The following is a 243,793-nucleotide window of genomic DNA, read 5'->3' on the forward strand; positions in this document are numbered from 1 at the left end:
ATCATAGCTGGGAAGCATTCTTTGCTTTGAAAACCTCATGCGCTTAGATTGGGCCCACCCAGATAATTCCCCCATCTCATGATCTGTAATCTTAATCATATTCTGTGATGTTGTGATTTAGAGTAGGATATATATATTTGGTCTAAAACTTATAGAATTTCTTGGGCTTTCCCTGGCTATCCAGTGGTTAGGATGCCATACCTCCAATGCAGAGGATGCAAGTTCAATCCCTGGTAAGGGAACCAAGATCCCACATGCTGTGCCGTGTAGTCAAAAATAAATAAATCCTATAGAATTTCCTAAGTGATAAGAGCAGCAAAGCTGTCTTTTGTCATATTGATGTGGTGACTTTTGGAAAACACCTCATTAAAGCGGTAGAGGTTTGGAACTTTAAGTTCCTCCTCTGGGGAGGAGGGAAGGTCTGAAAGTTGAACAGATTACCAGTGACCAATGATGTAATCAAGCATGTCTATGTAAAGAAGCCCCCATAAGAACCCAAAAGAATGGGGTTCTGAGAGCTTCCAGACTGGTGAACACCTGGAGATTTTGAAAGAGCGGTGCACTCAAAGACAGTATGGAAGCGCCATGCCCTTTCCCCACACCTTGCCCTATATATCTCTTCAATATGGTTGTTCTTGAGTTATGTCCTTTCATAATTAACCAGTTATCTAGTAAGTAAAATGTTTCTTTGAGTTCTTTGAGCTGCTCTAACAAATTAATCAAACCCAAGAAGGAAGTTGTTGGGATCCCCAGTCTTTAGCTATCAGTCAGAAGCACAGGTAGCAACTTAGGCTTGGGATTGCCATCTGAAGTGAATGGCAGTCTTGTGGGGACTGAGCCCATAATCTATGGAATCTAATGCTATATCTGGATAGATAGTGTCATAACTGAGTTGAATTGTAGGATACCTAGCTGGTGTTGCCAAGAGTTGCTTGGTGGTGTAGGGGAAACACAGCTCCTGCATGTACTGGAATCTGGTCATTAGACCACCTTTTACATTTGCAAAGTTTCTTTTATCATGTTTCCTATATTAGTAAGTAGATATCTTTGGGGGTCTTTAGTCTGCCTACCATATTGTCAGCATCCCTATTTGAACCCAGTTTGGTCTGACTACATTCAGACTTTCTTCACCAGACACCATAGTCATTTCATAATGACCTAGAGTCTCTGTTTATTGTGTATCCTTGTTCTTGCCACTGTATTTGTATCAGTGCTTTGGGCTGTAAGTAACAGGTACCAACTAACCAAGAGCTACTTGAGTTGCTTAAACCAGTAAAGGTTTATTTTTCTCACATAATGACATATTTAGAGATGATTACTGTTCTTGTTGCAGTGATTCAATAATGCAGTGATGTCAAGTCCATGGGCTTGATAACTTGGCTGATCTTTCCTTCATGATTGCAAAATGGCTGCCATAGCTCCAGACAGTGCATCCACATTCAAGACAGGAAGATGTGGGAAAACAGAGGGGAGGCTCCAGTTCTCTCGGCCCCTTGTATTAGGAAATCACATGTTTCTTCAGAAGCCCCCATAAAACTTTCATTACATCTGACAGACCAGAATTGTGTCACATGCTCTCACCCCCTGCCATTGCAAGGAAGCCTGAGAAAATGAGTATTTAGTTTTTCCTAGTGGAGATGGGCAAAGGAAAATAGGATTGGAATGAAGTTCAAATTAGCCAACTTATAATGCCAAAATTTCAGTTGATCTAGGACCCTGTCTTTGGCTCTCTTTTGCCAATCCACAATTTGAATTGGTATTCTGCTCCTGGGTCAGACACCTCCTGATGACTGACCACCTGGCCAATACTCACACACTCCTTGTAAGATATCCCTGACCCCAATTAACCAGTTATACCGCCATCTGGGTACGTCTCCTGTTACTGCCTGCTGCTGGCCCTGGAAACACCTGGCCGCCTTTCAGAGGCCTAGAGACTCCACCAGTCCCTTTGGCTACGTACAGACAAGTTTCTATTCTGAAAGCACCTGTTTTTAAATGAGTCATTTTAAAACTTTGTGTGAGTGCACATATGTGCAACATGGTACACATTCATGCAGAAAAAAGGGGAAAATAGGCCACATTGACCAAAGACATTTTAATTCTATGGTAGCTTTAAATTCCATCTAGGTTGAATTTCAAATGGGTATATCTTCCCTTTTCTCCTTTGCCTTTAGCTTCTCTTTATTTCTTAGCTATTTGTAAGGCCTCCTCAGACAGCCATTTTACCTTTCTGCATTTCTTTTTCTTAGGAATGGTCTTGATCACTGCCTCTTGTACAGTGTCACGAACCTCTGGTCATAGTTCTTCAGGCACTCTATCAGATTGAATCCCTTGAATCTACCCCCATTTGAATGCAGAGTTCCAAAGAATAGCAAAGACAGATAAGAAAGCCTTCCTCAGTGATCAATGCAAAGAAATGGAGGAAAATAGTAGAATGGGAAAGACTAGAGATCTCTTCAAGAAAATTAGACACCAAGGGAACATTTCATGCAAAGATGGGCTCAATAAAGGAAAGAAATGGTATGGACCTAAAAGAAGCAGAAGATATTAAGAAGAGGTGGCAAGAGTACACAGAAGAACTATACAAAAATGATCTTCACAGCCCAGATAATCATGATGGTGTGATTACTCACCTAGAGCCAGACATCTGGGAATGCGAAGTCAAGTGGGTCTTAGGAAGCATCACTATGAACAAAGCTAGTGGAGGTGATGGAATTCCAGTTGAGCTATTTTAAGTCCGAAAAGATGATGCTGTGAAAGTGTTGCACTTAATATGCCAGCAAATTTGGAAAAGTTAGCAGTGGCCACAGGGCTGAAAAGGTCAGTTTTCATTCCAATCCCCCAAAAAGGCAATGCCAAAGAACACTCAAACTACTGCACTATTTCACTCATCTCACATGCTAGTAAAGTAATGCTCAAAATCCTCCAAGCCAGGCTCCAACATTACGTGAACTGTGATCTTCCAGATATTCAAGCTGGATTTAGAAAAGGCAGAGGAACCAGAGATCAAATTGCCAACATCCAATGGATCATCAAAAAAGCAAGACAATTCCAGAAAAACATCTATTTTTGCTTTATTGACTATGCCAAAGCCTTTGACTGTGTGGATCACAACAAACCATGGAAAATTCTGGAAAAGATGGGAATACCAGACCACCTGACCTGGCTCCTGAGAAATGTGTGTGCAGGTCAAGAAGCACCAGTTAAAATTGCACATGGAACAACAGACTGGTTCAAAATTGGGAAAGGAGTATGTCAAGGCTATATATTGTCACCTTGCTTATTTAACTTACATGCAGAGTACATCATACAAAATGCCGGGCTGGATGAAGCACAAGCTGGAATCAAGATTGCTGGGAGAAATATCAATAACCTCAGATATGCAGATGACACCACCCTTATGGCAGAAAGTGAAGAAGAACTAAAAAGCCTCTTGATGAAAGTGAAAGAGGAGAGTGAAAAAGTTGGCTTAAAATTCAGCATTTAGAAAACTAAGATCATGGCATCTGGTCCCCTCACTTCATGGCAAATAGATGGGGAAACAATGGAACAGTGAGAGACTTTATTTTTCTGGGTTCCAAAATCACTGCAGATGGTGACTGCAGCCATGAAATTAAAAGGTGCTTGCTCCTTGAAAGAAAAGTTATGACCAACCTAGGCAGCATATTGAAAAGCAGAGATCTTACTTTGCCAACAAAGGTCCATCTAGTCAAAGCTATGGTTTTTCCAGTAGTCATGTACAGATATGAGAGTTGAACTATAAAGAAAGCCAAGCACTGAAGAATTGATGCTTTTGAACTGTGGTGTTGGAGAAGACTCTTGAAAGTCTCTTGTACTGCAAGGAGATCCAACCAGTCAATCCTAAAGGAAGTCAGTCCTGAATAGTCATTGGAAGGACTGAAGCTGAAGCTGAAACTCCAATATTTGGGCCACCTGATGCAAAGAACGGACTCATTGGAAAAGACCCTGATGCTGGGAAAGATTGAAGGCGGGAGGAGAAAGGGATGATAGAGGATGAGATGGTTAGATGGCATCACTGACTCGATGGACATGAGCTTGTGTAAGCTCCGGGAGTTGATGATGGACAGGGAAACCTGGCGTGCTGCATTCCATGGGGTTGCAAAGAGTCGGACACAACTGAGCGACTGAACTGAGGCAGAAATTCTTTTGAAAATATTACTATAGCAGAGAAACTATTTTCTATCACAATATCTATTATCTTCTCCTTCCCCAGTAACAGACTTTGATTTTATGTGCAGCGGCCATGTACCCAGACAAAAGACTTCTTCATTCTCAGATAAAGAAGACTTCATTTTGTCTTACAGCTAGTTACAACCATGTGACTCAGTTCTGGCTAATGTGATGTAAGTGGAAACATTGTATTGGGCTTCCAGGACCTTTCTTTAAAGAGAATGGGCCTTTGTCCTTTAATCCATTTCACTGCCTGGAGTAGAGGTGAAATAGCTGGAGCTCTATCTGCCAGTTTAAACTATGAGGAAAAGAGATAAACTTTAAGGATGGCTGAGAGCTGACCCTGTCCTTGGGCTTCTTCCCTCCAGGAAATAAATTTTTTTGTTCAAGCCTCTCTTATTTAGGATTTTTGTGTTATTTGCAACTGAACCTGACCCTAAGTAACTCATCTACTTTTTGTCTACATGATGTCTAACTCTACATGGCGCTTTCATGTATATTATCCCATTTTCAACAGATAGGAGATATCCATTTTCCTGTTTCTAGGTGGTCCTGATTCCAGGAGAGTCAGTGAGGGCCAACAGCAACCATTAGAGAGCCGTTTACCTACCCAGGTTGAAGACCATAGGAAAACTGGAAATATTGGGTTCAGCAGGCAAAAAGAAGATGTTGTTTTCAGAGTTAATGACAACTCTAGGGGAAACTCTGCCTCCATTTTTTGAAGCTAGGCTCTGATTGTTGGAAACCCAAGCCTTTTTCACTACCTCACTTCCTCATCTTTAAAATAGCATTGGTCTCTGCCAAGAACTTTGAATATAAATATTGTCTTGTGGAAATTTTTTTTCTAAAGTAGAGCTTCACTAATGTTTTCATTCCTCACTGATTGGCTGTTGGACTCATCCTTAGTGAAAATTCTTCAGGAGTAGGTATTGCCCAAAGACAGCTCTTCAGGAGTACATCTGCTTTGTGATAGACATGGTATCCATGGCTGGATTAAGAGTCCTAGTGCTCTGATGCCACCTGCTGCACTTCATGCCAAGGTAGCAATTGGTCCAGGATCTCCCACAGTTATTTCTGTCTTGTTCGATTTCCACCTTCCTCTACTCTCTAGCATGTCCTTCCTCTACCCCAGCTCCCACATTGGGTTCTCTTCCAAAGTAGGGCAGGCATTTTTGCTCAGGTCCCCTTCTCCCTCACTCCTCTAAGAAACCCTAGCAGGACCTAGCTAATTCTATCATGGCCCACCCTGACCCAGCACTTCCTTGAAACTGCCTGTTAAACACAAGGAACCCAGCCTGGGCAGGCCATCCCTTAAGGTGACATTTTGATTCACAGCTAGGCACCCTTGGAAGGGGTGAGTTGCGTGTGTCTCAAAGCAGAGTCGGCATCCACAGTGGTCTAAGCAGAACCTCGCTTTCCAAGGGTGGTGATGAGAGGGGTTAATGGACTCATGGTTTAATGACAATCATCGCTTTCTCGTCTATTATTCATATTTTCACTCCTGGCAGTCCTGTGAGGTATTTTGTGTGAATTTTATAGATATGCTCTGCGAAGAGGAGAGGGGAGCAAACACTGACAGCGAGCGCCAGGCCTGAGTTAGGGTGTTGAGCACGCTGGCTGCCGTCACAGCAGGGGAAGGCACGCGGCTGTCCAGAGTCAGCACTTGGTTCCTCAGGTGACCCGCTGCGGGGCCTGTACAAGCCAATAAATCAGAGCAGCTCACTATAAACTCGGAACCTTGACTGTGTCTTCTGCAGCACAGAGATGACAGGCCTAGGATCTAGGCTTGCGCTCGCTGGCGCCCTGGGAGGCAGCGGAGTACAGTGGCTGCAGCACAGGCTCTGCAGCCAGGCAGAGCTGCTGGAGGGATCCCGGCATCATTGCTCAACAGTCAGGGGACCTTGCTCTGATCCTATACTCCACATCTGTAAGGTGGTGATGAAAACAGTGCCGGTCTTCAAAAGTTGTAATGATTGAATGTGAAGGAAGGTAAACTGTCTTTTGTTCCATAATCCTTTGGTCTCGTTAATATTATTTTCATTGTTACTAATCAAAGAGGATGTTCTGACATCCATCCTGGGAAAAAGGAGGTTACCTGCTTTGCCCACCCACCCACCTGGAATGGAGATCTACTCAGTTAATGAACCTGCTCTGAGGTTGTTGGGGCAGTTTTTCAGCTTCTGCCTTTGGGCTGAAAGCTGCCTGGCTGGGCTGGCTGAGCCTCTAAGGCCGTTCCCCACTCCCCAGCTGCAGATCTGGTTTCTTTCACCCTCATGAAAGGCCCAGGCAGAGATGACTATGAAAGCCAAGATTTCCAGGGTCCTCAGGGACAGAGAAACAGACCACAGAGGCCATGACTGTTTTCTTACCTTACCAGGCCAGAATACTAGAGTGGGTAGCCTTTCCCTTCTCCAGGGGATCTTCCCAACCCAGGGATTGAACCCAGGTATCGACCCCAGGGATCGAACCTAGGCATGAAGACCTCAGCAAAGATTCACATCAGCCTGGTGGGCTCCTATTGTTCCTTCCTTGTCCAGGCCCATGTGAATGTTAGGAAATAGTTTCTTTGAACTGTGCTGGCTTCCTCAACTTCTCCTGTGCTGTGCTTAGCTGCTCAGTCATGTCCGACTCTTTGTGACCCTATGGGCTGTAGCCCGTCAGGCTCCTCTGTCCAAGGGGATTCTCAGGCAAGAACACCAGAGTGAGTTGCCGTGCCCTCCAACCCAGGGATTGAACCCAGGTCTCCCACATTGCAGGTGGATTCTTTACTGTCTGAGTCACCAGAGAAGCACAAGAATGCTGGGGTGGGTAGCCTATCCCTCCTCCAGGGGATCTTCCCAAGCCAGGAATCAGACCCAGACCCGGGTCTCTTGCATTGCAGGCAGATTCTTAACCAGCTGAGCTTCCAGGGAAGCCCCAACTTCTCCTACTTTGTGCTACTTTTTCTTTTTAGTTGCCTAGGATGGTGTAGACTCTACTCTGTAGGGAGTAAGAATACCAGCTTCAGGGGCAGGTAACCCAGGTTCAAATGGCCTTTCTTTACACTGCCGGTCATATACTTGGTGAGGCAGGCAGTGTGTGGCGCATGGTGCCAAGTGCCCTACAGGGATTATCTCGTGAGCCCATATAGCATCTCCATTAGGCAGCTGTTCCTGACAGATGAGGGCATTCAGGCACAGAGAGGTAAAGTAACTTTCTCAAGGCAGCATAGCATGGGATCTGTAACAACTAGGAGGGAACCCGTGGGACAGAAGAAAAGAGGTGAGGTGGAAAGAAAAAGGAAGTTTGCTTTTACGATTTTGCTCAGAGCCTGTCTCCTCAGTCCCAAGGATGTGGAGTCCAACTGGCTTAGCCACTCCCCTCAGTTTTGTCAGGAGGAGGTCTGATGGCAGAGAGAGGAGGTCACTGAACATTGATGGGAAAATTTATGAAGATGCAAAAAGGCCTTCCCAAGGAAAAACCATTCTAACAGGTTTGGCAGACAGGATGTGAAAAGGTGCAGAATTTCTGGAGCCAGGGGGAGGGGAGCAGGAAGTCAGCGAGGATGCATTTTTAGCTGGTCAGGAGTAACCATTTAATTCTGTGTTTGGATCTCAAGGGAGTTCAGGCCACCAGAGTCATAAATACACATGAGCCTAATGCAGTCTTGTGGGTAGTAAAACAGGGAAGGTGGTGTCCCTGACTCCAGGGGCAGCCGATTTGTTTTAATTTTTGAATTAATGAGCAATTTCAGATGCAAGAGCCTTGGCCCACCAAGGAATGTAACTTTCAGCTGAGATTTTCTTCTCTCTTCTGCTCTGTGCTTTCCACATCCTCTGTGTTTCAGCACTTTCCTCTCCTCCATTCCAGAAAGAACCTGCACTTCCCCTTCTCAGCTCCTTTCCTGGATTGGTGTGTGCCAAGTCTCTTGTAGTTGTCATCATGTCTTCAGGATGCATTTGATAGGTAGAGGAAGTTGCACCAGAGGGAGATGGAATCAGCAATCAATAAAAAAAGAACTACGTTTCTAAGAAGAATGCATCACGGGCTTCCCACAGGAGTTGTGTACTATATGTTCTAATATCTGTGGAACAATGGATCTAATTTTTAGTTCTTCTGTTTGGCTTTCCCAGCCATCTCAGAAAAAAAGAAAATGGACATTTTAACCTGCTGCTCAGCTTACTGATGACTTATATACTAAAGATTGCTTTACCCTTTAACCCCTTCATTGTTATCACAGAATAAAATCTCTCCCTTCTCTTCCTCCAGCTTTATTTCTCCTGGCTACTAGTTTAGTATATTTATGGTGCATGAGTCATCAAGCTGCCCTTTGATTGGATAAAAACCAAGCACCCCTGAGACCATCAGTCAATTACAGCTATTCTCAGCTTCATTCACAGATTTATTAGCTTGCACACACAGAGAGAAATTCATTCAGCAAAGTTCATTCATAAAAATTTCAACACGCTGCGTATCATCCTGCACATTTCAGTCTTCTGTTGCAGAGAGGCTTCTGAAAGCTCTGAGAGGAGTCAGGAAGGGAGGGAAGCTCCGAGCCAGGGTGGGCAGGCTGGGAGGGGATCTGAGGAACACGGAAGGACCACAAGTCAGAGAAATAATGCAGAGGAGCGCCTGTCACTAGTACTGCTGGCTTGAGGCCCAGATGGGATGCAAGACAAGATCTTCCAAGAGAGGGCAGCCATCAGGAGAAACGAACTCAGGCAGAAGGGCCTTTGGCTCTTATAGACATTTCCTTTTTTCCTTTTTTAAATGAACAATCGCTGGAACAAATAAAGGGTTAATAGGCCAGACATTGCCCCGCCCTGTGGGAACCGGAGGGAGCAGGTTTGAAAGTTCCTGTGTGCAGAAGGGAGGATGGGGGTGGGGGGCGCTAAATATTTCTGCAAGGCTCCCGCACCGCCAGCGACGCGGCGGGACCGGCTGGCTGGTTCTCCGCCCGGTTCCGTGCCTAGCAGTAGGAGGTGAGCGATCCTCGCCGCCGCGAGGCGGGGTCCAAGCTTTCCCAACAAGGAATCCCCGGCGAGAACACCGGGTGCTGCCGCTGGGCCACAGACGGGACCGAAATCAGCTGGGTAGGCGTTTTCCCCTGGGCTGTTACCCTCGAGGACCCGGAGCCGAGGCGGGCGAGCGCGAGAGCGGAGTTGGAGAGGTGGCTGCCGCAAGTTGCACGGGGCATTGAGGCGTTTGTTTTCCGTTCCGTTTATCTAGCAGACGGCGAGGCGATTTATGCAACAGTATCCTGTTTCAGCACTGCCAAGGCTATGCGAGAACGCGGTCAGGACAGCCTGGCAGGACTCGTGCTATATGTAGGACTCTTCGGGCACCCCGGGATGCTGCACAGGGCCAAGTACAGCCGCTTTCGGAATGAGTCCATCACGTCCGTGGACGAAGGCAGCCCGGGAGGCTCGACCGGGAGCAAGGGCTCGCCGCAGCCTCCTTACCCCGCCCTGGCGCCTCACCTGCCCGCTGAAGATGCTGCCTTGGCGTCCCAGGAGAGCCCCACCCCACTGTGCACCTTGATCCCTCGCATGGCCAGCGTAAAGCTGGCCAACCCAGCCACCTTGCTGAGTCTGAAAAACTTTTGTTTGGGTACCAAAGAGGTACCTCGACTCAAGCTCCAGGAAAGCCAGGACCCGGCTCCCAGCAGCCCGGCTGCCCCTGAAACCAGTCTCAATAGGGCCGTGCCAGCACCTCCGCCTCAGCGGGACCCCCTGGGGCACAGGGCGACCTCTTTAACTCCTGACGCCTGCCCACTTCCCGGCCCTGGGGAACCAACCCCCCGGAACAGACAGGACAGACACTTTCTGCAGCACCTGTTGGGGCTGGGCATGAGCTACTATGTGAGGGTAAGTCTATTTCCCTCTCTGCACTCCTGCAAGGGGCATATTCTCTGCTTTCTGAAAGGGGCCGCGCATTATCCGGCCGAGTTTTAGGTTTGGATAAGTCATCATGGGGCTTCTCAGGTGGCGCTAGTGGTAAAGAACCCACCTACCGATGCAGGAGACCTAAATGACATGGGTTCAGATCCCTGGGTAGGGGAGATCCCCTGGAGGAGAGCTTGACAACCCACTCTAGTGTTCTCGCCTAGAGAATCCTATGGACAGAGGAGCCTGGCAGGCTACAGTCCATGCATAGGGTCCCAAAGAGTCAGACATGACTGAAGCAGACTTAGCATGCAAGCACATAAGACATTGTGTAGCTGGAGGGGGTGGAGAAGGGAAGGTGGTCTTATATCAAATATCTGGCCTTAATCAGAGTCACACAACTTTTGGTTCAAGGGCATGAACTGGTGCTACATGTTAGTGTAGGTAGTTGCCAGGGGTAGGGGCAACCTCTCATAGAGAAAGCTGAGATGTCTCTGCTGGACTGAGCATTCTGTACAAGAAGAGTCAAGAATTTCAAATCTAATTAGTGATTAAGACTCAGTAAATTATACTGGCCATTGTGTTTCAGTAGAGATTTTTGTGCTGGAGGAATACATAGTGTATAAGGGACCTGAACTGTTTTTAAAAATCTAATTCAGCATTTAACAAACACTTCTCCAAACATGGCTGAGTCTCTAGTCTTGTGTTAGGAGGTAGCCTTAGGTCTTTGGTGCACATTTTTTTTGTCTTTATTGCCTACGCTGTGGCCATGGGGCCTTGTCCATGAGCCATGTGCAAAATCAAGGTCCTTATTGGCCTTGCATCTGCCCTTTTCCATTTCATATCTGAGTAAAAGAAGATTTGGCTTCTGTTCTTCTAGAGCTCACAATTTCAATCAGGGAAACCAACAAATAGAGATGAAATAATAAGAGAACAATATTTAGCAACATATATCTGGTGTGAGATGCTGAGGGAATTCAGGAAAAGGGGAAGGTTGTTGTGGTCAGGGATTCATTCATAGGGGAACCCTCAGGGGAAGGTGCATCTTGGAATAGCTATCAGATCTTTATTGGCAGAAAGCAGGAGATTCCTGGCAGGGCAAGAACTGGAGCAAAGTCCAAAGGCAGATATCACTGTGGTTACTGCAGGGGAGCATCATGCTGGGCTTAACTGAAAAGAGAGGGAATGCTGGAGGATAGCTGGTGGTAGAGAGTGTGGCTGGCACATAGTTGATGCTCAAACAAATATGAGTAAAATAAGGCAAATTACAGACAGATCTCGGGTAGCTTGGGGAGGAGGGGGCAGCTGACCAAAGCTCTTAATGCCAAATAGGGAGTTTGTAACACTTTGACTGGCAAACAGGAACCCTCATAGGTTTATAAATCAACTACAACCTGATGAAGGTGGTTTCAAAAAGACCAATCTGTGAATTTATTTGTGAAGCAGGGAAAAATTAGCAATTGGGAGGTCGATAAGAAAGATACTCTAGTTTAGGCACCAGGGGTGGTAACATGGATTAATGTGAAGATGAGAGAAAATAGATGAATATGAGTCTCTGTGGAAAGAACCTCAACAGTCTTGAATGACTGAGCAGATCATTTCAGATCATCATACAAATAACAGACGGGTGAACATTTATTGAGCAGCGAGTAGACTGCTGAGTGTGTTTATTGCTATTTATAGTGACTGTGGATGATTATTGATAGAGTTGTGAGGAATGAAAGATAACTTCAGATGTAAGCCTCCCAATGGGATTAGCAATGTCAGTGATAGAGTGAGTTGGGAACAGGGTCACATTATGTTTAAAGTAATGATATCTAAGTGGTTCTAATTTGTAGGTAGCCATTGTGTAAGACTAGCACTCTGGTGAGTAGTCTGATCTGAAGGTAGACATTTGAGAGATAGCCCAATAACTGTATCACACACAGACAATTAAGATCTCAAAGAAAGTAAAATAATGAATGCTGAAAGGGTTGCAGGGAAAGCAGACTAGGGGCAGCCTTGGTGAATTGATAACAAAAACCTCCAAGGAAGATAAATTTATAGGACACTCAGCTCTTACCCTCCCTCACAGTGACACAGCTCATCATGGAAACAGTTTCATGTATCTACTAAAAGTTTGTGGGTACTTCTTACTGGTCAAGCTTAAGCATCCTCCAGGCTCTAATGGGAGAATGTGATTCTCCTACGCCATGCTCGGCGCCTGCCTTTCCATCACCTGGACATCCTCTGTCTTCTGCTTTGCCTTTCCTTCCCTCTTGTACTTCCTTCCACCTCCCCACACCCATACACATGTACAATTTCTAATGTGGACAAGTTGCTGTGTGATCTCCATTTCCCTAGGGAGTGTCTCCACTGGCATTTTAGACTTTTATTGAGGATGCCATCTGTCTTTTTCCTGGTGATGACGATGGATCCTAGGAAAAGTGCTGACCTCATGATCTATGTGAGTCACACTGTGTTGCCAATAGACAGTGACATGAAACACCAGTGGACACCTCTTTTAGAAAGTCAAATATACATGGGAAACCCTAATTTATTAACTTTTGTAAAACCCTAGCTTTGAAAGATGGAAGGAACTCAAAATTTATCAAGCTCAATGCCTCCATGAGGAAACTGAAGACTAGAGAAGTGATTTCTTTTTTATGGCCACACAGGTGAGTCAAAAGAAGAGTCAGCAGCAGAATCCAGTTGCCCTGTGTGTGCCAGTCTTTGCTACTTTCACCACCGGTTTTCATCCTGGTTGAGATTCTGCTCAGAATTCTTTTAGATGTGATGTGCACTCATTTTAAAAGATGAAATGCCAACCTGTTAATTTATAGTGAAAATTATTGTGTCAAGGAAACCAAAATTGTGATCTCATCTGTAGAAAAATGTGCATAGGAAGAGTTAAATCAAAGGTTTCTCGATGATGATGAAAACAGAGTAGAGAAGTGAGAGAGATATTCTTTTTTGAAGAATTTATTTTATGATGATGACACTTGTTTATAAATTTCATGTGTACAACTTTGCATTTCTACTTCTGTATACACTACAATGTGCTCACCACTAGCAGTTTAGTTTCCATCTTTCACCATAGAGTTGACCCCTTTACAAAGCTGTTTCACCCCTGCCCCTTCCCCTCTGATAACCTCTACTATATCCTCTGTATCTACATGTTCTTTTGCTTTATTTATTTTGGTTTTTATATTCCACACATGAATGAAATTATATGGTATTTGCCTTCTCTGTCTGACTTGTTTCACTTAGTATAATACTCTTAAGGTCCATCCATATTGTTGCAATTCTTTTTTATGGCTAATATTCCATTGTGTGTGTGTGTGTGTGTGTGTGTGTGTATATACATACATATATATATATACATGCTAAGTTGCTTCAGTCATATCTGACTCTTTGTGACCCTATGGACTGTAGCTCACCAGGCTCCCCTGTCCATGGAGATTCTCTGGGCAAGAATACTAGAGTGGGTTGCTGTGCCCTCCTCCAGGGGATCTTCCTGACCCAGGGAATGAACTTACATCTGTCTCCTGCATTGGCAGGAGGGTTCTTTACCGCTGGCACTACCTGGGAAGCCATGTGTGTATATATGTATATATTTCACATCTTCTTTATCTGCTCATCCATTGATGGACACTTAGGTTGTTTCTATACCTTGGCTAATGTAAATAGCCATGTATCTTTTTGAGTTAGTGTTTTGAATTCTTTGGATAAATACCCAGAAGTGGCATTACTGGATCGTATAGTAGTTCTGTTTTTAAATTTTTAAGGAGCATCCTTACTGTTTTCCATTGTGACTGTACCAAATTTACATTTCCCGCCAACATTGTATTCTTTTTTGTATAAAAATGGCATAGTTAGAGCTGCTTTTAATTTTGTTGTCTTTTGTCTTTTATCTTCACAATAAGTACTTAATTTGCCATCTACTCTAAGTTAAAGTTGACTTTAGGTTAGATATTCTTTTAAAAATGACTCTTTTTTTGGTCTTATGATATAAAATCAGTTATACAGCTGAGAATACTTTATGAATCCCAAGAAACTATTTTTGAGTAACTTTCGTTCAAGCTTAGACCTTAAACCACCTGAAGGTTTCTCAAGAAAAGTGGGCTAGCAAACCATTCTTTGAGAGATACCAAATTAGAAATGGACAGCCAGATTGGGTCTGAGCAAAGTAGTGAGGTAGGTGAGGTCTGTTAAATGTGGCCACATGGTGACATGTGTTCCCACCATAATATTACATTTCAGTTTTTTATGAGGTCTTTCCAGTTCACTTTGTCTAGCAACAAACATTCATGTGGAGGTCTCCCAGGTGCCCAAAATGGTCTGTGTATGGTGAGCATGGAAAATACGCAACATGACCAGCGCTCTCATGCGTAAAATGAGAGACTTGATCTCAATGACCTTGAAGGTCCCCATCACCAGCATTTTTCTTCTTCTTCCAGTCTTATTGAGATATAACTGACATACAGTACTATAAGGTTAAGGTGTACAGCATACTGCATCTGACTTATCTACATCATGAAATGATTACCACAATAAGTTTACTGAACATTCATCATCTCATATATTAATGGATACAAAAGAAAAGAAAAAATATTTCTTTGTGATGAGAAGTCTTCAGATTTACTCTCAGCAACTTTCATATATAATGTACAGCAGTCCCAACACCAGCATTTACAGGCACTAACGCTCCTTTTTCCATGTGGGAGATATTTAAATTTTAGTTTCTTTTCCCATATCCAGTTCCCAGATTGCCTATAACTTAGTTCAGAGACTAAATAAGTCAGAGGCAAAGAAACTAACCCAGACAGAACTGCCACAGGTTAGCACAGTAGTTCTCACAATAAAACACGGAGTAAGGCTGTTTTCTCCAGGTAAGGAAATCAAGACTCAAAGAGTGTATTGTCTACCCTGCACTTTACAATGTAAGTAAATAGCAGACTAAAGATTCAAATCCAGGTTTATCTCACTCCAGTGCTCTTCTTCCCACCCTCTCCGCTTACCTCCAAGCAAGTCAGGCAGTTCTGCAGGTTCGTAAATGGAGTAGCACAGATGAAGGACCATAATGGGCAGGAGAACTTCTTATAGGACCAACCCGTAGAACTTGCCTGCTTGCATTCATTTGCATGATTTCAGTCTCCTCACTTCAGCTTCACCCAGTGCAACCATTTCCAGAGACGGTATTAGTATCCTAGTGCTGTTGTAACAAGTATCACAAACCAAATGGCTTACAACAACAGACATTTATTCTCTCTCAGTTCTGGAGGCTAGAAGTCTGACATCAAGCTATCTGCAGGGCCATGATCCCTTGAAGGCTCTAGGAGAGAATCCTTCGATGCCTCTTCTAGTTTCTGGTGGCTACTAGCAATCCTTGACATTACTTGGCTTGTAGAGGCATCACTCTTGTCTCTGCCTCCGTCTTCACATGTCTTTCTCTCCTGTGTGTCCAAGGACACCAGTCATTGGATTAAGGCTCTCACTAATCCATTATGGCTTCATCTTAACTTGAGTGTATCTGTGAAGACTCAACTTTCAAGTAAGGCCACATTCATAGGTTTTGGGGGTTAAGACTTCAACTTATCTTTTTGAGCTATGCAGTTCAACCCATAACAGTTCCGCAAAACATTTATTGCAGTGTGTTTGCCCACAGAAACTTTCTTGCCTATTGGGCTCATCAGTTTTGGGTGCAAATACGATCTTTTTACTTCCTTTGTAAATCTCTTGGTATGTTCTCACCATCCATCTTCCCTTTTCTAATATTGTATCTTAATACTGAGGCTGTAGACTAGTACTGCCTATTGTCTGCACTAGATGTGGTCCATGGTACTATGATGTTCCATCTGCCCCAACTGTCTTTTCTGTGGGAGAGCACTCGTCTAGGAATTGTGAGGTCTAGGTTAAAGTAATGGCTCTGACGCTAGCCAGCTGTGTGACCTGGGATGCGTCATTTCACTTCTTTATGTTCTTATATTTGAAACAAAAGTGAACAGAATGCTATCTATGATCCTAAGACCCCATGTACCCTCTCCCATTGTCTGAAATCTTCGATTAGCATCTCTTTTCTGAAGGAAGTAACTTTTCACACCTTTGTCTCAATAGAGAGGAGACAGAATGCCCTCAACACCCTCTTGCTCACCCTGAGCTGGCTTCACCAGTAAAGCAGAAACCTTGCGCTAGCATGGGTACAGGTGGTCAACGTTTTAGAGAGATGGTGAGAGAGGAGTCAGGTGGAACAGTATCCAACTGTGGGATTCCAGGGAGGAGTAGAGGGCAGGTCCAGGAGGCAGGCCAGTGTGAATGGCGGTGGCCAGTACTGTGCTCACTTCGGCAGCACGTATACTGGATGGTGGCCAGGACTCTGGGACCATGGCTTTGCTTACTGGGTCTAGCCAGCGGGGCCATGCTGGAGCTTGGCATCCAATCCAAGGTCTATAGGAGTACCGGGAGTTAACCCTTCTCTGCTTTCTCTGGGCAAATGTAATAAAAGAAAAAGGCCCTGCCACATACATCAGCAGTCTAATAACTAACCGTGAAAGTGGAAAGATTTCTAACCCTGGGGAACCCTTGAAGAGACTGCCCAACGGTTTATGCAAAATTGTGGGACGTTGGTTATGTGGGTTAGTGGTGTGTGCACAGCTAATGGAGGTGGCTTTCTGCCTCTGCTGTTTTCCTGGGTTTTTTTTGGAGTTATTGTTGGATAAAAGAGACATCACACAGGTGGGAGGAAATAATTCCAGCTAAAACTGACTCTTTGGCAATGAGGGTATTATATTTTCTTACTGTTTCTTTCTTGAAGTGGATGTAGAAGTGGATTCTGCTAGAACTTAGGAAAATCCTGGCATAGTTGATCCATTGTTCCTGTTCTCTTTAAAACTGCACATATCCCTTGATCTGACCAGTCCTTGCTCACCTCTGACCACTAGAGCCTTAGTTGGAAGATGGTGTTTCAGAGATCACCATATCCAAAACTTTCATTTTGCAGTTGGGGAAAGAGGCTCAGAGATGTGAAATGACTTGCCCCAGGTCACACAGCAAGTTCTGGTAGAACCCAGACAAGAACTACCAGTTCCGTCTGTGCTGTGCCTAGTCACCCAATTGTGTTCGACTCTTTGCAACCCCAAGGACTGCAGCCCACCAGACTCCTCTGTCCATGGGGGTTTTCCTCACAAGGATACTGGAGTGGGTTGCCATGCCCTCCTCCAGGGGATCTTCCCAACTCAGGGATCGAACCCAGGTCTCCTGCATTGCAGGTGGATTCTTTACCATCTGAGCCACTAGGGAAGCACAGTTCTGTCTACAAAACTCTTTTTTTTTTTTTTAATTGAAGTACAGTTGATTTACAATGTCATCTTAACTTGAGGTATACAACACAGTGATCTATATATATATATTATTTTTCAAATTATTTTCTCTTATCATTTATTATAAAATAATGAGTGTAGTCTCTATGTATACAGTAGGTCCTTGTTGGTTATCTATTTTATATATAGTAGTGAATATATCCAACATTCTATTTTCTGCCCCTATCTTGCCTCACCTTCCCCCACTCCCCAAACTAAATGCCTATGCCAAACATATCTACATGATTGAAATATTGAATACATGTCTTTTTTAAAGACCAGAATAAGAATGTTTTTCTGATAGGAAAACAGCCTTTAAAAAGCGATGAGAAAGAAAAGGAGATCAAGGAAGAATGGAAAGGAGCCCAAAATGCATTGGCTTTGCCAGTTTTACCCTTCTGTTTATGGAGGTCCCTGTGGGTGACAACGTGTCCATGTTGGACCAGGACTTGTACAACATGCATGGACTGACCTTATTTCATTCATCTTCTAAAACCCTTTGAGGTCATTTCACATATGTGGCTTTTCCTCTCACTTCCATTTTCATGTTACTTTAAAGCCAGTACCATACTGTGTCATCACATGGGTTGGATGGAAGCATCCCTGTTTCCCAATGTGACAGTCCCATCATAAGGAGAGTGGTCTAGAAGATACACAGGGCTCAGGGGGCAAGGCCATGTCACAGTGTCTTCCTCAGAGCAGGGGTATGAGGTAGCTGGGGTATCTTCCCCTCTCCTAAGAGTGACAAGCTTTGGATCTCAGGGTGGTCCGGTCAGATTTGCAGTGAAGTATCAAAATCATGGTGGCCAAAAGATGCAGGCCTCAATGTTGTGCGCAAGTAGCCTCTACATTAAAAGATTGCATCTGAAACAGAGTTTTCGGAAAGGATATTTGGGAAATTCAAGAGGCCTCAAAGAGCTGGACTTCTGAAAACTTTTGTTGAGGGGCATCATATGAGAATTTATTGATATCATAGCAATGATGATAAGGAAGTATAAATTTGCAACCATAAACTCAGATGTACAAATTCAGTTCAGTCACTCAGTCATGTCCGACTCTTTGTGACTCTATGGACTGCAGCACGCCAGGCTTCCCTGTCCATCACCAACACTCGGAGCTTACTCAAACTCATGTCCATTGAGTCAGTGATGCCATCCAACCATCGCATCCTCTGTTGTCCCCTTCTCCTGCCAATCTTTTCCAGCATCAGGGTCTTTTTCCAGTGAGTCAGCTCTTTGCATCAGGTGGCCAAAGTATTGGAGTTTCAGATTCAACATCAGTCCTTCCAATGAACACCCAGGACTTATCTCCTTTAGGATAGACTGGTTGGATCTCCCTGCAGTCCAAGGGACTCTCAAGAGTCTTCTCCAACACTACAGTTCAAAAGCATCAATTCTTCTGCGCTCAGCTTTCTTTATAGTCCAACTCTCACATCCATACATGACCACTGGAAAAACCATAGCCTTGACTAGACAGACCAAAGTAACATCTCTGCTTTTTAATATGCTGTCTAGGTTGGTCATAACTTTCCTTCCAAGGAGATGATTGAGGGAGGACACAGAACAAGGGCAGGAAGAAGAGGGCAGACAATTTAAGACTGGGGAAAGATGGAATGAAGTTGAAGGAGCCGTTCCTATTTGGCAGGGCAGACACTGGCAGCCAAGGATTCTGGAGGAAAATGAGGCCGGAGGCAGTTCTTGGGAGGAATTGGAAATCATGTGACCTGTGGGAGGTTCATGGGATTGAGAGAGGGAGGGAGGGAGGGAAAAGAAGGCAGAGTACAGGCAGTGCCTACCCAGGAAAGAATCTGGAACACAGAGGTCATAAACCAACAGTTTAGTGACATATTTTGTCTGGTCAAATTAGAAAAAAAAATTTTCTTTTCATCAGTACCAACATTTTAAAAACCAAGAAGGTTCATATAAAGCTCTGGATTTTTCTGGCTTCTTAGAAGAGCTGACAGCACTAGGCTGGCCATCCCACATGTTAACAGATGACTAGAGTGGGCACTGATCCACAGTCCCACTCAGTTTCACTCACTTCCATCACCTGTCTGTCTGAGTCCCCAGCCACCCACCCCTCCCCTGCAAGGTTGCTGAGTTTGCATAACCACCTGTGACGTTGTCTTTTATTTTCCACTTCGGAATACCTGGGAGAGAAGCTGAGAATGTCCTCTTCCTGGGCACCATAGTGGGGCTTCTTTCTTTTATGCAGCGGGACTGAGTATTGGGAATGGGTGAGACCCAGGAAACCGGGATGTGGCCTTCTCCACTCAGAGGGTCTCTTGCCATCCTAACAGAGTTGCAGAGTTTTCAAGAGTAGTGGGGCTCCAGGACTAGTGCAGGCCATTCCTATTTTGTGAAAATGTGTCAGGCAAAGTTGGTTTGTGTTATCAGTTCTTTGGGATGATGAATTTTCCCAGAGAAATAATGTCGAAGGTTGATAAAGCTTTCTCATATGGCTGGGGAGAGGATTAAGTGAAACAAATTTATATATAAAGCTTAGCACAGAGCTTGTCACATGGTAAGTCTCAGGTCAGGGGAGAAGAATGAACTTTCAAAGTTCTAGGAGTGCCTTTGAGCAAAAAAAAAAAGAAATAGACTAGCTTCGATTTTGGTGTTTTTACCATTCCCTTTGGCATCCTTTCCCCTGGCCAGCACTGCCACCCTGGTAGAACTTTCTTTCCTAAGCCTTTCCCTATGGTACTCACCAGGGCAGGCCTGCCCTCTTCTCTAAAGCTGCCTACTATTTCTTGACTAGTCAGCATTCCTCTTACTTCAGTACAGCAGAGGGAAAAGCATTTGCCTTTGGAAAAATATTTATTACTTCATCGAATCTTCATCGTAGTATTTCTCAAAGTTTGCCAAGCATCAACTATATCAATTGAAAATACTAGTTAAAAGTGAAAATTTTGACCTTACCCCCAACCCGCCCTTTCCCCCCACCCCCACCCCACCCCGGCCATCCTGACTTTGCTGGTTCAGAATCCCTGAGGCGGGGCCCCAGAAATCTGCATTTTAAACAACCCCCCCTATGACTGGAGGAGGAAATGGCAACCCACTCTGGTATTCCTGCCTGGGAAATCTGATGGACAGAGGAGACTGGTGGGCTATGGTTCATGAGGTCAAAAAGAGTCAGACACGACTGAGGGCCAGAACACCAACACACACACCCTCTATGATATTCTGATGCACAGAAAATTTGGGAACCTCTGCTGAGTCCAGCTGTGCAGTGGCTCTAAGTCAGGGATGATTTTGCTACTAAGGGGACATTTGGCAAAGCCTGGAGACATAACAGGGGAAGGGGAGGGGAAGTACTGGCTTTTGGAGACTAGAGGCCAGGAATGTGGCCAAACACCCTACAGTGCTCAGGACAGTGCCCCCCCCCCCCCCCATTACAGAATTCTCAGGCCCAATATGTCATTAATATTAAGGCTGAAAAATCCTGAGTCACAGGGACAAAGTGCATAAACCTGGGCTGTGCATTTGGAGGTAATTGTGAATAAAAGACTCAACATCTGATTCAGCATTTGACTCCTAAAAATCTAACCCAAGTAACTTCTAACTTTTTCAGACCTTCTCCTTTATCCTCTCTCTCTCTTTTTTTAAAAAAAAAAATTTTATTTATTTATTTATTTATTTATTTATGTGGCTGTGCTGGGCCTTAAATGCAGTATGCATGGTCTTTGATCTTCATTGCAGCATGTGCGATCTAGTTCCCTTATCAGGGATAGAATCCAGGCCCCCCTTCATTGGGAGCACATAGTCTTAACCATTGGACCACCATGAAAGTCCCTCTTTTAGTGTCTCTTAAATCCACAGATTCTCTAAAATTATCGTTCACTTTCACCTCCACCCAAACAATACTGCTGTGGCTTCCATATCAGGATCTCAGATGGTGGGTATGAGAGTGAGGGCCCTATGTTATGAGTCAGTTGTACACCAGATATGTTCACACTGGCAGAAGAATTGACCTTTACTCAGGTGCTTTCTGGGCTCAATGGCATTTGTACACTGACTTGGTATCCTAACCAGGGTTTTCTACCATTACTGATACCTTCATTTCTATAGGGAAATGCCTTCAGAAGTTAAAGATAACTTACAAGTAGATTTTAAGAACAGAGCCTGTCTTGGGTTGGAAACTTCCTTTTGTTAGAGGGAAAGAACTGCTGGAAAGCAAGCAGCTTGAGCAGAAAGCATGTGTGCTATAACCCCAGAAATTAGATTTTTCCCCTCAATGTCATCAGAGAATAATTTATGTGAATCATTCTTTGGGGAATGGTGAAATGTATAATTCAAACCTTTTTTTTTTTTAACCTAGTGCCAACTCTGGGACCTTGAAAGGCATTGTCCCTCCATGTCCTCTCTTCTCAGCATGACTCCTTTAACCCTGGACACAAGGCTCAGAATGATACATTGACTACAAAGTACTGTTTCATAGTGAGTTAAGTGATCCAAGGTCACAGAGCTCATCAACTGCTGAACAGGGACTATAATTCAGGTTTCCCTACTCCCAGGCAAGGGCTCTTTTCACTACCTTTTGTGAATAAGATGTAATCTTGCATGAGGTGGTTACAGAAAGGAAAGGAGAACAAAGGTGTCCACACAAATTCCTGTAATATATGGCAGTGCTTAATAGATGACACCAAAGTGACACAAGCGAACTGTATGGGAATTGAGGGAGGAAAGGGGACTCCTTCCATCTGAGATGACTGTAGAAAACAGGGTTTCTGAGTCTTGAAAATGGATGGAGTTTCCATAGGCAGAGATGGAGGAAGAGCATTCTAGGCAAAGAGCATGACAGGATGAGGCATGGAGGTGGGAAGGTGGAGGATATATTTTGAGGAACAGAGAGTATAGTTGGACTTGGTTGGATGATGTGTTAGGTATGTGCTAGACATCAGAGCATGGGCTGGTGCTATAACAAAGTTGTGTTGTATCTGAGAAGTTGGGTTTTCCAACAGAAAACTGTTGAATAATTTTTGAATAGGGGAATTGCAAACTTGGAGGTATGTTTTAGAAAGATTACATGGGCTGCAGTGCTCAAAGAGAACCCAGCAGAAGGGAGGCTGGAGAACAGGAGCCCAGGTGAGAAGTGGGTTGGGAATAAAGGCAGTGACAATAGAAATAAGGAAAGATGTGAGACCCACTCAATAAAGGCAGGAGTAGAAAGGAAAGGTCTGGGCATCAGGGGTGAATTCTATTTAGCATGTGCTGCCTTCAAGATGACCTCAAAGCATCCAGGTGGAAATCTCCAGAAGGAAATAGGATAGTTAGGTCTGAGGAGAGGGTCTGCTGTTGTTGGCATCAAAGCCCAGGGGACGGATGAGGCTACCAAAAAGTGTAGAGCAGAGAGATAACAGTTGGGGACATGCCACATTGAAGTCCTCTGTAGAGGAGGAGGAAGAACAGGCCTTGATGAGCAGGATAGAGAGATGACAGGGTCCTCTAGGGAGAGAGGGGAGAGAGTTGCAAGGAGAGAGAGGTTGAATAAAGGAGTATCAAACCCATAGAAGATTCAAGGAAGATGAGAACTGAGAAAGAGCCATGGGTTTGGCCTTTTATCTTCTTACTCCCCATCTCCACTAAGATATTCACATTCAACTCTGCAAACCAAGCTTAGAGTTGGATGCTCCAAACCTCCACTCTCTCCCCTTGCCTTCTCAGGAAGTAGCATCTCCCATTTTCCAAGTCAGGACCACATACTGTGTCATACTGTACCCAGCCTTCAGTTATCGAGTCCAGTCAATTCCACCTTTAGGATGTTTCTCGTGCACCTCCATTTTTCTCCACCTCCACTGCAATTTCTAAGGAGGATGCTCTACTAGGCAGCATTTTCAAACTTAATGATCAGCTTCTTATGGAACTATTTCATGAAACACACTTTGTGAAACTCTACAACAGTAGCTTTCAATTGAAATTAGGAGATGAATCATCATAATATGAGATATATACTTATAGAAAATAGATACTTCAGGGTACTGGACTCTTAGAAGCAGACAACTTCTATTTGGGTAGTCAGCAAACGCTCCCAGGGGAGATGGCATTTAAGATGGTCCCTAAGGTTGGATAGAAATCTAACCATGGGGATTATTTTTTGAAAAGGATATTCCAGATGGAGGGGACATAGATGAGGAAATATAGGTTATGTATGAGAGAGAGCACTGATTTCAGTTTGGCTAAAGTAGAGACTGCTTTGGAAAAAAAAATCAGTGGATAGTAAAATTTGAGCCAGATTATATACAGCAGGCCTTAAATATCAGGCTGAAGAGTTTAGATGTTTAAGCAGAGGCATGAGGATTCATTTGTGCTAGAGAAGGGAGTGACTGGAGGTGGGGAAGCTCTTTCAAAGCTTATTGCAGAGCTAATCAAGGTGAGAAGTGTCTATATGAGGGTCTTGGTAGAGGGAGTAAAGTAAAGAAACACTGATAGAGACACTGTGGAAGAAACATTTGATGAAGAGGCAGAGAGGGAGGACAGATTCCAGCCCAACATTTTACCTCTAAAATTTTAAGGTAAAGGCTTAGGGTGAGATGGGAGGACATGCCAATAAAAGACATGAGGGATCACAGAAGGAGAAGCAGAGTTGGAAGGTGAGAGGTTTCATTGCTGACATGTGGAGTCATCTCTCCACATGTCATCATTGAAGTCAGGGAGAGTCATCTAGACAAGAGGGAGGTGTCCTGCTGGCAGTCAGAGTTGGGGGGAGGGTTAGTCAAGCTAAACACTTGAGTGTTCTTATCTGACAACTGTCTGGGTAAAGCAGAGAGATTTCAGGTAATTTTTGAGGGTGGTAAAGAATGAAGTGTTTTTTAATGTTATGTGGTAGAAGGCTTCTTTTCTGATGAAATGTTTCGTATACCGTATACTTTTGACCCTTAAGTTAATATATTTTAGTATATGTGCTGCTGAAGTGAGCACTTAAGTTGAAATTATATAAATATGCTTTTGTGTTATTGAATCAAGGCCTTTTCTCTGTTTTATACATACAATGCTTAATATCCCCTTTTGCCATTCTTGCATAAATTCTACTCGTAGTTTATCATCTGCATTCCTTCTTTCAATTTCTTTAGAGTGTGATGAGTTCTCAGACACGTCTTCAAAGCAGTCTGAATACAGAATCAGTTTCATTTTTTAAAACATCCTTTCGAGTTGACTTATCCACATTTAATTTAACGTGATTTTAAAAAATCAACTTACCTTCGTAAAGTCTTTCCAAAATTTCGATGTAATTCTTAGAGAAATTATAACCTTTTAAAAAGAATCCACACTCATTTTTATTTTGTTCAATATCTACTTGTTGCTGTTGCTTTTTAGTTGCTAAGTCATGTCCTATTCTTTGTGACCTCATGGACTGTAGTGCTCCAGGCTCCTCTGTCCTCTGCTGTCTCCCAGAGTTTGCTCAGATTCATGCCCATCTATTCTGTGATTCTATCTACTGTACTTGGATGATGTGATTTCAATAGCAATGACAGCTGCTATATGCAAGTATGGCACAAATACAGTGGGATCCTTGGTGAGTTCACAATTCAAATGGTGGCAGCAGATGTAGATATTCCAGTAACCTGCTGGCTGCAGCAAGTTGGTGAAGTGGTAGCCAGTTAACAGAGTTTTATTGTAGTATTGTGTCTTAACAGTGCAGCAACTTGGATTGTTTTTATGTCTCAAGATCCCTAATTTTTTGTTGTCACATGGAAATGCTTTGTTGCATAGTTGTAAACAGTGAGCATGTTTTCCATTCTACTTTTTTTCCTACTAAACTTGACAACATTATCTTGCCCTTGAAGAGCAGGCTGCATTTAATGAATACTATTGTACTGACTCTCCAAACGTGAGGTTTCTGTATAGGGAAAGGGATACAGAGACAGAAAGTGTCCGAAGACAAACTAAGAAATAAAAAACACAACTAGGAATACAGCAGATATCCTGACTGTCCATGAAGAATCCTACTCAAGACCCTGTTTTCAGGAGATGAAACTAAATCAGCAACTACAAGGGTCTCTTTGGGGATGGAAGTTTAAATTTAAAAATTATTTTATGGCCCTAAAATCTTTGTCTTTATGAAGAAAACTGAAACACATGCAGGATTTGAGTTCCTTCCACAGTTGTATATATTTACCAGCTTGAAACAAAGAAAACCCACCCTTTTTTCTCTTGATAACAATCTGCATTTTATAGAGTGCCCTTTGCATCTCCATGACATTTTATAAAATTAAGCACATAGAATAACTTTGTTATAAGAACAGATATAATTTTTTTTAGTTTATTTTTGGCTTTTCTGGGTCTATTGCTGCTCACGGGCTTTCTGTAGTTGTGGTGAGTAGGGGCTGCTTTTTGTTACGGTGTTTGGGGTTCTCATTGTGGTGACTTCTCTTGTTGCCAAGCATAGGATCTAGGATGCCCTGGCTTCAGTAGCTGCAACACTCGGGCTTAGCAGTTGTGACTCACAGGCTCTAAAGTGTAAGCTCAGTAGTTGGGGCGTAGTTGCTCCATGGCATGTGGAATCTTCCTGGGCCAGGGATTGAACCTATGTCCCCTGAATTAGCAGGCAGTTTCTTAACCACAGGACCACCAGGGAAACCCAGGCAGTTGTAATTTATTCTTGGTAGCTTTTGTTTGTCACTTGGAAAAAAATACATCTCTCAGGTGCAATAACATTAAATATTAGAAATATGCAAAAAAAAAAAAAAAAAAAAAAGAAAGAAATATGCTCTACTCTACCAAAAACCAATTTGACTCTACATATCTCTTTACCATAGTCAACAAAATGGATATATTTTAGCTCTTATCTGCTCGGTGCTCCTAGGAATACAAAGCCCTCCTGGATCCTTATAAATGATGTTGTTCTCTCATTTATATTTTTTAAAAATGGAAAAATCAGGACTAGAATAAGGGAAGAAGAGCTACGAGGACTAACTTTCTGAGTTCTTTAATTTTTCTTTATTGTGTTTTCTGAAACGTCAAAGGTAATACATGCTCATTTTGGAAAAAATTCCAACAATGCAGAAGGTAAAAGGTAAACACTCCTTCTTTAGGGTAATTTGCCACTATTAAGTTTGTTTTGCATTCTTTCTGACTTTTTTCCTGAGCATTGCATATATATATATGTGTGTGTGTATGTGTGTGTGCACGCATGCATGCTAAGTTGCTTCAGTTGTGTCTCTTTGTGGCGCTATGGACTGTAGCCCACCAGGCTCCTCTGTCCATGGGGATTCTCCAGACAAGAATACTGGAGTGGGTTGCCATGCCCTCCTCTAGGGGATCTTCCTGACCCAGGGATTGAACCCAGGTCTCCCGCATTGCAGGTGGATTCTTTACCTTCTGAGCCACCAACGAAGCCCATGTAAAACATGTACACACACATACAGACATAGTTGTTAACACAGATGAAGATTATATTAGGCACCCTGTCTGCATCACGCTTTTTTTGCGGGAGGGGGGCTCTAACTGGTAGATTAGATTGGGGCACCCTACTGTGTCAGTCCATGCTGATCCTCAGTGGTAGCGTAGTGTACCAGAGGAGGGTCACACTTCTGGCTTTTCCTCTGTTGAGAGACAGTTCCCTGACTTCCTTGGCCCTGAAGGGAGGCCTCACTTCCCTGCACTGTTTCAGCTTGAGGTCCTCTGTCCCTCAGCTTCTCTCCTCACTTGCTCAGTTGCTTCCCCAAGTTGGCTTCTCTCAGCTTCAGGGGATCCTGGTCTGCAGTCTTTGGACAAGTACCTCCATGTAGTCTGTAACTGGGGATGCTGAGATCATCAAGACAGACCATTTCCCCAAGGGAAGTGAGAGAGGCTTAACTAATACTAGTCACTTTGCAACAACTCAACCCGGTGTGTGGGGGCATGTCTGTCAATGTGAGCATGTATGTTGTTTTGGAAGGCAAAACCAGGGGATTTTCTCTGAATATTTCTATTAGAAAAAAACATTGGGATTACATAAATTCTGGTGTGCATTTTTGGCTGGCAGTTGGTTCATTCTTAGTATATAGACTAGCTTATTTAGGGCTAGAAAGGATGACATCATTTTAGGCTCTTGGTTTCTCTTTCATCATTCAGCTTTGCCTTAGCTTCTAGAAGTCAAAACTGATCATATGTGATTACCTTTGAATGGATGAGAGAAGGTGCGGACTCGGGGGTGATACCCTGGGCTGGCAGGATCCTCTCCCTCCTACCCACTGACCAGAATGACTTTTCTGTGGAGCACTGCGAGGCCTGGTATTTCAGCCAGGAATGGAACCTGTGGGGTGGGCTGGAGGAGAACCCTGTACCAAAGACTTGAGTAATTTTATGTTGGTTTTCTTAAAGGGTGTTAAAGATGCTATTCAGGTGCTCTCTCCGGCAGCACATATACTAAAATTGGAAAGATGATATTCAAGCTAAATGAAGAGATATTTGGAAAATTTTTGATTTGAACATAAAATATCTTGGAAGTACTAAAAGTTTGAAATAAATGCCTAAAACTTTTCAAGGTAGTACATCCACCCCCACTGCTGACTCCCCATCACCACACATTGTGGATGGACAGCTCATGGGAGCTCTCACACGCCTGGCTGCATAATGCTGGACTCTTAGAACCTGTCTGAGTTATTTCAAGTATCTCTTCTTAATCCCTTCAGATACAGAGATGAGTTAAAAAAAATATGTTAACCCATCTGGAGTAGCTCTAAGCTGTTCACTCCAAAACAAAGAAATCCTTCTTCAGCACCAGATCTTAACATTCTTCCCCCCAACCCCCACAAATTGCAATTTGATTTTAAGCAAGGGAGAGGTGGGATCTTAGGTCTTATTTATGTATGTATTTATTTGGATATGCTGGGTCTTAGTTGTGGCATGCAGTATCTTTGATCTTTAGTTGCAGCATGCAAACTCAGTTGAGACTCTTTAGTTGTAGCTTGTGAACTCAGTCTCAGGATATTCGATCTAGTTCCCTGACCAGGGATCAAACCTGGGCTCCCTGCACTGGCAGCTTGGAGTCTTAGTCATTGGACCACCAGGGAAGTTTCAGATCTTACATTCTTTCTGTTTTACAACAAATAGTCATAGGTTGCAAAATTCTGAGAAAATAAAGACTAAGACTTCAAACACTGCATCACTGTGCCTGGTCTGCTCTGTGAGGGAATGTTCAGAATGTACTGCACAGAGGGCAAAAAAAGAGGAGTGGATGGAGCCCTGCAGCAAACCCCAGCGTGATGCAAGTACAAGAGATTCTGGATTGAGGTGTGTGGTGAATTTCCAAATCTCTACAGAGAATAAAAGAGTCGGATTTTCTAACTAGGCTGTCAGCTATGAAGGGAAGGAGCAAGAGGAGGAGGAAAGGAAAGGGAGGGGGAGAAGGAAGCAGAACGATGATGTGGGCTGTGGGCAGTGACTGTGGGAGGTCCCTGGTCCTGGCAGGGAGTGAGCATTGATCTTGGAGGCCTCCAGGAAGCGTAATATGCATACTCACGGTTAATATATTTATTTGTGATTTATACCCTGCTGACTTCCAGAACGGTTTTAAGGTGGCTCACCTGCTAGTGAGCGAATGCTTCCTACACACACTGAGCAACCCTGAAAAATGAAAGGGCAGAAACTCGGGTGAGTCATCATCCAACTGTTTAAGCGAGCTGTGAGCTAAGAGGGAGGCTGTTTCTTCTGAATGAGGTGCCCACGTTGCTGTCAACACTACTGGTAGGAATCCTGATAAGTCAGGCTCATTTAGTTGACATCACTAGGAAATCACTGAACTTCTCAGATTACTGAAGCTTCTTCCTTTAGAAGTCAGTCTTTTAGAACTTGAAATATTTTATATGGAAACTTCTGTCTAATGAAGATTATACGCTTCTTTCTCTTCAGGGATGCTTGATGGCTGATTGAAAAAAAATTTTTGAGAAGGAAGTGCCAGACTTTTTCCCTCTAGATCTATGTTTGATTTTTTAATAACAGTTTCACTGAGATATAATTCACATGTCATGAAATTCACTTTTTAAGTATAAAATTCCAAATTTTTCATATCAATATATTCTCAGAACTATGCAATCATAACCATTGTCTGGTTTTAGAACATTTTTATCATTCCAGAAAGAAGCCACGTACCCATTAGCACTCATTCCCCATCACACGCTCCAGCCCCTAGCAGCTGCTAGCCTACTTTCTGTCTTCTCTATTTGCCTGTTCTGGAAATGTCATATAAATGGCACCATGCAATACATGGCCCTTTGTGTCTGACTTCTTTCACCTAGCATAATATCTTCAAGATTCATCCATGTTGTAGCTTGTATCAGTACTTCATTCTTATTTTTGGCTGAGTAACATTCCATTGTATGGATAAACTACATTTTGTTGATCTGTTCATTAGTTGATAGATATTTGGGCTATTTCCACTTTTTGGTTTTTATCACTAATGCTGCAGCGAGCATTCATGTATAAGGTTTGATGTGGATGTGTGTCTTCAGCTTTCTTGGGTCTGTATCTGTGAGTAGATACAGATTAGAATGTAACCTAACTTTTCTTCTGGTGGCAACAGAGCTCTCATTCTAACAATCGTGGTGCTGTGCTGGGACCGTTGGACATGGGTTAGCTCCTCTCAGCCACTGCCCCTGACCTTGGATGTGGAGTAGCTCTTCTTGGCCGCTGCCCCTGACCTCGGACGCAGGGCTGAGAGGAGCTGCCCCACGTCTGAGGTAAGGAGCAGCGGCTGTGCTTTGCTGGAGCAGCCGTGAAGAGATATCCCACGTCCAAGTAAGAGAAACCCAAGTAAGATGGTAGGCGCTGAGAGAGGGCATCAGAGGGCAGACATACTGAAACCTCAATTACAGACAACTAGCCAATCTGATCACACGGACCACAGCCTTCTTTAACTCAATGAAACTAAGCCATGCCGTGTGGGGTCACCCAAGACGGACGGATCATGGTGGACAGGTCTGATAGAATGTGGTCCACTGGAGAAGGGAATGGCAAACCGCTTCAGTATTCTTTTGAGAACCCATGACAGTATGAAAAGGCAAAAAGATAGGACACTGAAAGATGAACTCCCTAGGTCAGTAGGTGCCAAATATGCTACTGGAGATCAGTGCAGAAATAACTCCAGAAAGAATGAAGGGATGGAGGCAAAGCAAAAACAAAACCCAGTTGTGGATGGGACTGGTGATAGAAGCAAGGTCTGATGCTGTAAAGAGCAATATTGCATAGGAACCTGGAATGTTAGGTCCATGAATCAAGGCAAATTGGAAGTGGTCGAACAGGAGATGACAAGAGTGAACATCGACATTCTAGGAATCAGCGAACTAAGATGGACTGGAATGGGTGAATTTAACTCAGATGACCATTATGTCTACTACTGAGGTAGGAATCCCTTAGAAGAAATGGAATAGCCATTATAGTCAACAAGAGTCTGAAATGCAGTACTTGGATGCAATCTCAAAAACAACAGAATGATCTCTGTTCATTTCCAAGGCAAACCATTCAATATCATGGTAATCCAAGTCTATGCCCCAACCAGTAACATTAAAGAAGCTAAAGTTGAACAGTTCTATGAAGACCTACAAGACCTTCTAGAACTAATACTCAAAAAAGATGTCCTTTTCATGATAGGGGACTGGAATGCAAAAGTAGGAAGTCAAGAAAGACCTGGAGTAACAGGCAAATTTGGCCTTGGAACAGAATGAAGCAGGGCAAAGGCTAATAGAGTTCTGCCAAGAGAACACACTGGTCATGGCAAACACCTTCTTCCAACAACACAAGAGAAGACTCTACACATGGACATCACCAGATGATCAACATTGAAATCAGATTGATTATATTCTTTTCAGCCAAAGATGGAGAAACTCTATGTAGTTAGCAAAAACAAGACCGGGAGCTGACTGTAGCTCAGATCATGAACTCCTTATTGCCAAATCCAGACTGAAATTGAAAAAAGTGGAGAAAACCACTAGACCATTCAGGTATGACCTAAATCAAATCCCTTATGACTATACAGTGGAAGTGAGAAATAGATTTAAGGGACTAGATCTGATAGAGTGCCTGATGAACTATGGACAGAGGTTTGTGACATTGTACAGGAGACAGGAATCAAGACCATCCCCAAGAAAAAGAAATGCAAAAAAGCAAAATGGCTGTCTGAGGAGGCCTTACAAATAGCTGTGAAAAGAAGGGAAGCAAAAAGCAAAGGAGAAGAAGAAAGATATACCCATTTGAATGCAGAGTTCCAAAGAATAGCAAGGACAGATAAGAAAGCCTTCCTCAGTGGTCAATGCAAAGAAGTAGAGGAAAACAATAGAATGGGAAAGACTAGAGATCTCTTCTAGAAAATTAGAGATAGCAAGGGAACATTTCATGCAAAGATGGGCTCAATGAAGGACAGAAATGGTAGAGACCTAACAGAAGCAGAAGATATTAAGAAGAGGTGGCAAGAATACACAGAAGAACTGTACAAAAAAGGTCTTCATGACCCAGATAATCACAATGGTGTGATCACTCACTTAGAGCCAGACATCTTGGAATGCGAAATCAAATGGGCCTTAGGAAGCATCACTATGAACAAAGCTAGTGGAGGTGATGGAATTCCAGTTGAGCTATTTCAAATCCTGAAAGATGATGCTGTGAAAGTGCTACACTAAATATGACAGCAAATTTGGAAAAGTCAGCAGTGGCCACAGGACTGGAAGAGGTCAGTTTTCATTCTAATCCCCAAAAAAGGCAATGCCAAAGAATGCTCAAACTACTGCAAAATTGCACTCATCTCACACGCTAGTAAAGTAATGCTCAAAATTCTCCAAGCCAAGCTTCATCAATTCGTGAACCGTGAACTTCCAGATGTTCAAGCTGGTTTTGTAAAAGGCAGAGGAACCAGAGATCAAATTGCCACCATCCGCTGGATCTTCAAAAAAGCAAGAGAATTCCAGAAAAACATCTATTTCTGCTTTATTGACTATGCCTAAGCCTTTGACTGTGTGGATCACAATAAACTGTGGAATATTCTGAAAGAGATGGGAATACCAGACCTCCTGACCTGCCTCTTGAGAAACCTGTATGCAGGTCAGGAAGCAACAGTTAGAACTGGACATGGAACAACAGACTGGTTCCAAGTAGGAAAAGGAGTACGTCAAGGCTGTATGTTGTCACCCTGCTTATTTAACTTATATGCAGAGTACATCATGAGAAACGCTGGGTTGGATGAAGCAGAAGCTGTAATCAAGATTGCCGGGAGAAATATCAATAACCTCAGAGATGCAGATGACACCACCCTTATGGCAGAAAGTGAAGAAGAACTAAAGAGCCTCTTGATGACAGTGAAAGAGGAGAGTGAAAAACCTGGCTTAAAACTCAGCATTCAGAAAACTAAGATCATGGCATCAGGTCCCATCACTTCATGACAAATAGATGGGGAAACAGTGGAAACAGTGACTGACTTTATTTTTCTGGGATCCAAAATCACAGCAGATGGTGATTGCAGCCATGAAATTAAAAGACGCTTACTCATTGGTAGGAAAGTTATGACCAACCTAGACAGCATATTAAAAGGCAGAGACATTACTTTGTCAACAAATGTCCATCTAGTAAAGGTTATGGTTTTTCCAGTGGTCATGTATGGATGTGAGAATTGGACTATAAAGAAAACTGAGTTCTGAAGAATGGAAGCTTTTGAACTGTGGTGTTGGAGAAGACTTTTGAGAGTCCCTTGGGCTGCAAGGATATCCAACCAGTCCATCCTAAAGGAGATCAGTCCTGGGTGTTGATTGGAAGGACTGATGTTGAAGTTGAAACTCCAAGACTTTGGCCACCTGTTGTGAAGAGTTGACGCATTTGAAAAGACCCTGATGCTGGGAAAGATTGAGGGCAGGAGAAGAAGGGGACAATAGAGGATGAGATGGTTGGATGGTATCACCAACTCAATGGACATGGGTTTGGGTGGACTCTGGGAATTGGTGATGGACAGGGAGGCCTGGCGTGCTGCGGTTCATGGGGTCGCAAAGAGTTGGACATGACCGAGTGACTGAACTGAACTGTGCTGGGAACAAGGGCCTCAGAAGTTAATGAATGTGATGTGTTGGTTGTCTTGAACTCCAAGTCCCCATATGGCTGAGCTTTTAAAATTTGTGTGTCTTTTTTTCTTTTTCTTTTACAATTTTTCAGATTCTTTCACTTAGTCAGCTGTCACTCTTTGCTTTTGATGATGAGCCTGTTTCCAGAACCCAAAACTTCAGTGTGGGTTTTTGAGCTCCTGAGAAGGCCACCTTTTACAAGTATATCTAAATAAGAGTTAAGGGGCTCTGAGAATAAGGGGGCCATGGAGCAGATTCAAATCTAATTTCAAATCCTGCAGCTATATCCAGTCATTTCATAGCTTGGAGGATAGCTACCGCAACCTATCCACAGATCTGTAATTATAAGATTTAAATGTTGTTTGTTATAAGCCACAACATTTTAGAGTGGTTTGTTAACAACATTATTGAGGCAATGTATTTTTGTGTGTGTGTTCAGTCATGTCTGACTCTTTGTGATTTCATGGATTGCAGCCGCTAGGCTCCTCAGTCAGTGGAATTTTCAGACAAGCTACTGGAGTGAGTTGCCATTTCCTCTTCAGGGGATCTTCCTGATTGAGCTTCTGTTTCCTTCATCTCCTTTATTGGCAGGTGGATTCTTTTACCAACAAGCCACTTGGGAAGCCCCATTGATGTAACAGCTGACAAATAAAGCTACTGTGAAGTAATTAAAAATCATATTTTGGATTTTTTTTAACAATTTGAGACACAGGTTATAATATAATGCTAAATTGAAATTATGGTATAATTATAAAATTATAATATAATTGAATTTATGAGATAATGTTAACTGAAAATCTCAGAATAGAAAGTTACTTTTAAAATGGCATTGAAAATATTTTTATACAGTATATACATTGTCAAAAGGAATAAAATAACCAACATGTTAATAATGACCATTTCTGGTTGATATAGTTATGCTCAATTTTAGCTTTTTTTTAAAATTTATTTGTGGTTTTATTTATTATTTTTATTTATTATTGTCTGTCTTGAAATAGGAGCCCAATTAATATTGGCTAAATAAAATTTGAATAAATAAATTTCCATATTAAAAAAAGGAGAGTAAACAGGCTCTGAGTAAAGGATTGAGGTGCTTTCCTAAGAGAAAAACACAAACATAAACTTTAGTGTTAACTTAATTTTAAAACATCTCTCTGGGCATTTACTTCTGTATTCTCAGCCATGTTTAGGACATTTACAGTAGTCAAGGATGAGACTTCCATTTAAAGTGTTATTGTAAAGGCTCTGCCTTTTGGTAATAGGAATTAAAATGTTACTTTTGCTGGTATATAGGAAAATTTATTTAAGGACTACTGAACTGATTCTAGTCCTAAACCTTTTCACAGAGCTCTCTTTCAGTAGGAAGGGACCCTCAGAGGAGCCCTGACTCCTTGGCTGCCATTTGCAAAGCACAGGATAAGAGGCCTCTGTATCACTTTGGATTAGGTTGTCACAAAGGCTCAAATAACTAGAGCTTAAACAGAACAGAAATTTACTTCTTTGCTCATGTGAAAAAAGTCCATTAGTAGGTAGACAAGAGCTACATAGTGGTCCCACAATCATCAGTAACCTAGGCTCCTTCCATCTGTGTGTCTGTCCATCTTTTAGCACATGGCTGTTATCCTCAGACTCACTCATTGCAGTATGGCCACTTGAGTAGCCTCTATCATGTCCATTTTCTAGGCAGCAGGAAGAAGGAAGGGCAAGGACAAAAATGGTGCACCCCCTGTCTGAGTTAGCCCATTTTAAGTAGCTTTCCTGAAGTCTTGCCCGATGACATTCTCTTATATCTCACTGGCCACCTCGCTACAAGTGAAGCTGGGAAATGCTGGTTTTAAAGCTGGATTTATTCAGGGTTCTGCTAGTATGGAAGAAAGAAGGAAAGGAAAAGGAGGGGAAAGATATAAGCAGGCCATCCAGAGTCTCTGCCCTGGCCTCCTAGGAGCTCATGGTTTAGGACAGACAAGACAAAGGCAGGTCATCACACAGTGTTACTCACACAGCTTTACAGTGGTCTGTCCCTGGATCCTTCAAAGTGTGTAGGTGTAGATTGTTGAAAAGAACGATTTTTGGTAATGGTTAAACTATCTCATTTCTTTAGTGGGAGGATTAGAGGACTTTCTGGAGGATGCAGGATTTTGAAAAGATGTTAAAGAAAACAAGGCTATGAGCGGAGATCCTTTTTGGGTGTTTTGGGAGTGACTGGTCTAGAGCCATCTGTGCAATGTCACCCTTTCTTCTTGGTTTCTGTTTGTGTCCTCATGAAACATGTGTCCTTGTTTCTGTTGGTCAGGGTGTTCAGGGCCATGGTTAGAGGTTCAGAGTATAGTTAGCTGCGGGGGAAGGAAAGAAGCTTCTTGATTTCCATGAGAATCTCAAACCTGAACTAGACTCCCGTTATTAGCTATTATTGATTGACTTCTCTCTGCCCCTAGAATCTTGCTTCCTGTTCCCTCTTTTTGAGTACTTACAATGGACTATATATTCTTGTAGAAAGTCATTACTCAATTTAACAACCGATAGTACTAATGATCTATCTCATGCTAATGGACTTTAAAGGATAGTGCAGCTCTTCCTGTTTTCTTTCTCCTCAACTAAAAATGCTGAGTTTTGTGTTTTCTTTTTTTTTTTTTAAAGATATATGCTGTAAAATAAGCAAATTGAATCTGAAAGTCTATTTGAGTTACTTTCTGAAAGTGTCACTTTAAGTAATCTAAAGGCATTATTTGAGTCTGATTCACAAATCTGTCTTGGAATTCATTGGGAACTTAGTGTCTGATAGAGTGAATGGGTTAGCAAATGTCTATACTTGTTTAGAGCTTTGTGACATTCCAGGACCTCATTCAAGTCACTTATTAGGAACAAATAGTCTTTGCCAGTGCAAAGGTTTTATGAATCTAGGGTATTTATTTATTTGGCTGTGCTGGGTCTTAGTTGTAGCATGCAGGATCTTTTTAGTTGCAGCATGTGAACTCCTGGTTGTGGCATGTGGGTTCTAGTTTTCCAACCCTGGATCGAACCAGAGTCTCTTGCTTTTGCAAGCTCAGGGTCTTAGCCACTGGACCACCGGGGAAGTCCCTTAGGGTTTTATTTTTTTCAAATATTGACTTGATCCGATCACAATGTTTATTCTGAAACAACCCTGTGGTTGCTGAAGTGGTAGGATAATGCTACTGTCCACTGTTAACAGCGTTTCTATTTACACAAACTTAGGCTCGGTCATGATTATTTAAAAGAATATTTAAGAATCTCCAAATACTATCCAAGCATATTAAAAGGCAGCTGTTTCTTCCAGCTTTGAAAGCTGTTTAATTTGGGTACTTGGGAGAATTTGATTCATTATTTAAGGAATTTCTTTGAATTGGCCTTACATATTTGCTGAGTGGTTTCCATTTCTGTCTCAGTATTCTCTCCCCTCCTGTTGCCGTCAACCTTTCTGTCATATGAACATAAGCATGCTCAAGTCTGTTCCATCCTTAAAGTAACCTCTTCCTTTAGCTTATCATTTCCTTTTTTGTTAAAATATCAAGTTCTCAAAACAAAAATAAACTACAAAGCACTCTGCTCACTGGTTTACTTCCTCACCTCTGGATCACACGCTAACTGTCCTACTCTGACTTCTGCTCTTCTGCTTTACTGATATTGGTCCCAACATCAACTAGAGCCAACAGTTAAAACTAATAGTTGCCAAATTCCAGTGGACATGTTCCAGCCTCTGGCCTGTTGGTCCTCTCAACAGGCCTCATCGGCCCTGACTTCAGTTAACGATCTCTTCCTCTGTGAAACTCTCTGTGCCCTCAGTGTCCTCCATGTCACACTCTTCTGGCTGTCCTTGTACATTTCTGACTTTCATTTTGTGTCTTTAGTGACTTTCCTCTGCCTGTGCTTTACATTCTGAGTGACATCAGATAAACCACTTTATTCTTTTTAATCCGTGAAAAGTAGAGGGGTTGAAATGGATAATCTCTAAATTCCTTTCAAGCCGGTATCCTTTTAGTCATATTATCAGGAGTTAGACTTCACTGAAACACTTCTTGTGTTTCTTGTACAAAGATGTGTAATGAGAGATGATTAACATTTGGGCTGCAGTTTTGCAAAGGCATATTGTTGGCTTCTTCTTTTTCGGAGAAATCATGAATGCTGAAAACTAGTACGGCATCATTCAGCAGTTTATCACCGACTGGGAGACTGACTAATGTGATTTGTGGTTCCAGCATAACTGAACAACTGACCATTCATGTAGGACTTCAGTGCTGTGACTATGAGGAAGGGTGGTGTGAATGAGGTTCTTTGGCCATCATGGCCTTCAGACATGACCACACACTGGGCTTGGGTACAGTCTTAGAGAGCTGGAAACCACTGTCGTACAGATGTTCCTACTGTGGCCATCGTGTTTGACTAAACGTGGCAACTGATGACAACAATGTCGGCTTTTTCCAATTGGCCTTTTCCAGTAACATTTAATTAAATGGTACCTAGTTTTTAATAGTAATTTAGTTATGTATATTACTACCCAAGATTTCAGATTATGTGTCGAGGGCAGGATTCAATATGATAGATGGGTAAAAATTTAAGGATATTTGATGGGTGCATCAAATAGGGGGAAGGGTGCAGATACTTTTGCGGGGTAGAGAAAAATAAATAAGAGAGAGTTTGATAGGGTTGCTAAAGTTTGTCTACCTTGTGCTAGTATTTGCAGATGCTCTCATTTGTGAGTGTACAGTGTTCCTTCAATACGTGTTTAATTTTACAATAAAACTCTGTGTCCTGAGTACTCAAGGCTGAGTCATATTTGTGTGATTTGGGAGTAAGGGTTATACTTTAATTTTCTGAGGTGCTCAGAACTGAGAAATAAGGACATTAAAACCCAAAGATGTAGCATTTTAAGTGGATTATGGGTTGGCAGGAGAGACCATCTAATAACACCATCATTATTAGATTAAGTTCTTAATTAGACAAGGATACAAATATATTGATAGGTCATCCATGAAGCCATTCTGCAAAGATGTTGCCTTGGCTATAACAGTAACCAAATTAAGGCCATAGCCAACAAGATGGTGGACATGTTGGACCATTGATACAGTGGGCAGGGACCTACATCATTTACTGAGTATAAACCCAGAGTACCCTGTTAGCTTCTGTGCCAAGGCCCATCACTGTGCTGCCCTGAATGGGAGGCACAGGGCTGCTGCCCCTTGGCACCCCTGAATGGGAGCCTTAGAATACCAGATAGGCACCCAATGGCAGACCTGGTAATTATATTAGCTGTGTCTGTACAGTGATGGTGCTGGCATTTTGCCTCACCTTTCAGAGCAAAGGACATCCAGCAACACTCTCCTGGGAAGCAGATTAACTTCTGTGAGTCACTGCTTTTCCATCTCATTTATGATTCATGACCTGGGCTATATTTTTAGCTTGTATTTATTTGAGTCTGTGAAGTGGGCTGGTCGGAAGTGTTGTTTGGAAACTTATGGAAGCATGAGGAGAAACTGACATCACACTTAACTTTTGTTGTTGTTGTTCAGTCCCTCAGTCATGTCCGACTCTTTGCGACCCCATAGACTGCAGCACGCCAGGCTTCCCTGTCCATCTCCATATCCTGGAGCTTGCTCAAACTCATGCCCATCAAGTCAGTGATGCCATCCAACCATCTCATCCTCTGTCATCCCCTTCTCCTCTTACCTTCCATCTTTCCCAGCATCAGGGTCTTTTCCAATGAGTTGGTTCTTTGCATCAGGTGGTCAAAGTATTGAAGTTTCAGCTTCAGCATCAGTCCTTCCGATGAATATTCCAGACTGATTTCCTTTAGGATTGACTGGTCGGATCTCCTTGCAGTCCAAGGCACTCTCAAGAGTCTTCTCCAACACCACAGTTCAAAAACATCAATTCTTTGGCATTCAGCTTTCTTTATAAAGTTCAACCTCACATCCATACTTCCCTGGTGGCTCAGATGGTAAAGCATCTGTCTACACTGTGGGGGACCCAGGTTCAATCCCTGGGTTGGGAAGATCCTCTGGAGAAGGAAATAGCAACCCACTCCAGTACTCTTGCCTCCCATGGACAGAGGAGCCTGGTAGGCCACTCTGTCAATGGGATTGCAAAGAGTTGAACACGACTGAGCGACTTCACTTCACTCACATCCATACATGATTACTGGAAAAACCATAGCTTTGACTGGACGGACCTTTGTTGGCAAAGTAATGTTTCTGCTTTTTAATACACTGTCTGGGATTGTCATAGCTTTTCTTCCAAGGAGCAAGTGTCTTTTAATTTCATGGCTGCAGTCACCATCTGCAGTGATTTTGGAGCCTAAGAAAATTAAGTCTGTCACACTTAGTCTTAGGTGGCTTGAAACTTGGTTATAATCATCAGACATTCTGTGACCATTTATCGAGAGCCTACTGTATCCCATGTATTGTATGGGACTCTAAGAATGCCAGGTAAATGGACCCAGTTGCTAACCACCAAGAGCGTATTGAGTTATGCAGGCAGACAGTGAACTAGATAACTAATATACTGTAGTTACACCTATCTACACCTCCAGACATATCTCTGGACTTTAGTCATATTGAATGCTTTTGAAGCACCTCTTATTCTTCCCCTTTCTCTCTTGTACATGCTCTACCTGTTGCCTGGAACTCCCATTCCAATCCTCTCCTTAGTTGCCCATCATGACTCACACCAACATCTCTTCTAAAAAATCTTCCCTGATTCCCTGAGGTTGGGTTGGAGCCCCTCCTACACACTCCCATAGCACCTTACATCCTAGTGTTTATCACACTCTATAAAAGAGTGCTCTTAATTGAGGTCCCTTCATAGTAGTTGAGGCTTATTCATCACCTTCCCCAACTAGGAGGCAAATGGAACTGAAGAGGAGGGTGAGGAACACTGTCATCCCAGGATAGTCACTGCCTTTTACTGAGCCCTTCTCATGCTCCGTCACTGTGCTGAGCACCACACCTGCATCACCTTATTTGAGCCTCATAATAACCTTATGTAACAGGTAAGTTATTGGCCCTATTTTATAGATGAAGAAACTGAGGCCTTAGATTGCAAGTTATTTGCTCACAGTGTCACAGCTAGTACATGCAAAGCTGAGTTTCAGACCTGGCCTGCCTGATTCCCAGAGCCCATGCTCCTAGACTCTGTGGTCTGTTCCTTTTCCCCTTTCATGGTTACCATAAAGGTCAGGGTAGACTAAGTCATTCTATGGTAATAAGCAATCCAAGCATCTCAGCAGCTGAATCAAGTTAAAAAAAAAGGTTTATTTGTCTCTAATATCATGTGTCTGCAGCAAAGTGGCTCGGGTCTCTTACTGTGTGTTTTCCCTCAGAACCTGGGCTAAGGGAGGCTCTGTCTCTGTGCCTCCCTAATTGAAAGAGAGGAACTTTGAAAAAAAATCACTCCCAAAGGAATAGTCTGCTTGCATACATTCACTAAATCGGGAGCTGCACCAGCTTCCAAGGGGCAAGAGAAGTGCCGTCCTACTTTGGGGTGGGCAGGTGAAAATTGGAAATATTCGTGGAAATGCACTAACAGCTGCCATATAAACAAAGAAAAGTGGAAGGAAGGAAGGAAGTATAAGATGAAAGCAAAAGGGCATGATAGTGTTTGGAAAAATGAGGACCTTCCAGGGAATAGGATGAAGCTTGCCTTTTTAAACACAGATCTCTAGTTTAAATGGCTGTGGGATCAGTTATTCAGTTTGTTCTTCCTGTAAGCAGCACTGCTAAGGCTGCTTCTCTTCTAAACATATTAATGCCTTGATGCAACTGGGGATTTCCCTGGATCCATCAGCAAAGAGTAGTCAATTGCTATTTCAAAGGCAATATAATCTGAGTAGGGCCAGTATTTCAGTTCTCATTTTCATTAATGGGGACCAGTCCACCAAAATAGAGACCTTCTTTAAGAACAACAGAAAATAGCATTCTTGAATTCCTAGGATTATACTTACACAATGATAAAACTTTCTTAAAAGTTTCTTAGAAGTCTGGATTATGGGGCATTTGCTCTTCCCCACAAAGGACTTAGCATGAAGCTATTGGTTGCAGCTTTTGAATCTCGACAGTATTACAATTGAATATAAGATAAGAGGTCCCCAAGGATTTTCTGCCAAGAGCACATTAAGAATATTTTTTATGGAGATTTCACCTTTGTATGATGTAATTTTTGTTCCTCCAAAACATAAAGGATGATCAACTGTGTGGAATTGACTGTTTTAGGTGGTGGTTGCAGCAATAACTCTTGAGTTCCTATGTTATTATAGAATATAAAAACACCTGTCACCTACAGAAGATGCCTGTCTTTCTCACTCTTTCTCTTCATGCAGCAACAAGAATAATAATACCTATATATTAAAGAGAGAAAAGTATTTTAAATGTTTATACATATATTGTTCTTGTTGTTCGGTCGCTAAGTTGTGTCCGACTCTTTGCGACCCCATGGACTGCAGCATGCCAGGCCCCTCTGTCCTCCACTATTTCCTGGAGTTTGCTTAAACTTATATCCACTGTGTTGGCAAAGCTATCTCCTTATCTCATCCTCTGCCACCCCCTTCTTCTTTTGCCTTCAATCCTTCCAGGCATCAGGGTCTTTTCTAATGAGTTGGTTCTTTGCATCAGGTGGCCAAAGCATTGGAGCTTCAGCTTTAGCATCAGTCCTTCCATTGAATATTCAGGGTTGATTTCCTTCAGAACTGACTGGTTGAATCTCCTTGCAGTCCCAGGGACTCTCAAGAGTCTTCTCCAACACCATAGTTTGAAAGTGTCAATTCTTCGGTGCTCAGCCTTCTCTCTCTCTCTCTCTATATATATATAATGGCTGTTTGGGCAGGTGAATAGAAGAGAGAGATACAATGCCGTATCTTCAGTCCAGATGTTTTCAGATCCTTGAATTCATTTTCACTTTGCAAATGTCCCTGGACTCTACCCAGGTGGAGCATGGGTCACTGCAGGGATGTAAGCATCACAGGGAGCCTTCTCTTACCTGATGCAGGTATTGTGGGGGAACTGCTATCAGCAGATGCCTCATCAATAGGATGAAGCACATCCGACTTCTTACACTAGTGATCAAAATCACTGTGCAGTAGCTTGTATCTTTTATAGATGTAGGGCTTTGAGACTCAATGTCTCCAGGTCAGGGAAATGATGTGGAACAGCATAGCTTTAAGCAGCAAAAGATCTCTCTGAACCAGCCCTGTGACGCTTGAGCAGAAAGCCGAACCCCTAAGAATCAATTTCTCATGTGTAAAAGGGGTATTATATACCTGTTCAGGTTCTGTGACAGTTTCTCACAGTTTTACTGTGAGGATCCAATGAGATAACACTTGTGAAAAGAGGCAGTGTAAATCACTGTTCATACAAAGGCACATGATCACATAGGATGTGATTTACCTGGCTGTGCCCAGCAGCAGAGAGAGACATTCATGTCTCCCAAGAAATGAGTATAAAGTTTTTCCTAGGGGAAGGTCGGAGCCCTCCAAATGCTCTCAGTGCAGTTTTTGCCTCAGGGATGACCTCAAGCAGAGTGACTGTGTCTGTGCTCAGGTCTGTAGGCAGATATGGAACCACTCTCAGTTCAAAAAAATGCCCATGTGTAAGGGAGTTTCAATGTGAGTAGGACTGTTGGTATGAGATACTGCACAGTTGCCTGGTGTGGTATACAGATGGTTGTCATACTTTCCTTGCCCACAGACAAACAGTACTGTTTTTCAGATGAATTGAAAGTTTTCTTTTGATGCTTGTAGGCAGTTTATATCCTAAAATATTGGAGTGTCAACAAAGTGCCAACCAGACCAAGATCTTTACTGTTTACCTGGGCTTCTGGCCCTCAAGACTTTCTGTCTGAAGCATCCAGGTTGGCCATTGTCAAAGAGAAATGCTTCTTCTGAATAAACTTAAAAATGCCTTATTAATTCTAAAAATCTTCAGGAGATTATGTTTAAGATGTTGTCAGTTCTGCTTGCCTTAGTGGGACTAGGAATGGAATTTTGAAATATAGGTGCCTCTTCATTTGCTGCTGGGGAAGGCATCTACTTAGCAGGGGAAGAGCGTCTATGAGATCTGGGCCAGAGTGATAGGGTTAGCTCCCTTCACAGCCCTGCTTTGCCTTGGACGGGAACCCTGGAGATAGAGAGAACCCTGGAGAACCTTTCCTTCTTTAGGAAGGACCAGTAGAGCACAAAACTTACTTTAGAAGAGTCCATCTTTGTAAATATTAAGGACTCAGAAATTCCCTAGTTGCAAAGACCCCAGTGGGAATGAGTGATCAAATTCAGATTTTCAGGTTTTTGAACCTGGAGCAGGAGTTTTCATCAGGGTAGATGTTTGGATTTTAAAGATCTGTTCAGTTTAATCAACTGAAGTTTACTTTGAGGGACTACTGTATACCAGAGAGTATTCTAGTTGTTGGGGATAGAGCAGTCTTGTTGTCTGCTACTAATCTTCTAGTGGGGGAGACAGACTATCAACAAACATTGTTGTAAGCAGTAAATACTCTGAAGAAAAGCAAATACAAGAGGACAGAGTGATGGAGAGCAAGAAGGTGTCAGCAGCCCTGTGCTCTTGGTGGGAAGTTTCAAAGGTGCTGTAAGATCACCTAAGAAATCAGTCATGTCTGACTCTTTGAGACCCCATGGTCTATACAGTCCATGGAATTCTCCAGGTCAGAATAATGGAGTGGGTAGCCTTTCCCTTCTCCAGGGGATCTTCCAAACCCAGGGATCGAACCCAGGTCTCCCACATTGCAGGCAGATTCTTTACCAGCTGAGCCACAAGGGAAGCCCAAGAATACTGGAGTGGGTAGCCTATCCCTTCTCCAGCAGATCTTCCTGACCCAGGAATCAAACCAGGGTCTCCTGAATTGCAGGTGGTTTCTTTACCAACTGAATTATGGAGGAAAGCCCATCTAAGAAAAGGCAGTGTTAATATATTCTCAGACGAAAGACAAACTTATGGTTCCCAAAGGGGAAAAGTTTGGGGGGGATCAATTGGGAGTATGGAAATAATTGGATAAACAAGGATTTACTGTGTAGCTTAGGGAAGTAACTATATTCAATATCATGATATCATGTAATAACCAATAATGGAAAAGAATCTGAAGCTATATACCTGAAACTAACAGAATATTGTAAATCAACCATAGTTCAATTTTTTAAAAAGAAGAAGAAAGGCAGCGTTTGCTAGGACCACTTGTGCCTCTCCCCTTGAGGCCTGTCTCACCGAATTCCCTCTAAACTTGCTCCTCATTCCAGAGGCAGAGGCCCCTCCCTGGCGTCCACCTGCTCCAGGTTTGCTTGGATTGGTGCTGCACCAAGTGGGGAAGGACTTTCCACTCCCTTCTCACAAGACACACACCCAACTCAAACCTGGCGTAAGGAAGGCTTTGACCAGCTTTACTTCAGGATTGTTTTAACTGGAAATACACCCCTTTCAGAAAGAACACATTACAGATAGTCCAGTTAGGATGCAGGTTATTTTGAGACTTCCTGAACATTATTTCTTGGCTCCTTCATTCAAATAAATCATTTATTACCCTATAAGAGGTGCTGGGGATAGTGATGACTAAGACTCACTCCTTGCCCTTGAGAAGCGCACAGTTTAGCAGTGGGCAGACATAGACATTTAAATAGATAAATAGCAGCATCGCTGGGTGAGTGCAACCTTCAGGTGTGACCAAGATATTCTGGGAGCCCAAAGGAAGAGCAATGAACTCTGCCTCAAGGGTGCTGAAGATTTCAAACAACTATAATGATCTGAAGCATTATTCATAGATGGATTATTCATCCATTCACAAACATTTCCTGAATAGTTTATATCAGGATCACACAGTGCCTGCAGATATTCTTTGTTTGGCCTATTGTTGTTATTGCTTGATAGTAATTCTATTGAGATATAATAATATTTCATATAATCCACCCATATAAAGTATACAATTCAATGGATTTTAGTATATTCACAGAGTTGTGCAATCACCACCAATATTAGAACATTCTTATCAACTCCCAAATCAACTCTGTAACCTGTAGCCCTCACACCCCACCCCCGCAAACCTTCCAGCCTTCCTTTCTAGCTCTATAGATTTATGTATTCCAGTTATTTCATATAAATGGAATCACACAGTATGTGGTCTTTTGTAACTGCGTTCTTTCCCCTAGAAAAATGTTTTCAAAGTTCATCCATGTTGTACCATTCATCAGTATTTCATTTCCTTTTTATTGCCAAACACAAGTCCATGGCATGATGTACCACTTTTTATTGATCTGTTCATCATTTTGATGAATAGTCAGGTTGTTTCTGCTTTTTGTTATTATGACTAGTGCTGCTGTGAACATTTGAGTGAATGTTTATGTGTGGACCTATGTTTTCACTTTTCATGAGTGAATATCTAGGAGTGGAATTTTTGGACCTTATGGTAGTTCTAAGTTTAACTTTCTGAGAAACTGCCAAGCTGCTTTCCCTTATGTCTTTACCACTTTATACTCCCACTACCAGTGTATGAGGGTCCCAGTTTCTCCATATCTTTGTCAACACTTGCTATTTTCAGTTCATTTGTTTGTTTAAGTTATAGCCATTCCAAAAAGTGTGAAGTGGTATCTCAATGTGGTTTTGATGTGCATTTCCTTCGTGATGAATGACATTGAGTAGTTTTCCTGTGCTTACTGGCCATTTGTATATCTTATTTTGAGAAACGTCTATTCGGATCATTTGTCCATTTAAAAATTGTGTAGCTTGTCTTTTTACTATTGTGTTGTAAGTATTCTTTATGTATTATAGATGCAAGTCCCTTATCAGATAAATCATTTGCAAACAGGTTCTCCCATTCTGTGGGTGATCTTTTCATTTTCTTGATAGTGTCCCTTGAAGTACGAAAGTATTTGATTTTTATAAGATACAATTTATATATCTTTTTCTTTGGTTGCTTGTACTTTTGGTGTCATAGCCAAGGTTACGATAATTTTTACCTATTTTCTTTAAAGAGTATTATCATTTTAATTCCCATGTGTAGATCTTAGATCCATCTTTGAGTTTATTTTTGCATATGATGTGGAATAGAGATCTGATTTTATTCTTTTTTATGTTATTTCATTCTGTAACATCCAACTGCTCCAGCGCTGTTTGTTGAAAACACTGTTTTTTCCCCACTTAAATTGTTTTGGTGCCCTCGTCAAAATTCAATTGGTGGACACGACTGAAGTGACTGAGCACACGAGGGTTCGTTTTTGGACTGTCAATTATATTTCACTGATCTATGTCTTTCCTTGTGTAATTACCACACGTATTTTGATTGTACAACTGTGTCGGGAGTTTTGAAATTGGGACATGTGAGTTCTCCAACTTTTGTCTTGTTCAACATTGTGTTGGCCATTCTGGGTCTCTTGAATTCCCATGTGAATTTTAGGATCAGCTTGTCAATTTCTGCAAAGAAGCCATCTGGTATTTTGCCAAGAATTGAGTCAATAGATCAGTTCGAGGAGTATTGCTATCTTAACATGAAGTTCTGATCCATGAACTTGGAATGTCTTTCCAATTATTTTGGTCGTCTTAAATTTCTTTCAACGATACTTTATGGTTTTCAAAGTCTGAATTTTGCATTTATCTTGTTAAATTTATTCATAAATATTTTGTTGTTTTTAATTCTATTAATAATGTAATTTTTAAAATTTAATCTTTGGGTTGTTCATTGTGACCTGTTGGTTTTTAAATTTAGGAAAATTCATAAATAAAGTCTTATTTCTGACTTCTCTTGAAAAATGAGATCTGGTTTCCTAAATGGCAACCAGGGGCTAGAGTGAGTAGCTTGGGTTTTGTCTTTCTTGTAGTCTGTATAGTTCAGATTTGCCTGTATCTGGTTACTTTCTTCTGTCTGGATCCATTTACTCATTAATATCTTAATTATTAAGTGCTGAGCTTTTGACCTTCATGATTATTCTTTTTGAAAATTAAGTTAGATGAGATATAGTTTGAAAAAATAATTAATATGATCTAAACTTTTTATATAATTATTTTTATATACACATCCTATTTTTTCTTATAAGTTGTTCAAGCTGCATTTTACTCATTCATCTCAGGAGCATTGGTGAGCTTGGCTCAATACTGAGGATACAAAGAAGAAACAGACACCATTCCTATTCCAAAAGAGGTACAGGCACACTGGCGAAAAAAGCCATATGGACAATTAATATTTTATAAAAGGTCTTCTGGATGTCCGTACAGTGTGTGGAGGAGGGTCCAGAGAAGGGAGTGGTCAGACTGAAGGTAAGAAAGGAGAAAAGGGTCTTCCCTGATGACTCACGGTAAAGAATCTGCTTGCCAGTGCAGGAAACGTTGATCCCTGGTCTAGGAGGATCCTGTGTGCCATGGAGCGTCTAGGCCCTGTACCACAACTACTGAGCCTGCAAACTACAGCTATTAATCCCATGCCCCGCAACTACTGAAGCCTGCGTGCCTTTGAGCCCGTGTTCTGCAGTAAGACATGCCACTGCAATGAAAAGTGGCCCCTGTTCACTGCAACTAGAGAAAAGCCCGAGCAGCACAAAGGCTCAGCAGAGCCATAAGTAAATAAATAAATAAAATTTTAAAAAGAAAGGAGAAAAAGAGAAGAGGTTTCATGGAAGTAACTTTTGAATGATGATAGTTAGGGACCTTGTCCATTAAGCTAAGAAAGTAAGATCTCTTCCTGAAGACTGATGTTTTCTCTAAAGTGTAATTCTTGGACCTGCTGTAGCAGAATCCATGAGTCCTTAATAAAACACATTCTCCTGGACCAACTGAAGCAGAATTTTTCAGAACCCCAGAAATCTGTTTTTAAAAATCTTCCATTTAAGTTTCTTTGGTAATTCTGAAGTTCTCTAAAGTTTGAGAAGCTCTGCTTTAAGAAGGTGGGGGATCTATGAGAGTTTTAAGTGGGAATGAGATGTGATAGGGTGGAGTGATATCATGGCACATCTGCATTTCAGTAAGGTGCTAGCTACACTGGGAAATGCAGATTCAGAGGGTGGGACACCAGAGACTCCTTCTTAGAGGGGGTTGTGTTCTAAATTCATCACTAGGGTGAAAATCAAGTGGAATAAAGAATACACTGGGAAATCTCTGAAATCTCTATACACCTGTCCATCTAGGCTCAGTTCAGAGTCAGTGGCTTCTATCTCTGTTTGAATTTGCAGAGAGGTTCCTTTTCCCTGGGGCAGAAGTCAAGTCTAGTTTGAGTAGTAGAGTTGGGGGCTGAGAGGCTGAGTAAAGGGACTTGACTTTTTTTTTGATCTTTTACTTTCTGCAGGTCAGGTTGATATAGTAGTTGAACTGAGTAAATCAAACATTCATATGTTGGGAGTCCACTCTATTGCCATTGAGAGACAGAGTGTGTCTAAACTAGAGCCGATTCAAGAGATGACTAAATTGATTGAATTTGGCCCCTGGTTGGATGAGGGGTTTGAAAGAAAGGGAAGAGCATGCGAACCAGAGGCTAGAACAGGTCACTGGAGTGGACAAGATCATTGGTTTGCTCAGGGAGTTTCAATAGAGTCTTGAGACTGGAAGCTACTGTAATGAGTTGAAGCATGAATTGAAAGTAAGGAAGTGGAGACAGTGTCTCAAGATTGTCCTTTTCCCACTTCCCCTGTTTTTAATGGGAAAGATTAGATGTTATTTAGAGGTGGCAGAGAAATCCTGCAATGTCTTTAGGCCATGTTGGTGGCTTCTACCATCTAGCAGAAGGGCAGGCACATTCTAAGGAAGGGAAAATACCATTGAAAAACAAGAGATTTAACCTTACTTGGTAATTAATTGTGATTCCAAGAGGTTAAGTGGTAGACTTTATTTAATTTTTAAACTCTAAAATAATACCGCTTACTTATTTTTTCAAACACACACAATACAAAAATGTAAAGTAAAAAGTAAAAGTTTGCCTCTCCCATTCGCAGAGGTAATATGTATCCTTCAGACATTCTGAGGATATAAGAATATATGTCCTTTTTCTTTAGATCTTTGAAGGTCATCATTCTGTAAGAGTCAGGATGAAAAGTTCCCACAGGCCAGCTCTCTTTCCTGGTCTCTGAAAACCTCAGCAATAATTTCTTCCCTGGAATGCAAAGTCCAAGATACACAGGGCATGAATAGACTGTTCACCTCTCCCTAGAAACAAGTGGTTGAAGCTCAGACAGTACAAAAATATTATGACTGCCCTGGGGCAAGAAGGGAGTGCGTGAGCTGGGATCTAGGTGAGCCATCTGTCAAGTGCTGAATGGAAAGGTTGTCTGAGCGCCGTCACGTTCTTACCGCCCCTGATACTTTTAATAAAGGTCTTCAGAGTCCTCTCCCCATCACAGGGTCAGGTGTTAGGGCGTGTCTTCTGTCTCGGGTGCCACATCCTGCTGGCCCCGGAAGAGCTTGGATCCATGCCCAACCTTACCACGGGGCCCCCAGGTGGGTCACCTTCTTTCCCGCCTGGGAAGACCAAAGGAGGAGGCAGAGGGGGCAGCTGGATGACCTCCTCTCTTTTCGATTTTCCTGTCCCACAAGGCTCACACACAGGTTCCCAGAAATGAACTGCAGCCTCCAGAATAAGCCCTGATTCAGTCTCACTGAATAAGTGAAACTGAGCCAGCCACTTCCCATTAATAGGGCTTAATTTCTTCATCTGTTAAATGGAATTAACCATGACTAACCTCATAGAGAGAAAAGATAAATCATCTCTTTCATGGTTGTCCTATCCTCATGGGGCTATGTTTCTTGAGAACAGAGACCGTGTCTTTGCAGACCTACAATTAATACATGAATGAGAGGTAGGGTTAGTTTATACTGAAATCAACAAGCTAAACTCCTCCTCCCTGAGGCCTGGACATCCAGCCACTTTGTTCAGTCAGGTACCTAAACAAAGATACAGTCTTTTCATGCACCGCGCCCTCCCTTCTTCTTCACAGCAGTGGTTTCAGAGTGAAATGGACTGAGTGAGTCAATGGGAAGACCAGGTGCATCTGGGCTTCAGCGTCATTGTGGAAAGAAAATCGGGCATTGATTTTCTCCCTTCACGTTGCCTGGAGTGCCTTCCACCTCACATGCCGGGGGTGGGTGGGGAATGTGCTCACTGTCACGATCTTCTCGGACTGTGACTCACGTTTCCCGCAGCGAGGCCGGCAGAAGGTGTGCCATTGCTGACAGACAAGTATGTGAAGCAAAACAGAGGTTTCAGTGAAGGGGAGAGTTTTGGAAACAACTCCTGGGGCCGCCTTAGAAGGAGGCGACTGAGGTGGTTATCGCCATGAAGTGTGATTAGAAACAAAACCTTACGTTTATATGCAACTATGGATAAAATAGATAACTAGTGGGAACCTACTGTATAGCACAGGCGACTTCATTCAGCGCTCTGTGGTGAGCTAAATGGGAAGGAAATCCAAAAAAGAGGGGGTAAATGGATATGCATAGCTGGCTCACTTTACTGTGCAGAAGAAGCTACTACAACTTTGTAGAGCAACTAAACTCCAGTTAAAAATGAAGCACAAAGCTTGGAAGATTCCCTCTCTCCCTGTCTTCCTCTCCTCCTCTCCACTAAAAACCTCTTCCCTTGTTAACCAGAATCCCACGGTTGGTGACTCATGTCACTGGGCCGAGAACTGCCCCATTTGACACCCTCCCTCCCTGAGCTGTTGAGCCTCAGAGCATCTCTGCCCCAGCTTACATCTTTGCCTCGTTTCCCCCTCCCATCAGCTTTATCACTCAGGGTTTTCCCCACCCCTGGAACACCTGGGGAGTCAGGCCCTTTCTCCTCACCTTCCCCTCAAGTCTCTTTCTGCGACCTTATTCTGCTATACTCCTTCCTCATCCTCCAGGATGGAGAGAACAGTCAGAAATTCACCTCCCTCTGTGCATTTTAAACTACTGTTGGAGCTGAACAGTAGAAGCCTCTTTCACTCTTTCATCCAGTATTTATTGGGTACCGTCTGTCCCAGGCACTGCCCTGGGCATTGGGAATTCCATGGTGATCATGGTCCTTGCTCTTATGATGCTTACAGTCAAGGGAATGAAGACAGGTAACAAGCAAGTTAACAAGTAAACTTGATTATTAGTCAGTGGCATGATGACAAATGGGGGGCTGTGATGAAGGGTGCTAGGGAGGGTCTCTGAGGCAGTGATATTTGAATTAAAACCTGAAGGATAAAAAAGAGTCAGTCTTACAGAGCAGTGGGGAGGATCTAGGCAGAGCTAGCAATGGAACAGCTCGTGCAAAGGCCCTGTGTTTGGAAAGAGTTGGCTGTATTTGAGGAATAGAAGGAAGTGTGGCAGCGAAGTGCACAGGAGCAGGGTGACGGAGCCAGAAAACACAGGGCTTAGGTGTCAGTGCTAGAGCTCCTACGAAGAGTGTGAGGAACAGGAATCTGGCTGAGAATGGCCGGGCAATTGTCTTGACCAGCCAACTCTCCCCTACACGAGAGTCTAGACAACACTTGGTGTACTGACCTGCTCTTAGGATGCAAAATGTACAAATTTGCTGAGAAATACTCCAAGAGTGTCTGGGGAGGCACCCCCAGCTCCCGCCATCTTTCCACAAGCAGAAGGCTGGAAGACTTCCAGGGGAAAACTAAACAGGAAGCAGATCATTTCCATGGAGCCGACAGATCACTTTCAATCAGACTGCTTGGCTCTCATTGCATTTCCGAGCTCATTCTCAGAGAAACACTCTCCCTCGTCAACTGAGGCTCTGCTAAGCGGATTACTCCCACAGCCTCACCAGGCAGAGCTACACGGGTGACTACTAAGCCTGTCTCCCGAGGCTTAATGCCTCTCCATGATTCCAGAATCCAGTTTTTAACTCTCAACTTGCTGTTTCCTGGATACCCCACCAGTGTCGTTCAGTGAACAGGTCCCAGATCACCTCATCTTCCCCTCTCCTGGCTTTCTCGTTTCTGTTAATGGAATCACTGTTCCCCCTGCTACCCTGGCTGGAAACGTCTGAGTCATCCTTGACTCATCCTTCTTATTCTCTAGATCAAATCAACTGCTGGATCGTGTAGTGTCTATTTCCGAGATGTCACTTGAATATGTCTCCTCCTTCCCACCATCCTCCTTGGGTTGAGCTTTTGTTACTTCTCAGCAGGAGCATCCTCACTTACTCCCTTGCTATTAACCCACCTTCATACTGCTACTGACATTAGGCTCCTCAAACACAGAGTAATCTCACCACTCTTTCCAGCAGCCTAACACGGCTCCCGCTTTTGCCACATTAAATATAACTAACTGTCTTTTAGCTTTATGAGCCTGAGTGCCTTTTCCAATACTCCAGGTTCAAGCTAGATTTACTCCTTCCTGCTGTAGGACTTGACTTTTTCTTTCCTGGAATCCTCTGAACAAATGAGGTTACAAAAAGTAGGATCTTCTTATGTTACTAAGCTTTGGGTTTATCTGCATTTATATGCTTATTTTATTTCCCTAGAATACTTGATATTTCTGTATTATTTGTCTCACATTTAGTTTTGCTTCCTCTAGTATTTGAGCATACATGTGTACCGTGCGCTGCTCTTAGAACACCTTAGGACATAATTAAATAATTAAACTCTCACAACAATTGTATCCTTATGTTGCTAGTGGCAAAACTGAGATGCAGAGAAGTTGAGTAACTTGTTGAAGTTCCATAACTAATAACTGGCAGAGCCAGGATTCCAGCCCCAGAGGCCAAGCTCTCATATCCCTGAGCTCACATTTGTCAGGGATGACAGCCGTTTTCCTGAAACCATGTTAATAGTTTGGATTTAGCTGATGTTTCATAACTGAACTGAAGCTTAAGGTATGTGTCCACTAATGGTCAGAAATATCAATGGTAGGCTGAATGTGCAAATGTAATTTGGTATCAGGAACTGATTTAGGTGTTTCCCAGGAAATCACCTCTGAAGCTGAGAACTATTTTTGTGCCATTTTTCCTACTTGTTCTTTTTTTTTTTTTCTCTTATTCCAGTACATGGGCTGTATTGAAGTGCTGCAATCAATGAGGTCACTGGATTTTGGAATGAGAACCCAAGTTACAAGGTAAGAGAACAAAAATCTGACAAGCTTGGAGGACTATAGTCTAAAGTCACAAGAGTTTCTCCCTGCAGGAGTTTCATGCAAGGCTTCAAAGGTTTTTATTCGTAAGGCTGGAAGGTAGAACAAAGCCCAGTGACCTTGTGAGTGGTTCTGACTCATCATGTGAAGGATTTTTCAATTGTGCAGCAGAGCATCTGCATTTCATATGAGAACTGATAAGATGATGCGGTCAGAGAAATAGCTGCTTTCCCAGATACTAGAAGTATTTAAAATAATATCTAGAAATAGGACATTACAGGATCTCAGACCTGTTGAAGAAGTCTCTGAAAGTAACAGGAAAAAACTTTTCAAATCAGTCAGCCCAAGCTCGTCCCATTTATGGCATCCCTGACACAAGAAGCTGTCTATTCCTTGTCTGGGTCTCTCTCCTTCATGTACAGAGAGCTAGATGGAAGAGTTGAACCAGTGGAGCCTTACCCAGAGTGGCCCCAGGAAGCTTAGGGAAAGAACCAGAGTCATTATTACCCAGAGTGCAAGCCAGAAGCAGAAGCACAAGCTGTGGTTCTTTAAGGCTACATTCAAAGCAGGCGTGGAAAGGGGGTAACTGAGTGCTGAGACTGGTAACTGGGAAAACCATGAGGTGAGGGGCATGAAGTGAGAAGACTGGATTGATATGAATCAATATGATTCAGAATGAAGTCTGGGGCATCTGTGGCGTGTGGTGCCAATGTGCAGTCCTCAGTGACTGTCTGCTTCCATGGTTGCTGGTCACCATTTCCATTATGAAGAGAGGATAACTTTTCTTGATGCTCATCCCATGGAATTCGAGGTCTGGAAAAATAGTCCTCTTAACCAAAAGATTTGGGGAAAGGAATCATATGCTCTTTAGGAGAGTCACAGTATTAAAGACCCTGAGAAGTCCTGTGCTGTAGTTTAAAAAGTGTTAACTTCATTAAGATTCTCTAAATTTATTTGGCCCCATAATTCTTTTTTTATGTAACATAAATAAACGCTCCATGTATCTTTGGGGTTCCATGAAATGAACTTTAAGAAAGGCTATTGTGGACTTTCTTGTTTACAATGCGTTCAAATCTATCTTTCCAAACTTCTCACTGATCTTTGGTGCTCCCTCAGGAATTAAACAGATGAAGTCTGATTCTTCCCCACTCATCCACCCTGTACTCTTGGTGCCTATTTCAGTTCTTGGCACCTGGAAGAGGCTCAGTGGATATTTATGGAATAAATGCATGACTCCCCCTGACTACTTTCCAGGGTTTGGAAATGGCTATATTTTCCCTTTTCTTTTACAGTATCAGACCCTTCAGCTATCCTTTAAGTAAGGATATTCTTTAAGTAAGAGGTTTCTAGATTACTTCCTACCCTTTTAACCCTAATTTGGGCACATTTCAGGTTTTATTTCATTCTGATGATGCTTAATCTGGAGAAAGTCCTTCCTCCAATCCTGAGGAAGTTACAGATGGGAGGGAGAGGGTCACTATCCCCAGAAGCTTGGTCTAGGGGCACAATACGAAGGAATGCCACTGTCCATACCTGAGGATGACTGTTTTTCTGTTCTTTCCCTCATTCATTCATTCATTGACTTATTCTCCTTCACTAAAATATTTATTTATGGAGTGTTCATTAAGTGCCTAAAACTTTTCAAGAATTAAGGAGACGGGCACCTCTGATCTTTTAGAACTTTCATCATAGCTGGGGAAACAAACTATGACAAGGAAGCAAATAAATATACAATATACTTTCAGGAAGTAATTAGTGCCATTACTATAATAATGAAGCAGGGTAAGAGGATAGAGATGTATGGGGTGGGCTTTTCTTTTTCTAGTTATAAATATACTGTATATTTATTTAGAACACTTAGAACATACAGATAAATATGAAAAAGAAAGGCACTCATAATCTCACCTGGAAATAATGTCTACTAGCATTTTCTGCTTTGGCATACCCTTCTGATGTCTTCTTTCTTACATGGGCTTACAATGATTTTTGCAGACAATCTGAAGAATATTTGATACTATTTCTCCCATGTTGACTGTTTTTCCTGTTTCTAAATATTCACAAGCATTTTTAAATTGTGGCAAAATATGTATAAAATAAAATTTACCATTTTAACAAGTTTTAAGTACACAGTTCAATGGTATTAAGTAAGTTCATGTTGTTGTGCAACTGTCACCATCCTTCTCTAGAAGTTTTTCATCTTCTCAAATTGAAACTTTGTACATTAGATAATAAGCCTTCACCTCTCCTCCCCCAGCCCTGGCAACCGCAGTTCTACTTTCTATCTCTATGAATATGACTGCTATGGGTACCTCAGATAGATAGAGTTATATAGTATTTGTCCTTTTGTGACTGGTTTCTTTCACTTAGCTTATTGTCTTCAAGGTTTAGAACTAGGTCAAAAAATATAAATATTTTGAATGCTTTAGATACCTATTGCTAGGTTGTTCTGCAGAAGAAATGTAATAGTTGGTATCCTTCCTCCCTGTCACGTATCTGTTTTTTTGTTACTATCTTTTATTTTTATCGTATTTAAATTTTTTAAATTTTATATTGGAGTATAGTTGACTAACAATGTTGTGTTAGTTTCAAGTGTACAGCCAAGTGATTTAGTTACACATATATCTATTCTTCTTCAGATCTTTTTCCCATATAGTTTATTACAGAGAACTGAGAGTTCTCTGTTGATTATTTTATATATACCAGTGTGTGTATGTTAATGCCAACCTCCTAATTTCTATCTTTATAAATATTTATGAATTTGTAAGTCTATATTTTCCTATTGTTTAATAAATGGCAAAAGACTATTTTTTCTCTGCCATGAAGATTCAGTTTATGAATAATATATAGATCCAAGGGAAGGTGGCTGGCATAGTATCTGGATATTATTTCTTGTAGATGTGTCAATAATTCCTTGTAGATTCTGGCATTGTAGATTGTGTTTTAGGCAGATTTGTGGAAGCTTGAGAGTGGCTCACTTTCCATAAAACCTTTAGTTTCTACCTTACTTCATAAATATTTACTCTTTCCTTCTCTCAATTTTTTCTTTATCTCCTCTCCTTTTTTCTTTCTAGTTACATATATCTTCACATTCATCCACTATTCAAGTTGCTTTATTATCAATCGTCTTGGATGCTATTAATATATAACCGTTGAATCAGGTTCAAATTGCTTAAATTTCAATGTCACATAGTCACTGAGTTTCATTTAGCTCATAATCCTACTTAATCTAAGAAAAAAAAGTTCAGTGGACCAGGTAGAATTCTAAAAGGAAGAACTTCATTTTGTGTGACCACAGCTATGTCTGTGTGCTTCGTTGCTCAGTCATGTCCAACTCTTTGTGACCCCATGGACTGCAGTCCACCAGGCTCCTCTGTCCATGGAATTTTCCAGGCAAGAATACTGGAGTGGGTTGCCATTCTCCCCCCAGGGTGTCTTCCCCACCCAAGGATAGAACCCTGGTCTCCTGCATTGCAGGCGGATTCTTTCCTGTCTGAGCCATGCCCACAGCTATCTCCCGATGTTTACCATCAAGCAGAGGATTAATCACGTGTGGATGCTGATAAACTGGTGTAGCTCATTGCTGCTCTGGATACAAACAGACGTATTCAGCCTGATGTCCTATCCATGTTAATTCATCTTTCCATCTCTATACTAGCTGGTACATTGTTCCAGTTAATAGACAGCAGTATGAAGTTCTGGGCAGTAAAGGAGGATCCATGGTTAACAAACAACAGTTAGGTCAGCAGTGGAAACGGAAGAGAAAAATGGAGTCAATTCTTATCTTTATGAGGGATCTTTCTACCAATTGTTTGGGGGTTGAATTCACAGGACCTCTGAACATAGAAAATACTCACAGAAGAGAAAAAGAGAAAGAAAGACAAGGAGGCCATGTACTGTGTTGGCAGTTCCGGGTTATGCTCTTTTCAAAGCTCTTAGCAGGCTTCTCTGACTTCTGATTTAGTCGCTGGGGAGCCCTTCCAATGGCGTTTACTATTGTTCCTCCACAAATTCTCACCCAGACATTTAACCACTTGACTGATTCAGGACCAGATCTTAATTTTTAGTAATCTAGTGTTTATGCAAAAGGGCAAAGGAGGAGGTTTTTCCTAATAGAAAAGAGAAAGAAGATGATTAGGAAAACAAAGACTCAACAGTGTCAACAATGTCAAAAGGAAATAAGAGAAGGGGAAAATGAAAACCTTACTAAGGATGACATAGTCATTCCTCTCTTTAATAAAAATGTTCTCATCATAATTTTTATTTTGGGGTGAGGGATTCAAAAATATTAGTAGGATTATCTCATTTAATCTCCAATAAAAACTCTCATTCTAGGAATTTCCCTGGTGGTCCAGTGGCTAGGACTCTATGCTTTGACTGAAGAGGGCTTGGGTTCAATCCCTGGTCTGGGAACTAAGATCCCACCTGTCGCATGGCATAGCTTGCTGCTCCCTCCACCAAAAAAGAAAACAAAAAACAAAAAACACAAAAAACCTTTCATTCTACTAATGAGGAAATGAAATTTAGATTAAGTAAGTTGCCCAAAGTCATACAATGAATAGGCATAAAGGTGGAACTTTAGGCTAGCACTACAAGAATCAAGAAAGTTTGCTCTTTGCTGTTATTTTAATGTCATGATAGTTACATAGTATTTTCCCCTTTAGTTTACTTAATGTAGAGAAGTTCATTAATAGATTTTATAATGTGGAACAATCATTGAATTTCTGCTATAAACTCTTCTTAATTTTCATATCATCATAGGTAGTAGTTACATACACATTGTTAATATTTTATTTCAAATTTTTGCATCCTTATAACAAGTGAGTTTTCTTTTTGAACTATACTCATGAAGTTTTGGTTTCAGGAATAGGTTAGACTAATAAGAATGACTTCAGAACGTTTTCATATTTTCTGTGCACTGCAGCACTTTAAACAATATTGGAATTATCCACTTAAAAAGTCTTTGGTACTAGCCCAAACAACTCTCTGGACCTGTTAGAGTTTTACCTTCATTGTCAGATCTTCTTTTTTTTTTTTATTAGTCTTTTCAAATTTTTCTTTCTTTGGTAAAATAATTTGGATAACTTTACCTTAAAAGTTGGGTATTTTAATTGGGTCGTTTATTTTTCTGGAATTGAGCTTCAGGAGTTGCTTGTATATTTTTGAGATTAATCCTTTGTCTGTTTCCTCATTTGTTATTATTTTCTCCCAATCTGAGGGCTGTCTTTTCACCTTACTTATAGTTTCCTTTGTTGTGCAAAAGCTTTTAATTTTCATTAAGTCCCATTTGTTTATTTTTGCTTTTATTTCCAATATTCTGGGAGGTGGGTCATAGAAGATCTTGCTGTGATTTATGTCGGAGAGTGTTTTGCCTATGTTCTCCTCTAGGAGTTTTATAGTTTCTGGTCTTACATTTAGATCTTTAATCCATTTTGAGTTTATTTTTGTGTATGGTGTTAGGAAGTGTTCTAGTTTCATTCTTTTACAAGTGGTTAACCAGTTTTCCCAGCACCACTTGTTAAAGAGATTGTCTTTTTTCCATTGTATATCCTTGCCTCCTTTGTCAAAGATAAGCTGTCCATAGGTTCGTGGATTTATCTCTGGGCTTTCTATTCTGTTCCATTGATCTATATTTCTGTCTTTGTGCCAGTACCATACTGTCTTGATGACTGTGGCTTTGTAGTAGAGTCTGAAGTCAGGCAGGTTGATTCCTCCAGTTCCATTCTTCTTTCTCAAGATTACTTTGGCTATTCGAGGTTTTTTGTATTTCCATACAAATTGTGAAATTATTTGTTCTAATTCTGTGAAAAACAAAAAATGGGCCAAAGAACTAAACAGACATTTCTCCAAAGAAGACATACAGATGGCTAACAAACACATGAAAAGATGCTCAACATCACTCATCATCAGAGAAATGCAAATCAAAACCACAATGAGGTACCATTACACGCCAGTCAGGATGGCTGCTATCCAAAAGTCTACAAGCAATAAATGCTGGAGAGGGTGTGGAGAAAAGGGAACCCTCTTACACTGTTGGTGGGAATGCAAACTAGTACAGCCACTATGGAAAACAGTGTGGAGATTTCTTAAAAAACTGGAAATAGAACTGCCATATGACCCAGCAATACCACTTCTGGGTATACACACTGAGGAATCCAGATCTGAAAGAGACACGTGCACCCCAATGTTCATCGCAGCACTGTTTATAATAGCCAGGACATGGAAGCAACCTAGATGCCCATCAGCAGATGAATGGATAAGGAAGCTGTGGTACATATACACCATGGAATATTACTCAGCCGTTAAAAAGAATTCATTTGAATCAGTTCTAATGAGATGGATGAAACTGGAGCCCATTATACAGAGTGAAGTAAGTCAGAAAGATAAAGAACATTACAGTATACTAACACATATATACGGAATTTAGATAGATGGTGGCGATAACCCTATATGCAAAACAGAAAAAGAGACACAGAAATACAGAACAGACTTTTGAACTCTGGGGGAGAACGTGAGGGTGGGATGTTTTGAAAGAACAGCATGTATATTATCTATGGTGAAACGGACCACCAGTCCAGGTGGGATACATGAGTCAGGTGCTCGGGCCTGGTGCACTGGGAGGACCCTGAGGAGTCGGGTGGGGAGGGAGGTGGGAGGGGGGATCGGGATGGGGAATACATGTAACTATATGGCTGATTCATGTCAATGTATGACAAAACCCACTGAAATGTTGTAAAGTGATTGGCCTCCAACTAATAAAATAATATTAAAAAAAAAAAAAAAAAAAAAAAAAGTTGGGTATTTAAAAAAAAAAAAAAAAAGTTGGGTATTTTATTTAGATTTTTCAAATTTATCACAAAGTGTTGGCCACAGTATTTGTATCTAATTTTTAAATAACCTCTATATGTGTGATTATGCTTTCTTCTACATTTGTAATCTGTGTGTGATCTTTTAAAATCAGATTTGCTAGAGGTTTGCTTATACTATTGCTCTTTTGAAATAACCAGGTTTGGTTTTATTATTCAAATCTACTTGATTTTTTGTTTTCTAATTCATTTTTTTCCCCTCTATCTTTAGTATATCTCCTTTTTGTTTTAAGTCTATTTTATGCTGTTCTTTCATTTCTTAAGATTATTCTTTCATAATTTCTTTATTTTTATTTTTTATGCAGTTTTACCAAGATATAATTGACATATAACACTGTGTAAGTTTAAGATGTACAACAAAATGATTTTATTTATATATATCATGAAATAATTATCAATAAATTTAGTGAACACCATCATCTCATAGAAATACAAGGTTGATTAAAGAAACAGAAAAACATCTTTTTCCTTGCCATGAGAACTCTTAGCATTTACTCTCTTAACAACTTCCGTATATAATGTATGACAGTGTTATTTATCATATTGTACGTTACTTCCCAAGTACTTATTTATCAACTGAAAGGTTGATACCTTTCAAAGGTTTATACCTTTTGACTGCCTTCATCCAATTCTCCTTTCCTCCACTTCTGGCCTTTGGTAATGACAAGTCTGATTTTTTTTAATGAGTTTTTGTTTGTTTTGGCAGTATAATTGACCTACAACATTATGTTAATTCCTGGTGTATGCCAGGATAACATAGTGTTGTATAACATAGTGGTTTGGTATTTCTATACATTTCAAAATGATCACCATGATAAGTCTAATGACTATTTATCATGATTTTTTAAACAAAGATATTTTTAGTTGACTCTTTTTTATTTCTTCTAGGTCTTTATTAAACATTTCTTGCATCTTTTCAATCTTTGTCTCCAGGCTATTTATCTGTAACTCCATTTTGCTTTCAAGATTTTGGATCATTTTTATTATCATTATTCTAAATTCTTTTTTAGGTAGATTCCCTATCTCCTCCTCTTTTGTTTGACTTGGTGGACTTTTTTCATGTTCCTTTACCTGTTGGGTATTTCTTTGCCTTTTCATCTTGTTTAGATTGCTGTGTCTGGAGTGGGCTTACTGTATTCTGGAGGTCTGTGGTTCCTTTTTATTGTGGAGGTTTTACCAGGTGGGTGGGGTTAGATGATTGGCTTGTCAAGGTTTCCTGATTAGCAAAGCTTGCGTCAGTGTTCTGGTGCGTGAATCTTGATTTCTTCTCTTTGGAGAGCAATGGAGTGCCCAGTAATGAGTTTTGAGATGGGTTTATGTGTTAGGTGTGACCTTGGGTAGTCTGTATGTTGACGTTCAGGGCTATGTTCCTGCGTTGCTGGAGAATTTGCGTGGTATGTCTTGCTCTAAAATTTATTGGCTCTTGGGTGGTGGTTGGTTTCAGTGTAGGTTTGGAGGCTTTTGGACGGTAGCTTATTACTTAAAGATCCATGTAGTCAGGAGTTTTCTGGTGTTCTCAGGTTGTGGGCTTAAGTCTCCTGCCTCTGGATTTCAGTTTTATGTTCATCGCAGCACTGTTTATAATAGCTAGGACATGGAAGCAACCTAGATGCCCATCAGCAGATGAATGGATAAGGAAGCTGTGGTACATTTACACCATGGAATATTACTCAGCCGTTAAAAAGAATTCATTTGAATCAGTTCTAATGAGATGGATGAAACTGGAGCCCATTATACAGAGTGAGGTGAGCCAGAAAGATAAAGAACATTACAGTATACTAACGCATATATGCGGAATTTAGAAAGATGGTAACGATGGCCCTATATGCAGGGCAGAAGAAGAGACGCAGAAGTACGGAACAGACTTTTGAACTCTGTGGGAGAAGGGGAGGGTGGGATGTTTCGAAAGAACAGTATGTATATTATCTGTGGTGAAACAGACCACCAGCCCAGGTGGGAGGCATGAGTCAAGTGCTCGGGCCTGTTGGGCTGGGGGGATCCAGAGGAATCGGGTGGAGAGGGAGGTGGGATGGGAGACCGGGATGGGGAATTCGTGTAGCTCTATGGCTGATTCATATCAATGTATGACAAAACCCACTGAAAAATAAAAAAATAAATTAAAAAAAAAAAAACAAAGGTAAACAAAACAAAACAAAAAACCCTAATTTGATCTGAAGCGCACAGACACACAAAAAATTATCTCACAAAAACCTAAAGCCCACTCCCTCCCTTGCATAAGCATTCACATCATGCAAAGAAGAAAAAAAATCTTCCCTCTCCCTCTAAGGATGCCTTCTTCTTTGTGTCTAGGTGAGAATCTGCCTCTGATATGGAAGAAGGAATAAATTATACGTCAGGATAAACCCAATAAGTGAAACTGGTGGAACAGGGCTTGGATTTCAACCCTGAAGATCAGAACTTCATAGGGAACATGGAGGGACTATTTAGTTCATCCCCACGGGACATAATTTATCCCAAGGGCAGGCACACTGCTAGTGGGAGGGCCCTCCAGATCACTGTCTTACTGCACTGTCCTCCTGTATTTATTGCTTTACATATGTAACTCATACTTGGCAATAAATTCAGCCAGGCTAAGTGCAAAGCACCCAGCACAGGATCTGGCCATGCCAGGCTCCAGGAGAGCTGGGAAACAGTGGTTCGTGGTGGGTTTTTGCTTCATTCCTGTGATGGCCATCCCTGGGGGAAGGAAAAGGAGCTGTTAGAGGACGGGTGCTGAGTGCTTCCTTTTGGGGTCCTGTCTTTGATTCATTTTCCCTGCTGATCATAAGGGATTTATTTATCTGCCACATTCCATGCCATGGGGTAGAAGACCCAGAGTAGTATTTTTTGGAACTGCTGTCAACAGTAAGCAGGCTATAATGAGTGATTGGTACTAAGTAAGGCAGCAAGGAAGTAGAGATCATAATTTAGAGGATGTTGTAATTGGACTAATTTCCTGTTTGTAATGTTATTGCTCCTGAGCACTGATTCTGCAAATTTAATTCACTGTCTTAAAATTTTGATTCTTTGACTTCAGCAGGACATTAAAGGCACTTCTTCAGAAACAAATGCATACTTGTGTGTGTGTGTGTGCAACCATTACATGCAAAGCAGAGCCAAAAAGCAGCTGAAATGAACATTTACCTGTGCGTGAGGTTTGTAAGAAATGTGAATGTCAGGAGGGAGAGTATTCTGTAGAGGTCAAATATCTGCATGTTGGGTGACTAAACTGAGATATTTGTTTGTTTGAAGATAGGATGCGATTTATTTAATTTTCCTGAGGAACGTATGAATGAGATTGATTATAGCCATGCATGGATAAGCGTGCGTACGTCTGTGTAAAATTTGGAGTTATTTCCAGCATCTGGTGTGTGAGTTTGTGTTGACTTGTGAGGGGACCATGCAGTGAGGAGTGGGACTTCAGCCCACATGGCACTCAAAGTAAAGACTCCAGAGCGGGGATAAAGAGTTTATTAATGTGCCAGACCAGGGGACACCCCCCAGTGAAGACATTTACTGAGAACAGTGACAAGGAGAAAAACATCAAGAGTGTTAAAGTTTTAGTTCGTAGTGGTCATGCTAAGAATTAAAAACAAGCACTTACCGGAACAGGATGTACATGGTTGGATAAAGCAAGTTTCATTGTTCATTGGTCAGAAAGGAATGTGAAGACCTCAGCAAGGGTCTGGGTTCCCAGGGTCAAGATTTATGACCTTTATCAGCTGGTGAGACCAGTTACAATGATACATGACAGTCAAATCCTCCTTGGCAGGCACTGATGTAAGTGGAAGTACTTCCTCTCACACAGGTGTAGACATCAGGAAACCCTTGTGGAGGTTCCATGTGGTGCGTGTGTGAATGTGTGGACAACGACAACTTCTGCTAGTTTCAAGCTGTGCTGACCCCGGTTCCTCACAGCCTCTTTAGGACTGAGACCTCGCTTCTCAGATATCTGAGATGAAATAGCCAATTACATCCCTTTCAGAAATCTTCGAAGATACAGTAATTTTTAAAAATGTTTGCAAGCAATTGAGAAAGCTTCTGATAGGATGACAGAGTCAAATACACAGAGAGAGGGTGTGGCAGTCAAGGGCTCCTTTTGTTCACAGTCATTAGCACAATGTCACATGCAGGTGCAGTTTGAGCACAAGTAGGACCAAGAAATACAGTTACTAAGGCAACCCACAGAATGGAGTGGAAAAGTATTTTTTAAATCAGATCTCTGATAAGGAATTAATATTCAGAATATTTAAAGAACTCCTACAATTCAACAGCAGGAAACCAAACAGCCCTATTAAAAACTGGGCAAAGGACTTGAATAGACATTTCTCTAAAGAAGACACACGAATAGATAATAAGCACATGAGAAGATGCTTAACACCACTAATCATTAGGGAAATGTAATAAAAACCACCATGAAATAGTACTTCACACTCATTAGAATGGTCGTTATTTAGAAGAAAACCCCAAAACAACAACAAAAAAACCAGAAATTAAGTGTTGACAAGGTTGCTAGAGATTGGAACTCTTGTGCATTGCTGGTGGCGATGTAAAATGATGCAGCTGCTGTGGAAAACAATATGGCAGTTCCTAAAAAATTAAAAATAAAATTATCTTATGATCGAACAATTCCACTTCTGTGTATATATTTAAAAGAATTGAAAGCATGTACTCAGATGTTTGTACACCTATGCTCATAGTGGCATTATTCACAAACTCATAAGATGAAAGTAACCCAAGTATCCGTTGATGGATGAATGGATAAACAAAACATGATATATAACATGGTATATACGTACAATGGAATATTAGCCTTTACAAAGAAGGAAATCCTACAGGTTTTGATGACCTGGATGCAACTGGAGGGCATTATGCTAAGTGAAATAAGTCAGAGAAAGATAAATACTGCATGATATCACTTATGTGTGGAAACTTTTTATAAAAAGTCCAACTCATAGCAACAGAGAGTAGAATGGTGGTTACCAAAGAATGGGGCATTGTGGGGCTGGGAAATGTAGAGCTATTGGTTAAGGAGAATAAGCTTTTGTTTTAAGATGATTAAGGCCTTTATGATCTAATTATAGCATAGTGACTATAGCATACTAATGCAGTGACTAATACTGCATTGTATAATACAATTTAAATTTGCTAACAGAGTAGATTTTAAGCATTCTCACCGAAAAAAAGAGGTAAATATGTGAGCTGATGGATGTGCTCATTAACTTGATTGTGGGAATTCTTTCACAATATACACAGCTATCAAACTATCATGTTGTATGCTTTAAATGTATTATGATTTTATTTGTCAACTATATCTCAATAAAGCTGCAAAAAAGTAAATTTTTACACATACTACAGCATGAATAAACCTTGTGCTAGTCCATTCAGGCTTCTGTAACAAAATACTACAGATAGGGTAGCTTATAAACAACAGATGTTTATTTCTAACAGCTCTGGAGATTGGATGTCTGAGATCAAGGTGCCAGCATGGTGGGGTGAGGCCCTTTTTCTGGATGGCAGAATGATCATATCCTTCCTTGCAGGAGGGCCTAGGGAGTTCTATATAAGAACATTATCCTCCATCATGAGGGCTCCACCCTCATGACCTAATTGATTCCCAAAGGCCCCAATTACTAGTAGTATCACCTTTGGGTGTTAGGATTTCAACATAGACATTTTGGGGAGATAGAAACATTCAGCCTACTGCAAAGCTTGAGGATATTGTGCTAAGGAAAAGACACAAAAAGACAAATCCAAAGACAAAGACAAAAAGGTAGTCTGATTTCCCTTGTATAAAGTGCCTAGAGTGGTCAGATCTAGAGACAGAAAGGAGATTGGTAGTTGCCAGGGGTTAGAGGGGAAGGGGATTTAGTGCTTCATGGGTACAGAGTTTTAGTTTGGGAAGGTGAAAAAGTTCTAGAGACGAGTGGTGCTGATAATGGCATGACAATGTGAATGTACTTAATGCCACTTAAAAATTATTAAAATGGTAAATTTTATGTATGTGTACTGTATGTGTGTTTTACAACAATTTTTAAAAAGTGTTGGTTACTAGATGAGTTGTATTTTTGAAGTATTCTAGGTTGTCTTAAGTATATTTTGCTGAAAGTGTGCAAAACCAGTAAGAGAAGGACAGCGGAAGTGTCAAGGCCTGTCTCTAGCAGGTCCCGCAGCTGAGATACTTCGGGGAAGAGTGCATGTAGTTAGTCTATTATAATTTCTTGGGGCCCAACCAGAAACTCTGCTGGCCAAGAGCTGCTGCAGGACACGAGGTGAAAGTAGTTAACATTAGCTGATATTTGTTTCATTTGCGCAGAGCTTTTACGCCCTTGCTCTCTTATGAAGCACATGATCACCCTGAGAGGAAGATACTGTAATTCCCCATTTTGAGCAGGGGATGCTGAGGCTCAGAGAAGTCTTTGTGACCATCCCCAGACCACACAGCTATTTCCCTGAGCTCAAACCCAGGAACTCTTACACCAAAGCCTGTCCCTATAGAACTTAATGTTTCCTAGTGACACTGCTTTGGTTTGAAGCTAAGAAACTGCTCTTATAACTGTGGATAGACCAAGATGATGGGGGACAGTGCAGGCAGTAAATGCAGGCCTGACTCATCTTTTAAAAATCACTTCTAAGTGAGGAAACAACTCAGCTATGATCATCTCCATCGCTGATGTCAGGCTTCTGGGACATTTGATTCCTAACATTCTTTTTCACTGTATTTCTCTGATTATAAAAACTAAGACTGGCTTATTGTGGGAGTTGAGAAATAGGGTAAAATTAAAGAAAAAATAAACAAATTGCTGGAGGTAACTAGTAGTAGCAGTTTGGTGTAAGATTTTTCCAGTCATTTGTTTGAAAGCTAAGGTGAGATTAGATAGCATGTATTAATTTGTAACATGCTTTTATCATCTAATGTACACATTTTCTAGGTCATTATGTATGAATAGTACTTGCTTTGACCTGAGCTTTAAGGTGTAAGAAATAATTTTAAGTACATCTCCTTGCCATGGGTATATTTATTAAGAGTCTTTGGCTTTAAGTAGCAGAAAGTAACTCTGCCTAGGTAAGCCAAAAGGGGAATTTCCTGAAAGGATATTGAGGCAGCTCATGGAATCTGAGAAGCGAACAACCAAACAGATAAGAAAGATAGAGTCAGGACTGCTGAGCCATCAGCAGCAGGGCTGCAGGGATTCCCCACCTCTGGTTTTCTCAGTTCCAAATGTCAAATTCCCAGGTGGGATGGTGGCTGGGGCCCAATGCTGGGCCAGTCAGCCTTGGCCAGGACAGAGTCGCATTGTGGCAGTATGATAGTTCCCTAACACGCCAATATTGTGCCTGTGCATGTGCTAAGTTGCTTCAGTCATGTCCAACTCTGTGCGACCCTGTGGACTGCAGCCTGCCTGGCTTCTCTGTCCATGGAATTCTCCAAGCAAGAATACGAAGTGGACTGCCATGCCCTTCTCCAGCTCTCGTATATTGGGAAGGGCAATTACTGGGAGGAGGAAAAAGTAGCTTGTAAAATGGCAGTAGTAAATGCAGTAAAAAATAGATTCCTACCTCAAAGGGAAAAGAAGACAATAGATCAATTTCTTTCAATACCTTAAAAAAAAAGATTAGGTATGTTTAAATCATGCCCCAAGTACTCCACTAAAATTTAAGGTTTTCAGAATTGTTAAATCAAAATGTTGTTATTAATTTTTTAACATAATTCAATTGACCTGTATGTTGATGCAGTGTTCGGGTATTTCAAGAAACATTGAGGCTACATGTGTAGGTATTGTGTATTTTTTGTAGTTTTTATGGGATGCAGGGCATTATTCTAGTATTTTAGGTATTTGTAGAGGTTTATAAAATGGTCACTAGTTTTGTTAATTCTCTTTACACTATCTACCCTTTGTCAGGAATGAAACTTCCAATTATAATGTTTTTTTCCATGGAAAATATCCATTTTATGAAATTGTTTCTAAAAATATGTTGCAGCTGAAATCAGAACCTGCTAATTTATCCATATGAATCTACGGAAACTTACAGATGTGCATATATTATCATATGAACACATATGCACTGTTCCTCTAACAGGCAGTATACACATATTCACTGATCTAAGTGAGACTAGTTAGCTGTCTGTCCATATCTAAGTATGGATTTTAGTGGATAGCCTTAAGTGTTTGAGGAGAAACAGATTAATTTAGAGCTTAAAATGCATGAATGTTAAAGTGTATGCATTTGGGGGCGACCTCAGTATTTTTAGCTTCAATTGCTAAATGAAATAACTTTTTCCGATGATTTTTTTTTCCCTCAAGCCTTCCTTACTGTGCAGAGCCAGTTGAGAATGTATTCTGGTATCTCCCTTTTTGGCCCTTTTTGGTTTCCTGTAAAAGTCAGTACTGAATGTTTGTAATACCCCAAGCATATTCCAGTATATTCTGGGTAATTGTCTCCAGGACCAAGAAACTGGGTTTCTAATTTAGATTTTGATGGATACACTGGTCATTTCCTGGTCTGAATCATTTAACAATGCAAGTAGAATAGGCCTTTGTACCTTTGCTCCTAGAAACACCAGTGCTGCAGTTGCATAGGAGCCTCCTGAGAAAGCTTAGCGTGGGCCTCAGAGTGTGTCTGGCTAAGAAGGGGTTGGGTCCCTATCCTTTTCCAGTGGGGCAGTCAATCACAAGGGCTCCATCATCCATCATCTTTGGGCCTTGAGATTCTCCCTGAAAGCCTAGTGTATGGAATTTGGCCTGGATTCAAGATACCATATATCCAGAAAAATCAAAGATACAGTTGCTTTTAGGAAGTGAGCTAGATGGAAAGCACTAAAAGTTCATTAAAAAGTAATCTCAGCCTGACTTTTCTTTGATGAAAAGAAGGCTTTGTGGTCAAAGGAAATGCTAGACACTTGGCAGTCTTTCCACCTGCCAGTCAGACTTGTTCCATTTCTTATCAGGATTCTCCTTAGGAAAACTGTGAAATGCCTAATGGAACAAATGCAGGTTCTGACCCATTTCCTTAAATATGGGTTGGAGCTTATGAGAGCTGCACCTCCTCTAGGAAAATGTGCATTTGCATGCATGTTTGAACAAAAAAGGATATTTCACTATTAGCTATGACAATGCAGATTTTTAAAAAGGAAAGATATCTTATAGTTAAGTGTTTGTGCCAAAGTAAAGGGGCATAATTCTATCTAGAAACAGATGCTGAGATGGAGAGTTAAATGCAAAAGGTATACTGGGAGAATTCTTAAGATCAACACATAGAGGAGTGAGGATTTCAGGTCTGGACATGGTGGAAGACCTGAATAGTGATGCTATCAGTGATAGCATCTCAACAAATAGTGATGCTATCTCAACGAAGCCCTCAGCATATCTCCTGGGTGCAGAGACCAGGCCTTTGAACACCATACTGATTTGTCATGTCATGTCATGGCATGTCATTTGTCATGCCTCTTGGGAGGAACATGTTTATGGGCAAGGTAGCTAAAGGAGAAGACAAGTTCTGGGTAAGGAACTTGGCTGTGAGACATGAGCAGTGAACATTCCCACAACCAGGGTAGTGAGTACTTCTGTTCTGAAGGGGGATCTGGGTTGTACAAGGGGACAAGGATCATACTTTGTTTCAGTGCCATAGAGCTGTCTAAACATTTACATACTGAACATTCAGAATGTCCAAGGCAGCCCGCTAGGTGCCATGGAGGCATCTAAAGAAAATCAAGTAGGCATTCTGCCTTTATAGAAACTTGGACTATCTGTTGCTGTATGTATAACAGACATAATTGAGCCTCTTCTATAACATGTTTTCTGTATAATTCCAGTTATAACCAGAGAGTATGCTGTTGGGTACTAGACATTGTAAAAAGCAGTTTAGACCCAGTTCTCAAAGCAGATAGACATTTTAAGGATAAAGCAAGAATTATGGACAACATTTTTTGAGGCATTGCTCAAAGCACTATCATTATTCCCACTTTATGAATTTAAGAAACTGAGACATAGAAAGATTTAAAAATGTGTTCAGTGTCACAGAGATTATAGGAGACTGTTAAATTTTGAATTCTGGCTGTTGATTGCAGAGCTCACTCAACCAGCCCTTTTTTTTTAAATTATCATAGAAGAGTTGTAGATAAATTAGAATCCTCCACTTTTCCCCCTGTTAACATTTATAGTAATTTTGCACTTTGTTTATTTATGTATCTTCTCCAAGCACTTTGTTCTGTGTCATGTACAAGATATCATGTTACTTAATGAAACTTAGTTGATATAAAAAGAAGAAGGATTTCGGTTCCCCTCTCCTTTCATTGAATGCTGGTAGGAGAGACAAAGAATGGAAGGTGATAATCGCTGGGAAGACCCAGAGGGATGGGATGGAGAGGGAGGTGGGAGGGGGGATCGGGATGGGGAACACATGTAAATCCATGGCTGATTCATGTCAATGTATGGCAAAAACCACTACAATACTGTAAAGTAATTAGCCTCCAACTAATAAAAAAAAATAGGGAAAAAAAAGAAAAAAACCCAACAGTTTGTAAAAGCAGTTCCATAATCCTTATGTTTATATAGTAGTAAACTCATCTCATAAAACCCAGCTACCTGTACCAACATACTGAGCAAGACCGAGGCCAGGTACATATAAACAATCTGTCTGTGATGATTAAAAGGTTGTGTTGTAATAGGTTTTCTGCCACATACAAGCAAATAGCTGATTGTGCTTCCATGGCCTCTTACATTCATTTCTGGTTAGCTCCAGAAGAAGGCTCAGCAAACCACCTGCTACCTGATTTTGATTTTGCCATATTTTGAGCCAAGAATGGTTTTTGACTTTTTAGAAATGATTGGAGTGGGGGATCAAAAGAAGAATATTTTGTGACTTGTGGAAGTTATATGAAATTCACATTTGTGTCCGTTTTAAGTATTTTTGGCACTCAAGCATGCCCATTCACTTATGTGTTGTCTGTAGCTGCTTTTTCAGCGGCAACTGCAGGGCTGTGTTGTTGTGACAGTCTATATGTCTCACAAAGCCTAGCAGTTTTTACTCTCTGGCCGTGGACAAAAAAAGGCATGCTGGTTACTGCTATGAAGAGATTCTCAACCTGACTCAGCTCTATTGGAAACACTTGAGGGAGCTTTTAAAACTCCCAATCCTCAAGTCCCCCCTCACCCACTAAATCAGAATGTCTGGAGATGAGACCCAGTCATCAGGATTTGTTAAAGCTCCCCCGTGTTTCCCCAGTGTGCAGCCAAGGTTGCGAACCACTGCCTAGAACATGAATACATTTCGAGGGGCAGATGGATTAGACCTCTCAACATCCAGGCTGCCAGATAGGGGAGAGAATGCAGGTCACTTATCACCACCCATGTGTGCAGGGGATCATGGGAACAAAGACATTCAGGGTTTTCAGATACCCTCTGATGAAAGCCTTTCCCGTGAGAAGAGTAGAGATATAGAGGACAGAGGGGAGAGGAGAAGATTATACTAAATATCTATCCTAGCACATTGACTGACTAAATTGGATACAAATTTCCCCCCAAATGGAACATAATTAAATGCGTAGCCTTCCCCACCATAGCTGCCTGGAGCAAGTGACCTAATTCCTTACTGTCCACTAACACAGCCGTCTGGGTGAAGCTGCGGAGCACCAAATCAGGCACCCTGTGCAGTGAGTTCAAGTAGAAGTTCTAGTCTACTGTGTGGTCCTTGAGCTGATCTCCTTTAGAATCACCTGGGAGGCTGTTAACCTGTGCATACCTATAAAATCAAAATCCCAAGAACAGTCCCAGGAATCTGCATTTTTAACCAGCAAGACAGTTAATTCTTAAGAACTTGGAAGTTTGATCACCACTTACCTAAATGGTTATCTCAGTGAATTCTTAGCTGATATGCAGGCCAAAGTTGTCCCACCAGTGGACCCAACTGGCTAGGCCAGTTACTGATTCCTTCTAGAGGCACACACACACATTTTTGAAAAATGGACTTACCAGATAAAATCTATAGTATATATACCAAATAGCCCATAAAACACTGAGAGTTATTTTTTTAAACAGTGCTGGGAGTTGTACACTCATGTTACCCATTACGGTCTTGCTCAACATTATAGATACCTCTATGGCAAACTGTTTCAAGTATCTTAAATGGCACCAAATTTTTCTTTTATGAAGATAAGCCTATTTTTGGAAGTAGATAAGCATCATTTGGAATGAAATACGATGAGTAAAGTGGGTGACTATGTTGAATCTGTTTTGGTTTTTTTAAATTCATTAAAAAAATTTCTTAGGTGACCACGCTATATGATCAGTGTGCTCTTTAACTTCAAAAGACATGCCTTAATAATAATTTAGACTATTTTGTCTAAAACAAGATGGTTTTAGTTTATTACAAAGTAAAGGAGAACAGTCTTTTGGATTTACCAAATCCAGTGTGTGTTGTGTGAAATCAGCCCCATATCTCATTTTGTATTTGAAAATGTATAAACCACATTGCATTTTGAAACATGTGCTTCTTTTACGAGAAATCATTGTGGGGATAGAAGAAGATCAGTGCTTCATTTCTGTTTACTGGGGGGAGACTTGCAGGGGAGGTGCCACCGTGGAGACGAGATGGTCTTTCAACTTCATTAAAGTACAATTCATGGGTTAACTTTTGCATCAGAGCCAAAGGGCAGAATAGACAGAACAACCTGTGTTCTGTGATGGCTTGGGCTGGGTAGAATTGCAAATGTACTTTATAATCAGATTTTGAATAGAATTCAGGTTGAACAGAATGGTGAGATAAGTCCGAAAAGGGGCAGTCCTAAAAGGTTTGTGACCATCCTGGGACCCAAAGTGCCTGCTTCCAAAATGAAAGGATATATTTTATGGGCAGCATCAACCGTCCCAGAGTGCGTGGGCAATGCCCTTGATAATAACACAAAGGGAGTTTGAAGTTTTCCATTTTCTGCTGGTCTAGGGTCATTGACTGCACTCATTGTGTGCTTATCACCATGGAGGCAGGCTCATGTTCTAAAGTGTCCTGTCTGAGGCTTGCATATATTCTTGGAGGTCTTTAATTTCACCAAGCTGAACAAAATTGAACACATAGATCACTGAGCTTTGATGTTCTGAAGGTAAAGATTTCAAAAAAGCAGGTACTAGTTTCCCTAGAATGATTGGAACAACATAAAACTAACCTGATGTGGAGTCTGAGTTACAGTCCTCACATTCATCAATAGGAAGGCGGCTTGAGACATTCAGGTGACAACTTGTCCCTTCACATTATTAACTGATTCACTTAAAGATTCATGTTGGAAATGAAAAGTAAGGGAAAATCCCTTGTGACTTTGTTCTACTTACATATTTTTGAATTCCTTTTTTGGAAAGGCTCTTTCGGGGAATAAAAGTTATTCTCATTTCCATTGGTTTGGACAAAAAGGAACTCTGTGTGTGTGTGTGTGTGTGTGTGTGTGTGTGTGTGTGTGTGTGTGTGTGTTGGGAGATGGGGAGAGTTGCCTTTAACTGCTTTCCTGGGCCATTTGCCTGGTTTCATGTGACACATTTTCTGGTTTTCCTATTTACTGAAGAACTGCCTTTTGACATTCACTAGAAACAATCTGTCCCACAGGCTCCCACCCTCCCTTAAATGCTCCACTTTGTCTTGGATTATGATATTGCCTTCCAAATTAAAAAGCAAAAACAAAAACAAAAATACAGAATGATTGGGCAACATTGCTTTCAGAGGAGCTTAACTGTTTAAGGGTTAAAGACATGGAAAAATTATAACCTTAGTACTGTAGTGGCCAGGGGTTGATGAAGAAAGGTAGCTTTGTTTGGGTGGTGTTTGGGCTCTGTTAAAACAGACAAAATATCTTTTTTCGGTCTTATGGCGTAGGCAGGATTTTATATGCTTAAAAGCAAATCTTCAACTGCATTCTCATTCTCTTACATCAGCCTGCTTCTCCCCTTCCCTCTCATGTGGCAAAACAATAAACAAAGTGACCACTGTTGGTTCTCTGGGTCTCTCTCTCTCTCTTTCTAGTACAGGCTCCCAGGATGGAAATCTTTAGCCATTTAAACTCTGAAAAGTCCTGCTCCTCTAAGAGAGGACGTTTGCTGAATGTTTGCTTGCTGGAGAGTGTCCCATGGTTGTCAGCTTCCAAGGGGTTATGCAGAAATGCAGGCTGCTTGGGCAGCTGGGGTGGTGGCACCCTCATCCTGGGAGGAATCCCTGCCTCGGGATCTCTGTTTTCTTTTTCCTCAGCATGTGTAAAGTCAGCGCTTTAGGTTGCAGGGAGTGGCAAGAATGCCAGAAAAGCATTGAAAGTACTATTTGTTCTTGAAAATGTTACAGTTAATCTCTTGGTCCCAGTCTAAGGGGAAGAAAAGATCTTTGAGAAGAAAGGCAACGAAAAGCAAGCACATATGTGCCTTCTCTGACTGGGGTTTCAGATTTGTTAATACTGATGTAAGCAAAGAAAACAGTTTGAGTGGTTTAAAGCAGTGGTTTTTAACCTGTGTTCTGTGGGTTCCCAAGAGGCCCACAGATGGTTTTCCAGTGGTGATACTGAGGGGCGAGAGTTGGGGAGTTGGACCCTCTAAAATTGAATAGAAATATTTGCGCAAATAGGCCTTTGTTGGAGAGAGATCTATTAATCCTCTTTAAAGTAAAAAAAAAAAATTAATTATTTTTGGCAGTTCTTTTTTTCTATTATGATAAAATCACATAACATAAAACTTACCATCGTGATTACCATTTTAAAGTGTATTGTTCAGTGGTATTAAGTACATTCACACTGATGTACAGCCATCATCACCATCCATTCCCCTAATTCTTTTCATCTTGTAAATCTAAAGCTCTGTCTCTATTAAACAATAACTCCCCATTCTCCCCCAGCCCCTGGCAATCACCATTCTCCTTTCCATGATTTTGACTACTGCAAGTAAGTGAAATCATGCAGTATCTGCCTATTTGTGACTATCTTATTTAACTTCTCATAATACCCTCAACATTCATCATGTTGTAGCATGTGTCAGAATTTCCTTTCTTTGTAAGCCTGAATAATATTCCATTGTATGTATGTACCACATTTTGCTTATCCATTCATCTGTAGATGGATACTTGGGTTGTTTCCATGGTTTAGCTATTGTGAATAATGCTATGAATGTGGGTGTACAGTATAACTATTTTTTTAAAAGCAAGTTCATAAGCACAGGTTTCCCCTTTTTTCTTTTGAGTTGTGTATTAAGAGATGCAGAATCTGTGAAGTGTCTGGTGTCTCAGCTGACTTTAAAGTTCTGAGTGAGTGTGCTTTGCACACACGTGTGTTCTTCCCCCGAGGGCTAGGCTCTGGATGCTGTTATTATCCCTAAGGAGATAATAAGCCAGTGTATAGAAAACAAAGGGCTGGGACAGCAAGGGACTGGGGCATCCTCATGAGCCTTCTCCAGAGCTGACTGCCATCACTTTGCCTCATTCCGTTGGCGGGTTACCACAGCTATACTGCATAAAGGAACCACTTTCTATGTTGGGGAGCGAGCAGAGGAAGGGCCAATATATTTCTCCTCCTAGTCCCCAAAGCCTAGAACTCTCCCCTTTTCATGAAGCTGGCAATATGGTGCCTCCAACGGTGAGTCTGCGTTTCTAAGTCAGACTTGGATTTGAATTCTGTCTCTCCCACTATCTGCTGAATTATTTAGAGGCAGTTATTAACATTCTTTGAACTTTAATTTCCTCATTTGTAAAATGGGGATAAAATATTTACCTTGAAATAATATTATTAAGACTAAATGAGATGATGTCCATAAGGTGCTTAGAGCTGAACCTGACATATAAATAGGATGCCTCTTCATTAAAACTTGAACTCTCTGCTAGAAATCTAAAGATAGAGATTTCTAATGTGAAAACATTGCTAAATCTTGGCAAGAGTTTTTTCTTTGTGAAACTTTGGAGAGTGAAAATCAGCAAGTCTACCAAATAAACTGAAAAGAAAAATCTGGTCTTAGTGACTATAAAGATGGAGGCATTAAAGGGTAAGCTGGGAGGGGAACAATGAGAAATAAAGGTCTGTTATTATCTAACATGAACACTCTCTGACCTCTGCAGTTGTTGGCAAAAGAGAGACAGGCTGTGTCACTCCATAGGGACATTGTTGACATGCCCTCACATCGCCACAAAACAGGAGCAAAACTCCTGCTGAGGAACTAACTTGCATTCTTTTGAATATTTTAAAAGATTATAATCAACTGAATGATGAAGAAAAACAAAACACTGTTTACATCTAAACATCAATAGAATATAAAACAGGAAACAGCAAGTCACACACATAAAAAAAAATCTCTAAACCAAGTTACTATTTAATGCTTTTTCTATGTCCCTGTTTATACAAGATTAATTTTATATAGCTGCTACCAATGTGCATATGCTATTCTAAGTTCTTTTTTCCCATTAATTTATATAGATTCCCTCCATATTTCTGTAGTCCTAATATTTAACATTGCAAGTGGTAATATTTATGTTGATTTGTTTTATGTTGGTTTTTTTTTTTTTACTCTAAAATGAATGTTTCTTTTACATAACTACTCAATGCTGTTTGAATGAAAATTCCTCTTTCCTTGTCAAAAACTCTGATAAATATTATGACATTTGTCATCTTTTATATTAATACTAAGTAAGGCCATCAGCGGTGGATAAATATACCTGAAGTGGGATTATTCCCTTTTTTCTGTCAATACTGGCCTTGTAGTTTTCTTTCTGTGTGTGAAATTAATGAGAGGGGAGCAAGTATCTTACAGTTGTTCAGTTTTTAGTTTTAAAATGTTAACATTTTCCTGTTTTTAAAACCGAATTATTTCTAACCCCTTTCATGTAAATTACCTAATCAGGAAGTTGGCAAATTATGGTCCTTGGTTGAATATGGCCAGCTACCTGTTTTTAGAAATAAAGTTATTGGAATAGCTGTGTTCATCTGTTTGCATGTTGTCTATTGCTGCTCTTAATGGCTGAGTTCAGTCTTTGCAACAGAACAAAATCTAAAATATTTACTATCTGGCTTTATTCAGAAAACATTTTCAGACTCTAATCCCATCTCTTAGCTCTTACTCATTCTTGTTGCTACCACACTTTGTGCTCCTGCAATATCAAAGTACTGTAGCTCTTTATAATACTGTATTATAATATATATAATAATATAGTACTGTATAATTCTTTATATTTGAGTATCTTTACACATGCTCTTCCCTCTGTCTGAATTTTCCCAACTCCACCCTGCCAGGAAGGCTCACCCTTCCAAACTCTTCTTGAGGGGTGCTCATCCTATAAAGTATTCCCTTTATCCAAAATCACAACTTTACTTTTTGTTAGACGTTATTGACAGTTGGAATGAGAATCGAGAAAACAGTGCCTGGGAAAGCACTTCATAAAACTTGTAAAAGTTACTACTTCTGATAATAGCTGTTGTTATACTTGGCAACATCAGTGTCCACTTTTGTTTATACTTTTATTTCAACCCATTTACAGGGAGCTTTTTAGACCAAAGTACCCCAACTGGCTCCCACGGAGTACAGGATCTAAGATAAGAACACCTTTCCCATAATCCTTCTTTGTTAAATACCAACAACAAGGATGCCAGGTCTAGCTATTTAGGCAATGCTGTAGGCTGATTCAGATCAATTAGATGTGTCTCATCAATTACTGACTAACACTAAGATAACTCAAACCATCAGCCCGCCAACCAAACAAAAGAGCCCAGCTCTCAGAGTTGTCTTGCTTGACTCCAGAGAACAAGGTTGGAATCCTGGAGAAAGAATAAATATGCTAAATCAAAAAGCTGCTTTATACATTTGTTGCAGATAATTATGTTGAGTACATAGCTCTGCACTACTACATGTATAGAGCTATATATAGATCTCTATTTTTTGTCTATCTAATGCATATTTATTTTTAATGGATCTGCATTCCTTTCTCTGCATCTCCCTTCCTTTGAAAATCAAAACATCACATAGAAAATATTTTCATGAAATCTAATATATATAAAAACTGTAATAATGTGTGTGTGTGTACTAATTTAATGATGATGTCCAGTGGATCCGGAAGGAGCTTAGAGATTTCCATTTGCTTTGTGAAAAGTTTAATATGTGTGTTGAAAGCCACAGGCGAAGGTTCAGATTACTCCAAGTGAAAGCTCGGGTGGTTCTGAATGCTGAGTCCCAGAGACAAAAGCTCTTAGTTATAACTGCATTTCTGGAGAGGAGGGCGCCAGTGCATTCACCACTTCCATTAAGGAGCAACTACCTCTTTTAGTGGTGCTTTTCTCTCAGGAAGTGCAATATATAGTAAGGGAAGAAAAATAAGCAAAGGAGGAAATTTGCTATTGATTTTCTTTTCTTCTGTGAAATTACATGAAAGCTCAATGACTTGTAGCAGTAACTTAGTCAATAAGGTTCCATTTGAGACCACCTTGAAGTTTAATTCTCTCCCAATCCTTTTAAACTTCCTCTAGTGTTGGATTCTTTTGTATTTAATTGTTTTTAGTGATGAGATGCTATGAAGCTTTTTATTCACAACACCACAGGGGATTTTGCTAAAGATAAAACTGTGAAATATTCCTAGATGGTAAAGTCCCATCTATCCTTTTTGGTTAGAAATCAACAGTGCTGAAAACCAACCTTGAAAACCCAAGGGAAATAGACAATGAAGGTGAATATAAGACATAAAGCAATTTTTCAGTATTAGAGAGTTGCTGGATCTTCTTGGATTTAAGCTGTGGTGAAAATAAGCTCAGTGTTCCCCTGTGGAGTGGAGGAGGCCCTTTATGTCAGACTCACCATTATCTGAGTGTACATTTTGGTCATAACAACTTGCTAACGTTTACTGAACATTTACTATGTACTTGATAGTTTGCTGAGTCTTTATATGGTTTCTGTTCTATAGGGAAGCAATAAGTCGCCTGTGTGAAGCTGTCCCTGGGGCAAATGGAGCCATTAAAAAGCGAAAGGTAAATAAATAATGGTGTGGGTTTTTTGTTTTATATTTCCCTAACAATGGGAAAGAAAGATAATATTGAAATAGTTGTTTGTTCATTCCACCACATGACCTAAGGTCCAGAATAGGCTTGATTAGCTGGCATGCTATCTGAGATGCCCTCAAAGTTGCTCTTCTCCTTCAAATTTTCTGACTTGCCAGATATTGTCTGAAATGGTGATGCCTGGAAGGACAGAGTGGAGAAAGCACCTCAGTCTTTCCAAGTTAGAAAAAATCTGGTTGCAGGGCTGGGTCTTTATTTACCTTTGAGCAGGGCATCTAATCTCTGAAAGAAATTTCATTTTTGTTTCTGTAAAGTTAAGCTGTTGACAAAATGACCAGTTTGGGTACCTTCCAATTTCAATATGTTATAATGTATGTATTCTGCATCTTAACAAATTAGGCTTTTAAGACTCCATGGCCTATTTTCAAGTGGAAACATGGGTGCTGGTAGCAGTAAGATAGTAAATGGGTAGAAGGAGCTTTTTATGCTGAAAGAAAGCACAAGACTCGATATTAGACTTGGATTTAAACCCTGTCTCTGCCTCTAGTAACTGTGTGACCTTAAACAAGTCATTTCACCTTTTGGATCCTTGGCTTCCTCATCTATGAAATGGGAGAAAATAGCACATACTTTATAGAGTTAGGTAAGAATTAAATGAAGTGATGTGTCTATCACAGTGCCTCACATGGTGTCTGGGTTACATTAAGCTTTCAATGATAATGGTAAGTAGTTTTATTGTATTAGCACATTACCGACCAGGAATTTTTGCAGAAACGAATGCCTGCGGCCAGTGATTTGTTATGTGACTGAATAATGAAACACTCTGGTCAATCATGTTTGGGTAACAAAAGATGTATTAATACGTCTCTGCCAATTATGTATTAAGTTATTAAACCAGAATAGTTGCTTCGAAGTGCAAAGGAGAGATTCAAAGGCTCTTAAGATAGCTATATTAGTTATAGAACTGTAGATTAAGAGAGGAAGGATTTTTAGAGATCTCCCAAGAAAAACCCTCTCACTTTGCTAGCTTCTAAACTATGGCGCAAAGAGACTTGCCTTGAGTTACTAGAATGATCAAGGTCAGTGCCAGCTGTCAAAGCCAGGTTTTCAGTCTCAGATTAGTGCTCTATTACCATACCACCCTGTCTCTCTCTTTTTTTTTTGGCCACCCCACAAGGCATTTGGGGTCCTAGTTCCCAGACCAGGGATCAATCACATGCCCCTTGCCTTGGAAGCATGGAGTCTTATCCACTTGATCATCAGGGAAATCCACGCCTTGTATTTTTATCATTGCTCGTTATTTTTTAAGGCTGAATTCATTGTCACCCAGAGTGACTCAAGTGAGCCACCATAGTACAGGAAACTTTGATGAATGGCCCTTGAATTCTATTAGAACTACCATTAGTAGTTTCTTTGACAGAACACATGATCTGTGTATAGCCTCTAACCTCCTCCTGCCTCTCATAACCTCCTCAAATAGGAGGTTGTGACTGGATGATCCCAACAAACAGTCTTATTCACTTAAGACTTTCTCATTTCAGGATTAGTGGGAGTCCACACTGAAAAACAAAATAAAGCAAACCAGGCTGTCATCTTTCCAGAAAGTAAACATGTAAAGAAGAAAGAGAAATTATTGAGTTAATTCCTCGATAGCTAGATTTGTACATTATGTGCATGTGCACTCATTGTGGCCAACTTTTTGCAATCCTGTGGGCTGTAGCCTGCCAGGCTCCTCTGTCCATGGGATTTCCCAGGCAAGAATACTGGAGTGCGTTGCCATTTCCTACTCCTGAGGATTTATTGAGTACTTAATACATGCCAGGTGCTCTTCTATGCACTTTATATTTTTAATATTCTTTTCTTCACAATTTGAAAAATTGTGTTAAAGTACACATAACATTTACCATTGTAACCATTTCTAAGTGTATAATTCAGTGAATACATTCATATTGTTGCTTAATCATCACCCCGGTCTATCTGCATTACTCTTTTTTTTTTTTTATTAAGAAAGAAAATCCTTTATTTGAATAACAGAATATATTTAGAATTGCTTGCTTCTAAAAAAGCCCATTTCCCCCAAGCCTTCACTTTGTAATTTCATATTTAGCAATGAAGTTATTTTACACAATCTAATTAAACAATATCATGGGAATAAGTCCATAACTCTTTTTTTATCTTGTAAAACAGAAAGTCTATACCCATTAAACAGTAAATTTCCATCCCTCCCCCTCTCCAGCCCCTGGCAACCACCATTCTACTTTCTGTCTCTATGATTATGACTACTCTAATTATCTCATATAAGTGGAGTCATGCAGTGTCATATTGTGATAGGCTTATTTCACATTACCTTACATAATGTCCTCATGGTACGTCCATGCTGTAGCATATGTCAAAATTTCCCTCCTAATTAAGACTGAATAATATTTCATTGTATGTATATATCACATTTTGCTTATCCATTTATCTGTTGATGGACACTTGGGTTACTTCCATGTTTTAACAATTGTGAATAATGCTGCTATGAACATGGATGCACAAATATCTCTTTAAGTCCTTGCTTTTAGTTCTTTTAGATATATAATAAGAAGCAGAATTGCTAGCTGCTGCTGCTGCTGCTAAGTCGCTTCAGTCGTGTCCAACTCTGTGCGACCCCATAGACGGCAGCCCACCAGGCTCCCCTGTCCCTGGGATTCTCCAGACAAGAACCCTGGAGTGGGTTGCCATTTCCTTCTCCAATGCAGGAAAGTGAAAAGCGAAAGGGAAGTCGCTCAGTCGTGTCCAACTCTTCGCGACCCCATGGACCGCGAAGCCTACCAGGCTCCTCGGTCCATGGGATTTTCCAGGCAAGAGTACTGGAGAGAATTGCTAGATCATATGGTAATTCCAGTTTTAGTGTTTTGAGGAGCTGCTACCCTCAATAAGCTGTTGTACCATTGTACATTTCTACTAATAGTGCACAAGGGTTTCAATTTCTTCACATCCTTGCTAGCACTTGTTATTTTCTCTTCCTTCCTCCCCTCCCTTCCTTCCTTCTTTCCCTTCCTTCTCCCTCCCTCCTTCCTCTCATCTATCCCTCCCTCCCTCCCCTTTCTTGCTTGCTTGCTTTCTAGTATTCCTTACATCCTTCCTTCTTTCCCTTCCTTCTCCCTCCCTCCCTCCTTTCATCTATCCCTCTCTCCCTCCCCTTTTTTCTTGCTTGCTTTCTTGCCTTCCTTCCTTCTGACTGGTTATAGGTCTACCCAGATTTTCTATTTCTTTGTGATTTAGTCTTTGTAGGTTTTATGTTTCTAGAAATTTGTCCATTTCATCTCAGTAATCCGATGTGTTGACATACAGTTGTTCATAGTATTCCCTTACAGTCCTTTTACTTCCATAGAATTGGCAGGATAGTCCTCTCTTTCATTTCTGATCTTTCTAATTTGCCTTCTCTTTTTTCTTTTCTTAACTTATTTAGCTAAAGGTTTGTCAGTTTGGTTGATCTTTTTGAAGAACCAACTTTTGGTTTCTTTGCTTTTCCGTATTGATTTTCTAGTCTCTATATCGTTTATCTCTGCTCTAATCTTTGTTAATTCTTGCCTTCTGCCAACTTTGGGTTTAATCTATAAACTTTTTTGATTTCTTTAAATTGTAAATTTAGGTTGGTTTAAAATTTTTTGTTGAAGTGTAGCTGAAATACAATATTGTGTTTGTTTCAGCTGTACAGCACAGTAATTCAGTTATACATGTGTGTGTATATTTATATTTCTCCTTCAGATTCTCTTCCCTTATAGATTATTGCAAGATATTGAGTATAGTTTCCTGTGCTTTAAACAGTAGGTCCTTGTTGGTTATCTGTTTTCTAGATAGTAGTATATATGTTACTCCACATCTCCTAATTTGTCCCTCCTCCCACTCTCTAAGTTAGGTTGTTGATTTGAGATCTTTCTTTCTTAGTGTGTGTTTATACCTATAAATTATAATTTGTAATGTTATAGTTATAAAAGCACCTCTTTCCCTGTGTTTCATAAGTTTTGGCATGTTGTGTTTTTTGTACTGTTTTAATCATCACAAAAAAACCTAAGCAGCAACTTTTTCTCTTTTTTTTAGATTTGTGATATTCAAAATGACTTGTGAGCTCAGTTAATCCAAACTCTCACGGGAGTTCCTTTTATATAAAGCATACCCCTACTCCCAGCACTTGGGGAGAAGGGAATGTATGAGAAAAGGTCTGAGGGCACAGAATTCATTACTTACTCAAGAGTTTTGCTGCATTTCAATTGAAAAAAAGTTTATATTAAAAAAGCATTCCATCTCACTTGATTTATTTAAAGTAAAATAGAAAGGAAGCGTGTGGGCTTTGTCCCATTTTTAACATTTAAAAGAAATAAATATTCCTTCTGTAACAAAATCTGTAACTTAGAATGTCGTTTTGTTATTTTTAAAGCCTCCAGCTAAGTTCCTATCAACAGTTCTTGGCAAAAGTAATCTTCAGTTTTCGGGAATGAATATAAAACTGACCATCTCAACATGCAGTCTCACACTGATGAATCTTGACAACCAACAGGTAAGATTATGAGTGCCATTTATAGTTTAACATATCTTCTGTTTTTCTAGAACAGTCTGGGCATAATAAAAAGAATAAAGGTTCAGACAGTGTGCCTAAAACTTAATAAGACATGGGGTAAAATATCTGCCAAGGATTTATGTGTAACAGTAATTAGAACAACAGTATTATTAAGCCATCACTGGGATATTTAACTGCCTAATACTTGCCCCTACTTAACTGACTTTGTTAATAAGGCACAAAGAACATAGTAAATACCATTTGGAATATACTCAAACCAGTCATTTATTATTATCCAGCACCCTGCCCCAAAGAGAAAGCAATTCCTTCATCAGACCTCACAGACTGTGTGTTGGACTGGGGATGCAGATGAAGGACAGAAGGGTAATGTTAGGGCCAGTGTTCTAGCTAACCAAAATTTAAGCAGAAAACATTTTCTTTGAACCCTTAAGACTGAAAAGCCTTCTTGAATGTTATTGTATAAACAACTTTTTCATCTTTGATGATTTATGATGCTATGGTGTGGCCGAGTTCTCATTGTAAATGTTATTTCTTAAAAAAACAGCATTGCTGAAGCAGATATAAAAGATACACAGTCACTGGGCTAAATGTATACTTTAAACTAGGACATCCTTTGACTTTTTATTTTTTAAATTAAATTCCTTTATGTATGCTAGACTCTAATTTTTCCTTGTCTAATATGTAACGATTTGAATTTCTTAGTATTTAAGGTTCTACTGTATGGAGTGCTGTTGTTCAGGACTCATAGAAGGTTCAATGTGTACTTGGCAGTGAGAAAACATTAAGAGGCTTTGATGTCACATACAGGTAGAAAGCCTGATTCATCACTAACAAGCAAGTTATCTTCCCACTCAATTCTTATCATCAGTGAAATGAGTTCTTATTCATAGAGCTTCTAAGAAGATCTGTTTAGCAACAGAATGTGTCTGTGGGGTTACTTAGAGGATTAAGTAAGATCATGGCTATAAATCACACAGCACAGTGCCCTTACATGGTACCTATTATTTTTTACTCAAACATTCTTCCTTGAGGCCTTTTCATATACTCAGTACTTAGCAGGGAAAGCATATTGTAATATGTAAAATTATAAAATAGTCACTAACATATAAGTACAGTTGTAAACATTTGTATTTCTATTTTCTGGCCAAAAAATTCACTTGTGGTTTTGAGGTTTGCTTTATTTTTTTAATTCAAAAGCAAAATAAAATAACATTGCTTACCCAGTAGTATAAAACACCACAGAGGACAATGTTTAATATGAAATAGTTTAAAATGGACTAATTGGGTCATAATTGGTTATCTAAGAGAGGCATACCATTGGTACCAGACAATAGGACATTTGGGGCTGTCCTTGGAAGATGCAGCCTATCTGGGTGGAAGGCAAAACATTCAGTCTTTCAGGTGCTTTGTCCTCAAGACATTTGTGGATGTAAAATTTGTTTTTGTTTTCACTCATGTGAATGGTACCAGCTCTGGTACCATTGCTTTTTGTTGTATATTATTTCATTGAGTATAGGGTTGTGTTGTGTATGGTGGGGGCATAAGTTATTCTCAAAATCTCTTTTCCCTCCACTACTCTTTTCCAGGTCATTGCAATTACAGCCGATACAATATACCCATAATCTTTTAGGCAAATAGAAGGAGGGACACTGGGCATAGGTGACTTCCACCACCAGTGGTTACAGCAGAGGTATTTTGGGGAGTGACTTCCATCCTTTCTACAATGCTGGTGTGGAATGAGCTGTGTTCAACCCACTGCCAGAGTGGGGACCAAAGTTGGGATCTCACTGATACCAGGCCCAGGGACTGATTTTTAAAAATAGTTTTGAACTATTTTGAAGACCTGGGGAGAATAGCTACGGGGGGTGGGGGGGGTGGATGGAGTTGGGGGTGTGTAAAAAAGATGTGCCACTCTGGATGCTTAAACTCAAGAAGCTTTATAGATCTCATTAAAAGGGCAGCTAAAATGTCCCAGGGATAAAGGCAGCAGAAAAGTGACCATCTGGATGTAGCATGAGAAAATGATTTATTAAATTTTCCTTAAAGAAAAATATCCTTTGAAGTTCTGAGATAAATACAAATGCCCCCCCCCCCAATTCTAAGATATACTTTGGACTGAAATAAAAAACAGCTTCAAATTTATAGATACATTCATACATGACAGAACACTTATGGGTCAGATAGTTCACGTTTATCTTCTGTCACTGAGAACATCAAGAATGTAACCATTTGCTCCCAGAAAATGTCTCACAGAACCTCAGAGGCAGAAAATAAGATTAAACACAGAAACACGCAATGCTTACAATTTTTAAAACTTACATATTTTGAAATGGGAAAAAACATTTTGGAAAAGCAAGTTACAGGGTTTTTTTTTTTAAGTCCTTGTTTTAAAAATTCAAGCAGCGAAGTTCCTTGACATACTTTAATAAGGTTTTTTTTTTTTTTTTCTTTAATAAGGTTTTAAGAAGAAATGTCAGTCTCAGTAGCTCCCATTCTATTTCTTTACTCATTTCTATGCTCCTATCACTGACTCCTTAACAGCTACTGAAACTGAGAAGGGTAATAGATGACAAGGTAAAACAGGCAGAAAATGGAGAAATCTTTTATCTCCAGGAGAGGCAATTCAAATACTAGAGGCCAGGTAGGTAATGCAAACTGTCTGGGTTCATGAAAACACAACGGTGCAAACGGTGATAGATGATGAGTGCCACTTGTCCTCCACAAGTGGGGAGAAAAGCTGGGGAACATTGCAAACAGAATACTTCCCCTGCGTAAGGGCCGATCCCATATGACTATAGATCAAGGGCTGCCAGATCTTCCTCTACTTTGGGCGGGGAAAAGATGGAAATCTGGGAGTTTTACTGCTCTCTATGAATTATGAGATGTTGGTCTTTTAAGAAATTAAAATTATAAGCATGAGCCAAACAAAATAGATCTGTGTCCTCAAAGGGAGCCAATGTGGGACATCTGATAGAAGCAAACATTTACATAAGTATGGATAGACCTAGAAAGCGCTCCACAAATCACACTACACTCAGAAGTTTAACTTCTCTCTTCCCCATTCCTCATCTCCACCTCGCCCTACATCAAACAGGCTTAGAATTTCCCCAGAGCTCCTTTCTTTAGTTTACTTATTTATATAGATGTATATATCTTCATTTGAAGAAGGAAATGGCAACCCACTCCAGTATTCTTGCCTGGAGAATCCCAGGGACAGTGGAGCCTGGTGGGCTGTGACTTATGGGGTCACACAGACTCGGACACAACTGAAGTGACTTAGCAGCAGCATATATCTTCATTAAATTCTCACAATTTATGTTTCATTCCAGTATTCTTATTTTCAATTCAGGACCCTGAGGCAGAGATTAATCTCTTGTTACAGAGCTAGTAAGCACTGGAGCCTAGGTTCAAATTAGGAAGGCTTGGTTTCAGTCTGTGGTAACTGTAATGTTTAAAAATGTTACCCTTCTCTACTTTCAGTAAATATTAACAAGTATTAATGTCAGCGGTCTCTTAAGTTACTGCCTATTTTTAAGATTAACAAACCATCAAGAGGGAGTTATAGTCTTGGTCTTTCTCTCAATGAGCCTTCAAACCTAACAGGGAGTAAAACTGCTCCTCTTGTTCTTGCTCTTGCTCCCTACTCAATTTCTAAGAGAAATAAGAGTAACACTTGTAGTTTGTAGCTATGTTTTTTTCTGAACCTATTTCCTGGCATCTTATCTGGAGATAAATGGAACTAGTCAATTCATATATATTGGTACTTTTCTTTGTCCAGAGTCCTATTAATTCACATCATACAAGCAGTTATCTATCCACAGACTTGTACTGCATCTATAAGCTGTTTGAAAATGCAAAGAAGTGAGCAATGGGAGACCAGCAGGATTAAGACGTAAGTGCCAGTGTTTAACCTCCGTTTTAGTCTTCCCCCATCTATTGCTCCTCTCCAGGCCAAGCTAGTGTCTGAATTATGATCATCCTTGTCAGCCCTGTACTATACAGAAAAGAAGCCCCCTCCCTAAAAGAGAGGATGACTGCAACATAAGTAAGGCTCTGAGTTGTCCTGTTATATTGGATGTATCCTTTACTGCCATAATGCAGCAAAAACATCTGGTACCTTTTTACTAATCTTAAGACATGCTGGTATACTCAGTTTCACTGGGCACAGCCTTCTAATTATATTATTCACATAGAACTTCAGCATCTTACTAACCACTAACCCCTGTGAGATGCTTACTGATCTGGCAGGTTTTCCCAGCTTGGCAAATTCTCTTATAGGAATTTACTAAGTTTAATTTACACCAATTAATGTGTAATCCGGTATTTGAAGTTGGAGCACTTTCCCTTATAAAGTCATTAAATTTAAATCATAAAATGGTTGCAATCATACAATCAAACAATATAGCAAATAAAAGGTAGAATTAGAGAAAGTATGTATACAATTAGCCAAACAAAATACAGAGAACAAGAAATCTTTATTATCTTGAATGCTGGTGCATAACTAAAAACAAGCTTAATTAGAGGAGGAGACAGAGGGAAACTTCAGATACTGAGGTGGATTTCTGGGCAGATTTAAAACTTTTAAGGGTTGTTCATAGTGTCTTTTTTTAGATGCAGGGCTTTTCTTTTACTGGACAATGTTCACTTAACAGTTCTTACATTATGAAGTTCAACCAGGGTCTTTTGCCTGTAAAGTTAAATTAAAAAAGAGAGCAAGTGAAACAGAAAATTCTCTAGTATATGCTGATGTTTGAAAGAGTTTGTGTTCTTTGTACCTTCACGTACATTTTACAGTCTAAATTTGAAACTTTATTAAGGACGTCTTAAGTTTTGACTTTAAAAAATGTTCAAGGCAATGAATTTTCTTGAATTAAAGATTACAGTAGCTTTAAAAATGATCAAGATACATGTACAAACAAAATCTCAGTTGTTCTTGGAAACACATTTTAAGATACAGCACACAAAACACATACTTCTTTTGGGGCTAGATTATCCTTTGAGATACTGAAGAATACTCGGTAGAAGATTTATTTTACATTAAAAATTTAGCCTTTGATAACCACAGCTCGGATAGGTCACAAAGCTGAATCTTTAAAGTTTTCTCAATATGCTTTCAGTCCAAATAACTCAAAGACATCTTATGTCCTAAGGTGATAAATCAGTTACTTTTTCTCATATAATTATCATCAGTAGGCTCTTGTACTGGCAGTCTGTCTTGGTCATAACTTATTCTTGCAAAGCCATTCCTTACAGTGAAACATGAAAGATTACCTTCCTCAATGTAAGGGAATTACTCTGAATAAACAACAAAGTCAAAGCCATAAGTGTCTCTGGACATTCTTGAAAACAGGTTTCAACAGTACTAAGATACTTTTCTTTAACAATTTTCTTCCTTTTTCATAACTGTGCAGTCACTACCTTATTCTACTCTGCAAAAAAAAAAAATTTTTTTTTTGGGTGGGAAGATTTTCATTGGCACAGAACTATTTGGAATGAACCCAAATGACAGTGGAATGTTGGGTCTCTCAAGCAGCTTCCTCCTCTCTTAACAGCATTTAACTACTCTCTGTCAATGATCTCATCACAGCCGAGTTCTTCGGTCAGACGATTGACAACCATAAGTGAAAAAAGCTCTTCGATAAAAGCCAATTGATCAAACGGGGTCTTCTCATAATGCATCTGAAACCCGCCATCCAGAGCTGCTTCTCTAGCTCTGGAGGTTCTCAGAAACATCTTGTTGGCTTCTTCAAGGGCCGCTGATACTCTGTAGCCCGCACCACTGAGCGGCTCCTCTTCCGGATAGTCATAATCGTCCTCCCAGTCATCGAATTCCTCGCCCTCGGCCTCGCTCTCGAAATCAGGGCCCGCGATCTGGCCTGGCTGCTCCTCAGGGCTGGGCCGGCTAGCGAGGCCTCGGGGCCCCTGTGGCTCCGCCATTGGCTGGGCAGCCTCCTCCTCCATTGGGCCTTCCTCCTCCAGTTGTGGCGGGGCCCCGGCGCGGGAGGGGTTCGGGGATAGCTCCCGGCTCCCGCCGCCTACCTCCATATGCGGAAGATCACTCTCACCAGGAATCACATCCATCTGCAGATCGTTGCTTTCCTCATAAAGCTCGGACAGCTCGTGCATTTCAGACATAGTGCAAGCAGCTCGACCTCCGCAGAAGTCGTTCGTTTTCCACAAGCTCGGGGCTACGCGGGCGTGCGGTTGTGCGCTTGCGCAAGCGCCGTGCGCTTGCGTGACCTCGTGCGTGTGCGCGACCCCCAAACACCGCCTCCCGCTCAGAGTGCTGCTCTGGGTTGGCCCCCCATCCCCCTCTGGGGAACATTCCCAGTGCGAGGTGGTCTGCGCTCCGTGCGTTCGAGTTTCAGACCTAGGGCTCTTCATTGCTTGGCTTCCCCCTTACCTAGCCGTTCTGCTGCTTATGATGCTATAAACTTGAAAATACTCTATATGCCTTCTGTAAGACCCCTTGCAGACCCCTTACAGAAGGTGGGAAAGATTGAGGGCGAGAGGAGAAGGGGACGACAGAGGATGAAATGGATGGCATCACCGACTCGATGGACATGAGTTCGAGTAAACCCCGGGAGTTGGTGATGGACAGGGAGGCCTGGCGTGCTGCAGTCCGTGGGGTCGCAAAGAGTCGGACCCGACTGAGCGACTGAACTGAACTGAAGACCTCTTAATCTTCCTCCCCTCTCTCCCCTCTCCTTTCTCGCCATCCTCTTTCTTCTGCTTCTCTTTCCTCCATCCGCAGGCAGTCGCATCTGCTTCAGGGTTTTAACTAATTTTATCTCTGCGCTAATGACCGCTAAATCTGCACCTGAAAACCACACGGTGTTTCTCAACAATACATAAGCTTATCAACTCATCCATCCCTCTCTTCTGTTTTTCTCGTTTAAAAAATGTTAAATTCACAAATAAGCATATTATCGGTGTTCTTTAAAAAATATGCGGAGAATAAATACTCGGGCCCATTTTTTCCCCGCTGGAGGTGTGTGTTTACATTTAATTTGGTGTGTGTTTTAAAAATCTTTTTCCGTGCATTTATATGAATCTTTTAAGTCCTCATGGAAAAATCTTAATTTTTTTACATGTCTTACGTAATTGCATTCAACTTATAAAAAAGCAAAAAACCCCTAAATCTTGTAGATTTAGCTGTTGGTATACATAGACATGTTTTCATAGTATTCTGCTTGTATAGCTATACTGTAGTTGACCTAACTATGCATAAAGAATATCACAAAAATGTTCCTTTTTTTTTCTTTTTTTGTATTGTATGGGTAAATGCATATCTACATGTGCCAGTACTTCTCTCTAGTAAAAACCTCAAAGTGGAAAGGTGGAATTACAGGGTATGCATACTTTAGTTTTAATAAACGTCAAATTCCTCTGAAAGTTATTGTACAAATTTAAGCACTAGGCAGTGGTGTTCAAGAATATCCACACCCCTGCTACACATGATTTTGTTGAACTTTAACAATTTCATCAATTTAATGGTGTCTTGTTTTATTTTTTATAGCCTTGATTTTTTTTGCAGGTTATCTTTCAATATGTTTATTGAACATTTGTATTACTTCTGAAAATTAAATGATCTTATTTTGGGTTTACTTTCTTTTTTCTTATTGATGTAGGAATTTTTTATAAACTTTATGTGAAAACTTTGTTTCACTTGTTGCAAATATATTCTCTTTGCCTGCTGTTTCTTGTTTTGGAGATCTTTTCTTATACAAAAGTTTTAAAATGAGCTTTCACAAGTCAAATTTAAAAGTTTCTTTTCTGTATGTCTTTTTTTTTTTTAAAAATAGGATGGATTTGCCTACCTCAGAGAACTTAAGCATAATCTTTTATCTGTCTTTTAATGTCTGTATGGCTCTTTTGTGGTTCAAACATTTATTTATAAATATCATTAAGACAGGATTTATTTTTATATTTTTTTGTATATGGAGCTGATTCAGCTGACTCCACTAATTTAATCACTTGTCCTTGTGTCTGCTGTTTGGTGCCACATTTATCATAGGCTAAAAGAGCATAGAAGTGTCAGTCCTGTTTTAGTCTTTGCAGTCTGAATTTCTGTAGTTTTATAATACGTCTTAATATAAGGAAAATCTTTTCTCTTTGTTCTTTAAAAAATTGCCTTAGTTCTTCTTGCGCATTATTCTTCCAATGTGAATTTTAGAAGTAGTTTTAAAAGTTCCCTGAATAACACTGATGGAATTTTTATTGGAATTGCATGAATTTATAAATTAATTTCAGGGAGAATTGATGTCTTTATAATATTATCTTCTCATCCATAAAGGTGATATATGTCTTTCTGCATGTTCATGTGTTATTTATACTCTTCACTGAAGTTTTCCAAAAAGTTTTATGTGATTCTTATTAGGTTCTCTTGTAAAATATACCTCTCCCCTGTTCTCCATACAGTGTCAGATTGGCTGTTCTTGGTGTACGGGAATGATGTTGATATCTGTATATTGATTTTGTTTTTAGTAATCATTTTAAACTGAAATATAGGAAACATATAGAATAGTGCATAAATTGTAAGTGTATAGCTTGATTATCACAAAATGAATTTGTTTGTGTTAACTACTACCCAGATCAAGGAACATCATTTGCAGGATCCCAGAAAACCACTTGTTTTCCTTTGCCCCCAAAGTCACTACTATTGTGACTTCAAACAGAATGAAATAATTTTGCCTGGTTTTGAACTTGATATAAATTCAGCTATGCAGTATACAGTCTTTGTGTCTGGCTTCTTTTGCCCAAGAAATATGTTGTTTCTGTGTAGTAGTCCCCTGTTTAAATATCACAGTGATCATCATTGGGATTGTTTCCAGTTTGGGGCTATTATGAGCAAGGCAGTGATTCTCTTTCTTGAGATCTTTTGGTATATGTATTTATACAGTTCTTTTGCATATACATCTAAGAGTAGAACTGTTAGATTCTGTTACACAAATTTGAAGGCAGGATTAGTCAATTGGTACACAATTGATTTAATGAATCTTTAAAAGAGTATGACAAATAGGTCTCTGCAAATTGGTCATTACACTGTGGTTTCCAAATAAGGAAGCCTAGAATCTCAAGTAAAAGAGACAATCTTAGCTAACTTATTCAGTTTACTTGGATAGTCTTACTTCATGTTGAAACTCTTAATGTTAGCACCTTAGTAAGAATGGTGGCAAATGACTGAAACTCAAGTCAGAGTAACTTATATAAAAATAAATAAATAAACTAGAAAAAATACATTAAAAAAAAATAAAGAGGGGGGGAAATGTATTGGTTGAAGTGATGAAACAAATGTTACCTCCTACCTTTTTACTGTTTTTGACTCTCAGCTTTGATTTTTCTCCAGAGAAAAATAATTTTCTAACAGACTTTTCCCTCATGACAGCAAAAGATGACTCCTAGAAGCTTTGGGCTTATACAAAGATATTAAATCACGGGGAGAGATGCATTTTCTCCTATTGTTCTCCTCGTTTCCTCCTCAGAGATGTTGATTGTCTTTGCTGTGTCTAGGTGGATGGTGTTTTCTGATTGGCTAGGCCTGGATCATTTGTCTAGCTGCAAGGGGAGGGGGCAGTAAGATGCAGTAAGATCAAACCCACATGAATCTCCTGATCTAAATAAGATTATTATAGAACTTGGATGGAGTGGTTTCCAAAGGGATGTTGAGCAGGCAAAATCAAAACAAACAAATGCATGTACATTACTGTTAGATGGTATATAACTAGGTATAATTAGTTTGTCGCATCATATGTGTTTAATTTGTGTTTTGCAGATTATTGCAAATCATCATATGCAGTCTATTTCTTTTGCTTCTGGAGGGGATCCGGTAAGTATGAATTCATTAAAGTTCTTTTTTTTTTAAATAAGAGTTAAAAGAAATTTCTATGTAAAACATGTTAACCACTACCTGTCTTTTCCAAATATCTTATTACGGTTCGTGAATAGCTATATGTAGCAGGCAGTGAAAAATTTGGGTTCTGGCAAAATATTCCCTGTCACTGATATTGTAAATACTTAGATTAGTGGATAAACTAATGATAATCCATTGTGTTACTAGCCATGGAATTATCATCTGAGACGCTTCTTGTAGATAACATCAAATTCATAAAAAACAAGTATATTATACATCTGTTGACGGTCCTCTGTCAGAATTCTTTTCAACATAGAGTGCCAGGCAGATCCTCCTAATCAGTTGGATTTGGCACATGAGGGGAAGCCTATTTGCCATTCTGGCCAGCAGCCAAGGCAACTAAGTCTAATCTGAAATGAGCAACTAGGTTTTCAGAAACTCATGCGGGGAATGTTGAGCTGGGGAGAGAAAACCTATTGTTCCAACTATGAGTCCACGTGATGCTCAATTCTCGTGAATTGTGCAGGTCTGAGTCGGAGCTCTCCCTCCAAGCGTTCTCTGCAGAGTAGAGGGTCATTCCCAGACCACCAACTACATCATTTCTAGATCAGAGCAAAAGGAGATGGGCGTTGAAGTGAGGAAGCCTGTGACCGACCAAGAAACACATCTGTTTAAACCGAGGGAGCAAGAGAAAGATTTTGCTCCTCTGTGACATTATGACATCTTTTTTGTACCTACAAATGTGCAGGGATTTCACCTGATCTTACACCCAGTCAAAAATCTGCATATAACTATCCCTAGCTCCTCTCTATCCACCCTCCATCTAACCTTCTGATCTGACCTCAGCAGTGACGCCAAGGGCTTTGTTTGGTAGCAGAGAGCGTCAGCTTCCAGCCTGAAAAGGCCAGCACTGTCACTTCTCTTCCTAACCCTCTATAACTTGACCATCCACGAAAGAACTTGAACACTTTTGTAAAGCAGTGTAAAGTAATGAGTTCTGTAAGAGCTGTGGGAAAAATAATTGTTGCCATTTGCCTTAAATTTCCCTTTTCAAGTTTCAATGGTCGCTGTCATTTTAAAATTGGTACGAAAATCCTCAGTTATCCTAGACATGCCCTGCATGGCGTCCATCATAGTTCTCCAGAATCCTAATTCTTTTTAGACTGTCTTTATGTGCCTTTATTTCTTTAAACCAGCCAAAGCACTGCCGCTACCAAAGATAGTAAAGAATTTGTAGCTACCGTGGAAAAGTTTGTACCAACTGAATTGAGTGGCCCCTCTATGTTTTCTACAGGTGGAGAGAAAATTTGCTTATTTTACATAGAAAACTGGGGTGACCAGAGCCTTGGCATTAGAGGTTCCCCCAACTGAAGTTTTACCCTCAGGTCAGGAAGGCAATATGGTGGAGTGCCAGGCTCTGGAGTCAGGTAGACTTGAGTTAACTTACAGTCTCTCTAAGTTTCAGGGTTCTCTTCTGTAAAATGGGAAATGATCCCCCCTTGCCTCAAAGTGTTGTGAGAATTAAGTGAAATGGTGCATGTAAACTGTTAGCATAGTGCCTGGCACAGAGTGATAAGAGATAACTGTCACCAATATTGCTAATACATGTCTATATTCTCTTAGGACACTGTCTGAGATAATTTACAGCTTCACGGCTAATTGAGTCCAAGGGTTTGGAAGCTAAAACTCTCCATGACTTAATGTGGTACCTTCTTCCTACCAGATTCCCTCCAAAGTTTCAAAAATACTGGGTGTTCCTTCTCACCTCTTGACCTTGCTCACCCTCACCTTTACTCCCTTCTCAAAAACAATTTACTTGTCTCCCTTCAGTTGGCCCTGAAGACAGTTCTTGGTAATGCTTTTGTATCTGTATATACTTTCTCCATCTCAAGAATGCATTATGAGTATGAGAAAATTAAATATACTTCTTATATTTCCTCCCATTGTTTGTGCTTTTAACATTCTTTAAATTCTCCCAAATATTTACAATTATGGAATTTTAAGAGATTCTTTTGAACATGAGGAAACTGAGGCCTGGAAATATAAGAAGTGTATTTAATTTTCTCATGCTCACAATGCATTCTTGAGACCTCTTTCCCATCAACTAAGACAGCAGACAGCATTGCGCACATCATGCCACCTCTTCAACTTTAAAATGGGCAGCCAAGCCCCCACAGTTGTGTCTTTGCTTCTAAATTATATAATATAAAGCTCATTGGCACGACCTTATTTTTATATAAAATATTTCAAATCGTTTGTCTTTTTGTATAAGAGAGATTTACTTAGGTATGTGTTATTTTTTAAAATAACTGAAGGCAAGTTATACTGACCCTGAGATCTGTTTCCTGTATGATTCATTGTGGGTTATTAAGTGATTGTCCTTGAGGGTATTACAAACATGGACTTTTATTTCCTGCCGGTTGATTTCATCTTCCCTCTAGAGAGTCATACTTCTAATCTGCAAATGGTATTGTGTGTATTTTTTTCTGAGAACTGAGATAACAAAAAGCATCTTTAATTATTAAAATCTTATCATTCATCAGCATACTGTTTTCAATAAAAGTCAAAATTACCAAGTAGCTTTTTGTTTGTTTTTACAAAGCCAGCAACACATCTCCCTTTTTTAAACAGAAGTTGAAATGGTGCTGTTATATCTTCCTTTATAGTGTCTTCTTTTAAAGTGTCTTTATTTTTATACAGTTATTAAAGGTAAATTTCATTTACAGTTATTATAAAATATTGACTATATTCCCTGTGTTATACAATACATCCTCAAGCCTATTTAAACCCAATAGTTTGTAGCTCCTCTCCCCTTTCCCTATATTGTTTCCTGCTCTGGTTACCACTAGTTTGGAGTGCATCTTTTGGAATTCCTTAGGATTTTTGTGGGTTCTCTATTTCAAAAATGATCTCTTCTTTCTATATATTGATCAAATAAATTTGCCATATTATTCCGTAAGTTGCGCTGCATAAAAGCAGGCTAACCACCACAAAACCATGTCTCTGTAATCAGCTTTTTTTCTGATCTACATGGAATCTGTTTGGACAACTGGGAAGTCATGGTTCACATCCTAGTTTATGACATAAACTTTGTGATTACATAACCCCTGGTATTTCAACTTTAACACAGGAGAGTAATAGTCCCTAACCATTTAAAAAGAATACTTGTCCTAACACAGTCCCTACCTACATTCTCTTTTATTCTTAGTGATATTGTCTGCCTCTAAATTTTTAATCTTCGGATTATCGCCCCAAGGGGCAGAGAATGTAGACTCTACAATTGTTGAGTATATATTATGTATTTGTTTATGTTTCTTCCTAGGATGTTTTCCTTTGCTCTTTAAACAGAAACCTTAGTATCAGTCTCTGCCTGAATATCATACCCTAAATGTACTCTTTTATCTTTTACCAGTACAATCCGTTCATTTTAAATGCAATCATTTTCCCTTTTTTATAGGATACTACAGACTATGTTGCCTACGTAGCTAAAGATCCAGTTAATCAACGAGGTATGGAAAGCAACTTCTAGATTTTCTTAAGAGTTGGTATATACCAACTTTTGAAAGTAACAAGCAATTATTTTCAATATGTCAAGTGATGAATATCACTAGAGTGTATTGGGGGTCTAGAAATATTATGTAAATATGTGTTTGAAATAAATAGCCCTGTCAGCAGAGCAAAGGAGAAAAAATTAGAGGTGGGATTTAAATCCCTTCAACCAAAAGTCTTGTCATCTATTTGCATAAATGAAAGGGAAGCTGTTTCAGTAAGGATAGATGGGCTGGCTGCCACATCCCCAGTGGACAAATGAATTGCACACAAGACCCAAATCAGTGAGGTCATGGGCCTGTAGTTGCCTTGCCAAGTGTGTGCACGTGTGTGTTTATAGGTGTTAAGCCTGTGCCTTGCTGTTCAAGAGCCTGGCATGCCACTCTGAGTGTCTGGCTTTTTCTCATCTTTTAGATCTCAGTTTTAATGTCTCTTCTTCAAAAAGACCTTCTTTGACTGATAGCATCTACCGTCTCCAGTAGTATATGCCACTCTGCTGGGTTATAATACTTTGTTTCTCTTCTATTGACACTTATCCTACATTTTTATCACTTTAGTTACTCACTTGTTTTTGTGTTTAGCGTCTGTCCTTTCTACTAAAAGCTGCTGGATGGCAGGAACTTGTTTCTCCTACTGTTGTTTCCCAAACACTCATCACAATGCCTTGCACGTGGTGATGATCAGTAACTATTTTTGTTGAATGACAGAGTGAATGGAAGAGTGAGTTGATGAGCTGTCTCATCCCAGGATTTAGTAAGATTGCCTAAGAAACCACCTGCCAGCCACATTTTGTGTCAAGGGCCTGAAGTTAGGCCATTGGACCTCTGTAGACAGACATGCTGAGTGTTGCTTCTCATCCCTGACTCTGGGGTATTCACTCATTTTAGTGAAGAGTGTTAGGTTGCCTCCCCTCCTTAACTAGAGCCTATTAGTTGAGCAGTACCCTTTGTCACCTCAGGGCGGAGTTTGCCGCCAAGCATTCATTAAGTATGTATGGAGTGGAATTTGGAGATTCAAAGAGCTATAAAAACATGAGGCAAGAATGCATGTGGTGTACTGGGGAGCAGGGCTTCCCTGGTGGCTCAGTGGTAAAGAATCTGCCTGCTAAAGCAAGAAATGCAGGTTCAATCCCTGGGAAGATGCCTTGGAGAAGGAAATGGCAATCTACTCCCAATACTTCAGTATTCTTGCCTGGGAAATCCCATGGACAGTGGTTGGCAGGCTACAGTCCATGGAGTCACAAAAGAGTTGGACATGACTTAGCAACTAAACAACAACAACAAATACTGGGGAGCAGGTGAATAAACACTTATTAGGATGTAGATTGTGTATGAAGGGGGAAAAAAGTCAAAAAAGGACATTTAGAGGGCAGATAGGAGAAAGCTAATAAGTAGAGACAATCTTATGAGCAGATGGGTGGAGAAAGCAGTTTACAAAGCAGAGATTTAGGAAGGTTCATTTGGCAGCAGGCTGCAGTGGATGGATTCAGGGAGGGGACAGGTCCATTTGGAAACTATCATGATTGTCAAAAATGAAACTGTGAGGACCACCTGCTGGCACAGTACCCAGCACAGAGTAGATGCTCAGTAAATGTGGCCCAAGAGAGCATGGCTCGATGAAATCGAAAGAAGAACGGGTTATAAATACTGTGCAATACTCCTTTAAAATAGACTCTAAACTACATAATAAAGAATGGATATTACTCAAAGAGTAGATGGGAGAGACAGAAACTAGTGAAGGAAGGGGAGTAGGAATGGAACACAACAAAGGATACTAAAGAGCAACCTCTTTTAATCAAGCCTGAGCTTCCCTAAAGTTGTTGTTGTTCAGTCACTAAGTTGTGTCCGATTCTTTGTGACCCCAAGGATTTAGCTCACTAGGCTCCTCTGTCCATGGGATTTCCCAGGCAAGAATACTGGAGTGGGTTGCCATTCATTTCGCCAGGGGATCTTCCCAACCCAGGGATTGAACCTGTGTCTCCTGCACTGGCAGGCGGATTCTTTACCACTGAAGCCCTCCCTAAAGAATGGAAGTAGGCTATTTTGGGGAAGGTCTCTGAACAACAAATCTCTTTCTTTCAACCTGAAAAGGACAGGGTGAAAGGAAGAACAAATAGACCAGGAACTCTAGATATTTAGCAACTTTGCCATCAGTCACTGAATATCTCAGGCATGTCCTTGCTCTTCAGCAGAAGGGGTTCAAAGACTACACTTGTTACGGAGGGTAATGGCCTAGGATCCACATGCTTGCCGATCTCCTCACTTGCTTAAGTGAAATAAAGCAGAGAGAATGCAATGCAACTCATTCACTTTGAAGTCTGGTGCCTGAGTAGTTCATCAGAGCCGAGCTGCTAGAAGGAATTCAGGGGGATCCTGGCTCGAGGATCCTGCAAAGGCTTTTTTGAGAACTGTTGACTGAGCTCATGGATGGATTTCAGAGTAAGAAGAGAATGGACTCAGAAACTCTTCATATAGAGGTTCCAGTGTTTTCTTTCTTTAGTCCCAGCCCAGGTATAAGAAATAAGAAAGATGCTGGAGTCAGACAGGCTGGACAGGAATCATAATTCTTCCCCCATTACACTGTAGTCCTCAGCCAAGTTGTTTCACATCCAAAACTTCAGTTTCTTTCTTTCTTTTTTATGTTAAAAATTATTTTTAATTGGGGAAAATAGCTTTACAATGTTGTGTTGGTTTGTGCTGTGCAGCAGCACATCAGCCATAATTATACGTACATTGCCTCCCTCTTGAACCTTCCTCCCCTCCCCTCATCCCACCCCTCCTAGGCAGTAATAACATCTCCTTGCTAGTGTTGTTGAGAGGAGTAACAGGTAATACCGAGAAAGCACCATTTCCTTTCCTGTCTTCTCATCTTTCTGTCTTCCTAGGGACACAGGTCTGTCTGGTAGCTAGATGACTTAGAAACATAATGTGATTTTCTTGGGCAAAAAAGTTAGTATCTCCTCATCACGTTCTGCTCCTTTGCTTGTCCCCTGGCCCCTTCTCTTATGTACCTTCTCTGCGAGAAGCCGTTCTGTTCACAGCACACCCACTGTTTGCACACCCCTCAGGTGTTAAATCCTTTCCCCTCACCTGTGCCTCTGGACTTTAGTTTCTGCACAGAGGTACTGACACAGCTCTTGAGTCCACAGACAATTATTAATTACATACTAATACACAAGAGGCTGAGGTAATCATTGTAGAAGAAAAATGGTAACTGGCCACCCTGGGCTCATCATCACGGGGGAGAGAAACAGAGCCTGTCCGATGTGCAGCAGAAGAGGGGCGCACGGCACAGTGCCCGGAGCCTGCAGCTGCTCAGGGAGGCTCTGTGCAGTAAGTGAATACAGGCACGAGTGGGATGAGAGCTCAGGGCTGTGGGTCTGGGTGGCGGGCAAAGGTGGGTTGCAACGAATGCGAAGAGTAGAAGTAGGCTGAGAGGGAAGAAACTGTCAAGGCTTAAAAGGCCAGTCGAAAGGTTACTGGGGGCTGTTGAAGATTTTGAGCTTTATAAAGAATTATTCTGGTTTCTGCCATTCTACTAAAATTATAAAATGATGACTTTTCTGGCCTTTCCATCTATAAAGGTGAAATTGAGGGCAGGAAGGTGGTCTGGAATTGTGGAGTTCAGTTTGGAGGACATCTCACTGGTCCTGGGCTGGGCTGATGATGCTCTAAACTACATGGGCAGGAGAAAGGACAGTCTGGACAAATTGTGAAGTAATAGTTGTTGGGAGCTATTTAGATAAGAGCATTGATAAAGAAATAAAAATCAGGTGGTCTCAAGGACTTAATGAGACATTGTATTCGATGCAAGTATCTTAATGCCTGACTCATTATAAGTATACAATAAATGATAGCCATTATTATTATTGTCCTGAGTGATTTGAAGTGGCTTGCCAGTAAAAAAAAAAAAACAGGCATTTTTACAAATAGGAAAAACAATCCAACAGAGAAAGAAAAAAAAAAAAAAAGTTATCATTTATTTTGTGCTCACCACGTGCTAGGCATTGTCAGGAGTACTTTCTGCATGGTCTCCTTTCATCATCACAACAGTCCTATGAAGTAGATATTAATGTCACTGCTTTTTTAAAGAAACAAGCTCTGGGACTGAAAAAGTAGTTTTACTAAACCCACCCAGCCAGTAAGCACCTGGACCAACTTCAGGTCTGAAGCACACACGAAAGAAGACTACCAGGCACCAAGAAGCATAAAAGAAAAGCAAAAAACTTACTAGCAATCAAAGACACACAAATTATAAATAGATACCATATTTGTCTTTTATAAAAAGGTAAAATGTGATTTGGAGTTGTAGTATCTCCTGAATACTTCTGGTAGGAGTGTAGATCCAAATGTTTCAGAAAGCATACTGAAAATTTGCATCAAAACTTTAAAAAGTGTAAACACTTATTAAAAAGAACTTTCTTTATTTCTGGCTGTGCTAGGTCTTTGTTGCTGCATGCAGGCTTTTCTCTGGTTGCCTCGAGCTGGGGCTACTCTTCGTTGGGGTGTGCAGGCTGCTCCTTGTGGAGGCGTCTCTTGTTGCAGAGCGTGGGCTCCAGCATGCTCGGACTTCAGTATTTGCCGCGTGTGCACTCCGTGGTTGTGGCTCCCTGGCTCTCAAGTCCAGGCTCAACAATTGTGGTGCACAGGCTTAGTTGCTCCGCAGCATGTGGGATCTTTCCGGATCAGGGATCGAACCGGTGTCTCCTGCGTTGGCAGGCAGATTCTTTACTACTGAGCCGTCAGTGAAGCCTGTGTAAACAGTTTTGAATCAGCAATTTCACTTCTAAGGAAATGAGACATGTACAAAGATTAAGCAATAAAGATCACTGGTGGCTCAGCAGGAAAGAATCTGCCTGCAGTGCAGGAGATGCAGGAGACGTGGGTTCAATCTCTGGGTCCAGAAGATCCCCTGGAGGAGGGCATAGTACCCCTCCAGTATTCTTGCCTGTAGAATCCCATGGACAGAGGAGTCTGGGGGGCTGCAGTCCGAAGGGGCGCAAAGAATCTGATACGACTGAGTACATGTGAGCGCATCACGTAAGAAAAGGAAAATTCAGTATTTATAAATAGCAAATTATTTAAATGAACCCATAGGCTGTTCTACCATGCAGCAATTAATATTATTAAGTACAAAAAAAGCAGATTATGAACCAATGTGATTGGTATGATCCCAGGTAATTTTTTGAAAAAAAAATTATAAAGACACATGTCAAAATGTTAATAGTATGCAGATATTCCTGGTTAGTGAGACTTATATAATTTCTTTTCCTTGGTGTCTGTTTTCTAAAACTCCCTATAATGAATGTTTATTGCATTTGTAAAAGAAAAAGAATGTTCTAAATCCTTGATTAAAAAAAAAAATAGTGAAACCAGAAAGGCAATGTTATAAAATTACCTAGTGAGTTTGGCTCTTCCCTGGGCAAATGCTCAGTTGAGAGGAGAAACCTGGAGGTTTGTGGGGGCTGGGGAGAGGTTTCAGGTTTGGAGAAGCTGCAACTTCTTAGCCCTAAAAGTGGGCAAGATGTCTGAAAGTAGAACCCAGAAAGAAGAGGGCTGAGGTCTCAGGGAATGGGAGAAAACCGAGAGATCAGTATCGACTAAGATGGAGGAAGAACACATTTCTCTAGGAGAAGATACCCGGGAATGTCTCAGACTGAAAAGGAGTTCAGGGGAATGGAGGTGGAAAATGCCGTTCAGTCCAGCGATTGACAGGCTGCTGGTCACTCTGGGAACCACAGTGTCAGTGGACGGGTCACGGCAGCACTCAGACCTCAGGGCTGAGGAGGGCCTGGCTGACAGGCAGAGGAGCCCGGGCTTCATGCTAATTATCCCGAACGTTCCCACAGTCTCCCCTCTGCTTGATTCACTTGTAGAATTAGTGCCTTCAACTCAGGGAAGCTACCACTTTTTCTGTCTTGGCTAGGACTCGTTGGTGAGCTCCTTACTTCATAAAAGGCCTCTTCTGTGGAAAAGGTGAGCCCCCCAGTGAGAGTGTTGTGAGTTTACCTAGTGACCAACACAGCTTACCCCTGCAATTGCTATAAATGAAGAATCGCTTCACTTCTTACTCCAAATGTGTGCAGTGCAGGACGGCTTGAATATTTTCTCTGAATCTAGTCTGTGAAGAGGTCCCGGTTTACCTGGACTACCTGGATATAGGCATGTCGTGGTCCTCTCTATAAAGAAAGCAAAAAACAAAACAAAACAAAAAGAACCCTGTAAAACCAATTTAAATTAACCCAGTTATGTTATTTCTGTTTATGGCTGTAAAATATATGTGCTGCTGTTCTGGTGACGTTGATAAACTGTGGTCCGACAGCTGGCTAGTTGCATCAGACTGATTTCTTCTTAAGGGCTGGTAGACTCTATGCTTCAGTCCCACAGCGCCATCTGGTGGGTGATTTGAGAAGTTGCACTTTTGAATTTCTAGTTTTCCCATAAAAACCGAAAACCAAAAGCAAATGAACAACAAAAGCAAAACTGGTCTATTTAAGCATAAAGCATTAAAGAAAGGTCTGTTATTCTTTAAAAATTGTTCTCAGCCTCTTGTCCATGACTATCCAGTTAAGAAACCAAATGAAAAAGAATATGAATCTAAGATTCTTTTACATCTTACTTAATAGACTACCTGATACTCAAGAATAGAATTGTAGGTCTGTTCACAGACAGAACATTCTTTTCATTTCACAATGAAAAGAACCCAAGTCTGTGTCTAATTTAGACATAGAGGTCAAAGCTTGGGCCCCCCACATCACTGGAAAGTCAAATTGTTTTGGGGAGAATTGGGATTTTCTATTATATGCTTGTTTTTCTTCCTTCTCATTAGCTAAAGATTGAGAAATTCTTGACCAAGCTGGTGCTTATCTGAGTTTTTGGAGATGGGTCTAGCAATGGGAATTGGGCATATTTGTATGTGGTCCAAAACCCATTCCTGTCTAGGTCATGACCAACCTAAAAAAGAACAAAGAGCATTTTCACAGAGCATCACGTAAGTGGCAACAAAAGCACCACCAAAATGTGTGTGCTCCTGAAAGTGGCGAGGCTGCACAGGACACTTGCACAGGGCCAGTCATCATGTCCAGCTGTTCCTTTCCTGGAGATAGGCACCACGGTTTTGTCTTCTCTTCCTGTTTAATCTTTAAAAAATAATATGACAGTAACACGGTTATCCAAAGGAAAGTGAAAAATCGTGTTGGTAAGCATCAGCCCAGGAAAAGGACCAAAGCTTCAAGTATCAGAAAAGTTGAGAGAAATAAAACGAGAAGTGGTAGAGGACGGTTGGTGGGTTTGGGTCATTCATTCATTCCTATATGCCCATGTGCTTTGCCCTGTTCCTCAGAGAGTTTAAAGTGCTATAATCAAGGGAGGATAGGATTTCTGTAAAGCAGGAAGGGACTTCAGAGATCATAATGCCCTGTCTCAGCAGGTGAGGGCCTGGGTGTAGCATACCTTATTCACATAGCCTGTGGTATAATTGGCCATTGAACTGGGATCTGCATCTTATTACAGAGTTCTTTCAGCCATTGTTGTTTTCTCATCCCTCTCATGGGAGATAAACTTTGGTTTTTCTTATTTATCTATTTATTTACAGTTGAATTTCCCACCTCTCCCACTATCTTTTCCATCTTTATCTCAAGACATCTTGTTTATCCTAAGAGAAAGTAAGATTACATAAATTGTTTCCATTTTGATTTTTTAAAATATTTGTTTTTAATTGTTGATGATTGCTTTATAATACTGGTTTGATTTCCGGCCTTGACTTCATTTTTAAGTGGACCAGGAATTTATGAGATGAAAAAAATAATTCAAGTGAGTTACCTTTTTTTTTTTTTACCATAGTGTAGCACAACTATTTTTGGGCTCAACCAAAGGACACGTGTCCAAGGGCACTTTATAGGTTTAAGGATGTGAAGCCTAACCAGGAAGGAGGAGACCATTTTCACAAATGACCCAAGCGGTCATTTGTACCACTCAGTGGTCATGAAACCTTCCCTATGATAGGGGCTCACTGCCAGTCTCACTTCAGTAGAACTGAAGATGATTTCTCACAGCAGAGTTATGAGTGTGATTCAGAGAAATCAACATTAATTCATTCAACACATACTTTTAAAACACCTTCAGTGCATTAGTCACTGTGTGAAGCTAGTGTAGAGAAAAAAGGGGGGCAATATACAATGGCAATCTGAAAATAGACCAAACATTTTCCTTTGGTAAGAAGGCTATTAATTTATAGACATTGTTAATCGGGTTTTCAAAACTATAATTAGCTCCTAAGTCTATTTCAAGATCCAGGTTGCTTCTTGAAAGGGGCAACCTTACAAGAAGTGATCAATAACCCTTTTGGAGATTTGATACCTTAGCATCGTTTGATTTAGTAATACCATCCCCTGCCTACACACACACAAACCTCCCTTCCAAAAGTTCAGAGACGTAAATTCCTTAAGTAAATGTCCAGCTAATTCTGAAATGAGAATTGTCTGATATTCCTTGAGATGATTATCAACATAAAGCTAGGAAACCATTGTAGGTTCTACCATAACCTACTGTTATAGGCTCTGCAAATCCAGTTAGGCGTGAATGAATTTTGTGAATGTGTTAGTTGCTCAGTTGTGTCTGACTCTTGGTGACCCCATGGACTGGAGCCTGCTAGGCTCCTCTGTCCATGGGATTCTCCAGGCAAGAATACCGGAGTGGGTTTCCATTTCCTTCTCCAGGGGATCTTCCTGACCCAGGGATTGAACCTGGGTCTCCTGCATTACAGGCCAGTTCTTCACCATCTGAGGCACCAGGGCTTGATTGAATTTTATTTTACTTTAAATACATATAAAATCCTTCTCACGACTGCTCAGAGCCTAAAAACATGCCTTCACCACAATAGGTATCTTCCTGTCTTCAGGTATGTATCCCTTTTAGTAAAATGTTCCAGTATTGTTCCCACAGTCCCACCATTTCACAGCTTCCTTTTTATTTAATCTAATTCCCTGGGCACACACTTAAACCTTTCCAGTTCTCAGAAAATAGCTGACAGTTTTTACAACATTCTTGTATATTGAAAAATTATCAAGCTATTCCCTCATTCCTCAATTCTTCAGGCTATACAGACCAATGTAATTTTGAAAATCTCATGAAACTTATTACCGTATCTTAAGTCATCCTTATGATTTTAAGCCATCCTTATGAAACTTCAGATTCAGTTCAGTCGTATATTAAGGCCCTGAGCACACCATTCTCTCTTCAAGGCAACCGACATTCCATGTGATGGGGAGATTAATTTATGGTCCCCTGAACACAAGCTCTGGCTTTAACTTAGCAGTAGCAGATTTGCTAATTCGCCTGTGATGTTCTGTCAGCTGTCCCCTCCACAATTTATTTCTTTAATTTTCTAGTGATAGCTAGCCCTTTCTAGTTACAGCTTTTAGAGAAAGTATCTATAAAAATTTTAATATCCTCTGATAATATCAGTATTCATGAAATCTTGATTTGGTGCTTATTGGAGATAGTTCTTTAGTAGGATTTCAAAGACAGGGATTCCCACACCATCACTGATTTTGAGTAGTAATGACAGGGCAAAGGGCTGGCTAGAGGAAAGGGTAGTCTAAAGCCTCTGTCTTCACCAGTAGCCCTTCCCCATTTGTGAGGGGTGCATGTAGAAAGTTACTTTGTTTTCAGTCATCCATAGAGTACCAAGTAAAGACAATGAGGCAGACATCATCTTGTCAGGTTGTTGCCCTAAAATCATCTTCTGTATTGAATTCTAGAGCTAACACAGAACATGAATCACATTATTAGTCAAGATCGGTCTGCCTTTATTAAAGTGTGAGCCCCAAATACCTGCCTTAAGACTGGAATTTATAAGTGTTTTGAAGTATCTCGTCGTAAAATGTGAATGTTTCTTCTCTTTGACGCATATGTAATATGAAGTATGAGATTTCAGAGCTGCAGAAAACTTGGAAACCTACTTCCTTTTATTTACCAGTTCATGTTCTGGAAGTATTTCAACTTTATAAAATCTTCTCTTACTGAAAATTTATTGTAATTTTTTGGTATGTCCTCTTGCAGCCTGCCACATACTGGAATGCCTCAATGGAATGGCCCAAGACGTCATAAGTACCATAGGACAGGCTTTTGAACTCCGGTTTAAACAGTATTTGAAAAATCCTTCTTTGAATCCTTCTTGTGAAAGGTCAGCCAGGAATTCTATAATTATTTGACTTAACCATACTTTGTTTTGTTTTAAAATTAATATGGGATTTAAAATGGACGAATGAAATTAGTAATTTTTTATTTACCAATAGATACAGTTTCCATACAAACTAATAGTGACATTTTTACTCTTCTTCCTTTCTTATTTGTCTAGATATTTCCTCTTGCTTTGTAATAGAATTAGAGGAAACACTAAAAGTAAGAATGGGTTGACCCTGTTTCTCTGATGTTATACAGAGCTCTGCATTAATTAGATAGTGTCATAAAATGAGCAAGAAGAAATTTCTCAGGTTTGTTTCAACGCCAGATCCCTTGCATATCAGTTAAAATAATTAAGAAAGAAGAAAATCCTAAGAATCAAATGTGTGTAGCAGGAACTCCTGTTTGCTGGTGGGTAGTGCCGATAGCTCAGCTCCAGCCAGGCCAAGGGGTAGAGCACGACGTGACTCTGTCTGCACCACGGAAAGTCCACAGTGAAAGCTGAACCCTTTCAGGCCTGTCAGACTCCACCACATGTGGAATGCAGTGAGGTCCCTGGGTGACAGAATTCATACCCAAGAAATAAAATTCTTGGATACTTGTAAATGCATTTCTGGAACCCCCCCAATTTATCATTTCATGTATCAACAAACACCAGACTTGGAGATCTATCAGAGGTGGTTTAGCATGGCAAAAAAGAGGGGCTACCAGCAGGCCTTGATGCTGAATGTTTTCTAGGGTGGCTCTTGCATTTTAGTGTTGTCTTTTCATTGACATGTAATGAACCCAACAAAGCTGTGGGTTGTCAGTGAGGTCAACGCAGTCCAAATGGACTTGATTTATTTTTTTCTCATAAGAAACTTTGACTAATTCCAGTTTGGAAGAAAAATCTGTGTTCTTTTTTTTTTCCCCCTATTTCTTAAAAACAATGCATGTTTACATGAATCTATCCGCTTGCCACATATGTTTCTAATATTTCTTTATGAATCACATATACTCCAGATTTGTGCAGACAAGATAGCTGGCCATAGCTCTTGTATTTTGTTTTTTTTCATCTTCATAAACTGAAGTTTTCATCTTCTGTTTATGGTAAACTGAGCCAGGCCCTCTGCTCAGTATCTAAATTTTCTTTGAGCAAAAGCATTTCCAAAATGCTATACTGAAAGTGGGCTGAAGAATTTAAGGAAAACTTTGTATTTGTATTCGATTGACAAAAACAACTTACATTCAGGAAGTTAGTATATATATATATATAGGTACATGTACATATTTTGTCACTGAGAGGAGACATGAAAGCATCACCCGTGGCACTTTTTGTTGGCTTACCCCACTTTGATTGTCTACAGAAAGCTAAACAATACAGCCATCTGGTTGCTTCTATCCAGATGTTTGACATCACCTAAACACAGAAGCCAAATAAACAAAGGGAACCGTTTCAGAAGGGACCGGTGCAGCCGATTAAAATCCCTGTAGAAAACACCAACTACACCAGAAGGGCCTGTAGATATCGAGAAGTGTAAGCTGGAACGAGGAGCTATCTGAAACTGAACAGCTATACTCTTAAAGCACGAAAAGTTTTTCAGGGTGATTTGCATGGTTCTGATCTCTCTACATCTCTCTACATTATGCATCTCCTACAGCATATGAATTCCCACCCAGCCTTTTGGGGATCCTTTTTTCCCTTACAGTGAGGAGGTGCCTGTTGATGACCATGCTGAGGAGAGAGAAGATCATGAGTATTATAATGAAATCCCAGGGAAGCAGCCGCCTGCAGGTGGTGTTTCAGATGTGCGGATCAAAGTTCAAGCCACAGAACAAATGGCTTACTGCCCCATACGGTGTGAAAAGCTGTGCTATTTGGTAAGTAATAGTTTATTGCTATTGTAGCTAACATTGCAGTTCTGTCCTATCACTGAGCTTAATTTGAGGATTTCCAAATGCTAGTTTACAGAAGATATCATCTTCCTCAATACAGAGCCAGAGAATGAATCATTGTCGGAGCCTGTGCTAAGTAACTTTTACTCTTAGCTAATCCCCCATCCTCAGCAAGTGACCTCACATCTTACTTCTCTGGAAAGACTAGGACGGTCCAACATGTAATCCTCAACTTCATCCTTCTCTGTCTCCCGTGTGTTTCTGTGTCCTTCTTGGTTCTCTTCCTTAGCTACTGTCTCCACAGCTAATCCTTCCCCTGAGCTCCTGACCCTGTTCCCTCCACCAACACTGTGCTCTTGTTCTGTCCATCAACCTGCATTTCCATTGTTATTTTTTTCTCTGTATACCAGTTCTTTCTCTTCTATCTGCAGATAAACTTGGACTCCCCCAACCCATCTAATAATATCCCACCTCCCTGTCATCTTCCTTTCATCCACAGACTTGTAGAAAACACTGTATTTCTGCATTCACATCCACACTACACTTCCAAAATCTGAACTCTGCTTGACAGCTTGATAGAAATTTCTTTTACAGTGCTCACCAGTGGTGTTTTGGTTGTCAATGCAATTGCTAAATCTATTTCCTTCAGTATTTTGAATCTGTTTATAGTGTGTGATACCTGTTTGCTTTCTCTTCTTTTTTTAGACCTTTTCTTTTAGCTTCTAAAACATTTCCATGTGTCATTCATTCTGCATCTTTAGTTGCTGCTTTTCTTTTTCTTGTTTTCTAAAATTTTATTATGAATATATTCAAACATAGAAAAAAGTTGAAAGAATTACACATGAATACTCACCACCTAGATTCTATAATTATAATTTTACTCTATTTGCCCTGTCATCCTATGTAGCTATCATCCATCAATCCTTCTTATTTTTGATGCATTTCAGAGGAAGTTGCATCTTAACTTTTTTTGATCTTGTATTCTTGTATGTCCACCCCTGTGAAACCAAGCATCTGCTTTACTGCCATGGACTCCCTTGCTAATGTTCTGCCCTTGGCCCTGGTTTTTCCTCTGACATGCCACCTTTGTACAGACTCCACCAGCTTGTTTGTCTTTAGCCATACCTGTCTTTCCAGCTGTGATTAAACTCAGCATTTTACCTTGACTCCAAGCCAGATTCCTCTCCTGATGTGCTCAAGTTTATTAATGGCATTCTTATTTTTTCACTAACCTATAGTTTTTTGTTTTCTCACACTTCAGGCCATATATCAACTCAGTCTTTAAGACCTAGGATCCTACCATGAAAATATCTTGACTCTACTCAGCCTATATCTTTCCTATTGCATCTTTCTAAGTTCTGGTTCAGATTTGCTCAGGTGACCCTGAAGGCCCCTTCTCTGTCTCTGGTTTCATTCCCTTAAACCCTCCTGCGTGGTACTGATGGATTAATCTTTCTAAAGCATAGATATTGCCCTTCTCAAAGGTGTCAGGGGATCCCATACTGTTACTGAAGAGAGATGTGTATATGGATAATCGAAGCCTTTGATAGCATGAGATTTTTCGAGGATGAAAAGTGAATCTGGCACACACCTCAGTAGAGTAGGGCTCCAAGCTGCCAACTCACAGTTAGATAGAAGTTTGCTAAATGGCCAGTGTTTGTACAAGTGTCCTGGAAATCACCCTTTCTGGCTGAGCTTGGATTGAGTCATGGAATGTGACCTCCCAAGCAGAAGCAATAACCCTCAGGGTATAGACCTTACGGTTTTGACCCCCCATACCCTAATCAGACCCACCTCTGCAGCTCCAAAACAATTCACTGGGAAAGGAGGCTATACTTCCCATTTAAAATATCAACTTCTTTTTCTCACTTTGTCTCACTTCCTCTGTCAGAAAGTGGTGTTTTCTACTAAATTGTGCTGGGAGTTTTATGTGTCTTTTGCAAGTTTATGAACTTACACTATGTTTGTAAATGTTTCACAACTTGTTGTTTGCACAGCCTGGAAACTCCAAGTGCAGCAGCATGTATGAGAACTGTCTGGAACAAAGCAGGGTCGTAGGTAGGTACAATTGCACTTCCCTATCTGCCGCCCTTCTTATTCCTTTTACGTTATGTGATCGCGTGTGGCCCTTGCTCTTTCATGGGAGAGTCAGGTGTCTATAACCAAACACTCTGAGAAGCCTTCCCACCCTCTGAAAAGGTCAGGATGCCGTGTGCATCAGTGAGAAAGCTGTGGTTCTCGCTTGCTCCTGTGTGCTCTTCCACACTACAGTTCTGCTTTATGGAGCCTTTCACTGCTTTGAATATCATGAAAGCTCTCTCACCGGAAAGGTGATTTCTCTACTCACAACTCAAGGGAGTTCCACTTCAAAGACTATCAGACAGTAAGCTAATATGAAAATTGATGCTTGTCAAATCCATTAGGATTAAGAGAAAAGCTTTATTTCTGCTTGGCAAAGGGAACAAAAAGAGATCTGAAATGTGAGAGTCCCAATTAGAAGTTCATACATCCCATACTTGCCAGGGCATTAAATGTCTTATTACTACATATGATAGATAATTGGCGTTGGGCACAACTCTTCCACAACACGATTGTAGGGCATAGACTATCATGTTGGAAATGTATTTTCATTAAAACATTCTACTGCTAGTCATTTTATTCTTTTTTTTTTTTTTTCATTTTATTCTTATAAATTGTTAAAAGTATTTCTTTGAGAAGGAAAGTTTTGCAGCTTTAGAGTAGAAGATAATTGGGCATTATAAATAATGCAGTGGAGGACAGAGCTGGATAACTATGCTTAAGGACTCAAATTATCAGCAGCTTGCCAACTAGAAGGTAGTCTCTTACTTCCATGGATATTTTCATATTTCTTATAGAATTTTTTCAATGTAATCCATTAATTTTGTTATTTCTTATATAGTAGGGATACATGAGGATTTTGGTACTGCTATGATTACCACTTTCCTCTACCCTACAAAATAAGAGGAGTTATGAACTGAGATAGTATTTTAAATTTTTAAAAACATGGTTCTTTCTGATGGAAATTAAAATTCCACGCCATTCTTTAAGCTTACTTAAAATTCTGAATGCATTCTTAATAATAAAAAAGCAAATTAAATTAGTATCAAGTATAAATGTATTTTTAAACCTATGTTCTCTAGGAGCTGCAGTTCCTTTGTTCTTTCCTTTCTTCCTTTACTCTGGAAATTCCTAACCTAGAATTTAATAGTCAGGAGCATACCACATGTGCTTTGTACTGTTGCATCCATTTTCTACCTGTGCTGAATGAAGCTCACTTTGAGATAGCTCCGTGTCCTATTTTATCTCATTCTGTGTTCTTCATTTATCCAACAATGCACTCAGCGATCATCAGGACCTCTGTGGGTTAGACATTGAGCTAGTGCTAGGGGTGGAGACACAATTGGCTTTCATGAAGTTTGCAGTATATCCAGAGGGCATACCTGAAACCAGTGCTTGCAAATATGATGAGCATTTCAAAGCCCAGGACACTGCGGGAACAAATGACAGGGAAACCTAACTTAATCTGGAGGACTAGAGAGGGTCTCCCTGCGGAAGTGACAACCAGACAAGACCTGAGGAGGTGAGTGGGGGCCCAGAAAGGGCACGGGAGAGGGAGCAGGAGGGAAAGGAGGGTATAAATGAATACTGAAATTCCTGTGTGCCAGGCCCACTTCCGTGATCACTGCAGGGAGAGAGTACAGGGGAGCCAGAGGTAAGTTTTGGATCTGGGACAGAGTCCTGTGGAACTCCAGAATGTTTCTCCCTGCCCCAGTATGTCTGTTCCCAGCTCATCTCCCTTCTCTCCATCATGTAGTCGTCATGGCACGCCCTTCTGACCTCAGCCACCTGGCTTCTAGGGGAACTCACTGAGTGAAAATCCTCAACCTTTCTAGAATGATGTTGAACGTGCTAAATCACAACTCTACCATCAGAAAAAAAGGGGCAAGGTTTCCTTTCTTTTGTTTCCCTCAAAAGCTCTCACCTTGACTTTTCTTTTATATTTTTGAAGTATCGTTCCCCCTAGAGCAATGCTATTTCAACTTTACTCAAGATTTTTCTTTTTGTAAGTGTATCCTTGTCATATAATCTGTTGTTTCTGTTTATCTTGGTTTTATGTCTCCTTTAAATCAACAAACAATGTAACCCCTTATTTTTTCATGCTTTATACATGCCCTAATCTATTACCAGATCGAAACTCAGGGACAGACTTTTGTAATAAACACTTATTCAGAGCCCGGGACCTATTTTTCCATAGAATTAATTTTAGCCATGATGGCTATCTCCTGGACAAGTGACCATGTTCTGCTATTTTGGTTTCCTATGCTAAAGCTTGAAGTATGTACTTTGTAATGACCAATACAACAATAGGAAATTCTGTTGTAAGCATCTGTTCTTTAGTTATACTCTGATTGTGGAGTAGTCTACAACTGATCCCAGCTTCAGTACACTGTCTTCCTTTTGGTGGCCCTAAGGTAACAGTTCATAGCTGGGAGCCTTTCAGAATCTTGGGGAGGTGACAGATGGTGTTTATAGTTTGAAAAAACCCTCCTAAATATCCTCTTCACCTGAAAAGCACTGAGCTACTGCATTGTTTTCTTAGAAAAGCAGGTTCTAACTCCCAGCGGGAACCAGAGTACTGTGACTCCATTTCCCTAGACCTTAGCCACTCAGCCCATGGAGGGATCGAGGGACTCAACCCCTGCTGCGGGGACCATGACAGGTATCAGTCCCTCCTGTTGTGGCAGTAAGGACTTTCCTAACTAGATAGTATTTTCATCCGCAGACACCCAGAAATCAGGGGTTCCTATCTTAGGGCCTGCCTATGGTGACTTGGGCATGTGTTTAAAAGTGATCTGAAATTCATGACCAGTCTCTAAGAGGAGTTGCCAAAATAGCAAATAGACAGTTTTTATGGCTTTTCGCAGAGATCAATACGTAAGCATTTGAGAGACACCTATTCAAATATTTTAAATAAATTTTGGCTTTTTAATTCGAATATATTTATTTATTAAAATATTGACCTGAAATTTGAATTCTGGTGTATAATAAGTACTGCAGTAGGCTTCTTGTTGTTGAAGGAGTTAATTATATTATTGCCAGATGTATAAAAGATCCCTGTCCTTAATAATAAATTCCCTTGTGGAAAAAAATAATTAACAAAATAGCATACTGTTTCCCTAGCCTTCAAGTTAAAATGAAAATATTGATATTTTTAATCAAAAAGATGTTAAATTCCCACAAACCCTAAGGGCTTTCACTTTAAAACTTTGGTACCTCCAGTATACACACTATGTATGTATTTATTTTCTGCCACAAATCTTCTCTTTGGCAGATTGGATAGTTTCTCAGAGTAATACTTGGCACAAAGAACTTTGGAATGCATAATGCCTGGCATGTGTAGTTAAGCTCTCATCAACCACACACTTTTCCCTAGGAAGATTTTAAATTTGGGCATGAGGTGAGTTTTTTTAAAATTTAAGACCACTTTGCTGACTTAGATATAATGGTGCATTTGAAAAATGGGAGTGGTGGTTTTTAAGAGAGACTATATAGACATTGGTGCTTTTGTGTAAGCCTGTGGGATGTTAAACTTAATGTGTTCAGCTCATGCCAGTGCTCCCTGAGGGGCAGATGAGTCAGCGCCCTATGCTAAAGGTTAACCTGAGGTTTTCAGGATGTGGTAGGGTCACATTTGCTAAGAAAGAGAAACTGGGTAGACATTCAGTCATCTGTTCATTCAACTGACAGACATTTTTCTTTTGACCTGCTTCATACTAGACATTGATAATGAAGAAGATACATGGATTAATGGGTTCTAGTCTCTCCTCGGGACTCAAGGAATTTGCAGTCTTAAGGGCAAGACAGAGAAGGAAACAGACCTACAGTTTATTATGGAGCAGCACCTTACCCAGCTTGGGATGGGGACAGGGAGGGAGGAATGTGGAAGGCTTCCTGGAAGAGTGAGATTCAGAACAGAATCTTAAAGGACAAAGAGGAGTTAGGTCAAGAAACGGGTGGCAAGGATGTTATGGCCAGATATAAGCATTGCGTGCAGAGGCCCAGCATCAGTGAATAAACACACAGCTGAGCAGGGAGAGGAAGGCCTGCTGCAAGGGGGGACCATGCTCAGTGAGGGGCTCACACACATCCTTTAGTTTAATCTTCATAATGTATTTTAAATCCAGCATCCCTATTTTACAGATATGAAAACTGATGCTTAGAGAGGTTAAGAAACTTGCCCTGGGTCGCACAAATAGTAAGAGGGGCCACTGGGATGATCTGAACCCAGGTCCATGTCAATTTAGAAGCAGACCTTTTACACTTTTGATCACATTCCACTTTCAGTAAATTTCTATGAGCAGGCACTCCTAAGTAGATATTAATTCAATCATGCATAAGTTCTCTATACTAACATATTATGCATGTAGTATAAAATACACAACAACAGAAAATTTCAGTTAAGAGTTAGCAATAGACATTAAAAAAAAAAAATCTTGCTAATTGCAGTGGCTGAATACTATCTTTAGATAATTCTCTCAAGGCCCAGTGTACATCTAGAGCATTACTGATGAAATAGACATAAATCCACATTTTAGTCTTGATAATTTTAGCTGTTAGAAAAGCCAAAATTCTGATCTAATTAGATTATTCTTGTTCATAAACTTATAATGTAGCTAAGGAGGTGCTTTTATTCAGTAAAAGAATGATCTTCAATCCTTGATTTCCTTGCAGTAATCTTTTAGCTACTTGTGAAAGTGTTTGTGAAAGTGTGCTTGTGAAAGTATTTTAGCTATTTGTGAAAGTAAGTTTAAACCGGATCACCTAATTCATAAATCCACTTAACTAAGCAAATAGAAACAGTCATATGTTGCCAAAGGCAACAGAGAAACAAGGTGCCCTATTGCCCCTTCCTCTGTTAAATCCACTCCTCCCTCAGAATATCCCAAGTATGGATAAGACATGGGACCGGGTGACGCGTAAGGACTGGACAGACAGGAACAAAGGAGGATCAGGTAGTAGGACTCTAGTCTTGACTGGACTTCCCCTATTTGTTGTGTTCTTAGGCTTCCATACTTGTGTATAAGAATCATAGCACTATTCACTAAGATGCGAAATCCAGTGTGAAGTTGGTCCCCTGAAGGGATCTAATTGGCTGGAAGGACTGATGTTGTTTAAGTGAGACAGTGGAGTCTTAATGTTGCTACTCTAGGTGCAGCCTCACGGGAATGTTGTATACAATGACCAGAGCTGTAAATGTACTTGTTTGAACAGAAAAGCAAGAACATTCTATCCTGGCATTCTCAGGACAGGACCAGTAGAGTGGTACAAATTACTTCATGCCATCAGGTAGTGAAATATGGTTCAATTATCCATTCATTCAGTAACTATTTGTTGATATCATAGTGTGTGCCAGGCATGTGCTAGAGGCAAGGGCTGCAGCTGTGAAGCAGACAGACAGGATCTCTGTCTTCATGGAACATGCAGTCTAGAGGCAGTACAGATTTTAAGAAATATAATAACAGAATAGAGTTAATTACTCTTGTGATACGGGCTTCAGAGGAAAGCAGAGAAACATAGTCTAGTCTGAGAAGGTCAGGGAACGCTCTCTTGAGAAAGACACGTTTAAACTGACCTCACCTAAGGATAGGGTGATGGAGGAGAGGGAAGGGCATGTTAGAGAAGATGGCCTTATGGTGGGGATTATTTTGCAGGAAGGCCATTGTGAACAGGGGCAGAAATAGGAGGACTAGAGTGCTAGGGAAGTTGGGCGCCCTGGAGCAGGGTCTGGCTTGTTGAAGAGTCTGAGTTGTATCTCAAGAGCAGTGGGAAGCAGTGAATGTGCTTTTAAACTTCTGAGAAATAGGATCAGATTTTCAGTTGTAAAAAGATCATTTTGGCCACAAGTATTAAATAGGATGGAGGGGAGAAAGCGGAGTAAGGGAAAGGAGGATGTAACCTGAGGGGCGGGCGAGTTCTTTTCATTAGATGACAGAATGAACAGCAGCAGCTGGTGCAGGGCTGAGCTTGGTGAAACAAAACTTTGGCAAAGAGGGAAGAAAGACTTCTCACGGTTAATAATTTAAAATTAAGTAATGAGTCTTTTGAAGAGCTGTTTAAATAAATAGTAAACATTCAAGTTCCATATGATATGTGCGGTTTTCTTGGTTCCAGGTCTACAACTCTGAGCAGCGTCATTTGTGGGTTTGTGCTGTTAGCTGGAAAGTCAGCTCCCTTCCCATCCCACCCCCCACGCCTATCCCCCTGGCTGTTTCTCCTTCACATTTTCCTGGTTTGTCTGCTGTCTGCTGCTGAAGCAAAGGGTCAGCTGAGGGACAAGCAGGGAGGGGCAAGGAGGCCAAGAAGGGATGTTTTCCCTCAAAGACTAGTTGTTATTTTATTTTTACAGGTCAAATCTCCAGGTTAATATTCATTCCTTGCATGGCATGGGTGTGGCTCTTCCCTTCCTGTCAGTGCTGGACTCAGCCATGATTTTATTTATTGTTTACAAAGCAAAAACACCATACAGTGATCTTTACTCACTACAGGTAATGCACACGAGAGAGGGGTGCAGTCCCAGCGAGAGGCGTCATTGATGAAGCACTCGTGTCGGGTGGATCTTTTCGATGACCCCGGCTACATCAATACACAGGTTCTTCGAAGCACGCTTGGCTCTGCTGGAAATCAAAGCTCACCTCACCCACTAGGAAGCCCATGGCACCAGGAGAGTAAGTGGCTGCTCTTTGCTTGTATTAGTTTCCTGTGCTGCTGTAACAAATTACCATTAAACTGGGTGTCTTAGGATCGGAGAGGTGTGTTCTGTCACAGTGATGGAGGCCAGAAGTCCTAAATCAAGATGGCAGCTGGGTTGACTCAGCTTATCCTGTGGCTCTGGAGGAGAATTGGTTTGATGCCCGTCTCCTAGCTTCTGGTGGTGTTCCTTGTCTTGAGACGTGCCACTCCAGTCTCTGCTTCAGACTTCATTGGCCTTACCCCCATGTCTCAAGGCTCCCTTTCCTTTCTCTTACAGGACAGCACCTTTCCCTTATAGGTGGGCCAGAAATCCAGGAAGATCTCATCTGGTGATCCTTAAATTAATTACATCTGCAAGGACCCCTTTTGCAAATTAGGTCACATTTGCAGGTACCAGGAGTCAGGACTTGAGCATATCTTTTGGGTGCCACTATTTAGTTCACTGTCTCTCATTTTTATTTTTTATTTATTTTTTCTCATTTTTAAAATGCTATTTCCTTAGCCTCATTTTTCAGGGAGTTAAAAGAATTCTTTCTTATCTCAATCCCTCCCTCATCACAGTTAATATAGGTTAGAACTTTGTAAAGATGTTATGGATTTCAATGTTTGAGAACTTTGATTTTGAATCATCTTTTCAAACACTTTGAATCGACTCCCAATTTTTGCTTTCTGCTGTGTGCTTTTCCTGAGGGAAGGATTGTCCAAGCCAAGAGATCATGTTTGTTTGCATGAGGAACAATGGCCTCTATTTCAGTTCTGTTTAGTGGTGATGTTAATTTTATTCATTGCAAAAACCTTTAGTAAGTCATCTGTATAGTGCTAAAAAGCACTAAAAAGTGGGCTTAAAGCACTAAAAATTTGGCTTAAAGCTCAACATTCAGAAAACTAAGATCATGGCATCTGGTCCCATCACTTCATGGGAGATAGATGGGGAAACAATGGAAACAGTATCAGACTTCATTTTTTGGGGTTCCAAAATCACTGCAGATGGTGATTGCAGCCATGAAATTAAAAGACGCTTACTCCTTGGAAGGAAAGCTATAACCAATCTAGACAGCATATTTAAAAGCTGAGACATTACTTTGCCAACAAAGGTCTGTCTAGTCAAGGCTATGGTTTTTCCAGTGGTCACATATGGATGTGAGAGTTGGACTGTGTAGAAAGCTGAGCGCCAAAAAATTGATGCTTTTGAACTGTGGTGTTGGAGAAGATTCTTGAGAGTCCCTTGGACTGCAAGAAGATCCAACCAGTCCATCCTAAAGGAGATCAGTCCTGGGTGTTGATTGGAAGGACTGATGCTGAAGCTGAAACTCCAATACTTTGGCCACTTGTGCGAAGAACTGACTTACTGGAAAAGACCCTGATCCTGGGAGGTATTGGGGGCAGGAGGAGAAGGGAACGACAGTGATGAGATGGCTCGATGGCATCACCGACTCGATGGACATGAGTTTGAGTAAACTCTGGGAGTTGGTGATGGACAGGGAGGCCTGGCATGCTGTGATTCATGGGGTCGCAAAGGGTTGGCCACGACTGAGCTGAACTGAACTGATAGCACTAAAATAAGATGACGTTTTTCTTCAACTGTATACTATGAGTTAAATACAGTAAGACAAGCATCATTTTCCTGCCAGATTGCTTCCAGGGATAAGTCTATAAAGAGGGGCATAAATAAATAAAAGCAGAACAAGTCAAAAGCCTATAATCAGCTGAAAAATAACAACAACAAAAAAAAGCTTTTCATAAAACTGAAGCTTATTGGACTCAGAGATTAACTTGGTGTCAAATTTGGCTCACTCCAAAGATGGAGAACCAGTCACTGAGAAAGTTCTTTCACTAGCCCAGGAAGTAGCTCTAGTCTGCGAGGGATAACTTTTCAGCTAATGTGGCTGCAATAACAGAATGGAATTTGAAAGGAAATTTTGCTGAGGCTGGACTTCACAAGACCACCTTAACTCTCTAGAACGAGACAAAGGTTTTCATTACCATCCAGGTGGCAAGTGAGCTATTTTTTTGCAGATTTTCCAAGATCACTCTTGGCAGTGAAAGAACCCATTTGGGTTCTCTGGAAGCAGACTCTGAGATGGAGGTGGACATGCAGGATCTTTATCGGGATCAGTACAGGAACGGAGGGGAAGAAAGCAGGCTTGGGCAGAGGGAGACGTGCAGCGATGAGGCAGGCCTGGCAAAACCTCAGCCAACCGTACAGAGAGGATGGGGGCCCATCAGTGCTGCTCCATGTTGGGCCCAAGGGCAGGGCCTTTTAGCCTCACTTATCTCAGTCTTTGGCTGTGGGCCCATGAGGGAGGGCAGGCCATTGGGCAAACAGCTCTCTGCAGCTGAGGGAGACCCTGAAGGGATCTGGGGTACTTGGGGTACTTGGTCCTTCCTCGAAGGGGGATCTGGGTAGTGTATCTCCATGTCCACCACAGAGGGCATCTTGTGCCATGGATGATGGGATATGCGATGAATTCAGCTTTCTGCAGTAAATTTAACTGTTTAATGTTGAGTAGCCTATGTGGATAATGTAACACATATTAGAGGGACAGTGTTTTTATTTTTGTCCACACCCCATGGCTTGTAGAACTTCCCCGACCAGGGATCAAACCCGTGCCCCCTGCATTGGAAGGGTAGAGGTTTAACCCACTGCACCCTCAGGGAAGTCCTGTGAGAGGGACTGTGTTTGAAAAAAGTTTCTGGACCTAAGGTTTTGAAAGTAACTTTATAAGAGCATACACTCAGTAGCTTCCATTTCATGGATTTATCAAAGCAACAGTGTTTTATTAGAAAATACATTTAGTGAGTGGTCCAAATTAGGTGATCTGGGATATTCCATAATTTACAACTCAAGCAAAGAAACTTGACCTTTTTCATAGGCAGTTCAATAATTTGAAGTCCTCCTGGACTTCTTGCTACCTTCTTGAGGTTAATTTCTTGAGGTTAATTTCAGTGTATCATCACTCCCTCCAAAAAAAAAAAATTTAACTCCAAAAGTATAAATAATGTTGATTTAAAGAAAATCTAGTAAGACGGAGTGGGCCTTCCTTGGTAGCTCAGTTGATAAAGAATCTTCCTACAGTGCAGGAGACCTGAGCTCAATCCCTGGATTGGGAAGAGCTCCTAGAGAAGTAAATGGCAATGCACTCCAGTATTATTGCCTGGAAAATCCCATGGACAGAGGAGCCTGGCGGGCTACAGTCTGTGGCGTCACAAGAGTTGGACATGAATTAGCGACTAAACCACCACCACAGTAAGATGGAGTAAGGATAACTTTATACATAATTTTGTGCAGGATGTCTGAAATACATCTTTTAACATTTCCTCTATAATGTTTCCTCCTGTTTCTTTCCTTCCTTCCTCAAAAATTCTCTTTAGCTTCTTTAGGCATACTTAGCCTTCCTTGCCCAGACTAGTTCACTAAAACAAAACAAAAACAAATCCAGAGACAAGATCCTGTTATATCTTAAAAATGCCTTCAGGGCTCCTCATTCATCCTGTCATACTGCTATTGGAAAAGCTGTGACATAATCTTTATTCTGATCAAATAGGGCAGAAGGAAATCATTTGTACTGAAACTGTTTATTTTTGATTGTTTTCAGTCTTGGCTGCCATAAGAAAAAATCACCCTTAAATCCTATAGTGTAAAAAGGACTGAAGTTTATTTATTTTACCCAGTAGCCCCAAAGGTAAATGGTAGAGGACTGGTAGAACAGCTTTGCCAATCTCGACACTGGCTTCCATCTCTTGTCTAAGAACTTCACTTTGGTCTAAGTTCCTCTATCTTTAGTCTAAGAGCTCAGACTCTCGCCATCACATCTGTATTCAACCAGTGGGAAGTAAAGAAAGGACATTACCCAGAAGTGGCAGACATCATTTGTTCCTAACCTGCCATTGGCAGAACTTAGACATGGGGCCATACCTAGCTTCATGTTACTCTAGCTGGGTGGCCATGTGCTCAGCTAAAAATAAGGGATTCCATAATGTAATGAAGGGAGAGAGAATAGATATTGATACACAATTAACTGTCCCTGCCACAGCATAGTTTCTGCCACTCAAATATCCATGAGCTCTTATTTTCACATAGAATGTTTGATCTTGCAAATACAGCAAATAATTACAGTATCCTGCCTAAAGTCTGTGACACGTGCGTGATGGTGAAGTCCTCTCAGTCAAGACTGGATGGGGATCCTATTTGCCAAGTTGTCCGCCCCCTTCCACATTCAAAATTAAGTAATAAGAGGAATAAGAATAGCTACAATAAAAATCCACATTCACAGAAGGGAAGCAAATAAAACACACAGCAGTCACTGGTCTGTTAAAAAAAAAAAAAGGTTGCTTCAGTCATGTCCAGCTCTTTGTGACCCTCTGCACCTGTAGCCCACCAGATTCCTCTGTCCGTGGGATTCTCCAGGCAAGAATACTGGTGGGTTGCCAAGCCCTTCTCCAGGTGATCTTCCCAACCCAGCGATCAAACCCTGGTCTCCTGCATTGCAGACAGAGTCCTGGTAGCTCAGACAGTAAATCACTGGTCCATAGTGATTACCAAATCCTGCCAGACAGTAATTGTGAAGACTCCCTGAGCTAGAAGTGGAGAAGTAGATTTGCTTGGACTGGTTCAGCATTATAGAAAGAATCTCTATGTCCACTGTCATCTGGGTTGTTGCTGCTATCATTCTTCACATGTCCATCTAAAGTAGATGTGGGATAAAGTGGTTTCACCACTTGTGCAGTTTATTTCCTATTGATGTGGACTTGAGAGATTGGAGACTGCAATCTCCTACTGGGCAAAAAGCCATATACTAAAAGGGACTGTGATTTCTTTTGCAGTGTAACTTCCTTAAAAACTTAGTAGGATTTCATTCAGTCCATTTCGAGTCAATTCCACATGAAATTTCTCGTAATATTTCTTCATTGTCCTTTTATTGTCTGAAGGATGCCTTCTCTCTTTCCTGTTATTTGTAATTTCTGTGTTCTTTTTTTCTTGATCAGTTTTGAGATTTATTAATTTAATTGTTCTTTCCAAAGGAATCAGGTTTTATTTTTTTTATTGTTTTCTGTTTTGTTGACTTCCATTTTTATCTTTATTATATCTTCCTTCTACTCTTTTAAAATTTTCTCCTCTTTATCTAGCTTGTACTATGTTTTCTTCTATTGCCTTTGTAGTGTTATTTCCAAATAAATTATTTATTTCACCTAAACTTTATATTTTCTATGAGATATAGGGATCTAGCTTAATTTTATTTAAGTGATCCAATTTTCCAAACTACATTAACTAAATAATTTTCTTTTTCTCATACCAGTCTCCATTTTACTAGATTCCTCCTATATATGGGAATCTCTTTCTGGGCCTTTATTTTTTTTACATTGGCCCACTTGTTGTTTACCATTATATTGATTACTATGTATGAATTACTGTGGCTTTGTAATATATCTTAATAGACATGTAGTTTTTCCTTTGTCTTACATACTGTAAGATAATACCTTTTTTACCATTTCCCCCATACCTCACTCTCTGCTTCTGGCAGTCATCAATCTGTTTTCTCTTTGTGAGTTCTGTTTTTTGGGATTTCACATATAAGTCAGATCACATAGTGTCTGTCCTTCTCTGTGTTATTTCATTTAGCATAATGCCTTCAAGGTCTATCCTTGTTGCAGTTGGCAAGACTTCCTTCTTTTTTATGGCTGAATAATGTCCCACTGTGTATTTACTTCATCTGTTCATCTGTCAGTGGAGTACTTAAGATTATTTCCATGTCTTGGATATTGTAAATAATGCTGCAGTACACATGGGGATATAGATATCTCTTTGAGATAATGATTTCATTTCCTTTAGATATACACCAAAAGGTAGAATTGCTAGATCATATGGCAGTTTTTTTTTTTTTAAATTGTTTTTGAAGAACTTCCAAACTCTTTTCCTTATGGCTGCATCAGTTTACATTCATTCTCACCAACAGTGCACAAGGGTCTCATCAACACTTATCTCTTGTCTTTTTGATGATAGCCATTCTAACCAGTGTGAGGTGATATTTCATTGTGGTTTTGATTTGCATATTCTTAGCGATTAGTGACATTGAGCACCTTTACATGTACCTGTTGGTCATTGGTGTGTTTTCTTTGGAAAGATGTCTATTCAGTTTCTCTGCCCATTTTTAAATCAGATTGTTTATTTTTTGATGTTGAGTTGCATGTGTTCATGTATTTTGGATATTAATTCATCAGATAGATGATTTGCAAATATTTTTTTCATTTTGTAGGTTGCCTTTTCTTTGATGGTTTCCTTTACTGTGCAGACTTTTGGTCTTTAGTAGTTCCACTTGTTTGTTTTTGCTTTTGTTGCCCTTGTTTTTGGTGTAAACCCAGACACCATTGCCAAGATTGATGTCAAGGAGCTTACCCCTTGTTTTCTTCTCAGAGTTTTATGTTCAAGTCTTTAATCCATTTTTCTCTTTCTTTTTTACTTTTTAAATTATGAAAGTATGATAACATGTTTACAGGAGGAAGATTTTTCATTGGAGTTTCAATATCAAACTCTCAAAAATTAACAGAATGAATATACAGAAAAGTAGAAGGATATGGTAGGCCTGAAAAGCACCATGAACCAATTCAACATAATTAAGATTTATATAATTTTCACACAACAGCAGGATGCAAATTCTATTTAAGTTATCATAGAGTATGAACTAGGAATCACTATAACATTTCCAGGGATATAGAACTAGGTGCAAAATTCTTTAATCCATTTTGAGTTGATTATTGTGAATGGTACAAGATAGGCATCCAGTTTCATTCTTTTGCGTGTGGTTGTCCAGTTTTCCTGCACCGTTATTGAAGAAACTATCCTGTCCCTGTTGTGTGCTCTTCACTCTTTCGTTGGAAATTAATTGACCCTGTATGTATAGATTTATTTCTTGTCTCTCTGTTTGTCCCGTTGATCTATGTGTCTGTTTTTATGCCAATACCATACTATCTTGACTACTATGTTGTTAGTGTTAGCTGCTCAGTCGTGTTTGACTCTCTGTGACCCCGTGGACTGTAGCCTGTCAGGCTCCTCTGTCTATGGGATTCTCCAGGCATGAATACTGGAATGGGTTGCCATTCCCTTCTCCGGGGGATCTTCCAGCTTTGTAATATAGTTTGAAATCAGGACACATGATGCCTTCAGCTTTATCCGTCTTTCACAAGATTGCTTTGGTTATTTGAGATCTTTTGTGGTTCCATACAAATTTGGGGAATTGTTTATTCTTCTTGTGTGAAAAATTCCATTAAAATTTTGATAAGGATTCTGTTGAATTTGTAGATTGCTTTGGGTAGTATGAACATTTAAAAAATATTCTTCTAACTCATGAGCCCAGAATTTCTTTCCATTTGTTGCTGTCTTCAGTTTTTTTCATCAATGTCATAGTTTTCAGTGTATAGATCTTTCACTTCCTTGGTTAAATTAATTCTTAAGTATCTTTTTTTTTTAGACATTATTGTAAATGTGAGTGTTTTCCTAATTTCTCTATATAATAGTTTATTGTATAGTGTATAGTTCAATTCAGTCACTCTGTTGTGTCCGACTCTTTGTGACCCCATGAATCACAGCACGCCAGGCTTCCATGTCCATCACCAACTCCTGGAGTTTACCCAAACCCATATCCATTGAGTCGGTGATGCCATCCAGCCATCTCATCCTCTGTCGTCTCCTTCTCCTGCCTTCAATCTTTCCCAGCATTGGGGTCCTTTCAAATGAGTCAGCTTTTTGCATCATGTGGCCAAAGTATTGGAGTTTTGGCTTCAACATCAGTGCTTCCAATGAATACCCAGTACTGATCTCCTTTAGGATGGACTGGTTAGATCTCCTTGCAGTCCAAGGGACTCTCAAGAGTCTTCTCGAATACCACAGTTCAAAAGCATCCATTCTTCGGCACTCAGCTTTCTTTATAGCCCAACTCTCACATCCATACACGACTATTGGAAAAACCATAGCCTTGACTAGATGGACCTGTGTTGGCAAAGTATTGTCTCTGCTTTTTAATATGCTGTCTAGGTTGGTCATAACTTCCTTTTCAAGGAGTACACGTCTTTTAGTTTCATGGCTGCAGTCACCATCTGCAGTGATTTTGGAGCCCCCAAAAATAAAGTCTGACACTGTTTCTACCGTTTCCCCATCTATTTGCCATGAAGTGATGAGACCAGATGCCATGATCTTAGTTTTCTGAATGTTGAGCTTTAAGCCAGCTTTTTCACTCTCCTCTTTCAATTTCGTCAAGAGGCTCTTTAGTTCTTCACTTTCTGCCATAAGGGTGGTGTCATCTGCATATCTGAGGTTATTGATATTTCTCCCAGGAATCTTGATTCCAGTTGTGCTTCTTCTAGCCCAGTGTTTCTCATGATGTACTCTGCATATCAGTTAAATAAGCATGGTGACAATATGCAGCCTTGATATACTCCTTTTCCTATTTGGAACCAGTCTGTTGTTCCATGTCCAGTTCTAACTGTTGCTTCCTGACCTGCATAGAGGTTTCTCAAGAGGCAGGTCAGGTGGTCTGGTATTCCCATCTCTTTCAGAATTTTCCACAGTTCATTGTGATCCACACAGTCAAAGGCCTTGGCATAGTCAATAAAGCAGAAATAGATGTTTTTCTGGAACTCTCTTGCTTTTTCAGTGATCCAGCAGATATTGGCAGTTGATCTCTGGTTCTTTTTAGTGTATAGAAATGAAACTAATTTTTGCGTATTAATTTGTATCCTGTAATTTTACTGAATTTGTTTATTCTAGTAGCTTTATTTCTGGTGGAGTTTTTATTGTTTTCTGTATATAATGTCACCTGCAAATAAGACAATTTTATGTCTTCCTTTCTGATTTGGATGTATTTTTTTTCTTGCCTGATTGCTCTGGTTAGGATGTCCAATACTGTGTAGAATAAAAGTAGTGAGAATGGGCATCCTTGTTCCTGGTCTTACAGGAAAAGCTTTGAGCTTTTTACCATTAAGCATGATATTAGCTATGGAGTTATATATGGCCTTTACTATGTTGATGCACATTGCCTCTATACTGAGTTTTTTGTTTGTTGAGTTTGTTGAGAGTTTTTTTTTATCAGAATGGATATTAAATTTTGTCAAATGCCTTTTCTGCCTCTATTGAGGTGATCATATGGTTTTTATCTTTCATTTTGTTAATGTGTGTGTCACATTGATTTGTGGATGTTGAACTCTCCTTATACCTGAATTAAATCCCACTTGATTGTTTTAATTTACTGTTGAATTTATTGTTGATTTTGGTGGGTTAGTATTTCGTTGAGGATACATCTATATTCATCAGTGATATTCGCCTGTAATTTTCTGTTCTTGTGGTGTCCTTGTTTGGTTTTGGTATTAAGGGTAATGCTGACCTTGTAAAATGAGTTTGGGAATGTCCCCTCCCATTTTTTGGATGGGATTGAGAAAAATTGACATTAATTACTCTTTAAATGTTTGGTAGAATTCACTGGTGAAGCCATCTGGTTGTGGACTTTTTTTGTTGGATGGTTTTGATTAGTTGTTCAATTTTCTTGCTAGTGATTCCTCTGTTCAAAGTTTTTATTTCTTCATGATTCAGGCTTGATGGGTTGTATGTTTTTAGGAATCTATCCATTTTTTTCTAAGTTATCCATTTTGTTGGCATATAATTGTTTAGAGTAGTCTCTTATGATCCTTTGTATTTAAGTGGTATCACTTTTATCCTTTTTCTTTTATAACTTTTAGAAAAGTTATATTTTTAACGAATGTTTGGATGATTGAAACTGTAATAATTTGGGAAACTGTGTTAGGAAAATAATGTCCATATCCCTAGGCTGACTCATGATCTATTGCCTCTTTTCAAGATGATATAATGTCTGTTTTTCTTTTGTTTTGTTTTGTCCTTGTCCGAGAGCACTCCACAACCTCAGAATAAACCAAAGCCATCATGCACTAAGATGTGTGTGCCTAAACACACTGTGTATGCATCTCCCTCACACTCACACAACACTTTATCTGTTGCTTATACAAACAGACAGACAGCTACTTATCAGAAGTTCTCTATTATGCCTGAAAGCAGGCAGTGCTAAGGCCAACTACGAGTATTATTCATCAAATCTGGACACATTCCTTCAGCCTTTTTTCTGCTAACAATTGATAGAGCCTGATTGATTGTAGAGAAGAATATCTTTAGCCATTAGATACAGACTAAAGACATTTTCAAGAATATATATTTGTGAATACTGTGTTGAAATTGTGATATACAGAGAGTTGTTCTTAAATAGGGAAAAAGCTATAATGTATTAACAGGAGACTGGATTATGTCCACAGGGCACTTGTCTTGTGTAACTTGTAAAACTTAAAGTCAAGAGGATTTCTCATTTGTGAGAGCCTTGCATATAAACATTCCTTTGCATTTATAAAGAGAAATCTAGCTTCTATGCAAAAGATCCTTTGCACTTAAAAAGACAAAATCTGATTTCTGTGGTTATTTTCCTAGTAAATTTACTATATTAAACATACAACTTTTGGGAATCCCCTGGAAGTCCAGTGGTTAGGACTCTGCCCTTCCACTGCAGGGGTATGGGTTTGATTATGGTCAGGGAACTAAGATCCTACATGCTGTGCAGTGTGGCCAAAAAAATAAACAGACAGTTTTTATTTGGATTCAGACCTAAGAATTTTGTGTTATTGCTTCTGGAGATGTATATCATCCTGGTGGCCTTGCTATCTACTTAGGGACCTTTGTAGAGTGGTCGGGCCAGTTTTGAAAATGAAAAAATTTTTTCACCTAAACCAAGGGTCTTAGAGTGTGGTGATTAAGAACCTGGGCTCTGATGATAGATCTCGTTTCAAATCCCAGATCTACAACATATTAGTAGTGTGACTTTGGGCAAGTCATTTAATCTTTTTAAAGATCCATTTCCTTCCTGTCTAATTTTGAGGATAATCCATGTAAAACATTGAGCAGTATCTATCATACTCAATAAATGGAAACTACGTAATAATTGTTATTACTGTGAGTACCAATAATACTGTAACGGACTACCTGAATGTACCTTCTTAATCCCCAGGGCTCTCAGCTTTGAATAGCATTTATTCTCGCCTCAGGCCATACCTCCCTGGTGTTTTACCTTCTACTTGATTAATTCTGCTTCATCCAGGGAAGTGAATTACAAAAACAGCGGAGTGGTCATTTAATAGGAATGCTGTGAGCTTTAGCATATAGTTTTAAAGCTTTTGGACAGAAGCATCTCAGAAACACATTGGTAATTTGGGTTAAAAGAAAAAGCTAGATGCTAAAAGTGGGCATAGCACAAGTTACTGTAGGCATTTTCAAAGCATCTGGGAAGGTTTTAGAAGTTATCTATAATCCAGGTACAGCTTAAACCTCTTTCTCCTTAACCTACAGCCCTTGGGACATAAAGTGCCTCTCTCTGCACTTATGAAAGCTGTTCTCATGGGTCAGTTCCATTTCTCATTTGAAAGGAAAACTCCTGCACCTGGGCAAGCCTTTCCCTTGTAACAGAAGCCAAAGGCAATGTTTGGATCTACCATTAAATTAGAGCCCGTTGGAAGTTCTGGAAACAAAAACCCCAATTGTTCTAGAAATAGCACTATTTAAAAAGTACCTGGCACACAGTAGGGCCTCAAGTTGTATTTTCTGAATGAATGGATGACTGAATGAAAGGATGGATGAGGAGGTAACTTGGTGGTATCTCTGTTTTTTGACTTCAGAGGCACCAGAAACTGTTCAGCCAGGAGCCACGGCCCAGCCTGCCAGCTCACATTCTTTGCCGCACATTAAGCAGCAGCTGCGGAATGAAGACTGCTACCACGGCAAGCTGAGCAGGAAAGCAGCCGAGAGCCTTTTGGTGAAGGATGGGGACTTTTTAGTTCGAGAGAGTGCGACGTCTCCTGGCCAGTATGTGCTGAGTGGGCTACAGGGAGGCCAGGCAAAACATCTCCTCCTGGTGGATCCTGAAGGCAAGGTATCCTTGACCCACACTACAGGTTCACAGGCTTGTGACTCGGGTTACCTTGAATGATAGGTCTAAAACCTGACACTGAGGAATGTTTAAGGTTAAGGGTTTGCTTTGTCTTGAACCCTCCAGCTGGAGCAGGAAGCGGTAAATAGAGGCTAGTGGAGGAGTTTGAGTGGGAGTCACTCTAGAGGATCACTTAAAGGGCAGCCTCTTTCTGCCCTTCTTAATGCAATTCAGTGAATTAAATGAATATCTACTGCATAGAAGTTCAGGGATTCATAGTTAACTTGCTGAGCATCACACAGAGACTTTACTTTCAGGGCGCTTGTAATTTCATAAAACAGATGCTTAAATAATTAAGGATGAAAAGCATAAGAATGGTTCAGCCAAAGCATTATGGTGTTTCTCAGGATAGAGGGGGTGCTCTGGTTGAGGCTGACTGAAAAGGCTATTTTGCAGGATCTGACATGTACAATGAACCTTGAAAGAGGCCAGACATTTTAAAGGTGGATATTTGGAGCATAGGGATAGAATCGCAGGAGCAAACAGAGCAGTAGAATAATATTAAACCAAAAGAGGTAGGGCTAGAGCAGAGGGTGCCTGTAGACAGAAATGAGCCAGGACAAGAAAAATGAACAAAATAGTAAGTCCTTCTCTATAAAAAATTACTTCAAACATAAATGGATTAAACTTTCCAAACAAAAGATGCAGAATAGCTGCATGGATAGCCGAATAGACAAGATCCAACTATATGTATGCTATTTATAGGAGACTCACTTTAGATTTAAGGTCACATTTAGGCTGAAAGTGAAAGGATGGATAATGATATGTCATGCTAACTCAAAGACAGCAGAGGTGGTCATATTTTTATGATGCAAACATGTATACGAATAGGGACATGATAGAATGTATCAGAAAGTAACATGGCAAAGAAGTTGGTTGCAAATTTGGATTAGGCTACAAGTTTTTACCATTTTCCTGACTGGGAACGACAGTTTCTTTAAAAAAATAATTGGGAATGAGGAAATAGTTTACTAAAGGATACAGAATTGAAAAGTACCTTTACTTTTCTTTGTTCCCATTCAAGGATATGTCTGTTATCCCATTCAAGGATATGTCTGTTTTTACCCTGTGGTTGTTTATCCCTTTCAGAAGAACTGTTATGATTTTGCCTAAATACATTTGTATTTCCTTTTCAAGGTGAGGACCAAGGATCATGTATTTGATAATGTTGGCCACCTTATCAGATATCACATGGATAATAGTTTGCCAATCATCTCTTCTGGAAGTGAAGTAAGCCTTAAACAACCAGTGAGAAAAGATAATAATCCAGGACTTTTGCATTCCAACAAATGACCATTTGGAAGTACCATCACACTGATGCTTCAGGAAAGTTCATTTTGTATTAGGACACAAAGATAATTCAAATTTGGTTTCTAGGTACATTAGAGCACAAACTGTGAAGTGTATCTTTCTGAGACCATCATGGACTAGGTCCTTTATAAAACAAAGAACTAACAAAAATTGATCTTCAGAGAGTGAAAATCAGAAAAGGGGAAGAGGATGTGTTCATTTGAAAAGAAATTATACATATGCACGGATGTCACTTTGTAAGGCCATATTGTGTTGATAACAAGCTAAAAGCACAATTAAAATTTTACATGCTAAAGACAACTTGAATGAACTGCTGGGGCAGTGGTACGTGCCTTTCAACTTGATAATTTGGGAACATTTTCATATTGGGGAAATAAGTTCCAAATGTCTTCATATTCTATAACTATAGAACCATTTGCCAAAAGAGTTTTTCCTTGTTATAAAAATAAGAAGCAATTTGCTTAATAGTCACTGACTTTATTTTCTATTTAGCAGCACTTTCACTGCAATGTTAAAGTAAATTTGACATTGAATTTGGACTGTGTCTATGCCAGTGGAATCAAATGAAAGGCCACTGAAAGCACTGGTCTGTTTCATTGGCCTGTCCCATTTGCTAGTTAAATGGTTGGAGCCCAGCTTCTTTGGCCTAGTATTTCTCAATCTTTGCTGTTTGGACTGTTTGCATGTAACATATGACAAGCTAAAAAAGCCAAATGTATCAGTCATTTCTGGTTTCATTGCATTTCTCCCTCCTTCCCCCTGCCCCTCACTGCCCCGACTTCCAAAAAGAGCTCATGAGTGCTTGGGTTTAAAAAATTGACAAACCAGTTCTTCATGGTCAGTCTCCATATTGGTTTTATTCTTATTTAAAGTGCTGAATTTATTTTAAAGTGTGGGGAAATATCCCCTTGATTGGTGGTGACTGACTCATAGTCCCTCATCTACATGTATCCTTAGCACCTTTTCTAGATATGACCAGACAAAATGTACCAGGGAGGAAACACTGAATGAAAAAGTTGAAAGGTTTGCCACATGTTGGCACGCTTGGTAAACTGATGAGGTAATGAACCATTGTGTAGGTTAAAGCACTGGACTTGGTCTCAATATGAACTTGAGCAAATTGCTGAATCTGTCTGGACTCCAGATTCCTTGTCTATAAAATGAGGGAGCTGGACTAGGTAAATTCAGAGGTCCATTTTAGCCCTAACATAATATGAGTTTATAAAAAGCAAATTTTCCCTTTATTGGGGGTTAATGTTGATAACCAGTCTGTATAATTAATCTGGAAACCAGTTTTTTCCTTTAGTCTGTGTCTGTACTCACTGAGTTCGTCATTCAGATAGCAGAGATCTGCAGCCTTTCAGTTAAAAACATTGGAACTTTGGAAAAATGTAAGTATTGGTGGTAGAAGTAGATTTGGTTATTTTGAGTAGCAGAAAACAGCTTTGCATATAGAGATATGGCCATTACTTTAGAATTTTTTTTTATCATGAGTTATCTAGACAATTGCCTTAATTCCACTTCACTTTGGCTATGTAGATAAATCTTTGCAATTGTGAAATATTTGCTAAATTTTAAATAAAATATGAGAAACTTCTTTTGGATAGAAATCATCAGAAATCAAGCACACTGAACTCTAATTATGTGAAGGTTTATGCTTTTATTTTACTTACACTGTCATTGGCTTCTTCAATATGTCGTTTTCTACAACTAGAATATAATGTATTTTTCCTCAATTTTGCATACATCATAATTCTTGATTATTTGTCCTCGTAAAGGGGACCAGCATGGGTATAAATCAGCGAAATTTATGGGTGATCTAATTACCTTAACAGGGTTGTGGTCTCTTTCTGGTTGAGCAGAGTGATAACTTGGTTGGGTGGCAGGAAAGAGTTCTTGATGCTATTAGATGCAAAGAGTATGACTGATGTGAGCAGTACACATAGCTGATCAGTATTTGACTGTAATGGTATAAATAGTTAAATGGGTAAATACCGCACTTACAGCAACAGGCACAGTTAAAAGAAAATGAAACAACAAAAGAAGTTTGATTGCATGCTATTTTAATGTCACATTCTTATCTTCATCTGTCTTAAAGCTGAAATCCATTTGCGTATAAATATCTGTAAACAACTTTTCAAAAAAATAAATGATTATTGATTTATGACAATTGACAGAATATGTCTGATGTTTGGGATTTAGAAGATTTATTGTTTGTAGAATGTGTCAGGGACCTGACAGGAAACAGATGGCTCACTTAAATTGGGTAACTGGAGAAAAGTTTAATAAAGGGACTATTTACAAAGGTCTGGGCAGAGTATGGGAAACCGCAAGGGAGGAGGCAGCGCTCTTCAGCCAGTGGAGGAGTAAGAGGAGGGAGCAGTAACAGAATCTGGAGAGAGAGTCCTGTGAAAGGGCTGCCTCTTAGGAGCTGCGGCCTACAGATCAGGGGCTTTTAACCAGCCCTGGGGACTCCACTGGGAGGAGGTTAAGGGGCATTATACTCTGTGGGCAAAGGATAGCCTTTCAGCAAATGATGCTAGAGCAACAGTACATCTGTAGGCGTAAGAAAGAAGCTCACAACTTTATGTAAGTATTAACTCATATGGATTATGGACTTAACTGTAACATGTAAAACCATGATAACTTTTAGGAAAAAAGAACACAGAGGAAAATCTTGAGGATATGAGTCCTTAGACATGATCCATTAAAGGGAAAACTGTTATGTGCACTTCATCAAAAGTACACATTTTTGCTCTCTGAAAGTTCTGTTAAGAGGATAAAGGACAAGCTATGGATTGGGAGGAAATATTTTCAAACCACATATCTAGAATACATAAAACTCAAAAAAGTCAACAGTAAAAATCCTAATTAGAAAATGGGCAAAAAAATGCATAGACATTTCACTGAAGATACACGGATGACAAGAAGCATGTGAAGTTGCCTTATTTCAGTTGGTCTTATTCACACGCTAGCAATGTTATGCTCAAAGCTAGGCTTCAGCAGTACATGAATTTAGAACTTCCAGATGTACCTTAGCTAGTAGGGAAATGCAGGTTAAAATCACAATGAGATCTTACTACACACATAACAAAATGAGTAAGTGAAAAATAATGACAACACCGTGTTGGCTAGGATGAAAAGAAAGTAGATCACGTGTGCATTCCTGGTGAGAATGTAAAACAGTACAGCCACTTTGGAAAGCAGTTTGGTAGTTTATTAAAAAACTAAACATGGAACTTACATTCAACCCAATAAATTGTACTCCATGGCATTGGTCATACAGAAATAAAAACTCATGGTCCCACAAAAATTTGTACAGGAATGTTCATATTAGCTTTGTTTTTAATGACCTACAACTGGAAAAGTCCCAGATGGTAGGACTTTACACAACTATAAAGCTGTGTAAATATTACACAAACTGTCATTCATGGAACAATACTCAATAGTGAGAAGGAATGAGATGCTGATACACATAACCACTTAGATGATCTGTAGAGATTTAGGCAGAGCAAGAAAAAACTAATCCCCAAAAGTTAAGTACCATAGAGTTACATTTACATAACATTCTTGAAATGTTTTTATGAAAGTATAGAAATGGAGTCAGTAGGAGAGAGGAAAGTAGACACAGTTGGAAAAGGCAACATGAGGAGTCCTTGTATGATGGAATTGTTTTGAATCTTGACTGTAACAGTGTGGATATCTTGGCTGTCTTATTATACTACTGTTTTGTGAGATATTATCATTGGTGGAAGCTGGATAAAGCTTATAGGAGATCTCCCTGTATTATTTCTTACAAATGCATATGACTCTATGATTTTCTCAAAATAAAAAGTTTAAGTAAAAAAAAAAAATAGTTTGGGAGTAAAAGATATGGCAAGAGATTGTAGGAAGATTGCCACTTTAACCCTTGGCCAATTCACTGAATATACTGAATCCACAGAACATAGTGGTTGGATCATCTTGGTAGTCCTAGGTCCCATCATTCTAGGACTGGGAGGGATCATTTGGCTGAGCTGCATGAGACCACCTCCATTTCCTACTCAAATGTAAATGTTTGGTATCTTCTCCAGAGACACATTAATAAGATCAGAGAATGGCAGCCATGGACTGTCCAGAACCCCTCAGATCTGCTGAGCCATTTCTATGTGTTTTGCTCCTAACTGCCTGCACAAGTGACTCTGTTCCTTCCAAGGACAACCTCAGGTGAGGCGAGCTGCTTTGGGTTACCCAGAGCCAGAAGTGCTTCTGGGCTTCCTCTTCCCTTCCCTGGTGCAGGAGCAGAAGAACTCAGCCATTACCCCACCCTGATTACGCGCTAGAGCTCCCTAGGGGGTCGGGGCTGGGGCGAGCACTGCTCCTGCGGGCACACCCCTGCCTGGCTTCCTCCCCTGCCCTGTCCAGCTTCCTCAGTCCCTAACCGCTTTCTCTGGGAAGCCCTTCCTTAGTAAATCATTTGCACTCAAATTTTCATCCCAAAGTTTACTTCTGGGAACCTGACCTAAGATAGAATATCAAATAACTTTAAATTTGTATCCCATTACTGGACAATAATATCTAAGTGCTCAAATACATTAACATTTTTAACAAATCCTATAATTTCTTATAAATGGTATCATTATGTTGCATTTTGTTAATATCCATTGAACATGTTATGTAGGCATATAAGACACCATTTTTATAATCTTGTTTTCGTACTTCTTTTTAATCTACAAGTTCTGAGTGGGCATGAAACTCGGGGGAACACTGTTCAAACTCTATATGACCAAGCTTGCTCAAGTCAAGATATTTTAAGGTTCAGATTATCACAGAACCAAGGAAAAGATGACCTGTCAGGCTTCACAAAGTGCAGGAACCAGGCAGATCCATGGCTCTGAGTGGCAGAAATTCATGATCAGTTTTGAGTTTGCACTATATACCGTGACACAGTTATGGAAGTGATACATTTCCCGTAAAATACAGAAAGTGTAATAAAAATCTGCTTCTCTTCTGTAGGGTTACAAACCTGACTCAGTTTCATGGAGTTTTATTTCTGTTGTCTGGGAAGGAAATATGATTGGCTCAGCTTGGGTCTGGTGCTCACCTTTGACCCAGTCAGGTATGGCCAGGTCTTGGAGTGGTGGGGAGGTAATAGTGGCTGAGAGCAGGCGTAGATTCCGTGATAAGCTGCTTAATAAGGAAAGATTAATGGATGCTCAAAAAATACTCTTGAATATGTGATACTACAAATAAAAATCTGATATTCCTCAAATAACCCTGTTGAATAGTGTTTCTACATTTGAGAAGCTGTTTCACACAATCTTATTTCATCCTTGTTACAATTCTGCAAAGTAGATATTACCACTTCTATTTTCAAATAAGACCTTTGAGGCACAGAAGGATTAAATAGTGGACAAAAGCTAGTAGGTAGGAGAGCTGAAACTTGAGCTTGATCTTCTTTAAGTTCAGTGCTCTTTTGAGGATAGTACTACTTATTACAGGATGACCTGATAGCTCTGACACCAAAGAGAAGGTAGGAAATAGGAAGGAATGATGACTTAGCTGCACCTTCCTAAATGATCTGAATCAGAGGGACCACATCACAACAGTCGTTTCCCCTTGAAATGTAAAGGAGTTTGGTAGAGTTCCTCCCAGCTCACAGGTGTGTCAGAATGCAAGGCATTTGACCCAACATTTGACCCAAAACAGCCAACATTCTATAAATAATCTTTGAACCATTTGAGGCCCCTGGAGTTTTTTCTCTCTTTCTTCATGTTTGTCTTTATTACCCCAGAATGCCTCTGTGTGCTTGTGTTTCTCTGGACATGTTAAATGCATTCCTTGTGCCTTACCACATCTTAACTCTGTAGCATGCCTGTTTTATTTGTCCACACTTTACACTCTTCCTTTGGCTATCTTATTTCAGCCTATTTCTCCAGTCTTACCTTTAAATACAAGAATCTTTTATTTGTACTGACTACCGGGAGCTGGTGATGGACAGGGAGGCCTGGCGTGTTGTGGCTCATGGGGTTGCAAAGAGTCGGACATGACTGAGCGACTGAACTGAACTGAACCCTTCCTATTGCAACCACTCTTACAACCAGCTTGCCTGTTAACTCTTCCTCTTATGCCAGGAACTTTCCCTGAGAGATCCTTCCTTATATGCTTACTTTTCCCCAGATTAGTACTATCTACTCATATTGCATGTAGTAAACTACTTTTTTGTGTGTTATCACTGGTCTTTTTATATAAGCATCTTGCACCTCAGAGTATGGAGGGGGGCTGGGGTCATGCCTCCCATTTTATATTCAAGCACATAGACCAGGAATTAAACATGATAGACAGTCAGGAAAATAGTGTTGATTATAATACGTCCCTGCGCGTGTCCATGCTAAGTCGCCTCATTCGTGTCTGACTCTGTGTGACCCTTTGGACTACAGCCCACCAGTCTCCTCTGTCCATGGGGTTCTCTAGGCAGGTATATTGGAGTGGGTTGCCATGCCCTCCTTCGGGGGATCATCCTAACCCAGGGATCCAACCTTCATCTCTTAATGACTCTGGCATTGGCAGGCGGGTTCTTTACCACCAGCTTTACCAGTTAACCCAGTTCTTTACCACCTGGGAAGCCCATAATATGTCCATAACTCCACTCAAATCCATTTTTAGAGGCAAGGAGCTCTGACTTATTCTTTGTTTTTCATCTTTTGTGATTTAAGTGCTTAAGTTTCACTTTTATATATAGTGATGAGATCTGGATTTTAGGATAAAGGAGTTGGATTCAAATTCTGTCTCTGTTTCACATGAACTGTGTAACCTTGAACAAGCACTTTATTATTATTTTTTTGGTCAGTTTCTTCTATTGTTAGTGAAGTGAAATTGCTCAGTCGTGTCCGACTCTTTGCGACCCCATGGACTGTAGCCTACCAGGCTCCTCCATCCATGGGATTCTCCAGGCAAGAGTACTGGAGTGGGTTGGTATTTCCTTCTCCTCTTCTACTGTTAAACAGTATCCTAAAACCTGTACTAGCCCCTCACAGGATTGTTGTGAGGAAAAATGAGTTAGTGTCTGTAAACGAAGTTACCAATGCGTAAAGCGCTATGTAAGGGATAAAAAACACTGTCCCTTCATGTGCTTCTCTCCCTTAACATCTTTTTTTTTTCCCTTCCATCTAAGAAACAGCTATTTATGGATAGGGATCCCTTAGCATTCTTGCTGTAACATTTCATCTTAACCCTTAACTTGGGACATTACAAGCACCTTGCTGATGGACTGTGGTGAGACACGGAAAGCCCGTAAGCCTAGTTCTTACACACCTTGGCTCAGATTTCGACAACTGCCATTTACCCGAATGCCTTTTATTTGCTTTTTCTGAAACAAAAAGCCTTCATTTTATTTGTTCATTCATTTACTCATTAATCAAATTTGTTTTGATTGCCTACCAGGGGCCACAAAGCAAATAGTGCCTTTAGATATTGTTGGACTTAGTGAAACAATCACATAGCAACTGACTATATTAGATATTAAGGATTATAGTAAGAGATGTACATTGTGTCCAGAGTGGAGAAAGATCATTTCTACCAAGGAAGGGAAGCATGTGTCATGAAAGACTTCAGAGGAGGTACTCTATCTTGAAGATTGAGTAGGGGGGGGCGGAGTGGGCAACTCAGTAGAGGTGAAAGAAATAAGCAAAACAATACCACTCTGGGAATCAGGGGCAGCCTGACCAGAGATTTCATTCACCTGTTGCTATGGGTTAAGTACCTATTATGTGCCAGACCCTTATGCTTGGGTTACAGGGGTCAGTATAGGCATCCAGGGGTGGGATGGTGGAGGTAGCAAGAGGCACCTAGTCTGGTTATGAGCAACCTTTAACAGTCCTTTTACTCCATACTAGTATATATGGGAAAGGGTTAAAAGGATGTGTGAATCTGCTGCTACTAGCTCCCTCCTTGATAATTCACTGGAACCATTTACGGCAGGAGGTTAGACATAGTAGAGAGCTTTACTGCACACTGGGCTGTATGGTCTTAAAAGAACAGGTTAAGAATTGAAAGAGACACATGTACCCTAATGTTCATCACAGCACTGTTTACAACAGCTAGGACATAGAAGCAACCTAGATGTCCATAGGCAGACGAATGGATAAGAAAGCTGTGGTATATATACACAATGGAATATTACTCAGCTATTAGAAAGAACACATCTGAATCAGTTCTAATGAGGTGGATGAAACTGGAGCCTATTATACAGAGTGAAGTTAGAAAGAAAAACACTAATACAGTATACTAACGCATATATATGGAATTTAGAAAGATGGTAACAATGACCCTATATGTGAGACAGCAAAAGAGACCCAGATGTAAAGAACAGACTTTTGGACTCTGTGGGAGAAGGTGAGGGTGGGATGATTGGAGAGAATAGCATTGAAACATGTATATTACCATATGTGAATAGGTTGCCAGTCCAGGTTCCATGGATGAGATAGGGTGCACCGGGATGACCCTGAGGGATGGGACAGGGAGGGAGGGGGGGTTCAGGATGGGGAACACATGTACACCCATGGCTGATTCATGTCAATGTATGGCAAAACCCACTACAATACTGTAAGGTAATTAGCCTCCAATTAAATAAATTAAAAAAAAAAAAGAAAAGAACAGGTTAACAAGGATACCTGGCGTGCTGCAGAGTCAGACATGACTTGGCGACTGAACAACAATATCTAAGTGACAAGAACATTCACACTCGAGGAAATTCAGGTAGTAAATAAACGTGGAAAATAAGTCATTTCATCAGTAAAGAAACACACATTCAAACAAAGCGGGACCTATTAAGCAAGAAGACTCAGGCTATTAAAGTGATGGGGAAGCAGGCACCCATCACCTTAGAGAATCGGGTAAAGGCGAAAAATCTCTTAAGGTTGGGGAAAGTGAGGGATTCTGTGTGTTGCAACTGAGAACTGGAATTCAGGCTTGGGGAGCGTAGTGGGCGCGGGACACTGCACCAATGGTGAAGTGAGGGGCAAGGAGTTATGGCGAGACCGGTTTCTCGGCGCCAATGAAGACCAGGTGCTTGGGCGTCTCTAAGTAACTGATAAGCCCGCCCTCTCTAGAGTCAACACTTTCATAATTGGCTCAGGAATCCACCAATAGGTACACAGGAGGAACTTCCCGCCACCTCTGGCGCCCGCTTTTAAACAGCCGTGTAGTATTTGCAACTGCGGGCGGACTTCTCAATCTAGCTTGAAAAAGGCGGAGACTTCCGCTTCTATGCCCCGCCCCGAGTCGGCATAGCCCCGCCCACCAGGCCCGCGTCTAGACTGCGATTGAAGGAAGCGGCTGCTCCTCAATGGCCTCGGGGCTCAGTGGGTTCGGTTGTGAGTAGGAAGACGCTAGCGGGTTAGAGCCGAGGTGAGGTATTTGCTAGAAGGTGGTGTTCCTCGGGAGCTTGAGTGTCACCGCTGTGACAGCATCCGTGCCCTCCGGTGAGTTTCGCTTCCTGGCTGGGTTTGGGGCTGGGATAGGAGGAGGTGCGGGGTCCTTGGGGTCCTGGTTGAGGCTTCTCGGAGGACTGATCTCCTCCCCCCCACAAATCCCGGGGTGGTGGATTGCTTGCGGGTGGCGGAGCTCCGCCTTTGACTTTGAAGTGTTAGCCAGATCTCAGGTTCCTACTTAGGAGTGACGTTTGGGAAGCATCCTCGCCTCCTCCAGACTGCTAGGGTAACCCTGAGCCCCTGCCCTGGGGACACCCGCCGTGGTTACCCGGCGCTGTGCCTGGCTCACAGTGGGTGCTCTGTACACGTGTGTTGACCGAGTGCAGGTGACCTGGCAGCCCAAGTCAGCAGCCCCAGGCATCTTGGGCTCCGTGGTGCTTCGGTCTCGCGGTACCTGTTTGTTGTGCCATAGTTGAAGCCAAACGGAGTTCCTTGGTAAGGACTTGGCTTATTCTTCGTTCAGCCTGTGGATCCCTACTGGCAGCATCCTCTGGGCACCCTGAATGCTTTTGTTCAAGCTGTTGTTCTTAGTACTGATCACAGATTATTGTCATTTGCCTTTATGTCTGCTTTTTTTCCTTACACCAAGTCCTGATGAACTTTGTGATCTTGAACTGTGCTTGCAAGTAATTGCTGAATGAATAAAACAGGCCTCCTAAGCCTAGTATGTTGCAAGTCTGAAACAGACTAATGTTCTCTGGCTGTTTCCATTCTTGAAAGGAAGCTAGCATATAAGCAAGTAAGTAGCATTTCCTTCCCCCTAGGGCACTTAAAAACCACTTTTGTGGCACTTAGCCTTTTCTGTCTTACAGCCACGAACTTGAGTCTGATTTAACTTGAATTTTGCCATATTCTTCAGATGCTGAGACAATGTATATGCACTTCCTACATGTGAATGCACTCAACTAAATGAGTTGAAATTGAAGCCATAAGAAAAGTACAAGAAATAAAGACAAAAAGTGCCAGAGTAACTAAACTCATGAAGCAACAGGATTGGGGGGCATCTTGAAGAAAGTGTTATTTTTATCCCAGAAAAAGTTGCATTATTTGAAGGACAGTTTCACACACAGGGCACACTCACCTTTTCTCAGATAGACTGAGTGCTGTCGGTTTGTTTAACATCTTTTGTAGCTGGCAGACTTGTATTCATCAGTAACATGTTATATAAAAAACAAAACTAAAATGTATTGATTGACACATAGTATAGGGCACTTTACATACACAAATCTTGTGAATCCTCATAGCCAATCTTTGAAATAGTACAGTTTTTGTTAAATAAAACCCTGTTTTATTAATGAAGAAATGGAACCAGTTGTGCAAGTTTGCACAGCTGATAAGCAGGCGAGCCAAAACCTAGCCCCTGGTTGTTTGAATGAGTGCCCTCTTTCTAAACCACTTAACAGCCATACTGTGTCCTTTAAGATCTATTTCTAATCTAAAGCCTTTCTTTCTGTGAAATTTCTTTTAGCCTTCTTTTCTTCTTCAGTTCAGTTCAGTTGCTCAGTCGTGTCCAGCTCTTTGCGACCCATGAATCACAGCACACCAGGCCTCTCTGTCCATCTCCAACTCCCGGAGTTTACTCAAACACATGTCCATCGAGTTGGTGATGCCATCCAGCCATCTCATCCTTTGTCGTCCCCTTCTCCTCCTGACCCCCCAATACCTCCCAGGATCAGGGTCTTTTCCAATGAGTCAACTTTTCGCATGAGGTGGCCAAAGTATTGGAGTTTCAGCTTCAGCGTCAGTCCTTCCAATCAACACCAAGGACTGATCTCCTTTAGGATGGACTGGTTGGATCTCCTTGCAGTCCAAGGGACTCTCAAGAGTCTTCTCCAATACCACAGTTCAAAAGCATCAATTTTTTTGGTGCTCTGCTTTCTTCACAGTCCAACTCTCACATCCATATGTGACCACTGGAAAAACCATAGCCTTGACTAGACGGACCTTTGTTGGCACAGTAATATCTCTGCTTTTTAGCAACTATATTCCAATAAAAATGAAAAAAAATAGTACAAAAAGTTAACTTGTAAAAGAAAAATAAATATTGGTTGGGTGCCTCACTTGTGCAAAGTGTGGGAGAGATACATTTTAATAATTCTGCCTTTAGAGTGCCTATAAGATGAGGCAAAAACAATGCTGCTTTTGCTTTTTAATGTTTCATGCAATTGAACATCTATTGATCTTTGTCATTGCAAGGAGGGAAAAGAAAACAACTAGGGACAACAAAATGAGTACTAAGTGGGACATATGACAGAACAGCCTTGGTAATAGTTTCAGAAAAGAAGTTATCTAAGAAGAAAGTATTAAGTAGCTTGCTACTAAAAAAAAAGTACTGTTCACTTACTCTGCATCTTGATTTTTAAAATGATTAATGTGTAGAGAAATACTTCATTGTTTTTATTAGTGACACACTGTTGCCAAATTTATTCAGAAGTACTTTTACTAGGGCAAGTGCTCTTTTGATATATTGATAGTTTTCAAGGTGGTGTCCCCAATTCACACTTTCATCAGCAATTCATGAGGATGCCTGTTTCCTCTAAAATAGCCACCACTAGGTGTTATCGAAGTTTTCCAATTTAGTGGTTGAGTGTCGTATTTCATCGGTTGTACATTTTAAACTGAGTTGTCTGATTTCTTTTTTGTCTGTGCTGGGTCTTCGCTGCTATGCGCGGACTTTCTCTAGTTGCGGGGGTCCTCCTGTTGCAGAGCTCAGGCTTCAGTAGTTGTGGCACATGGGTTTAGTTGCTTGGCGGCATGTGGGATCTTCCTGGACCAGGGATTGAACCCATGTGCCCTGCATGGGCAGGCAGGTCCTTATCCACTGTTACCACCAGGGAAGTCCTTTTTCTCATTTCTTTGTGAGAATTGTATTTTGGTAGTTTGTCTTACGTTTTGCAAGTATTTTTCTCATTATTATTATTTTATCTTTGTGAATATATATATATATGTATACATATATATATATATGTATATGGTTTTTTTTTTGTTTTTTTTTTTCTGGTTAAGTTTCTGTCAAGTTTTTCCTTTTTATGGCTTCTGAATTTATTATCTTGCTATTTTTTTTAAAGCAACTTCTTTTATTGTTCTGAATATTAACTCCTCTGGTAGAAGTAATTAGTATATGTTTAATATGCACAAGAAACACACTAGCTTTTATTTTACATTTTAATTAAAACACTGATTATCTTTTTAGTAAGTTTTTTTTAATGCCTAAGTAAGTTTATCAAATATACTTTTATGCCTAAAGCAGTTTCTTATGGTCTCTGACAGTTTGTGCTTTTCAGAAGGAAAGCTAATTTGTACCTTTTCTTCCCCAGTGGAGAGAGATTTTGTTCTTTCAGATAGTTTTAAAAATTTCTTCTTTATGATATGGTTTGGATTTAAAACACCATTCAAAAAAAGACACTTGTGCCTTTTACATTTTCTTCACTTAGAAAGACCTTGTAGAATTCACTGTTATCTATTACTATTTGAGAAAAAGTAGTTTTTTTTTTTTTTAAATAGCTATATTTAGCAACAGGCTCATGTAAATCTCAATGTTCTTTTTCAGTATTCAACAGGAGTTGATGGCAGGTTAGTGAAGGGCAAAAAACCCCCCCCCAAAACAAAACCCTCTCTCCTTTTACCTAACAAAAGAGAAGTTAATCCAAATTTTGTATTCTGGCTTTAAGTATAAAATTCAGGAAAAGGTGGAAAATATCATAAAAATTAGAAGCAGGAAAGATTATATCTGTCTGGACAATTCAGTCTTTAAGGTCCAGCTTAACTGCATTTCTTTTAAGGTGCCAGGATCTAAAGGGGGTTGTACTTTTCATTATGTATTATCTATAATATTTCATTATCTGTTATCTATAATATTTCTACTGTCTTTAATGAACTTGATGTTCACCTGAAGTAGTGAAAAATCCCTAGAGACTTGAGCTTGTGTGCGTGTTTTCCCCTCACCGCTTCAGCTACATTCTAGCCTCTTCTCCGTATTCAGGTCTCCATCTTCTGCTGGTATACAGAGGGTTCCTGGCCGCTGAGTGGAGACCAGCTTGAGATTCCCCACGTATCTCTCTTCCCTCTCAGTGAAGAAGGGTGCTTGTCCCTCCCTCCATGGTGCCCTGGCACAGGAGCAGGTCTAGTCTAAGAAGCAGAGGCTGGAAGGGTTTGTTGACATAAGGAGTTTGAATACCTAAAGTTGAAATGAATGGGGTGGTTGTAGGGACCAGAGAGGAGAGGAGTAAAGAAGTTGAACCACAAATTAGAGCTTGGCCAAGAGACACAATTCAGTCCTTGAAAAACAAACAAAATTTGACTTATGGGAATTATCACTGTTGAAATTTGTATTTGTGTTCATCTGTAAAATCATATTTCATCTATTCTATTATGCACATTTTCTTTTCACGTTTTTTTTTTAAAGGCTGCTCCCCATGGCTGACAGGATCTTAGTTCCTTGACCAGGAATTGAACCTGGGTCACAGCAGTGGAAGCACTGAGTCCTCACTCCTGGACTGCCAGGGAGTTCCCTTCTTTTCACATTTTAGAATCTGCAAAGTTGGACCTCGTTTTCAAATTAATGATTTGTTGTAATTTAATTGGCCACATCTTTTGCTTAGCAGTATAAATGAAGCTGTGTTATACAATCAAGGGCACCTTTAATCCGATGAAGTGGAACAGCTTTTGCTGTAGAGCTACATAAAAGTAGCTTACATGGCTTACATAAAAGTTTGTGATCTTAGTCCTCGACTGTTAACAGGCAGGAGCTAAGTTCTTCATGGTAAAATGTATTTGGATTGCCGGGTCTGTGCTTCTCATTTCACTGTCAATTTAATGACAGTTTAGAGCCTGAAAAGTGCAGTCCATGAGCTGTGGCCCAGGCTCACATCAAAGTGCGTTTCACTGGCACACACAGGAGTGGACTGAATCGAGGGCAGTGTTAGGCCGTGTTAATTGATGACGCCTGCCTGCTTTTTTGTCAGGATGCCTTGGAGCTTTGAAATTCTGGGTAGGTTCTGTGGACTGTCAGGATCCCTAAGTATTGTTTAAACCATCAGCCGTCTTTTGACCATAAGTACTTGAAAACCCATCTCCTGCTGCCACAGCAGTGACCATTCTCCAGGGAACACTTGCTGTTGCTTTTGGACAGTGGTATAGCTTCACATCCTTCATTCATGTTTTTCCTGACTACTTTTTGCTAGAATCTGATTTGATCAAGCTTAAGAGCAGGACATTTAACACATTTTTGTTGTGTGCACTGTGGAGTTTGCCAGGTTGTAAATGTTTTTTGAGTAGCAATCATTAACACAGCATATAGTGGCTCTCTTTCTGAAAAACATGACATTTGTATTGGTGATATTCAAAAGATGAAATAAGAACTTCCCTGGTGGTCCACTGGTTAAGATTCCATGCTCCCACTGCAGGGGGCTCGGGTTCGATCCCTGGTCAGGGAACTAGATCCCACATGCCACAGCTAGCACAACCAAATAAATATTTAAAAAAGAATGAAACAAATTGTGGTGGATGCTACCTGTGTCATATTTAATACATCAAATTAGAAACTTTGAGTGTATTCTTAAAATTTTTCTGTTTGGGCATGTTTGTGGTTTATTATTATTTTTGTGTGTTGACAAAAATCTTACTGTTTTGAGTTATGCTTTCCAGACCAGAAGAAAGATCTAGTCATAGGTTTATTAGCTTTTGGCATTTTTTCATCTTTTTATGAATTTCTGTTATAATACCTATTTTCTGTGAATCATGGTTTAATTTGTAAGAACTCTCTTTATATTGATATTTGGAATACTGATCACTTGTCATGTGTGAGTTACATATAGCTTCTCCCCGGCTGCATCTGTCTTTTTGTGTACAGCATCTCATGTAGTTTGCTCTACAGTAGTTTTTGTGGGCTGTTTAAAAACTAAGCATCTTTTTGTTCCTGCAGGAGGACCATGTCACTAGACTTTGGCAGTGTGGCCCTGCAGACACAAAATGAAGACGAAGAATTTGACAAAGAAGACTATGAAAGGGAGAAAGAGGTAAGTTATTCAGAAGAAGAATTCTAAGCCCGATCTTAAACAGTTTTATATTCTAACCAAAATTATATCATTTTGTGTCATTTCAAAGGTCTTTTCCCCTACCCTGAAACTTGATTGGCATTTTAAATGGTAAATGAGTGGAAGGCTTCCTTTTTTTGAGACAAGAATAAAACACAACTGTGTATGATGCCATCAGTTAAATGGTTAGATTCTTTAAGATCTTTTCATTTAGGAGGTAGTGGTTGATCTTGGAGGCAGAGATATACTTGCATGGGCAAGTCAGCAAGATTCTTTGCCTCAGGTATTCCACATCCTAGTGGAGGCAAATAATAAACAAGCAAATAAAGTAATTTGTGTGAGTGATAATTTAGCACTGATAAATGATAGGGAAATAAAATATAGTGATATTAAGGCAACCGGCTGGGAATTGGTTGGGGAAGGTCCTTGGAGGAGGAAATGTTTGAGCTGAGCTTTGAGTCATGAGATGAAGCAGAGATACCGAAGCCCAAAAGGAGTACTCTAGGCCAAGATATAAGTGTTAAGCCTGGAAATTGAGAAGAGAAACCTCCATATCTTTGAAATAGCCAGAAGGCTGTGGTGGTGGGATTGTATGAGCAAGGGGTTAGTGGTGGAGGCAGGTGAAGAGGTGCCAGATCATGGGATGTCATGGGAAGATGTTTGTATTTTTTTCTAGGAGTGGTGGGAAGCCAGTGGAGGATTTTAAGCAGGGAAGTGATGTCCGATTATATATTTGAAAGATCTTTCTGAATGCTCTGTTGGGTGAATAGATTTAAGGAGAAAAGGAGTAAGTGTGTTTAGTGGAATTCTTGGCCCAGTAGGAATAGTAGCAGCCGGTGGGAATCAGTTTGATTGTGATGATTGTTTTTAGTTTGAATCAGATTTCTTGATTGACTGTAACAACAGGTTTTTGTACTGAATGTTGATAGGACCCATTTTCCTTTTTTCTTTCAAGTGTTTTTTAAAATTTTTTATTCATTATAGTTGACTTACAATGTTGTGTTAGTTTCAGGTGTATGGCAAAGTGATTTGTTTCTCTTTTTAGATACTTAGATTCTTTTTTAGATTCTTTTTTCTTTGTAGGTTATTATAAGATATTGAACATAGTTCCCTGTGTTATTCAAGAGGCCCCTGTTTGGTTATTGTTTTTACATATAGTAGTGTATATATGTTAATCCCAAACTCCTCATTTATTCCTCTTCACCTTTCCCCTTTGGTAAACATAAGTTTGTTTTCTATGTCTGTGGGTCTTTTTCTGTTTTGTAAATTCCTTTGTATCATTTTTTTAGCTTCCACATATAAGCAATATTATGTTTGTCTTTTACCGTCTGACTTGCTTCACTTAGTATGATAATCTCTAGGTCCATCCATGTTGTTGCAAATGGCATTGTTTCATTCTTTTTTATGGCCCATATTCCATTGCGTATATATACCATTGTGTAAATCTTCTTTAACCATTCATCTGTCAGTGTATACTTAGATTGCTTCCATGATATGACCCATTTCCCAATATGTAAAATAATTTGTAGTAGTTACCATGGACCATTTGTATTAATTGGAAGCAATGAATGGGGTCACTTGCCTGCATGGCTGGCAATAGCATTAGGGTAGAGACAAAGCTGGCAGCTTGGTGGATTTTCTCTATACACATGTATTGTTTGTTTACACAGTGTTTTTGAAAAATTGAATCTAAATTTAAAGATTGGAAAATTTCATGCAGCAGTCCAGAGAATCTGGCCTGTCTTGAGATAGGCTGCATGTGGCCTGTGTCTGCACATAGTCATAGGTGGGCTGGAGCTGAGCAGTGGCTCTCCCATTCCAGCTGGCCATGGTGCCCCCACCCCAACCCCCAAACAAAACAAAACAAAACATGGACTTGTGCCCTTGAACCCACTAGCTTCACTCTTGTAAATTCTCTGCCAAGTCACCGAGGGCATTGGAGTTTGTGACCCTTGCCAGGGTTTCCAGATTTTGATAGGGGCCTTCACAACTATTGTCGTGGCAGAGATGGGGTTGAGGGTTTTCTGTTACTTTTTAAACTCACAGCATGAGGTTTTCATGACCGTGATGGCCTTGGGTAAGTTCACTGGAATTTAGCTACTGGGATTCTTGAGAGGATCAGTTTGAGTAATTATTATACTAGACTTTAAAGAAGAGAAAAAATAATCCTGACAGGTGATTTTTTTCATCAGAAATGGTGGGTAGGATATTAGAGAGAACTTACTACCAGGCGTATTGTGTGGTGAAAGTTTTAAACGCTGTATTGATTAAGGAGACAGTTAATTCTAGATGATATAGAAGATAGCCATTGGGATCATTCTTTGATAGATTATGTGCTGGAGTAGGGAATTTCCAGAGGAAAAGATGATCTTAAGAGGTTAAGTATTTGAGAGTGATTGTTTCAAGCACAGTAGAAGAAAATAGCTAGTTAACTTTGACTCTAACGTGATTACTATGGATAATAAATGTTATCCATATGCTAATGAATGTTAGCTGTTATCCAGATGTTAATAAAAAGTGTTTCATATTTATTAATAAGTATTTTACCTTTTTAAAAAATAGCTGCTAGGGAAGAAGTGAGATCAGAGGTTAGAATTTCAGCAATAAAATTCAGAATTTTTGTAAAAATTTAACCATATATATATTTTGTCATTAGTTGGTCAGTTCAGTTGCTCATTCATGTCCAACTCTTTGTGACCCCACGGACTGCAGCACGCCAGGCTTTCCTGTCTATCTCCAGCTCCCAGAGCCTATTCAAACTCATGTCCATCGTGTAGGTAATGCCATCTAGCCATATCATCTTCTGTCGTCCCCTTCTCCTCCTGCCCTCAATCTTTCCCAGCATCAGGGTCTTTTCCAGTGAGTCAGTTCTTTGTATCAGGTGGCCATAGTATTGAAGTTTCAGCTTTAGCATCAGTCCTTCCAATGAATATTCAGGACTGATTTCCTTTAGGATGGACTGGTTGGATCTCCTTGCAGTCCAAGGGACTCTCAAGAGTCTTCTCCAACACCACAGTTCAAAAGCATCAGTTCTTCGGCACTCAGCTTTCTTTATAGTCCTACTCTCACATCCATACATGAGTACTTGGAAAACCATAACTTTGACTACACGGACCTTTGAAGTAATGAAGTAATGTTCATACTTCATAATGCTGGTGAAGTAATGTTTCTGCTTTTTAATATGCCCTCTAGGTTTGTCATAGCTTTTCTTCCAAGGAGTAAGCGTCTTTTAATTTCATGGCTGCAGTCACCATCTGCAGTGATTTTGGAGCCCCCCAAAATAAAGTCTGTTACTGTTCCTATTGTTTCCCCATCTATTTGCCATCAAGTGATGGGACCAGATGCCATGATCTTAGTTTTCTGAATGTTGAGTTTTAAGCCAGCTTTTTCACTCTCCTCTTTCACTTTAATTAAGAAGCTCTTTAGTTCTTTGCTTTCTGCCATAAGGGTGGTGTCATCTGCATATCTGCTGCTGCTAAGTCGCTTCAGTCGTGTCCGACTCTGTGCGACCCCATAGACGGCAGCCCACCAGGCTCCCCCGTCCCTGGGATTCTCCAGGCAGGAACACGAGTGGGGGCTGCGTATCTGATGTTATTGATATTTCTCCCGGCAATCTTGATTCCAGCTTTGTCATGGCGAGTTAAAAAATAATAAATCACCTGATCAAACCTAAATTCATTTTCATAACTAGAAAGCTTTCCACCTCCTCAGTCTCCCTGACCCTATAGTAGCAGAATAGTTTAAAGTCTTAAGAAGTTAAAAAAAAGAAAATAATCTTTTCATGCCTGCCTGGTTGGGATTGCATTGGGATTGCTAGGCAGATTAGAGTGTTAGTAGTGGGCTTCCCAGGGCTGCCTGCCAAATGCAGGATATGCAGGTTTGATCCCTGGGTTAGGAAGATTCCCTGGAGGGGGAAATGGCAATCCACTCCAGTGTCCTTGCCTGGAAAATCCCATGGACAGAGGAGCCTGGCAGGCTACAGTCCATGAGGCTGCGAGGAGTCAGGTGTGGCTGAGCAGCACACACACACATGGCTAATGCACATGGCTTTCTCTACTTAATGAATCACTTTGTATTCAGTTCATTTGTGTAGGGGGATTGCTTACATTTCCAAAGATGTCCCAAGCAGGTCATGTCTGTCTCATGGGCCACTTTGCTAAGGATTTGTGAGATTTCCCTCTCTGTAAATGGCACAATAACCACTTAGAGATTCTGACTGTCTCGTATGAATGGCCAGTTGCTGATACAACATGCTTTACTGAGCTGTTTGGTTTTGACACTTTGGGATCAGCTGGGATTTTGTCCACACTTGCCCATAAGTCAGTGAATAAGTCATAGTCAACTTCCAGCCTCCATGCCATCCTAATTAACACCTCTACAGTGATGATCTGAACTTTTCTGTTTCTATTCCCTCCCTTGTTTGCATGGAAGAGTAAATAGAGAAAGTGCATTTAATCTTTGGAAAAGGAAAGAGTTTAGTAAAGTGATTTCAGTATTCAGAGGACAGTTGGACCAGTGAAATCTCAAGACACAGACCACCACAGATAGACCCATATTTTGAAAAAAAAGAAATACTCCAAGAATTTTTCAGAAAAGTAAAGCACTATAATCATCTCTATATCGCCAAAGTTCTGAATGGTATATTGGCAAAAGTTTGGCCATTGTGTTCCAAGGCATAGCAGACAAGTGTATAACCCACAGCCTCACCAGGGTTTCACTGGAAACTCCACCTCTTATACAGTGAACAGAGTGGATTGGGGTACAGGCGAGGGAGGGTGAGAATATGATGGAGCTATGCTATCATGTCAGTTAATACTCATATCATTCTTTCCTCACAACTTATTGGAGTTCATTACTTTGAGAACTACCGATGTAGTTGTCCTTCTTGCTACTAAGTAGACCTCATTCAAAGTATTCTAGGCAAACTTTTACGTGTAAAGCTTGTCCAGAGAAGAGGAATTCAAAAACTCTTTCCTTAACTCATTCATAATGTAACATAGTATCACTGACTCAACTGACATGTGTTGGAGCAACTTCTGGGAGATACTGCAAAGACAGAGAAGCCTGGAGCTCTGCAGTCCGTGAGGTCACAAAGAGTCAGTCACAGCTTAGCCGACTGAACACGACAACAATGTTCAGTTCAGTCGCTCAGTCGTGTCCGACTCTTTCCAACCCCACGGACTGCAGCAGGCCTGGTCTCCCTGTCTCTCACCAACTCCTGGAGCCTACTCAAACTCATGTCCATTGAGTCAGTGATGCCATCCAACCATTTCATCCTCTGTCGTCCCCTTCTCCTCCCACCTTCAATCTTTCCCAGCATCAGGGTCTTTTCAAATGAGTCATTTCTTCACATCAGATGGCCAAAGTATTGGAGCTTCAGCTTTAGCATTAGTCCTTCCAATGAATATTCAGGATTGATTTCTTTTAGGATTGACTGATTTGATCTCCTTTTGCAGTCCAAGAGACTCTCAAGAGTCTTCTTCAACACCATAGTTTAAAAGCATTACTTCTTCAGCATTCAGCTTTCTTTATGGTTCAACTCTCACATCCATACATGATACTGGAAAAACCATAGCTTTGGCTAGATGGACCTTTGTTGGCAAAGTAATGTCTCTGCTTTTTAGTATGTTGTCTAGGTTTGTCATAGCTTTTCTTCCAAGTGGCAAGCATCTTTTAATTTCATGGCTGCAATCATCATCTACAGTGATTTTGGAGCCCCCCAAAATAAAGTCTGTTACTGTTCCCATTGTTTCCCCATCTATTTGCCATGAAGTGATGGGACTGGATGCCATGATTTTCATTTTCTGAATGTTGAGTTTTAAGCCAACTTTTTCACTCTCTTTCACTTTCATCAAGAGGCTCTTAGTTCTTCTTCGCTTTCTGCCATAAGGCTGGTGTCATCTGTGTATCTGAGGTTATTGATATTTCTTCCGGCAGTCTTCATTTCAGCTTGTGCTTCATCCAGCTTGGCATTTCCCATGTTGTACTCTGCATATAAGTTAAATAAGCAGTTAATATAAGTTAATTAAACAACAAATGTAACAATGTGATTTTGCAAAACATTTTCCACCTAAAGTCACTATGTAATTTCATCATGGAATGTTACAGAGATATAGTTGTTGCTGTTGTTGTCATTGTGTTGCTGAAAGCCCCAAAGTTACTGGTAAAGCCACATGTGCTTTAAGGTAGATTGTCATTTTGCTGGAGCTGGCGTGTACTTTCTGCAGTGTCACCAGAAGTAGTTCTTCAATTATTGTTTAGTTTTCCTATGGCTCAGTGGTAGAGAATCCGCCTGCTGTGCAGGAAATGTGGGTTCAATCCCTGGGTTGGGAAGATCCCCTGGGGAAGGGAATGGCAACCCACTGCAGTATTCTTGCCTGGAGAATCCCCACGGACAGAGGAGCCTGGCGGGCTACAGTCCATGGGGTTGCAAACGGTCAGACACAACTGAGTGACTGTCACTCACAGATATACTGTCACTCACACATGTATGCATTTTGGAGTCTGTGGTTTGGAGTAGAAGGAATTAGTAATCTGTGCTTATCAAGATAATACTTGCTGATTATCGTTCACTTCAGTTCAGTTCAGTCGATCAGTCGTGTCTGACTCTTTGCGACCCCATGAATCTCAGTAAGCCAGGCCTCCCTGTCCATCACCAGCTCCCAGAGTTTACTCAAACTCATGTCCATTGAGTCGGTGATGCCATCCAGCCAAATCATCCTCTGTTGTCCCCTTCTCCTCCTGATCCCAATCCTTTCCAGCATCAGGGTCTTTTCTAATGAGTCAATTCTTCACATGAGCTGGCCAAAGTATTAGAGTTTCAGCTTCAGCATCAGTCCTTCCAATGAACACCCAGGACTGATGTCTTTTAGCATGAACTGGTTGGATCTCCTTTCAGCCCAAGGGACTCTCAAGAGTCTTCTTCAACACCATAGTTCAAAAGCATCAATTCTTCAGTGCTCAGCTCTCTCTATAGTCCAAGTCTCACATCCATACATGATTACTGGAAAAACCATAGCCTTGACTAGACGGACCTTTGTTGGCAAAGTAATGTCTCTGCTTTTAAATATGCTGTCTAGGTTGGTCATAACTTCCCTTTCAAGGAGTACACGTCTTTTAATTTCATGGCTGCAGTCACCATCTGCAGTGATTTTGGAGCCCCCCAAAATAAAGTCTGACACTGTTTCCACTATCTCCCCATCTATTTGCCATGAAGTGATGGGACCAGATGCCATGATCTTAGTTTTCTGAATGTTGAGCTTCAAGCCAGCTTTTTCACTCTCCTTCACTTTCATCAAGAGGGTTTTTAGTTCATTTTCACTTTCTGCCATAAGGATGGTGTTGTCTGCATATCTGAGGTTATTGATATTTCTTCTGGCAATCTTGATTCCAGCTTGCGCTTCTTCCAGCCCAGCGTTTCTCATGATGTACTCTGCATATCAGTTAAATAAGCAGGGTGACAATATGCAGCCTTGACATACTCCTTTTCCTATTTGGAACCAGTCTGTTGTTCCATGTCCAGTTCTAACTGTTGCTTCCTGACCTGCATACAGGTTTCTCAAGAGGCAGGTCAGGTGGTCTGGTATTCCCATCTCTTTCAGAATTTTCCACAGTTCATTGTGATCCACACAGTCAAAGGCCTTGGCATAGTCAATAAAGCAGGAATAGATGTTTTTCTGGAACTCTCTTGCTTTTTTGATGATCCAGCGGATGTTGGCAATTTGATCTCTGGTTCTTCTGCCTTTTCTAAAACCAGCTTGAACATCAGGAAGTTCACGGTTCATGTATTGCTGAAGCCTGGCTTGGAGAATTTTGAGCATTGCTTTAGTAGTGTATGAGATGAGTGCAGTTGTGTGGTAGTTTGAGCCTTCTTTGGCATTGCCTTTCTTTGGGATTGGAATGAAAACTGACCATTTCCAGTCCTGTGGCCACTGCTGGTTTTCCAAATTTGCTGGCATATTGAATACAGCACTTTCACAGTATCATCTTTTCAAATTTGAAATAGCTCAACTGGAATTCCATCACCTCCACTTAGAGATGATGTATTCAAAACCTGGAAAATGATCTTGAGTAGAAAGATAAGTGGTTTGAGTAGCAGATGGCAGACAGAAACTTATACCTGGGAATACAGATTTGAATCCCTCTTAGTTTTTATACTGGTACTTCTCTAGGGAATAGTAAGCTCAGTTGAGCTTGGAATGATGTAGTTTAAAGACTGTTTCCATCGCAAAGTCTTTCTTCTACTTTTAACTGCTTTGTTTGATTACTTATGGGTACATTTTTAATGTATTGTCTCCACTAGGGGGAGTTGTAAAGCTAGCATTTGTTTGCATTTTATATTCTTTATTTAGTGAAATTTTCTTGTCATCACCTAAGTAAAGCAAAGAAACAAATAGTGGAGTGTTTATATTGTATTTTTTGTTGTTGTTGTTCATATTACATTTTGTTTTTCTTTAGCAATTTCTTACACTTTATCTGGGACTTTCCTGGTGACTCAGTGGTAAAGAATCTGCCTGCCAATGCAGGAGACCTGGATTCAGTCCCTGGGTCAGGAAGATCCCCTGGAGAAGGAAATGGCAACCCACTCAGTAGGAGTGCCTGGGAAATCCCATGGACAGAGGAGCCTGGCAAGCTGCATTCCACAATGTCACAAAAGAGTCAGACATGACTTAGCGACTAGACAACAACAAATTCATTATCTAGATGGTGCCTTTGAAATGTTTCCCATAATATATAGGTATTTTTCAGGAACTCACAATGGGAACAAAAACACTGAACTCTGGCTGACTGACATTTACTTGTATACAAACAGGTAGGACTGTGTCTTCCACTGGCCAACTGAGTGTCATGTGGAAGAAGATCGGAGTGGGAATGGAGAGATTCAGGTTCCCCTGCTGGCCCAGGGGCTATAACTCCTGCTTTCGTGGGCATGCCCCTCACCTGCTCTCGGCCTCATTGTGGTCACCTTTAGCAGGAGAGATTTGGCTTGGAGGGTCTCCATTGTTCCTTCCAGACCTAAAGTTCTATTTGTCACTTGCAATGTCGCTGATATTTGTCTAATAAATGTTGCTGTGTTTCTTTTACAGATATGTGGCAATCTGGGCAAAGTCTTCCCCTTTAAGATTATAAAATTTGTTTTACCTAATGGAAAGGATTTAAAAAATTTTTTTGCATGTAGTGTAATTCATGGACTAAAGGTCTAGCTGCCAAGTTATTTGGCCCTTTTGTCAGTCCCATATTGGACCTTTTCAGGGATGTTTTTATTAATAACTTGGCTCTGGGGCTAAGATCAAGATTCTACTTAGTGTGTATCCATGAAAGCATTATTTCACAATTCATATTTTAAAATATCAGAATCGGTTCATCAGTGTACTTGTTGGGCAACTGGTTTAGAAGGCAGATGAATGCTGTCCACTCCATTTGCTGCTGTCCTCTGGGGAGAAGATATATTATCTGCTTTGTAATCTGAGAACTCTTGCTTTCATGAATATCAAGGATTATAGACTCTGAAGACAGTCTGTTTACTTAATTTAAGCTGAAGAATCTTAAGAAAAGGTTTACATGTTCCTTGTTTTACATTCCCTTTGAACTAGGCTTTTTGGCTGTTCTATGTAGATTATTGTAAAAGTGTTTTGTTGCTAAAGTTCTTTGAGTAAAATGCCCTCAAATAATTTTTTTTCTTTATTTTTTCAGGAACAAACACACAAGCTTAGTAAAGGGAGAGGATTTTATAGACTAGTTTAAAATGCATTTCATAGGGGTCTTAGCAATGCAAATTATCTTTTCCTAGGGAAAGTGTCTCTTTAATTATTAAACTCAGTTGATAACTCAATCATATCCTAAGAGGATTGCATTTGCAACCAAAAGACAGTTATTACTTCTAAATTTGGAAGTCATAAGGGAAATTAGTTCTTGCTGTTTATAAGGATTATTATCTTTGTTCTTGAATCTGTATTTGGTAATTGGGTGGATCTTTAATGAGGAAATTCTATAGTTTCTAAAATTTTCTATTTGGTAACATGCATAAGTTGATATGATAATTTTGTGTTTTATGGCACAAGGTTCAAAAGCAAAATCTATTTGACAGTTGTATGAGGAGGGTACCCTTTGATCCCAGGAATGGAAGCAGGTGGTATTTTGTTCCTGAATGGCCTTATTGGGAAGCTCATTTAACCTCTCTCTGTCCTCAAAGTTATGGAGCCAAGGAATATAGCCCAGCTATGACAAAGATCTTGAGAAATTTTTTGAATGTGAATGAAATGATTTAAAAATGTTAGTACATTTTGTAAAATATTTTATAAAACACTAAATACGGTAGGGATGTTTTGCTACTTGACAAGTTTACTTATGGATCCAGAAGCATTTTGAGGAACTTAATTGCTTATGCTCAAATTAATTTGCCTCCATGAATGCCAGTTTCGTTAATTTTGTGGTGTTGCAAAGAAAACTATAAGAACTGCTTAATTATTGTGTAACTTTTTCTGTCTTTATGGGAGGGGGTGGAAATTGTACTGTTTAGATGTTCCTATTAAGGTTTTTCTGTTATAAGGCTGTGTACTTGAACCTCACTGAAGGTTTAGAAGAAAATGTTTTTTCCTTAGAGGAGTCCTTATTTGATTTAAGTATAAAACATTTATTTTGATTTTACTCCCTGTGTTATGTGTGGGTATAGTCTTTTTCCTTAAAGTTCTCATAGGTGCTTTTTTTTCTCTTTGTGAATTTTATCTTTGTAAAATCACTTTGCCACCTTTCTCTTGAGTCCCATTTTTGAGTCCTATATTGAGTCTTATGAGTCCTGTATTGATGTGTTCTGTTTTAGTGTTTGTTATTCTTTATATCTTTTGGTCAACTCTGATATGGATAATTCACAAAATGATTTTTCAGTTACCTATGTGAGCAGGTGGCCGATAAGTCAAGGTGCTGGTTGTTAATATCAGTTTCATCAAGATAACTTTTTATTGGAATAGAATATTTTTCTCTTGCTTCATTTTTGGAGAAACCAATGTATTGAGAACACCTTCGAACAAACAGTCCACTCAATGTTAGAGATATGTATGTGGGTGAAGAAGTGTCCCCTTCCCCACCTCACATACCCCATTCCATTCCCAAGTTTGACTTCACCAAAACTCTGTTAACAGTTGGGGCATTCTTTTCAGACATTTCTTAGGATAGTTTTATTTAACTTTTACCATATACATTTTAAGAACATCTTTTAAATTATAAATGTAATACTCAGATATGTTTTATAGCTACACTGCTTTTCTTTCATTTTAATGGCAGAGAAATAGGGGAAAAAACCTGCCATAGACTAAGAAACATCTCATTTTTTTCTTCCAGATTTTTATAGCATATTTAATATCTTCAAAATTGATTTATTACATAATTTTATGGGATTGATTTATATACTGTGGAGGAACTCGGTTACTTTACTAATAATGTAACTGATGCTTAGGTTTAAAGAGAAGTCATTATAAGCAGTCCTTTGACCCTTTAGTAACATAATATTTGAATCTTCTGATTATTACAGATTTTAAGTCGTTATATTGGGATTTGAAGATATTTACAGATATTGAAATTCAACAAATTAGACAATTCATTTGTCTCTTTGTCACAGTTTGTCTTGAAACTTGAGTGAATTTATCTAGTTGTTATAAGGCTAAAGATGTGATTTTTCTGGAAAAAAATTGGAGAGCAAAATCATATGCTTTTATGTCAGTTTTAGTTATACTTTTGAGAGTACTGTATCCATAAAAACCTGAGTCTTACAGCCTTCTTTCTACTCAACTGTTTATAAGAGCCAAGCATTGTGTATCTTTTCATCATTGGAATTGGATGGCTCTCTAGTAATTAGTCACTTCCCAAGAGGTTTCCATCGTATTATTGGAGCTTCTAAGGGCTTCCAAGGCCACCTGCTGCTGCTGCTGTTACCACCACCTGGGTACAGTGCATCTGGCCACTCAGATTCCCTGGAGGGTGTCTGATTGCCAAGTCCTCCAGGTCTGATTACTGGTAGAACAGGGTTCTGAGACTCAGATCTGCCCCCCGATAACATGATACAGTGATCGTGCCATTATCATGACCTGCTGTGTTTGCCTAAAGAAGTTTTAGAAGCTTTCCTGCTGTATGTGTACCTGAATCTAAGACCTCTAGAAAAAGATAAAGCCTTCTAATATAAATCCTGATATTTATGTGTTCCCCTTCCCCCAAGTGAACTGACAAACGTAATTCCTGTGGAATTTAAGACCTTTATTACATTGAGAAATTAGGAAATTCTTTGACTTCTACAGTCAAAATCACTGGTGCCAAGGCAACTTTGGTTTGGCATCTTGGGTCTGAGCCAGTGTTGTACTGACGCTGACCTTTCTGTCTCAGTTGCAGCAGTTACTCACAGACCTGCCTCACGATATGCTGGATGATGACCTGTCTTCCCCCGAGCTTCACTATTCGGACTGCAGCGAGGACGGCAGAGAGGAAGAGTAAGGACCCGAAACCCCTTGCGTTTGTATATCACAATGCTTTGAGTTTTTTTCTTTAGATACCTTGCAGGCAATAATAACAAATATGATTGTGAAATTGTAGACTACTACTTAATCCTTTAGGTAAAATTTGGAGGGCACCCATGTTAAAATCTTGAGGTTCTCTATGGTGTCTCTGTCCAAATAGATGATAGGCTCTAATTTAAAATACTGATTTTTCTCAAGCATACATCATTCTGAGCAATTGGAGATGAACTGGACTGAGCATCAAGTGCTGCCTAAACCTCCAAATGTAAATGTAAGTATCTGGCACCAACTTGACTTTAAGGGTGGGAATAGATCTTAGTACTTTTCTCTTACTCTTGTTATCTAATAGGCCTATAATGAGATTCGGGATATATGTATTGGAGAGAAAAGTGGCAATGGCTGGGAAGAGAATCAAAGTAGAACTGAAGACCAGCATCCTGTCTACCATCCTGAAGGAGGTGGAGATGAAGGTGGAAGTGGTTATAGTCCTCCGAGTAAATATGAACAGACTGATTTATATCACCTTCCTGAAAGCTTTAGGCCATATACCAACAGTCAGAAGCAGGAATTTAATAGCCAACCAACCAATGTAATTACATTTTCAGATACTCAAAGGAATCATTTTCAGGTATTGTAAAAACTTGACTTTCAAGAAATTTGTGCATGTGTGTACACACATTTGCTGTGTGTGTGTGATTAAGAAATGTTTGTGAAAAGTGCAGTAGTAACATTTAAGTACAAATAATGCTGAGGGTGCATTTATTCAGTCTCATGCTGAATTAGTCGTGCGGTTTTCTGTTTACAGTCTAATTAAATCATCTTAAACGAGAATTTTAAAATAGAGACTTCGTGGAAATAATTAAACATTAAAAGTTAAGTCTGTCAAAGAATAGCCACCTTTGTCTGCTGAGGCTTCTGGCTTCTACCATTAACCCTGCTCTGGTGAGAAGCTACGTTCAGGTACCCTGATAGAGTTTAAAAGTGGTTAATCACTACATGACACCAGTCAGTTACCTTGATCATCTAGCTCATCACCCTTATCACACATTTTGCATCAAATACTTCAAAGCCAATTATCTGTTGTGATGATACAGCAGTAGATAGGGTGAATGTTAAGGAAAGAAATACTTTCCCCCTCTGCCTCTGGAGAATTTGATGAATAAGACCTTAGGATACAGTTAGCTGCTTAGATTTTCTCAATGACCATGAATGCCTCATTTCACTAATAGATATTCTGTGTTACCTGATGACAGGATAATTTTTTGGTCATTTTAAGGTGGTCATTTCCCCTTACTTCCCCTTACTTACTTATTTCCCCTTACTTCCCTTACTTCTCTATAAAATTTTATTCATCCCCCAGAAGTTACTGAGTATTTATTACATATGAGTCATTGTATTACATGTTATTGCATAGATGTGTTTTCACGATGTTGGTATCATCTAAATTATTCTTAAATGTTTATATACAATCTCACTGGAATTCTTGAATGTTATTTATGGAAATGGCTCTATTATATGCTCAGAAGTACAACTAAAATGTGTGAAATTGCATATTTCAGGCTTTCTATGAACTTTGTTAAGTAACAGTAAGTGCTGTTTTTAAGTGGAGATGTATATATAAAATTTGTAATTGTACCACCATTAAGTGTTATAACAAGTTGTCTAATTTAGATAATTTTTGAAGAAAAGAGCAAATCCTAATCATCAATTTTGTCTCTCACCTTGTAATAGCAATTTGGGATGTCCCAAGGTCCTAGTTGTCAAGCTTTGGAATCATATAAAGTGACATATAAACCTTTTCAGTCTTCTGCCCAGAATAATGGCTCACCAGCCCAGGACATTGCAGAAAGTGACACATTTGAAGGTCTGCAACAGCAATTTTTAGGAGCTAATGAAAGTAGGTATCAAGTTTAAATTTCTTCACTGCCTATTTGGAGAACTTTGAGCGCTTGGAGCATGTTCAAGAATTATGATTTTAAGTAAGATAATGAATTTTTTTGAAAAGAGTCCAATTTTAAAAGATATATCCTGAAGTTTGAATAAGCTGACATGAAGTCTAGAATTGACTTCAAATATCATGTTGTTGGGGGTAAGTTTGTGTGTGGATGCAGATAAAGTGAGACGGGCTATGAGTTCACAATTGTTGAATCTAGGTGATGGTTTCATGGGGTTTATTGTACTCTCTTCTCTACCTTCTTATATATTTGAAATTTCCCTTGATGAAAAATTAAAAGATATTTTCTCAGCTGTATATTTCAGTCATTCTATTTGGTTAAGACTTAATTAGCTTCATATAGCATATCTTTCTTAATAGAAGTCTAAATTGGAAAATGAAATGTCATTTTCTTTTCAATCTTAGATTTTTTTCACTACATAGAAATATAATTTAGTAAGTCAACCATTATCTTAATTTTTTGTTTGTTTTTTTTTAAGAGCATTATGTAATGGACAACTTTAATATAAATGACTGTATACTCAGAATTAAAACTAGACTTACATCTCAGGTTTAGTCCTGTGACACTTGCTAAAAATTTTCTTTTGAATAGTATATGTATCAGTAAAAGTGCTACTAGGGAATTTTGAGGCGATCCGAACATTCAAAACTAAAAACCAAACTTGACTAATCTGAATCTTTGTTTTCATACATCCAACTTTTGTCATCCTTCTCTCTGGCATGTGAAGTAACTTCTAGCTATTGCTGAAGAGCCAGTTCACATTCTAGAATGTGAACACAAGTGTTGTCTTTGTATTACATTTAAGAAGTGGGGGAAAAGTCATATCAGATATTCTGGGTTTCCTGGGCTGCATGCACCACAGAGAGAACTGAGCCCTAGTGCCCTAACTTCATGGTGCTGCTTCCATCTCAAGCTTAGGCTATAGATAGTGTCAAGGAACACCTTTTCCCCCAGCGAGCTGACAGCAAATATGTGGGCAGCCTCTCTCTGTTCCTAAGGTTTTGTGGAATGAAGAGATGAGGAGGTGGACAGTATGTGTGGCATAACTCTTTTGGGGTTAAGTAAATAGACATCACAATGGTGGCCTGACACCTTGATGTTATTCTTTCAGTTCTGCTGTGTTTGGTTACATTTATATTGCCTGGTCGTTTTGCACATATCGCTTTCATCACTTCCTTAACAATCTGCATTTTTATCCAGTTGATTCATTTTTTGTTAGTTACACATTTGCCTAAATTTGACATCTGAAAGTTAATTAACTTAGTGGTAGTGCTGGATTTAGTGATTATAGGTTCTTAGTAACAGTAGTTTAAAAAAATGAGTTTGAAGAGAGGTGCCTTGTAGATTGTGTTTATTCCTGGATTAGCCATGTTCTAAGGTCTAAGAGAAGTTTGACTTGTAACAGAATTTTCAGCCTTCAGTTGGAAGTTTCAACCATATCTCTTTTTAAAAAGAAGATTGTTTTATTTGTTAGCAAATAGTAGCATTGTTCTTATAGGAAAATATTCGTCATTGTGTAGTTGAAAGATTATCCTGCTTCTGTGAATCACTTTTTTCTTTTTCTCCCCCAGTGATTTTTAAGTGGTCCTTAAAATGACTTTAATTCTGAAAGAAGACCTCAAAATTTTTTTATTAATCTATTTTTTAATTTGTTAATTTAGCAGTTATTTGCCAGTATAAATGATTTCATTCTTGCTTAAAATATTTTGAGAAGGATGTCTAGAAATTTTCTTTGAATATGGTTTTATAGAAGTCGATGTACTTTTATTTTTCAACTTAATGAGAGCTGGGAGCTCTATTCGCTTATTACTGGTATATACTTATTTTTCATTAGCTTGAATGGTAGTGATTCAGAGGTATACATTAACTAGTGACTTTTCAGACTTTTCTGGCAGTGACCATAGTAAGAAGTATGTTTTTTTTTTGCATTGTGATGAGGTCTGCAATATTTATATAAATATTGTATAAATAAGTTTTACATAGTAATATTTATGCTACATGATACACTGATCATATTCTGTCTTGTTATTACCAAACCAAAATTTGGATCTTCTTGCCTGCTTGCAATAAAGTCAGTCTAACCAACACCTGGTTGTGGTGAAGGGAAAAGTGTCAAAGTGTGTCACTGAGTCGTGTCTGACTCTCTGTGACCCCGTGGACTGTAGCCCGCCGGGCTCCTCTGTCCATGGAATTCTCCAGGCAAGAATACTGGAGTGGGTTGTCATTCCCTTTTCCAGGGGATCCTCCCACCTCAGGGCTTGAACCCAGGTCTTCTACATTGCAGGCAGATTCTTTACTGAGCCATCAGGGAAATGCAGCATTTATGATAAGGTTCAGTAAGAGAAGTCCTGGACAGCTGATGCTTAAAAAGCTCAGACTCCTTAAACGGCCCCGTAAACGCTGCACTTGCCTTCACTACAACTAGGTGTCAGTAGATTGGCTTTACTGTGTGCGGGTGAGCAGACCCAAGTTTTTGGCCCAGTAACATTGTTTATTAAAAATGCTAGTCATAATCTCCTGAATTGATTTCATGATACCCTAAGTTGTATTTGTAGTTTGATAAAACATTGCCCGAGATGACCACAGATTTATATTTTGATATGCTTTTATCTGATAAGTTGTCTTTAATTCCCAAGCAGACTCTGCAGAAAATATGCAGATTATTCAACTTCAGGTTCTTAACAAAGCTAAAGAGAGACAACTGGACAATTTAGTTGAAAAGTTAAACGAAAGTGAACGTCAAATTAGGTATCTGAATCATCAGCTTCTGATAACCAAAGGTGAGAAAACAACTGTTGAGTGCTGTTGTGTTTGAGGTTCATAGAGCTAGATAGCTTGTTTCCAGTAACCTCATTTTAAATATGAAGCATAGAGATTTGATGCACTTGATGAGGGGCTCACGATGAATCAGTCAGAACAAAACAAAAATCCAGGACTTTTGTCACATTGCCTTGGGCTCCTTTCCAGAACATACATTTTGAGGTCCTCATTGTTTTCCCTTTTTTTCTATTTTATTAGACTAATAGAATCAGTGAACATTATATAAATATGCTGATAGCATTCCATCTTAAAAAGGTATCAAAAAAAAAAAAAACGTATCAATTCCTTATGTAGTTTACCTTGGATAAAGTATTCCAGTTCCCAGAGAGACTTGTGTTTAGTGTGCAGTACGTTTTCTGAGCCTATGAATTAGCATAACATTTCAATCCAAGTAAGAGTTAGTGATCCTGAACTGCTTTGAGAGTGCCAAGGAGAAAATGTGGTCATCTCTGGGAGAAGCAGAGTGTAAACACAGGTTTCAGATTATAATTGCTCACTCTTTATGCTTTCTGTAGTTCGGTAAATGTTGAACTCTCGTTTGTAGAATAATTTTGTGACTGAACTCCAGCTTATTTCAAACTTAATTGATAGTGAAAAGATCTTTTTGTAATGCTCATGAAATTTATTTTGAGAGAAGAACTTGTGAACTGTTACAGTAAAGTATGTGGGAAGAATTAAAGACTAGGTGAATTTAAGAGGTCATTGAGAGTATGTATAAAAAATAATTTTTCCTCAGATTGTTTCTTTGATCAGCAGGCGCTTGTCATATCTATGTAGCTTCTCAAGTAACAGATATTGAAATGATTTTTTAAGGGGATCTTTTGGTCCCTAAAGGGATACAATAAGATTTTTGAAGAGAGTGGTTGCTGTTCTGTAAAAAAAAAATTTTTTTGATGTCACTCGCATTCTTTTTTTGAAGCTTTTCTGACTTTTTCCAAATCAAGTGAAGTTCATTATCTGAACTGAATTAAATGCAGCAACATTTATATGTGATAAAGTTCTCATGTTTAATAGATTATGGCAATTAAGGATCCCTCTGCAGTAACATATTACTTATATAAAATTTTTTAATATTCTAGATGAAAAGGATGGTTTGGCCCTCAGCCTTCGAGAATCACAGAAACTCTTTCAGAATGGAAAAGAAAGAGAAATACAGCTTGAAGCACAAATAAAAGCACTGGAGACCCAAATACAAGCTTTAAAAGTCAATGAAGAACAGGTAAATATTTGATCTTCATTATTTATGGCAAAAAGTTGTTGATTACAATGAAATGTTAGTTGCTTAATGTTTTGTATTTTGGGACTAAATTTAGAAAAACTTTGAAGTTTACACATTCTTCTCCCATAAGTCAGTCTACATTTCTCTCCCTTTCCGTGGAGGAATGGGTCTCCCATTCACCTAGTCATCTATCCACCAGAAGTCTGGAGGAGAGTTCAGCTTCGGTGTTCCTTTGTCTAGTCAGCCACCACGTTGTGTTGAGTCTCCTTATTTCTGCCCACACGTCCCTAGTTCAGTATGTTCTCATCTTTTGCAGAAGTCTCTTATGTAGTCTCTAATCTTTTACCCCTTCTCTTCTTTCATCTGGCCATCTGAGTAATCTTTCTGAAGCACAGTTCTAGTTATGTCTTTCCCTTACTTAAAGTCTTTCAATGACCCTGCTTTACTTGCGGGATGAAATAGGGTGTCAGGATGACCATCTGATCCTTGCCTTTCTCTTTCTCACTTTTTTTTTTTCCAGTTTTATTTATTTATTTATTTTTTTACTTTACAATATTGTATTGGTTTTGCCATACATTGACATGAATCTGCCATGGGTGTACATGTGTTCCCCATCCTGAACCCCCCCGCCCACCTCCCTCCTCATCCCATCCCTCTGGGTCATCCAGTGCACCAGCCCTGAGCACCCTGTCCCATGCATCGAACCTGGACTGGTGATTCGTTTCACATATGATAATTTACATGTTTCAATGCCATTCTCCCATATCATCCCGTTCGCCCTCTCCCACAGAGTCCAAAAGACTGTTCTATACATCTGTGTCTCTTGCTGTCTCACATACAGGGTTATTGCTACCATCTTTCTAAATTCCATATATATACGTTAGTATACTGTATTGGTGCTTATCTTTCTGGCTTACTTCACTCTGTATAATAGGCTCCAGTTTCATCCACCTCATTAGAACTGATTCAAATGTATTCTTTTTAATGGCTGAGTAGTATTCCATGGTATATATGTACTGCAACTTCCTTATCCATTGGTCTGCTGATGGACGTCTAGGTTCTTCTCTCCCTCTTAAACTCAATAGCCTGTCTGTTTTTATGTACTCACATGTGCCGTCTCCTATCCCTGGAATGCCCTCTCCTCAGCACATTGCTATTTGATTAACAAGCCCCTGCTCAAGGCTTTTCTTTTCCTAAGTCTTCCCGTTTTCTTCCTCAAGTCAGATGTTCACATCTGTTATAACAGACCTAGAATAATCTTGAAGGCCAGAAGGGGTTGCCCTCATCTTAGTAACCTCACCACATAAGCCTAGAGCCTGGTACATTATAGGTGATCAGTACATGGTGAGTGAGTTATGGTGTTCAAAATTGACCTAACCTCTGAATTTTTTTTTTCTTACATATTTCTCTTTTCCTGCTCTGATACTATCACAAGTATAGTTTTATTTTGTGTTTTGAAATCTGATAAACAAGGGCTACCCTTACAATTCTTAAAATATTTAGTAGCTCTTTTTTACACTTTTCCTTTTAGACCTTGCAAATCAACTTCCCATGCTTTATAAAGTCTTGTTGGGATTTTGATTAGTGAAGCATTGTGTTTACCATTTTATGGATGGTTAACCAAGTCTTGGCGAGGTCACATTACTTTTCCAGGATTACAAAGCTGGTTACTGACAAAGCATCAGAAACTAAAATTTCTGACCCCAACGGACTAGCCTTTGAAGTGGTGGCACATTCTTTGATTAATGAGAAGGGTGGCCATTTGATCATGTGAAATAGTCACAAGTCATTGGTAGCCACGCCTGGCAATGAATGATTCTTGTGAGTAATGCTGTTTTGGTGGTTACAAACAAAAGTGACTTGGTTCTAGATGAGATTAGTGGCTAGTTCTGAAGATGGAAGAGTTTAAACAATGTTGTCTCAAAAAAAAAAAATAAACAATGTTGTCTCATGTCTGGTTCATTTTCAGCCTTCAGTTCTTAGCTAAAAACAGAGAGGACTTCTCATCAGCCTTACATCTAAAGTAGTCTATTGCTTCTCACTCCCACTCCCCTCTATTGTGCCATATTTTATCACTCCATTTTAAAGCCGTCTGAAATTATCTCATCTGTTTACTTATTATTGTCTGTCCCTTTTCACCAGAAAGTAATAAGACTTTAGGCCTTGGCTGTCTTGTCATCCTGTCCTTAAGTGCTTGGAACCCTGCCTGGCACAAAGTGTCCACATCATTTACTGAACAAATGATGAATGTCTTAAGTAGTTTAAGTGGTATTGGGATAAATAGGCAATCTCTGGAATAGAATGAAGAAGCGACCTCATTTGAAATTTTTCATTTTTATGTGTAATATAGACTATCATTATTTAAATTTTTTTGAAAAATGATAGTTATTAAAGAGTGGCTTTTATGTCATAATCTACATAATCTTTTAGTAATCTTTTTATAAGTTAGAACTTGCATTTATAAAAAATAAAATAGTATAAAATTAAATTAAAAATTAAAATTAAATAAATTTAAAAAGGCAACAGAACCACCAGGTACATTAATTTTCTATTGCTGCTTTAACAGATCCCCACAGGGTTAGTGGCTTAAAACAGCAAAATTTATTACCTTACAGACAGAAAGTCAGAAGTCTGGCATGGCTTTCATTGGGCTAAAATCAAGGTGTCAGTAGAGGTCTGTTGCTTTCTGGAGATCCAGGGGAGAATCCCCTTTTTTGCTTTTTCCAGTTTCTAGAGGCCCCCTGCATTCCTTGGTGTATGGTCCATTTCCATTTTCAGAGCTAGCAGTCACAATTCTGACTTTTTTCCCCCCAGTTTTCCTCATTAAAGGACCCTTCTGGATACAGTGGGTCCGCCCTGGTAATCCAGGACAGTCTCCTTATTTGAGGTCATCTGGTTAGCAACTTTAATCCACTTACAACCTTAATTTCCCATTGTAATGTGACAGAACTATTCACAGGTTTCAGGAATTAGAACATGGGCATCTTGTGGGAGTTGTCAGTAAACCTGCTACACAATTACTTCTCCATAACCATACAGGTACAGTTTAAAAAGCTTCCTTTTTAGTATGTGACCACTGAGAAGGTTCATCAATCTTTCCAGCAGCAGTTGTCTTTAACCTCCCTTCTACCTCCCTCCCCATCCCACCTCTCATGTCTGATTCATGCTGCTCTTTGGCAGAAACCAACACAATTCTATAAAGCAATTATCTTTCAATTAAAAAATAAATAAATTTTTAAAAAAGTTGTCATTTTCCCATGACCTAACAGTTGGACTTCCCTCCAGCACTTGGAGCACAGAGCGATGCAAACAGCACTGAGATGGGTGTATAAGCAGCAGACTCCTTGCCTGGAACCCACATTGCCATCATGTTGTGCAAAATCTTCTCTCTCTTTCCTCAGACACTTCCAGACTCTTCTTCCCTGTGAATAATAATCCCAGCAACCACGGGCCTGGTGGATCCCAGATAGGGAACTAGAGCCACCACGGGGAGACCTTTCTTCTCTTTGTTCTTGTTCTTGTTGTTTAGTCACTCAATCATGTCTGACTCTTTGCACCCCCGTGGACTGTAGCCCGCCAGGCTCCTCTGTCCATGGGATTCTCCAAGCAAGAATGCTGGAGTGGGTTGCCATTTCCTACTCCAGGGGATCTTCCCCACCCAGGGATTGAACCCCACGTCTCTTGTGTCTCCTTCATTGGCAGTGGGTTCTTTACTACTGAGAAGCCCCTACTTTCATTTAGTTAAGTGTGGTTGAGTTTTGTAATTAAAATTCATGAAGATAGCACAGAGTCAGAATACTGTAAATGTGTATCCTGTGTGTATTTTCTAGATGATTAAAAAGTCCAGAACTACTGAGATGGCCCTGGACAGCCTGAAGCAGCAGCTGTTGGACTTGCATCATTCGGAATCGCTTCAGCGCACGAGGGAGCAGCATGAGAGCATCGTGATGGGCCTCACAAAGAAGTATGAGGAGCAAGTGCTGTCCTTACAAAGGAAGTTGGATGCTACCCTTACTGCACTGAAGGAACAGGTTGGAATGATTTCAAATAGCAACTGTTATAAACAAGTAAAGTCATGACTGACATCTTGCGGTTCATCATAGAGAAGAGCTGGGTGTTTGCAGTAGGTATTTGAGTATGAGTAAAATTTAAAAGCCCGAAGAGTTTTATCTGTGGATATGCCCGAGGGCATACTTTTGGAAGTCCTTCCTCTGGTAGGACTGGTTAGTGCTTCTCACTTCTCATATTACTACTTCTTCATTTGTCAAATATTTATGCATATTGTTTATATGTCTTAGAAGATTCCAAACTGAAAAGAGGGAGTGTTCTAGGAGCTGGCCTGGAATTGAGTGGTTGTCCTTGGAGATTAACCAGGAGAAGACCTTTCTTGGGTCTCCCAGTGTCTGTTTATTAACTTGTCAGTAAATATTGTCTAGAAATGATTCTTGGGAGAAGAGTTGATTTTGAGACTAGTGTAATAAATAGGGAAGAGATTCTGATCTGAAATCATTTAGATATGAAACTTGAGCGTGTTTCACAGTTTTTATTTAGCTTTGCCCAAAGGGAATAAAATGTTTTAACCCAGGTAGTGGGTTTGCTTGTGCTCCAAAACCCCAGATAATCAGTTGAATGAATAAAATTTCAGGGATTGTCTTTCTCAATGTAATTTCAGAATTAATTTAACCCAAGGAAAGAAGAGAAGAATGTTAAGATGAGAAGATCTAGAAAATCCCTCCCCATTTAAAATTCACACTGATTTGGGTTGTTTTTTCTTATTTATACAGCTGACTGTAAATTTTTCCATGATTTAGGTTGAGTACTATAAAACTGCATTATTGGCAATAATAGTTGTTTGTATATTATTTTATTTTACTTTTATGTGTGTTTATATGAATTTTTATTGGATTTATTTTTTTCCCATATAGATTTTTTTAAGATTCTTTTTATGTAGAAAAATACTGTGAATTTGATCAGTGTGAAGGATAAGTAGAGGGTAGGGAAAGACAAAGACTTCGACAAATTATTAAAGTCTAGAAAAAAAGGTAAAAAAAGAATAATTATTAAAGTCTACTTTCTGTAATATTAAAACAGATAGAATTTGAGATATGGTTTTATTAAGCGTGGCTCTGTTTGGGTAGCAGCGTGAAAGCTGCTGTGAAGAGCGGTGCCTCCTCCGATGATGAGAGGAGTCGGTATCCGTGGCTTTTCCACGCTGGGTTGGGGATCTCTCCATTCTCTCCTGACTGAGGCACACTCACTCAGGGGCAGCCTGGGAGCAGTTCCTAGTGTGTTTCAACCCCTGTACTTGCTCCATTCACTTTTCTCACCTCTTCCGACCCCTCAGCCAAAGAATCCTAGACTAGAACACAGAACAGAGTCTTCATTCTGTGCTGACTGGGCTTCGGATGCCTGAACCATACAGTGAAAGTGTTGATTAAGGTCTTGTCTGCTGTTACATTCTGTCAGTGATTTTTCTTTTTTCTTTTATTTAAAACAGAGCAGAGCATAGCACTGATGTCAGCTTCTGCGTATTGTTCCATAACTGCTTTGCAAAGTGGTGATTCCAAAGTGCCCGGTGTTTTTTTCTTTCTGGGAATGCTTTTTTTTTTTTGGTATCCCTTTCATGCTGTCCATTTGCTATCATTTGACTCAGCAGTATTTTTAATAAAAGGCAGGTGGTATTATCTCAGAATCCAAGCCGAGAGTCCTAATTGGAAAAAGTGCTGTAAAGATCAGCCAAGAGCCAGGGAGTTGGCTGCCTGTAATCAGGAAGATGCATGAGTGTGTTCTATAGAGACAGGTGATTTAGATTTTCTTGCCATAACTGGTAACCATACATATATACTGCCCCTTGTCCTCTTTTTTTTTTAAAAATAGAAAAGTTATTGAAGAGGAGCAAAATCTTTCCCTTTCTGATAAGCCTTTTCCTGCTCCACTCCACTCTGCAGGTTACAAAGAAGAAAAAAACAACTCTTGAGAAAGAGTAGCATGGAATTAACTAGGTGATGTAGCAGATGAACAAGTTTGCTAATGTCTGGGTTCTTAGTGGCTTGCACATAGTCACACAACTGTGTACCTGAGTACATGCCAGTGTTACCTGCGTAGATGATCACATATTGTATGATTTGTGAGTGACAGATTGTTAACCTGACATCTTCTAAAGCAGTCCATGACTAGGCTCCAGGGAGCTCTTGAATCTCTGAAATTGTGGGTATGATTTTCTCTTGGGTGTCAGTATATGCAGTTTTCTTTGAGAAGACCCATGAGCTTATTCAGATTTTTCAAGAGGTTCAGACCTCCCCCTTGCAAAAATCTGAAAATCACTGCTTTGTGAAAAACTTGCTTTTGGAGGGAAAGGACTATACTTGTGAAATAATCATATTATTTCATTTGTTCAGCAGAGTTTTACTGAAAACAGCTAAACATCAGGATGTAAACAAAGTTTACATAGATTTAAATCTATTTTGAAAGACAAAACTCAATGCAGAAGCTACCTAATTCCACGTGATGGGAGGAGTAGCAATCCATCATATAATCGTGTTTATATGTGTTTTAATTTTTTTGTAACATGTATTTTGAGAAATACATGGCATGTAAAATTGTATTACTAATTTAATATTTTCCTTAAGTCATCAGCTTTTCTGGTAGAAGGGATTATACACACACTCAATGTGTAGCCGTTCTTGTTATTTTGGCTGAGTTACCCTTGGGTTTTGTGTGTGTGTGTGTGTGTGTGTGTGTGTGTGTGTGTGTGTGTGTGACAGAGAAGACGAGAAGAAATGAGCTCTTGCAGCTCATGATGTTCCTTCACTGACAGGACGCTTATAGCATGCTATTTCTGAGGTGCTTTCCTTCCAGGTGTCTCCTTTCTCTTCCATTCACAGAAGTGTCATATCCTGAGATCTCTGTTCAGGTGTCTGAACTGACTTCTACTTCTTCCTGATACCGGTTGACATCTCTGATTAGCTCCTCGGTGGTTTAAATCTTTCTTCATTCTGGTCTTCTTGAAATCTTCAGCTTCTGTTGAAGTCATGGACTTTGGTTTCTATGTTATGACCTTCAGCTGATCTATCTTCTAATCTTTTATATGTATTTAAGCACTTCCTATTGACTGAGAGACTCCAGCAGACCTGTGTGCATGTGGCTTAATTTTTTTTTTCCTTTGTGCACTACAAATCTGTTCAATTCTATTTCATTTGTCTCATTCAGTTGTCTCATTCAGTCTTCAAAGACATCTGCCTCTGTCAATCTTGAGCTGAGTGTTCTCACTCAAGCTAATTGCGGAAAAGATAGAACCATTTATTTTTGTTTTGTTTCTTGGTGTTTAAACTGCATAGTTTTATGAGTATGATATGTTTTCCTGAACTTGTCAACAGGAAACAGCATGGCTTAATTGATTGTTGCCTAAGGCCCCCACCTTTGCCCCCTGCATTCTGCCACGTGGCTTTTGGGAATCTTAGGTCCCTGACCAGGGATTGAACCAGAGTCTTGGCAGTGAAAGCCCAGAATCCTAACCACCAGGCCACTTGGGGGACTCTTAATTAGATTGCTGCATATAGTCAAATTATTTCCATGGTCTGCCTCTTTATTATAATAGTTTTCATAATTACCTTTTCTTGAACTCTTTTGGGCCAGTTCTCAGTGTCTGGTAAAAGCTATCATGACCTTCCCAGCACATAAATGTGACTTGTCTCCCCACCTCTTCTTGCTCACACATTCACATTGTCATGAATATTAGCTCATCCGTTGTGTTTGCCTTGTTACTTTGGTGCTTTAGAACCAAACTGGCCTGGGAATCAGCAGCAGTGTGCCAAGAGGTTTGCACTGTTGAATAAACATGGACCAGGTTCCAGAAGCTTCATTTTGATCAAAAATTTGGTAGAAAAACGTTAAAGCAAACGTGACACATTATGAAATAGAATACAAAATGCTCATGAATTTTTAAGCTAACAGGGAACTTCAGAGTCTCTCTGTTCTGCTTAAGGCGAGTGTTAGTATCCCTATGAGGTGATATATTTTCTATTTGTAACCGTAAGACATTATTAGGCTTTAGATTACGGTAAAATCAGGCCCCAAATGCCTTCTCTCTGTCTCAAAGTCCTTTCTTGATTTGCCTCTTACTATTTATTTTCTTCAGGCTTTTTCAGGTAACTTCAGCCAGTTACCTTGATTTACTTATGTGCCTCTCACATGCTCTGCTATTTGCCTAAATTCAGCCTGTGTCACCCTTCTTGAATGAGAGAGATGATGATTTCTTCTACCTGGCTTTGGGATTCCCATGGCTCATTACTTCCAAACACAGTTTCTTTTTGTAGACATTTGAATGTATTATATACCTGCTCTAGATTCTCTATATAGCCACATGTAATTACATACATACATGCACACATTTATCCTGTTTTTCTTTGTCATTTTTCAAACGTCTTTTGTAGCTTTCACTATGTATAAGGCACTATATAGGCACCTTCAAAGAGACTCATAAGAGAAAAAAGACCTATACAAGATGGAAAAACATAAGAGAAACAGATCAAGTTTAAAACCAGTTCAGAAGAGGGAGGGCTACTTTTTGGCTATTCAGAATAGAGTGAGTTTCCATGTGTTTTGTCTGTATCCTTGCTGACTTGGTACACAGATTCCATGGTTCAAGGTGGTTTGCCTACTGTGTAACACAATTATACTGAGAGTGTAAAATGCAAATAGGGATGTAATACATTTCCTTTGGCTTGAATAAAATCCAATTTTATAATAACAGTGTCTTAGGTATACAGAGCAGAGAGAGACTTTAGAAGCCATCAGATTCAAATTCAACCGAAAGGAAAAACAGACTGAGCAGTCGGTGACTGACCAGTTTGTTCTCCTGACTCAAACTTGTGCACTTGACCTTGTAAAAGAGGTGATCCTGTCAGGTAATGATTTTATATTTGACTTAAAATCCAAAGATGTAAGGTCATAATTGTCAGTTTAATATACAATAACTTGCTTATGAAAAGGACTTCTTGGATGCTTTTTCTGTTTAGGAAGATATCTGCTGTCATTTGAAAGATCAGGTTAAGCAACTGGAAAGGAATCAAGAAGCAACCAGATTAGAAAAGACTGAGATCATTAACAGATTGACGAGAAGCCTGGAGGAGAGTCAGAAGCAGTGTGCCAACCTCCTGCACTCAGGTGGGTGTCTGTGTGGGTGCTGACTCCCCAGAAGGCTAGGAGAAACTGTGGAGCAAGCCTAGTAGGATCCATGAATTACTATAAAAATCCAGAAAAAAACAGAAAAGTTCATTGGAGACAGAATTTTTTCTTAACATTGTTACTGGTGTATGTCTACGAAGATGTGGTGTATTTTCATTAGATAATTGGGGAAATCCAGACAAGTATAAAGTAGGAAATAAAAATAACCAATAATCCTACTATGCAGAGACAATGGTTAATGTTATTCACAAGTGAACATGTATAGACAGTTCCCTGTTTCTGTACCTAGTGCGTTTTAAAACAAATCCAAGCTGAATGTGCAAAGATTGAATAATTCAGACGACTGGTACAATGTCTGAAGAATGGGTTATTAGAAGTTGAAGTCTGCCTAAGTGTGTGTGTGTGTTTTGGTGGGGACAAAATTTGCATCATACTCCATTTAGGTCATTTAAGTTTGTTCCTTTGTTCCACATGGTATTACTTACTGAGCCTTTTTGGTTGCCATTAAAGGCTTTGAAAATATGGTTTTCTTTAGTTGCCTAATACTCCATCATTACTTTGCTTAGCCATTTCTTAGAGGCTCATTTTCTTCTGAGGAAACCCAATAAAGTCCTTTTTAAATGGGAACCTTTTAACCATTTAAAATGTTAGGTTACTGGAGTTTCAAGGGTACAATCCTAGTTTGCTTCTAATACATGTGGAGGTGGGAGTGGTGGAAATAAAAGCACTCAGAAGCTAAAGGCATCAAGATGTGGTTTTCTTATTGGAAGGTAGAAATGGAATGGGTTCTAAAGAATTTTTACTTTGGTGATCTGTGAGCTAGAATGTTCTGCTCCTATTAAAGGACTTGTGGAGTGTTAAGGTCTGTAGACATGGCTGGTTTAATTCATGGCAAGGTCACAGTAGCCCATGTCTTCAACTCCCCAAAGACCTTTGGGCAGCCGTACTAAATCTTGAAAATGTCAGCACCATGCATATGCTTTCTGGGTCCCACCAGCTATAACCTCAGTGGATGCAAATTCTTCTGTATGTCATGGGCGGTTTGTTCCGCTTTATCTGACGTATTCTGTGGTTCTTTCTCCCACAGGCTCAGTACAGGAGGTGGCTCAACTCCAGCTCCAGCTGCAGCAAGCACAAAAGGCACACGCTATGAGTGAAAACATGAGCAAGGCTTTGCAAGTGAGTTTTGCCACTAGGAAGAGACTTTCTGGGTAACTGAATTAGGCGATGGTTACATCACCTTTTTGAACCTTGGATTTCTCTGTGTATGGTGGTTGGACCATCTCCAATCCAGCCCACAGGAGTCACTCACAACCTTACCCACACAGCTGGGTAGCCAAGCCCTGGTCTGCCCACCTGTGGAGCAAGGGACCATCCCTCCCTTCACATGGCACGTCCTTTCATCTTGGGGAGTGTCCCAGAGATAGGTTTGTCTACAGGTGTGGGAAATCTACAGTTCAACTGCAGTCCTCTCACACCCTCCTCCAGTACCAGTTATGTTTTCCAGTGGAGGAAGTGTTCAGTATTCCCTCCTCTGGAAAGATGCATAGTATTTTGTGCCTTTTCACCACTGGCAGCCTAAACCAGTCTCCTCTGTCCCCTACTCTTAGGCAACATGCACTGCCACCAGCTTCTCAGCTCAAGGGAGGCTGTTTGTGGAGGACGGAATGTCAGTGAGGGAGGTGTGAGAGAGGTGTTTACATCTGCTTTCTCATTCACTTTATTTGTTCATTCATTTTACTTGAAAACCTTGATATGTGCTGGCCTTTACATTTTTAATGCATGCCAAAAAATGTATTTGAAGTAGCATTTCTGCCTTCTGTTGATCATTAAAATGAACTTTGAAGAATAGAAAGAATGACTGATTCCTTCTTATAAAAAAATGAAAATCACTTTCAATAATTTTGTGTTTTAGGAAGAATTAAAAGAACTAAAAGATGAAATTTCTCTGTATGAATCTGCTGCAAAACTAGGAATACTTCCAAGTGACTCAGAAGGAGAATTAAATATAGAACTAACTGAATCATATGTTGATTTGGGTATTAAGAAAGTCAACTGGAAAAAATCCAAAGTTAAGAGGTATGGAGAAAATTCTTTACTATAGAAGAATTCACGTTAATAATATTGATGGTGCATAATAAGCAAGCAGCACCAGGCATGAAATGATGAACTGCCTAGGGGTTCCTTAGTGCAAATCAGTTTATTTTAGTAACTTCTAATGAACTGCCAATGTCAGAAATCAAAATGAACAGAAACCTCAAGCGTTGCTATTGTACTGTCTTAATACCAATAGGCACATCAGTTCCAATAAGGTAAAAATAATTTACTTAAAATATACAAGTTAAATTCTACTACTTAAATTATGTATCTGTTCTATTAAGGCAAGAGCATATTAGTTTTATTATGTTAAAACTGTGTGTTGAAAGCAGCCATTTATCAATGGTATATGAGAAAATGAGCATTGATTTTCCCTAGGAACCTTACTGTGACCTTATTTATTTATTTATGGCTATGCTGGGTCTTCGTTGCTGTGCAAAGCCTTGCTCTAGTTGTGGCATTCGGGGGCTACTCTCTCGTTGTGGTGCATGGGCTTCTCGTTGTGACGGCTTCTCTTGTTGTGGAGCATGGCGCTGTAGGGCACATGGGCTTTAGTAGTTGTGGTGCCCAGAGTCAGTTGCCCCATAGCATGTGGAGTCCTCCCTGATCAGGGATCGAACCCATGTCCCCTACGTTAGCAGGTGGATTCTTAACCACTGGACCACCAGGGAAGTCCCTGTGACCTTACTTTTAAAATAGGGATTCTGTCTTTTATGCTTAATACAGATATTTTAATGCTGCTTATTTAGCACATATATTTTTAGGAATCTCATGGAAGGGTGTGCGTCATTGTCCCTGCTGGGCCTAGCGGGGAAGGGAGTGGTCATGGTAGAAGAGGGAGCACATTTAGATATCATGAAACACTTAAAAGATAAACGCAGGGAAGGATGTATAGTTTGAAGCGTTTGCTGTTTGGAAGGGACTATTTAAGGCTCTCGGAGTGGAGTACGGAAGATGAAAGAGGCGCTCTCCCCACAGGGAGTTTCTGTTTTGTCTGATGAAGAGAGGGAGACCTACTTGTAAGCCACTAAGTGCTGTGTGCTAAATGCAGTGCTTAACATACAAAGGGGGTCTTTAGCCATTTCTTCTGGTCTGGGATAAAGATGAAAGATAGGCTTATTTGGAAGAGATTGCTTTCAGGCTAAGGAAAGCCTTTCTTGAATGCATTCTTGAATGAAGCCACCACCATCCAATTTATACTTTAAGACTGAGTTTGCCATCTTAGTGTTTAGTGAAAGTGTTTACTACCTGGTGTGTTTCAAGTATCATGCAGCTAAATACAAACATATGAATCCTCTGAAAAGTTTGTTCCACCGTGTTTTAGAACTTACCTATTTTAGTGCTGTGATTCCATTTTCAAAACAACCAAATGAGGTGCAGTAAATTAAGATCTCAGTCAGGTGGTGCTGTGGAACACAGTGTTAGGTCAGTTGAGTTAGGTTCCACTTATCTGGAAGTCAGTCTTTAGAGACTGTCATCTCAACAGAGCACAACTACAATCCAGACAAACGCCACGAAGCAAATAGCAGACCTGGATTATGTGGTGTATTTGTTAGAAGCCATCTTGGGGCTCATACCCCAGGGCCATATTGACTTAGATTTGTTGGTACCCCGTGTGTGCATGTGGGTGCATGGTAAGTCGCTTCAGTCGCGTCTGACTCTGAGACCCCATGGACTATAGCCCGCCAGGCTCCTCTATCCGTGAGTTACCTGATTTCCTAAGTGACCGCGGAGTAAAGGGGTCAGGGAGCTGGGAGAGGTGCTGCCAGGACTTCAGCTGGCCAGCTCAGTCTCAGCAAGGAGAGCGCGACAGGAAGCCACAGTGCCGGAGCGGCCACGCCGCGGGGTGAGCAGCTTTTATACATCTAGGCCTGTTCTGACCCACTTCAGAGTGTCCACAATTGTGATCCTGAGTTACCAAAGGAAGCCTTCAGCTTTGGTTAGTTAATTATAAGCAAAAGAGGATGAATGCGCTTTAAACAGATTTACATACAAATTTAAAGTTAAAATGTAGTCATCTGGAAAATTGACTGCTGTGAATGGCTCATTTCCTGTTAATGCTGGATTAATTCTCAGGGGCTAGTGGAAAAAGCCCGGTCTTTAGATCCAGAATTGTTTTGAATCATAGCTTTGCGGTTTATTACTAATTTTCTGACCTTGGGCAAGTTTCTTGACTTTTCTGAGCCTATTTTCTTATCAGGCAAGAGTACAGCATATCCCTTGGGGGCTTAAAATAGATAGAATATAAAGGACCTCATGTCATAAATTCTAGCACATACTAGGCATTTAATCAGTGGTAGCTGTTACTATTATTATTTAAGACTTGACTAAAATATACCATTGATAAGATTTTATATTAATCTTTTTTCTTGGAGTGTAATTCTTCACAATGTTGTGTTTCTGCTCTCCAACAAAGTGAATCAGTTATATGTATACATATATCCCCTCCCTCTTGAATCTCCTTCCCCTTAATCAGCTTTTGATTGGACACATTTTATAAAAAGTCTTTGATCCTCATTTAAATCTTGGGGAAAGCATGGGAGACATATTATTTTAGAGTTGGGAAAACCGGAGCTCAAAAGAGCGAACTCCTTAGCCCAAGAAGACAGACGCTTAGCCACAGAACTAGTACTTCAACCCAAAACTTGACTGTCATGTATGTCTGTTGGTTTGTATTTGCGAGACAGTCAAACCTGTTTGCTCTAAACTTCATTCTTCTATGTTGTTTTAAAAAGAGGATTAAAGATTTAGTTTCTGCCAAAAAAGATATCTCTGCAACTTATTACTTTACTTTATCCCATAATTAGTCTGGGAATTGGGTAAATAATACATGTATGTATTTGTGTGTGTGTATATATATATATATGTAGGTTTATCTTTTGATGTAGAGTTATTCCATCTTGCCATTTACTAAAATATATTTACTTTGCCCCTTCTATTTAGTAATCATCACCCAGATCCTACAGTAATTTAAAGCACATCCGTGTGTTGTAGACACGCGTTCTGGAAACAAACTCACTCAGAAGGATGATGCAGATAGAGGAGTGCAGTTTATTACACCAGTGGGCCCAAGGCAGAGTCTCCTCTTAGCCAAGGACCCCGACCAGTTTTTGTGAAACCCTTATATACCCTAAGTGTACGTGCCCAAACCCACCTCCCCAAATTCCCTGAAACTAGTCTGAACAAAGGAAAAGAAAGATACAATCAAAGATAACCCGTGATTCATATGCCTTAGGCCTAGGTAGTTAACAGTGGATAATTATCAATAGGCCTGTGGTCATACCCCAATAAGCATAATAGAATTCATAATTCTGTTCAGTTACACAGACAATTAGGGGTCTTTTAGGTGACTGAGGGTCTGGGTACGAGCCCTGGGGCTCTTCCATCCGGGGGGCCTGGTTTTCCAGTTGGTATGTCCTTTCCATGGGCATAGAGCTCAAAGTCCACAGTCCGGCCGAAGATGGACTCCTGATTTCAAGATGGAGCCTGTTCTGTCTGTTTCTTCCTTCACCTGTGGATAATCAACTTGAGACATCACTTGGCTATTATACCAAAAGGAATGCCAGTGTTAAACCGGGAAAGTGAGGGATAACTAAAACAGGTGGTTCGTCATTGGGGCTCAGGAAGATGTTCAGTGAAGTGCAGGATAAGTGAAGACATTATCTTACAGTCATCCCTCCTATCATTGGCTACATGGCTCAGTAGGTAAAGAATATGCCTGCCAATGAGGATATACTACAGTTGCAGGTTTGATCCCTGGGTTGGGAAGATCCCCTGCAGGAGGAAATGGCAACTCATTCCAGTATTCTTGCCTGGAAAAATCCCAAGGAAAGAGTAGCCAGGTGGGCTGCAGTCCATCGGGTTGCAAAGAGGCGGACACAGCTGAAAACGCACTTAGTTACTTACTGTCCCTCCCACCAACGCTTTAATGGATAAGAATTTAGCTTTGTTGTTGTTCAGTCATTTTGAGGAAAAAGTAAAAGTATTCTTAGTTCAAAGTGGGAAGAGGTACAAGAGAGATTAGATTTGTACCTTTTCTCTGCTGAATCATGTTTCTTAGAACAAAAGGAAGCAACACTTTGCCAGTGTCAAGAATTTTAGTTCTCTGTTGACTTCAGCTCCTTTCAAATCACTGACCCAAATATTAGCGGCTCCAAGCTTTTATTCTCGACTACCATCTCCCTCAAGCTACTGCTTAGTAAACGTTAAGGGTTTAGCCCAGTGCTGTATTTCACATTCATGGAATTGGAGTAGCTAAATCTGCATGCAGCCTGCAGACAGCTTCCCCTCTTCCTTATTGTAGTTGGCTGTGAAGCTCAAATAATAAACATTTAACAAGTGGAAAGCCTTTCTCCTCCGGTCTTCTCAGCAGGCTTCATCAGGGACAGTTTATTTGGATTGAGGGGAACCGCCCTCCCCAGGGCTCACTAGTGAGCCTAATACAGAGCTGGTCACCACTGCTGGCTTTTCCCTTTGGGGAAAGAAGAGAAAATTATTTTAGCTAGCACTTTCTCTGCTCTCTGACTTGGCTCCCTCTAGGAGTACGTGGTGTGCTATTTCAGTGGTCAGTGTTGAGTAAGAAAAGAAGCATAATTTGTTAACGGCTTGAAAGTTAGTTCACCATGTCGTATAGCACTGGAAGATGCATGGCAATATGTTTTATATTTCTTACATAAATTATATTTGTCTCATATTTATATAGAAATGGTTTAGGTTGGTGAGGTCTGCACACACACACATATTTACACTATATATAATACATATTTAAAAAGTTGTGTATATTGATAAATATGTAGTACATTGCCAAGAGCTCCTTTTGTAACATTAAAAAACCCCTAATATTTTGTTCATCCTCTCTCTCTCTTTCTGTATATGTATATGTATATATATACACAATATGCATATATATGTGTGTATATATTTAATGTTTCATTTGGAATCATCTGAAACAGAAGAATTAGAGAAATTATGTTAATCTGGATACTATTCTTTTTCCTTTTTCTTAGAAACAGACTTTAATTTTTTAGAACAGTTTTAGATTTATAAATTAACATAGTACAAAGAATTACCCCATATTCTGCATCCGTTTTTCCCTATTAACATTTTACAACAGCATGGTACAACTCTTGAACTAATACTGATGAATTATTATTAATGAATATCCATAGTTTATTTAGATGTCCTTCGTTTTTACCTGGTGTTCTTTTTTGTTTCAAGATCACATCTAGGATACCCCCTTATATTTAGGAGTCGTTTTCCCCTAGGTTCTTCCTGACTTTCCTCATTTTTGAGTACCTTGACAGTTTGGGAAATGCTGGTCAAGTGTTTTTAGGAAGGAAGACCCTCCTGGAATTTGAAGTTTTTCTCATGGGTTTTGTGGAGGAAGACCGTAGAGATGAGGTTCCATTTTTATCACATGACTTTAAGGGTACATACTATCAGCTTTTTATTTCTTCTCAAATGTAGCTTTCTTTTTTATGGAAACATTGGAAGTTACCAGTTAAAAGCAGCCATAAATCTTACTTCCCCTCCCAGGAAGAAAACTACTATCAACATTTTGGTATATAACTTCCACGTTTTCTATTTTGTAGGTTTCTAAAGGATAAAATACTATTGAATATACTACTTTAAAATGTGTCTTTTAACTTGGTACATTCTGAAATCCTTAGATATCAGTAAATATTGTTGTAAATACTTATCAGTGGATATGTGGAACTATATTTTAGTTAGGAATACACTTTAAAAATTTTGTCAACCATAGTTAATGCATTATTATAACTAAAAGCATACTTGTAGTCTGGTCTTTATTCACATCTTTGATTTATTTCCTTAGATGTGGGTGAATAATCTTGTCAAGGAGCATGCATGTTTGATACTTTTAATAGGTGTTATTACTCATATCATGATAGTACCTATTTCTCTGTATCCTAGCCATTGTTGAAGGTTATCACTTTTCCTGTTTAAAAATTTTATGTAGTTAGATCCATCACTTTTCCCTTTTGATTTCTTGATGATATTTTTCTAGTATTTTTTATAACTTTGCTTTTTAAACCTTTTAAAATTGTAAAATATAACACATAAAAGTGTATGAAATATAAGTGTCTAGCTTAATGTATGATATTAAAATGAATTCCCATGGAACTATCATCAAGGTCAAGAAATAAAACATTGCCAGCCTGTATTCCTCTTTCTAGTCATAATGTTGAGCTTACTGCTGTCTTAACTCTTAAATTATTTTGATTTTCTTGTTATCTTTTAAAAGCTAGTTATTCTTGCCTGAACTTTATGTTAGATTTGCCTTCATTTAGAGGGAACTCATATATCAGGTGGTTTTTCTTTTTTCCTCTTTTCTATAGCTTTATTGAGATATATACAGTTGACCCTTGAGCAACATGGGTTTGAACTGCAGAAGTCCACTTATATGTGGATTTTTAAGATAAACATACGGGTGGAGAGGGAGGTGGGATGGGAGACCGGGATGGGGAATTCGTGTAGCTCTATGGCTGATTCATATCAACGTATGACAAAACCCACTGAAAAATAAAAAAATAAATTTAAAAAAAAAAATAAATAAATAAAAAATAAAATAAACATAGTACATGTATTTTTATTTTACAGGTGGTGAAGGAGGGGGCCAGCACCCCCAATCCTCCACGTTGTTCAAGGGTCAGCTATATTTCCAGGATCATAAAATTCACCCATTTGGAGTGTACACAGTTCAGTGTGTTTAGTATCCCCAAAGTTGTCCGTCTATTACCACAACCTAATTTTAAAACATTTCCGCTTTCCCCACAAGAAGTCCAGTGCTTGCTCCCAGTCATTCCCTGTCATCCTGTCTATCTTCACTGTGCTCTACTTAGTTGCTCGGTTGTGTCCGACTCTGCCACCCCAGGAACCATAGCACGTCTGGCTCTGCCCTTGGGGATTCCCCAGGCAAGAATACTGGAGTGGGTTGCCATGCTCTCCCCCAGGGGATCTTCCCGACCCAAGGATCAAACCCAGGTCTCCTGCATTGCAGGTGGATTCTTTAACATCTGCCAGGGAAGCCCAAGAATGTCAGAGTGGGTACCCATCCCTTTGCCAAGGGAACTTCCCCACTCAGGAATCCACCTGGGATCTTCTGCATTGCAGGTGGATTCTTTACCGGCAGCTCAGGCAAATACTAATTTTCTTTCTACCTCTATGGATTTTCCTATTCTGTATATTTCACTTTAATGGATTTATATAATATGTGGTTAGCTTTTTTTTTTTTTTGATTGGCTTCTTTCACTTGGCACATAATGCTTTCAAGGTTCATCCATGTTGTAGCATGTATCACTACTTCAGTCCATTTTATAGCCAAGTAATATTCCAAATATATTCTGAACAAGTAATATTGTACAAATATAGCACAGTTTGCTTGTTTATTCATCAGCTAATAGACATTTATTTGGATCATTTTACTTTTTGGCTATTATGAATAATGCTGCAAAGTTTTGAGTGGACATGTTTTCAGCTTTCTTAGATGGTTTATATGGCAACTTTATGCTTAGCATTTCGAAAAATGGTCAGTTTTCTGAAGTGGCTGCACTGTTTTACATTGTCACTGGCAATGAATGAGGGTTTCAGTTTCTTTATATCTTCATCAGCACTTGTTATTTTCTATTTAAGAAACTATAGTTTCCTGGTGGATATGGAATAATTTCTTATCATGGTGATTTGCTAATGATGTGGTTTTTACTTGATGGCTAATCATGTTGAACATTTTTTCATGTGTTGATTGGCCATTTGTGTTTTTCCTTTGGAGAAATGTCTATTCACATCTTTTGCCCATTTAAAAATTGGGTTGGCTTTTTACTGTTTAGTTTTAACTATTTATATATCCTGAATTTAAGTCCCTTGTCAGATACATGATTTGCCTATATTTTTTCCTATTCAGTGAGCTGTCTTTTCTGTTTCTTGATAGCATGCTTTGAAGCATGAAAGCCTTTAATTTTATGAAGGCTAACTTGTGTATTTTTTTTCCTTTGGTTGCCTGTACTTTTCTAAGAAACCATTCTCTAATCCGAGATTCTGAAGTTTTATACCTGTTTTCTTCTAAGAGTATTATCTCTTATATTATGTCTTGAAATCCATTTTGAATTAATTTTTTGCATATGATATGAGGTAGGGGTCCAACTTTATTCTTTTGCATGTGGATATCCAGTTGTTTTGTACCATTTGTTGAAAAGACTATTTTTCACTAAATTGTTTTGTCATGCTTGTCAAAAAATGAATTGATTGTGAATGTGAGAGTTTATTTCTGAGCTCTCAGTTTTATCTCATTGAGCTATGTATCTTTATGCACTAGATTGCCATATCTTTGTAGTAACTTTTGAAATTGGAAAGTGTGAGTCTTCCAACTTTGTTCTTCCTTTTCAAGATTTCTTTGGCTAATCTGAGTCTCTTGCAATTCCATATGAATTTTATGATCAGTTTGTCAATTTCTGCAAAGAAATTAGGCAAGATTGTGGTAGGGATTGTATGGAATCTGTAGAACAATTTGGAGGAATATTGCCATCTTAATAATATTGTGTCCTGATCCCTGAACACTGGATATTTTTCCATTTATTTTGATCTTCTTTTATTTCTTTCAGTGTATTGGTCATACACGTTTATAATTTTGTGGTTTTCAGTGTATTAGTCATGCTTTTGTTAAACTTACTCCAGTGTTTTATTCTCTTGGCTATTCTTTTTGCTGGATTGTTTTCTCTTATTTATTTTTCTGACCTCACCACATAACTTGGAGGATCTTAGTTCCCCAACCAGGGATCAAACCTGTGCCCCCTACAATGAAAGCATGGAGTCCTAACCACTAGACCCACCAGGGAATTCTTTGGATTGTTTTCTTAAATTTATTTTCAGGCAGTTCACTACTAGTGTATAGAAATACAATTGATGTTATATTGATCTTGTGTCCTGCCACATTGCTTAACTTGCTAATTATAATTAGTTCAAATAGTTTTTTTAGTGAACTCCTTAGGATCTTTTATAGTCAAGATCATGTCACCTGAAAATAGACATATTTCTTTCTTTCCAATGCCTTTTATTTCTTTCTGTTGACTAATTGCTCTAGCTAGAAACTCTACAGTTTTGACAGAAGTGGCAAAAGTAGATATCCTTGTCTTGCTTCTGATTTTACATGGAAGTATTTAGCCATTGTTCATTAAGCATGGAGTCTAGCTGTGGGTTTTCTGTAGATATAGGTTTTCTTTAGATTTTTCTTTCACCAACATTTTGTTTGTGAGACTTACATTACTTTGTAGCTGTAGCTACATTACAAGTAGCTATAACTCTTTCATTTACATATGTAAATATATGTGTGTGTAGCTTTCATTTGTATGAATATTCCACAGTTTATTTTCCTTTCTCCCATTCATAGATTCTTAATGTTATTTTCTGGTGCAATGTACATTTCAGTTGGGTATATACTTAGAAGTGAAATTTCTTGTAGTACATGTGTTTCAATTTTAATAGATAATGCCAAAATCTTTTCCAAATTAGTTGTGCCAGTTTACCTCACCACAAGAAGTGTATGAAAATTGTAGTTGTGCTTTGTCTTCTTGGTAACACTTGATATTGTCATTAATGTGTAGTGTTATTTTATTTTGATCTTTATTTGCATTATCCCAGATTACTAATGAGATTGACTTCTATTTAAGAAAATATGTCTATTGTGTTTATTGATGGCTTGGGTGTAGGGGGGTGTGTGTGTGAAGAAGGACTTGCTTGTGTCCCTTCTCAGTTTTTACATGATTTTTTTGTGTGCGTATGTGTTCTGTTGATTTATAGGAGTATTTTGTTTTTTAATATCTGTTCTAGATAGGCATTCTTTGGTTATGTGTATTGCAAATATCTTTTTTCACTTTGGGCTTGTTTTTTTATCCTTTTCATGTATTTATTGATGAATGGAAGTTCTTAAACATCAGTCAAAAATTTCCATCTTCATGGTTAGTACTTTTTATAGTCCCTTTAAGAAAAATCTTTCCTTACTTCAGGGTCATGAAGTTATTCTTTTATGCTGCTTTCTGAAAGCTTTATTGCTTTGCTTTATACTTTAGTTTTGCCATCTACCTGAAACTGCTGTTCTTGTTGGGGTTTTTCTAACTATTCTTGCTTGTTTACACTTGCGTGTGAACTTCCATGTTTAACTTGTTCTGTTCCAGGAAAAAAAAAATCCTGATAATATTTTCACTAGGGTCATGTTAGAGAGAGAGAGAGAGATATATATATATATATATATATATATATATATACACACACACACACACACATACACACACACACACACATTAACCCAGGGAGAACTGATATCTTTAGGATGTTGAATTTACTTATTCAAGAATGTAGCATGTCTTTTCATTTGCTTAAATCTGTTTGTCTTTTAAGAGTATTTTGAAGTTTTTCACATTTAGATTTTGCAAAATTCTTGTTAAATTGATGCCTAGATATTTTATTTGCAATAGTGAATGGCATGTTCTTTTCCATTATTTCTTCTGAGTATTGTGTGTATATATGATTTCTATATTTTAGGTTGTAACCTGTTGCATTCTAATTCTCTTCATAGTAGTTTTTCCATTAGATTTAAGATTTTTTAGATATAATTGTATCATCTGCCAATGGAGATAGTCTTACCTTCTTCCTTTTCACTTATGCTCCAAATTGCTTTCCCTTTAAACTTAAAGTTCCTGTATTTTATTTAGACATTAGTAGTATAAATGCTCTTTCCCAAAGTGGTTTTACCATTTTGCATTCCCAGAAGAAATGTCTTAGAGAGTTTCATTTGTTCTCTGTCATTGTTAAAACTTGATAGCCAATCTTTTAAGATCTGAGCACTTCTAGTGTATGTGTAGTGATATCTCATTGTGGTTTTAATTTGTATTTCTCTAATGACTAATAATGTTAAGCATCTTTTGATGTGGTTTGCTTCCTCTTTTCTTGCCACACTTAACTGCCATTTGTATATGTTGTTTGGTGTATATATATGGACTGGCATGCTATAGTCCATGGGGTCATGAAGAGCCGGACATGACTTGGCTACTGAACAACAATATGTTGTTTGGTCTTCATATATTTCAGGATACAAGCCCTTTGTCAGATATATGTGTTGTGAGTGTTTTTCTCCCCTCTCTGGTTTATTTTACCATTTTCTTATGTTATCTTTTGAAGAGCAAAAGTTTTTTTATGAACTCAAATTTATTTCTTATTTACACTTCGTGATTTTTGTACAGTTCATGAGTTATTGTAACTCAGTGTTAACAAAATGTTTCTGTTATGATTTTAGAAATTTGATAGTTTTGGCTCTTATATTTACATCTGTGATCCATTATGAGTTAATTTTTTAGTATAGTGTGAAGGAAAATTTGATTTTTTTTATTCCAATAAATCCAATTGATCTAATTCCATTTGTCAGAAAAACTTTTCTTTCCCAATTGACTTGCCTTGATATATTTAATAATCAGTTGACTGTATGTTTGTGGGCCTGTTTCTGTACTCTCCATTCTGTTCCAGTGATCATTTTGGAGGGAGCAGTCTTGATAATGTAGTCTTGAAATGGGTTGAACAAATCCTTCAACTTCGTTGTTTTCAAAATTGTTTTGGCTACTCTAAGTACTTTGCATTTCAAAATAAATTTTTTGATTAGCTTGTCAACTAATACAGAATTTGCCCTTTGGACAAATTTGAAACTTAAATTTCAAATTTTGAAATGTGTTGATTTTATAGGTCAGTTTTGGGAAGATTGCCATCTTAAGAAATTGCCACTTGCCACATACACTTCCATAAAGCTGAGGGAATTAAAGAAATTGAGTCTTTCAGTTTCTGAATATGCATGCTATACTTCTCTGTTTATCTAGGTCTTCTTCCATTTCTCTCAGTTATGTTTTGTAGATTTTATTAAATGTTTGTTTATTTGGTGGTGCAGGAGTCTTAATTGTGGCATGCAGGATCTTGAGTTGTGACATGTGGGGTTTAGTTCCCTGACTGGGGATTGAACCTTCGCCCCCTGCACTGGGAGCTCTGAGTCTTAGCCACTGGACTACCAGGGAAGTCTCAATGTTTAGTAGTTTTCAGTGTAGAGATTTCCCTTTAGCTGAAGAATTTCCTTTGGCATTTGTTCTAGAGCATGTCTGCAAATTCTTAGTTTCCTTATATGGAAATGTTGTTATGTTTGGTGATTACAGAATTCTGGATCAATAAAAGTTCTTTTATTTCAGCACTTTAAAAGTATGCTCTCCCACTGTCTCTGGCCTTGGTAGTTCCTGAATAGAAATCTATTGTTATTTGAATCGTTTCTTGAATCGATTTTTGAATCATTATTTGAATGTAGTTTTTTTCTCCTGCTGTTTTTAAGATATTTTTTTCTTTTTCTTTTTTCAGTACTTTCATCATGATGTGTCTAAGTGTGCTTTTCTTTTAGTTTATCTCATTTGCGGTTCACTGAGCTTCTTGAAAATGTAAATTATGTCTTTTACCAAATTTGTGAAAATGTTAACTATTATTTCTTCAAATACTTTTTCTGCCCCTATTGCTTTCTCTCTCCTTCTGGTCCTCCAATTACATATAATGTTAAATCTTTTTATGTTGTCCCACAGTTCTCTGAGACACTGTTCATTTTTTTTTTTTCCGCATTAGATAATTGCTATTGAACTGTTTTCAAGTCCACTCACTCACTCCTCTGTCATTTCTATTCTGTTGAGCCTGTCAGTTGAGTTTTCCTTTTTTTTTTTTTTTTTTAACTTTTAGGTATTGTATTTTTTAATGATAAAATATCTATTTGGTTCTTTTTAACATTTTATGCTCTGTTGAAAATTCCTATTTTTTCATTCATTTCGAGTATGTTTTCTTTACTCATAAAGGCTAGATATTTGCTGCTTTAAACTTTTAAAACTCTCTGTAATATTTGTAGCATTTGGGTTTTCCTTGTTAGTTTTATATTGAGTAATTTTAGATTGTATACTAGACATTGTGGTTTTTTTGTTGTTTAGAGACTTGTATGGGTGTTTCAAATCTTCATTTATTTTTCTGAGCCTTTGCCACATTGATTTGAATCTGTCCTGTGTATGTATGTGCCTCTCCAGGGTTAGTCAGTTTGAGACTTGTGTGGTTCAAATTTCAGAGAGATTCTCCAAATCTTTGCTGATTTGATGCATGCAGTCGGTTCTCTGCACGCATAGTTCAGGGCTTAGACTAAGGCTTGCTTATACACAGAATCCAGAATTCCTTCCTCTGGTCATCTCCTCAGGAATCTTCCTGCACTCTTACTTTATCATTGGCTTAAGCAGTTGGGTGTTGATATAACTTATAATGGTTTTCATGTTTTTTGTGCTTGAGATTCATTGAGCTTCTAGGTTTTAGGGGGTTTTAATTTTCATCAGATAGAAAAATTGTGGTTATTATTTTTTCAAATGTTTTTTCTATCAGCCTCCCCACTCTTGTGGGACTTTAACTACAGTCAGGTTAGAAAATGTAATATACTCTATGTATTTCTGGTCTTCTTTCTCTTTGTGTTTAAGTTTGCTATGTCTTTATGTCCATGGATCTTTTCGTATGCTGTATTAAATATGCTGTTAATTTCATCTAGTAGGTATATTTTTTTCAGATATTTTTATTTTTTGTCTCTGTAAGTCCAATTTGGGGCATAAAGTCTTCCATTTCCCTCCTCATTGTTTTTGTGTCCCTCCCCCCCACCTCCTTGAGCATATGGCATATACTTAATTAATTCTACTATCTGTCATCCCTGGTCATTTTCTCCTGGTTACAGTTCATATTTTCTTTCCTGCTTTATTCACATTTGGTAAATTTTGATTGGATGCTGGACATTCTGTATTGTATGCTTTAGATTTTGGACTTCATTGCATTAAAAAAAAAAATACTGTTATTCTTTTTCTGTAACATACTAAAGTTACCTGGAATTCCTTTGATCCTTTCAAGGCTTCTCTGTAGGCTTCATTAGATCAGATTTAGAACAAACAGCTTAATCTGGGGCTAATTTGGCCTTGTTACTAAGGCAGTATTTGATGCTGTGTGGCTTAGGAAGTCTCTCCACTATGGTTCATTGAAATACAAAATATTCCCCGCCCTGCTCTTTTGCTGTGGCTTTCCCTGCCTCGCCCCCGTCTTGAGGTAATTTTCTCACATACACCACAGGTCTCCAGGGCCCTTTCTCTGTGTAGCTACCTTCCTCACAGTGTTTTGCTCCCCAGATTCTAGCCATTTTGGTTTTCCCATACTGAATTCTCCAACTCGGTGAGATTGCAGAGAGCGGACTCCCTGGGTTTCCTCTTTCTAAGCTGCATACTGGAAACTCTCCAGGAAGAAAGCTGCAGCCATTATAGGGCTAACTGCTTTACTTTCCTCAAGCATCACTACACTATACTGCTTGTTGTCCAGTGTTTGAACACTACCATTTCATTTATTTTATTTAGTTTTCTAGCTTTTTTAAAGACAGAGAAGACTGGTCCTTTTAATCCATTATGGCAAGGAACAGAAATACTCATTCCAATTTTAAAATTTATTGACCAACTACAGTGGGGATTAAATTAGCATGGCATTTATTTGTGTTATTTTTTTTTTCTTTCCAGTTGTTCAGATATCCACCCAGACTTGTGTTTTAATAAAAGAGAGACAGAAATTGTTGATGAGGATAACTAGTGTTTTACTATTCATTTCCTCTTTATTTTCACATTGTTTCTCTTGGAGTCATGAAGGACATATATATATAGCATGCAATTTATCAAAAGTAAAAATGCATGCTCTGCTGAAGTTCATATGGTTGAACTTCTTGCAGTGAGGCAGCAGGACTATGCTTAAGAATGGTCTTCCTGTGAATGAACTTATTTTTTATATAGGGATGTATCAAAGGCAATAACCTGTGTATGACAAAGCTTAAAATTGTTTTTGAAATACGAATATATAGTTGGATGGGTTGCAAAGCATGGTTACCACTACAGTTAGTTGCTTTTAAGGAAGAGTCATGCTTGATTTGTTATTGGATTTAACCTTAAATACGATCATTTTTCCATTAGCATTGTACAACCAGAAGGCCCAGATGAAGCGCTTTCTAAAGAGGAGGTCATCTTGAAGCTGAAAGCAGAGGTGCAGCGTTTGCTGGATAGCAACTCTGTGAAGCGTCATCTGGTGTCTCAGTTACAAAGCGAGCTCAAAAACTCTCATAAGAAAATTGAAGATCTCCAAGTGGAGAAGGATAAAAAAAGCATTGAGGTAGAATTTGTAAAGCTGTAAAGCTGTTTTTCAAGACTTCATAAAGAAAAGTCTTACAGTTTTCACATTTAAATTAAACCTTTGTCTTTCAGGCGTTCATTTGACTTTTTTATATGTAAAGTTAATTTCTGACTGTGCTGGATCTACTTTGCTACACACGGGCTTTCTCTGGTTGCAGAAAATAGGGAATGCTAGTTAGTTACGGAGCCCGGGCTTCTCATTGTGGTGATTTCTCTTGTTTCGGAGTGCAGGCTCAGTAGTTGTGGCTCTCAGGCTTAGTTGCCCCTCGGCATGTGGAATCCTCCCAGAGTAGGGATCGAACCCACGTCCCCTGCATTGGCAGGCAGATTCCCAACGACTGGACCACCAGGGAAGTCCATAAATGAAGTTTAAGGAAGGAAATGCCACTTAAAGGAGTATACTTTCTGGTTACTCTTGGCACCTAGGCCAATTAGGTAAAATTCCATAACCACAAATCCAGTGAAGCATTCTTTATAACAGGGTATCTGTTCCAACCTTGTTAGTGCTGTAACATCTAGTTAGACTCTCCGCAATGAAATGCCCTAGCGATTTGTCTGATGTTTCCTTGGCCCATGTTCTTAAAAGAAGTCATTCTACAATGAAAAAAAAAATTAATTGTATGGTGGTGTTAGAGGTGGGAAAGGCTTGTCAGAGTCCTTGAAACCCACCTTTATATCTTTATAAAGTGAGTTAGTGTGCTTACTTTATAGATAAGGTAAATGAAACTGGAGGAATTTGTGACCCTTCTGGGCTTAGAGTGAGTCTTTGGGTGAATTGAAACTAAAACATTGGACTAATGAGTAGGTCAAGGTTATTTCTCTGAGATCATGCTATCAGAGGTCTCTAGGGATTGGCCTGAAATCCCTAGCTCTTTCAACAGCTGCCTTTTTCACCCTTCTCTATTTCTGTATCCCAGCTCACCTCTATTCCCATTGGAAAGAAAGATCTAGAAGCTAAGAGGAGAGGGAAGGTAATATATGAGTGTAGGTAGGTGGGACTTCCCTGGTGTTCCAGTGTTCAAGACTCTGTGCTTCTGCAGAAGGCATGGGTTCAATCCCTGGCCAGAGAACCTAAGATCCTCCGTGGTGTGTAGTGAGCCAAAAAAAAAAAAAGGATGTAGGTAGTATATTCTTTTTCCTCATGGATGGAAATAATATTTTACTTCCTACTTTGGTACTGTTTTATCTCTTGATCCTTTAAGCTAGGAGTTGTATTCATTAAAACAGTGCTATTAAAGCAAAGTGTGCAAGATGTTCTCTGGCGCTTATTATTGTGGAATTTTAATCGTGCCTAGTTTGCTTTCCAGAAATAATAGTGTGCTCTCACTGTGAAAACCCTGCCCAGTTTGGTTCTTTCTTTTGAGTAACTATATTTGATGAGCACATTGATTTCAATATTAATAAGCAAATGAGAAACGGGAGACTGTGCTTCCCCACAGCACATTTAACATCTTTAAACCAAGCTTTTTTAACTGTTTCCATGTGTTTTTTTTATAAAGAATGGAAATGAAAATTTGTGTTAGGTTAGAGTTGATTAGTTTAATAAGCCTTTTAGTGTGAGTGTGCTAAGGGTAGGAGCCTTATTTGGGGTCTGAACCTTAGCTCTGGTGTCTTGTTGCTTTCTCTTTTCCATATTGAAATCCCTACTTGACGTTTGCTGTACAGATACACTTTCACATGTGTGGCAATGGCTGGTGGCCGTTCCTTGTGTTGTTTTTAACCTTTCCGTTTGCCTCCACACTCTACAGTCTGTTTTTATCAGTAGGTTGGAGGGAGCCATCTCATCTTTGAATATCTTTTTTTTTTTTTTTTTTTGCCAGGTAGCCTTCTGCCATAGTGATTTCTCAGCAGTCTACATTTGGTTTTTCTTAAAGTGAGACTGAATTCGGTCCTTGATGCTTTATGGCTATTCTGCTTCAACTTAACTATATAGGAATCTCTTGAGAGTATTGTCTTGATAATTCTGTGAGTGTTTGCTCAGTAAATATTTATTGAATTATTACATATGTTGACCCATTTTCTAGATGGGGAAGAGGGAGAGGAGGTAGTAATTTAATGGACAGGTCAGTTTTTAAAATAAGCACTCAAGTTCTCAGTCATCTCATTAGCAATGAATGCCTTCAAACTTGGCCTTTGCCTCCTGTTTCTCTCATCCTTTTCTAATGAAGCTCCCTATTTAGTCTGTAAAGTCAGAAAGCAGGGTTGGGGAGGTATGTGGATGAAAAGAAAATCATTCAGTTTAGTTTTTTGTTTTTTTTTAAAGCTACTTTATGCAAGGTCTAATGGGATTCAGCGATGAAAGAAACAATGGCTGTTCTGTGAAGGAACTTCGATTCTAGAATATTGCTATCCAGTGGAAATATAATAATGCCATATATATAACTTAAAATCTCTAGTAGTCACATTACAGTAAAATAGGTGAAATTGATTTTAATAATTTATTTAACCTAGGATATATAAAATATTATCTTATCAATATGTGATCAATATAAAATTATTAATAAGACAGTTTTGTGTGTGTGTGTGTGCTCTGCCCTTGAAATCTGGCATGTATTTTCTGCTTACTGCATGTTTCTATTTGGACAAGTCACATTTCAAGCACTCAACAACCATACGTGGTTACTGGCTACCGTAGTCAATATTACGGATCTATAAGAAGATGGACATGTATAACTTTGTGTAATAAGGATGATACTAATTACAAAGTGCTATGAGAAGAAATAACTAACTGATCTTGGGGGTGGCGTGGGGTACTAAGGTAGCCCTAGTGAAGTCTGTGAGGGAACTTTTGATCTCTGTCCTCAAGGATAAACCCAGGGGAGAAGGTGGAAAGGGACATTTCAGCCTTGAGCGGACGTATGTAAAAGGATGTAGCAAATAAGCTAGAAGTTCATATTACATAAACTTAGTCTTTCTGAAATCTTTAATGCAGCTAAATTCATTAAATGTCTTGTTTTTTTTTTTTTTTTTAATTGTGGCTGCACTGGGTCTTTGTGGGGTGCCAACTTTCTCTGGTTGCTGCTCACGGAACAGCAACTTTCTCTGGTTGCTCTTGAGCGCATGGGCTCAGGAGGTGCAGCAGGTGGGTTTCGTTGCTCTGCAGCATGTGAGATCTTAGTCCCCTGACCAGGGATTGCACCCGAGTCCCCTGCACTGAAAGGCAAGCCCTGTACCACTAGGGCAGTGCCTCTATTGATTTTTTAGAAAGAACAGTCATAGCTGGCATCAAATCCGGAGCTTAATGAAATGATGTTGAAGTTTTGTGCTTGCTAAGAGAATAATTTAAACTTCCCTGGATTTTTTTTAAAGAGAACTGGGCCATCAGAATCCTCCTGTAAAGCCTTTATGTATTAAGAAGGGCAACAAAAATATTTCCTATATAATCTTTTTTGACAGATTTCTTTCATAGATGTTTTAAAGGTATTGATATATTTATTTCTTTATAAATGCCTTTAGTATGTTTTATATCCATTTCTATTCATCTTATATAGAACAATTTAAAGTTACTGCAGAGTTTTCTTTTTTTTGCTTTCATGTCGTATGACTGTTCATAGCAGTGCCGCTTTATGACATTTCCAGGATAATATGTGATGAAACTGGGGAGTCTGCCCATATATAGCACTGTGCAGTGATTAGGAGTGGGTCAAATACTATGCTGTTCATTTCAGTTGAACAACTGGGCCATTAAGGTAGAATGTGGCAAAGGCCTTAGGAAAACCAGACTGGCTTACTAGCAGGCAGGGGCCACATCGACACTGAATTTTTTGTAAGCTTAAGAAATAAAACACAGAACCCTTTCTGTGTGTGATACTTAATAGAGATCGTTACCTTACCACAAGCTGTGGTTAAAGCCATACTCTGATTCCAAGGGACTTGATAGGCAATGTTCAGTAGCCAACTCAGAAGGGTCCTGGCTAGAATTTTTTGAGACATAGAAATTAGGAAGATAGTATAAGAGTTGGTATATTACATTTCTTGTGTTTTTGAAGATAATGCCTTCTGTATTCCAGCTTTAGAGAGAGAAATTTTGTGGCGACATTCAAATGGTCCTTTTCTTTTGAAAGACATTCTTGAATTTTGTGCCAACAATTACTGCAAGTACCAAGTCCCAGTGTGCCTGCAGTGTGAAAATATGTCAAAATTGAGTGCAGTAACTAGCCATGAAGATTGTTTTTTCAGGGTAGCAGTATGATGTTACTTTCATTCTAAGTAATAGAAACTCACTTATAGGGAAGGAAGCACAAATGAATGTCATAAACCTTAAAAAGTAGAGTCCATGTTAAAAAAAAAAAAAAGCCATTCTAATAAATCAACAAAATCCTTTAAAGTCTCATTAATACCCCGTAGTCTGGAAAGCTAACAGAGTAGATATTCTTATCTCCTCTTTCTTATGACTGGGACAGGAGCAGTGGCTTCTGGGACATGATGGCAGGTGAACCAGCAAAGCCAGCAACTAGAGCAGTTTCCCTCTGAAGGAAATGAAGACTAAATGGGAAAAAAGAGCCAAAGCCTCGGGGTTCTGTCACCCCACGTAGAATGAGATACACATACCTCTTTTTCCCCCAGTTAGTGGAATGAACTTTGTTATAGATATATTTTAAACATTGAAGAAGAGACCTCAGAGTTTAGGTAAATAATAAAATCAATAGGTCAATTAGAGTAGATATTAAAAAGAAACAACTTTGACCTCTTCAATGAACAAATAACTTATAAAAATGGATAAAATACTCAAGTAGTAAGAGGAAAATGCTAACCTATATATATCTGGGAAGATGAAGAACAAGTGAACAATGAAGGCATGTAAGAGGTTGCTCTCTGATGGTGACACAAGAAATGCAAATAAAAAAAATTTTGGAGACCCTTTCCCTCATCAAACACAATAATCATTCAGTCACTGGCCATTGGCGGCAAAGAGAGCTGGGCAGACTCTTGTACTACCTGACGGTATACATGTGTACCAACTTTCTGGAAACAGTTTACCAAAGTCTCTCATATATTCCTATTGAATAAAATGTATGAATTAATATTGACTAAATATGCTAAGCCTAATGGGCGAGAGTGTGATGAAAAATAGAGAGTTTCCATAGTCGCAAGTGTCTCTGAATAATATACTTACTATTAATTGCAAAATAGTAAGTTTATAGTGGAGGTGCCTGCAGACAGGGTTTTTGACCTTCATCAGTTAGTTGATCATCACCAATGATGAGGCATATTGATGTCATATATCTCCTCAGAAGTGTTCACATCACTTCTTTGGTATTCACGCCAAAAATGCATAACCTTTTAAATTATTAAATTTAATAATGAAGTAACATCAGAAAAGCTCAAATTGAGGGGCAGCCTACAAAATAAATGATTAGTACAAGTACTCTTCAAAAATGTCATGGATTTGAAAGACAAAGACTGAAAAAAACTGTCCCAGATTGGAGGAGACTAATAAGATGTGACAACTAAATGCAATGTAGAGTTGTAGGTTGCATCCTGAACCAGAAAAAGACATTTAGAAGAAAATTGGAAAATTTTGTATAAGGTGTGTAGATTGGGTAATAGTATTGCATCCTAGTTAATTTACTGGTATTGATAATTGTACTCTGGTTATTTGTACTGTTTTTGTACTTTCTTTGTAAGTATGACATTGTTTCAAAACCAGTGCTTAAAAATTTTTAAAAACCTGAAAAACTTTTGATTTCTCTTTAACATTTAGACTAAAACAGATACCTCAGAAAAACCAACTAATCAGATATGGCCTGACTCTTCTGACATGATTGTCAAAGATGAACTACTGCAGCTTAAAAATGAAATTCAAGTTTTACAGCAACAAAATCAGGTGATTAAAAAACTTTCCTCTATTTTATGAGAAATCTCATGACCTCATTAAAAAATAGAGAGGTACTATGACACAAAGGTATTAGTGGACCAAGTACATTAGCAGGTAACTAGGATTCCAGTTATTTTCTTTTACCACTGTCATGTGGTAGTATTTTCATTGGAAGTTAAGTTAGTGTAATTCCAGCTTCCTGTCTGCATAATTGCACGGCTTTTGGAGGTATTCTTTGCTCCTTAGTCAACTCTTGACCAAAAAGTAAAACCTTGCTTATTTGTATGGTTGGGAAGATTATTGTATTCTAAGACTTGTTAGAAAGCATCAGTTAGCCAATTCTTCACTGATTGAATGCTTTTATACAAGTTTTTAATGTTTACTTCAATCAGAAAGCTACTTGATAAGCCTATACTCTTACAAGGCCTGAAGAGACTTTTATAGAATTATGAAAATGATATTATGTCAAATAATGTTATAACGAAAGAGAAAAGGGACAGAGGATATCAGAAAATAAGATTAGACTTGTCAATAAAGGTGTTTATTTCCTCTAAATACTTTATTCTTTTGTATCCAGGAACTTAAAGAAACTGAAGAAAAACTGAGAAATACAAATCAAGACTTATGCAATCAAATGAGACAAATGGTACAAGATTTTGACCGTGATAAGCAAGAAGCTGTTGATAGGTGAGGTACAGACAGAGGCCTCCCTTCTCCCATCTCCTATTCTCTCTCCCTTAAACACCCCCCTCCAAAAGATTCAAGTAAAATGATGGGGGTGAACCCTCCCCATTGAGATCATAAATTGGAGAAGATGAGTCTCTGGCTTCTCAAATTAGAATTTGGAACTCACTTTCCATAGACATAATGTTATGTAGTGGGTTGAGTTCTATAGAATCATCCAAACTGTAGTTCATCGAAACAGTAGAGCTTAATGGCTTAACTATTTTTTTTTTTATAAGAGAAATTTGTGGGAGGAAATAATGTCTTCTAAATACAAAGTCGTAAACTTGGAAACAGACTTTTGGAACATAACTTATGTGTGAGTTGGGTGCTTTAGTATTTGCGTTTAATGTAGATAACTTAGAATTTTGGAACCACACCCTCTGTTATTTCAATTATTTTTTTATAAACAAGTTCTAAACACAGACTGTTATACTCTCTGTGAAGGACTAGGGCATTCACACATCTAGGTTTCTAATTTTTCTCTAGAAACATTTGTAGAAAGAAAATGTTGAAGATTCTCATAAGATCATCTATTGAAAGTTAACTATTACCACTTTTGGTTGGGGAAGACCAATCTGATCTTAGTTGCGCTTTGCATTGGTAGGGAAGGAAGGGAGGGAAGCCGGTTCATCTCGCTGTTTCTGGTAATGCTAGGCACTGCCTTAGATCCCGCTGTCTGTCGTCTGTCGTCTGTCTCTAGGTGTGAGAGGACTTACCAGCAGCACCATGAAGCCATGAAAGCCCAAATACGGGAAAGCCTGTTAGCAAAGCACGCTTTGGAGAAACAGCAACTCTTTGAGGTTTACGAGGCGACTCGCTTACAACTTAGGTGAGAATGCAAGTCTTGCTGCCCTTGAAAGTGTAGAGACAGCTTTCTTTCATTCCATCATTTAGAGGAAAATTGTTCGTTCTGCAGCCTTACATTTAGTTGCTGGTTTTGTATATCCAAGGTCTGACTTAGATAAGGTGAACAAGGAGATGGCGGCTGTGCAGGAATGTTACCTGGAAGTGTGCCGAGAGAAAGATAACCTAGAAGCGACTCTCAGGAAGAGCATGGAAAAAGAGCAGCATGCCCAGGAGAAGAAGGTACAGAACAAGTTCATGTTGTGCTCACGTCATTGCTCTTTGAAACCAGTGCACTCATTGTCTTGTGGAACAGGGAAGGCGTCTGTAGAAGGCTCTTTACGTTTGACTGATTGACACGAATTCAGCTCACAAAGTTCAGTAAACATTGAAATGATTATTAAAGCCCTAGTAGAAAATGGCTGATCCATAGGAGAAAGTGATTCTTCCTTGTAGATTTCTAAGAGACCAAAGAGAGTTCTATAAAAATGAGGGAGGTGGACCCGGGTCACTTTGAGTCTGAAGCCAGGGATCCTTGTTTTGTGTGTGTGTTTGCTGCTCAGGTGGTTACTCCCAGCCCTGTGAGCACTGCACCAAGTATCCCCCTCAGAGACCTTTTCCTGTGACCCATTTCTCTCAGGACGTAAGCATCCATTTGTGCTGGAGAAAAGGGCAGGAATTTGAACTGTGGTATTGCAATACAGGAGGTGATGGTGTGGGGCTGTGGAGAGGAAGGTCAGTTTAAGTGTGACCTCTGTCCAGGGAGGTCTTGTCATTCAGGGAAGCTGGAGGGGCTGCAGTGTCCTCTGTACTCCTGCCTGAATCTTCCAAGTTGCCCTTGGCGAGTGTCCAGGAGTCAAATCACTTAAAAGCAGTTCCCCCTCCTGTCTTCTTCCCTATCCTGACCTGAGCCTCATCCAGACACCCATCCATCTCTCCCTTTCCCTTGAGACCAGGCTGCAGCCCACAGTCTGAAAGCCACCTGCATCAAAATTAGAAAATATTTTTAAAGTCTTGAGGAAATGTTTTTAACAGAAATTTCTGAATAAGTTATAGTAAAGCGTGGCAACTGCTACCACCAGACTTGAAAAGAATGGCAAGGAGCAGATGAGGAAGTCCAGTTCATTTAATATTTTGGTTATTTTTGAACAGGTTAATATGATAGAAAAACATGCCCTGTATATATACCATCTAGTGAAAAAAGAACTAAGGGGAGATGTTTTAGTTTGTGCTCATGAAATAAAAGCTAGAAAGTGTCTTAAATTACCTAGAAATTAAAGACTTAGCTCAGTAATGTTTAAAAAAAATTAAAATAGGGAGATCTAGTGTGATTGTTTTCTTTCTTTCTTCCTTTAAATATATAAATTGGCAAGAATATAAGAGCATTTCTCTCAAAGAGGTCATTCTTTTTAGAAGTATATCTCCTAGTACTTTGAAAAGAATCAATTTGGCTGTAAAATTTCACCCCCCATAATCGATCAGTTGCAATTAATAGCTAGTACTAACTGGTATTTTGGCTCATGAATTCTTGTGCACTGGGGCAAGAAGGAAAGTTAAAACTATTTGGGCCTTCCAAGAAAACCTACAAGTTAGACTTTTTTCTTTAAAAGTTTTAAATTGTCATACAATAAAATTGATTCTTATTCATTTGATGTCCATGTGTGGACTGAAACAGAATAGTCTCATCATCCTAAAAAATTCCTCTGCACTATCTGCTTGTAGTTATACCCATCCCTCACTTAAAGGACCAGTGTACTTAAGAGCAGTAAAAGTTTTAATTCCTTTCTTCTCTGGATATTCTTTAGTTTTTTTATTTAGTTTATATAAGTCCTTTACAAAGCTTAGTAGCCTTCATAAGCCAGTCAGAATAGAACTCCTTTACATTTATGAGACTTTAATTTTATTCATATCCTCCAGAACTAGACAAAGATATGTATTTACACACCAGTGTCCTTTCCTAGGACTTGTTTCACATTCACACAATGGGAGAATCTTACTAACTTGAGCAAGCTAGGGAGCTGTTAGGGTAGTCCTTCTGCACAGGACGTCAGTCGTTTTCCCTGCAGTTGGTCTCCGGGTCAAGAGCTTTGCTTGGATACAAAATGTATATGACAGGAAATGCTGTGAGTCCCCAGTTGTATTTCCTCTTTTCATATGTCATCTTTCTGACACACTTGTTGAATCAGGCTGCAGGTTAAGTCCAAGTTCAATTCCAGCCTTTAAAGCTTCTATTAACAGATGTTAACCCGACTTGTTCATATACACTGGAACCTTCAAACTGGGTAGTAATCAATAAAGGCTGTGAATCTGTGAGCTTCTCTCGTGGCTCAGACAGTAAGGAATCTGCCTGCAGTGTGGGAGACCTGGGTTTGATCCCTGGGTTCAGAAGATTCCCCTGGAGAAGGAAATGGCAGCTCACCCCAGTATTCTTGCCCGAAGAATTCCACAGACAGAGGATCCTGGTGGGCTACGGTTCCTGGGGTCACAAAGAGTTGCACACAACTGAGTGTGCACACACAGGTACACATGAGTCTGTAGACGAGGAAAAGGTGACCGATGCTGCCCTGTGTAATGCCATTCCTATGCACAAGCTAAGGCTTGTTTATACAGTTGTAATCCATGTTAAATCAGTCCTTAGAAGTTGGATTTTTTTGACTGTCAGAGGCATGCAAAACAAGTTTCAACATTTTAAAACTATCCAAGTATTCCGTCCCTTGAATGATAAAACTTTTTGAATTAAATATTCCTGTAGTATGTTCAAATGATAGATTCCTGTGACCAATAAATTTGCTTTTCTTCTGTAGAGTTGGAAGCAAGGTTTTCCTCACTGTGGTGGATTGTAGAAATGGTCACACTTTCTTCTTATCCCTGAATATGGGTCTCTTTGCAGTGTGGCTTTGTAACTGTTCTCAGTTAGTTCTCAGATAGTCTGTTTCTCTTCCCTTGAATCTGACCTTGGCCAAATGACTGACTTTGGCTAATGGGATATTAGTAAAAATTAGGTTAAAAGACACTTAAAAAGCATTTATGTGTTGGTCCTTGGAAGCTTGATACTCTTAGGAACCCTTTGTCCAAGCACCATGCGAAAGATCTGGAATAACCTGCTTGATGATAAGACGTGTCACCAAGTCACTGTGTCATCCTGGTGACATTGAACAAACCACCAGGCATGTGAGTGTTGCCGTCTTAGACCACTGTAGCTCCAGTTGTCTGCAGAGATGAGCTGAGTAGGCTCAGGCACAGAATCATGGGAAATAATAGACGTTTGTTGTTGTCTCTGTATTGCCTGGTTTATTATGTAGTTAAGCTAATATACTCACACATATAGGTGCACAGAAAATTAGTAGCAATTTTCTTCTGTGTGTCAAAAGGAAATGCAGATACATAGAGAAACAACTCCTAAAGGAAAGGCACACACAGATAAGATAGTTTGGGGATTTGTTCTACAGTCAAAACAAAAATAACAGTGATATATGGTCTATGATGTGACAACAGACAATTTTCCCGACCATGTGGATGACACTGTCCTTTTATCCTAGTACAACTTCAGTCCCCAAGATGTGACTGAAGAAATGGGTCCCTCAGTCCCTAGGAGGTTTTCCAGAACCATACAACCCTCAGCAAACATAGATAACATCTTCTTGGCATGTACCAGTGGTGGAAAGGACTCAGATAGCAATTAAGACATAAATAAACAAGGTCAGCTGTGAACCAGAAAAAAATCGGGACAACCATATAGTCATGAGTCAAAAATAATGCCGAAGAATCAGAACAAAAGATCCGTTGCCAAGTACTAGGTATGTGAGGTGTACTTCCTTGGTATTATAGTCTGTGGTCTTCAATGTGTTTCTTCTCATAGCATCTTGGGACTCCCAGAAGACCCATTTGAAAAAACTTTCAAACAAACTCTCATAGATAATTTTGATCCCTGAGTAGAGTTTTATTAGGGTTTTCAGACCAATTGTGTTCCTAGAATAGAAAATATTATAGGAATAGTTGAAATTATTAAATTTTAACTGACACTTGATCGTTCTTATTTGATAATGCTTTAGCTAGTTTTGGTAAGGTTTTGTCTTTGATGATGAAAAAAGTACTAATCTGAATTTGTTGAAGGATGCATAACTTTTAGAATAGAGCAATAAGAGACTTCTCTAGAGTTTCAGTGATGAAGATTCCATGCTTCCACTGTAGGGAGCGCAGTTTTAATCCCTGATTTGAGGAACTAAAATCCCACATGCCTTGTGCCCTGCCCCACCCCCCCAAAAAAAGAACAGAGTAATAACTTTGGGCTTCTCTCAGAATACAGATCTTTTCAGAAGTGTAAATTTTCCTGGGCTGTGATACCTCACATGTCCCGTGATCGCTGGGTTGTAAACATAAATGTCAGTTTCACTTTTAAAAAAGGATATTTGGTCTTCTGGGAGTATTTATTTATTAGATGTATTTTTTGTGCTAGATGCCCTTTCTTTTAATGTATCCAACTGTAAATTTCTTATCCAAATATGTGAGATGTAGGTAAGTTTTTACAAGACAACTTATTCAACTGATTGAGTTAGCATATAGGAAGTTCACTTGTCTCTGTTGCTGTTGTCTATTACATGCATATAACTATTATTTTATAAATTTGACTTGGAGAATATTAGTGTCATATGAGATACTTATTTGAATTTTGTTTAAAGAGACAGCTATTGGAGGAAAGAGAAGAGTGTGTAAGGAAACTACAGGTGGAACTTGAAGAAAAGTACCAAGATACCCTTGTGATGGAAAAAGACAAGTGGCTGAAAGAACACGAAAGTAATATTAAACAACAGGTTGAAAATGAAGTGATATTAGCAAAAGAACACTGGGATAAGGAACAGAAAGAGGTGTGGGTTAAAATTTCTTTCTAGTCACTATGTTTTAAAAATGTATAGTACTAACTGTTGAGAGATAGCTCTTCCTGAACTGACATTATTTTTAATAGCCAAGTACACATCCAATATTCTTGGCTGGAGAATCCCATGAACAGAGGAGCCCTGCGGGCTGTAGTCCATGGGGTCGCAAAGAGTTGGACATGACTGAGAAACTAACATAAACACACACACACACACACACACACATACATAATCATTCATTTATGTCTTTGAATTGGACTGTTTGCAGTTTACACCAGTTTTGTGTTTTAAAACTTCCTACCCCTTAGTTCTTTAACCTAATTCAGGAAATGTGTTTTGAGGGGTATTTTTTAAATTTTTCAAATGAAGCAACAATCAAATTTCATATTGTGAAATGATTCTGATAATTTGAGACCAATATAATTAACAAATAACATACACTGTGGATTAGAAGACAGAAGTAATGATTGGGTAGACTTGGGTATAAAACTTCTATTAACCTCTGTAGCAAATGAGGTTAAGAAATGCTCATAGTTGCCAAGAAAATGAAGAACCAAATTGTGATCTTAAAAACTTAGTTGAAAGTGAAATAAGTTACCAAACTTGTTTAAACTAGGTTCTTTTTTCCTTGCTATTGCTATTAATTCGGGTTGGGGCTACCTCAAAATGAAATTGTAGACCATTGTCCTGTCTTTTGACCTTCCTACTCATCTCCCATCCCTTCCCTCAAATTTCATCAGTCAAGTGCTGGCACCTGAAATTCCTTCACTAGTTATTTTTTAATATAAAAATACATTCTGGAGTGTATCTAGCCATGTATATATAAAAATATAGATGGCACAAAACAAATGTCCTATTTTTAAATTACTGCAAATTGTTTTTTAATTGGGTTTTTTAACCAGTTATTTACTAGGTGGAAGAGTGAGAAAGCTATAATGCTTTTGTGAGAATGTCAGGAAAGGATAAATCAAAAAAGGCCACTTAAGGTAGCTCTTTTGAGAGAAGCAATGCAGCCAGCAGCTGTGGTAGCCAGGGAAGTAATCTGAAAACCCTGGATACCCAGGAGGTGGGAAACAAAAAAGGAAAAGCAAATTTTGCTATTTCACAGTTTTGCCCACTACTAATTATGTTTGGGTCCATCGTACTACACTGCTGAAAGTCATATCATTAAGACATTCTTCCAGTAATGCCCTCCTCTTGAATGCACAGCTGACTCAGTGCAGTTTAATATGACAAGCAAGATTCTAATGTGTTCAAGTAAGTTAGACTATTTTTTAAATTGTTCAATTTTAGGTTTATTAATTATACTTACCCCATGCCTGCTTTGTGGAAACTCTGATATTGATGGAAAATCACATATTCATAGCAGAGATTTTCTTCATTTTTTTCTTTTTTAAAAAATCATACCATCATTGTAGTGGCAATGTGAAAGTTTCCATCTTGAGAGCAAGGTAACCTGATCTTTTACAACATACTTAAATCTCCCATGTGATTTGTGTCCCATAGATAAAGTCAGAGTAACTTTCAGGATTTCTGTGAGGGTATGTTCTCATTGACTACATTTCAAAACCTCACGTGATTACTGCAGCAATGTTAGATGGTTCTCAAACCATCTGTGGTTGCTTTTTTGGCTACCTATTAATTCTAGTTTTTGCTTATTTGAATATTTTTCTCTTCATGCGATTTTTCTTCTGAAAACAGATCAAACAAGAACTGATTCAACAGCTTGAAAAGGAGTGGCAGTCTAAACTGGATCAAACTATAAAGGCAATGAAAAAGAAGACCTCAGATTGTTGCAGCCAAACTGACCAAGAAACCACCATTGATGTTATTTCCAAGAAAGAGATGGCAATCATGATAGAAGAAAAGAAGCGAAAGATCCAGCAAAATTTAGAGCAAGAGAAGGAAACAGCCATCAAGGGGAACTTGAAGAAACTTGAGTTTGAACTGGAACTCAAATATTGTGAAAATATTGCCAAACAGGTAATAGGCAGGTTTACTATAGCAAAATTATTGGAATTGCCTACTAATGAAAACCTGTTAAGTGCTATTATTGAACTTGTTCATAACTTTATATTTAAATATTTTGTGCACCCTAGGGTAGAGTAACAATCTTATGTTCTAAAATTTTCACTATATTTCTGTCACAAAACTATCAACTCTCAGTTTTTCTCTATATTCTTTCAGTGTACAAAATGTTTGCTCCTCTGAGGTTGGTCTAAATATTAAGATGACTGAGGTTAATGATGATTGTTTAACATCTGAATGAAGCATAATTTACTTTTGTATCTTTCGTATCTAACTTTATGGAAAATATTTTACTAAAGTAGTTATAGATATGTAAGCTTAAAGTGAATAAGATATTTAACAATATTTGTGTTGAGACTTGAATCTGGAAGCCTACCTTTTAAATGTGACTTTGTCTATAAATCCTGTGGCCAAAAAGGGTATCATCACCTCCCCTTGGAAGCACTCAAAAAGGTAGCTCCTTTTTAACTGGGGCCTGTTACTTGCTTCCAAGAAAGGTCAGACAGAGAAAAGCATAGCTCTGTGTTAATAGAATAAAGCTGAGTTATTATTTTGTCAATATTGTCTATTACAGTGATGCTTAAATTTTTTGTTCTTAGGATGTCTTTACAATTTTAAAAACTGAAAACTTGAAACAGCTTTTCCTATGTTGGTTGTATAATTTTTTTTTACTGTATTGGAAAAAAACTGCAAGAAAACTTTAAAAAATAAGAGTCTTCATTCATATTTGCCTTTGGCTTCAGGGAAGTGACATATTATATAGCATGTAGCCTCTGGAGAACTGTACTTTTTACACATGAAAGAATGGGAGTAAAAAAGACAAAGGAGGTCCAAATATTTGGAAAATAATTTTGACCTAACAAACCACCTGACAAGGTTTCTAGCCCTCAGAGATCCTCGGACCTTAATATAATATTATTTATTAGATATTTTTAAAATTTTAGATCTGTTACTTAATGTAAAGTCTTAAGATAATAGATGAAGTAAAATTTTAAAAGAATACATACTCGGCTTTTGATAAATACTTGTTCTGCCTATCTGTTAAATTGTTACTTATGATTTTACAAGAGATACTGAAAGTATGGAAGCATAGGCAAGTATATGTAATTTTATTAAGGGTATTTTCAGTCAGTTAAAAAAATAATTTTCTCAACTGTTTAAGTTTTGAACAGAGTTAATAAAGTGTTTTATTGGCAAAAGGACATATTTAAGGGTGCTGGTTTGGTATTTATATAATTACAGATCTTGTGAAGAAAAACAAAAAGCAGTATGTTGTAGAAAGGAAATGTTTGCAGTAACTTATGAAGGAATATAAATTTCTGTAGGAGCTTTATCTTTTCCCAATGTTTTTAACTTCCTAGAATTTACCTATAAATTTATTTAACATCTTAGTGACAAATTCAGCCCCTTTCATCAACTCTGCTTTTGTGTATATGTATGGTCATATGTATATCTTGATATTTTGAACAAGGAAATAGGAAAGATTATTTAATAAATGATCCATGGTAACCCATAATGGATTTACAACCAGATCACCCTCATAATTCAAGGCTTATATTTTTGCTTGACTTGAAGTATCCCCTTTACTTTAAAGTCACAGATTCATCCTTGACAGCAAGAAAAATTGTCGAGTATAAGGCTCTAAACTGTGTTGGTGCATTTGCCTGTGTGCACATGTTGATACGTCAGGCACAAGGGCTGAGAAGGTAGTGGGTATACTGACTGGACAGAGGCCGACACCAAGCAAGCTTCCTGCATTTCTTCTTTTTCACCCTGAGATAAATAGGAGTTTGTTGGAAGTGGCAATTTCTATGATTTTCTGTTAATGGTGGTGGTGGTGGTGGTGTAGTCACTAAGTTGTGTCTGACTCTTTGCACCTCTATGGACTGTAGCCCACCAGGCTTCTCTGTCCACCAGGTTTCCCAAGCAAGAATACCGGAGTGGGTTGCCATTTCCTTCTCAAGGGATCTTCCCTACTCAGGGATCGAACCCTGATATCCTGCATTGCAGGTGGATTCTTTACTGACTGAGCCACCAGGGAAGCTCTTTCTATTAATTGTAGTGGCCATTAGACATGTATAGTTTTCTGCTTCCTGTTTTGGCATTTGCATGGGCCAGTATGGAACATTTAGAACAGAAGGATTAAATTCACTGCTGGGGATAAGGGCTGGGAGGTACTTGAAATCAGTTTAACTACTCCAGTGCCAAACAGCATAAAATGCACAGGAAATCAAGAGGCTTCCTGCAAATGGGATCTTTTTGAAATTGTATACCTTACTTTACCTCCCCATCTCTCGCAATTGCTCTCCTGAAGGTAGAAGCAGCTGTGCAGAATGCTCGTCATCGGTGGCTGGAAGAACTGCCAGAGCTCGCAGAATATAAAGCACTTGTAAGAGCAGAACAGAAGAAGTGGGAGGAGCTACAGGAGCAGTCAGTGGCCAAACGGGTAAGAGCTCTCCTGGGAAGAACCTTCAGGAGGACCTCATCTCGGGCCTAGGAACTCCTACCTGCTCACAGCCTTGTGGAAGGATTACATGCAGTAGTGCCTATTATAAGCTTAGCTCAGGACCCAACTAGTGGGATCTGTTTTCATCAGTATCATGTGTTTGAGGGGAAGAGAATGTGTTTCAGAGTCAATGAAACTCACGATCTGGAACCTTAGCCATGGAACAAAATCTTTTTGTACTTTGCCGTATTTTTAGGAGAATCAGAGAGCAGTTAGCTATGTGATACCCTTTCACATGTATAACTGTTTCATGTGCTGTGTCAGTAGTCTTATACTTGCCTTGGTAAATAGTCAGCACTTCTTTCCAGAGATGTCATGTTGCTTGACTAGAAGCTTCAGGTATTACAACCATTTGTGTTCTCCCAACTTACTTTATTAGTATAAACCAATTCTAGTCAGAATACCAATAAACTGAACTTAGTTTTGAAATTTGACACAATAATTTGAAAATTTATTTGGAAAACTGAAAGGGCTAAGAAATTTAAAATATTCTGGAAAAGAAGTAGTAGTCCAGCCCTAACACTTAATAGAATATGTTGGAAAGCAACAATTCAGACAGTGTTGAGTCACAAAAATAGAATTCTTTTTCATTCAGTACTATAGAGACATCGAAGATATGTCCAACAACGAATAAGAACTTAATTGTTTCAAAACATGGAATGAGGAATTATTCTATATTAAGTAGTCTTATGATAGCCAGACAGCACTTTGGAAAAACTGTTTTCCCACCCCAAACATCACAGTAAACTCTAGGTTGATTCAGAAATTAAGCATTTTAAAATGAAAGTATAGGAAAATTTAAAGAAATTGAATATTTCAGATTTGCATCATAATTCGGTAGTGAAGCAACAGGCACATTAGCAAAGACAGATTAATAGGATAAAATATGTACACCATTTAAAACATTTTTGTTTATGTAATAACATTAAAAGAGGGGATAATAAAAATAAGGGAAGTAAGTGAATCAAATAGAACCATTATATGTGATAAGAAAAACAATACAGATTTATGAGAAACAATCTATGGATAAGTACCCCAAATATATGAACATACAGTCTTCATGAGAAGTCCACAAATAGCAAACTTAAGGTGCTATTTTATGCCGTGTGTTTATATCCTCTCTTAATTGTAATACGCAAGATATAATAGATTGAAGTTTCAAGCATATATTACTCTCCTGTTGTCACAACAATTTTGGAAAATAATGTGTGTAATAGACATTGTAAACAAGTCTTATGTTGTATTCATAGTCTTATATTCCACAAATTACTTAAGGAATAATTCAGCATAAGTACAAAAAAAATCTGTTTTAATATTTTTCTCAAGTTATGTGGTGGTATATGGATGATCATAATATTCTCTGTATGTTTTTAGTTGTTTAGGTGCTAAGTTATGTCCGACTCTTTACAACCCCATGAACTGCACACGCCAGCCTTCCCTGTCATTCACTATCTCCCAGAGTCAACTCAGATTCATGTCCATTGTGTTGATGATGCCATCCAACCATCTCATCCTCTGTCACCCCCTTCTCCTCCTGCCCTCAATCTTTCTCAGCAACAGGGTCTTTTCCAATGAGTTCATATTTCAAAAGGAAATTTAAGAGGTAGAGAGAAAGAGGAAACTCTGTGATGATGTACATATGTCTCTTAGAGTTCAGAAGTTAAGAATAATAAGTTGATCTTTCTGTAAGAACAGAGTCCTGAATGAATACATGTGAATGTAGCAATACAGAACCAAGAGGACCGTGTGTTGCTTCTCAAACTTTCAACAGGCATGAGAATAACGTGGAGGAGTTGTTAGAGCAGATTCCTGGGCTTTGCTTCTAGAGATGCTGATTTGATGGGTCTGGAGTGAGTTAACATGTTGTAAATCCTTCCTCCAAGCCAATGAGGTAGGCAAGAGCGTTTTTCAGCACTGGCCGAGAAGTTCTTGTAAGATTAGAGGGATCCATCAAAGTCTGGAAATTTAAAGCTAGTTTCCAGAATCCAAAGTTAGTCAAGTTGGTTCCTCAACTCTGCTGCACATTTGAAAAACTTGAGAATCTTTAAAATTGCTGCTGCCTGGCTCCCACCCCTAGGCTTTATGTTTTAATTGGTACAGGGTGTGGCCTGGGCATCAGTCAGGATTTTTAACAGCTCCTCAGGTGATTCTAATGTGCAGCAATGTCAGGAAGCTCTAAATCAATCAATGCTTCTCCTGTAAAACTTTATATGAGAGGTTGTATAGTTTTGGTGAGGTTGGACGGGTCACCCAATTTCCCTGGGACCTGACCCCTCTACCCTAGTTACCTGTTGATCATTTCCAGGCATCCGCTGTGACATGCCCTGTTTTCCTTCTTGGGAGAGGAAACATTTCACATGGCTACTGAATTATTTTGCTGGTGGTAAAACAATTTTGCTATGAATTCCTTTGTAAAGCTCATCTTAGATAGTGGGTTCCTTTAGTAAACTTAAAGAATGATTCAAAATTTTTGACTTATATCCAACTGTTTAGGAACACATTTTATTGAGTAAAGATACATAACGTGCCTAGGAATCTATATAGTTGAAGGTAATTTGCTATAATTATGTAATAGCTAAGAATTAAGGAAGCCAATGCTTCATCTCCATAGCCACAGTGTATATATGGTATTGATTCATAGTGGTCCCCACCATCTAGGCCAGGCCAATTCTTCTTTTGCATTTATATCCCTGTGACTTCTCTGATTTACTCCAAGGAGTATTAGAAGTGAAAGGAACTTGAGGTTATCATCTAATCTGCTTGTTATATAGAAGACAGTGTAAAACAGATAAAGAAATTTTCTAAGCCTGTGCAGCCAAGAGTAACAGTAAATACATAATATTTTCTGAGTCTTATTGTTTGCTATGCTCTGGACTAAGTGCTTTAAATGGGTTACTTATTTTTGTCATTTAATCTTTAAAAATCTTAAATAATTTTTTGCTTATTTAAATAATTTAAATTAAATAATTTAAATAAAAAAATCAATTATCAGATGGGCATTGTAATTATCTCCAGATTATAGATGAGGAAATTGAGGATCAAAGAAGTTGGGAAGTGGGAAGTTGTTAATTTCAGCAGTTTATCTCCAGAGCCTGTATTATATGAGGCTGCCTCTGTAGTCCAAGTCAGGATTTCAGCTAGAGCTCGGGATTTTTGATCCCCTGTTATATTTTGCTTGTGTTCTATTGATGCATATGATCTACTCGTCCTGTTATTCTGTTACAAAGAAATATTAGATTAATGAAAAAATGACTTTTCTGTTTGATATTTTATGAACTGATTTAAGCAGTAGAATTGCATTAAAATACATTATGTTTGCCAGCAAGTTATTGTTCAGGTAAGTGTTACATTCCTAAAAATAGTAAGATTTCCTTATGAGGCTGCTTTTTGCTTCACATGAAAGATGATTTATTTTTGGGTGGCTTATATTTGAGATAGCATCTGTATTAAAATACAGATTTTTTTTCTAAAATTAATTTCAGATAATTATGTAACTATATTTTTTGGTCACTTTAAATTTCTAGTTATCCATATAGAAATGGATGTTTTATTTTTTAATTTTGTTTAATTTTTATTTTTAAATTTTATTTATTTTTGTCTTACATAAGACAAAATATTAGATGATTTAAAATGAGGGCAAAGATCCTCACATTGAGTGTAATTGTATTTTAGGACCAACTAATGTCTTACCTAAATTTACTTTTTCTCTTTAATTTTGATTTTAAATCTCTTGTTTGACAAGTTCAAAGATTAACCCAAACAGTAACTTTAATTTTTTTTTATTGATGGAAAGAATCATAAAAAGTTTTCATTATATATTGTTTTACTCTTTAGATATTGTTTGCTGTTTCTGAAGCTAAAGAGAAATGGAAAAGCGAGGTTGCAAATATGAAGAAAAATGTCACACCTGGAAAGGAAATGGAAGAGAAGATTCATTCTCTGCAGAGAGAGCTTGAGTTAAAGAATGAGGAACTCCCCGTGGTTGTCAGGGCTGAGCTGGCAAAGGCCCGGAGTGAGTGGAACAAAGAAAAGCAAGAAGAAATCAACAGAATTCAAGAACAAAATGAGCAAGATTACCGGCAATTTTTAGATGACCATCGAAATAAAATTAATGAGGTGCTTGCTGCAGCTAAGGAAGACTTTTTGAAGCAAAAAGCTGAACTACTTCTTCAGAAGGAGACAGAATTACAGGCGTGTCTAGACCAGAGCCGCAGAGAATGGACTATGCAGGAAACCAGGCGGATCCAACTGGAAATCCATCAACATGAGGAAGACATCCTAACTGTCTTGGAGTTTCTCTTAAAGGACACCCTGAAGGAGCAAGCCAGTGGTTCAGAGAGTAAGCCCCTTTTGGAACTCTTGTCGACTTGTTCTTCGAAATGGATGTCTGTGCAATGTTTTGAAAAACTAAAGTCCTGCATACAGAAAGCATTTCAAGATATACTCTCCTTACTGATAGAAACTCTCGACTCAGACTGGGGGAAGGTATGTTCCTGATAAGTGAAAAGAGCTATGATTCAGTGTCATGTATGATTATTGAAGTTGCATTTGGTATTTCTTCCTTTCTTCATTCTCCAGTTTAATAGATGTGAGACTTGTGTTTTTACTAGTGGTTTAAAAAATCTTTAGCAAATTCAAAGGATTGCAATATATATTTTTTTGCCCCCAAAACTTTGCTCCTTCATAGTGCCACAAATATGAGCAGAGCTTTTATCTTCTAGATATCTTTTTTTCCCTAAAAAAACAAAACAAAACCCATGCTGTTCTTTGTAAGGACCTCAGATTTCAGAAATGGAATAACTTTCATTCCTATTTTTGGGGGGCATGACAACTTTAAGAAACATGCATCGTATTAAACTAGAACTTCTAAAGAGTTCGAAAGCCTATTGCTTACCCTTGAATTTATATCTCGTGCAGGCAAAAAAGCACTGACCAAAGAATATTGTTTTAGAAATAAAAAAGTATAGAGGTACGGTTTAATCACATAAAACTCTGAGGCAGAGTTTTGTTGGTGTACTTTGTATGTGCATGTAGAATGGATTAGTTGTATTCTTCTCATTGTATAAGTATTCTCTGACACCAGCTTTTAGTTTGTGTGGAAGATCTGATAAAACCAAAGTCTTGCTGCCTTATCGTTAAATACATTAGATATACATGAAAATTCCAGAATGGTATTCTAGCCATTGTGAGCAGCCAATGTTAACATTTGGTATTTGAGGTAGAAAAAAATGCCAATACTGTAAGTTTTGTCTGATAGAAGAGTTGAAACATGAGTTAAGATTCATTAAAATATTGTGATTAAAGATTTTCAAGGCCAGGATTGAGCATTTGGTATTAATACCTACTGGAAAGAATTATAGGCTACAACAAAGAAAATCTGAGTTCTAATCCCATACTTAGTGATGTCTAGTTTATTACTTTGGGTAGTCATGAATTATAGTTGCTCATCTGAAAAATAAAATACAAATCCCTGGTCTAATTCCTTGGATTTTGGTAGGATAAAAATGACACAGCTTGGTCTTTCTGCATCTTGCATTTGACACAATACAGAATTGTAGAGCCAAAGGAACCTGAAAGATCAGTCTACCCCATCCCAATTCAACCCAGTTGATATTTTTATTCTCGATTTCACAAAGATGTTACTGCCTAATAGTTACTTTTAGTGTAAATTTCACTGGGCAAGACCAATTCCCATGATTACTGCTTAAAATACTTTATTGAGAATTTTTGGATAAAGTATATAATTAAGAAAAATTATTTATGGCAACTTAAAGGGTATGAAGTGATGGGAAGATCATGTTATATGCTTTCGAGTTTGCTTTCCTGAAGCAAAGTTTTGTCTGCTGTAAAAGTCAAGAAAACTCACAACACCATTCTCCTAATGTTAGCATAGAATCAACCCTGGGGTCTTTTTGTAGGGCTTATAGTTGTGCAGGCTTCCCAGCTGGCACAGCAGTAAAGAATCTGCCTGCCAATGCTGAAGACACAAGAGATGGGGGTTTGATCCCTGGATCAGGAAGATCCCTTGGACAAGGAAATGACAACCCACACCAGTATTTTTGTGTGGAAAATTCCATAGACAGAGGAGTCTGGCGTGGTTCACAGTCCATGGGGTCACAGAGTCAGACGTGACTGAGCGACGGAGCACACAGTTGTGCAAGCAGGATAAGGCCCTCCGTCTGGCTTTATGTGTCTTACACGTGTATGGAGACAGAGTCACATAATTTGGCTCAGAACTTAGACTTTTGCAGCTTATGTTGAGTGGGATCAGATTCCATTCCCGGGAGAAGGGTGACTCTGAAATGTCTTATTTGGCATTTGTTACAGAAATTTGTCACGGAAGAGTACTTAGAGCTAACTCTGCTCAGGACCTTGAGATAAAACGGTGATTAAAAAGCAGTGATTATAAATTTGTGATATAAGTGCTGTAAATGTGAAGAACTGTGGTTTATAATTAATTAAATTTGTGGGTTTTTGAACTTTTCATGAAACTTAAGACTGGAAAAAAGTGATCAGTATATATAAAACAAGTCCTCATTAAAATTACTTAAATGTCAAGATTTAATTAAAAATTTTTTCAACTTTATTGAACTGTAATTGACAAATAAAATTGTAAGATGTTTAAAGTATATATCATGGTGATTTGATACACATATACATTGTGAAAAGGTCTTCCCAGGTAGCACAGTGGTAAAGCATCTGCCTGCCAATGTAAGAGACACAAGAGATTTGGGTTCGATCCCAGGGTGGATTCCACCATTTAGTTAATTAACACATCCATCACCTCACCTATTTACTGTACTTTTTTGTTGGTGAGAACAATTAAGTTTAGATTATCAAGATTTTAAATGGCCAAGTTGCAATGAATTAAAAATACAGTTTCCAATAAAATGAATGCCTTATCAAACATGTTATTTATATTTATATACTAAGTATATTAATACAGCAGTTCATAATGACGAAAAGAAAAGAGAAATAGCAATTGGAACACAATTTTTAAACAAATTTAAGGTTGTGTGGTTGGTCTTACCACCAATGTCAAGTTAAAATTAAGACAAAAAGATTGCTACTCTTTTTGCCATCTTGGCATTTCTCCAGTTCTGAGCAGAAATTGGAAACGTTAGCTGCCTTTGGGATCATTTTTTATTACTCCTTTGGTCTCAGCCTCATAGCATCTTGATTGCCTGGAGTTTGCAGTCTTTGTACCTATTGACCTCTGCTTCTGTTGGGCTACATGGGTAGCTTTCCTGACAGTGATTCAAAATCAAGGCTTCCAGAATTAAACATATATAAAGTATTTTAAGTAATTAAACAAGACCGCTTTCTCAAGATCATCTGGTCTGTTTGGGATTCACTAGTTGTCCAAAATTGGAAAATACATTGTCTTAAAAAAATGTCCCACCATTATTGAGTTAGTAGCCATGTTGCCAGAACAGAAAGTAGAATGCAGAAAGTGTTCAATAAATACTAGTGAGGAAATGGTCTTGTACAAGATTTCCACTTAGGTGAGCCTCAGTTTCTCTCCTTAACATTAGAATTGAACTCTTTCCTTGTCAACAAATGACAACATAAAGTATTTAGATACATAGCATACTATGTAAGTTTCAAAGATTTTTATTGTTGTTACTTTCGATTCATGGAAGGCATAAGCTTAGTATTGTAAATTTTTAATGAATTTGCCCCCTGTTGCAGTGAAAATGTTTTGGATTTCCAAGAACAATTCTGATTGCTCATGTCAGTCCTGTGGGTTGATCACATAAACTGTTAAAATATCTTAAAAGTGCAAATGATATCTCCATCTGTCCCATAGCTAGTCTACCAGTCCTCTGTTGGATTATGGTCTCATTTGGAACATACAATCGTAGGAGTCTAGCTGATAGTAATGACAGTATTCACATAAAACCCTAAGAAAAATGTTGATAGTTTAGGCCAGATTTTTTTAAGACTGTGTTTTCTTTTTATATTTTTAATATTAGCATTTTAATTAGAGTTTTAATAGGCATTAACTATGAAGATAATCTGTTTCAGAGAATTATGACCAAGATCTATAAGGATCCTGCCACGGGCAGAGGAGACCCTGGAGTCCAGGCGATGCTTCCTGCGCCTACGTCTGGACACCATGCTCTGCCTTTGGCGGCTGTACAAGAAGCAGAAGCTGGTAATGGGATTCTGTTCCTACTTGTCTTTGCAATATCCATAATTCCAGTTCCCGAGGGTTGCTCTGAGGATAAAAGGAAATCAAAGATGTGCACAGTTTTCATGAGTGAACAAATGGGTGATATGACTGCTACTTTATGTGTATCCTCTCCCTAGGTTCATTTTACATTAGAAGACAGGGTTGCTGTAGGCCCTCATATTTCCTCCCTTTTCATGGTCTTCTCTCCATTCATAAGTGACTCGTATTATAAAGGTAATAATGAAAATTTTAGTAGAGCGGTCATCTTTTCATTCCCTGACTTTGTTGAGAAATCAGAGGTTACACATAAGAGAATTGCCAAATCACTGAGACTTTTCTATTCAGGTTACTGAAGCTTATTTCAGCTATTTTTAATAGAAATCTTTCTGAAGTGTACTGTTTCCTGTTGTATTTGGGGTTTTCAGGTGGGGGGCAGTGTTTTTTTCTCTTCCTCTCTACCACCTGGCACATAGTGAATGGCACATAGTTTGTGTTCCTTGAATATCTGATGAATTAATAATTTAACTTAGTGACTTAGAGTTGTTAGTTTGAAAAGAATTGCACCGTGCTGCAACCCCTTGAGGTATTCAAAGCTCACTGGGGAATATGGGTATATACTGTCCATTTACTGGGATTTTGAACTAGGAACTGCCATTCTCCTTGTAAGTTCCAGTCCTCTTAGGACATCCACCCCTTGTAACCTGCTCCCTTCCCCCACCTACAAACTTATACATATTTTTTCTGTTTCTTGTCTACTGTCTCCGTTGTAACCTGGAAAAGAACTAAGGCTTGCCAGAGGAAATAATGTACAAAGTGAATAACCTTAGTTTCCACACTCTTCAAATTCAGTAGGCATATTACCAGAGTCCTAGAGAACATCTGCCTTTTCTAAGACATCAGTTGACTGTTATTTCTCTCACCGTCTGACCAGAGACCCTCTTCCCTTACCTCTAGTTTCTAGATGGTTGCAAGTATCTTTTTGCCAATTAAGTAAATACTAATTTAACAATTAGCAGGGTAATACTATCCTAATTTGTATTTTGTTTCCTACTTTTCAATGTCACTTTATTGTCTGTTGTTATATTTAGAATAACTTGAAAGTTACTTCCTAATTTGTGAAATGCATAGAAGTGAATTTTAGATATCATTTGGCTTTGGGAAGTCCAGTCAATATGAAAGAAGTCAGTTTTGACTTACGACAAATCAGACTATAGAAGGATTTACATCCTTTCTTTAATCTTTTTTTCCCTAAAAACAAACACATTAGCATCAGAATAATGTGTTGGTTGAATAATCCAAAACATTTACTATGTGATCAAACCCCTCATAGTCCTACTACCAGAGAGTACCTCTGTTAGTAGTGTGGTTATATTCTCTTAATATTTTATCATTTTAAAAACTAATTTAAATATTAATTATGAAATAATTGATACATGCAAAAATATGTGTAATGCACAGGTAAGTTATCAACCCAACAACCAGGAACCCACTATTTGACTTAGGAGGTAGAACATCACCAGTACTGTTGAAGATGCCCGTGTTTCATCATCATTCTATCCCTGTAACTTCCCCACCTACTGAGGTAATAAATATTCTGACATAAAAAAAAAATTTCCTTGCTTTTCTTTATGTTTTGACCAAATATAGGTATCCTCAAAAAGCTATTGCTTTCATTTGTCTTTTAACATTAAAAAAATGGTTTAATACTTGTTTTAGTCTTTGTAACTTGTTTTTTTTCCACTTAATATTGAGCTTCTAAATTTGTCTTTGTTAATGTATATAGCTCTGGTTCATTCATTTTCATTGTTGTATAGTATTCTGTTGTATGAATATAGTATAATTAATCTATTTTCTTGTCGATGGGCATTTGACCTGGTTTCTGAAGTGTGTTAAGTGCCATGTATGGTGATGTTTCATTAATCCTTTGATGTTTGTAAACATAAATGATACCATTTGAAAGAAACTGAAAAGTAAGAGAGCTAAGAATAATTTTGCTGGACCAATGTTTTTACATCAACATTTTAGATACTGGCCTCTGAGCCTGTGCCAATTTGTATTCCTACTTCATTATATCAGTTATATTAATAGTAATAATCTATCATTTTTTGTATATTACTTAAATTTTATAAACTTTATATGTTACTAGTAGCCATAGCTATTCCTTATTGTATACTTGCTCTATCCCAGGTTCTGTGCCAGACAATATTTGTACGTTTATACCTCCTGACAGTTTTATATCTTTTTTTTTTTTTTAATTTGGAGATAATGTCAAATCTTACAGAAAAGTTGCAAAAATAAAAATAGTTGCAAAGATCACTCATATACCCTTTACCTAGATACACTTAGTGGTAACATATTACCCCATTTGTGTTCCTCCGTGTGTACATGTCTGTGAACATTTCATTTCTTTCTGAACCTTTCGAGGATAGGTTATGTACATTATAGGACTTCCCTGTTGGCTCAGATGGTAAAGCGTCTGCCTACAGTGCGGGAGACCTGGGTTCAATCCCTGGGTTGGGAAGATCTTCTAGAGAAGGATATGGCAACCCACTCCAGGATTCTTGCCTGAAAAATCCCATGGATGGAGAAGCCTGTTAGGCTACAGTCCATGGGGTTGCAAAAAGTTGGACACGGCTGAGCAACTTCACTTTCACTTTCACTATATACATTATGCCCTTTTACCCCCAAATACGTCAGTGTGTATTTTCCCAAAATAGGGATTTTTCTTATATACTTTAGTATAGTACATAGTTTTTATCAATTTGCTCTTTGTATTCTAATTTTGTCAATTGATCTAATTAAGTCTTTATAGCATTTTTTCCCCTTATGGTACTGCAGTCTGTTTGGGGTCACGTATTATGTTTAGATGTCACATTTTATTAATCTCTTTTAATATGGGGTAGTTCTATGGCCTCTTTTTGCCTTTTATGACGTTGATATTTTCGAGAGAGATATTCTTCACTCTCCCCAACACCTGTCAGCCCCTGGCCTTTAATAGAACTTTCCTCATTTTGAGTTTGTCTGGTGTTTCTTCATGATTTGTCATGGATTGTGTTTTCTTAGTTGGACCACTGCACAAGTGGTGTGATACCACACCTGGAAATGTGTGATGTTCATATTTCTTGTTGTCCAGCTTCTTCACTGTATAATTACTGTGTTTTTTTCTCCCTCACAACTAATAAGGAATCTGTGGGGAGATACTTTCAACACCATAAAAGTGTCCTTCTCCTAGCAAAATATTCTAGTCTCATCTTGAATGTACCCTGCCTCAGTACTGGAGTCAGCCATTTCTTGAAGAACCCTGACTCCTTTTAGTGGACAATTGTATTCGATACTAAGATCTGAGCATTGTGTTTCGGAGCAGTTTTTAAAATAGATGATATTATTCAATTTTCCATATTAGGAAACTGAGTCTCAGAGGTTAAGTAATGCAACAGCTGGTAAAATAAATAGTGAAAACGGGATTTAAATTCAAGTCTCTTTTTCTTAAGCATCATACTTTTTTCAGTTAGACTATAGCCTTTAGTCAGGTCACCTGGTTTCCTTCCTTCTCATAGTCTAAATTGATATAAAAGTGTGCTATCATTTAATTTTTGCAGATAAGAAAAAGATCCTTGAAATTAAAGATTCATGCTGTGGACACTGCTTCCAAGAACTTGAAAATGCAAAGCAGGAATGTCAAGATCTGAAAAGAAAACTGGAGAAATGCTGTAGGCATCTTCAGCATTTAGACAGGAAGCACAAAGCTGTAGTGGAAAAAATCGGAGGTTAGCATTGGAAGTAACGCTGCTTCATGGGCAAATCTCCTTGATCCCAAACAGTGTTTCATCCAGACCCAGGCGGGCAGTTTCACTTTTTTCCTCCATCCACCTCTGTCATTTGCTTGGACAACAGTCATCTCTTTCTGCTTCCAGTCTTGCTTCCAATCCATTCTCCATCAGGAAGCTAGAGCGGCCTTTTAGAAAAGTAAATATGACTGTGACACTCTGTTGTTTAAAGCGCCTCAGTGGCTTGTCTGGCCCTCGGTGTAAAACAAAATTTGACATAATTTAAGAAGCCCTTCCTGATCCCACTTCTGCCAGCCTTTCAGGCTCATGTCCTGCCCTCTTATCCTCTCACAGAGCTGTGGCAGGGATTTCACTGACTCTCTGGGCCTTTGTGCACCTCTTCATTTACCAACAGCATCTGTCTCCCCATCCTGGTCACAATGCCTGGCTAACGCCTATTCGTCAACCCCCTGGTACATGATTTCCCTATAGAGGCTTTCCTAAGCACCCCAGACTTGGCTAGTTTCTTCTGTTAGACATTTCCCACTGCTCCTATGAGTTTTGTAACATTTGTCATCCTTGTGATTATTTAATGTCTGTATTCTCCTTTGGAGTGTGGTGGTGACAAGCATTAAATCCTGTCCCAGCCTTAAGCATAGTACCTGGCATCATAGCACACTCGGTGAACATTTTTGCCCAAGAGTAGCCACCTATTCCCTTTGCTGCTTCCTAAGTCTGTTAAAGATAGGTCATAATTGCTTTAAGGCTGAGAAAGTGTTTAGCAATTTTGAGATAAAAATTTTAACAACTGCATTTCCCGTGGTGATTGCTTAGGTCTTTGACAGACTGGAGAGTGAGTAAATTTGTCCAACTGTGGTGGTAAATTTCTCTTCCTGGAGGAGGCTGTTGTAAAATTTGATGAAAATCAAGAAATTTGTTTTATGTAATAAAATGATAAGGGCAGTAAGTTGTGGTTATTCACGGATAATAATATTTAGCACTGTACATTGTGATCATACAATAGTTATTCTACATAGTGTTTTTTGAGGCTGATTACTTCTGTAATTTGTGAACTTAGAAATAATCCAAGAAAGTTGGTAGTTGGCTCAAAACAGCAAGCTAATAAAAGAGGTCAGGGTCAGCATTTAAGCCATTTGATAATTTCAGTGTTTGTGTTAATATAAATCTGCTAGTTGATAAAATTTTTGCTATTTTGGTTGCTTTATTTCTTAAATTCCATTTTCCACTGTCATGGTAGCATTTATTGAAAAGTAATGGAGTAAGAGTGAGTGGATTAGAAGTATACAAGCTGTATCCATCCCTGGGAGAACAGAGTGCTTTATTCCCCAACTTGTAGGGTGTGTTGAAAGGCTTGAATAGTAGGAAACAAGGGGTGCCATTTTCATATTTATTAAACATTGTTATTGCCAGACCGTGTATAAGGTGCTGTGCATTTACTATTTTATTTCCTTTATAATCGTCAAGGTCGATAACACTATCCGCATTTTACACATTAAAAAACTCAGTTTCAGAAAGATTAGTTTGCTTAAGCTCATCCAGTGGGTAAGAAGGCCTTAAACTTGTGTCTCTCTGACTGAAATTTATGCTTTGTCCTCTGTGCCACAGGGACTCCATCAGTCTCCTTATCTTGTTTTTAAAAGTTCAAAGAGTTTAAGATCTTATGTTATTTTTGAAAATGGCACCTACTTAAGCTTAACTTTTTTCTCTTAATTTTGTATTGAGGTGCTTGTTCAATGATCAATTTATATGAGCATAGACTGCATACCAGGGTCCATGAGGGACATGGAATTAGGAAACCTGTATTTCTAAATAAAGCCTTCCATCTAACTGGAAGGCAAACCACATGCATATAAAGCAATTGGAGATTTATTACAGGACAGTCTGTAACCCAGAATGAGTTGAAAATGGAATACAGATTTAAAGTGCTGAGAATATAGAACAGTGGGTGGTCAGATTTGAGTTTCACAGGGAGCAACTGGAAATTTGGCAGTCTCCTCTATGAACATTTGTGCTGGTAATTTAAGGGAAAGACAGAGAAAAAGAGACTGACCAATATACTATACACTTTCTTTTTTAGAAGAGAATACTAAAGTCGTTGAAGAATTAATAGAAGAAAACAATGACATGAAGAATAAATTAGAAGAATTGAGAACACTTTGTAAAACACTACCACCGAGGTAGACGTTTACTATTTCAAAGAAACTGTTTATTTCTGAGTATCTTTACTTTTTAAAAAAATAACAGTCCTATCAATATTATCATACCAAGAATGTAAATTACTGTTATTGTTGCATAGCAAAAAGGTATAAAAAAAAAAAAGATCTTTTAAAACCCTATTCCCAGAAGATGCTCTTTTTTTAGATAGGTATGGTCCCATTGCCATTTACTTTGTTGTTTTGGGTTTGCGTTTATACAGAAAGGTTGTATAAACCCAGAAGATACTCTTTATTTAAAGTCTTTGGGTTGGGAAGATCTGCTGGAGAAGGGAGAGGCTACCCACTCCAGTATTCTTGGGCTTCTCTGGTGGCTCAGCTGATAAAAAATCTGCCTGCAATATGGAAGACCTGGCTTTGATCCCTGGTTGGGGAAATCTCTTAGAGAAGGGAATGGCTACCCACCCCAGTATTCTGGCCTGGAGAATTCCATGGACTGTATATCCAAGGGGTCACAAAGAGACATGACTGAGTGACTTTCACTTTCACTTTTATACAAACACAACGTGCACATGTTTTAAAAATTGAGATTATTATATAAGCTACTTTGTGGCCTTTTATTAGTATTATAAGATAAACCCTTACCCCATGTCATTAGATATGCTTTTATAATGTACTCTTCAGTAACTGTATAGGTTTTCATCATGTGGATTTATTGTGATATAAGTAACCATAACACTTAAGTTTGCCTTTTTCTCCTAAATATAGAAGAGTCCTCAGATGTGTATTTTTTAGCACACAGCTTGTTTTATTAGAATATATGTTTATGTATATATATTTAAAAAATTATATATGCATATTTTTCAAATTACATTTTTCACTTAATCTCTGTATTTTTTTAGGTCACTGTCAGAAGGAGCTATTGAAAATGCCAGCCTGCCATGCAATGAGGTGGCCTTGGAAGAACTTCGCGGGCAATACATTAAAGCTGTAAAAAAGATTAAGCGTAAGTCTCTAAAGAGAGTCCTAAGGTTTCAAGGTGGTTTGGGTCTTTTCTGTAACTAATAGCAGTAATTTGGGGGAATTTTCTGAACTACCTTAATCTGAGATATTATATTACCCGTTTTTAGAAGAGATCATTGATAACTTTTCTAAATTATGTCATAATAGGTGATTTTACCCAAGTAAATTTGGGGTTTGCCACCAAAATTTTGGAAGTGGCACAAGGATAGAGGTATTTTTATATTGTTAATTATCCTGGGGTTTTTTTGGACTAAAATATATGTGTATATATATTTTAAAGTGTAATTGACATATATCACTATATTAGTTTCAGGCCTGTAACATAATTGATTCGGTGTTTGTTTATGCTGTGAAGTGGTCACCACAATAAGTCTAGTTTCCCCATCACCATACAAAGTTACAAAATATACAATAGTTCCCTCTTATCTGTGATTTTACTTTCATGGTTTCAGTTACCTGTGGTCTACTGTAGTCCAAAAACATGAAATGGAAAACTGCATAAATAGTTAAGTTTTAAATTGCAGGCCATTTTGAGTAGCATGATGAAATCTCAGCCATCATGCTGTCTGCCTCTGCAAGTGAATCACCCCTTTGTCCAGCATATTCTGACTGTTGGTCACTAGTACCCACCTCGGTTACTGGACCCACTATCACTATATCGTAGTGGTTGTGTTCATAACCCTTCTTTTACCTAATAAAGGCTGCAAAGTGCAAGAATAGGGATGTTAGCAATTCATATATGCCAAAGAGAAGCTGTAAAGTGCTTCCTTTAAGTAAAAAGGTAAAAGTTCTCAACTTAATAAGGAAAGAAAAAATCATATGGTGAGGTTGCTGAGATCTACAGTAAGGATAGGTCTACCCACAAAATGGTGAAGAAAGGAAACAATTCATGATAGTTTTGCTGTCACACCTCAAACTGCAAAAGTTACAGATACAGTGGGTGATAAGTGCTTAGTTAAAATGAAAAAGACATTAAATATGCACAATAAAATATTTAGAGAGAGATCACATTCACATAAATTTTATTAAATTGTTAAAATTTCTGTCTTACTAATTACTGTTGTTAATCTCTCACTATGCCTAATTTATAAATTAAATGTTAAGAAGGCGATGTATGTATCAGAAAAATGTATATATATAGGGTTCAGTACGTGGTTTCAAGCATCCATTAACGGTCTTAGGATATATTGCCCAGGGATAAGAGGGGACTGCTGTAAGCTATTCTTCACTATAGCCACCTGTGCTGTACTTCCTTATCCTCATGACTTTGTACTTATCGACCCTCTGCCCCATTTTGCCCACTGTTCAACCCTTTCCCCTCTGGCAACCACTAGTCTGTTCTCTGTTCATTTGCTTTTTTTTTTTTTTATAAAGATTCCACATATAAATGAAATCAGTATTTGGGGGAATTTTCTGAACTACCTTAATCTGTATTTGTCTTTCTCTGACAGTTCACTTAGCATAATGCCTTCAAGATCCACCCAGGTTGTCACAAATGGCAAGATTTTGTTGTTTTTTATGGCTGAGTAGTATTGTATGTCTATAATACCTTCTTTATCCATTCATCCACTGATGGATGCTTAGGTTGTTTGGATAGCTTGGCTATTGTACATGATGCTGCAGTGAACATTGGCACATATAGATCTTTCTGAATTAGTGTTTTCACTTTCTTTTGATAAATATCCAGAAGTGAAATTGCTGGGTTATGTGGTAGTACTATTTTTCATTTTTTGAGGAACCTCCATACTGTTTGAGTATGTTTGAGGAACCTCCATAGTGGCTATGCCAATCTACATTCCCATCACCAATTCATAGGGTTTCTCTTTTCCTTCACATGTTCGCTAACACATCTTGGTCCTTTGATAATAGCCATTCTAACAGCTGTGAGAATCATTGTGATTTTGACTTGCATTTCCATGATGATTAGTGATGTTGAGCATGTACTTATTGGTCATCTCTATGTTTTCTTTGGAAATCTATCTATTCCTCTGCCCATTTTTTAATCAGGTTGTTTATTTCTTATTGATACTGAGTTGTGTGAGTTCTTTATATATATTTTGGAAATTAATCCCTTATTAGATATATAATTTGCAAATATCTTCTCTCATTTATTGAATAGTTGTCTTTTTATCTTTTTGATGGTTTCCTTTGCTGTGCAGAAGCATTGTAGTTTGATGTAGTCTCACTTATTTATTTTTGCTTAGATTGCCACTGCTTTTGGAGTTGGGTCTAGAAAAAAAAATCACTGAGCCCAGTGTCAATGAGTTTACTGCCAATATTTTCTTCTAGGAGTTTTATGGTTTTCTGGTCTTACAGTCAAGCCCCTAATCCATTTTGAGTTGATTTTGTATATGTTATAAGAAAGTAGCACACTCTGATTCTTTTGCATGTGACTGTCCAATTTTTCTGTTACCATTTTTTGAAGAGATTGTCCTTTCCCCATCATATATTCTTGCCTCCTTTGTTGTAAATTAATCAGCCACGTGTGGGTGCATTTATTTCTGGGCTTTATATTTTGTTCCATTGATCTCTTTGTTTTTATGTCAGTACCACACTGTTTTTATCCTTCGTTTTGTTAATGTATGGGATACTGCACTGATTGACTTGTGAATGTTGAACAGTCCTTGCATCCCTGGGTTAAATCCCACTTGATCATGGTGTATGCTCCTTTTAATGTATTGCCCAATTTGATTTGTTAGTATTTTGAAGATTTTTGTGTCTGTGTTCATCAGTGATATTGGCCTGTAACTTTTTTTTTTTTTTTTTGGTGGTGTTCTTGTTTAGTTTGGCATCAAGGTAATACTGGCTTCATAAGATGTGTTTGGGAATATCCCCTTCTCTGGTTTTTTTACAAGAACTTGAGGAGGGTAGATATTATATCTTCTTTGAATGGTTGGTAGAATTTACTAGTGAAGCCATCTGGTCCTGGGTTTTCTTAGTGAGTCTAGCTAAAGGTTCGTCAGCTTTCTTTTTTCAAAGAACCGGATATTAGTTTTATTGATCTTTTCTCAGTTTTGTTGTTGTTGTTTTTCTTTTAAGTAAATCTTGTTTTTTTCTCTCTCTTCTTTCATTAAAAATTTTTTTTATTGAAGTATAGTTGATTTACAACATTGTGTTAGCTTCTAATGTACAGCCAAGGGACTCATCTATGTGTGTATATATTAATATATATTATACATAATATGTATATTATTTTCCATTATGGTTTATTATAGGATATTGAATATAGTTCCTTCTGATATACAGAAGGACTTTGTTATTTATCCCTTTTTTATGTATTAGTCTGTATCTGCTAATCACAACCTCCTAATTTATCCCTACCCTACCTCCTTTCCCCTTTGGTAGCCATAAATTTGTTATCTATGTCTGTGAATCTGTTCTGGGTAGTTTTTTTGGTGGTACCATGTGGATTATAGGATCTTAGTTCAGTGACCAGGGATCCAGTCTACGCCCCCTGAAGTGGAAGTGTGGAGTCCTCAGCACTGGACTGCCAGGGAATTCCCTTTTCTGATTTGCAAATAAGGTCATTTGTATCATATTTTAGATTCCACATATAAGTGATATCATATGGTATTTGTCTTTCTCTTTCTTTCTTCAGTTAGAATGATAATCTCTAGGTCCATCCATATTGCTGCAAATGGCATTATTTCATTGTTTTCTATGGCTGAGTACTATTCCATTGTGTAGGTATATATGTATACCAAATCTTTTTCCATTAATCCGTCAATGAACATTTAGTTTGCTTCTGTATCTAGGCTATTGTAAATAATGCTGCTATGAACATTGGGGATGCACGTATCTTTTTGAATTAGAGTTTTCACTAGATATATACCCAGAAGTGGTACTGCTAGATTGTATGGTGACTCTAATTTTAGTTTTTTGAGGAACTTCCATTATGTTTTTCATAGTAGCTGTACCAATTTACATTCCCACCAACAATGTAGGAGGGTTTCCTTTTTCTACACCATCTCCATCTTTTGTTTTTTGTAAACTTTTAAATGATGGCCTTTCTTACTTGTGTGAGGTGATACCTCACTGTAGTTTTGATTTACACTTCTCTAATAATTAGAGATGTTGAACATCTTTTCATGTGCCTGTTGGCTGTCTGTATGGCTTCTTTGAAGAAATGTTTATTTAGGTCTTCTGCCCATTTTTTTGTCATGGAATTTTTCTATTTTTTTATGTCTCTAATTTATTTTTGTTCTCGTTTTTATTATTATCTTCCTTCTACTAACTTTGTCCCTTCTTTTTTCTTCTTTTTCTAGTTCCTTTAGGTGTAAAGTTAGATTGTTTAACATTGTTTCCTAAGGTAGGCCTGTATTGCTATGAACTTCTCTTTTAAAACTGCTTTTGCTATATCCAGTATATTTTGGTATGTTTTATTGATTTTTTCATTTATCTTTAGGCTTATTTTTTATTCCTTTGATTCATTGGTTATTTAGTAACATGATGTTAAGTCTCCACATATTCATGCTTTTTCCAGTTTCCTTTTTTGATTTTTAATTTCATACCATTGTGATTGGAAAAGATACTTGATATTGTTTCGATTTTTTTTTTTTTTAATTTAATTATTTTTTTTTATTTTTCAGGGGGTTTTGTCATACATTGATGTGAATCAGCCATAGAGTTACACGAATTCCCCATCCCGGTCCCCCCTCCCACCTCCCTCTCCACCCGATTCCTCTGGATCTTCCCAGCCCAACAGGCCCGAGCACTTGACTCATGCCTCCCACGGTTTCGATTTTTTAAAAGTGCATTGAGACTTGTGGCCTAACATGTGCTATATCCTGGAGAATGTTGTATGTGCACTTGAGGAAAATGTGTATTCTCCTGTTTTAGAGCAAAATAGTCTCTACATATCTTTTAAGTTCATCTAGGCTACTGTATTGTTTAATGCCAGTGTTTCTCTATTTATTTTCTGTCTAGATGAGCTACCCATTGATGTAAATGGGGCATTAAATCCCCCTACTATTATTGTATTATGATATAAGTGTAGCTGCTTCAGCTTTCTTTTGCTTTCTATTTGCATGAAATATTGATCCATTCCTTCACTTTAGCCTTTATATATCCTTACATCTGAAGTGAGACTCTTTAACATTTCTTGTTTATTCTGTTTATTTTTTGTTTAAATTCCCTCCGTGTTCATCCATTCTTATTGATGAACATCTTTATGACCATTATTATTGTTGATTTCTCCTTGTAGTTCTGATCATACTGTTTTATATATCTTGGTGCTCCTATATTGGGTGAATAAATTTTAGCAAATGTTATTTATATCTTCTTGTTGGGTTGATCCCTTTATCATTTTCTAATGTCCATCTTTGTCTTTTATTACAGTCTTTGTTTTAACGTCTTTTTTATTTGATATAAGTGTAGCTGCTTCAGCTTTCTTTTGCTTTCTATGTGCATGAAATATTGATCCATTCCTTCACTTTAGCCTTTATATATCCTTACATCTGAAGTGAGTCTCTTTAACATTTCTTGTTTTTCCTGTTTATTTTTTGTTTAAGTTCCCTCTGTGTTCATCCATTCTTATTGATGAACATTTTTATGACCATTAGTTTGAATTCTTTATCAGGTAAGTTACTGACCTCCATTTCATTAAGGTTTTTTCTGGGGTTTGTCTGGTTCTTTTATTTGGAACATAGTTCTGTTTCTTCATTTTGCTTAACCCTCTATGTGTTTAATTCTATGTATTACGTGAAATAGGAGAGCTACCTCTCCCAGTCTTGAAGGGGTGGTCACAGGAAGACTAGGGTGTTTAGGGTGCTGTGTCCTGGGGGTTGTAGGTTGCCAAGAATGGTCTCTTCAGTTGTTTCATTCGTGTGGGGCCCAGAAACACAAGCCTTCTCGTCCCCAAGGCCAGGTGTTCAAGGGATGTCCCCTACTTGGACTGTTTACACCTGCTGGGTTTGGTGTGTCAGGACAACCAGGGAATGCAGACGTGGGACAGATGGCTGCAGCACGGCAGAGGGAGAGTGCAAAAATGCTGCCTGTAAGGGCCGGCCCTTGTAGAAGTCGGGTGCCCAAATGGCTCCCGCGAGCACCTCTGATCCTAGGAGAGTTCTGACAGATTCTGCCCTTCTGACGGATGCTTTAAGGTCAGCAAGTGCATCTCCTTCACATAAGGTCTAGGCATGTATCATGCCATTGTTTTTGCACTGGGTTCCCGACTTGAGCGAGTCTCTGAATGGGTCCTATAAGAATGGAATCTCCGTTTGCTACAGCACTTTGTGTCTCTTGGATGTAAACCAAACCTTTTTGGTTTCCAAAACCAGATGTTTTGGAGGCTCATCTCTCTGGTTCAGGTCCCAAGAGTTGGGGCATCTGATGTGGGTTCAAACCCCTTGCACCTCAGGGAGAAGCTTTGTTTTTGTGCTATTATTCCTAATTGTGAGATGCCATGTGCAAGGTGAAGGTTTTGACAAGACTGTTATCTACCTCTGCTACTCACCTTGATATGTCTGCTTTGCTGTGGGCGACTCTTCTGCTAGTTCTCAGGTCATTTTCAGGGACAGTTGTTCCATAAGTGGCTATAGATGTGGTATGTGCATGGGAGGAGGTGAATTCAGGATTTCCTATAATACCATCTTGAAGTGCTTTCAGACTTTTTCTTCTTGGACACTAATATTAACCTAAAAATTTTATAATCTTACAACTTAAATCACTAGTCCCCCCAAAAATGCCATATGAGTTTTAAATGAGTTATTATTTTCCTCCATAAGCTTTTAAAAACCATAGAAAATTAATGTTATTAGGAATTGTTCTGTGGTTTCTCTTTATTTTCATAATGGATTTTTGTCATACATGTAAATTTGTTTATCAAGACCTTTGTGGTACTAGGTGGTGTAATATATCCTACAGAATTATTTATATGGTTTGTTTTCCTAGTAGAAAACCTCCCAGTTTTTAACTGTAATATTACATAGTTAGTTAGTATATATATCTCAGAACAATACCAGTGTTTATGTATGAGATATGTATATTTGCCTTCTAAAACTTGCATTCATTTTAAACAAAATGAGTGGGAGATGTCTCAAGTTTCAAATATAATTGGTAGATCATCAAAATCATGCTGTAGATGCTTTGAAAATGCCACTTAGTATAAAGAATATGCTTCTTTGTTGTTGCTGTTCTAACAGAATCCATGTTACTAGAAAGAAATTAACTTTTTGTTAATAATTAATCAAAAAGTGAAATTTTAAGCGTCCTTTTTCATCCTAATGTGATAACTTGTTGTGTATTTACATGTATTACATTTTAGAAATTGGTTGGATATTTTGTATTGACATGTACTCCATTAAAATTTTTCCCACTTGAAATAATGAAAAATAGTCTTCCACTTAGCATTTTTGCATAGAATGTGTAATTTCCCGGAAGAGCTTACTAATAGAATGGCATTCCTTTATGAATTAGACTCCTTAATTTAATAGGGATGGTGATATTCAACCAGTAGGATGTAGCCCTGGATTTAGGACAAAATGTTAATCTTAAAGAGTGTTTCAGTTGAGTTCAGTTCAGTTCAGTCGCTTAGTTGTGTCCGACTCTTTGCAACCCCATGGACTGCAACACGCCAGACTTCCCTGTCCATCACCACCTCCTGGAATTTACTCAAACTCATGTCCATTGAATTGATGATGCCATCCAACCATCTCATCCTCTGTCATCCCCTTCTCTTCCTGCCGTCAGTCTTTCCCAGCATCAGGGTCTTTTCTAATGAGTCAGTTCTTTGCATCAGGTGGCCAAAGTATTGGAGCTTCAGCATCAGTCCTTCCAATGATGTTCAGGACTGATTTCCTTTAGGATGGACTGGTTGGATCTCCTTGTTGTCCAAGGGACTCTCAAGAGTCTTCTCTAATACCACAGTTTGAAAGCATCAGTTCCTCAGTGTGGTAGTCCCAATCAAAGCACATTGAGTTAAAGATAAAAGGAAGACTTGAAAGCTGTGAACTGTTTTTAAGTGAAAATTTCAGGAGGCACCGTGAGTCTCAAACCTCTCCCTGCAATAGCATTTTGTATACTTCTCATGGATTCTAGTATTATATTTAGTTGGATATTCATAAGTGCTATGGAAAGAATTGAAGAAACAATGAAACATGGGTTTTTAGAGCACAAGTAAACAGAAGGCTGTGAATCTCTCCAGCTTATATTGCCTCCTTTCTCTGTGTCTCCTTCTCTCTTCCTTGTTGCCTCACCCTTTCGGTATATTTCTTTTTCTCTTGTCTAAACTTGATATGTAATTGAAATGCATAAATTTCTGTGCCTCATATTAATGATAATTTCTTGTCTCAGTGTTTAAAATATGACAGTTTCTGTAGGGGATATGCTGTGTTTCTCTGACCATATTTGTGTTCTGTCATCTTTCTAAGTGGACTTTTAGATTACTTCTCCTTTTAGTCTACTAAAATGGTGACCGAAATATTCCATTTTAATGATGGTGTTAAGCTATAATATTTAAGCTATATCTCCAGTTACTTCATCTCCCAGAAAATTGGTCTGAAGTCTGTCTCTCTTGTTGTGAAAAAACTGCCAATAAACATGCATTTTGTGGGGATTCCCCCCGCCCCCAGGTGATATGCTTCGTTATATTCAGGAGAGTAAGGAAAGAGCTGCAGAAATGGTAAAAGCAGAGGTATTGCGAGAACGTCAAGAAACCGCCCGAAAGATGCGCAAATATTATTTGATTTGCCTCCAGCAGATTTTGCAGGATGATGGGAAGGAGGAAGGGTAAGTTCTGTCTAAACAATGTGTCCTGAGAGTACCAGGACAGCATTTTGTCATTTTGTAAGCATTTTCCTTAGCCACAGAATTAACTGTATCTACACGATGAGTAGAGCGTTAAGAGAGGCTTAATGTCTGTGCTACTCTTAATGGTGGCAGAGCATATAGGAAAATAGAAATCCTGGGGCTAAGGAAACTCATTTTCTTCCTCTGCACTCTATTAATTTTATTTTCTGGAATTCCCCACAGGGCTGAGAAGAAGATCATCAATGCTGCTAGCAAGCTTGCTATGATGGCAAAATTGTTGGAAACACCTATTTCTAATAGATCCCAGAGCAAAACTATACAGTCAGGTATGTGAAAATGAGTTACTTGAAAGATTTTTCTCTCTCTTTCTTTTAGATATTTAATATTTTTAGTAGGAGAATAGGGAATGTAAGGAGTGAGAGCTAATTTATCAAATTATATGCATATTTTACTTAAACTGGAAAAACAGTATAGAGTTTCCAGTTCAAGTAGGCAGACTGAGCTTGCCCATCGGCTTCATTTTGCTGCTTCTGTCCCTAGAAAGGATAGAAAGGATTTTAAGTGTCAATATAGAAAGAGAGAAAGAAGAAATTATAACTCAGCTTTTAAAAGTTATAATTGCTAAATCAGAGGCTGTGAGAAATCCCTGAAAGAAGACAGGCGTTTTAAGATTGAAGATGGAAACCTCAGTTCAGAGCTCCAAGAAGATGACAGTTACAAGTGGGAGCAATAGGGAAACTGTTCTACACAGGATGGTGGTGGTATATTCCAGAAGTAGGAAGCCTAGGGGATACCAATGGGGTAATTGGTATTCCAGAGCAACCAAAACCAGGTGGGGGCACTGTCTTTATTTCTGCCTGCTTCCCTTTCTGAACTCCAGTATTAAGCTGGGTGAGAGCAACAGAAACAGTCTGGGGACAGGGCAGTACTCTAGTTGGCTGCCCACACCAAGGAGAAACCGAGAGCTCACATGCCCAGAATATCAGCAGTTAGGTCTTTCTACTCTGCTGCTCATTCATTTTCACTCCACTTGCAACTGCTTTAAACAACCAGCAGATACTGTGCTCAAGACATCTAAAAGATATGCATTCAAAGCAGCACCATGAAAAAAGAAACCAAACTTAGAGCAAGACATAGCAAAAAAAGAAAAAAAAAATCCTCAAAACAGAGCTTAACACCTATAGAAATAGAATTAATAGAACAAACAACAGGATGTGAGAATGTTAGAAAAATACAGTATCCTCAGAAACATGAAAGAGGATATTGTAGAGGAAACTAACAATATTCTAAAATTTATATTATTTTCAAGGAGAAGATACAGATACTTATAACTCTGGAGCTTGCTGGAAAGATACAAGTTTAAGTATGTGTATAAAAATTTAAGGCTAACACGTGGGGAAACTAAGACTATGCACCAAACTGCTGAGCATGTACTCTTGAGCCTGTGAGCTGCAACTCCTGAGCCCACGTGCCAAAACTATGAAGCCCATGCACTCTAGAGTCTGTGCTTCACAACTGCTGAAGCTTGTGTGTCCTAAGCCTGTACTTTGCAATAAGAGAAGCTACTTCAGTGAGAAGTTCTCACACCCCAACTAGAGTGTAACCCCCACTCACTGCAGCTACAGAAAGCTTGTGCATAGCGCTGAAGACCCAGCATAGCCAAAAATAAATTTAAAAAGAAAAAGAATTAAGGCTAACTAATAGAGAATTATTACATGGACATCACCAGATGGTCAACACCGAAATCAGATTGATTATGTTCTTTGCAGCCAAAGATGGAGAAGCTCTATACAGTCAGCAAAAACAAGACCGGGAGCTGACTGTGGCTCAGATCATGAACTCGTTATTGCCAAATTCAGACTTAAATTGAAGAAGGTAGGGAAAACCAATAGACCATTCAGCTATGATCTAAATCAAATTCCTTATGACTATACAGTGGAAGTGACAAATAGATTTAAGGGACTAGATATGATAGACAGGGTGCCTGATGAACTATGGACGGAGGTTCGTGACATTGTACAGGAGACAGGGATCAAGACCATCCCCATGGAAAAGAAATGCAAAAAGGCAAAATGGTTGTCTGAGGAGGCCTTACAAATAGCTGTGAAAAGAAGAGAAACCAAAAGCAAAGGAGAAAAGGAAAGATATTCCCATTTGAATGCAGAGTTCCAAAGAATAGCAAGGAGAGATAAGAAAGTCTTCCTTAGGGATCAGTGCAAAGAAATAGAGGAAAACAACAGAATGAGAAAGACTAGAGATCTCATCAAGAAGATTAGAGATACCAAGGGAACATTTCATGCAAAGATGGGCACGATAAAGGACAGAAATGGTATGGACCTAATAGAAGCAGAAGATATTAAGTGGTGGCAAGAATACACAGAAGAACTGTACAAAAAAAATCTTCATGACCCAGATAATCACGATGGTGTGATCACTCACCTAGAGCCAGACATCCTGGAATGTGAAGTCTAGTGGGCCTTAGGAAGCATCACTATGAACAAAGCTAGTAGATGTGATGGAATTCCAGTTGAGCTATTTCAAATCCTAAAAGATGATGCTGTGAAAGTGCTGCACTCAATATGCCAGCAAATTTGGAAAAGTCAGCAGTGGCCACAGGACTGGAAAAAGGTCAGTTTTCATTCCAATCCCAAAGAAAGGCAATGCCAAAGAATGCTCAAACTACTGCACAATTGCACACTCATCTCACACGCCAGTAAAGTAATGCTCAAAATTCTCCAAACCAGGCTTGAGCAATATGTTAACCATGAACTTCTAGATATTCAAGCTGGTTTTAGAAAAGACAGAGGAACCAGAGATCAAATTGCCAACATCCACTGGATGATTGAAAAAGCAAGAGAGTTCCAGAAAAACATCCATTTCTGCTTTATTGACTATGCCAAAGCCTTTGACTCTGTGGCTGACAATAAACTGGAAATTTCTGACAGAGATGGGAATACCAGACCACCTGACCTGCCTCTTGAGAAACCTATATGCAGATCAGGAAGCAACAGTTAGAACTGGACATGGACAAACAGACTGGTTCCAAATAGGAAAAGGAGTACGTTAAGGCTGTATATTGTCACCCTGCTTATTTAACTTATATGCAGAGTACATCATGAGAAACGCTGGACTGGAAGAAGCACAAGCTGGAATCAAGATGTTGGGAGAAATATCAATAACCTCAGATATGCAGATGATACCACCCTTACGGCAGAAAGTGAAGAGGAACTAAAAAGCCTCTTGATGAAAGTGAAAGAGGAGAGTGAAAATGTTGGCTTAAAGCTCAACGTTCAGAAAACTAAGATCATGGCATCTGGTCCCATCATTTCATGGCAAATAGATGGGGAGACAGTGGAAACAGTGTCAGATTTTATTTTTTTGGGCTCTGAAATCACTGCAGATGGTGATTGCAGCCATGAAATTAAAAGACGCTTACTCCTTGGAAGGAAAGATATGACCAACCTAGATAGCATATTAAAAAGCAGAGACGTTACTTTGCCAAAAAGGTCTGTCTAGTCAAGGCTATGGTTTTTCCAGTGGTCCTGTATGGATGTGAGAGTTGGACTGTGAAGAAAGCTGAGCGCCAAAAATTTGATGCTTTTGAACTGTGGTGTTGGAGAAGACTCTTGAGAGTACCTTGGACAGCAAGGAGATCCAACCAGTCCATCCTATAAGAGAGCAGTCCTGAGTGTTCATTGGAAGGACTGATGCTGAAACTGAAACTCCAATACTTATGTGAAGAGTTGACTCATTGGAGAAGACCCTGATGCTGGGAGGTATTGGGGGCAGGAGGAGAAGGGGACAACAGGGGATGAGATGGCTGGATGGCATCACCGACTTGATGGACATGGGTTTGAGTAAACTCCCGGAGTTGGTGATGGACAGTGAGGCCTGGAGTGCTGCGATTCATGGGGTCGCAAAGAGTCAGACATAACTGAACGACTGAACTGAACTGAATAGAGAATTAGAATATATAACTTTCAAAGTAGTAAGGGTAAAACTTGGAAGAAAACGTTTTCAATCTAATACTCTATAAAGGAAAAATACATCTGGAAAGCATAGGTAAATTGAAAATAATAGTAGATTGAAACAGCTGTCACACTAAACATGAATTGCTTAAACCCAGTAACAAAAGAGCATAATTTTCAGTTTTAAAAATTCTAGACATATGTTATTTCAGATAAGACCATCATCAACAATTCAAAATACAGGGCTAGACAGTGATATACCAAGCAATGTAGATTGATATTAGATAAATTATAGAGTTAAATACAGTATTAGGTAAATGTGAGTTAGCATTAAACTGACCAAAGTGAAAGTTCATAATGATAAAAGGTACAGCTTCCCAAGAAGCTACAAATGAGAAGCTTTCCCAAAGTTCAGTTGAATTTCGGGAAAGCAAGAAGCAAAGATTGTTCAGGAATTCCTGAGTTGAATGTTGGTAAACATTCTTTAAATAGAAGCACAAAGATTATTTGTGTAAATTTTGGAATGGTGATGTGAACCTTGGCTATAAAGGGGCAATGGCATATACATGAAAAGTTTTCTGGATTTGGTCTAATGTTCCCAGCAGTTGCAAATCCTTTATATGGATTTTAGGGGCCATAGTACCCAACTCTGACATATGATGCCTCTGATTGTATGCATTGTGGAGTTCTGCCTCTGATCAGATTTAGTGCCTTAGCTAATTAAATCAGAAACTATTTTAGCTTTGAAAGAATGTGTTGTGTGTGTGTCTTGAATTGGGGTGGGGGGTCTTTCCAGCAGATTTTCTTCATCAGAAACTCCATACTTGACATCAGAGCAAGTTGGAAATGTTGCAGTTGGCTGTTGAAATGCTGCACCACCTATTGCATAAAATAATAGATCAGCAGGATAATAATAATAGATTTCAATTGCAAAATTACTCAGCTTATCATATATATATATATATGAGATTTTAAAATGTTCAGTATTGATGTATTTTCTTTGAGAATGATAAAATATGTATGCGTTGCTTGGAAATATATAAAAACATGTTTTTTTCCCCTCCTCTTTCAGTGTTAATTTTCTGCTAATTCTGTTTTCCCCTAATTTTGTGTTCCCTTGTACATAGGAGTATTGCCTCTGACTTCAGAGAGGCTGACTGGAGTTGAAAAATTAAAAAGAAACGATGTGAATCAGAATATACCATGTCACACGGAAAGCAAATCAAACAGTCTAAAAACTATCCCCAGAAGTATGTGCGACCAAGTGTCTAAGAGGAGGGCTGCCTGTAACCTACGAAGGCAATTAGGGGATGAAGAGCATGGGGACGGGAAGCCCAAGTGTTCCAGAGAGTCGCACCTGGACTTTCAGTTCAGGGATAACGGTCACAGACATGTAGACATTTTGCCAAGGAGTGCTTCTCCTGAGTTTGTGCCTTGCGGAGATGAAAGAAGCTTTGGTTTACACAAGAAGCAAGACCTCGTTGGTGATCCTGACTCTGAATCACTCCAGCACTCAAACGCACACCCATTCCTTGGAACCTTCGGAAGTAAACCTTCATCTCGGTATACCCCTGATCTTTCTGAGTCTGAATCCACACACATTACTTTTCGAAGTCCTAATGAAAGACTTGGTTTAAAAGTATATAAATGTAATCCACTAATGGAAAGTGAAAACGCTGCATCTGAGAAAAGTCCAGGTTTGGGTGTTAAGGAAATTCCCGTAAAGGATGGAGGGGACCTGAGTGACTCTTCAGGCTGGCGTTCCAACACTGCCAGTCTACCCTGTAGCAGACATGAGGTGTCATTTTTGCATGGTGGGCCGCAAGACACTCTGGATTCGCTCGTTGAATCTGTGAATTTCCAACAGTTTTCAGCAGCCAGCTGTCTTTCAGACTCAGAGAAAAACATGACTCGTCAGCCTACGAAATGTCAGAGTGGTCATGCTCCAGACCTGTCAGAAGAAATCACATATTCCCAGCCAGGGAAGAGCAGCATGACTCTTGGATATCCACCTCATCATAAAGCTGGTACATTAAAGTCAGAATTCAAAGAACTGAGCAGTACAGTACCACCTACAATCTGTCCGCTGCCTTCGAGAAAATTAATTGCTCCTCTGTCTAGCCAGCAAGATAGTGGCTTTGATAGCCCATTTGTCAATCTAGACTAATTGTTGTACAATATCTAAGAAGAATCATTACTATATTGACAAGAAAACTGAAGGGAAGACTTGAAACTGAAATATTTATGGACCCTACATATTTTCAGATGTTTTAGTAACATCTGACTATCATATAAGTAAAGTATTCTCATAAAATTACTTGAGATGTTAATGTTGCCTTCATCTTCCAAAGACTTTGGTGGTGTGTGTGTAATCTGCTTTTGGTGTGGTGCTTGTATTTGGTTGCTAAACCATCTATTTTTATACTTATAAATTAGCTCCCTATGCAGTTTTAAATTATTTAAATAAACTTGCATATGGTCTGTAGAATTGTTATGAATTGTTTTTTAATTCACAGTGTAGAAATGTTATGTTGGCATATTTGAAATTCATCCAGAAAAATATATCAATTTTGGTTTGTTATGTATGATCAGCCAGATTTAATTTTTGAAGTTAGCCATGTTTAATGAGTCTGTATATTTGCTCTGCATATAGTTTACCTGGAAATATCTGCTCAAAATTTTGATCCTGCTTTCAGTTACTGGAAATGAAGTATTACAAGCATTGCCACAAACTATGTACCTGTATCCTCACTTCATTATTTCAAAATTAGCTTGAATTTTTTTTTTTTAGTTGGCAGTTGTGTTATTTCAGATCTCCTGTGACGTGCAGAGACTTTGTCTCTCTTATGGTTTCACAGTCTTTCCTTCATCTGAAGCATTCCTTTTTAAAAATGGAAATAATCTTTGTCACACAGCCCCAAATTTTAAACTATTAGATTTTTATGTTCATTTATAGTGCAGAATTGGCTAACTTATTGATGCTGTGGTTGACAGTTACATTCTAAACCACGCAGAAATGAATGACCACTAAAATATGGTTGCATTTTGTTTTTAATTCCTAGACATGGGTATTAAAGTATTAGGTGTTTGCAGGTATTTCCTGAAAATGCCATAGCTTTCACTTATCTGTCAACCCAAATGTATTATGGACTGTATTTGTGGGTTTATCCTGTATATTTGGCTTCCCAGGTGGCTCAGTGGTAAAGAATTTGCCTGCCCAACGATCCCTGGTTCGGGAAGACTTCCTGGAGGAGGAAATGGCAGCCCACTCCAGTATTCTTACCTGGGAAATCCCATGGACAGAGGAGCCTGGGGGGCTACAGCCCTTGAGGTTGCAGAGACAGACATGACTGATGATGGATGCTAACAAACTGGTTTGTCCACCAGGCTAACTTTTATGATGGTTGGATGGGTGGCACCGTGCATCCTTCTCCTGCTGATAACCATCTCTAAAAGCAAGAACCTAGAAGTGAATCTTTTAGGAGTTGGAAAGTCTGTCAACTGGTGACCAGATATAGATAAACCTAAATATTAGCACTGATTTCAGTGCTTGAGTTAACATGAGGTTGGAGAAAGGAACACGCTGCCGTCTCTTCAAAATCTTATTTGTATTTCTGAAGATACAGTGCCTTTTCTCCAACAATTAGGGTGTCATTTCTCACTCGAGGAAAACTAAACCAGTTAAATTTATCTTCCACATGGATCTTGTTGGTTTTTAATTATTTTGAGTCCTGGATTATTACCAAACTGAGAATCAAGCCCATTGCTTTCCTAATTTTTCATCTTTGTATGTTTGTTTTAAATCCTATTTTAACCCTTAGCATCAAGGCTAAAAGTAGAAATCTTCTTGCTCCTTTTGTGGTATCCTTAATCTATTTTTGGTATCCATAATTTCAAGAGGATTAGGTTACTTTATTTCATACACCTTACGCATAACCACCAAGAAAGGTATAGACTGGTTAGTGTATACATGAAGGGACCACACAGCCAAACTACCACAGTTTAAATCTGTCTGAAGGGTGAGGTCAGAACAAAGAGAAGAGAGGAGCCCCATAAATGTTATTGTCACATAGATCTCACTTCATCATGGTTTTAATCTTTTTATATGTTTCTGCATTTCATTGGTTAACGTCACTTTAGGGACTTTCATGTGCATGCTCACAGGGGATACTGATCTCTGGTTTTCTTGTCATACCTGTCTTGCTTTGATGAAAACGTAATACTGGTCCTGTAGAATGAGTTGAGAAATTCCCCTGCCTCTATTCTATGAAAGAATTTGTGTAGGATTGCTGTAATTTATTCGTTGTTGGATAGAATTTGCTGGATAAAGCCATCTAGCTTGGGCTTTGTGTGTGTGTGGTAGGAAGGGAGGGCAGGTTTTTAAGTAATGATTCTCTTTTTCTTATTATAGAGCTTTAGATTTTCTGTTTCTTCCTTAGTCTTTGGTGAAATAAGGGACATTAATTACCAACCCTTCAGAAATTAGATTGATTATAAGAGAATATGACAAGCAACTTTATATGAACAAATTGGACAACTTAGGCAAAATGAAACCTTTCTTTTCTAATATAGGTACTTAAACTTCTCAATTTCCCTCTAAGTACTGTATAAGGCATACTTATACATTTTAACATGTTGTGTTTTTGTTTTCATTTAGTTCAAAATACTTTGTAGTTGCCCCTGTGATTTCTTTTTGGACCTATGTATTATTTAGAAATGTATCACTTACATTTGAGATTTATCTTTTGGGCCTAGCATATGACCTAGCCTGGAGAATGTTTCACATGCATCTGAAAAGAATACATATTCTCCTCTCATTTGATAGAGTGTTAAACATATGTTAGGTCAAATTGGTTGATAATATTGTTCAGATCTGCTATAGCCTTGCTGATTTTTGGTCTACTTGTTCTGTTGGTTATTAATACTGGGACATTCTCAACTATAATTGTTAATTTGTCTATTTCTCCTTTTGATTCTCTGATACTTGCTTCTATCAGTGAGACAAGTATGCCAACAACAAACTCTCTCCAGTTTTTATTTTGTACTTTATTTCAAATTCATTTTAGAAGGATAGCATTTGATGGATTTAGGATTCTCTGTTGGCATTTCCCCACCCCTGCCTCAGGCACTTTGATTATGTCATTACACTGCCTTAATGGTCACCATATGTTTGCTGAAAAGTTAGCTGTGAATCTTGTTGTTCACGTATTCTGAACTGGCTTTAGTTACATATATCTTTTTTTTTTCTTTTTTCTTTTTTTCCTTTATTTTTATTAGTTGGAGACTCATTACTTCACAACATTGCAGTGGGTTTTGTCATACATTGACATGAATCAGCCATGGAGTTACATGTATTCCCCATCCCGATCCCCCCTCCCACCACCCTCTCCACCCGATTCCTCTGGGTCTTCCCAGTGCATCAGGCCTGAGCACTTGTCTCATGCATCCCAACAGATAGTGATCTGTTTCACTATAGATAATATACATGCTGTTCTCTCGAAACATCCCACCCTCGCCTTCTCCCACAGAGTCCAAAAGTCTGTTCTGTACATCTGTGTCTCTTTCTGTTTTGCATATAGGGTTATCATTACCATATTTCTAAATTCCATATATATGTGTTAGTATGTTGTAATGTTCTTTATCTTTCTGGCTTACTTCACTCTATAATGGGCTCCAGTTTCATCCATCTCATTAGAACTGATTCAAATGAATTCTTTTTAACGGCTGAGTAATATTCCATGGTGTATATGTACCACAGCTTCCTTATCCATTCATCTGCTGATGGGCATCTAGGTTGCTTCCATGTCCTGGCTATTATAAACAGTGCTGCGATGAACATTGGGGTGCACGTGTCTCTTTCAGATCTGGTTTCCTCAGTGTGTATGCCCAGGAGTGGGATTGCTGGCTCATATGGCAGTTCTATTTCCAGTTTTTTAAGGAATCTCCACACTGTTCTCCATAGTGGCTATACTAGTTTGCATTCCCACCAACAATGTAAGAGGGTTCCCTTTCCTCCACACCCTCTCCAGCGTTTATTGCTTGTAGACTTTTGGATACCAGCCATCCTGACTGGTGTGTAATGGTCCCTCATTGAGGTTTTGATTTTCATTTCTCTGATCATGAGTGATGTTGAGCATCTTTTCATGTGTTTGTTAGCCATCTCTATGTCTTCTTTGGAGAAATGTCTGTTTAGATCTTTGGCCCATTTTTTGATTGGGTCATTTATTTTTCTGGAATTGAGCTGCAGGAGTTGCTTGTATATTTTTGAGATTAATTCTTTATCAGTTGCTTCATTTTCTATTATTTTCTCCATTCTGAAGGCTCTTTTTTCACCTTACTTATAGTTTCCTTTCTTTTGCAAAAGCTTTTAAGTTTCATTAGGTCCCATTTGTTTATTTTTGCTTTTATTTCCAATATTCTGGACGGTGGGTCATAGAGGATCTTGCTGTGATTTATGTCGGAGAGTGTTTTGCCTATGTTCTCCTCTAGGAGTTTTATAGTTTCTGTTCTTACATTTAGATCTTTAATCCATTTTGAGTTTATTTTTGTGTATGGTGTTAGAAAGTGTTCTAGTTTCATTCTTTTACAAGTGGTTGACCAGTTTTCCCAACACCACTTGTTAAAGAGATTGTCTTTACTCCATTGTATATCCTTGCCTCCTTTGTCAAAGATAAGGTGTCCATAGGTGTGTGGGTTTATCTCTGGACTTTCTATTTTGTTCCGTTGATGTATATTTCTGTCTTTGTGCCAGTACCATAGTGTCTTGATGACTGTAAAAGCTTCTAAGTTTGATTAGGTCTCATTTGTTTCTTTTTGTTTTTATTTCTTTTGCCTTGGAAAACTGACCTAACAAAATATTGCTATGATTTATGTCAAAGTGTTTTGCCTGTGTTCTCTTCTAGGAGTTTTGTGGTACTATACCTTAATGTAGGTCTTTAAACCATTTTGAATTTATTTTTGTATTTGGTGTGAGGGAGCATGTTCATTTCAGTAATGGACATGTAGCAGTCCATGTTTTCCCAACACCACTTGAAGAGACTGTCTTTTCTCCATTATTTATTTTTGCCTCTTTTGTCATAGAGTAATTGACCTTAGTTACATGGGTTTATATATGGGCTCTCTATTCTGTTCATTGACCTGTATGTCTGTTCTTGTGCCAGTATGAC

General features: G+C 39.2%; 3 protein-coding genes across 11 annotated transcripts; 2 read left to right on the forward strand and 1 right to left on the reverse strand.

Moving 5' to 3' along the window:
* Nucleotides 1-9,054: 9,054 nt before the first annotated feature.
* On the forward strand, nucleotides 9,055-133,593 carry SHC4 (SHC adaptor protein 4). Of its 2 annotated transcripts, none has more exons than XM_065940497.1 (13): nucleotides 9,055-9,263; nucleotides 9,400-10,037; nucleotides 53,358-53,428; nucleotides 79,201-79,264; nucleotides 83,718-83,837; nucleotides 93,634-93,687; nucleotides 97,169-97,220; nucleotides 107,322-107,445; nucleotides 109,133-109,304; nucleotides 111,317-111,377; nucleotides 117,887-118,066; nucleotides 129,810-130,063; nucleotides 131,258-133,593. In XM_065940497.1, the coding sequence occupies exons 2-13, from the start codon at nucleotides 9,453-9,455 to the stop codon at nucleotides 131,411-131,413; spliced, it is 1,893 nt and encodes a 630-aa protein (XP_065796569.1). In that variant the 5' UTR covers nucleotides 9,055-9,263; nucleotides 9,400-9,452; the 3' UTR covers nucleotides 131,414-133,593. The 2 variants fall into 2 exon arrangements, with proteins under 2 accessions (XP_065796569.1, XP_065796570.1); XM_065940498.1 differs by having other exon boundaries at nucleotides 9,104-9,152.
* Nucleotides 88,315-90,074, reverse strand: EID1 (EP300 interacting inhibitor of differentiation 1). Its single transcript, XM_065941138.1, has one exon. The coding sequence runs from the start codon at nucleotides 89,991-89,993 to the stop codon at nucleotides 89,418-89,420; it is 576 nt and encodes a 191-aa protein (XP_065797210.1). The 5' UTR covers nucleotides 89,994-90,074; the 3' UTR covers nucleotides 88,315-89,417.
* A 7,170-nt stretch (nucleotides 133,594-140,763) lies between the features above and the next one.
* Nucleotides 140,764-239,119, forward strand: CEP152 (centrosomal protein 152). 8 transcript variants are annotated; one of them, XM_065941273.1, is made up of 28 exons: nucleotides 140,764-140,892; nucleotides 146,825-146,918; nucleotides 159,309-159,412; nucleotides 159,638-159,710; nucleotides 159,789-160,067; nucleotides 161,171-161,336; nucleotides 164,031-164,174; nucleotides 165,294-165,433; nucleotides 169,264-169,464; nucleotides 174,451-174,598; nucleotides 175,707-175,798; nucleotides 176,535-176,698; nucleotides 191,761-191,956; nucleotides 197,681-197,803; nucleotides 198,372-198,481; nucleotides 199,221-199,349; nucleotides 199,471-199,606; nucleotides 204,049-204,228; nucleotides 205,939-206,220; nucleotides 208,580-208,711; nucleotides 212,606-213,256; nucleotides 216,800-216,929; nucleotides 220,547-220,714; nucleotides 222,813-222,912; nucleotides 223,791-223,894; nucleotides 232,482-232,638; nucleotides 232,882-232,985; nucleotides 237,755-239,118. In XM_065941273.1, exons 2-28 carry the CDS (start codon nucleotides 146,832-146,834, stop codon nucleotides 238,792-238,794), a joined length of 5,340 nt encoding a protein of 1,779 aa, XP_065797345.1. In that variant the 5' UTR covers nucleotides 140,764-140,892; nucleotides 146,825-146,831; the 3' UTR covers nucleotides 238,795-239,118. The 8 variants fall into 8 exon arrangements, with proteins under 8 accessions (XP_065797345.1, XP_065797343.1, XP_065797344.1 ...); XM_065941271.1 differs by having other exon boundaries at nucleotides 204,043-204,228; nucleotides 237,755-239,117; XM_065941272.1 differs by having other exon boundaries at nucleotides 164,034-164,174; nucleotides 204,043-204,228; nucleotides 237,755-239,116.
* Nucleotides 239,120-243,793: the final 4,674 nt, after the last annotated feature.

Source organism: Muntiacus reevesi, chromosome 7 (assembly GCF_963930625.1).
Source record: "Muntiacus reevesi chromosome 7, mMunRee1.1, whole genome shotgun sequence".
Taxonomy (NCBI): Eukaryota; Metazoa; Chordata; class Mammalia; order Artiodactyla; family Cervidae; genus Muntiacus; species Muntiacus reevesi.

Excerpts from the sequence above, each read along its gene's own strand:
- SHC4 (XM_065940497.1), top strand. The coding sequence starts at position 9,453 with ATGCGAGAACGCGGTCAGGACAGCCTGGCAGGACTCGTGCTATATGTA. Across the intron at positions 10,038-53,357 it reads GCATGAGCTACTATGTGAGG|TACATGGGCTGTATTGAAGT; the intron begins GTAAGTCTATTT and ends CTCTTATTCCAG. Across the intron at positions 79,265-83,717 it reads GAGCCATTAAAAAGCGAAAG|CCTCCAGCTAAGTTCCTATC; the intron begins GTAAATAAATAA and ends TTATTTTTAAAG.
- EID1 (XM_065941138.1), bottom strand. The coding sequence starts at position 89,993 with ATGTCTGAAATGCACGAGCTGTCCGAGCTTTATGAGGAAAGCAACGAT.
- CEP152 (XM_065941271.1), top strand. The coding sequence starts at position 146,832 with ATGTCACTAGACTTTGGCAGTGTGGCCCTGCAGACACAAAATGAAGAC. Across the intron at positions 175,799-176,534 it reads ACATGAGCAAGGCTTTGCAA|GAAGAATTAAAAGAACTAAA; the intron begins GTGAGTTTTGCC and ends TTTGTGTTTTAG. Across the intron at positions 222,913-223,790 it reads TGTAAAACACTACCACCGAG|GTCACTGTCAGAAGGAGCTA; the intron begins GTAGACGTTTAC and ends GTATTTTTTTAG.